General features: G+C 43.9%; 2 protein-coding genes across 2 annotated transcripts in view; both read right to left on the reverse strand.

The window, feature by feature from the left end:
* Positions 1–8913: 8913 nt before the first annotated feature.
* SLC23A1 (solute carrier family 23 member 1) lies at positions 8914–131630 on the reverse strand. Its single transcript, XM_056516543.1, has 14 exons — positions 131497–131630; positions 129408–129518; positions 114926–115083; positions 107710–107798; positions 78345–78412; positions 73771–73952; positions 52017–52137; positions 39720–39876; positions 37225–37372; positions 33419–33524; positions 30665–30794; positions 22950–23093; positions 12577–12672; positions 8914–9283 (listed from the first exon to the last, which is right to left on the reverse strand). Exons 1-14 carry the CDS (start codon positions 131518–131520, stop codon positions 9036–9038), a joined length of 1782 nt encoding a protein of 593 aa, XP_056372518.1. The 5' UTR covers positions 131521–131630; the 3' UTR covers positions 8914–9035.
* A 72195-nt stretch (positions 131631–203825) lies between these two features.
* The window catches only part of LOC130267183 (A disintegrin and metalloproteinase with thrombospondin motifs 2-like), a 761535-nt gene continuing 677002 nt past the window's right edge, over positions 203826–288358 (reverse strand). Inside the window, 3 exon segments of the mRNA XM_056516542.1 lie at positions 203826–204930; positions 265160–265249; positions 286948–287077. Of these exon segments, the coding sequence (XP_056372517.1) occupies positions 204503–204930; positions 265160–265249; positions 286948–287077 (648 nt within the window). The 3' untranslated portion in view covers positions 203826–204502.

Genomic DNA, 288358 nt, shown 5'->3' on the forward strand with positions numbered 1-288358 from the left:
ATTAGTGACCCTATGTGTGCCTTACTTGATTAATAGCAGTTGAAGTGCATATTAATCCACATAAAATCGTGGTTTTGTAATGCAGTAATTTTCCCGGTGGTTTTTACAAGTACATTTCACCTTTAAAACTGCATGGCTTTTTACCACATTCTAAATGGTGGAAAAACCAATGGGTTACCCACTGTTACGCCGAGCGCTCCGGGTCCCCGCTCCTCCCCGGAGCGCTCGCTTCTCTCTCGCTACCGCAGCGCTCCGGGCAGCTCCACTGACCCGGTGCGCTGCGATACCGTCTCCAGCCGGGGTGCGACTCGCGATGCGGGTAGCGCCCGCTCGCGATGCGCATCCCGGCTCCCGTACCTGACTCGCTCTCCGTCTGTCCTGTCCCGGCGCGCGCGGCCCCGCTCCCTAGGGCGCGCGCGCGCCGGGTCTCTGCGATTTAAAGGGCCACTGCGCCGCTGATTGGCGCAGTGGTTCCAATTAGTGTGTTCACCTGTGCACTCCCTATTTATACCTCACTTCCCCTTCACTCCCTCGCCGGATCTTGTTGCCATTGTGCCAGTGAAAGCGTTTCCTTGTGTGTTCCTAGCCTGTGTTCCAGACCTCCTGCCGTTGCCCCCGACTACGATCCTTGCTGCCTGCCCCGACCTTCTGCTACGTCCGACCTTGCTTCTGTCTACTCCCTTGTACCGCGCCTATCTTCAGCAGTCAGAGAGGTTGAGCCGTTGCTAGTGGATACGACCTGGTCACTACCGCCGCAGCAAGACCATCCCGCTTTGCGGCGGGCTCTGGTGAAAACCAGTAGTGACTTAGAACCGATCCACTAGCACGGTCCACGCCAATCCCTCTCTGGCACAGAGGATCCACTACCTGCCAGCCGGCATCGTGACAGTAGATCCGGCCATGGATCCCGCTGAAGTTCCTCTGCCAGTTGTCGCCGACCTCACCACGGTGGTCGCCCAGCAGTCACAACAGATAGCGCAACAAGGCCAACAGCTGTCTCAACTGACCGTGATGCTACAGCAGCTACTACCACAGCTTCAGCAATCATCTCCTCCGCCAGCTCCTGCACCTCCTCCGCAGCGAGTGGCCGCTTCTGGTCTACGACTATCCTTGCCGGATAAATTTGATGGGGACTCTAAATTCTGCCGTGGCTTTCTTTCCCAATGTTCCCTGCACTTGGAGATGATGTCGGACCAGTTTCCCACTGAAAGGTCTAAGGTGGCTTTCGTAGTCAGCCTTCTGTCTGGAAAAGCTCTGTCATGGGCCACACCGCTCTGGGACCGCAATGACCCCGTCACTGCCTCTATACACTCCTTCTTCTCGGAAATTCGAAGTGTCTTTGAGGAACCTGCCCGAGCCTCTTCTGCTGAGACTGCCCTGTTGAACCTGGTCCAGGGTAATTCTTCCGTTGGCGAGTACGCCGTACAATTCCGTACTCTTGCTTCAGAATTATCCTGGAATAATGAGGCCCTCTGCGCGACCTTTAAAAAAGGCCTATCCAGCAACATTAAAGATGTTCTGGCCGCACGAGAAATCCCTGCTAACCTACATGAACTCATCCATCTTGCCACTCGCATTGACATGCGTTTTTCCGAAAGGCGTCAGGAGCTCCGCCAGGATATGGACTTTGTTCGCACAAGGCGTTTTTTCTCCCCGGCTCCTCTCTCCTCTGGTCCCCTGCAATCCGTTCCTGTGCCTCCCGCCGTGGAGGCTATACAGGTCGACCGGTCTCGCCTGACTCCTCAAGAGAGGACACGACGCCGCATGGAGAATCTCTGCCTGTACTGTGCCAGTACCGAACACTTCCTGAAGGATTGTCCTATCCGTCCTCCCCGCCTGGAAAGACGTACGCTGACTCCGCACAAAGGTGAGACAGTCCTTGATGTCTACTCTGCTTCTCCACGTCTTACTGTGCCTGTGCGGATATCTGCCTCTGCCTCCTCCTTCTCTACTATGGCCTTCTTGGATTCCGGATCTGCAGGAAATTTTATTTTGGCCTCTCTCGTCAACAGGTTCAACATCCCAGTGACCAGTCTCGCCAGACCCCTCTACATCAATTGTGTAAACAATGAAAGATTGGACTGTACCATACGTTTCCGCACGGAGCCCCTTCTAATGTGCATCGGACCTCATCACGAGAAGATTGAATTTTTGGTCCTCCCCAATTGCACTTCCGAAATCCTCCTTGGACTACCCTGGCTTCAACTCCATTCCCCAACCCTGGATTGGTCCACTGGGGAGATCAAGAGTTGGGGGCCCTCTTGTTTCAAGGACTGCCTAAAACCGGTTCCCAGTACCCCTTGCCGTGACTCTGTGGTTCCCCCTGTAACCGGTCTCCCTAAGGCCTATATGGACTTTGCGGATGTTTTTTGCAAAAAACAAGCTGAGACTCTACCTCCTCACAGGCCTTATGATTGTCCTATTGACCTCCTCCCGGGCACTACTCCACCCCGGGGCAGAATCTATCCTCTGTCCACCCCAGAGACTCTTGCTATGTCGGAGTACATCCAGGAAAATTTAAAAAAAGGCTTTATCCGTAAATCCTCCTCTCCTGCCGGAGCCGGATTTTTCTTTGTGTCCAAAAAAGATGGCTCTCTACGTCCTTGCATTGACTACCGTGGTCTTAATAAAATCACGGTAAAGAACCGCTACCCCCTACCTCTCATCTCTGAACTCTTTGATCGCCTCCAAGGTGCCCACATCTTTACCAAACTGGACTTAAGAGGTGCTTATAATCTCATCCGCATCAGAGAGGGGGATGAATGGAAAACGGCATTTAACACTAGAGATGGACACTTTGAGTATCTGGTCATGCCCTTTGGCCTGTGCAACGCCCCTGCCGTCTTCCAAGACTTTGTTAATGAAATTTTTCGTGATCTCTTATATTCCTGTGTTGTTGTATATCTGGACGATATCCTGATTTTTTCTGCCAATCTAGAAGAACACCGCCAGCATGTCCGTATGGTTCTTCAGAGACTTCGTGACAATCAACTTTATGCCAAGATAGAGAAATGTCTGTTTGAATGCCAATCTCTTCCTTTCCTAGGATACTTGGTCTCTGGCCAGGGACTACAAATGGATCCAGACAAACTCTCTGCCGTCTTAGATTGGCCACGCCCCTCCGGACTCCGTGCTATCCAACGTTTTTTGGGGTTCGCCAATTATTACAGGCAATTTATTCCACATTTTTCTACCGTTGTGGCCCCTATCGTGGCTTTAACCAAAAAAAATGCCAATCCCAAGTCTTGGCCTCCTCAAGCGGAAGACGCCTTTAAACGGCTCAAGTCTGCCTTTTCTTCGGCTCCCGTGCTCTCCAGACCTGACCCATCTAAACCCTTCCTATTGGAGGTTGATGCCTCCTCTGTAGGAGCTGGAGCGGTCCTTCTACAAAAAAATTCTTCCGGGCATGCTGTTACTTGTGGTTTTTTTTCTAGGACCTTCTCTCCGGCGGAGAGGAACTACTCCATCGGGGATCGAGAGCTTCTAGCCATTAAATTAGCACTTGAGGAATGGAGGCATCTGCTGGAGGGATCAAGATTTCCAGTTATTATTTACACCGATCACAAGAACCTCTCCTATCTCCAGTCTGCCCAACGGCTGAATCCTCGCCAGGCCAGGTGGTCTCTGTTCTTTGCCCGATTTAATTTTGAAATTCACTTTCGGCCTGCCGATAAGAACATTAGGGCCGATGCTCTCTCTCGTTCCTCGGATGCCTCGGAAGTTGAACTCTCTCCGCAACACATCATTCCTCCTGACTGCCTGATTTCCACTTCTCCAGCCTCCATCAGGCAAACTCCTCCAGGAAAGACCTTCGTCTCTCCACGCCAACGCCTCGGAATCCTCAAATGGGGTCACTCCTCCCATCTCGCAGGTCATGCAGGCATCAAGAAATCTGTGCAACTCATCTCTCGCTTCTATTGGTGGCCGACTCTGGAGACGGATGTCGTGGACTTTGTGCGAGCCTGCACTGTCTGTGCCCGGGATAAGACTCCTCGCCAGAAGCCCGCTGGTTTTCTTCATCCTCTGCCTGTCCCCGAACAGCCTTGGTCTCTGATTGGTATGGATTTTATTACAGACCTACCCCCATCCCGTGGCAACACTGTTGTTTGGGTGGTCGTTGATCGATTCTCCAAGATGGCACATTTCATCCCTCTTCCTGGTCTTCCTTCAGCGCCTCAGTTGGCTAAACAATTTTTTGTACACATTTTTCGTCTTCACGGGTTGCCCACACAGATAGTCTCGGATAGAGGCGTCCAATTCGTGTCAAAATTCTGGAGGGCTCTCTGTAAACAACTCAAGATTAAATTAAACTTTTCTTCTGCATATCATCCTCAATCCAATGGACAAGTAGAAAGAATTAACCAGGTCTTGGGTGATTATTTACGACATTTTGTTTCCTCCCGCCAGGATGATTGGGCAGATCTTCTACCATGGGCCGAATTCTCGTATAACTTTAGAGTCTCTGAATCTTCCTCCAAATCCCCATTTTTCGTGGTGTACGGCCGTCACCCTCTTCCCCCCCTCCCTACTCCCTTGCCCTCTGGTTTGCCCGCTGTAGATGAAGTGACTCGTGATCTTTCCACCATATGGAAAGAGACCCAATATTCTCTTTTACAGGCTTCATCTCGCATGAAAAAGTTTGCCGATAAGAAAAGAAGAGCTCCCCCCATTTTTGCTCCCGGAGACAAGGTATGGCTCTCCGCTAAATATGTCCGCTTCCGTGTCCCCAGTTACAAACTGGGTCCACGCTATCTTGGTCCTTTCAAAGTCTTGTGCCAAATTAATCCTGTCTCTTACAAACTTCTTCTTCCTCCTTCTCTCCGTATTCCTAATGCCTTTCATGTCTCTCTTCTTAAACCACTCATCATCAACCGTTTCTCTCCCAAATTAGTTTCTCCCACTCCTGTCTCCGGTTCTTCTGACGTCTTCTCAGTGAAAGAGATACTGGCCTCCAAGACGGTCAGAGGAAAAAGGTTCTTTTTGGTGGATTGGGAGGGCTGTGGACCTGAAGAGAGATCCTGGGAACCTGAGGACAACATCCTAGACAAAAGTCTGCTCCTCAGGTTCTCAGGCTCTAAGAAGAGGGGGAGACCCAAGGGGGGGGGGTACTGTTACGCCGAGCGCTCCGGGTCCCCGCTCCTCCCCGGAGCGCTCGCTTCTCTCTCGCTACCGCAGCGCTCCGGGCAGCTCCACTGACCCGGTGCGCTGCGATACCGTCTCCAGCCGGGGTGCGACTCGCGATGCGGGTAGCGCCCGCTCGCGATGCGCATCCCGGCTCCCGTACCTGACTCGCTCTCCGTCTGTCCTGTCCCGGCGCGCGCGGCCCCGCTCCCTAGGGCGCGCGCGCGCCGGGTCTCTGCGATTTAAAGGGCCACTGCGCCGCTGATTGGCGCAGTGGTTCCAATTAGTGTGTTCACCTGTGCACTCCCTATTTATACCTCACTTCCCCTTCACTCCCTCGCCGGATCTTGTTGCCATTGTGCCAGTGAAAGCGTTTCCTTGTGTGTTCCTAGCCTGTGTTCCAGACCTCCTGCCGTTGCCCCCGACTACGATCCTTGCTGCCTGCCCCGACCTTCTGCTACGTCCGACCTTGCTTCTGTCTACTCCCTTGTACCGCGCCTATCTTCAGCAGTCAGAGAGGTTGAGCCGTTGCTAGTGGATACGACCTGGTCACTACCGCCGCAGCAAGACCATCCCGCTTTGCGGCGGGCTCTGGTGAAAACCAGTAGTGACTTAGAACCGATCCACTAGCACGGTCCACGCCAATCCCTCTCTGGCACAGAGGATCCACTACCTGCCAGCCGGCATCGTGACACCCACCTTTTGTGGAATATTGCTCAGCTCCCAGCAGCTGCCAAAGCTTAAAGTGAGCATTGCCTCTAGGATGTATGACAAATAGAACACCTATATTGTATCTGAATTAATCACCATGCTGGACACTAGTACATTAGTAGAGAAGTACTGAATAAAGTAAAAAAAAGGAAATTATGACAAGATAAAACAGTCAAAACAAAGTTCTCTACATGGAAATAACTAATGAAACCTCAGGAGCGCTCATTAAGAATATGTAAGAGAATAAACTAGACTGAACTGACCAGAATTATAATTGCAAAACTAAGAAGTAAAAAGATCAAAGGAAATAAATGTATCTAGGCTTGTGGAAAAACAATTTCTACATAAAGTAAATCATTTTAAATATGACCATATGGTTTAGAAATAAAAGATGACACATCGCTGTCAGAAAAACAAAGTTGCTGTTCATCTGACAAGGAAAACAAAATCCTGGACACACATAACATAATTTCAATCTTACATGATACATCTAGTGCTAAGGTGGCCAATCCCAAGACACAGCAAATGGACTTCTGAGTCATTATAGTTTTCTCTAAGATCTTTGATCCAAGGCTTTTAAGTTAACATTAAAGTTCAATTAAATTATTAAATGATGAGCAGTTGGAAAGTTTAAATGAAAGGGGTTATCCGGAGCACAAAAATGTCGGAGCAATGTAAAATAAATGAATTACTAATACACTTTTAAATACACGTTCATTCAAGGAGCACGGATCACTCCAATGCAACAGGGGTGTCACAGCCACGCAAAGCAGGGAGCTGCTATACCTTAGGTCATTAGCTAAACTAGGCCGCCTCTCTCACAACTTTCTCTGCTTTAGGACAGCAATAGATTAGATACATATCAATAGATTACATAAATATGTCCACCGATTCCATGGTTGCCTGCCTTTGAATCCACTTAAAAGACAACTGCAGCGGAATTATACTTATCCCATATCCACAGCATAGGGGATAAGTGTTTGATCGCGGGGGGTCCAACCGCTGGGACCCCCCTCGATCTCCCTATCGGGGCGCCGGCATTAGTGCCCATGGTGACGTAGCGTAGACCTAGAGGTCGACGGTGACGCCCCGTCTCCTCCCCGTCCCCATACAGTTCTATGGGGGATGTGGGGAGGCATGAATATCTTGAGGATAGGGGATAGGTATTTGTACCGCTGCAGATGTCCTTTAAGATCTACTGTATATGTCTTGTGCACTGGCGCCCCAAACTGTACATAATTCCTAATGCACACAAACTGTAGCCTCTATTCACTATTAGAACTATGTTTTTGTTATGTGGTTCAGTCATTGTGTTCCAGTGCATCTTAAATTTAGAGGCTCTCCTGTGAAAAACAGATGTTGTAATGAATGCTGTTAGAACACACCAAACTTCCACCCATCCGGACCCATTGAACCCCCTGAAGGTGCACCATTGCTCTCCTACATATGTTTTACATTGAGGTTTAAGCCCATGAAAGCAAATTTGGAAAACTGAAGGTAAAATTTGTGTGTCTTTAAAAAAAATAATAAAAAGGTAATTATAATAATCATCATTGTTTAAAAAAAACAAAATAATTTTTTTTTCACCCACTGAAAAAATGTGGCAGCCCTTGCTGCCCTTTACTTTTGTCATGCCTTATTACACTGACGTGACAATTTAGTGTCTGCTCATAGGTCGGCTGATCACTGGCCCTATTAGACAGGATGATTATCAACCTGTTCGGCCAATAATTGCCCTGTGTAAAAAGGTTCTTTCTTTCTCAACACCTCCCCCAACCATTTAGGTTCCCCTTTGTAGGTAGGTGCCCCATGGGTACTTTCCCCCAGTTATGTAGGTCCCCATTTGGTAGTTCCCCCAGTATGTAGGCTCCTCGCGGATAGTCTATCCAGTATGTGTAGTCTGTCCAGTATATGTAGCTTCCAAATCCTCCATAAATATGTTCGGTGGACAAATTTAAAGGGGAACTCTGGTGGAAACAAGTAGAAAAACAAATGTTTTCAAATCAACTGGTACTGGAAAGTTAAACAGATTTGTAAATTACTTCTATTGAAAAATCTTAAAACTTCCAGTACTTATCAGCTGCTGTATGCTACAGAGAAACTTGTGGATTTCTCTTTTTGTCTGGCAACAGTGCTTTCTGCTGACACCTCTGTCTGTTTTTAAATAGAAGTGATTTACAAATCTGTTTAACTTTCTTGCACCAGTTGATTTGAATTTTTTTTTTCCATTTGAGTTCCCTTTTAAGTGATAAACTCAGGTAGAAAAAAATTGTTTTCAAATCAACTGGTGCAAGAAAGTTAAACAGATTTGTAAACCACTTCTATTTTAAAATCTTAACCCTTCTAGCACTTATCAGCTGCTGTATTCTACAGATATACTACAGAGAAATTTGTGAAGTTCTTTCCAGCCTGACAAAAGTGCTTCTTGCTGACACCTCTGTCCGTGTCAGGAACTGTCCAGAGCAGGAGAGGTTTCCTATGGGCATATGATTCTAATCTGGACAGTTCCTGACAAAGGTGTCGGCAGAGAGCACTGTTGTCAGAAAGAATATAAATTCACACGTTTCTCTGTAGCACACAGCAGCTGATAAGTACTGGGAGTATTACATTTATTTAACTTATTTAATAGAAGTAATTTACAAATCTGCTTAACATACCAGTACCAGTTAATTTGAAAACATTAGTTTTTCTACTTGTTTCCACCAGAGTTCCCCTTTAAATTTGTCCACCGAACATATTTATGGAGGATTTGGAAGCTTCACATGGCACCTAAAAGCAAATGGAGCACAGAGAGGTGAGAGTTGGCAGGTACTGTAGCAATGATTTGAACTTGATGGACATATGTCTTTTTTCGACCGTACTAACTATATGTAACTATATATGTAACGGCAGAGTGTTTACAACTTCACAAAAAGGTAGTTTTCACAACTGCTGGCACCTTAGAAACATGCAGGCAAAGATTATCTTTCCTCTTAGACTTTTACCTCTATGGACTATATTGGAAAAACCTTTGAAAACAAGTATGTGAAGCAGAGAATAAAATAAACACCTGAGTAAATTAAAAGGACCCAAGTCCTCCCTTCTACAAAATATTTATTTTTGTCTAGCATGTTACTTTAAACTACAATATTAGCATCAAAAGTTGTTATTGGGGGCTTTTATGTCTTTCACCTTTGATGGCATTAAAATGTTTGTGTCTTGTATTATACTTTTGTGCAAAATGAGCTGTTTCGCATATCGTGATTTGCTATTATTTCTATGGCTGGATCTTTTTTAAAAGCAGCTTTGAATCCTGTAAAAACTGGACATATAGGTAGCCATCTGAAGAACTTTACTTTCTTAACTAATTTCATCCCACAAGGGAAATCATAACTTTTTAGGTCAGCACATGTGTCAGTGGTGGCATTTGATCCTTGCTTCCATTGCACCAGTCCTCGTTCTTTTTTTGAACCTGGAAGTAATGTTTACAAAATATTAATGGCATCAAAGTACAATAACTTCTTTCAAAGTCATTAATGGTACTTAAAGGAAATCTGTCACCAGTGTCACCTGCACTAACCTGTCGGTACCGATAATGATGCTCACCTTGTCCCGGTCCGTGGCGAGGATCTCCTGTAATCTGCTCCTGTATCTTCGCTACGGGCACCGGCTTGAGGCACGGACGGAGCATAATGATGTAACCGTTGCTGTTCCCAGGACCCGGGACCCAGCAGAGAGCAGCAGCGGTGACGTCATTAAGCTCCGCCTGTGGCCCAAGCCACTGCCCGGAGCAAAGATACCGGAGAAGATTACAGGAGTTTTATCCACAAAATATGTCCCTGGAGGTAACAGGGCAAATCATAAATTCAACAACCTTTGAGGGGTTACCCCCTCGCGGGGATTAAACCCTTCACTAGAAACCCCCCTTAAAAACAATCTTTATTCTTAACTTGTTAAAATATTACCCCTTCACACTATGGTTAAAATTATCAGTGGAGGGTATGGTATTAGGGAGCTGTAATTACTCCTCTCTTTGTATATGGAGCTTGTAATATATAATTCTCCGTGCCAATCTTATATTGCTTAGGCGCAGAGTATACCTATGCTCTAGACAATTATTATCCCTCCACTGTTTAAAACTAACTACCAGCCCACCCGACGTTTCGGTGATAAATCACCTTTGTCAAGGGTTAGAGGCTAACTTAGCCTCTAACCCTTGACAAAGGTGATTTATCACCGAAACGTCGGGTGGGCTGGTAGTTAGTTTTAAACAGTGGAGGGATAATAATTGTCTAGAGCATAGGTATACTCTGCGCCTAAGCAATATAAGATTGGCACGGAGAATTATATATTACAAGCTCCATATACAAAGAGAGGAGTAATTACAGCTCCCTAATACCATACCCTCCACTGATAATTTTAACCATAGTGTGAAAGATTACAGGAGATCCCCACCACGGACCGGGACAAGGTGAGTATCGTTATTATGAGTGTCACCTGCACTACTTGCTGGTTCTGACAGGTTAGCGTAGGTGACAGATTTCCTTTAATAGGATCTCTTAGGGGCCTATACACATTAAATGAATGTTGACTAAAGCTGCTGACAGGAGCAGCCTGCCAACTATTGTGTCTAGGGATTTAGCGGGGATAGAAGGATTTTTCACAGAATGTATCTGGCACTAGCTTATTTCCCTCCTCTTATTGAACACATATGCTTGGCTACGCTGAGCATATATATGTATACAGTATCATGCTAGCTGCATATAGTGAAAGTCAGTCAAGTCAAGCCAAACAGTGAGAAGCTGGAGGGGAGCCTCCCATTAGACACTTCTCTTCATGCCTTGCTTCGGTTTGAAAACAGGTGGAAAAACAAAAACACAGAAACTGCTAAAGGGTAGAGTCACACGTAGCACCTTCACAGCGTATTTGATGAATGTAAAGTGAAACGGCAACTAACTTACTGCCATATAACCAACAGCCAACATGAGTGGACTGTATAAAGGAAATGTGATTAAACTACTAACAGCCTACTCACTGACTGTGAATACTGTGCCAGATGATTATTACCAATGTGTTGAACGCAGATAATTTTCTATGGAACAAACTCTGAACTAAGCCTAAAAATCTGGACTTCTTAGCACAATAAGAATATGCATGCAACATGATAGTTTTGATTGGTGGCGGCAGAATAAAATATTGCTAGTAAATAAAAGTTCTATTTTAAAGGAAATATGCAGCCATAATAACTTATCCCCTTTACACGGGAGGGGGGGGGGGTTCTACCCCTGGGACCCCCTGCGATCACCTGTATGGGGCCCCAGCTCTGCCGCGCCTCTCCCGTGCAGGGGGTGTGACAGCCGCAGCATGACGCCGCGGCCGATATGCCTCCTCCATGTAATTCTATGGGAGAGGCAAGGAGGCAGCGTTCAGGCCTCCCCCATAGAGCTGGGGAGGGGGAGTGTAAGAGGATAAGTTGTTAAGGCTGCAGTTGTCCTTTTAAGGTCCCCAATTTCCCAGTGTGCATGAACACTGCAGACATTGAGTCTTTGCATAAACCTGTATGTATTTGACAATATAAGTTTTAAAACTTATGAAATGCTTATATCCACTTATGGAGAAAAAAGTGTCTAAAACACATCACAAATGTGGTGGACATGTATGCAAGTTTTTTTTTTTAGCCAGAATTCTAGCTTAGTAAATTGCTCCAGTGTGGAGGTAGCACAAATCATTCATTTATATAGAATGTAAAAGTTATATATCAGTTTCATAGTGATAATACGGCCCTCAAGTTTAATTCTCAGAGCTGTCTTTAAAATACAGTTGTTTTCTTTAGAAACAGCAGTTCATGTCCAATGTGCCATAAGTTGTGCTACAGTAACCTTAAAACTATAAGTTCACACAATTCAATTAAAGGGGTATTCCGGCCAAAGACATCCTATCCCCTATCCAAAGGATAGGGCATAAGATGTCTGATCGCGGGGGGTCTGCCGCTGGGATTGGAGACATGATGTCATGCCACGCCCCCTTGTGATGTCACACCATGCGCCCTCCATTTATATCACGACCACTCTCACAGACATGAATAGAGGGGGCATGGTGTGATGTCACGAGGGGGCATGGTGTGATGTCACATCTCCAGTCTCCAAAAAACACAGAGGTTTCCGAGACTGGAGCAGCAGCCCCACATAGAATGCCGGTGCTGCACGGAGATCGTGGGGCATCCCAGCTGTCAGGCCCCTCTACCACAGACATGAATGGAGGGGTGTGGCGTGACGTCTCCAGTCCCGAAAAACTGTCTAGTCCCGAGGTTTCCGAGACTGCAGCAGCCTTATATAGAATGCTGGTGCTGCACGGAGATCACGGGGGGTCCCAGTGGTGGGTTCCACGCGAACAGACATCCTTTGGATAGGGGATAAGATGTCTTTAGCAGGAATACCCCTTTAAGTCAACAGAATTTTGTATTTACCTTTAAAACATATCTCCTAACTCAAAATATGTACAAGATTCAAGAAAAATTGGGTATATACAGATTTTAATGGTATGTTCACACTGCAGAATGTCCACCTGGAATTTCCGTCATGTGAAAATACCCAAAAAATCTGCATGCCTACACAGAAATGTTACACTGTGTGCACAATGCAGCAGAATCCCATTGAAAAGAATAGCAATCTACTGCAACTGAATTGCCAAGCTGATTTTTCCGCCGCATTCCTGTGTCATGTACGTGTAATATTGCACTCTATATATTTTACTAGTATACATTACCTGGTATGGTATTGTCCAAGAAAAACGCTATGCAACCTCCGACAAACATTTCAGTAGTTAGCAGCACAGTCAGTATCTGATCCAGCTCTGGTAAACCTGCAAACATTTAATCATTAGTGTTAAAGAAGGTGTAGAATCTTACATCTTCTCATTTATATTCTCTGTGCTTCATTATTCCACATCTATGTCTGCACACTGTGAGATGACAGGAAAGCAGACTTCAGCTTAAGATCCAGGTTTTATTTTAGTATCAAGCACACAAATATATCAATATGTCCAAAAGTATCATATATGCTACATTTTATGCTGGTTTCTATTTCTATTATTTATTATTTGTCTTGAATACAGCAAAAAATATCTGTAGTTTATATGCTATGTGTGAACATACCCTAAAGGAGGTAACGCTAAATTGCTCTTTATGGTAAGATTTCAAAAACAAAATCTCCTCTGACCATTACGAGATGACTATGAAGAGTCCTCCAGTTTTACAGAGCCATAATACAATATTTATAGGCCTCTTATTTTATACCAAAACATGGAGGTTTTTATTTATACATTTTAGTCCTATGAATACAAAACAAATCATGCTGTGAAGGCTTGGTAGTATGGAGCTGAAGGAATTCTGTATTCTGTGTCCCTCCATACAGCCTCATGTAGGTAGCAATGGGTTCAATCTATGTACGGTACATGCACAGTGGGCTTTTTAAGAAAGTTCCTGGGTGTTTGTGGAGTGGGACACGTATCTAAATGTATACATGTCTCCTCATGTTGAATAAAACAAAAAATGGTTGCATATTTACCTTACCTGCTACCCTGGTGCTACAGCTGTCAAATCTTCCAGCCACCGCTCCTGTATTGGTAATCCCTTTTTCAGGTGAAGTCCCACTCCATGCCTAGCCAAAACAGGGGAGAGCAAGGGAGTGGGACATCACCAGAAGAAAGAAGAACAACACAGGAGCACAGAAGATATGACAGGTGCATTGTTGAGGGAGTGATTGAGGTAGGTATCTAGGCGGTTGTTTTCTTCAACATGGAGACATAGGGCTATTAGGCTGGAATTCCACTTGTTTTTATTTTTTGGAAAAACACCAAGAAAACCGCCAAATCTGCAGCCAGATGTTAGCCGTAAATCAATGAGAAATCCCAAAATTCTTATTCCACTTGGCATTTTTCACTTTGGCATTTTTTTTATCCGTTTGGTGTTTTTTCACTCTTTTTTGGCATTTTTCAGATCGTTGGTAATCGCAGCATGTTGTGCCACTGGCGATTTCTTTAGTCAAAATAGTGGCGTTTTTCTCCCATAGAAGTCTATGGGATTGAAAAAACGCTAAGAAAAGCGATGTGTGGGTTTTAACTTTGGCGTTTTTGCAGGCGGTTTTCATTCTTTTCTGGACTTTAGGGAACCTAAAATGTGATGGAGATACCTTTTTTTTTAATAAAATTTCGTAGGGTACCATAAAAAAAAAAAAAAAAGATACAGTAGTGAAGGAAAAAATTATATCTAACAAAATGTATCTTTTTTTATAACAAAATTTTTATTACTTTTTAAACAGGGATCAATTTTTTTAGGTAGTACTACTACTCCCAGCATGGAACACACTGTTACATGATGGGAGTAGTAGTACCTGTACTAATAGACAGATCGCCCATTGCGATCCTCCTGTATAATGTATAGATGCGGCCAGCCGCTCTTCTATGGTCCCCTGCACTGACGTATATATACACCTATTCATATTTCCCAAAGAGAGCTGTGATTGGCCAGATGGTTCCAGCCAATCACAGCTCTCTGTGGGATATATGAATATGTGTATAAATATACGTCAGTGCAGGGGACAATAGAAGAGCGGCCGCATCTATACATTATACAGGAGGATCACAGCGGGTGTCAGTTGTGACATCCGCTGTGATCTTTCCTTAACTGCAGGTACTACTACTCCCAACATGGAGCACACTCTGCTTCATGCTGGGAGCTGTAGTACCTGCATTAATAGACAGATCGCAGCGGGTGTCAGAAGTTACACTCGCTGCGATCTGTCTATTAATACAGGTACTACAGCTCCCAGCATGGAGCAGAGTGTGCTCCATGTTGGGAGTAGTAGTACTTGCATCTCTGCTCTGTACTCCAGGCCGGCCACTCACTCATTCATATTTCCCTCAGAGCTGTGAGTAGCTGCAACCATCCGGCCAATCACAGCTCTGGGCGGAAAATATGAATGATGTTCTATTAACATCACTGGCCGGAGTACAGAGCAGAGATGCGAGCGCTGTATGGAGCCACACCACATCTCTGCTATATTATGGACGATCGCATCGGGTGTCAGGACTGACATCCGGGGAGATATGTCTGTAGTACATGTACTACTACTCCCATCATGGAACAGTCTGTTCCATGCTGGGAGTAGTAGTACTACCTAAAAAAAGAAAAAATTTTAGAAAAAAAAGTGAAACACACACTTTATTAAAAAATTATAAAAATTTTGTTATAAAATATATACATTTCGTTCCATCACTGCTGCATCCTTTTTTTGGGTACCAAAAAAAACTGCCAAGGTGCAATTTCCACACAAATCAAAAAACGCAAGAAAAAAAGCCAGAAAAAAACGCCAGACGCAGGAAATTGCACTGGCGTTTTTTCAGGCGTTTTATTTTATTTAATAAATCCTCTTTATTAGAACTTAACATCCACAGTGAAAAGTGGCCACATCATAGGACATACATGAAAAAAATATGTATTGTAAAAGAAATACACCTGAAAAACATTTTTAATTCAGTCCTACGATGTCCTATGATGTGTCCACGTCTCATTTTAGAAAGTTCCAATAAAGAATATATTTTTAGCATATGTGCTGGCCCAATTCCTTTTATATATAAATTTTTTGCCTGTATACATTGGAGGATTGCTGTGCACTACTAGTGAGCTGAAGATATTTTTCTCCTACATGGTAATAAAGCTATGATTGTTCTGAAACATATAAATCATAACAATGCTTGAAGATTACTAGGAGCTGCCGTAGAGATTACATAAAGAATGCAGGACAAAATAGTGCAGCGTGCAATGCAGTTTTATCTGGTAAAATACTGGACTGGACACTATGATAAAAACCCGAAAGATGCCATTAATCTATGGCATATCAGAATAACAAAAACTACACGCTACACAAATATTTTTTTTAGATATATAAATGCAAAAAAAACAAGGACAGAGCATGTAGGACCCCTTAATAATGATAATGGGGAGGTTGTCACAGGCGATATAGAGAAAGCGGAGCTACTGAATGGGTTATTTAGTTCTGTATATACAAAGGAAGAAGGAGCTGACATTGGACAGGTCAGTGCTGGGAACACATCATGTAATGTACTGAACTGGCTTAAAGGAAATCTGTCATCAGAATCACCCGCACTAAACCTGTTACACAGGCTTGTAGTGCAGGTGATCCTGATTAAAACGCTTCTTACCTCATTAAAAACTGTGCAGTGGTTCGCCAGATATCTTCATTTTTAGTTATATGGTATTCCCAGGCTTGGGACTCAGTGAGAGGTCCGCAGCATCAGCACGGACTTGCTTATGTCATTTCCGCCGGGCGGAGCGGCTGCCCGGCTCATGAATATTCATGGCTGCCTCATCGCAGTCTTTCTCCTGGTGTAGGTCACGTGGGTAGCACCGCGCATGCGCCGAGCGCCGTACACCCGAAAGCGGCATTCTCCTGCATATCTATCTATGCAGGAGAACGCCGATTCCGGGTGTACGGCGCGTGGCGCATGCGCGGCCACCTACACCAGGAGGAAGACTGCGATGAGGCAGCCATGAATATTCATGAGCCGGGCAGCCGCTCCGCCGGGCGAAAATTACGTAAGTGAGTCTGTGCTGATGCTGCGGACCTCCCACTGAGTCCCAAGCCTGGGAATACCATATAACTAAAAATGAAGATATATGGCGAACTGCTGCACAGTTTTTAATGAGGTAAGAAGCGTTTTAATCAGGATCACCTGCACTACAAGCCTGTGTAACAGATTTAGTGCGGGTGATTCTGATGACAGATTTACTTTAATGTAGAAATGGTACAAGGTAAGTTAAGTAATATAAATGAAAGCAAATCTCCAGGGCCAGATGGATTGCAACCAAGAGTTCTTAGAGAACTAAGTTCAGTAAAATCCGTACTGGCGCAAGGCGAATGTGGTGCCAATCTTCAAAAAGGGCTCTAGGTCTTCCCCAGGAAACTATAGACCGGTAAGTCTAACGTGCATTGTGGGTAAATTGTTTGAAGGATTTATAAGGGATTACATACAGGAATACATAGGGGATAATTGTATTATAAGTGATAGCCAGCATGGGTTTACTAAGGATAGAAGTTGTCAAACCAATCTAATTTGCTTTTATGAAGAAGTGAGTAGAAGCCTTGACAGAGGAATGGCTGTGGATATAGTGTTTCTGCTAAAGCGTTTGATACTGTCCCTCATAGACGTCTGACAGGTAAGTTAAGGTCTTTGGGTTTGGAAACTTTAGTTTGTAACTGGATTGAACACTGGCTCATGGATCGTACCCAGAGAGTGGTGGTCAATGATTCGTACTCTGATTGGTCCCCGGTTATTAGTGGTGTACCCCAAGGTTCAGTACTGGGCCCGCTGTTGTTTAATTTATTTATCAATGATATAGAGGATGGCATTAACAGCTCTGTTTCTATCTTTGCAGATGACACCAAGCTTTGTAGCACGGTACAGTGTATAGGTTGCAAGATGACTGGGCATCCAGTGTCTGGGCATCCACTTGGCAAATGAGGTTCAATGTGGATAAATGTAAAGTTATGCATCTGGGTATTAATAACCTGCATGCTTCGTATGTCTTAGGGGGGATTAAACTGGCAGAGTCACTGGTAGAGAAGGATCTGGGTGTACTTGTAGATCACAGACTACAGAATAGCATGCAATGTCAGGCTGCTGCTTCCAAGGCCAGCAGGATATTGTCATGTATAAAAAGGCATGGACTCGAGGGACAGGGACATAATACTCCCCCTTTATAAAGCATTGGTACAGCCTCACCTGGAGTATGCTGTTCAGTTTTGGGCAGCAGTCCATAAAAGGGACACTGTGGAGCTGGAAAGGGTGCAGAGACACGTGACTAAACTAATATGGGGCATGGAACATCTTAGTTCTGAGGAGCGATTAAAGGAGTTACAATTGTTTTGTCTTGAGAAGAGACATTTCAAGGGGATATGATAAATGTATATAAGTATATAAATGGCCCATACAAAAAATATGGAGAAAAACTGTTCCAGGTTAAACCACCCCAAAGGACGAGGGGGCACTTCCTCCGTCTGGAGAAGAAAAGGTTTAGTCTCAAGGGGTGACACGCCTTCTTTACCATAAGAACTGTGAACTTATGGAACAGTCTACCTCAGGAACTGGTCACAATCCCATCCCTTCCCCAATATCGCGCCACACCCCTACCCTTATATCCCATAGTTGAACTTACATAGTTACATAGTTAGTACGGTCGAAAAAAGACATATGTCCATCAAGTTCAACCAGGGAATTAAGGGGTAGGGGTGTGGCGCGATATTGGGGAAGGGATGAGATTTTATATTTCTTCATAAGCATTAATCTTATTTTGTTCCAGGAATGTATCTAATCCTGTTTTAAAGCTGTTAATTGTTCCTGCTGTGACCAGTTCCTGAGGTAAACCGTTCCATAAATTCACAGTCCTCACGGTAAAGAAGGCGTGTCGCCCCTTGAGACTAAACTTTTTCTTCTCCAGACGGAGGGAGTGCCCCCTCGTCCTTTGGGGGGGTTTAACCTGGAACAGTTTTTCTCCATATATTTTGTATGGGCCATTAATATACTTATATACGTTTATCATATCCCCCCTTAAACGTCTCTTCTCAAGACTAAACAATTGTAACTCCTTTAATCGCTCCTCATAGCTAAGATGTTCCATGCCCAATATTAGTTTAGTCGCGCGTCTCTGCACCCTTTCCAACTCCGCAGTGTCCCTTTTATGGACAGGTGACCAAAACTGAACAGCATATTCCAGGTGAGGCCGTACCAATGCTTTATAAAGGGGGAGTATTATGTCCCTGTCCCTTGAGTCCATGCCTCTTTTGATACATGACAATATCCTGCCGGCTTTGGAAGCAGCAGCCTGACATTGCATGCTATTCTGTAGTCTGTGATCTACAAGTACACCCAGATCCTTCTCTACCAGTGACTCTGCCAGTTTAATCCCCCCTAAGACATACGATGCATGCAGGTTATTAGTACCCAGATGCATAACTTTACATTTATCCACATTGAACCTCATTTGCCAAGTGGATGCCCAGACACTTAGTCTATCCAAGTCATCTTGTAACTTATGCACATCCTCTATAGACTGTACCGTGCTACAAAGCTTGGTGTCATCTGCAAAGATAGAAACAGAGCTGTTAATACCATCCACTATATCATTGATAAATAAATTAAACAACAGTGGGCCCAGTACTGAACCTTGGGGTACACCACTAATAACCGGGGACCAATCAGAGTACGAATCATTGACCACCACTCTCTGGGTACGATCCATGAGCCAGTGTTCAATCCAGTTACAAACTAAAATTTCCAAACCCAAAGACCTTAACTTACCTGTCAGACGTCTATGAGGGACAGTATCAAATGCTTTAGCAAAATCCAGAAACACTATATCCACAGCCATTCCTCTGTCAAGGCTTCTACTCACCTCTTCATAAAAGCAAATTAGATTGGTTTGACAACTTCTATCCTTAGTAAACCCATGCTGGCTATCACTTATAATACTATTATCCCCTATGTATTCCTGTATGTAATCCCTTATAAGTCCTTCAAACAATTTACCCACAATGCACGTTAAACTTACCGGTCTATAGTTTCCTGGGGAAGACCTAGAGCCCTTTTTGAAGATTGGCACCACATTCGCCTTGCGCCAGTCCCTTGGCACAATACCAGACACCAGAGAATCTCTAAATATCATGAACAGGGGTACAGATATTACTGAACTTACCTCTCTAAGAACTCTTGGGTGTAGTCCATCCGGTCCTGGGGATTTGCTTACATTTATATCACTTAACTTACCTTGTACCATCTCTACATTAAGCCAGTTCAGTACATTACATGATGTGTTACCAGCACTGACCTGGCCAATGTCAGCTCCTTCTTCCATAGTGTATACAGAACTAAAGAACCCATTCAGTAGCTCCGCCTTCTCTTGATCGCCTGTGACAACCTCCCCATTATCATTATTAAGGGGTCCTACATGCTCTGTCCTTGGTTTTTTTGCATTTATATATCTAAAAAAATATTTAGGATTAGTTTTGCTTTCTTTGGCCACCTGTCTCTCATTTTGAATTTTTGCTGTTTTTATTACATTTTTACAGATTTTATTAAGCTCCTTGTACTGTTTAAATGTTATAGCTGACCCATCAGATTTGTATTTTTTGAAGGCTATTTTTTTGTTGTTCATTGCTCTTTTAACATCATGTGTCAGCCATGTAGGATTTAGTTTTAATCGTTTATATTTGTTCCCCTTTGGTATATATTTAGCTGTATAGTTATTTAGAGTTGATTTAAAGATGTCCCATTTACCTTCTGTATCAGTATTTGCCAACACCTCCCCCCAGTCTATGTCCTGTAGTGCAGCCCTCAGCCCAGGGAAATTTGCCTTTTTAAAGTTATATGTTTTTGCCTTCCCCGCCTGTCTTTGTTTTCTACATTTTAAGTCAAAAGTAACTATATTGTGGTCGCTATTACCAAGGTTTTCCCGCACAGTTACATTACCAACCAGCTCTGCGTTGTTGGAAATGATCAGATCCAACAAGGCATCACTTCTTGTTGGGTCCTCCACAAACTGGCCCATAAAATTATCCTGCAATAAATTTAGGAATTGTCGCCCCTTTGTAGTTTTAGCCAACCCCGGACCCCAATCTATATCTGGATAGTTAAAATCTCCCATTATTACCACTGTACCTGCCCGGGCGGCTCTCTCTATTTGTTTATGAAGCCGAACTTCTATCTCTTCAGTGATATTAGGGGGTCTGTAGATTACACCAAATACTATTTTTTCAGTATTTCCCTCCTTTTGTAATTCTACCCACAATGATTCCACATCCTCAGAATCATCACACACTATGGCATCGTTCACACTGACTTTCATACCACTTCTTACATACAGACAGACGCCACCACCTTTTCTGTTCATTCTATCCTTGCGAAACAATGTAAACCCCTGCAGATTGATAGCCCAGTCATGCGAGGAGTCCAGCCATGTCTCAGTGACCCCAACTATATCAATGTGTTCCTCCAGTATCAAGGCCTCAAGCTCCCCCATTTTATTTGCTAGGCTTCTGGCATTTGTGAACATACACTTTACATTTCCATCCTTTATGTTATTGGGGTTAATGGGATTCAAGGGTGTAAGTTTTATTTTCCTATGAAGCCTAATCCTATTAACTATTCTAACCCCTCCCTCCGCTCCACCCCCAGGTACATTTATAATTCCCACCTCTCTATCTACACTATCTTCCCCCTCTTTGCTGTAGGTTCCCTCCCCCCAAGTCCCTAGTTTAAACACTCCTCCACCCTTCTAGCCATCTTCTCCCCAAGCAAAGCTGCACCCCCCCCATTGAGGTGCAGCCCGTCCCTACGGTAGAGCCGGTAACCGACAGCGAAGTCAGCCCAGTTCTCCATGAACCCAAACCCTTCCTTCCTACACCAGCTTCTGAGCCACTTGTTTACCTCCCTGATCTCCCGCTGCCTCTCTGGTGCGGCTCGTGGTACTGGTAGTATTTCAGAAAAGACTACCTTGGAGGTCCTTGCCTTAAGCTTGCGGCCTAAGTCCCTGAAATTATTTTTAAGGACACTCCACCTACCTCTTACTTTGTCATTGGTACCAATATGTACCATGACTGCTGGGTCCTCTCCAGCCCCGCCCAACAACCTGTCAACCCGATCCGCGATGTGCCGAACTCGTGCGCCAGGCAGACAACACACTGTTCGGCGATCCCGGTCTTTGTGACAGATTGCCCTGTCTGTCCCCCTAATAATTGAGTCCCCCACCACTAGTACCTGTCTGGCCTGCCCTGTACTCCTCCCTCCCTCCTTACTGGAGCAGACACCCCCCTGGCGGTCAGAGGCGGTATCCTGCTGCAGTTCTGCTAGCTCTGTAATGGCATCCCCCTCATCTGCCAAGCGGGCAAACTTGTTGGGGTGTGCCAGTTCAGGACTAGCCTCCCTGACACTTTTTCCCCTACCCCTCTTTCTAACTGTAACCCAGCTAACTGCCTGACTGTCCTGCAACTCCGTCCCACTGTCCTCCCCCACCTCTATTCCCGAGAGTGCCTGCTCAGTGAGCAGGAGACTCCTCTCCATGTTGTTAATGCTTCTCATTGTTGCCAGTCGCCCCTCTAGATGCAGGATCTGGGCTTCCAAACGGACAACTAGCACACATCTCGCACAACAATATGCACCCTCAAACTGTTGTTCAAGGATTGCATACATTGAACAGGATGTACATTGGACTGCATTTTCCAACATGGAGGCCATCTAATTATGGGGATTTCACAAATGTATAGGAAAAAACAGACAGTCAAAATTACACTTCAAATTTTTTGTAGACCTTGTGGGTTCAAAAATTAAAACTCACAGCGATCTCAACCTCCTGCTTTCAAACTCCAGTTTTTGAAACTCCTCTTTCACGCCCCCTCTTACACAGCAACACTCAGAAAGAGTATGTCTTTTTTCAACCTTACTAACTATGTAACTATGTAACTATGTATACAGGGGTTAAAGGGGTACTCTAATAATCAAATTTTTTTTTTTTAAATCAACTGGTGCCATGAAGTTAAACAGATTTGTAAATTACTTTTATAAAAAAAAAATAGAAGTACTTATCAGCTGCTGTATACTACAGAGGAAGTTGAGTTGTTCTTTTCTGTCAGACCACAGTGATATCTGATGACACCTCTGTCCATGTCAGGAACTGTCCAGAGTAGGAGAGGTTTGCTATGAGAATTTGCTTCTACTCTGGTCAGTTCCTGACACAGACAGAGGGGGCAGCAGAGAGAGCATTGTGGTCTGACAGAAAATAAATATACAACTTCCTGTGGAGCATACAGCAGCTGAGTAGTACTGGAAAGATTAAGATTTTTTTTTATAGAAGTCATTTACAAATCTGTTTAACTTTCTGGAGCCAGTTGATATGATAAAAATAACCCCTTTAAAAAAGTACCCCTTTAAACAGAAGATTCTGTCATAGCAAATGCTCACATTCTTAGAGTGCTCGAACTCGAGCGTTTATTATGTAATACATACTCATTGAATACAGACTGGCATTTTATATTAAATTATTTTATTAATAACTTATTTTTTCTCACCTGTTTTAATGTAGTCAGCATTTGAGTCCAAAAAGTTTGGGAGAACTAGTCCAAAGAACAACGAAAATCCCAACACAAATAAGTTTCTAGATGAATTCATATCAACAAATTGCAGATTAGACAGGCCAATAGCTGTAATCATGCCTAAAAATAACAATAGATAGGTAAAAGTTTTTATCTGTTTTATACTATATGTTACATTATGTTCAAACCTAACAATAACAAAAAGAGTAAATGAATAACAAAAAAAGTCTCTCTTTTATATAAAATACATTACATCTTATTAACATAGAAGGTTTCTTGCACAAAGACAGTAAGGCAGATTTATCAGTGTGGTGCAGCCGAGAAATGTAGGTGAAAACCCGTTAAAGTTACATTAAGTTATTGATAACTCACAATGGGTTTCCATGCTGGAGAATCGCTGCAAGTTTCAGTACCATTCACTTCAATTGATCCACTGGCAATTAGCAAATTTGCTGCTATTGCAGATTTTCCACCCACCGAAGTAAAAGGTAACAAAACGTGTGTTGGATTTACCGACATGTGAACATACCCTAAAAGGGCACAATAATGTATGCTGATTATCTAATGAGGCTTTTGCACGGATTAAAAGAGTACTCCAGTGCAGCAAAACCTATCCCCTATTCAAAGGATAGAAAATAAGTTTTAAATTCTGCACCCTGGCAGTCCCCATTCAATATATATGCTGTGTATATGATGTTTTATTTTATATATATATATATATATATATATATATATATATGCATTTATGATATACACTTTATGAATATGGTCTATATACAATATCATGTATGACAGGGGTGCTATGTATAGTATCCTACATAAGTGTGTACACTTTTAAAAATATATATATTTTATTTTATCTTTTATGTGACAACACTGAAGAAATGACACTCTACTACAATGTAAGGTAGTGGGTTCACAGTCTGTATAAGGCTGGGTTCACATCACGTTTTCTCCCATATGGGAGCGCATACGGCAGAAGGGAGCTATAACCTCGCGCTGCCGAATGCTTTTGTATGCGCTCCCGTATGTAATTAATTTCAATGAGCCGGCCGGAGTGAAACGTTTCACTCCGGCCGGCTCATTGAAATGAATTACATACGGGAGTGCATACAAAAGCATACGGGAGCGCGAGGTATTAGCTCCCCCCTGCCGTATGCGCTCCCGTATGGGAGAAAATGTGATGTGAACCCAGCCTAACAGTGTGTCCCCTCAAAATAAATCAATAAAATTACTGTCTAGAACTTGGCAACAAAAGTGAGTACATGCCAAAATTGGGCTCAATTAGTCATGTGACTCGTTAATGTGTTACATGTCTTAGGAGTGAATGAGGTGCAGGTGTCTTAAATTTGGTGTTATCATGCTCATGATCTCTTATACTGGTCAATAAGAGATCAACATGGTACCTCATGGCAAAGAACTCTCTGAGGATGTGAAGAAAACTATTATTGCTCTTCATGAAGATGGCTTAGGCAAGACCAAACAGAGGATTCAGAGGTCATGTTCCACTCAGAACAGGCCTTGGACATGTGTGCAGCATCATATCCAAAGGTCGTCTTTGGGAAATAGATGTATTACTGCTGTCAGTAGAGATGAGCGAATTGAAGTTGAAAAACCCAAATTTTTTACGAATTTCATGAAATATTCGATATGCAACGAATGCGAATATCGCCACGATTCTATCATGCGAATTGCTTCATTAAACTGCATTTCCTGCGGTCCAGGCTCCAGGTCATCTAAAATGGCGGATCCACATATCAGTACATGGGGCAAGGAACGCTGGGAAGGAGGGAAGGGAAGTAGGCGGGATGACCCTGAATCACATGAAGGATGCAGCCTATCAGCAGCCAGTCACCCCTGTGATGTCACAGCCCTATATAATCAGCAGCCATTTTGCGGCTCATCACATCATTCATTACACTGCAGTGAGATAGGACAGACATCGCTCTGTGTGTGGGTGTTAAACCAAAAAGCTCATTCCAGCAGCGTTTAACATCCTAGTCACATCAGCATTCTGGTGGACAGAGACCAGTGTTTTTTTCACTGAAAAGGATTTTTACTGCAGCCATTAACTTCCCAGTTACTTTCTTCAGCATTGTATTACAGAGAGGGGCAGATAGCTGTGTGTTGCCTCATACATTTCAACAAGCTGCCTCAACTTCATAAACCTTAGGAGAGGAGGCAGGAAGAGTTTATCAGCGCAATTCTGAGTCTTTGTTCCACAACAAATCATCTGCTGGTTATACTAGTCTGTAGACGGTATAATACCCAGCAGTCAATTCCTAATGGTCTTTGACAGAGTGAAATTTTGTTTTTAATACACAGCTTTTTTGTGCTGCAGCACTGTTGTGTTCTGCTGGTGTTGTGCAAAAATGTGTTTTTTTTTAAGCGTACTGTACCGCATTTTTCTGCCCTCATAAGTGCATACCACATACGAACAACTAAGTAGTGTATTATTTTGTACCTGTTAATGTGTCAAGGTCCTACATACTGTGAAAGCAAAGCCAAAAGTAATCACGACTGGTGTTTTACTCCAATACGTTTATTAAGGGTACAGTAGCACACTTTTCTGCCCTCATAAGTGCATACCACATATGTACATCTAAGTAGTGTACTATTTTGTACCTGTTAATCTGTCAAGGGCCTAGATACTGTGAAAGTCTGGGCCAAAGTAATCACCAGCAGGTGTTTGACTAAAATATGTTTTTTAAGCGTACTGTACCGCATTTTTCTGCCCTCATAAGTGCATACCACATATCTACATCTAAGTGGTGTACTATTTTGTGCCTGTTAATCTGTCAAGGGCCTACATACTGTGAAAGGACAGCCAAAAGTAATCACGGCTGGTGTTTTACTCCAATACGTTTAGTAAGCGTACAGTAGTGCATTTTTCTGCCCTCATAAGTGCATACCACATACGTACATCTAAGTAGTGTACTATTTTGTACTTGTAAATCTGTCAAGGGCCTAGATACTGTGAAAGTCCAGGCAAAACTACTCATCCGCTTGTGTTTTTTCTCTAATACTTTTTTAATTGTACTGTAGCGCATTTTTCTGCCCTCATAAGTGCATACCACATACCTACATCTAAGTATTGTACTATTTTAAACCTGTTAATCTGTCAAGGGCCTAGATACTGTGAAAGTCCAGGCAAAAGTACACACCGTCTGGTGTTTTTACTCAGATACTTTTTTAAGTGAACTGTAGCGCATTTTTCTGCCCTCATAAGTGCATACCACATACCTACATCTAAGTAGTGTACTATTTTGTACCTGTTAATCTGTCAAGGGTCTAGATACGGTGAAAGTCCAGGCACAAGTACACACCTGCTGCTGTTCTAGACAAATACTGTTTAAAGCGTAGTGAAGCGTATTGTACTCCCCTCATATACGCACTAAGTATGGCACGCAGAGAAGGGCCAGGACGTGCACAGAGGAGTGGCAGAGGCCTAAATTCATCAGGCAGAGGTCGCAGCAGACTAGGGGTGAGTAGCAGCAGGAGTCGCAGCGAGAGGCCTGCGCTCCCGGTATCAGCTAGCGGTCATGTCTCGACCAGAAACCCATCTGCCGTCATTGATTGTTTAATATGGTCATCCACTTCATCACAAGTGACATCTGATACCCCCAGTCAACAGTACCTCAGACACAACCCTCAGTTGGCATGGCAGTCCCTGTCCTTCCATTGCCTCTGTCCTATGCTGTTCCCTCCCCTACAGAAGTGTTTTATGCTGTGGGTTCAGCTCCACTATTCACTGAGGACAATCCAATAGAGGACAGTCAGCAGCTACTGCCCAGCCAGCAAGTGGAGGAGACATCCGCCGCTTCCTCCGCTAGGCGGGCAAGTAGTGATGAGAAGAGTGACGTGAGATGCGGTGTTGCCAGGGTTCAGGGTCCTGAAGCAGACATGGTTGAGGAACCTGAGGAGGACATCAGTGACCTGCAGACACTTTTTGATGATGATGAAGCCAAGCGCAATTGGGAGCTGGTTGCAGAAGAGGCTTCATCATCATCAGGAGAAGAGGCTTGCAGGTTGCCCGTGAGGCAGCAGCTGAGCCAGCAAGGTGGTAGCATGGTTGGCAGTCAGCATGGTGGCAGAAGTGGAAATTCTTGAGCCAAATGTGCCCAGGGGAGACCACCTGGTTCGTGGCAGCCTACCTTCCTGGGAGTTATTGGAACAGGGGTTCCTGAAGACGGCGGCAGTAGCAGTCAATTAGTGCGGACTGTTGTGGGGAAAATCAGCTACTCGGCGGTGTGGCAGTTTTTCATCAAGCATCCGGAAGAGGTTCACATAGCCACATGCAAGATATGTCTGCAGAACGTGAAGCGTGTCAGGGTCCCAATGTTGGCACTATGGCCCCAATGCGTCAACATATGCTTCGCCACCATAAAGCGGCCTGGGAGAACCGTGGTTCAGATATAGTTGTCCGGCCTGCTGCATCACCCAGTGGCACGCCACTCCCTCTTTCAGCCAGCCAAGGCTCCACCACCTCAGCCGAAGGAAGCTGTGTGTCATACCCTCCTTCTGTCGCTCCAGATGCTTCTGCTCCTCCTACTTTTAGTCAGCCATTCCGCCAACTATCCATCGGCGAAGCCATGTCAAAGAGACAACAGTATGCGCCAACTCATCCAACGGCACAGAAGCTGAATGTGCTCTTGTCCAAGTTGCTGGTTCTGCAGTTCCTCCCTTTTCAAGTGGTGGACTTTGCACCTTTCCGAGAACTGATGGCTTGTGCTGAGCCAAGGTGGAGAGTCCCAAGCCATCATTTCTTTGCGAAGAAGTCAGTACCAGCCCTGCACAATTTTGTGGAAGAGCAGGTGGGCCAGTCCTTAAGCGGTCGGTGTGTACCAAAGTGCACGACAGCGCCAACGTCTGGAGCTGTAACTATGGTCAGGGACAATACACGGCTCACTGGGTGAATATGGTTCCTGCACAGCCACAACACCAACGTGGACAGGTCACACCGCTTCCTCCTCCACGCTCTCAAGCCGTTGGTCCTGTGACAATGTGCGACTCCGCCTCCTCATCCTCCACCGTGTTCTCAGCCTCCACTGCCCAGACAGGTCTCAGTGGCCCTTCAGCATACCATGTGTGCAGGGCACGGCGATGTCACACTGTTCTTCACATGGTTTGCCATGGCAAAAGCAGTCACACAGGGGAGGAACTGCTAAAAGTAATTCGTAAAGAAATTGGAGCATGGCTTACTCCACGAAAACTGGAAATGGGAACCATGGTGACTGACGACGGGAAGAACATCTTGCATGCGCTGCGACTGGGAAGGCAGAGCCATGTGCCTTGTATGGCACACGTGTTCAATCTGGTTGTGAAGCCGTTCCTAAAGTGTTCCCCCCATTTGCAAGACATCCTAACATTGGGAAGGAAACTTTGCACCTCAGCCACTCATACACCGCAAAGCACACCCTCCTTGAGCTGCAGTGTCAGAACGGTATCCCCCAACATAGTCTGATTTTTTTACGTTGCCACACATTGGAATTCCACCCTCCATATGTTGGACCAACTGTACGAACAGAGAAAAGCCATCACTTGATTTCTTGATGATCCAAGAGGATAGGGGTACTCCACTGTTTAACTTCAATGTGAACCAGTGGCAGCTCATACGTGACACCTGCCATTTGCTCAGGCCCTTTGAGGAAGCCACATTATTAGTAAGTCGCAAGGATAACAGGATGAACAACATCATTTCACTGCTTCAGTGCCATTCAGACACTATATGGTCTCCTTATGCTTCAGCCAACTCCAGGCTGAGTCATTCAGGCAATATATGGTTTACTGATGCTGCTGGGCCTGGGAACAAAAATTTTGTTATGGTAGCACTAGCTACCCAAAATCTTCAGTTTAAATTTCAGAATTCATCTTTTAATTTTAGGGATTGTGAAGCCATAGCATCTACTCATGCTGCTGCCCACTCCAGGCTAGGCCATTAAGACACTATATGGTCTCCTCATGCTTCAGCCAACTCCAGGCTATGTCATTTAGACAATATATGGTCTCATCATGCTGCCAACACCTCCACGCTGTGTCATTCAGCCACTATATGGTCTCCTCACACTGAGGCCACCTCCAGACTCTGTCATTGTGCCACTCTGTGGCAGTGATTCCAAAAGCAATGCCTGTAATCTGCATGTCATTCTGAATAACAGTATTATTTCACTACCCCAGCACACTCCATTTGCATGTTAGAACAAAGCAAAGTGTTCTACACCCCTATTGAGGCTCTCGGTAGTCAAGAAAAAGCCATTTCTAATATAGATTCACCGTGAAAAAATTTGGATCGAAAAAAAAAATAATTTAAAATTTGGCGAATTGGCAGAATCGAATTTTTAAAAAGTTCGCTCATCTCTAGCTGTCAGCATTGCTGCAGAGGTTTTCAGTGCTCAGACCATATGCCATCCTCATAGATAGACACACCTTTCCTCACACTTCTCTCTCCTGCACTTAATTCTAGATTACTGACTCTGAATCATTTACTCTGAATAGAGACTGGACCAAAATTGAAGTGTTACTGCCATTTGAAAAAAAAAAAAAAGAAACATGCAGCTGTGTGTTTCACTTCGCAACTCACTTGTCAATGCAAATTATTTCAAAATGCAGGTTCCATTGTAAGTCTTTGTGTAAGGCTTTTTTTCCACCTTGTAATAACCTGTATCAGTATAATTACCAGGGCTCACAGTTTAAAGGGGTACTCCCGTGGAAATCAATTAGTTTTTTCAAATCAGCTGGTGCCAGAAAGTTAAACAAATTTGTAAATTACTTCTAATAAAAAATCTTAATCCTTCCAGCACTTATTAGATGCTGATTTATTTTCTGTCTGACCACAGTGCTCTCTGCTGACTCCTCTGTCTATGTCAGGAACTGTCAACAGTATAGGTTTGCTATGGGGATTTGCTCCTACTCTCGACAGTTCCTGACATGGACAGAGGTGTCAGCAGAGAGCACTGTGGACAGACAGAAAAGAAATTCAAAAAGAAAAGAACTTTCGCTGATAAGTACTGGAAGGATTAAAACATTTTTAATAGAAGTAATTTACAAATCTGCATAACTTTCTGGCACAAGTTGATTTAAAATAAATTGTTTTCCACCAGAGTACCCCTTTAATATTTACATTCCCTACAAAGACCTGCTGGGCAGTCTAGCATTATTGCCTGTAAGGGAATAAATTCTCAAAGACGTATGTGCATTAAAAACTCACAGATAATTATTTAATGTCATCCACAAATATCACATATTATAGTAATTGGACTATATGTTAAAATTATAAATGAAATTGATGATAACATAATATTAATGTCACAAAAAAAACCTAAGCTGCATCTTATAAAGACAGGCCCGCTAAGTTAAATAGAGCAACTTATTGTGATGACAGATTCACTCTTATACTTATTAGACCTGTCCCAGCAATGTTGAAAGTGCATGGCACAATGTTCTCACTAAATGTTTACCGACCATCTACTGAAATTGGATTTGTGACCTATTCTTAAATAAACATGATATTTTTATGATTATGTCTTCAGTAAAATGTTGTTTGTTTACCGTAAAAAAAAATTTCATGGCCTCAAAACCATTTTGTCTTCCTGTTCTAAGTTGAGTGGAGATTCAGAGTTTGCCATTAGTCACTTTGATTGAAAACAATATATTTCAAATTTTATTAGTGATAATAATATATTTATTCTTACCAAACAATGCACAGAACATTCCACCAAGTATAGGGTCTGGTACAGAAGCAAACAGAGCCGTAAATTTTCCAATTGTCCCCAAAATGAACATAATCCCAGCACCATATTGTACAACTCTTCTACTGCCAACCTAATAGGAATATAAATAATAAAAAAGCGGAACATTATTCAAAGCTCTAGCTTCTATATTATCTCCAAAGAAGTGGAATATAAATAGACCTTAAAGCGTACCTGTCAATTCAAAATATTTTTAGAAACCTGTATGACTTTTAGAATAACTCTTTAGAGTGGTGACAGGGTGATTTTAGTGCTCCTACTGCTATAATGGATCCTCTATTACAATCCTTACTTGCCTGGCCAATTACAGTACAGCTCACACACAGGGCTGGCACTGCCGTTAGGCAAGCTTGGCAGCCGTCTAGGGCACAGCCAACTGGCTTCCCTGGAATCCTCTGGAGAGGAGTAAAGCAAATGCGGTCACGAGTGACAACAACCAGGCCTGCAGCAGCAAGTGAAAGGGGGCCCTTCTAGGGGTCCAGGACATATGCCTGGGATCCCAGAGCGAGGACAGCTTTCAACAGTGTGTGCACTAGCCCAGGCTACCAGCTATGATTGACAGTTCTAGTATCCAGTTAGAAAACTGCTAGAGCTGTCAGTAATAGCTATTAGACTAGGCTAGGGAGGCTATCATTACTGGGACCTCAGTGCACAAAAGGAGAAGATCCTGTCTCTTTGACGCTTCAGGAGCCAGTGGCCAGGACATTAACAATCAGTTTTCTAGGTCAGGCAAGTTACATATATATTTTATGTGTATATCATTAAATTGCATTAATAAAAGCTTTGGATTTTTAAGCAGAACATTGAATATAAGGCCTTGTTTTTTCTGTAGGCTTGATAGTTGCAAATAACCCAAAATTTTCGGGCCTGGTAAATATTTGACCCAATTAGTGTCCCATAAAATTTGGGGGAGGTAGTACTTTTTTAAATAGGCCGTTATGTAGTTAATACTAGGGTCAGTGTATGCTAGCTGCTTTAAGCCAAGAGGGGGTATTGCTAAGTGCAGCACCAAGTCATTTAGTGGCTGTGGATGAGGAGCACATGACTTGTAGTACAGGAGGACCACAGGGTGTTCTGGTGGAGAAAAGGGCCATGTTCCGCCCTACGTCTTCTACTTTATGGTAATAATTCTCAGTATCTGCTTTTATTCTGTGGACACTGCACAGTATCACTTCTCCTCTCCTGTTTGCTGGGTGTAATCCTCAGCATCTGCTATTATTCTGTTTATATGGACATGGCACTGTACTAGAGTCATGTCTACCGGCCATACTCCTATAGTTTAAAAATTGTATGCTGAACCCCACCCCATACCCCATACCTAAGAAATCAGGGATGTTAGTTTCAGCACCTAATATGCAAATGAGGGCCTAGTCTGTCAACTAAACAGTCACTGCAATTCAGTTCTCAACAGAAAGAATGCTCAGTTCTACACCTTATTGAAAACTAAGCAGTGATGACCACCCCTTTTATATTTCATAGGCCTATTGCACAGACTCTTAAAGGGGTACTCCGGTGGAAAAAAAAAATTCAAATCAACTGGTGCAAGAAAGTTAAGCAGATTTGTAAATCACTGGGATGGGTGTTATGGGGATGGAACAGGAGTCTTCATCTCCTAATACAGAGCTATTAGGGGCAGGAAGAATAGTCGCTTGCTGAAGATTATATGGCACCAAATTCAAAGTGAAAGTGACTTTGAAAAATGACTATTGTGCACAGTTCTATACTATAGTAATTTTTCATTTAAGTGCCCACAACATTACAACATTACATTTTAAAGGAGTACTCTGGAGGAAAACTTATCTTTTTTAAATCAACTGGTGCCAGAAAGTTAAACAGATTTGTAAATTACTTCTATTAAAAAAGCTTAATCCTTCCAGTACTTTTTAGGGGCTGTATACTACAGAGGAAATGCTTTTCTTTTTGGATTTCTCTTCTGTCACAACCACAGTGCTCTCTGCTGACCTCCGCTGTCCATTTTAGGAACTGTCCAGAGCAAGAGAAAATTCCCATAGCAAACATATGCTGCTCTGGACAGTTCCTAAAATGAAAAGCAGAGGTCAGCAGAGAGCACTGTGGTCATGACAGAAGAGAAATCCAAAAACAAAAGCATTTCCTCTGTAGTATACAGCCCCTAAAAAGTACTGGAAGTATTAAGATTTTTAAATATAAGTAATTTCTGGCACCTGTTGAGTAAAAAAAAAAAAGTTTTCCACCGGAGTACCCCTTTAAGGTGATTTACAAAGTGATGGTAGTTACTTTTGCCAACACAACAGAGGCCACTCTACTATTTATGTTCCACAGGGCCCAATCCTAGATTATCCATAGATTGTCAGCTTCTGCAGGCTGCCAAAATTGTTTTCCCTCACCAGTGGAATGTAGCATCTTCATGCGGTTTGGGCCACATCTGCAAACTATTATTTTAAAGATATAACATCTGCTTATAACCCATAGTCCTAAAAAGTAGACCAACTTGGTAACACTTGGTTCCACTGAACGGACTTCTATCCAGTTGCTTGCGTGCATGGAGGTACAGGACAGCGCAGTGAATACAAGAAGAAAAAATCTCCAGTTTGTGAAGTAAAAGCAGGCTTTTTTTTTTTTTTTTTTTTTTTTTTTATTAAAGGTGGTTACACACCAAACACACTGACATGTTTCCGACTTTAAGGCCCTTAGTGGAATATTTTTTGAGAATCTTACCTTTGTAATACCCAATACACCTATGTTTGGACTTGAAGAGGTAGAACCATTTCCAGTTCCAAGCAATCCAGCAATAACACAGCAAATTCCTTCAATAAATATTCCTCTATAAAAAAAAGATATTACAATCTATAGGTGACTCTAATAATAACTATTAGAAGTAGGGTATTAACATGAAAGTTATTACACATGTTATTAAACACTGTTAAAGAAGACCTTTGATCACTCTGCAAAATAGGAGATGCAGTTACCAGTACATAGCAGGGGGGGTGATCACATACCTGTTTACAACATGATGATCGGGCCCACCTATGCTGAGATATTGGGCTTTGTAGCCCTTTGACTGATTGTGTGAGACAACTTTCATATGGACTGGGTATGGCTAAGCTTCGTGTGGTGACTGTATGGGGTGGGGGAGCATATATATAATGAAGGGGTTGTGGCATAGAGCACCTGAGCGTGAGGTCACACTCCCTTCATTAAGTTTGCATACCCCTGGACTACAGAGCCCTAAAACTCCTCAAAAGTGGGGCCGATCATGATGCTGTTAACATGTATGTGATCAGACTCCTCTAAGCTAGCCACTGATTACTGCAACCCCTATTTATTCACCACAGGTCCTCTTTAAAAAAGTTCCTGCAAATGCCTAACACTAAATACAGTAGCTATCTAGGTTGCTTAAAGGACAACTGTAGTGGTACACTTTTCTATATGCCCGTGCCCAGGCCTCAAAAATAAACAAAATAAACTTATAGATACCTTCCTACGAGCCCCCATTGGTCCGGCACAGGCCTCACGGTCCGGCAGTGCTGACGTCATTCCACTTCCTGGGGAGAAGGAAGCCGCAGAGCCGGCGGCGTATCACCGTCCGTAGCGATATCCCGCCCCGGCTGGTGATAGGCTGAGCCCACTCTCATGTAAGAAGCCGGCCAGAGCTCCTTACATGACAGTGGGCTCAGCCTATCACCAGCCGGGGAGGGACATAGCTACGACCGGTGATACGCCAACGGCTCTGCGGCGTCCCCGTTCCCAGGAAGTGGAATGATGTCAGCACTGCTGGACCGTGAGGCCTGTGCTAAACTTACAATGGCCTCAACATACAATAGTTTCAACATACAATGGTCTTTTCTGGACCATTGTAACTTGAAACCATACTCAACATACAATGCTTCAGACAGTCCATTTCTGTCCGGTAGCGCCTCCCTACAGTACAGGGAGGTACTGAATGTTCTGTACTACTCTGTTCCTATGTCACAGTTAGCTGCTCCTTTGGACACCAAGTAAGGGCAGCTCCATGTAACTTTTTTAGTACACTGTGTGTACTGTACATTACCCTGAAGAAGCTCCTGTCCTCTACATAGACAGTGAATTAAAGCTCCCAGCAGCTCTTTCTTACTTTAATATGTAAGGATTTGCTTTATCTGTATTAGTTATCTACTTATTTTTCTTTAATCCTAGGGCAAGGACAATAGGACAACTTCAGTATATTGTTGCCTATGTCCATGAGGGTTGCTATAAAACATATCCCTAAATGCTGTGAGAAACAGCTCAGGCAAGATGGCTGCCCCCATAGTGCAGCTAAAATTAAAATTATAAAGTGGGCTTGATTATCACCAATAAATGGGTGTATATAAAATTTATGTAAAAAATGATGTAGATCCAGTGAATTAATTTAAAACTATTTATTATTACAATGATAGTGCTTGTGGTGTCCTTTGTAGGGCCCTTACATCGGACTCACCACGATAAACAAGGTAGTGAATGTATAAAATATTCATACAATGAAATAAAATTAGATATACATAAAATATATAGGGTAAAAAAAGTGCTGGTATCCCAGTATGGGAAATAGTCTGTATCGCTTATAGATGTATACACGGAGATCGTGCCTTGTATGGTTGATTACAAATAGTCTGAGTAGCAATGTCTCTGTATAGCTCATATCTGGTCAGGAGACTGCATGCGGCAGCATGTTGGTAAGGGGTTAAAATCAGCACAGGGATGGCCCCGATCAGCCAGTAATTCCGGGTCACCGGGTCACTGGAGACCCGATTGACCCGGAATCGCCGCAGATCGCTGGACTGGGGGGGCATAATGACCCCCCCCTGGGCGATATGCCAGGATGCCTGCTGAACGATTTCAGCGGGCATCTGGCTCCGGTCCCCAACCGGCTAGCAGTGGGGACCGGAATTCTCACGGGCATATGGATACGCCCTGCATTCCGAGTCCTTAAGTATCCATAAGCCCTGCGTCCTGAAGAGGCTAACCCCTTACCAACACGCTGCCGCATGCAGTATCCTGACCAGATATGAGCTATACAGAGACATTGCTACTCAGACTATTTGTAATCAACCATACAAGGCACAATCTCCGTGCATACATCTATAAGCGATACAGACTATTTCCCATACTGGGATACCAGCACTTTTGTACCCTGTATATTTTATGTCTATTTTATTTCATTGTATGAATATTTTATACTTTCACTACCTTGTTTATCGTGGTGAGTCCGATGTAAGGGCCCTACAAAGGACACCACAAGCATTATCATTGTAATATTAAATTGTTTTAAATCAATTCACTGGATCTACATCATTTTTTACATATATTTTATATAAACCCATTTATTGGTGACAATCAAGCCCAGACTTGAGGAAAGTGTACCCCCACTTTATACATTGTTCGCAGGTTGTATGGGATACACAACCTTTTTCACATTAGTACTCGTCTGGCAGTAATACTATTGTCCCTATTGTTGGGTTGCAGCTACCTATACACTTCTTTCGCTAAAATTAAAATTAGATAATAGAATTAGATTAGAAAAAAAGTTCATCTTTCAAAGATCTGGCTAATCAGAAAAAACAAAATCTAGGTGATACATTTTCTAAACAAAAACATTTAAAAAAAACAGGGACACCGATCAGGAGAACGAGCAGGGAAGAGCAGTAGTGCACTTTACTCCCAGACTCTCATTATTGTCTTGCTGTCCCATAAATCTACAATGGAGTACCTAAGATAAAAACATGTGTCTGGAACATGTCAAAGGTGTCATTTTAATTGACAGGTACACTTAGAGGGATTATCCAGCAATATAAAAACTGAGCATATTTCTTCCCAAAATAGCAACACAGCTGTCTTCTGGTTGTGTGTAGTATTACAACTTGGCCTCATGCACTTTAATGGAGCTGAGCTGCAATATCACAAACAACCTGAGGACAGATGTGGTGCTGTTTTTGAAGAAATTAGCTCTGTATTTCTAATCCTGGAAAACCCCTTTAGGCAGTATCATCATTATAATCACAGGCAAGATATTTGTGAAAGGTGACACCAGTAGATAAATAGGACAAGATCAGGTCGCAATAGGAGATGGTCAGTGCTCAATACCCCAAAGCTATTTCCCCCATGAGCTATTTCCCCTTATGTCCATAGGGCTGCTGTAAAGCATCTCTCTTATTGCTGTTAACAGAATGAGGCAGAAGCTCAGACAATGTAGCTGCCCTACACAAAAGCAATCAGAACATACAAACAGATCAGAATAAGAAACATGTTCAGTATGTGGTTTAGTTTAAAAAAAAAAAAAAAAAAGCTAGATGACACATTCGCTTTAAAGGGTTAAATGTGTTAAGCAAAATTAGCACTGCCTGATGGCCATGTTAATAAAGATACATTTTCCCCACTGTTATTGGAAATTTGTTGTTTTAGGATTTTGAATTTGAGGGGCAGCTTGGTCCTGTTATGCCGAGTTGTATAACATTTAAGGAAAGAACACATCCCACTGTATAAATACTGTATAAGCTTATACATACCGATTAATAGCATGGACAGGTGGAGGAGGTGCTCCTGATAACCTGGCACATGCATAATAGTCCCCCATGGATTCAATAATTCCAGCTAGTGTAGCACTAAACATCCCTAAAACACCAGCAATGGTTATTGTAGGAAGTCCCCACTGACCTATTGTAGTAAAAAACAGTAAATTAAATCGAATTGTTTTTACCAAACATTAATTATGTTTGTTCATCCCCTCGCTGTAAGAAATGTGACCATTTAATAAAGACAAAGAAAGTTAGTAATATGGTGAGTGCTGCTTTTTACTTTCTTCACTAAAGGGAAGATTTAACATGAGTGCCTGTGTGCAACCTTCTTTGCAAAGCTTGTTATATGTCACTTCATACATTTAACAGAAAAGATTTAACAGAATAAATTTGCTAAAAAAAAAAAAATCTGCGTACCAACCAATATATCTGCAAAATACGCCCCTGCAATCATACAGCAAAAAAATTTTTTTTTTAAATGGCAAAGCCTGCATGAACAACATGAAAAAATCGATGCGTAAAGTTAAAACCCATTGTAATACTGATGTTTTCCTCTGAGCACTACCAGGAATTGGTTTGGGTACCATGGCTATGCTCTAGTGTGAACATGATCCCATACCTAAAGTAGTGCCACACTATTTACTCAGTTGGGAGATACAGTATAAAAGTCATACTTGATTTAGTATTGTACAAATTGAAGATGCAAATCACTGTCATTTACATACTATATATGGGTATGAAATGGGCTTTGTTTTAAGGACTTACAACATAATGGATTCAAGCTGATATAACATGAGATAAATTACATTTGCAACAAATTCATAAACACAGATTATTCAAAGAGATTAAGTGGATGCACTCTCTTAATTATCAGTCACATTGATACTTTAAAGGGGTTATGTAACCTGTAAAAATGAATGGCCTATCTTCAGGATAGGCCATTAATATTAAGTCATATGGGGTCTGACTCCTGGCACGCCCATCAGCTGTTTGCTTCGCTATACTATTTGTAGCAGCTCTCTTCAGTAAATGCCCGACTGGAATGTGCAAGAATTGACTTTCAGACTGAAAAACAAGATTCTCTGATCTAATGAAACTGTTGGGTGTATAATATTCTGGTATATTGATCGCTATATCTATACTCATATGCCTTTCCTAAAATCCTACATGCTATTGCTAAATATTGCAGAAGAACTTTGCTTTCCTTATTTCAAAACATTTCAGCTTGCTCTTTGCCCGAGACTAGAACCTTGAGATGGAGACTATGGATACAACAAATCTAAACATTGGGCTTTGTGGAAAGATGGAGAAATCTCAAGGCAGAGACGTTGCAACATAAATGACTTATGCTACGCCTCACTCAAATGACCAATCAGCATATAGAAAGATGCACAGTTTTACCCTTTACCCCTCCCTTTTTGTCAGATTGTAAAAAAACTAATGTGATTTCCGGATAATAAACAGAACTCCCTGGAGTCCTTACCGAGGTGGGAACTCATACTAACCTGGCCTGGTGTGAATTTTCTTACGTCAACGCTCGGCAAAATAGTACAGCGGCAGTCACTCAAAGATTACATTAACCCATCCTTGACAAAACCAAGATTGAACTCATTGGCCTGCACTCTAAGTTCATGTCTAAAATAAACCAAGCACTGCTTTCCCTCTGCCCAATACCAGGGGCGACAAAAGCTTTTTCTACCGTAAGAAATGTGAATTTTCAGAATAGTCTACTTCAGGAACTGGTTACAGCAAAACCAATCTTAGATGTTGTTAGCACAAAATAACATTAAAGGGGTACTCTGGCCCTGAGACATCTTATCCTCACGGGGCCGGAGTATAGTGACATCACGACTCCGCCCCTGTGTGACGTCACCCCCGCTATACAATTCTATGGGAGGGGACGTGATGGCCATCACGCGCCCTCCCATAGACTTGCATAGCGGGGACGGGGGGTGACATCCCACGGGGACGGAGTCGTGACGTCACTATACTCCGGCCCCGTGGTTGCCACCGCGGCGTGCAGCTAAAAAAGGTGGGTGGCGAATACAAGATTGTGGGGTTCCCCAGCAGCAGGACCCCAGCGGTGAGACATCTTATACCCTATCATTTGGATAGGGGATAAGATGTCTCAGGACAAGAGGACCCCTTTAATGCATATGTAGAAATATAGTATCACATCCCCTCCTCTTCATCCATATTCATTCTCCTCCTTGATGGACATGTGTATTTTTGTAAGTAGTGTTAGGGTATGCTCCAATGTTACATTTGCTGCATACTGATGAAACCCCACCTACTTGCAGTGGCTGATGACTGTATGAAAAATTGTACAGCCATTGACCACCATAACATTAGAATGTACTTTTACAGTAGGGACACACATTATTGAGAAGGTGTATGGTACTGCTCAGTTGTCAGATTATGTCTAATCAGCACAATGTAGCATTCTAAGAAAAGGTGCCCCAACTTTTAACATCCATCATACATACATGGGTATGGAAAACGGAACCATGGAGAACTGGACATGATTTCTCCTCTTGCATCAGTTCTTGCTTTAAATCCATATGCTTTACTATCAGAAGGGAATACACCAGTCTCGGTCAAAATATAGCACAACAACCATGCTAACATTATAGCCATGATAATCTGAAATGAAAAAAATATGTAAATGAGCCATGTAAGTATCATTTATAAGTAAGTGATGTAACTTAAGAATTTAAATACTGAGTGATGTTTATGGTCACATGTCCCTCTATGTGTTAAGTGTCTTAATCTACATGGATAACAGAACACAGGACACATAAAATACAGTGGTCTCTCAAGTTACAATATTAATTGGTTCCAGAATGACCATTTTAAGTTAAAAACCATAGTATGTTGAGACCAGAACTCTATGGAAACCTGGTAATTGGTTCTGAAGCCCCCAAAATGTCATCCAAAATGGGAAAAAGCGAGAATTAAATGAAAATAAGTAGGTAACTAATACTAACTAATGCAGAAAAAGTAAGTACTTATATATAACAGTAATAAAGAGCTACTGGAAGCTGTAAATGACTGTCTTTATAGAGGACAGAAGTTTCTTCAGGGTCCTGTACAGAGTATTTGGTGTCCGGTATGGAACACATTACAATGGTCGTCCTGTCTGGCAGATATTGTTGCAGATGTCCATTGAAGCCCACATCTCCAGGGAGGGGAATTATTTGTAAAATTGTATTGATTCTGGGTTGATTCATATTATTAATGCTTTTGTATCAATAATTTATGTTCATTATGGCTTTTTTACCCATAATGCATTATTAGCCGGACTTCTGTATGCTTAAGAGGGACCTGCAGAGGAGTCATGTGATCAGCTGGGATCAGTTTAGTGATCTGTCTAGGCAGGACTGAGTCCAGTTTGGATTGTAATGTAGAGGAGAGTGTGTGAGGAGAGAAGTAGTGCGGAGAAAAGTCAGTTAGTGGAGTGCTGTACAGAGTAAGGAGAGGAGTTGTGGAGTCAAAGTTCTGCAGTGAGCAATAACACAACCTACTAATCGTTCCACTGTCCAGGAAAAATCCAAGTCCTAAGTAGCAGGAAGAAGAAGCAAAATTGCCGAAAGGGGCCCTGGAGCACAAGTCAGGAATTAGAGTAGAAAGCCTCAGGCAGCTCTGGTCTGAGAAGTCTAAAGTCCAAGCCTGGCAGTAAGCTAATTCCCTGGATGCAATGTAGTGAGTCTCCAGTTGTCTCAAGTCTAACGTCTAATGTCTAAAGTCTCCAGTAATTATGTCCAGTCAAGTCCAGTTACATAAAAGTGTAGTATATTACCCAGCATGCACAGCCATTTCACTACTGACTACCTCTGCAATGCTCTGTCCTACCCTGCTGTGGAAAGACTGTATTGCTATGGTTATAACATCTGCCTGCAATTTTCCTGAGTGAACTCCTCAGTGGTTTTCCGTAACCTTGGATCTGATGTCTTTATTGTCCAGCACCTGGCCCCGTAGAACTGCTTTACCTTCGAGCATGGTGGTTAGCCTGACGTCACGAGTGATTGTCTGTCTGTTTGCTGTACCCCAACACTAACATTAAAACACACCATATTAGCCCACCACATATACACAATGTCCCAAAAAAAAGTAAAATGGAGCTGCCCTCACCTAGTGCTCAAAGGAGCAGCTAACCCTGGCACAGGTAAAGAGTAGTAGAGAACATGTAGTACCACCCTGCTCTGTGGGGAAGTGCTACCAGGCAGCCAGGCAGTGCATGCACTTTAGTAATACAGGGGTTTTACCTGTGAAATGCCCATTCTGATTGGTCAGTTCTTTCAGCCTTTGACAAATTTCGCTGATCTGGACTGTCCTTAGCATTATATGTTGAGTATGGTTTCAAGTTACAATAGTCCAGAAAAGTTATTGTGTGTTGAAAATATTGTATGTTCAGACCATTATAAGTTGAGACAAGAAACACAGGAGTGCTTATTTGTGTGGAACCATAATTGCAGGGAGCTACCAAAGGATAGACACAAAACACACTAACCTGATGCAGTTGTGCAAATATCAGGCACAACGCTTCCAAACGCATATCATTGTAGAAAGATCAGCTGCCGCGGCTTCCCACGTTGCTTGCACCAACGTGAATACTAAACGAATGGACGGTGTCACGATCACACCCTATCGGTCCAGCTAAGACGCTAGAGAGAGTGTGATGGTGCAAGGGTTAAAGCCGCCAGACCTCTGGGTATCCACTACTAGTCCCAGCAAGTCACCATATTAACCCTTAAATAAACGTGTTTCCCCCAGAGCTGCCTTCAGAAAGGTGAGCTCTTATATTTAGAGATCAAAGACCAGAGCTGATTAATTAAACATTTAATCTGATAAAAGGTATCACAGTGCTAAATATATAAAAATACAGGAACAAATGGCATACAGGTATAACAATATATAAAAGAGTTTAGCAAGACAAGTTCAGAAAACAAAAATGAAGTTCTTACAGCATGATGGTATAGCAGTCCATGAGAGTGCTGTTCTTAGGATGGTCTTGTCAACTTGTGGCACAGCCTTGAACGCACTGACTTTAGCATTGTTAAATATTATATAGCTGCCTTTTTGGAGGGAGACTCCATTCCCTCTCCCCTCTGATCCCACCAGGGGGGCATCTCTGTTCCTGGCCCTCTTATCTGGTTGATTATATGATGGGACCAGAGTGCCCCTTACATCCTGCTGCTTCAAAAGAGCCTCTGACTTCAAAGGAGATACAAACAAACAGCCAGACCCCCCAATAAAATGCAATACACAAAAGGGTACACCGTCTGAATGACCTCTCACCCATGTCTTGGATAATCCATCACACACAGTTATAATTTATAATACACATATAGAATTTCAATAATCAGGCCTTGTGCCTGACATACGGAGAAGAGAGGATTGGAAGCTGAGGTTGCACTGTTGACATAGGCAATCTTCAACAGTAAGTATGAACCAATAGGTTTTCTTATTATTATTAAACACACACAAAGCATTTCTGGGCATTAACTACTCTTTCTTCAGGCATCCTGATGAAAAGGTAGTTAATGCCCAGAAATGTATAGTGTGTGTTTAGTAATAAAAAGAGAACCTATTGGTTCATACTTACCGTTCAAGATTGCCTATGTCAGCAGCGCAAACTCAGATTCTGATCCTCTCTTCTCCATCCATTCATTTGGTATTGTAAGTTGAGGGACCACTGTATTGATAAGGTAATTAATGTACCATAGTGTACCTGTCATTTTAAAAAGATTTTTAAAATCCTAAATTTTTTTTTTTTTACATTAACACTTCAGAAATGTAACAATGAAGGAGATTTATCAAAGCCTGTCGAAAAGTTGTCCAGTTGCCCACAGGAACCAATCAGACTGCTTCTTTTATTTAATTTTTTTTTAAGTGAAAGAAGCAATCTGATTGGTTACTATTCCTTTGCACAGGTTTTGATAAATTTCCCCTAATGTGATTTTATGGGGCAGCAGCAGAGCTAGGCTGCTTGTCAGCAGTACTCACACATGGAATTCCTTTCCCTTACTTGTCAGGCTAATTACAGGACAGTAACTACTCCTTTTTGCTACGTCATGACATAGTACTGGAGAAAGCACACTGGATTGAAGAGGTTATACTAAGCACTGAATTGCTGCTGATGACAATCTAAAGGAAGTGGGAGAGGGGATTACATCCAGGAAGCAGTATTGTATACATACAGTACTGGGAACACAAGGAACAACCACTAAGAACTTTATGTTTGGTCAGAGATGAGAGGGAAATCATGATTTACCTTTTAGTTACAGTGTCAGTCTTCTACAGAAAGCAGACAGACTCATCTTGCATTCACACAGTCCAGGCTTGCTCCTGCACATAGCATTAGCTAAGCTCCATATACACTTCCTGGATTCTGTCTTGGTATCTATGTTACTAGAGATTAACCGATCCTAACAGCTGGCAGTGAACAGCAGAAACCAGAGTAGATATAAAACACCTAGGGGAAAGTTATCACGGTGGGTGTAATGTACATATTTTTTATCCTGTTTTTTTTTTTTGCAGTATATTTGACGTGGCTAGGACTAATTTATTAAAGGAGTACTGCAGTGTAAGTGGAAGGGGATAAGTGTCGACCGCTGGGACCCCCCGCAATCTCTCGCACGGGGACCCAGCATTGCCATGGCTCTGCACAACTAATGCGTGTGTCGTCAACCTCATTGAGGTCAACGACACCTCCCCCATACAGCTCTATAGGAGAGGAGGGGATAGACGAGCATTGCATCTCCCCCTCTCTCATAGAGATACATGAAGGGGACATGCTGCAGCCGACACGCCACCTGCACGGGAGAGCCACGGCAAAGCCGAGGCCCCGTACAGGCGATCGCGGTGGTCCCAATGTTCGGACCCCCGCGATCAGACTTACACTGCAGATCTCCTTTAACTCCTTAAAGGGGTACTCTGTCCCTAGACATCATATCTCCTATCCAAAGGATAGGGGATAAGATTTCAGATCGCGGGGGTCCCGCTGTTAGATTGCGGGGGTCCCCCTCCCATAGACTTACATTAAGGGGGCGGGCCGTGATGCCATGAGGGGAGCGGAGCTGTGATGTCACGTTGCTCAGTGCCCTGTATCGCCCGTCATTACGCACAGAGTGAGTTTGCTCTGTGCAGTAATGACAGCAGGGTGCTGCAGCTCGACCCCCGCGATCAGACATCTTATCCCCTATCCTTTGGATGGGGATAAGATGTCCAGGGGCGGAGTATCCCTTTAAGGATGCAGGGCGTACCTTTACGCCCTGAGTCCGCTCCCTTTCCATAACGTGGGTCCATGGGAAAGGCCGGGACCCATGGCTAATAGCGCGCGGCACCGCAATCAGTGCCGCGCACTATTAGCCACGGGTCCCGGCCTTTAGACGCGGTGCTCACAGTTGATCGCCATGTCTAAAGTGAAACTAAACTGCTGCCGGTTAGCTCAAGGGGCTTTTCTGGATCTCTGCGGGCCTCCCGAACAGCTGTAGGACATGAGGGGGGTCCCCTTACCTGCCTCCTGGTGTCCGAATGCCGAATGACTGCTCATTGCCTTAGATTCAGGCATGAGCAGTCAATGGGCAGAATCATCGATCAATGGTTTTCTATGAGAAACCATTGATCAATGTAAAAGATCAGTGTTTGCAGTGTTATAGCCCCCTATGGGAGCTATAACACTGCAAAAAAAAAAGTGAAAAAAAAAGTTAATTAAGATCATTGAACCCCTTTGCTTCAAAAGGGGGGGTCTTTTCCCAATAAAAAAAAACAAAACTGTGTAAATAAAAATAAACATATGTGGTATCGCTGCTTGTGGAAATGTCTGAAATATAAAAATATGTAAATTAAACCGCACGGTCAATGGGGTACGTGCCTAACAATAGCATATTTTTGCTCACTTTTTACATCATGAAATTTTTTTATAAAAAGCGATCAAAAAGTCCCGTCAAAACAAATGGTACCGCTAAAAATTTCAGATCATGGCCCAAAAAATGAGCCCCCATACCGGCCTGTACGCAGAAAATTCAAAAAGCAATAGGGGTCAGAAGATGACAATTTTAAACGTATACATTTTCCTGCATATATTTATGATTTTTTCCAGAAGTACGACAAAATCAAACCTATATAAGTAGGGTATCATTTTAACTGTATGGACCTACAGAATAAAGATAAGGTGTCATTTTTACCGAAAAATGCACTGCGTAGAAACGGAAGCCCCAAAAGTTACAAAATGGCGTTTTTTCTTCAATTTTGTCGTACTATGATTTTTTTTCCATTTCGCCGTAGATTTTTGGGTAAAATGACTGATGTCTTTACAAAGAAGAATTGGTGGCGCAAAAAATAAGCCATCATATAGATTTTTAGGTGCAAAATTGAAAGGGTTATGATTTTTAAAATGTAAGGAGGAAAAAACAAAATTGCAAAAACTGAAAAATGCTCAGTCCTTCAAGAGGTACTGCGCCCCTCGACATCTTATGCTCTATCCAAAGGATAGGGGATAAGATGTCAGATCGCCAGGGTCCCGCTGCTGGGGACCCCCGGGATCGCTGCTGCGGCACCGCGCTATTATTACTGCACAGAGCGAGATCACACTGCGCTTAATGACGTGCAATACAGGGGCCGGAGCATCGTTACATCACGGCTCCGCCCCTCGTGACATCATGGCCCGCCCCCTCAATACAAGTCTATGGGAGGGGGCATGATGGCCGTTACGCCCCCTGCCATAGACTTGCATTAAGGGGGCAGGCCGTGATGTCACGAGGGGCGGAGCCATGATGTCACGCTGCTCCATCCCCTGTATCGCCCGTCATTACGTACAGAGCGAACTCGCTCTGTGCAGTAATGATAGCACGGCACTTTGTAAACTCACATGGCCTTCAATTCCGGAAAAATTTCCTCTCCAAAAGTCCAATGGCGCTCCTTCTCTTCTGAACATTGTAGTTCGCCCGCAGAGGACTTTACATCCACATATGGGGTATGTTCTTACTCATAAAAAATGGGGTTACAAATTTTGGGGGGCTTTTTTTTCCTATTTTCCCTTGAGAAAATGAAAAATTTAGGGTAACGCATTTTAGTTAAAAAATTTTTTTTTTTCATTTTCCCATTTAACTTTAAAGAAAATTCTTCGAACACCTGTGGGGTGTTAAGGCTCATTATACCCCTTGTTATGTTCCGTGAGGGGTGTAGTTTCCAAAATGGGGTCACATGTGGGTACTTATTTATTTATTTTTTTTATGTCAGAACCGCTGTAAAAGCAGCCACCTCTGTGAAAATTGCCAATTTAGGCCTCAAATGTACATAGTGTGCTCTCACTCCTGAGCCTTGTTGTGCATCCTCAGAGCATTTTGCGCCCACATATGGGGTATTTCCGTACTCAGGAGAAATTGCGTTACAAATTTTGGGGGTCTTTTTTCCTTTTACCTCTTGTGAAAATAAAAAGTATGGGGCAACACCAGCATGTAATTTTTTTTTAATTTTTTTACACTAACAGGCTGGTGTAGACCCCAACTTTTCCTTTTCATAAGGGGTAAAAGGAGAAAAAGCCCCCCAAAATTTGTAACGTAATTGCTCCCGAGTACGGAAATACCCGATATGTGGCCCTAAACAGTTTCCTTGAAATATGACAGGGCTCTGAAGTGATTTGTGGACTGTATTAGGGATTGCATAGGGATGGAAATAGGGGTATTCTACGCCCTTGATTCCCAAACAGGGTACCTCAAGCTGCTGCTAAACTCCCAGCATGCCTGGACAGTCAGTGGCTGTCCAAAAATGCTGGGAGTTGTTGTTTTGCAACAGCTGGAGGCTTCGTTTTGGAAACACTGCTGTACAATATGTTTTTCATTTTTATTGGGTGGGGGGAACAGTGAAAGTGGGTGTATATGTGTGTTTTACCCTTCATTATGTGTTAGTGTAGTGTTTTTAGGGTACATTCACATGGGCGGGGGTTTACAGTGAGTTTTCCGCTAGCAGCTCAAACTTGAAGCAGAAGACTCACTGTAAACCCGCCCGTGTGAATGTACCCTGTACATTCACATTGGGGGGCAAACCTCTAGCTGTTGCAAAACTGCAAATCCCAGCATGCACTGACAGACCATGCATGCTGGGAGTTGTACTTTTGCAACAGCTGGAGGCACACTGGTTGGAAAACCTTCAGTTAGGTTCTGTTATCTAACTCAGTATTTTCCAACCAGTGTGCCTCCAGCTGTTGCAAAACTATAACTCCCAGCATGTACTGATTGCAGAAGGGCATGCTGGGAGATGTATAGTGGGGATCAAAAGTTTGGGCACCCCAGGTAAAAATTTGTATTAATGTGCATAAAGAAGCCAAGGAAAGATGGAAAAATCTCCAAAAGGCATCAAATTACAGATTAGATATTTTTATAATATGTCAACAAAAGTTAGATTTTATTTCCATCATTTACACTTTCAAAATTACAGAAAACAAAAAAAATAGTGTCTGCAAAAGTTTGGGCACCCTGCAGAATTTATAGCATGCACTGCCCCCTTTGCAAAGCCGAGACCTGCCAGTGTCATGGATTGTTCTCAATCATCATCTGGGAAGACCAGGTGATGTAAACCTCAAAGGTTTAAATGCCCAGACTCTGAGGCCCAACAATCAGCACCATGGGTTCTTCTAAGCGGTTGTCTAGAAATCTGAAACTAAAAATTGTTGATGCTCACAAAGCTGGAGAAGGCTATAAGAACATAGCAAAATGTTTTCAAATGTCAATATCCTCTGTTTGGAATGTAATTAAGAAATGGCAGTCATCAGGAACAGTGGAAGTTAAAGCAAGATTTGGAAGACCAAGAAAAATATCAGACAGAAAAGCTCACAGGATTGTGAGAAAAACTATTCAAAACCCACATTTGACTGCACAATCCCTCCAGAAAGATCTGGCAGACACTGGAGTTGTGGTACACTATTCCACTATAAAGAGATACTTGTACAAATATGGTCTTCATGGAAGAGTCATCAGAATAAAACCTCTGCTACGTCCTAAACACAAAAATCTGGGTTTGAACTTTGCAAATGAAAATATAGACAAGCCTGATGCATTTTGGAAACAAGTTCTGTGGACCAATGAGGTTAAAATTGAACTTTTTGGCCGAAATGAGCAAAGGTACATTTGGAGAAGAAGGGGAACAGAATTTAATGAAAAGAACCTCTGTTCAACTGTTAAGCATGGGGGTGGATCAATCATGCTTTGGGGTTGTATTGCAGCCAGTGGCACAGGGAACATCTCACGAGTAGAAGGAAAAATGGATTCAATAAAATTTCAGCAAATTTTGGATGCTAACTTGATGCCATTTGTGAAAAAGCTGAAGTTAAAGAGAGGATGGCTTCTACAAATGGATAATGATCCTAAATACACCTTGAAATCCAGATTACATCAAGAGGCGTAAACTGAAGTTTTTGCCATGGCCTTCACAAACAATCTCCTCACCTCAACATAATTGAAAATCTATGGATAGACCTTAAAAGAGCAGTGCGTGACAGACAGCCCAGAAATCTCAAAGAACTGGAAGACTTTTGTAAGGAAGAATGGGCAAAGATACCTCAAACAAGAAGTGAAAGACTCATGGCTGGCTACAAAAAGCGTTTACAAGCTGTGATACTTGCCAAAGGGGGCAGTACAAGATATTAACTCTGCAGGGTGCCCAAACTTTTGCAGATGCCATTTTTTGTTTTCTGTTATTTTGAAAGTGTAAATGATGGAAATAAAATCTAACTTTTGTTGACATATTATAAGAATGTGTAATCTGTAATTTGATGCCTTTTTGAGATTTTTCCATCTTTGCTTGGCTTCTTTATGCACATTAATACAAATTTTTACCTGGGGTGCCCAAACTTTTGATCCCCACTGTAGTTATGCAACAGCTGGAGGTACGCAACTACAACTCCCAGCAGGGCCAGACAGCCGTTTGCTGTTTGTGCATGCTGGGAGTTGTAGTTTTGCAAGATTTAGAGGGCCACGGTTTAGAAACCACTGCACAGTGATCTCCAAACTGTGGACCTCCAGATGTAGCAAAACAACAAATCCCTGCATGTCCAGACAGCAAACTGCTGTGTGGGTATGCTGGGAGTTGTAGTTTTGCAAGATCTAGAGGGCCACAGTTTAGAGATCACTGCACAGTGATCTCCAAACTGTAGCCCTCCAGCTGTTGCAAAACTACAAATCCCAGCATGCCCAAACAGCAAACAGCTGTCTGGGCATGCTGGGAGGTGTAGTTTTGCAACATCTGGAGGGCTACAGTTTAGAGACCACTGTATAGTGGTCTCCAAACTGTAGCCCTCCAGATGTTGTTAGGCAACTCACCAGCTTCCGTAGTCTGTGCCAGGGAGCCAGCCGCACGTGATCGCCGCCCGCCGCCGCCACCACCGATCGCCGCCCACTGCCGATGGTCAAGTGACCTCCGGCGCCGGTCACCGTCGGTTCCCCCATTCTGCCCGGACTACTGTGGGTGGGCAGAACGGGAGAACCGAACTTTAACCCCCCGCCCCGATCTGCTATTGGTCGGTCGCTTCTGTCCCTTCAGGGAGATCGTGGGTGTCTTGGACACCCCCGATCCCCCTTATTTTCTGGGTCACCAGAGACCCGTTTGACCGGGAATCACCGCAGATCGCCGGTCTGAATTGACTCAGGACCCCCCTCGGCGATGTGCTGGGATGCCTGCTGAATGATTTTAGCAGGCATCCTGGTCCGGTCCCTGACTGGCACCGAAATTCCCAAGGGCGTACCCATATGCCCTCAGTCCTTAAGAACTTTAAAACGGGGGCATATGGATATGTCCTTAAGGGGTTAAAGATAAGTGGAATACTGACATTAGTTAACAAAAATGTGTTATTGAAGAAACTAGTGTGAGGTGACTGTTGACAAGGCAAATAAAGCCATGCAGCATAACAATAGGAGCATTAGATAGCTAATCATCTAAATCATAGCCAGATCACAGATAGGATATTATGTACAGTTGTGACCCATGTAAATGACAGGGAATACACAAATGTCACACGCTACTCAACATCTAATACAAAACCTTAAATAAGGCTCTATTACTATTATTACACAATTATTGCCCTGTCTGTCTTATCCCCAATAATGTCACATCATCAATTGCTTGATGTTATTTTCTCTAAAATCCACATATTTGTGTTTACTACACTGCTCAAAAAAATGGAAACACTTAAACAACACAATGTAACTCCAAGTCAATCACACTTCTGTGAAATCACACTGTCCACTCAGGAAGCAACACTGATTGACAATCAATTCCACATGCTGTTGTGCAAATGGAACAGACAACATGTGGAAATTATAGGCAATTAGCAAGACACCCAAAATAAAAGAGTGGTTCTGCAGGTGCTGACTACAGACCACTTCTCAGTTCCTGTGCTTCTTGGCTGATGTTTTGGTCCCTTTTGAATGCTGGTGGTGCTTTCACTCAAGTGGTAGCATGAGATGGATTCTACAACCCCCATAAGTGGCTCAGGTAGTGCAGCTCATCCAGGATGGCACATCAATGCGAGCTGTGGGAAGAAGGTTTGCTGTGTCTGTCAGCGTAGTGTCCAGAGCATGGAGGTACTACCAGGAGACAGGCCAGTACATCAGGAGATGTGGAGGAGGCCGTAGGAGGGCAACGACCCAGCAGCAGGACCGCTTTGTACAAGGAGGAGCATTTCCAGAGCCCTGCAAAATGACCTCCAGCAGGGAACAAATGTGCATGTGTCCACTCAAATGGTCAGAAACAGACTCCATGAGGTGGGGATTGTGCTTACAGCCCAACAGCATGCAGGACGTTTGGCATTTGCCAGAGAACACCAATATTGGCAAATTCGCCACTGGCACCCTGTGCTCTTCACAGATAAAGGCAGGTTCACACTGAACACATGGGACAGACATGACTGAGTCTGGAGACTCTGTGGAGAACATTCTGCTGCCTGCAAAATCCTCCAGCATGAACGGTTTGTTGGTGGGTCAGTAATGATGTGGGGTGGCATTTCTCTGGGGGGCCGCACAACCCTCCTTGTGCTTGCCAGAGGTAGCCTGACTGCCAGTAGGTACCGATATGAGATTCTCAGACCCCTTGTGAGACCATATTCTGGTGCGGTTGGCCCTGGGTTCCTCCTAATGCAAGACACTGTTAGACCTCATGTGGCTGAAGTGTGTCAGCAGTTCCTGCAAGAGGAAGGCATTGATGCTATTTACCGGCCCCCCTGTTCCCAGACCTGAATCCGATTGAGACATCATGTCTCGCTCCATCCACCAATGCCACATTGCACCACAGACTGTCCAGGAGTTGGCGGATGCTTTAGTCCAGGTCTGGGAGGACATCCCTCAGGAGACCGCCACCTCATCAGGAGCATGCCCAGGCATTGTAAGGAGGTCATACGGGGAATGTGGAGGCCACACAAACTACTGAGCCTCATTTTGACTTGTTTTAAGGACATTACATCAAAGGTGGATCAGCCTGTAGTGTGGTTTTCCACTTTGATTTTGAGTGTGACTCCATATCCAGACCTCCATGGGTTGATAAATTTGATTTCCATTGATAATTTTTGTGTGATTTTGTTGTCAGCACAGTCAACTATGTAAAGACGAAAGTATTTCATACGATTAGTTCATTCATTCAGATCTAGGATGCCTGCTTAGTGTTCCCTTTATTTTTTTGAGCAGTGTATTTCTCATTTCAATAAAATATAAACTAAAACAATAAAAAAATTCTGAAACAATACGAAAGGACAATAATGAAGTTTAATCCAGTGTTTGATCATTTTTACTTACCGGAAACATTTTGAACACTTGTAACTTATAAGTCTTTATTCCTTTTCCAATTCTATAGCAAGGTATTTTTAGTGTAATGTTTCTGAGGTACTGTGCAAATAATATTATCAGTGCCAAGACCCTGATACAAAGAAACAATAAGTAGAAAATCATGATTAGTCTATATGTGATTCGGCCACCCTCACACACACAATTTTGGTGAATATTTTGTGTAAGTATTTACAAGTGACAAACAGGAGTGGGTTCAAAACACAGAAAAGGTGCAAATCTTTCCATTATAGTTTATCACTCCAATAGAAAATAAAGTGTTGGCAGATCCAAACCATGCATCTGCATTTTAAGTACTATTTAGTCCTTTTTAGTCCTTCTAGCCTTATCTTATGTGAATCCTTATGCCTATCCCATGCATGCTTAAACTTTACCACTTCTGCAGAAAGGCTATTCCATGTATCCACTACTCTCTCAGTAAAGTAATACTTCTTTTTTATTTTTTATTTGTTTTATATATGGTTATTAACAATTTTCAAACAGAAAATAAGAAAATACAAAACATTTATTTAAAGCATTAGCTGAAAGATCTAAACAAAAGAAAAAAAACCTCCAAGTCCTGTGATCCTATACAAAAAATGATAACGGTGTAGTCCCTTCAGTGCAAGATCAGCGTTGAGTAGAGTCTCTGAAAAGGTGTAGCAGTAACAATAACCCTTTCCGTCCTCTCCCGTTGATTTGCCCGACATTCCATGGAACAAAGATAAGGCACAATTGGACAAACCCTAATCGCCACCTTGGGGACTCTTGGGGGAGCCCGGACTCAACCAGGGAAGCGAACAGTGGAGGTTGTCAGTTATCTGGCAATTGCAGGGCTCCCAGAGTTCCCTTCAGGGATTCAATATTGTACCATACTGTGTGTCTAAAAGGCCGTACAATGTCAGCAATCCCCGAAAAGTCGAAGTGAGTGACAATGAAAGATTTCCATTTTGTGAAGAACTTTTTAGTACCCGTATTACGGGGTTATTCAGAGTCCAATCTGTCCACACCAAGGAAGACCTTTCATTGGGCCACCAGTAACCATAAATCTGGAGTCTGTGCCTCCAACCATTTAACAAATAGACACCTGAGAGCTACCAAAAGAACTACATGAATGATACTGGGAGACCTCCGCTCCCCCTCCCCTTCCGGTGGACGAAATTGATGGAATAGAAGGGATTGAGGCGCAAAGGGAAGAGAAATATGCAAATGATCATGTATATACGTGCATACCAAAAGCCAGTAGTCAGCCGAGTGAGAACATTCCCATACTCCATGGCATAAATTAGTGGAGAGCAACATTTAGGGCAACTAGTAATCCTGTCAGGGAAAGAGGGCGAAGGGAGAATATTGAAGCCATACAAAGCGGTATGCAACAAATTAAAATAAGTCTCCCGCCAACATTTGTTGATGACATGTTTACATACTGCTCCCCAACCTGATAAAATAGAGTCATGTCTTTCTTGTTCACCCGTCCATCCTTCCCTAGCATGAAAAACCTTCTTTGAGTCCAGTTTGAGGAAACCATCACGGAAAGTCAAGTAGAGCAATGAAATAGACGCTCTCCTTGGTTCCTGGCCAATGATGCTATCCAGTGGATGAGTAGTGGCTTCCCGTGAGAGGTCTCTCAATCTGGACGAACAAAAAGAATAAATTTGATTGGCATAAAGAATGTGAGACTGGGGGGGGGGGCGGGGAGTACAAATGTATGTAGTATGTCTCTTGGTGTAAGCCATTGATGGTTGACTGTATTCATAAGAGTTATAAGAGTCCCCGCCATCGACACACCCCGGAGGCACAACCACGGGGAGGAGTCACATTGTGGTAATTCAGGGTGACCACGAAACGGCATCCTCTTGGAAAAAAGGAAAGAAAGGCCATAAGCCTTGCGAACCTCCCTCTAAGATACAATGGTGTCTCTGAGTAATATTGAGCTCTTAACCCCTTAAGGACCCAGACAATTTTCACTGCAGGACTCGGCCATTTTTTGCACATCTGACCACTGTCACTTTAAGCATTAATAACTCTGGAATGCTTTTACCTTTCATTCTGATTCCGAGACAGTTTTTTCGTGACATATTCTACTTTATGTTAGTGGTAACATTTTTCGATAATTGCATAATTTCTTGGTGAAAAATTCCAAAATTTGATGAAAAATTTTAAACTTTGAAGCTCTCTGCTGACAAGGAAAATGAATATTCCAAATAATTTATATATTGATTCACATAAACAATATGTCTACTTTATGTTTGCATCATAAAGTTGACATGTTTTTACTTTTGGAAGACATTAGAGGGCTTCAAAATATTACAGCAATTTTCCAATTTTTTACAAAATTTTCAAAATCAAAATTTTTCAGGGACCAGTTCAGTTTTGAAGTGGATTTGAACAGCTTTCATACTAGAAATACCCCATAAATGACCCCATTATAAAAACTGCACCCCTCAAAGTATTCAAAATGACATTCAAAAGGTTTGTTAACCCTTTAGGTGTTTCCCAGGAATAGCAGCAAATTGAAAATCTTCATTTTTTACACTGGCATGTTCTTGTAGACCCAGTTTTTGCATTTTTACAAGGGGTAAAAGGAGAGAAATCTTCCTAAAATGTGTAACCCAATTTCTCTCGAGTAAGGAAATACCTCATAGGTGTATGTCAAGTGTTCGGCGGGCGCAGTAGAGGGCTCAGAAGGGAAGGAGCGACAGTGGGATTTTGGAGAGTGAGTTTTTCTGAAATGTTTTTGGGTGGAAATGTAACATTTAGGAAGCTCCTATGGTGCCAAAACAGCAAAAAAAAAAAACACATGGCATACTATTTTGGAAACTACACCCCTCAAGGAACGCAACAAGGGGTACAGTGAGCCTTAACACATCACAGGTGTTTGACGACTTTTTGTTAAAGTCGGATGTCTAAATGAAAAAAACATTTTTTTTTTCACTAAAATGCATTTTTTCCCCAAAAATTTTAAATTTTTTCAAGGGGTAATAGGAGAAAATGACCTCCAAAATTTGTAACCCCATTTCTTTTGAGTATGGAAATACCCAATGTGTGGACGTCAAGTGCTCTGCTGGCGCACTACAATGTTCAGAAGAGGAGGAGCGCCATTGAGCTTTTGGAGACAGAATTTGGTTGGAATAGAAGTCGGGGGCCATGTGCGTTTACAAAGTCCCCCGTGGTGCCAGAACAGTGGACACCCCCACATGTGACCCCATTTTGGAAACTACACCCCTCACAGAATTTAATAAGGGGTGCAGTGAGTATTTACACCCGACTGGTGTTTGACAGATCTTTGGAACAGTGGGCTGTGCAAATTACATTTTTCATTTTCATGGACCTCTGCTCCAAAAATCTGTCAGACACCTGTGGGGCATAAATGCTCACTGTACCCCTTATTACATTACGTGAGGGGTTTAGTTTCCAAAATGGGGTCACATGTGGGGGGGGGGGTCCATTGTTCTGGCACTATGGGGGCTTTGTAAACACACGTGGCCTTCAATTCCGGACAAATTTTCTCTTCAAAATCCCAATGGTGCTCCTTCTCTTCTGAGCATTGTAGTGCACCAGCAGAGCCCTTTTCATCCACATATGGGGTATGTTCTTACTCAGAAGAAATGGGGTTACAAATTTTGCAGGGCTCTTTTCATATTTTCCCTTGTGAAAATGAAAAATTTTGGGTAACACCAGCATTTTAGTGAAAAAATATTTTTTTTTCATTTTTCCATCCAACTTTGAAAAATTTTCATTAAATGCCTGTGGGGTGTTAAGGCTCACTATACCCCTTGTTACGTTCCGTGAGGGGTGTAGTTTCCAAAATGGGGTCACATGTGGGTATTTCTTTTTTTGCATTTATGTCAGAACCGCTGTAAAATCAGCCACCCCTGTGCAAATCACCAATTTAGGCCTCAAATGTACATAATGCACTCTCACTCCTGAGCCTTGTTGTGCGCCCGCAGAGCAATTTACGCCCACATATGGGGTATTTCCGTACTCAGGAGAAATTGCGTTACAAATTTTGGGGGTCTTTTTTTCCTTTTAACACTTGTGAAAATAAAAAGTATGGGGCAACACCAGCATGTTAGTGTAAATTTTTTTATTTGTTTACACTAACAGGCTGGTGTAGCCCCCAACTTTTCCTTTTCATAAGGGGTAAAAGGAGAAAAAGCCCCCCAAAATTTGTAGTGCAATTTCTCCCGAGTACGGAAATACCCCATATGTGGCCCTAAACTATTTCCTTGAAATACGACAGGGCTCTGAAGTGAGAGAGCGCCTTGCGCATTTGAGGACTAAATTAGGGATTGCATTGGGGTGGACATAGGGGTATTCTACGCCAGTGATTCCCAAACAGGGTGCCTCCAGCTGTTGCTAAACTCCCAGCATGCCTGGACAGTCAGTGGCTGTCCGGAAATGCTAGGAGTTGTTGTTTTTAAACAGCTGGAGGCTCCGTTTTGGAAACACTGCCGTACAATAAGTTTTTCATCTTTATTGGGGGGACAGTGTAAAGGGGTGTATATGAAGTGTTTTACCCTTTATTATGTTAGTGAAGTGTTTGTAGGGTACGTTCGCACTGGCAGAGGTTTACAGTGAGCTTCCCGCTAGAAATTTGCATTGCGGCGAAAAATTTGCCGCAGCTCATACTTGAAGCAGGAAACTTACTGTAAACCTGCCCGTGTGAATGTACCCTGTACATTCACATGGGGGGGGGGGGGGGGCAAACCTCCAGCTGTTTCAAAACTACAACTCCCAGCATGTACTGACAGACAGTGCATGCTGGGAGTTGTAGTTTTGCAACAGCTGGAGGCACACTGGTTGGAAAACCTTCAGTTAGGTTCTGTTACCTAACTCAGTATTTTCCAACCAGTGTGTCTCCAGCTGTTGCAAAACTACAACTCCCAGCATGTACTGATGCTGGGAGATGTAGTTATGCAACAGCTGGAGATACGCAACTACAACTCCCAGCATGCCGAGACAGCTGTTTGCTGTTTGGGCATGCTGGGATTTTCAGTTTTGCAACAGCTGAAGGTCTACAGTTTAGAGACCACTGCACAGTGATCTCCAAACTGTGGCTCTCCAGATGTTGTAAAACTACAAATCCCAGCATGCCCAGACAGCAAACAGCTGTGTGGGCATCCTAGGAGTTGTAGTTTTGCAAGATCTAGAGGGCCACAGTATAGAGTTCACTGTGCAGTGGTCTCTAAACTGTAGACCTCCAGCTGTTGCAAAACTGCAAATCCCAGCATGCCCAAAAAGCTGTCTGGGCATGCTGGGAGTTGTAGTTTTGCAACATCTTAAGGGCTACTGCGTAGAGACCACTGTATAGTGGTCTCAAACTGTAGCCCTCCAGATGTTGCTAGGCAACTCACCGGCTTCTGTAGGATCCAGGGAGCCAGCCACACGACATGCTGCCCGCGCCGATCACCGCAGCAGATCACGCCCCACAGCCTCCACCGATCGGTAAGTGGACTTCGGGTCCCCTTCGGTTTCCCCGTTCTGCCCTGTCTATTGTGGGTGGGCTGAAAGTTCACCCCCCGCCCCCGATCTGCTATTGGTCGTCACTTTTGACGACCAATAGCAGGGATAGTAGGGGTGACACCCCTGCCACCTCACTCCTATCCCTTCAGGGGGATCGTAGGTGTCATGGAAAACCGCGATCCCCCTTATATTCCGGGTCACTGGGTCACCATAGACCCGTATGACCCGGAATAGGCACAAATAGCAAGTGTGAATTCACTTGCGATTTGCGCCGATCGCCGACAATGTTGGGGTCGGATGACCCCCCTGGACATTTGCGCGGGGTGCCTGCTGATCGATATCAGCAGTCACCCCGGTCCCCGCCCGGCGCGCGATGGAGACCGGAATTCCCACGGGCGTATCCATACGCCCTGGGTCCTGTACGGGTTAAATGGGTACTCCGGTGGAAAACTTTTTTCTTTTTTTTTTTTTTTCTTTAAATCAACTGGAAGTTAAACCGATTTGTAAATTACTTCTATTAAAAAATCTTAATCCTGTCAGTACTTATTAGCTGCCGAATACTACAGAGGAAATTCTTTTCTTTTTAGAACACAGTGCTCTCTGCTGACATCGCTGCTTATTTTAAGAACTGTCCAGAGTAGGAGAAAATCCCCATAGTAAACATATGCTGCTCTGAACAGTTCCTAAAATGGACAGATAGGTCAGCAGAGAGCTCTGTGTTCCAAAAAGAAAAGAATGTCCTCTGTAGTATTCAGCAGCTAATAAGTACTGGAAGGATAAAGATTTTTTAATAGAAGTCATTTACAAATCTGTTTAACTTTCTGGAACCAGTTGATTAAAAAAAAAAAAAAAGTCTTCCACCAGAGTACCCCTTTAACTACCACTGGTAACCTGGCATGAGATGTGTGTAGCAGTGCTGGGAGTGACCACGGCGCCACCAATGCCCTCTCTACCAACAAGTTGGAAAAGAAAGTTGGGCCTTGTAGCCAATCTATGACATGTCGAAATAAACATGCCAAATTATTGCCCCGAATATTCTGGAAGTTGACTCCCCCCTCCGACCTACATAACATGAGCTTTTGCTATTCACGGGCGTTTTGCTATTCGCGGGTGCTTACCTTGTCATAAGGGTTTGAAGCATGTAGAGTGAGCGAGGAAAGCTCATCATTTTAACTAGATGACATTGTCCCAGGAAAGAAAGCGGTAGGTTCTTCAAACGTCTCAACTCTGCAAATAGTTTTTTTTTAAAAGGGGAGTATAGTTAAGAGAGTATAATGTGTCAGGTGTGCGCCCAATGCATATGCCCAGGTATGTTATATGAGAGATCCTTACCGCCACTCCAAAATCCCCCTCCGATGTCAGCCATCTAGGGTTAGTGCCTCCCAATGGCAGGAGCATGCGCTTGGAGGCATTAACCTTATCACCCATGAAGCGTTCAGCCTTAGACAGGAACTCCAGAATTTTAGGGATGTCCCTCTCCAGTTCACTGGAGAAGGACATCATCAGCAAACATGGACAATTTAAGTTCCTGGGAGCCCATCCTGATGCCACTATATCCATCTGTGGAAATCAGGGCACACGCCAATGGCTCTATTGCCCAATCAAATAGTAAAGGGGACAGGAGGCATCCTTGCCTCGTGTCCCTCAATAACGGAATAGACATGGAAAGGAAGCCCGGGGCGTATACCTTGGCCGTAAGAACATCATAAAGGCCCAATATGAAGGAGCTGAAACAACCTGTGATCCCCAACCTGTCCAGTACAAGTCTCAACCAATCCCATCGAACATTGTCAAACGCTTTTTCCGCATCAAGAGTGAGCAATGCAGGATGGGAGGCCGATTGGGGCCAGCACCGGACGTCATCCATTACCGCCAGTAGTACCTTACGGATATTGGTAACTGCTGACGTCGACTTTACAAATCCTACCTGATTATCCCCTACCAGGGCTGTCAAGAAGCGTGCTAACCAATCCGCCATTATTTTCGAGTGCAACTTGACATCCTGGCTAATTAATGAGATGGGCCTATAGGTTCTAAAGGGTCCTTACCCGGTTTGGGGAGAACTTTAATATAAGCAATCTAAGCCGCAGAGGACAAAAGAGGGGGTAATTTTATCCACCAAGAGCTTATAGAATTCCCCTGGATAGCCATCTGGTCCTGGGGCCTTGCCATTAGCTAATGACCTAATCACTGAGCGCACCTCTTCCTCCGTCACTAGTGTGTTCAGCTCCTGACGTTGTTCCTCCGACAAAGATGGTAGGGAAAGGCCATCCAAAAACCGCTCTCCCTCCCCACCAGAGGTAGGAGGCATTGAATAAAGTGTAGTATAGCAGGAGCCTAACACAGTATTGATGTCCCTGGGGATCTCTTAAAGCAAAAACATGTGCTGATGCATGAGCCCCCTTTGCCAGTCTTGCCATAAGACACCCTGCTTTATTGCCATACTTAAACAATTCCACCTCAAAGTGAGACCTATAAATGCATTCTCGCCTGTCCAGCCAAAGTTCATAAGATGAATGAGCTTCCTGCCATTTGAGTTTATTGGGCGGAGTGAGGGAGTCAACAAAACATGAGTAAGCATCTGAGAGAGTAGCACTGACAGCGGCATGGCCCTCCTGTGTCTTACATTTGAGGGAAGAACTATACGCCATGATCTTGCCCCGCAGAACCACTTTTGCAGTTTCCCAATAAAGGATGGGATTGTCTACATGAGCAGCATTGTTTGTCTTGAACTCCAGCCACCATCTGCTCAAGAGGTCCAGAAATTACTTCTCTTTAGCTAATTAGGGCGGAAACCGCCACAGATAGTCGGAATCTCTGGGGCAGGATGGCTGCAGCTTTAAAACCACTGGGGAATGGTCCGAAATGACTATGTCCTGAATGTCCACTGCAAGTAAGTGAGTAGACAATAAGGAACTAACCAGGAAATAGTCAATGTGGGACCAGGAGCCATGTGTGTAAGAAGTGCGTGTACTTCTGGATGAAGAGAACACCAAGTGACCTGTAGACCTGTCTGGGTAAAAAATGGGGGGAGGACTTTGTCACTCTGTCAAATGACCACTGGCGGGTCAGATGCACTTGTGCTGTTCACATGTGGGTCTGCCACAGAGTTCAGGTCTCCGCCCAATAATGAAAGGGGTCCCGCTGTGTGGTTTACAGTGTCTGCTAGGAAGTTAAAAAATGAGACATTATCCCCATTGGGAGCATAAACATTATAGATGCTATATACCTGGCCAGAGTGTTCCAGCTGAATATGAGACATGTGCCCTACCCTCTGTAAGATGAGTTTCTTGAAACAGTACAACATCGGGGCACAGACGCTTCAGAAAACGCAGAACAGACATTCGGTTTTGTGCGGACCGCAAACCTTTTACATTACACAAGATCACTCTACACATAATGCACTGAAATCCCAGAGTAGGACGGGGGAGGGGAGCAGCTGCAAAGTCAAGAAAGGACATTACTGGTGAGAAGAGGAAAAAGGAGAGCGAGTCACGGGGAAGGAAGGCAGGCGGGACAGGAGAAAGCAACAGAAGAACATGGGCAGGCCACCTACAACTCAGAAGTTGCGCCGTCTCAAGCGGAGTCTGCATGGACAGCAATGTCAGGACAAAGAACCACAAAGAAAGGAAAGAATAGAGAAAACAAAAACATAAAAAGAACAGAAACAACATAAACATTGAAAACCCAGGAATAATAGGCGCCCATGATGGAAAATAGGCTACCATCATAGGGGTGGGGGAACTCACTTTTTTCAAGCACATGAGGAGACAAGGGCCCTCACCCCCCCCCCCCCCCTGAGTAGAAACTCTGGAACCCCCCTAAGAGCAGAGATATGACTTACTGAGCTTTAGCCTTAACAGAGGGCATGTCAGAGAGAAAACGAAATACTGCGGGAAATAAGGAGGAGGAAGGACTGCTAAGCCTTAAAAGCAACAGGCAAGTAACATACAGCCCTCATTAAAACAGGAATAACATCACAGTATAAGCAATAGTTTTATCTCCACAAGTCACCGACCCCTATTAGTAAATAGAAAGCATGAGAAGAACAAAATATGAACACTCAGTCCGGGGAAGAGGATCAACTGCTGTGGCTTCTGCTACATCTTTCCAGTTGATTTCCGCCATTTCTTGATATCGCCCGGTGAGCGAGTGCATTCCTCTCTCCGTCGGAAGGACCTGGATGCCGGCTCACCCCGCCCCTTCGGTGATAGAGAGCGACGAGGAGGAGGAGAGTGAGAAGGATGCTATGTATCCACCAACACATCCTGGAGAACTGCCTCTGCCAGAGTCTGATAAGCCTTAAAAGTCCCACTCAGAAGGAAGACTTTTAGGGTGGCCGGGTTTTGCAGCTGGAAGCTTTTCTTCGCCTTATACAGCACTGTGCAAATTTTGCTGAACGCTCTGTGCCTCTTAGCCACCTCAGTAGAAAAGTCCTCAAAGATCAACAGCTTCCTATTGTGGAAGGTCAGGGGGAAGGTTAATCTGTGAAAGGCTCTGAGGATTTCAACTTTATCATTATAGTCCAGCAATTTCAGGATCACCTGATGGGGCCGAGCAGTAGCTTCAGTTTGAGGCTGTGAACGAGAGGAGGTTAGTTGTCCTAGGCAATGTGCCCTTACTACACAGGATTTATGCTGGAAGGTCGCTCTCACAAAAATCCTGAAGGTCAGACTGAGGGACGGATTTACTGACCCCGACCAGATGGAGTTTATTGCGTCTTGATCGGTTCTCTAAGTCCTCAAGTTCCTCTCTAACATAGCACAGATCTGTTTCAGTTTGCCGTAATCTAGTAGCCAGAACGCTGTTTTCATCTTCCAATGCCATAATACGTTGTTCCGCCTCTCCAAAGCGGCATTCTGCATCTGTGTCAGCGTGGCACGTATCATATTTTCCAGTGTCTGTTGAATGGTAGGAGGAATTAACGCGACCAGAGCTGCCGCTAAGGACTGTAGATCCCTAGGGGTGGACAGGATAGCCTCCGGCAAGGTACATCGGATCGATGGGCAACGTCCGGTTGAGAAAACAATAACTGTCTACTCACCACTTCCATGATTGCTGGTGGGGATTGAGGTGCTGGAGCTGTGGTTAGGGTTGTATGAGCCACTGGGGCCGAGGCAGCCAGCAACAAGGGCCCAGAAGTACTATGCAGCTGCATTCCCTTATTCCCAAAGCGGTCCGTAGAAGCATAGAGAATAATTCGTTTGGCAGCTGGCCAGAGGTATCAGATAAGTAGTACAACATCATGACTTTGTGGGCAGGCAGACTGTTAATAGTGATGCAGCCAGGCAGTGCACTCAAGAGGGATTGCAGATACAGTGGGGGTCAAAAGTTTGGGCAACCCAGGTAAAAATTTGTATTAATGTGCATAAAGAAGCCAAGGAAAGATGGAAAAATCTCCAAAAGGCATCAAATTACAGATTAGAGATTCTTGTAATATGTCAACAAAAGTTAGATTTTATTTCCATCATTTACACATTTACACAAAAAAACATAAAACAAAAAAATGGTGTCTGCAAAAGTTTGGGCACCCTGCAGAATTTATAGCATGCACTGCCCCCTTTGCAAAGCCGAGACCTGCCAGTGTCATGGATTGTTCTCAATCATCATCTGGGAAGACCAGGTGATGTAAACCTCAAAGGTTTAAATGCCCAGACTCTGAGGCCCAACAATCAGCACCATGGGTTCTTCTAAGCGGTTGTCTAGAAATCTGAAACTAAAAATTGTTGATGCTCACAAAGCTTTAGAAGGCTATAAGAACATAGCAAAATGTTTTCAAATGTCAATATCCTCTGTTCGGAATGTAATTAAGAAATGGCAGTCATCAGGAACAGTGGAAGTTAAAGCAAGATTTGGAAGACCAAGAAAAATATCAGACAGAAAAGCTTGCAGGATTTTGAGAAAAACTATTCAAAACCCAGACACTGGCAGACACTGGAGTTGTGGTACACTATTCCACTATAAAGAGATACTTGTACAAATATGGTCTTCATGGAAGAGTCATCATAAGAAAACCTCTTCTACGTTCCTCACCACAAAAATCAGTGTTTAAACTTTGCAAATGAACATATAGACAAGCCTGATACATTTTGGAAACAAGTTCTGTGGACCGATGACTTTTTGGCCGGAATGAGCAAAGGTACGTTTGGAGAAGAAGGGGAACTGGAGAAGAATTTAATGAAAAGAACCTCTGTCCAACTGTTAAGCATGGGGGTGGATCAATCATGCTTTGGGGTTGTTCATGAAGACATAAAGATTACCTGAAGAGCGGTGAGTGCCGTCTATTCCTTGTCTTCTGTGCATTGTGACTACGTCCTCGTCTGACTAAGCACAACCTCAAGGTAGCGGGAGTTTGGAGGGCTTCGCTATTAGGAGTCTCATGGACATTAAGTGACTGTCAGCCCGCACAGCAGTGCCGGCTTCACTTCCGGGTCTTTGTGCATTGCTTATGCTTTGGGGTTGTATTGCAGCCAGTGGCACAGGTAACATCTCACAAGTAGAAGGGAAAATGGATTCAATAACATTCCAGCAAATTTTGGATGCTAACTTGATGCCATCTGTGAAAAAGCTGAAGTAAAAGAGAGGATGGATTCTACAAATGGATAATGATCCTAAACACACCTCGAAATCCACGGGGGATTACATCAAGAGGCGTAAACTGAAGGTTTTGCCATGGCCTTCACAATCTCCCGACCTCAACATAATTGAAAATCTATGGATAGACCTTAAAAGAGCAGTGCGTGACAGACAGCCCAGAAATCTCAAAGACTTTTGTAAGTAAGAATGGGCAAAGATACCTCAAACAAGAATTGAAAGACTCTTGCCTGACTTCAAAAAGCGCTTACAAGCTGTGATACTTGCCAAAGGGGGCAGTACAAGATATTAACTCTGTAGGGTGCCCAAACTTTTGCAGATGCCATTTTTTGGTTTTCTGTTATTTTGAAAGTGTAAATGATGGAAATAAAATCTAACTTTTGTTGACATATTATAAGAATGTCTAATCTGTAATTTGATGCCTTTTGGAGATTTTTCCATCTTTCTTTGGCTTCTTTATGCACATGAATACAAATTTTTACCTGGGGTGCCCAAACTTTTGATCCCCACTGTAGGGGAGTGAGGAAGGAAGGCTGGCTGGGGACCTAATGTTGTGCCTGGAGCGTTATAGAAATAAATGTCCCTCTTGGTGCATCGAAGATGAGAGAAGCTAGCCCCTGAAGTGCTGCTTATATGCCGCTGCTGGAGTGGGGTCAGCGCTATGGCGGCGGTCTCAGGTTGCCCGGAGCCCCTTAGCAATGTCCTCTGGGTTGTGCTGTACACTGGGGGGGATCGCAGTCTCCCCTGCTAACCTCCACTGTAGAGATGCACAGTCCCGAGACCTTCACTGCTTGCTGTGGTCCACAGGAGCGCCACAGTACTGATGATCCCCAGCTGGAGGGACTGTGCATGTGTGAGCTATAACACTGCAGGAAAGGAAGATGGCGGCGGGCGGGAGCTGCGAGAGGCCACGGCGGCCTAGACTGCTGGTTCTGTGTCCCCGGGGGATATGGCACCCCTCAGTGTGCTCCTCGGCAGCAGCGCGAATCCAGGCAGGTGAGGGAGCAGGTCCGCACCCGGTACGGTGCGGGTATGGTGTGAGGGAGCTCTATCTCCTTGCTCCTCAAATGCCCATACCGGAACCGGAAGTTCAAGTAATACTTCTTGATAGTACTGCAGAAACTTTTGTCCCTCTAAACTGAAACAATGCCCTCTTGTAGTATTTTTTTTTTCTTGTGAAGGAAAACTTTTAGCCTGTTTACCCACACTATACCAACACACTGGGTTATAATGTGGGTGAACAAGAGTCCAATGAGGGGTTACTTGTTACAAAATATGTCCAGTAGATCCTGAGATATGTTCCCCAGTAGATCCTCTACTAAATCTGGGAATCGTGTGCCGAAGGCGAGGCTCAGCCCACTCAATTTACATATTCATTGTCTTTGACTCCACTTCACTAGAATGGGGAGTCACAGACAATTAATATGTAAATAGAGATGGCAAAGCCCCGCCTCCTGCATGCATTTCACTATATTAAGCAGAGGATCTTCTGGGGGACATATTTTAGGATTTACTGGACATATTTTAGTACAGTGACCCCTCGTTGGACTCCTCTTCACCCATACTATAACCCAGTGTATTGGTTTTAGTGTGGGTTAACAGGCTGAGAGTTTTCCTTTAACGCCTTAACGACCAAGGACGTATAATTACATCCTTGACTGGCTCCCTTGATATAAAGCGGGGTCACAAGGTGACCCCGCGTCATATCGGGTTAGTCCCGGCATGTATCTGAAAATGGGACCCGGGGCTGAAAGCTGCGTTTAAAACGAAAGTGAAAGCTGCCCAGCTGCTCAGTGGGGCTGATCGGGACCACCGCAGTGATAATGCAGTGTCCCGATCAGCTGTGACATGAGTGGAGGCCCTTTTTACCTTCCTCCGGCGTGTCCCTTCGGCGATTGATTGCTCCAAGCCTGAGATGCAGTCTTGAGCAATCGACCACCGATAACACTGATCAATGCAAAGCTATGGCTTTGCAGTGAACAGTGTATAAGATCAGTGTGTGCAATATTATAGCCCCCTATGGGAGCTATAACACTGCAAAATAAAAAGTGTAAAAAAGTTAATAAATGTCATTTTACCCTTTCCCTAATAAAAGTTTGAATCACCCCCCTTTTCCCATAAAAAACAAACAAACATGTAAATTAAAAAAAATATAAACATATGTGGTATCGCCACGTGCTTAAATGTCCAAACTATAAAAATATATCATTAATTAAACCGCACGGTCAATGGTGTACGCGCAAAATAATTCCATATTCCAAAATAACGTATTTTTGGTAACTTTTTATATCATGAAAAAATGAATAAAAAGCGATCAAAAAGTCTGATCAATACAAAAATGGTATAGCTAAAAACTTCAGATCACGGTGCAAAAAATAAGCCCTCATACCACCCCATACGCAGTAAAATAAAAAAATTATACCGATAAAGACTTCAGATCACGGCGCAAAAAATGAGTCCTCATACCGCCCTGTACGTGGAAAAATAAAAAAGTTATAGGGGTCAGAAGATGACAATTTTAAACGTATAATTTTTTCTGCATGTAGTTATGATTTTTTACAAAAGTACGACAAAATCAAACCTATATAAGTAGGGTATCATTTTAATCGTATGGACCTACAGAATAAAGATAAGGTGTCAAGTTTACCGAAAAATGTACTGCGTAGAAATGGAAGCCCCCAAAATTTATAAAATCACGTTTTTTTCTTCAATTTCATGGCACAAAGATTTTTTTTTTCCGTTTCGCCGTAGATTTTTGGGTGAAATGAATGATGTCACTGCAAAGTAGAATTGGCGGCGCAAAAAATAAGCCATTATTTGGATTTTTTGGTGCAAAATTGAAAGGGTTATGAATTTTAAAAGGTGAGGAGGAAAAAAAGAAAGTGCAAAAACTGAAAAACCTGGTCCTTAAGGGGTTAAATATCCTTTCCTCCTTTACAGTGTGGATTCTCTTTATGCATTTAAAAGTTTCTATCATATCCCCTTCGTCTCGTCTTTCTCTCAGGTTATACATGTCAAGGTCTTTTAATCTTTCCTGATAAGTTTTATCCTATGTACTAGTTTAATAGCTCTTCATTGTACTCTCTGCAAAGTACATAAATCTTTCTGGAGATAAGTTCTCCAGTACTGTGCACAATACTCGAAGTGAGGTCTCACCAGTGCTCTGTACAGTGGAATGAGCACTTATCTTTTAGTACTGCTAATACCTCTCCCTATACACCAAAGCATGATGCTAGCATTTCCTGCTGCTCTGTTAGATTGTCTGCCTACCTTTAAGTCTTCTGAAATAAAGACTCCTAAACCCCTTTTTTCAGATTAATGGGGTTAGTATTGTATCACATGCTCTATATTCTTTTTTTTTTTTTTTTTTTTTACATCCTATGTGCATTATCTTGCACTTATCCACATAAAATTTTGGTTACCAAAATTCTGACCATTTTTCTAGTTTACTTAAATCCTTTTCCTTTGGCGTATACCTCCAAGAACATCAACTCTGTTACAAATCTTTGTGTCATCAGCTATAGACCAATACCTTACCATTGAGACCTTCTGCAATATAATAATACAGATATTAAACAAAATGGGTCCCCACTATTGATGTCAGGCTTATTGGTCTATAATTGCCTGATTCCTCCTTCCTACCTTTTTTATGAATGTGCACAAATTTGCTCATTTCTAATCTCCTGAGATGACTACTGTTAGCAGTGATTGGTTAAATACATCTGTAAACAGTTTTACTAGTACACCAGTAAGCTCTTTTAACAACTCTGGGTGAAGCCCATCAGGCCACTGTAACTTGTCTTTACTTTAGACAGCTGACAAAGAACCTTTTTCTCTGTAAAGACACTTCAATCAAATTATTCATAAGTCTTTCTCCCTAACTGAGGTCCTTTTTCTTAATTTTTTTTCTGTAAAAACTGAATAAAAGTATTTATTGAGACAGTCAGCTAGTTCTTTATCCTCTTTTACAGGCCTTCATGCCTATATATTTTTTTATTAAAGTATGCCTGGTTTAAATTTCCTTTTTTGTATATCTGAAAAATGGTTTATCCCCTTTTTTCACTAATAGAACTAGTTTCTCTTCTGCATGCACTTTAGAAGCTCTTATCACTTACCTTGTCTCTTTCTACCTAATCTTATAGATTTTCCTATCTTTATTGCTCAGGATTTTTCCCAATTAGTAAATGCTACACCAATCACATTTTTAAATCTAAAACTTGTTTTTGTGTGGGGGGTGACTTAGTCATTGTTCTTATATTAAAATAAGTAAACTGGTGATCACTAGATCCCTAGCTTTTGACTACAGTAAAACAGATTCCAAATCTTAATTTGTGAATACTAAATCTAAAATGGTTGTCATGACCGATTGGGGGGGACAGGAAGAGTGTTTTTTGGGTCAGTTTAGGGCTCACTCTCCCTGTCCCCCCCAATCGGCCATGACAACCATTTTAGATTTAGTATTCACAAATTAAGATTTGGAATCTGTTTTACTTGCACATCTATCATAAGCGATTGTTTGACAACTTGGAGCTGGTCCCTCCCTGTGCTACAAGGCAGTTGTGTAAAAACAAATAATATACATAGTCGGTCACAGGCCAGAAACAGAGACGGAAAACTACAAGACAACCAGATAAACCAGACAGGATACAAATACTAACAGGGAAGAATATAAACAGGCAAACTGATCAAGAACATAGGACACTGTTCACAAACAGATACAAGTACAAAGGAGAAATATCAAATCAACCAAACTGGATATAAATACAGAACACTGTTCACACTGGACACAGATAACTAACAAACAGATTAGGCCCAGAAAACAGGACTGGGAAACGGATGAGTCAGCATAGACTCCAGGAACAAACAGGAATAAAAACTCAATCTCCCAGAAAACCTCCAGAAAACACGGGAATGTCTTGTTACTAAAACTCAATTTCCCAGAGTCCACCACGGAGCACGGAAATATCTTGTTACTAAAACTCAATTCCCCAGAGTCCCAAAAAAAGGTCACAGGGATGTCTTGTTACAAAAACTCAGAACAAGGATACAAGTAGACTCACAATGTGAACAGTGACATAGCAGAACAGACATACCAATCCTAAAACCGACTAATGAAACGAGTAGTAGTAAGAGTAAAATCCACAATAAAAGACTATTTAACCATGGCTAAAAACTTAGATCATATCACTAAATAATTACAAGGTAAATGCTCAAGCAGACATAAACGTATATTGCACAGACATCATAGCAGCATTATTGCACAAGCAGACAAAGTGTATTGCACTAAGCAGACAGAGTATTGCACAAGATAACCAACCCCCACATACAGACAGAGCTGGAGTTATACAGCCACACCTGTCTTGCACATGGGTGAAAGGCTTAAAGGGGTACTCCCGTGGAAAACTTTTTTTTTTTTAAATAAATGGTGCCAGAAAGTTAAACAGATTTGTAAATTACTTCTATTACAAAATCTTAACCCTTCCAGTACTTATTAGCTGCTGAATACTACAGAGGAAATTGTTTTATTTTTGGAACACAGAGTTCTCTGCTGACATTATGACCACAGTGCTCTCTGCTGACATCTCTGTCCATTTTAAGAACTGTCCAGAGTAGGAGAAAATCCCCATAGCAAACATATGCTGCTGGAGAGTTCCTAAAATGGACAGAGATGTCAGCAGAGAGCACTGTGGTCATGATGTCAGCAGAGAGCTCTGTGTTCCAAAAAGAAAACCATTTCCTCTGTAGTATTCAGCAGCTAATAAGTACTGTCAGGATTAAGATTGTTTAATAGAAGTAATTTACAAATCTGTTTAACTTTCTGGTACCAGTTGATTAAAAAAAAAAAAAGTTTTCCACCAGAGTACCCCTTTAACTCTTCCAGGCCTGGAAAGGAAAGCATGAAAAACAAGGTCTGAACATGGCCTAAAAGGAAAAAAATGCAAAAACAGAAAAACAACATAACAATGGCCTTTTTCTGTGTTAACTTCTCTCCAACTTTTTATAGAGATAATCCCAGTAGGGAATTTAGCAAATCTGGAGCACAAGAAGTCGTCTATGTGCTACATTCATGTTCTGATATTGTTTTTGTGGCAATTGGACAGATAAATTATGCCCCCCCCCCCCCATTCCTAGTATAAACACTCCTTAGCAAAAGCTTTGGAACTTTGGGCATTTCTTCCCTTAAGAGAAAAGATGCAAACCATCTTTTATTCCAAATAGAGCTATCATGATCATGGGAAACATAACCAAACCCCTGCTCCTGACACCATTCATCAAGTCATGAGTTTAATTCCTTGTACATATAATTCTGTATTATATGCACAGGCACAACTTTAGATAATGAAACAGTGGATTCAATCTCCCAAATATCATTACCAAGTGTGTGAAAAGCTTCTTTCCCCTCTGAAATCTCTTTGCAAGCAGGGTCAATTGACCGTAGATTGGCAAGAAGATCAAATTGCTTGCTTAACAATATTAAGAATACATCTCCTTTCTCTGCTAGCAGTAGCACCAGGAAAACATCTCAAAAAACCATTTTCCTTCAACTCCACACCTTTTGATAGAAAGCAGTTGTTGTTGGGTGATTCTATCAGACCTCACATTGTCCATTTTGTCTTTGGCTGCAGTCTTGCATACCTTAGACATAGGAAATAATAGTCCAACAACCCTTGTGCCTGTGCAAACCCTTATGTTGCTCTTATGCCTTCTATCCACAGCTCTAAGTCTACCAGAACCTACAGTAACCCATCTGTGATAATGGCAACAGACCTAGCCTGAGTATGTTAACAGATCATTTACAAACCGCAGACTTGAAAATGCTATCCAATGCTGCAGTAAATAGATCTGTATACAGATCAGACAGTTCCCAAACCTAAAAAAATGGAAAATGAAATAAATGCACAGTCCCGCACTGAACCAAGTCTGCCATTTTAAAAGGGGTAAAGATTTTAAATAAACAAATCTTACTTTTTAGTGGTGTCCACCCTCAGACTAGCTCCTGAGTATCTCCTGAATATCTCCAGTACAAATTAGAATAGCAGTCACTTTTAATATGCAGCCAAGCTTCAAAAGGTTCTATGGCTACAGAGCTACAGGAGCTGTATACAGTCATGGCAGTAAATGTTGACACCACTGAAATTTTTCAGGAAAAGGAAGTATTTCTCACAGAAAAGTATTGCAGTAACACATGTTTTGCTATACACATGTTTATTCCCTATGAGTGTATTGGAACTAAACCAAAAAGGGAGGAAAAAAAGCTAAGTGGACATAATGTCACACCAAACTCCATAAATAAGCTGGACAAAATTATTGGCACCCTTTCAAAATTGTGGAAAAATAAGATTTTTTCAAGCATATGATGCTCCTTTAAGCTCAACTGTGGCAAGTAAGAGGTATGGGCAATATAAAAATCACACCTGAAAGCAGATAAAAAGGAGAGAAGTTCACTTAGTTTTTGCATTGTGTGTCTGTGTGGGCCACAGTAAGCATGGACAACAGAAAGAGGAGAAGATAACTGTCTGAGGACTTGAGAACCAAAATTGTGGAAAAATATCAACAATCTCAAGGTTACAAGTCCATCTCCAGAGATCTAGATTTGCCTTTGTCCACAGTGTGCACCATTATCAAGAAGTTTGCCACCCATGGGCTAATCTCCCTGGGCGTGGACGGAAGATAAAAATTGGTGAAAGGTGTCAACACAGGATAGTCCGGATGGTGGATAAGCAGCCCCAAACAAGTTCCAAAGATGTTCAAGCTGTTCTGTAGGCTCAGGGAGCATCAGTGTCAGCGCGCACTGTCTGTCTACATTTAAATGAAATGAAACACTATGGCAGGAGAACCAGGAGGACCCCACTGCTGACACAGAAACATTAAAAAGCAAAATGATCTTGAGTAAGCCAAAATCCTTCTGGGAAAAGGTCTTGTGGACAGGAGAGACCAAGATAGAGCTTTTTTGGTGAAGCACATCATTCTACTGTTTACTGAAAATGGAATGAGACCTACAAAGAAAAGAACACAGTACCTACAGTGAAATATGGTGGAGGTTCAATGATGTTTTGGGGTTGTTTTGCTGCCTCTGGCACTGGGTGCTTTGAATGTGTGCAAGGCATCATGAAATCTGAGAATTACCAACGGATTTTGGATCACACTGTACAGCCCAGTGTCAGAAAGCTTGGTTTGCATCCAAGATCTTGGGTCTTCCAGCAGGACAATGACCTCAAAAAGCCCCCAGAAATGGATGGCAAGAAAGCACTGGAGAGTTCTGAAGTGGCCAGTAATGAGTCCAGATCTAAATCCCATTGAACACCTGTAGAGAGATCTTGAAATTGCTGCAGGGAAAAGGCGCCCTTCCAATAAGAGAGAGCTGGAGCAGTTTGCAAAGGAAGGGTGGTCCACACAGAGAATCCTTGAAGACTCATATTAAGGATCAGAAGGCTACGATATTACAACGGTTCCGAGGGAATCTGATTCCATCAATGTGTATCTAATACAGCTATCTACTACCACGGCATATGACGCACAAATTAATATTATCACTAACACTTTTTTTAAATAATACAGACGCACAGAAGATAACAGAAGCACTATACCCATATAAAAGGTGCCCTGAGGGATGCCTAAACTATGGCACAAACAAAGTATGCATATGGAACAGTCTTACAAGCCACCACAAAAATATATTACAATAATATATGCTGTTGAATGACAAATTTTACATAGATGTAAGTACAAATTAGCAACATTTTAAGAAGAATAAAGGAGAGTTGGCTCATTTGTTGGCTGATTGCTGGCCCTTTTACATGGGTTGACTATCAGGATCGCTCATTCGCCTGAAAATCAATATAAATGGACCTTTAGCTACCCTTTTTCTCTTGTCATGACCAACACACTAGGCAGTTCCCTTTTTAATATCATGCATTTGTCTCTGGAGGTTGATCTAAGGAAACTTTCACAGCGAACCGATGGGCACATGACAACGAGCATTGTACAAGTTGATTGGTACTCATGTACAGAGCACTAGCACAGCTCGATCAGCCATGTGACACTTTAAGCTCACCACTGTTGGCTGGCACATTCCATGTTTACACAGGGAAATGCGTGACCGACACCGATAATTTTAATCACAGTACAAAAGATTTAATCAGCCAACAAACAAGCATGTTTGCTCATTTGTCAGCAATTTATTGGCTTTTTTACATAGGCAGTTATTTCTAGGAGCACTTATTTGCTGGTGTTGCCCCATGTAAAAGTGCCTTTAGTGTTTGCCCAAGGTTTAGTCAAATATCATTATTATAGTATTTGTTGTTAAAATAGTTGCAAACCACTGTACTATGGATCTAATAGTCTGACTTGGTGGAACAAATGTTTTCAAATAGGAATTCAGTTCTAAGGAGAACTTCTGGAAATGCAAGTTAACTAGATGTTACGATTCACCTTGTCATAGGGGCATGAACCACAGTGCCAAACTCTACTAAGGGCACACTTTAATTACAAGGCTCATGGCAATGTCCAGAATTCAATTTATTTGTATATTTCCAGGAGAAATTACAGAGGACTAGCAAAAGGAAAATTTATGAAAACATATTTTATGCATTTTTTTTTGCTAGTGGAAAACAAATATCTATTAAAACAGGTCAGGCATGTCAAGAGAGTTGAGTCTATTACTTACAGAATGGATATACCCCAGTGAGAACCTGCTCTTTCCCCTGCAGCTTCAAAAACAGAGAGTCCAATCAAGGAGATTGTTGGTGCAACTGTAAGAGGTCCAATGTAGTTAAGCAATGCTCCTGGGAGGCCAACAAAGCCAATAACTATTTCAATCAAACTTGAAACTATAATTGATCCTTGTATCTGCAGAGTAAGAAAAGATTTTAGCAGTTGTGCAAAACCTAAGGACACCATATTTAAATTCAGAGATTAAAGGGGTTATCCAGGATTAGAAAAACAAAGCTAATTTCAATTTTTGCATTTTCATTTTTCTAAAAACCGTAATTTTCCATCTACAGAGCCACACTGAGGGCTTGTTTCTTTGCAGGACTATTGTACTACTTGCAGTGACACCTCTCATTTTACCTTTCAATGTAGAACAAAACAAAAAAATAATTATCAATGGGATAAAATCTTTATGCTGTGCACCACAAGAAAAATGACGTGTTATCTTTGTTCTGTGGTTCAGAACAATTACAGTTACACGGGATTTATATAGCTTTTATTTCACTATTTTAAGGTGTAAAAATTACTAAAATTACTATTGAGATAAAACTTAAATGATTAAAGAGTACCTTTATGTCCCAGAAAAATGTCAAAAAGTTTTGATCAGTTGGGGTCTCAGTGCTGAGTTCCCCAAATATCAGGAGAATGAGAACAGAAGTGTGATTTACTCCCCTATCTTTTGGCGATCTTTGTTTCGCTGCTCTATCATAAGTAAATTGGGCAGCAAGACATAGATGTCTGAGTGACGGGAAATAAATTGTGCTTCTATGCAGTATCCCCTGCTCATTCTGCCAATCAGTGGGGGGGTCTCAGAGCTAAGAGCCCAACTGGCAAGGCTTGTCAAAAGTTTTTCTTAAATGACATGGACACTTTAAAAGCACCATGGGGGAGATTTATCAAAACCTGTCCAGAGGAAAAGTTTCCCAGTTGCCCATAGCAACCAATCAGATTGCTTCTTGCATTTTTGAAAACGCCTTTGAAAAATGAAAGAAGTGATCTGATTGGTTGCTATGGGCAACTCAGTAACTTTTCCTGGGCTGTACAAAATTGAGGTATTTCATAATGAAATCCTGACAGACCTATTATAAATAGGATCTATCCAAGCCATCAATAAGGCCATGAGACTACTGTAAACTAAGCTGAAAACACAAGGAAAAAAATACAGTATTGAGTACTCTATTCATCAAAATTCAATAAAGAGGATCTGTGTCTTCACTTGACTTGTATATTTAAGTGAAAACAGGGAAACCTCAGAAACAGCCTTTTTTGTGTCAGAGACCCATCTCCTCATTATAGTCAATGGAAGCTGTCCTTCCCTTATAAGAACACCCATTTATCTGAGCACATCAGTTGGAACCTCTTTGAAAATATAACACATTGACGTTAGATGCACCCTGAATCATCTGGTAGCAGGTCCACATGGATCTGTAGCACAAAACTAAAGAAAGGAGGATGAGTCATGGACATCAATGGCCATATCATTGGAGCTAATAAAGCAGAAGGAATAGCATTTCCAGCACAAGCAAGTGTAAATGGATAGGAAGCAGGAAGAGGAAGGTTGTTGTTTACAGGGAGGGTGCAGCCCATGTCATGCTGCAATGGCAAGACGAGACATGCCAGAGAATAAAATAAGAAGCCATGTATAGGGCCAGAAATGAGATGGGCACAATATCAGCAACCAGAAGCAAGCTGAGGAGTCATGCTGTCTACCTGCAATGAGAGTAGAGCCATAATTCTTGATAGGAATGCATAAGACAAGATATGAGATGGGGAGCCATGCTGGGAACTAGGAATTGGAGAAAAGCCATGCTGTGGACTAAGAATGAGATGTGGAGCCATGATGTGGATTAGCAAAGAAATGGAAAGCCATGATGTGGACTAGAAAAGAGTTAAGAAGCCATGATGTGGACTGGTTATGAGTTGGGGAGCCTTCCTGTGGACTAGAAATGAAATGAGCAGCCATCTTGGGGACAAGGAATAAGATGAGGAGCCATGCTGTAAACTAAGAATGAGATGAAAATTCATGCTGAAACCAAGAATAAAATGAGAAGCCTTGATACTGATGACAAAGACTAATATGTGAAACCATGTTGTAAAATATAAATGAGAAGGGAAGTCATGCTCAGACCTAGAATAAGATGGGAAACCATGCTAAGGACTATAAATCAGATAGGGGAAAAAAATGGTATTTAGTCAGCCACCAATTGTGCAAGTTCTCCCACTTAAAAAGATGAGAGAGACCTGTAATTTTCATCAAAGGTATACCTCAACTATGAGAGACATAATGAGGAAAAAATCCATAAAATCACATTGTCTGATTTAAAAAAAAATATTAGCAAATTATGGTGGAAAATAAGTATTTGGTCAATAACAAAAGTTCATATCAATACTTTGTTATATACCCTTTGTTGGCAATGACAGAAGTCAAACGTTTTCTGTAAGTCTTCACAAGGTTTTCACACACTGTTGCTGGTATTTTGGCCCATTCCTCCATGCAGATCTCCTCTAGAGCAGTGATGTTTTGGGGCTGTCGCTGGACAACACAGACTTTTAACTCCCTCCAAAGACTTTCTATGGGGTTGAGATCTTGAGACTGGCTAGGTTACCCCAGGACCTTGGAATGCTTCCTACAAAGCCACTCCTTTGTTGCCCAGGTGGTGTGTTTGGGATCATTGTCATGCTGAAAGACCCAGTCTTTTTTTAATCTTCAATGCCTTTGCTGATGGAAGGAGATTTTCACTCAAAATCTCAAGATACATGGCCCCATTCATTCTTTCCTGTACAGGGATCAGTCGTCCTGGTCCCTTTGCTGAAAAACAGCCCCAAAGCATGATGTTTCCACCCCCATGCTTCACAGTAGGTATGGTATTCTTTGGATGCACCTCAGCATTCTTTCTCCTCCAAATATGATGAGTTGAGTTTTTACCAAAATGTTCTACCAAAAAGGTTCATCTGACCATATGACATTCTCCCAGTCCTGTTCTGTATCATCCAAATGCTGTCTAGCAAACTTCTGTCAAGCCCAGACATGTACAGGCTTAAGCAGGGGGACACGTCTGGCACTGAATGTTTTGAGTCTCTGGCGGCATAGTGTGTTACTGATGGTAGCCTTTGTAACTTTGGTCTCAGCTCTCTGCAGGTCATCCACTAGGTCCCTCCGATGGTTCTGGGATTTTTGCTCACTGTTCTTATGATCATTTTGAAACCACGGGGTGAGATGCGTGACTGTTACCACGCCCCCTCGCACAGACTTGCATTAAGGGGCGGAGCATGATGTTATGAGGGGGCGGGGCCATTACATCATGAACCGCTGGCCCCTGTCATCTGCCACCGAGCAAACTTAGTTTCGAAGAGCTGATTACTCGGGGAGCTGTAGGAGAGATCGCGGGGGTCCCCAGCAGCGGGACCCCTGCGATCAGACATCTTATCCCCTATGCTTGGACAGGGGATAAGATGTCCAGGGCGTGAAAAACATTTTTTTTTAAATCAACTGGTGCCAGAAAGCTAAACAGATTTGTAAATGACTTCTACTAAAAAGTATTTACCCTTCCAGTACTTTTAGCAGCTTTATGCTGCAGAGGAAATTCTTTTCTTTTTGAATTTCTTTTTTGTCTTGTCCACAGTGCTCTCTGCTGACACCTCTGTCCGTGTCAGCAACTGTCCAGAGCAGCATATGTTTTAAATGGGGATTTTCTCCTGCTCTGGAAAGTTCCTGATAGGGGCATCAGGTGTCAGCAGAGAGCTCTGTGGACAAAACAAAAAAGAAATTAAAAAAGTAAAGGATTTCCTCTATAGCATACAGCCGCTAAAAAGTACTGGAAGGGTAAAGATTTTTTTAATAGAAGTCATATACAAATCTGTTTAACTTTCTGGCACCAGTTGATTTAAAAAAAATAATCCACTGGAGTACCCTTTTAAAGAAGAAGTTTTAGATCTATGAGAGCCAGAAATCTTGCTTGTTTGTAGGTGGCCAAATATTTATTTTACCGAGGAATTTACCAATTAATTCATTAGAAATCCTACAATGAGATTTTCTGTATTCTTTCCCCCCATTCTGTCTCTCATAGTTGAAGTATACCTGTGATGAAAAGTACAGGCCTCTCTCTTCCCTTTTAAAGTGAGAGAACTTGCACAATTTGTGGCTGACTAAATACTTTTTTTCCCCACTGTACAGGAGATAGTGAATGATTGGGACCAAGGTATAAAGGTAAAAGTTTGTTCATATTTCAAACAACCTTAAAGGAGTTTTCCAAGAGAGAAAGCATTTTTAAAGTGGGCTTAACTTGTGTCAGCATGTCCCAAGGAAATGGTTAACAGGGTGTACCCAGGCAATGACATAGTTAAATTGGCAGCAGTGGGGGATAGTGCAGAAGAGAATGCTCTATTTTTTTAAGGTACCCTAATGCTTTAAAATATAAGGGATCAATTGGGTTAAGATGTTCAAATAATAGGTTTCATGTAATAACATACAGCACAAAAACATCTAATTTTAGTAAATATTAGCTTATTAAGATAACTAGTTCTTCTTACTTCTCTCATTCTGGGTTGCCAAATGTGTGAAGTATCAACTGGTAGTGTTCCATTTCCATAAATTTCCTCTAAAAAAAAAAAAAAAAAGTATTACATTGTCATTATTGTTAGTAGTAGTGGTAACAGTAAATTACATAATACATAATGATAGAAAACTAGTTCCATACATTTTTGATCACAGAAATTTCTGCAACAAAGGTGCCATTTGGGAACATGCCCTTTCTTGCCCACACCAGTGGAAAGAAATTTAGTATTCTCTCTATTGTGACTGACTTTAGAAAGGAAAAGCCGTAGGCAAATATATTATGTATGCAACTACTGTATGCAACATTAAACATATAACAACCATACTAACCACATACTGTAGCTATCTCACAGTACTTCCTATGTCCATCAGGAGTAGAGGACATTGGGGATGTAGAGTTCTTCTTTAATAATACAAAGATCTGGCAGATAACTAGTCTGTAGACAACTAGAGTCTGCTGAGTCAAGTCAGGAAGACCGTGGTGTTGTCTGGGCACAAATGAATATACTGCCCTCTCGGAGCTTGATTCTAGAGTAATGACCCTTTTCTAGTATGGAGGATCAAGAGGTTTGGCTGTGTGGGAATAGCCAGTATTCTGCACAGTGTAAGGAGTGGCAGCACAGAGTGCAGTCACCTTCTGGCTACTCAACATTCAGATGCACAACAAGTGGAAATACCTTTAATTACAATGAAATAAAAAAAAAATTATATGTAAAACAAGCTTTTCACTCAGACAGAACATTTACAAACAGTCTTTGAGTTTTATGCCTATGACCTTCCATGGACAGTTAATACAAGTGAAGATTTTGAGTAAAGCAAACATAGCTGTAGCCTTACCTAATAAAGCTTAGCCACTAAACACAAGATTATGCATTATAAAAAATATAATTTTAAAGGCAAGTAATTGCACCTGATGGGATATTCCATCTCCTCCCCCCCAGCCAAGGTGGGTCAGTGGAATATTTGATGACCAAAAATAGCCAATACCAAATTAAAGAGTACCTATCACCAAGCTAACATTTTGATATACTGTTCCTTATGTAATTATAAGACACTTTGCTATTTACTTGCTGTTAAAATTCTTAACCTTTATATGTTTTTAATGTGATTGAAAAAACGACCACTATATGGCGCTTTTCTATTCCCTGTCGCAAATGAAACAGATAGTTTGGTCTCCTCCCGGCCAGGCAGGAGACCAAACTCAGGAAGTGCGCGTGGGACTATGTGAAGAAACGTCGGTGGGAACAATAACGTGGTCAGATCATGCCCCAATAGCGGTTAATATTGCGACTCAACTTTAAAATCGCGTCCATCTTTATGGAGAGCAAGTTCTTATGTCCTGTCAAATCCCAATTTTAAAACGATCTAAATAAAAAAATTCAAGAGCATTTTTGGGATCATGAAGGAACAGTATAACGACAATCTATTTTGTGGTGTGCGTTAAAAGCAAACATACGGGGACATATAATAAGTCAGACAGCTTACAATAGGAAAAACGACAACACAAAGGCTTAAAATCCAACAAGACTTCATAGACAAAACAAACTTCATTTTTCAACAGAGCTAGCCGAACGTATATCTAAACTTAAAGAGGAATTACATTTGTTAGATCTGCACAAATATGATGTAGCTATGAGACGACTTAAGGTAAAGTTATATTGGCAATCAAATAAACCAGAAGCCTTTTTGGCCAAGCAAGTTAAAGCTAAAGAATTGAAGTCAATAGTTACCTATTTAGAAAACCTTGATGGATCCTGGGTCTATGACCCTCAATCCATAGCTAATGTTTTTTTTCAGTGTACTATTCAAAATTGCATAATATTTCCGATGACCAAGCATTGTTAATCCTACACCTGCAGCAATAGAATCCTACTTATCTGGTATTGCTTCCCCTACCCTGTCATCTATACAAACAGAGAATTTATCAAAATTAATTACATAGGTGGAGGTAATTTAAGCCATTAAAACTTTGAAAAGTGGGAAAGCCCCAGGCTTGGACGGCCTTATTAATGATTTTACAAACTACATATGGAAACTATGGTTCCACAGCTTACTACATTATTCGAAGAAATTCAGGCTATAGGGAACATGCCAGCTGAAATGTTAGAGGCAGTGGTGATTACTATTCCTAAATCCGGAAAAAACATTTTGAATCCAACTAACTATAATGTAGGAAGTGCCAAGGGGCAACTCAGCTCACTCACCACACCGTAATGCAGTCCTTGGCTTCATAGGGAGAGAGCAGTCTGGACCACGAACACACGGGCCGCTTCCCGTTAATGGCATATAGAAAGAAGGTGAAAAGTTCAGCTCGCTGACCAGAAAATAAAACGTAACCTTTACTGTGGACGGTTAAAATCCATGAGGACAAAATTAACTAAATGATGAATAAAAACATTGCGCCGATGCGTTTCGGGCTGCAGATGAGCCCTTAATCATGGCCATGATTAAGGGCTCATCTGTAGCCCGAAACGCGTCGGCGCGATGTTTTTATACATCATTTAGTTAATTTTGTCCTCATGGATTTTAACCGTCCACAGTAAAGGTTACGTTTTATTTTCTGGTCAGCGAGCTGAACTTTTCACCTTCTTTCTATATCCCACTAACTATAGACCAATATCATTGCTAAACACAGATCTCAAAATGTATGCAAAGATTTTGGCACTGTGTTTGGCAGAGACCCTCCCAACTTTGATCCACTCTGACCAAGCGGGGTTTGTAAAGGGCCGCCATACCTCGGGTGGTACCCAACATTTTGTGGATTTGATTGCGAGAACAAAGCTCGGTCAAATGCCTTCTCTGCTCCTATCTTTGGATGCAGAGAAGGCAGGGCTCGAGTCCTGCAGGAACACACAGGAATGTCGTTCCTTTGCTTTTTCAAGAGGAGGAATGCCGTCCCTGTTCATTAGTCCTGCAGGACCGACCTCTGAATTATTCTTACCCTCCCTCCGTCTCCTCCCCGGGCCCAGAGTGCTAGATGCTGGAGATGTAGTACCTGTGAGGATGTCACCATCACATGTTGGGGGGGAGCTTAGCTGTGGAAGAAAAGGAGAGATTGTGGCTGAAGGACCTGTGTGATGCTGTGCAGGAGGCAGGGCTGAACTGGAGGAGACATGTCACATGTCACCCCAGTAATGTAATTACAATGAAGGAGATTTGTTACAGTGTGTCACCACAGTAGTAGCTAATTAAATGAGGAGGAGGTTTGTTACAGTGTGTCACCACAGTAGTAAGGAGATTGCATGAGGAGGAGGTTTGTTGCAGTGTGTCACCCCAGTAGTAAGGAGATTGCATGAGGAGGTTTGTTACAGTGTGTCCCCCCAGTAGTAAGGAGATTGCATGAGGAGGAGGTTTGTTACAGTGTGTCACCCCAGTAGTAAGGTCATTACATGAGGAGGAGGTTTGTTGCAGTGTGTCACCCTAGTAGTAAGGTTATTACACGAGGAGGAGGTTTGTTGCAGTGTGTCCCCCCAGTAGTAAGGAGTTTACTCGAGGAGGAGGTTTGTTACAGTGTGTCACCCTAGTAGTAAGGTAATTACATGAGGGGGAGGTTTGTTACAGTGTGTCACCCTAGTAGTAAGGTTATTACACGAGGAGGAGGTTTGTTGCAGTGTGTCACCCCAGTAGTAAGGAGTTTACTCGAGGAGGAGGTTTGTTACGGTGTGTCACCCTAGTAGTAAGGTAATTACATGAGGGGGAGGTTTGTTACAGTGTGTCACCACAGTTCTAAGAAGATTACATGAGGAGGTTTCTTACAGTGTGTTATCAGGATGATAGGGACATAAGGAGGTTTTTGTTACAGTGTATTATCAGAATGATAACCCCTTAAGAACATTGGGGGAGATATATAAACACCTGTGCAGAGGAAAAGTGGAGCAGTTGCCCATAGCAACCAATCAGATCGCTACTTTCATTTTCAGAGGCCTTTAAAAAAAATTAAGAAGCGATCTGATCGGTTGTTATGGGCAACTGGTCAACTTATCCTCTGTACAGGTTTTAATAAATCTCCCCCATTGGATGTAAATATACATCTTGGTACTTAAAGGGGTACTCCTCCCCTAGACATCTTATCCTGTATCCAAAGGATATGGGATAAGATGTCTGATCGCGGGGGTCCAATCTTGGCTTTGGCACCCTGCTGTCATCACTGCACAGAGCAAACTCGCTCTGTGCGTAATGACTGGCGATACGGGGCCGGAGTATCATGACTTCATGGCTTCGTTCCTTGTGATGTCACAGCCCGTCCCCTTAATGCAAGTCTATGGGAGGTGGCGTGACGGCAGAACGTGACATTGTGAGGGGGGGTTGTATTAGAAATCTTGAGTTCCCACACTTTTTTTTCCAGGACTTGACCCCTGGGAGAAGGCATTTGACCGAGTTCATTGGGGATATTTAGAGGCAGCTTTATATAAATATCAATTGCCCCCTGAATTTATTAACTCTGTTATGGTGATGTATTCAAATCTCTCAGCAAGAGTTTTTACCGGTGGAGCTATTTGTAAAGAATTTAACCCCTTCAGGACCAAGCCCCTTTTGGCCTTAAGGACCGGAGCGTTTTTTGCACATCTGACCACTGTCACTTTAAACATTAATAAATCTGGGATGCTTTTAGTTATCATTCTGATTCCAAGACTGTTTTTTCGTGACATATTCTACTTTAACATAGTCGTAAATTTTTGTCAATACTTGCATCCTTTCTTGGTGAAAAATCCTTAAATTTGATGAAAAATTTGAAAATTTTGCATTTTTCTAACTTTGAAGCTGTCTGCTTGTAAGGAAAAAGGATATTACGAATACATTTTTTTTGGTTGACATATACAATATATCTACTTTATGTTTGCATCATAAAATTGATGAGTTTATACTTTTGGAAGACACCAGAGGGCTTCAAAGTTCAGCAGCAATTTTCCACAAAATTTTCAAACTCAATATTTTTCAGGGACCAGTACAGGTTTGAAGTGGATTTGAAGGGTCTTCATATTAGAAATACCCCATAAATGACCCCATTGTAAACGCTACACCCCCCAAAGTATTCAAAATGAAATTCAGTCAGCGTTTTAACCCTTTAGGTGTTTCACAGGAACTGCAGCAAAGTGAAGGAGAAAATTCACAATCTTAATTTTTTACACTCACATGTTCTTGTAGACCCAATTTTTGAATTTTTACAAGGGGTAAAATGAGAAAATTTTTACTTGTATTTGTAGCCCAATTTCTCTCGAGTAAGCACATACCTCATATGTCTATGTAAAGTGTTCGGCGGGCGCAGTAGAGGGCTCAGAAGGGAAGGAGCGACAAGGGGATTTTGGAGAGTACGTTTTTCTGAAATGGTTTTCGGGGGGCATGCCGCATTTAGGAAGCCCCTATGGTGCCAGGACAGCAAAAAAAAAACCACATGGCATACCATTTTGGAAACTAGACCCCTCTGGGAATGTAACAAGGGGTTAAGTGAACCTTTATACCCCACAGATGTTTCACGACTTTTGCATATGTAAAAAAAAAAACTACTTTTTTTTACCTAAAATGCTTGTTTTCCCAAAAATTAAATTTTTTTAAAAAGAGTAAAAGCAGAAAATACCCCCCAAAATTTGTAACACAATTTCTCCCGATTCCCAAACAGGGTGCCTCCAGCTGTTATATAACTCCCAGCATGTTTGGACAGTCAACGGCTGTCCGACAATACTGGGAGTTGTTGTTTTGCAACAGCTGGAGGCTTCATTTTGGAAACAGTGGCGTACCCGACGCTTTCATTTTTATTGGGGAGGGGAGGGGGGCTGTGTAGGGGTATGTGTATATGTAGTGTTTTTTACTTTTTATTTTATTTTGTGTTAGTGTAGTGTTTTTAGGGTACAGTCGCACGGGCGGGGGTTCACAGTAGTTTCTCGCTCACAGTAGTTTCTTGCCGCAGCTCAAACTTGCAGCCAGATACTTGCTGTAAACCTCCGCCCATGTGAGTGTACCCTGTACATTCACATTGGGGGGGAACATCCAGCTGTTGCAAAACTACAACTCCCAGCATGCGCTGACAGACTGTACATGCTGAGAGTTTTAGTTTTGCAACAGCTGTAGGCACACTGGTTATGTATCACTGAGTTTGTGACCTTACTCAGTGTTTCACAACCAGTGTGCCTCCAGCTGTTGCAAAACTACAACTCCCAGCATGTACGGAGCATGGTGTACATTGACTGCTGAGAGTTGGAGTTTGCAACAGCTGGAGGCACACCGGTCGTGAAACACTGAGTTAGGTAAAAAAAAACTCTGAGTTTCACAACCAGTGTGCCTTCAGCTGTTGCAAAACTACAACTCTCAGCAGTCACCAACAGCCAACGGGCATGCTGGGAGTTATAGTTATGCAACCAGCAGATGCACCACTACAACTCCCAGCATGCACTTTAGCTGTTTGTGCAAGCTGAGAGTTGTAGTTATACAACAGCTGAAGGTACACTTTTCCATAGAAAAATGTGCCTCCAGCTGTTGGAAAACCATAAGTCCCAGCATGCCCATAAGGGAATGCTGGGAGTTGTGGTGGTCTGCCTCCTGCTGTTGCATAACTACAACTCCCAGCATGCCTTTTTTTCATGTTGGGAGCTGTTGCTAAGCAATAGCAGGAGGCTGTCACTTACCTCCTGCTGCTGCCGGTACACAGGTCAGTCCCTCGTCGTCGCCGCCGCCGCTCCTGGGGCCCCGATCCCAACATTGACGCCGGGGATCGGGGTCCCCAGCACCCGGGGTGCACGCCCCACACCCGCTCACGTCCTCCGGAAGAGGGGCGAAGCGGGTTGCGGGAGTGACACCCGCAGCAGGCGCCCTGATTGGTCGGCCGGTAATCCGGCCGACGAATCAGGGCGATCGTGAGGTGGCACCAGTGCCACCTCACCCCTGCAGGCTATGGCTATTCGGGGCCGTCAGAGACGGCCCAGATCAGCCAGTAATTCCGGGTCCGGGGTGACCCGGAATCTCCGCATATCGCTGGACTGAATTGTCCAGTGATCTGCGGCCATCGCCGACATGGGGGGGCATAACGACCCCCCTGGGCGATATGCCGGGATGCCTGCTGAACGATTTCAGCAGGCATCCGGCTCCAGTCCCCAACAGGCTAGCGGTGGGGACCGGAATTCCCACGGGCATATGGATACGCCCTCAGTCCTTAAGGACTCGGAATGCAGGGCGTATCCATACGCCCTATGTCCTGAAGAGGTTAAAATCCATGACGGCAGGCGACAGGGATGTCCCCTATCCCCCCTATTATTTACTATAATTATGGAACCTTTTGCGAAACATTTACGAATTTCCAAGATGGTGACAGGAATTAAAGTGGGGAATGTTGACCATAAAATTGGGCTATACGCAGATGATGTGCTGATAGCATTAACATCATGGATAGTTCCCTTCCAGCTGTTATGGATCTTATTCAGTTACCGTATTTATCGGCGTATAACACGCACTTTTTAGGCTAAAATTTTTAGCCTAAAGTCTGTGTGCGTGTTATACGCCGATACACCCCCAGGAAAGGCAGAGGGAGAGAGGCCGTCGCTGCCCGCTTCTCTCCCCCTGCCTTTCCTGGGGTCTAGAGCCCTGCTGCCGGCCCTTCTCACCCCCTGGTTATCGGCGCCGCTGCCCGTTCTCTCCCCCTGACTATCGGTGCCGGCGCCGATAGCCAGGGGGAGAGAAGCGGCGCTGACAGCCAGGGGGACAGAAGGGGCAGCGGCACCCATTGCCGGCGCCGCTGCCCCGTTGCCTCCCCCCATCCCCGGTGGCATAATTACCTGAGTCGGGTCCGCGCTGCTCCAGGCCTCCGGCGTGCGTCTCCGGCGTCGTTGCTATGCGCTGAACGGCGTGGCGCATGACGTCAGTGCGCCGCACCGTGCATAGCAACGACGCTGGGGACGCACGACGGAGGCCTGCAGCAGCGCGGACCCGACTCAGGTAATTATGCCACCGGGGATGGGGGGAGGCAACGGGGCAGCGGCGCCGGCAATGGGTGCCGCTGCCCCTTCTGTCCCCCTGGCTGTCGGCGCCGCTTCTCTCCCCCTGGCTATCGGCGCCGGCACCGATAGTCAGGGGGAGAGAACGGGCAGCGGCGCCGATAACCAGGGGGTGAGAAGGGCCAACAGCAGCGCTCTAGACCCCAGGAAAGGCAGGGGGAGAGAAGCGGGCAGCGACGGGCTCTCTCCCCCTGCCTTTCCTGGGGGTATATCGGGGTATACACGCGCACACACGCACCCTGATTTTACCATGGATATTTGGGTAAAAAACTTTTTTTACCCAAATATCCTTGGTAAAATGAGGGTGCGTGTTATAGGCCGGTGCGTGGTATACCCCGATAAATACGGTATATACAATTGTGAGCTATTATTTTTTAAAAAAAGCAATAAATTGGTTATTCTGCCAATTTTTATGGCAGATAAAAGAAAAGAAGAATGGTCAGTGAGATATAAGCTAAAAATTGGCTACAAAAAGTATTACTTATTTGGGGATTTAATTATCTGCAGATTTTGTTAATCCTCCCCTTTTAAATATCAATCCATTAATAACTAAATTAAAGCAAGATATTAAATTATACTCTGGAATCACGTCATGGATAGGACGAATAGCAGTTACCACTATGAGACAGTTACAATCTATAGTTTGGAGATATGTTTGGAAGGGAGGTAGAGCTAGAATAGCGGCTGATATTCTATATGCATCAGTCTCGGCAGGAGGGCTTGGATGTCCAGATTTTGCATGATACCAGAGAGCAATAATACTTAATCAATTAAAATCATCGTGGCATAAGGATCCAGATAAGATATGGGTGACACTGAAGGCAGATCTGATGGACCTGCCCGATGCCAACACTGTCCTGTGGATCAAACCAATCTCATCACATCCAATAATAACAAATTTTCCCACAGTGAAAGCTAGTATAAAAATATGGCAAAATAGTGTTACAAAAGGTATACTGAACTTCTTTGATTATTCGGAAATTCTACTAAGAGTCCTACAATGTCTCCTTCCACATACAGATTTGAGGCGATGGGAAACTCTGGGTATAGAGAAATTGGGTGACATTAGTGTGGGGAAAACCTTAATGCCCTATGCTGATATTTGTATATAATTTAATATTTCATCTAGGGACTTTTTAAAATATTTACAAATTAGACATCTTGTAACGTCCTTAATACAATATAAATCGGGGGAATGTACTTGTTATGAGAATAATTTTCAGAATGGAGAATCTATTGAGAAAGGAATATCTAGGGTATATGCTCATTTCATAGCCACCCACAATATAGCCACCCACAGTCCTGTGATATTGTATCACTGTAAAGTATCCAATAACCGAGTTTATGATAGAGTTTGGTGCTCTGCACCACTCAACGCACCGCTGGGCAGGAAACTCCAGGAGATGGTATCACAGTGATCGGCGAGTGTCGCTCCTGCAGACTGGCACGGCTGGGCAGTCGGCCTGGTGATGTTGTCTGCGTGTGGTCACACTGGGTGCCCGGAGTGGCACAGGCTTGCATCCAGCTGACAGACAGGTGGTTGCGGGCAGAGGTTATGGAAAACCAGCGGTGAATGGTTGCAGGCGGCGTTCTCATGTATTCCAGCGCTAAAGGCGCACATATGTGCAGTGGTAGGAGATTCCAGCTGTTGCAAATCGGACACAGTTCTGATGTGGGGTGGTCTATACTCTTGGGGTGTATATATCTGGGCTAAACGCGTTTCGGGGTAACCCCTTCTTCAGTAGCTTGTCGGTGCCATTACGATCAAAAGGGTCCATAAGGCCCTCTGACCCAAACCACCGCCCTCTGAGCCACCTCGAGATATGATATGTGGACTCCTAAGCTATGTGGACACAGCGGCAATACTAAAAGCGAACAGGGAGGCCGACTCATTACAATTTGATAGTAACCCGGTTCTCATATTCCAAGATATTGCTCCGTCCACGCTGGCAAAACGCAGGCTGCTGAATCCTTTGCTCCAGAAGCTACAGGAGCGCCTTCTACCCTATATGTGGCTTTACCCATTTGGCCTCTCGATCTTGAAGGAAGGCAGACACATTTCTATCCCACACCAGGAGGAACTGGAGAAAGAATGGGAATTCACCTGCCTCAAACTGATCCAGATACCCTCTTGGTTGCCGGTTGACATGTGCCACACACTTCCACCGCTCCCTAAGATGCTACCGAATCAAAAGGCTGACAAGGTGAAATCTCCGAAAGCTCGCAAGCAAGCTTTGAAGGCCCAGAAACACCCGGACGCCACCTGAGACCGGAGGGTCACCTACTGCCTTACTACGCTAAGTACTCTCATCGTTCTTTAGATTGGGGTCACCCGGGTCATCGGCTTTGCTATTGTTTATTCCTTGCAATACCCGTCTGCCATCTGTATGAGGGGGGGGGGGGGCTGAAGTTCGGGACTTGCTCTTCCTGATAATGACTGTCTCGGTATATGTCTCAGCACTTCTCATTCTCTCATTCTTCTTATTTGCAATTCATTCTCCGTGGAGATTTATTTCTGTATACCTCCTAACATGCTACACTTCTACTGGCAGGTGGGGCTAGCTGTCGGCCCAGGACACCTATTGTTTCCCCTAGTCTACTCTTTCAGACTGCTCTCTTCTCCTTCTAATTACTTTACATTTAATCTCTCTCCCTTTCTTTACCTCCCCTCTGTTTCCCTGATTGGTGCCTCACCAGTTACCTACCCCTATTGGTGTGTATACGCTGAACTTACCTCCCTTTCTATATCCTTTGTAACTGCTCGCTCTCTTCTTCTCCCTCCCTCCCCCCTCCTCTCCCTACCTATACCCTCTCGCATGCTCCCCACCCCACTGCTATCTTCTCCCATCTACTGACTTCTTCTTCCCACCCTCTTCCTAGTGTTTACTACCCTTGTGTTCCTACCCCCATTCCTGACTCCATTCACCCCCGCACATCATTGTCTTTCTTGAAATATGGCAGACCTTAAATTTCTTACTTACAATGTTAAGTGATTTAACTCCCCTGGTAAGCGCCATGGTTTGCTCTATTTGCTGCAGAAAGATAAAGTATTAGTTGTATTTTTACAAGAGACCCATTTTAAAAAAGGGAGGATCCCTAAGTTGCCACTAACGTATTTTTCTTCTTGGTTTCACAGTGGGAGTACTAACTCCTCTTCTAGAGGAGTCGCTATTGCTCTCCATAGAGATGTCCCCTTTGTTCAATCGGATGTCTACGACTCTGCTGATGGACGTGCATTGTTTTTGAAAGGTAAGGTAGGATCCATGCCATACACCCTTGCAACCTTGTATGGACCTAACAAGCATCAGGTTCCCTGGCTGTTGAGGACCTTGGAGAAGCTGAGGGCCTTTGCAGAAGGTCCTATTATTGTAGAAGCCCTAATGAATGTCACCCTGAATCCCAATATGGACTCATCAACACGAAGGTCGGCAGTTACCTCCCTCACTCTCCACACCTTTAAAAGCAAACTCCATGAAATGGGATTGACAGACACATGGAGACTACTCCACCCTTAAAAAATACACTTTTTACTCCGCACCGCATCAGTCATCGCAATGCCTCGATTACATATTTTGCCATGACCGCATGGTGCCCTCCATACAACAATCAGATATTGTGCCACAGACATTGTCGGACCACGCACCTATGTACAGTACACCCCCTTCTCTCCAGCACATTTACCCAGACCAGACTGGACGTGGCATTTAAACGACTCTTTACTGACCAACGTAACTCATGTTTCAGATCTGACTGCTCGACTACAAACCTTTTTTGAGATTAATCTGACCCCGGAGGTCTCCTGGCCAATAGTGTGGGAAACTCACAAAGCCTAAATGAGAGGGCTATTGATAGCCCTGGGCTCCAATGTAAAAAAAAAAATGCAACAAAGCAGTTGTTTTCCTGCTGGCCCGGCTGACGGAGCTGGAGGGGAGCCACTCTGCCCACCTTACCCCGGCTGTTGACCAGGAGATCTCTTCTGTTAGGGATCAGCTGAAGGACATTCTTAATAGGAGATATGCAGACAATGTCGTCCGCTTCCGACAGCAGGTTTGTATGCATGGGGATAAAGGGGGCCGACTGATGTCGGCCATGATCAAGAAACGTAAGGAAAAGACGTTTATCCCCTCGGTAACCTCACAGACAGGACGGGAGGTGACTGATATTGAACACATTTCAAGCATATTAGCACAGAACTGTACAACATTCCACACACAATACCTGACCAGTCGAGCAGGTCCCGAGCCCTTACCCAATTTCTTCACTCGCTATAATTACCCACTCTCACAGAAGCTCAATTGCGGGAATTAGTTCTGCATATGGGGATGTATGAGGGATCATTTTTTGCGTCGTGATCTGACGTTTTTATCGTACCATTTTTGTATTTATCGGACTTTTTGATTGCTTTTTATAAAAAAATTTTATGGTATAAAAAGTGACCAAAAATACGCTATTTAGGACTCTGGAATTTTTTTACATGTACGCCATAGACCGTGCGGTTTAATTAACATTATATTTTTATAGTTCGGACATTTACGCAAGGGGGGTGATTCTGACTTTTATTATGGAAGGGGTTAAATGATCTTTATTAACACTTTATTTTGAAGTGTTATAGCTCCCATAGGCAGCTATAACACTGCACACACTGATCTTCTACACTGATCATTGCCAGGCAATAGCCGGGCATTGATCAGTGTTATCGCCGCTCGACTGCTCCTGCCTGGATCTCAGGCATGGAGCAGTCATTCAGTGATCGGACAGCGAGAAGGTGGGTAGGGACCCTCCAGCTGTCCTGCAAGCTGTTCGAGACACCCCTTTAACCGGCAACGTTTACTTTCACTTTAGACGCGGCGATCGACTTTGATTGCCGCGTCTGAAGGGTTAATACCAGGCATCACCGCGATCGGTGATGTCGAGTATTAGCCGCGGGTCCCGGCCGTTGATGGCCGCCGGGACCGACGTGATATGATGCGGGGTCAGCGCGTGACCCCGCGTTCTATCGCAGGAGCTCGCTCATGATGTATGCATACATCATGTAGCGGGAAGGGGATAAGGGTGGCTATTGCTCAAGCTCCCACTGTGAACCTATCCAAACTAGCTGTTTTCGCACTCGCTTCCTCCAGGATTATGTACATTCGGATCCACTTTTTCTCATCTCGTGGGAGAAGGAATTGGGCTTGATAGTTACAGACGAGGAAAAGAAGCGGATCCTGTCAAATTCCCATGGCTTCTCTAAATGTGTAAAATTACAGGAGGGTCGCTATAAGTTACTCACCAGATGGTATCGTACACCTGAGCTACTTTACTCTTGGGGCCTAGGCCTAGCATCCGATGCTCTTTGTTGAAGATGCCGGGCAGCAAAGGGCTCGATTTCCCACATTTCGTGGGACTGCACAGTCTTAACCACCTTTTGGAGAGAAATTAATAGAGCCATTAATAAAGCAGTAGGCACCCCAGTGTTGCTGTCTCCAGCACAGATTTTTCTTGGGCTATCAAACTCGACTTGTTCTCTTTCGCAGAAATCTTTAATTGCACATCTTCTCGCAGCTTTTAAAGCACTGACAGCCCCCCTACACTGGATGCAGACTGAATCCCCCACCATACAGGAATGGATAAATAAGGTCTCACACATCGGTAGGATGGAAAAACTGTCTAGCTGGACCCACCACACACATACTAGATGTTACCAGATCTGGCCACCATGGATAGCTTATAGAGATGCATGCTAGCCTATTTTACAGTACACGACTGCTCCGCTCCTCTTGAATGCCAGTGATGTACCCTGTTCACCATTAACCATTGGGCATCTACTCACCCCCCCTCCCACTAGATGGGTTTTGCCGATTATAATAATCTTGGTGCTGATCCTTCTCCTTCCCCTCCACTCTCTCCTCACTATCTCTCCCTACCATGGCCGTTATGTGTTCCCCTCCCTACTCCTATACCCCACTCTCTTGCTCCTTGTCTATAGCCTTCCCCGTCTGCTGTTCCTCTGACTGCTCTCCTGCTCCTACCCCCCTTCCTCCCCCCTCCTTCTCCTACCCCCCTCCCCCAAATGTCATGTCTCCCTCTCCTTTCCATTTTGGAATCTCCATTCATCCCCCCCCCCCCCCTCTGTTCTATGACTATCACTCTTACCTCATTACTACTGTCTTAATCTCACATATAAGGAAAGCCTCACACATTCTTGAATTTTATGTATTATGGTTACGTTCCCTTTGCAGTCCTCTTGGTTGGGGCCTTCTATGTACCATCAGCGACCAGAACGGCATTAATGAAGTAGGAGGCCACCCTGGCCCATGAAAAGTGGGCTCGTCGCGGCACACTGCTTTTTCTGTCCACTGCTAGGGGGATGGTTTTCTTTCCTACTCACATTCTTCCCCATTCATATTTTTCTAATGTTATTTTCTGTGTGATATATACCACAGTGATGTTCATAAACTTGTTATATGTGAAAATTATAAATTAAGAATTGCTAAAAAAAAAAAAAAAATTCTCATCTACATTATTTGAACATAGGGGGAGTTTATGGAAGATGTTTAGAGCCCCTAACGAATCGCTATAGGTATTACTCAAGGATACTATGCACCCTTTATGAGCATCTTACTAGATATGAACTATCAATTTAACTGATTTGACAACCTCAAAGCTGATGGAAGAATACATGAATGACTGATAGATGTGAGTGTGTTGTATAGTGTTTTTTGGAATTGTTTTGGGTTATATGTAATTGTAATGTTTTTGTGTTATATGTTAAAGAAATAATATAGAGAATTATGAAGAAATTGTGTGGGGTCATGGTGAGGCACAGCTCTCACAGGCTTCAGTAACGTTGTGCCTACTGGGGAACGCCTACTTTCTCCTGCTGGGAGCTCACAATGTGAGCAAGGGGAAAGGTATGATACAGTGCTTTTTAAAGCTCTGAAAGGGCAGGAGGGGTGGAATATATTCTGAGTTAGTTTAGAAAATAATGTCTGATGGCAGGTACTCTTTAAAACAATAATTAATCTTTTTTTGCCACCTTTAGTCTTGGAGGGAGCAGGGGACTTTAATATTTGACCCATGTTCTGGCAGCATCCGCATATTTGCTGTGCACCGCCATCTTGGAGGAAGTGATGGCACAAGATTTTGTAATCAGATTTTTCAAAATGCACTTGCTTCAGGCTTGTCAGTAAGTTTCTCAGACTTTGATCCTGCCACGTTGGACAAATATTTCTCTAGTTTGGCATCATACAAGCTAATTAAATCGTACTTAGGACTGCACTTGGTCTCTTTTAGCGCAGTTCCTTGGGCTGTTCCATTGAGTGGTTCATTTGTTGAGAAAGCTGCTGATTTGCTGTGATATTTCTAAGTATCTTGCTAAGTGCTATTTCCTGGTACTTGAACTAGTGATGTAGTTCTCTGTATTTATTTTTTTTTTTTTTTTTTAGATTCATTTTTTTTTTTTTTTTAGTATTGTCTCTTGCTGGTGATGGGTCTGGGGACCATAGATCTGCTGGAAGAAAAGCACCTTGCATGCTATGAATGCCAGAAACTTCTTTAAGATGTCTATGCAAATTCATGATGTCTTGGCTGCAGATTTAAAACTTAACCCAAGTAGGAACCCACTATTCTGCTATTGGTGCTAGTGTTGAAGAGCTAAAGCAGTCTTTGGCTCATAAAAGGCTTAGACATTCCTCTCCTCATGAAGCCATTGAGGTCTTAGTCGGCTCTGATGTTAGAGCCTGTGAAGACTCATGATCAAGGGTCGGCAACCCAAGGCACGCGTGGTGCTCACCCCGCTAATGGGGATCCAGGTGACGAAGAGGGGGGTGCAGGTGACAGGGTGCAGGTGACGGGGAGGGGGGATGCGGGTGCGGGTGATGGGGAAGGGGTGTAGGTGACGGGGAGGAGTGTTGCAGGTGATGGGGGGGAGCAGGTGATGGGGAGGGGGATGCAGGTAACAGGGAGGGGGGAGGCGGGTGCAGGTGATGGGTAGGGGGTGCAGGTGATGGGGAGGGGGTGCAGGTGATGGGGAGGGGGGTGCAGGTGATGGGGATGGTGGAGGCGGGTGCAAGTGATTGGGAAAGGGGTTCAGGAAACAGGGAGGGGGACAGGGGTGCAGGTGAAGGGGAGGAGGGTGCAGGGGAGGGGGTGCAGCTGATGAGGGAGAGGGTGCAGGTGACGGGGAGGAGGGTGCAGGGGAGAGGGTGCAGGTGACAGGGGGAGGGGGTGCAGGTGACAGGGAGGGGCTGATGATTTGAATGTGGAGGAGCCCTGGCCACTTCCCTACCTGCTACCTACACAATTACCTGCCTGGCTACTTCCTTACTTGGCTATCTACCTTCTTAATTTCCAGGCTACATGCCACCCTACTTAGCCACCTGGCTACCTACTTACATAGCTACCTACCTGCATAGCTACTTACCTACATAGCTACCCATTTACCTACCTTGCTACCTACCTTTGACCTTACCTCCATATATAGTTATCTACCTGCATAGCTACTTACCTATCTACCTACTTGGCTACCTAACTATATCCAAGGAAAATCATAGCTCACCAAAGTATAAAGTGCAGAATTCAGAGCAGTTTATTCCATTTCAAACAGTGTTACAGAGCAGGCTACATTTCCTCGCCTCTCGTGCTTGACAAAGGCAAAGACAGGTTGCTGAAATGTAGCCTGCTCTGTAACACTGTTTGAAATGGAATAAACTGCACTGATTTCTGCACTTTATACTTGAGGTGTGGAGAGCACTGTAAAAATGCAGTAACTAAGATGTTTGTCCTGCAGATGCTGCAGTGATGGGTTTTGGCTGTAAGAAGTCGTCATGGTGGTCTGAGACAGAAGGAAAGAGGACGCCGATCATAAAATATGTTAATTGTGAGTCAGTTAATGTAACTGTATGTATATTATTGCTCAACACGACTGGGGTCTGTATTATGTAAGGGGGGGTCTTTATTATGGTGGGGACTGATTCTGGGGTCTGTATTGTGGTGGGGACTGATTCTGGGGTCTGTATTATACAGGTATGATTTAGAATGGTCGTTCTCAGTGTAAGGTCTTTACAGTGAAAACAATATATAGGGACAGTTCTGAAAAAAAAACACCCTGTGACAAGCCACACCCCATAAACCTCACCCACAGCAAGCCAGACCCATATTGCCGGCACACCAAGCGACTTTGAAATTTTTTTTTTGCCACAGCACTACCAAAAGATTGCCTACCCCTGCTCTAGATCTTCTTCTGAGTAGGAGGAAGAATCTTTCTTCATTTCTTTCTTCCCAAATCTTTCTTAATTTCTTTCTTTCTTCTTTCTAGACCCAGCATTTACGAAGGTCCATCAGATCGGGGGGACTGTGATGTTGACATTAGAGAAGCTTCTAGGGGGCCTAGGGCCTTCAAAATGGATGATACCATTACCTATGTCATAAAGACAGAATGGTAGAAGCAGGAGAAAGCACCCATCTTGACTAAGAGGTTTAAGTTTATGTTCCCTATATTGGAGAATCAGCTTTCTTCTTGGGGGGCCTGTTCCAAAAGGGGACATGGCCATTTCCAAGCTATCCAAGAGAACATTGGTTCTTGCAGATGATTGGTCTAGTCTGCAGGATAGAAGAGCTGACTGTGCCTTTAGATATCAATACTTGGCTGCTTCACCTTCAGCATTCATAGCTTTTGCCTCTTCTGAGGTTGCTAATGTTTTTAGATCCTGTCTGCAACAGGTTAATACTGATATAGACCAGGGAGTGTCCAGAGACAACTTTTTATCATCATTTAAGAACAAGAGCCATGGATTACCTTTGTGATGCTGCTCCACAACAACTGAACTTGGCAGTTATGTTGATGGCCTTGATCTCTGCAGGAAGGCGATCTCTGTGGCTGAAACCCTAGAAGACTGACAACTCGTCAAAATATTATTTCGGCAGTCTTCCCTTTAAACCTGGCAGAATATTTGGATCCAAGCTTGATCATATAACAGAAGGACTGTAGGACAAAAAAAGCAAAAGAGTGTCTCAGGGGTCCTTTTTTGGTTGGGTAGACACTTTGGGGGCAGGACTGCCCCTCAGTCTAGACCTTAATGAGACTGGGGTAAGCAACGTAGAGGTGTGTAGCATACCAAAGGCTCTTAGAACAAGAAGACCCCTCTCTACCTACTGGCCTCCTTCTATATTGAAGAAACAGATGGAATGGTGAGATACTTAGAGCCTATCGCACGATTCCATCTGTGTCTTCAAATTAAAGTGGTATTCCAGGATTTTTTTTATTTGACTATGCCACAGGGACTGCAAAGTTAGTGTAGTTCATAATATAGTGTCTGTACCTGTGTGTGACAGTGGTCTCACAATTCTTCTGTGTTTATCGCCCCAATATTTTATTTTTAACAGCATGCAAAATTACTCAAGTCCAGGGATTTTCCAGGTTGCAGTGCGTTGAGACCTGACATCACTAGTCAGGTGATCAGAGGGAGCATGTCCTGCTTTAATTTTGCAACAGCTGTAGGCCCCCTGATTAGAAAACACTGTATTTCAATGGGTGGGGTGGCTGATGTGTGGGAGGAAGGAAATTTACCTCAAACTTTCAAGCATGAAATTGTGGGATGTGTAGTTTAGAGAACAAGATCCAACTGGAAATACCCAGTTCTGGCAGGTAAGTACTAAAATCATCTTATGGTGGATAACCCCTTTAAAATCCTGCTCCCCTCCTTCTGGAAAGCAGTCTCCTCTATAATTTTTTAGAGTCTTGGACTCTTAACACCAAAGATCCAAAGATAATTTCATAAGGATCATTGTTTTCATGCCTTCCAAGCAAAGGATTTTGGTGGCTTACATTCTGGAATACTTTCATAAAGGATCCCTAAAAGAAGTGCCTCTTCATAAGCAGGGAGCGGAAATTTATTCTCCAGTCTCTCTGGTACCAAAAGTCACCGGAGACTGGAGGATGATAATAGATCTGAGATATTTTAATTAGTACATAAAGTGCAAATACTTTCATATGGAGACTATACAGTCCGTAATCAATTCTCTGTCCTAGAGATTTTATGTCGCCATGGGATCTTATCTTAAGGCCCATTTTGCTCCGGCTGTTTCCACATCCTTTGTGGAAAGAAGCTGTATTCCTTTATTTAAAATTTGTAAAGCAGAGTTCTGCCAGGCATGAGCCCACTCCCATGGGGTCTTCCACTTGCTAAATCCACATCTGTGCTGCTGGTAGGATGCAAGCGAATCGTTAATTTAAAAAAAAATTATTTGTTTTTCCTTTGTCCAGACAGCAGCACACAAATATCCCTCCCTTCTAATATTTATTTTCTTGTAAAATAACACAGTGTACTTTGTTATAGAGGGGTGGATTGATTTGTTTATTGTTTCTACTTACCGTTTCATGGGAGGCGGAATACCCCATCTGTGCTGCTGTTAGGACTAAGGCAAAACAAATTATCATTAGAAATAAACGATTCCCGCGGTTGGTCCTCCACAATATGGAAATGATGGTATATTGAAGTAGGGGAACAGCCCTGATTCAAGAATGTCAATTCGAGATCTTGAGCTTGAAAGGAGAGATAAAAAAACAAAAAAGGGCGCTCCCTATATATTGACTGGCGTGCAACCTCCACCACACTGAAGTAATATACCAACCCTTGTAATCATGGCTGCACAATAAAGAGCAGAAAGGGTGATGGTAGAGACGGTTGTAGGCACTGGCTGCTGCACACCGACCGGTATCGTAGTGAGTTATTGCAGTGTGAAAAAACTGTTTTTGCAGGCGATGCCCAGTTTGTAGAGCAATGAGGCAAGGCACGAGCAGCACAGGATAATGAATGATTTTAATTTTGTAATAGGGACTATGCGTTTTGGCATTTACCAATGCCTTCGTCAGGTCCACTGACGAAAACTTAACCTAAGTATATTAGAAATCTTTTTTATTTATCATAAGGCGTGCAATAGCAAAAATCAGTTTTAATGAGATTGACCATTTAATCTTTACAGATTTTGCTGCAGAAACACTTTGAAAGCACAACAGATCGACAACAGCGGATTTTTTAAATTCACAGGATTCAGTTCAAATTTGCTGCCGTGGATTAATATGTGAAAAAGAAATACTTCATATAAATTAAAATAATAATAATCTAAATCTATTTTTCTACTACCAACAGGGACGTGCACCACAGACATTTTAGTGGGCAGGGCCTCAAATGAAAAAAAGGGCACTTTTCCAGTAGCGTAGCAATACATTTTGGACCTCCCTATGAGGCCTACTGAGGGGGCTCCTACATACACTGCCACCCTCCCCATATATTGGGCCCTAGGACCAGGAATAAGACCCGGGCTTGGGCCCAATATGTCATAGTGCCACTTAGCCAATGACTGGTCAAAGCAGGACATTGGAAAGAGAAAGAGAAGCAGGAAGAGGAGCGCACTGGGGACCGGAGCAGGATACATGGAAATGCACCATGGAAATGCTGTAGGTGAGTAGAGGCTTAATTTTTTTTTTTTTATTGCAGAATGGGTATAGTTCACAAAAAGAGAACCTTCCGTCAGGTAACCCCTCTTATCCCCTCCTAATCATGTCACTCCCTCACCCTCCAATCATACCGTAATCTCCTTTCCTCTCTCTGCCACACTCATTTTATCAAAATTCACCATCTCTCACAATTTCACACTCATCCTCTATTATTCTGTTACATTCACCCATCCACACTCACCTTGTCACGTTAACCCATTAACACAGACCACTATACACAGACCACTATACATAGACCAGCATTACCTCCATATAAGTGTAAAAAAGTGAAATAAATGGCCAGTATTATCACACAAACACACCAAACAAAACCTATACATAATAGCTATTGACATGTACAAAAAAATGATGTTATTTATCCTGCACAGAAAACGATATAAAAAAAAAGCACAAGAATTGCTAATTTTGGTCCAAAACGTGGAAAAAATTAACAAAAGGTAGCATGTATCTCAAAAATGGTACCAATAAAAAGTGCAGCTCAGGGCAAGGAGGAGAAGACATCTGAGCTGCTTTGTGTATGTTGTCTCTTCTCCTAGCAGAACCAGGAGCACGCCTAACAGCCGAAGACAGGGAGCCAAGAAGATGAGCTGAGTGATTTGATAGTCTGGAGCGACCGGGAGCCAGCACTATGTACATTAGTAAGGTGATGCCTTCCAAATCCTGTGCTCTGTCGCTCATGTATTGCACAGTGTAATTTAGGAGCGCCAGAGTATAGGTCTCAGAAGAGCTCCGCACCTGGCCGGTGACTAACAAAGCCACAGTGGGACTCTCTGAAGTGTTTGAATCTCATTCCCCCTCTGAGGTACGCCTCAGACTATATGAACGACGTCAGAAACCAAGTGAGACTCTCAGGGCGTATGCGATAGCTTTGCAGAATGCATTAGAGGCGGTGCAGAAGCTGGATGGCATCTCGCCCGATCAGGGTAATCGAGTGCTGATGGACCGATTCATAGAGGGGGCACAGAATAAATGGGACAAGGTCCAACTTAGGATGCTAGCTGTGCAAAATCCCGACATGGCCTTCCCAGCTTTTAAGAGACTAGCGGTTAAAGTGATTAAATCAGGGGCCCAGGCAGAGGAAGTTAGTGTCCCCACTGCAGAATCCCTGAGGACCTCATCTCAGTCACCTGTCCCTTCCCAGACTGCCCTTGCAACACCTCCCCCTAGCCCTTGAACAGCTGATTTGCAAGACATTAAGCAGGACATCGAACAGTTAGCCAAAGTTTTCAAAGAAATGGCTGTTCGGCCCAATCCCCCTAGACCTGCAACATTCCCACCTAAGAAACCTGACCCACGCCCTGTCAATCCACCTGATACCCCTGTGAGTCCGCCTGGGAGTCAAAGACCTGTCTGTTCGGCCCAATCCCCCTAGACCTGCAACATTCCCACCTAAGAAACCTGACCCACGCCCTGTCAATCCACCTGATACCCCCTGTGAGGCCGCCTGGGAGTCAAAGACCTGTCTGTAACTCTTGCAACAAGAATGGACACTGGAAGAGCCAATGCTGGGCTTTAAGGATTAGCTGATGAAGGTCCAGAACCAACCGGCACCAAGGAAGGACTATCTATGTATGTTGCTCCTTGTCCTTATGTACAGGTGATAGTTAAGGGGATCCGGTTGCAAGCATTAATAGATACTGGGTCTCAGGTGTCCACTATTCCTCAGGGAGTTTTCTATAAATATTGGGGTCCAGAAAGGTTATGTGAGCCTAAGGAGGCGAAGTTTAGAGTGATTGCAGGGAACGGGAAACCAGTACCCAGGCATGGCTACTGGGAGCCCACGGTGCAGTTGGGAGAGCATGTTTTAGAAGGGCAGGGTGTATTTATCACCAGTGTTAGAGATGAAGGGGCAGCTGACTTCCTTTTAGGCATGAACATCATGAGGCACTGTTTTGATGACATTGTTAATTCATTGCATGCATCTCTCCCTCACACGTCACCTCCAGGCTGGCGGGCCGCGCAACACCACCTTAAGATACTCCAAGCAGAACAGAAGTTTGTGAATCATCAGGGAGAAATCTGTCGAGTCAGGATCCGAGACATACGTGCTGTTGTTCTACAGCCCCAGGCAGAAACAGTTGTGTGGTGTCGTGCCCGTCGTGGGGTGAAGAATCGGGATTACCAAGCACTCTTAGAGCCCCTCATACTGGACGACTACCCCTTGGTTCGAGCGGCTAGAAGTCTGGTGACAGTCCGAAACGGGAAAGTTCCGGTGAGACTTATTAACCTCTCTGAAGTGGCTGCACGGCTATCCAAGTATACCCCGGTGACTACGTTTACGTCTGGACGCAAAATATGTGGTCTCGAAGTCACAAGTTGTTCAACGAAGACCTGATCAGGACCCTGTAGAACCCTGGTGGGCCCAACTACAAATTGGGGACGATGACACCCCCAAGGAACAGGTGGGAGCAGTCATCCAGGCAGCTAAGCAATACTAGGAAGCTTTCAGCAAGTTCCCTACTGACTTTGGCAGGACTACGATGATTCAGCATCGGATCCTCACTGGGGACAGTCTCCTCATTAAAGAGAGGCATCGCCCAGTGGCACCTGGGATGTATTAGACCATAAAAAAAATGCTAGTCGAAATGAGGGAAGCTGACGTTATCCAGGAGAGCCAGAGTCCTTGGGCGGCACCTTTGGTCCTTGTGAAGAAGAAGGACGGGACTATCCGTTTTTGTGTAGACTACATAAAACTGAATGGGATAACCCACAAGGACACCTACCCTCTTCCCCGTATTGAGGAATCTTTGACTGCTTTGGGATCCGCTGCCTACTTCTCTACGCTGGACTTGACAAGTGGATACTGGCAAGTACCGATGGCGGAGGAAGACAGAGAGAAGACAGCATTTGTGACCCCCATGGGACTCTTTGAGTTCAAAAGTATGCCCTTTGGACTGTGCAATGCACCTGCTACTTTCCAACGCTTAATGGAGCGGTGTTTAGGGCATCTTAACTTCCAGAGTGTTCTCTTGTACCTAGATGACGTCATTGTCTATTCTCGGACATATCAGGAACATCTGGACCACTTGAAAGAAGTCTTCCAAGTCCTTATTCAACATGGAGTTAAGATTAAACCCTCCAAGTGTCATCTGTTGAAGCCGCAAGTACACTATTTGGGGCATGTAGTCAGTGTGCCGAAGGTGTCCAGCCCAATCCGGATAAAGTGAGTGCTGTGAGGGGTTGGCCTATCCCCAAGATGGTGCGAGACGTCCAAAGTTTCTTAGGATTCGCTGGCTATTACCGGCGGTTCATCCCACATTTTGCTCAAATTGCCGGGCCCTTGACCGAGCTACTGAGAGGCACTGCCTGGGAGAATTACCATGGAAGGTTACCGATACAGTGGGCCGAAGGCCTAGGAGCAGTCCTATCTCAAGTACAGAATGGCAAAGAAAGAGTAATCGCCTACGCCAGCCGACACCGCCGAGGTGTCGAACGGAATGACGGCTACTACAGCTCTTTCAAACTAGAGCTCCTGGCCTTAGTCTGGGCCATCACTGAGAAATGTAAAGACTATCTGGCCACTACTCCCTTCACGGTCTATACCGATAACAATCCCTTGGCTCATTTGAGCACTGCTAAGTTGGGGGCTCTTGAACAACGCTGGGCCTCCCGGGTGGCCAATTACGATTTTAACATTAAGTACCGCAGCGGAAAAACCAACGTTAATGTGGATGTTCTTTCTCGTATGGCCCAGGTTGAAGAACCCCCCGCCGAAGATGTGTGGGAAGATGTAGAGATGCCCCCCTTCTACCGAAGGTTCGTGAGCCAGAGTGCTCTAACTGCCCAGGAGGGTGACGAACCTGGGCCTCTTAAAGTCCCTGAAGCTTTATCTACATGGAAGACACTTCAGGGCGAGAGCCGGATTATCGGGGATCTCTTAGACTATTGTCTTTACAAGAAAATACCCACTCGGCTTCAGAGGTCACACGGGGACTTTGAGTTAAAGCGGATGTGGCGACAGAGGAATAGCCTGTTCCTGCACAAAGGGTTGCTATATTGAAACTCCTTGGACCCAGTTTCCGGAGACCGCCTGCACCAGATCTTAGTCCCTCGAAGGGATGCGGCCATGGTCCTGAACGCATACCACGACCAGTCAGGACATTTGGTGTCCATAAGACTGAAGCCATGGTCCGAAGAAGGTTTTACTGGATAGGGATGCGGGGAGACATTGAGAAGTGGTGCGCTGAATACTCTGTGTGTAACGTCATTAAGAATCCCCGGAGGGACGCCAGGGCCCCTTTGCATCCCATCCGCACAGAAAGGCCTAACCAGATTGTTGCCCTGGATCAAGTGAAACTGACCCCCACTCGGTCTGGCTACTGCTACGCCCTGACCATGGTGGACCATTATTTCTAGTGGGTGGTCGTGGTCCCTGTCAAGGACCTCAAGACGGCTGCCCAGCTCTTCCACAGTCACTGGATCCAACCTCTCGGGTGTCCCGAATCGGTCCCCATGGATCAGAGAACAGCCTTTGAAGCTCAGTTGTTCCAGGAACTTTGCCAGTTGCATGACTGCAGGAAGCTTCGGACGACAGCCTACCATCCCCAGGGGAATGGGCTCTGTGAGAGGATCAATCAAGTGTTCATCCATATGTTCAGAGCCGCCTCTGTCTCAAAGCACAAAGAGTGGCCTCGGTTACTGCCCGAGCTCTTGGAGATTTACAACAACACTGTTCATTGCTCTACAGGATATGCACCCTTTGGCCTGATGATGGGCCGACATGGCCAGTTGCCGAAGGATCGGGTCTTTGGGTTGCAAGCCCCTTTCAAAAATTCCCCCCAAGTCTCTCAAGGTTGGGTCTCGGAGCATCAAAGGAGGATAGAAGAAGCCAGAAACATTGTTGAGAAGAAAATGGGTGAGGTCCATGGCCGCCAGCAGAAAGATTATAATCTGCATGCCTCAGCTCAGCCCTTACAGCTTGGAGATAAAGTGTGGCTCTGAAAATTTCCTAGGACCCATAAGTTTGACTCTCTGTGGGAAACGGAATACTATTACTGCAATACCCTATCCCGAAACGGACGTGTATGAGGTACAGAAGGAAGGGTTTGAGCCACAAGTGGTCAACAGAAATAGAATAAAAGCGTGCCTCAAAGAAGGTTTGCCTGGGCCACCTCCTCCTACTCCTACTCCAGCAAGGCCAGTGAGAGAATATGTATCTGGAGAAGGGATTCATCCTACCATGGATATTCCTTTGTTCTCCACTCATCAGCCTGCCATGTATTGGGGTATGCCATGCCCAGCTCTACCCAGCCAACTGCCACTGGTTGCTCCACCCAGCCAGCTGCCAGTAGCCGCTCCACTCAACCAACTGCCAAAAGCTGCTCCACCTAGTCAGCCACCTTTGGTTGTTACACCCAGTACAAGTCCTGTTCCTGTGGCTGCTCCAAGTTTTGCTGCACCTTCTCCACCTGACTTCAGAGAATCTCCCGGTCCAACCGAAGATGTTGCTTCTGTTTCCAGCCCTCAAGCTGGTCCCTCGGGGGCGGAAATTTCTGCGGAATCGTTAGGTGAAGAGACTCTGGATGGCTCAGGGGTGGTGTTGCGACGGTCTCAAAGGACTACTCAAGGTAAACTACCCTTAAGATACCAAGACTAACTTTTAAGCAGTACTTGCACACATAGTACCTTAAATTGCTTAAAAGTACTACCTCAGTCTTCAAAATAAAAATATGTCTCACACTCAAGAAACACTTTAGGAATTGTAGCCTATTGATATCCAATTCCTGCCACTGTTAGGTACACTAACTAATCTCTCTTTTCTTTATTACGTGTGTGAGATGCTCCACCTGGCCAGTATGTGCTCTTGCGAGTTAAAATTAAACACGTATTTCTAAAGGTAACCTAGTTAAGGTTATACTGTTGTGTTCTAGGGGTAAGTAGCGTGTAGCCGATAGACCTTAGCAGCTAAACTTATTGGTAGATAGTCTCAGGGAAGCCAATATAACTGTTGTGTACTAACAGGTGACTCATCGTGGCAAAACAAAAGTAAATGTGGTGAGATTTCAAAAATGTTTAGTCAGCTTGAAGCAAAATGTATAGAGAGCTGCACAAATGTCTAGTTAGCCTCATAAATGTATAGAGAGAGCTATAAAATGTCTAAGGAGCTAGAGACTAAATGTTAGATAGCTTCATAATTGTCTAGTAAGGATACTAGTCAGACTAAAAGAAAATTTCGTCAGAATGTGTAATCATTTTGTCCTTGTCCTAGTCCCTCTGCCTTAGGGGACAGGCGTCGGGGTCGACTTGTTTTAAGTAAGGGGGTTTGTGGTGTCTTGGCACCGTGTTTCATACTGTGCTTTGGTGGAGGGGTCCCCAAAGTCAGAGTCCCTAGGACTGTGGGGGTCCGCTTCCCTAGTTAGCCCCTCATCACCCCTTATTAACTTGATATTTATAAATATTCTCATTGTAAATATGTATATTATGTTACTAACTTGTTTAGTGTCACAGGACCTGTGGGTCATGTGACTTGGTTCAGAACTCTATGATATGTTGAAGGACCTTAGGTGGTTCTTGTGTCACGTGTTCACCCATAATGCCGTGTAACGGTGAGTGACAGTTGTTTTGGACCAATCCAAAACGGCCAGCCCCTGCCCATATAAGGGAGCTGCGGCCATGATCATCGCTCTTGGGTTGCTGTCACTGAACGAGGTAGGACCTCCGCAACTTTCAAGTACGTATACTAGGCCAAAGCCTTGCTGCCTCGGCCTATACCAAAGCTGTTGTACATCTACAATTCCCTGCTACTCTCCGCAAGATCACTGGACCTAAACGCACCCCTAAATCCAGCGGATTTATGCAACAGAATCTTCCTAAAGCTAAATTGAGCTTATCTGTTCTCAACCAACTGTCAATCGCTGCTCAACTAGAAATAGACTCTGTTATCTGGACTGTTATTGCTATTGCCTGCTTCAGAAAATCTTCAGTAAAAGTTCCTGCAAGTTTTCAGTTAAACAGCGGTTGTGGACAATCCATTTATTACGCATTCACCTATCGCTTTTGGGAAGGGTGGCAATAGGCCCGGCACCATTACAGTATTTAACCCTCACCCTGGCGTCACGAGTGACAAGGGTTAACAGTGCCCTTTATTATCCAGAACAGCAACACCCCAACTACCCTACACCCCCCGAGACATACCACACCTTAATTTACATACTCTTCCTGCTCTCATTACTGGTGATCAGCATTGCTGTAGGTACCCTTCCAGTATTCTTTAGAATTCACTAGAATTTTCCAGTAAATGGGTAGGAGTATAATAGTTAACTCCTTGTAGTCTAGGTTTACCAGACCTCATGGTAAAGTGGGTCTTAAAGTCTACAAGGTTTTCTGTTATTTGTTTTACAAGTTGGAGTTAAAGTAAAGTTGCTAAAGCTTACCAGGATCACATGTACCTCTACAGGCTACAGAGGACTACAATATCCTATATAAAGTCTTTGCCCTGACCTGAAGGACTTACTAATTACTACCTTTTCTTCTTTTCACAGGAAGCGCTCCAGGGGATATAGATTATACTAGTTCAGCCTCTCATCATCTAGAAAATTGTGTAGTGATCCTTAAAGGACACTTGGGTCTTCTCTATCACTCTAGACATGTGACATCTGACATCCATGACCTCAACCGGTACTGTCCTCACTCTGGAATGAGTGGCACTACAAGTACCAACACACCATGGCCTGCCTCAATGTCCTCTCTGGGACCGCATATCAGCAATACATTTTTAGAAAATCTGACAAAACACTGACATGTACACTGTAGATTTATAATCTGCACTGCAGGTCACTTTTATGCTGCAGATTTTTTTCACACCTTGTGGTTGAGATTTTGGGAATTTTTAGCCATGTTGCTGCAAAAGTAAATGGTGTGGATTTTCCACCATTGAAAAAATTGCAGTGAATCAGACATAGATGGCCAAATCATTACATTGATAGAACCTTCGAAGAGACTTCTTTAAAGCATACCCGTCAGATCCAACAAAAAAACATATTTTTTCAATGTATCACTCAGTACCTAATCCTGACCATGTACATCTAATTGTTATGTGTCTAGCACCTTTATTTTTTTATTACACTTTTAATTTAGCTCACTAGTCTGAATTCCTCTCAAAGGGAGGGGGCGTGGCCTCACTGTGCAGGTCTCCGCCTCCTCCCTCAGTATGCTGTCTGGTCATATCACCCCTAGCATTAGCAAAACTACAACTCCCAGCGTGTCCTCACTGACAATAGCAGGACACAAGCTGACAGTGGGAGGATTTTTCCTCCAGCTATGAGCCTGTCAATCAAGGAAGTGTGTCCATGACATAGGTGATGACGCATGGACACAGCAGGACTAGTATGTGTCCAAGCAGGAAGGGGGGGGGCAGTTGTTTGACTGGCTTTTTCAGTATGAAATACTGAACATTTTCTAATGAAAGCAATTATAAAACCTATTGATTTGCATACTTTACCACATATCAAAAGTTTTTGTATCTGACAGTGGCCATTTAAGTAAAACAGTGTTTCTTTATTAACACATGCATCCCTAGATCATAAAAAAATGCATGTATTTCCCAAAACAATACTTTGAAAAATCAATTGCTGGTAAAATTATTGCTGGTTTATCCACAGGATAGGCCATAAATAGCTGATCGGCAAGGTGATGACACCCATCATCCCCTCCAAGCAGCTGTTGTGGCCAGCCATAGCTCTAATAGTAAACAATGAACGTAAGCTGGAAGCCATGGCTCTGTGGTAGTAGTGGCACCAGGTTACTGCAGCATTACTCTAACTTTAATAAGAGCTGTGCTTCAGTGCATAAGCCATAAATGATTTTACCCCAGAAAACCCCTTTAATGATTTCTATGTAGAAGACCTTTTACCATTTTACCTTCGGGGGGGCATTTCCACTTTTCCAGAGACAATATTGCTCGAGCAGGCACTAAAAATGCGAATGCACTTGCTTGAAAGAGAGGCAGTCTGGAATAAGCAAAATATATTACATTATAAAGTATATATTATTTTGTCATTCATTCACATATTGATTGTTATAAGGCCACCTGATTGCAAACTAGATTCTCAGCAAATGTATAATATACTCCCAATAAGATGGCATGATTCATTTTTCATATCATACTTTGTACAAGGTGCTGGAAACATTCCTCAGACATTTTGGTCCATATGGACATGACAGCATGAAGCAGCTGCTGAAGATGTGTGGGCTGCACATCCATGATGGGAAATCTCTTGTTACACCATATCCTAAAGGTGGTCTAAAGGATTGAGATCTGGTGACTGTGGAGGCCACAAGAGTATACAGTGATCCCTCAACTTACAATGGCCTCAACATACAATAGTTTCAACATACAATGGTCTTTTTTGGACCATTGTAACTTGAAATCAGACTCAACATACAATGCTATGGAATCTGCGAAACGTGTCAAAGGCCGGAAGAACTGACCAATCAGAATGAACATTTACACCTGTACTACTGAAGTGCATGTACAGGTAGGTACTACACTACTCTTTAGGTAAGGATGTCTCCATTTTGTGTGCACTGTACAGGACCCTGAAGAAGCTCCTGTCCTCTAAATCGACCAGTCTTTCCCAACCACAGTGCCTCCAGCTGTTGCAAAACTACAACTCCCAGCATGCCTGGACAGCCTTTGGCTGTCCCGTTCCCCGGCTGTCACGTCCCAGCGCGCGCTGGCTCTCTGAGATTTACAGGGCCAGTGCACCACTAATTGGTGCCTGGCCCAATCAGTGTCAATCACTTCCATTCATATAAAAAACCACTTCCCCTTCCTGTCCCTGCCGGATCTTGTTGCCTTAGTGCCCTGAGAAAGCGTTTTAGTGTGTTCCCAAGCCTGTGTACCCAGACCTTTTGCTGTTTCCCCTGACTACGACCCTTGCTGCCTGCCCTGACCTTCTGCTACGTCTGACCTTGCTCTTGCCTTGTCCTTGTGTACCGCCCTCGTCTCAGCTGTCAGTGGGGTTGAGTCGCTATTGGGTGGAACCACCTGGGGGTTACCTGCCGCTGCAAGTCCATCCCGCTTTGCGGCGGGTTCTGGTGAAAACCAGTAACCCCTTAGATTCCGTTCCCCTGGTACGGCCCACCCAATCACCTCACTGACACAGAGGATCCACCTCCAGTGTCCTCGCTGCATACAAGTCCGGATCCTGATGGTAGATCCGGCCATGGATCCCGCTGAGGTCCCGCTGCCTAGTGTCACTGACCTAACCACCGTGGTCGCCCAGCAATCACAGCAGATCGCGCAACAAGGACAGCAGCTGACTCAACTGACCGTTATGCTGCAACAGCTTCTGCCGCCACTACAGCAATCATCTCCTCCGCTAGCTCCTGCATCTCCTCCGCAGCGAGTGGCTGCCCCCAGCTTCCGCCTGTCTCTACCGGACAAGTTTGATGGGGACTCTAAACAATGCCGTGGATTCCTGTCCCAGTGTTCCCTCCACCTGGAGATGATGTCGGACCAATTCCCTACCGAACGGTCTAAGGTGGCTTTCGTGGTCAGTCTCCTGTCTGGAAAGGCCTTGTCATGGGCCACACAGCTTTGGGACCGCAACGATCCCGCCACCGCTTCTATCCAGTCCTTCTTCTCAGAAGTATGTAGTGTTTTTGAGGAGCCAGCCCAGGCTTCCTCAGCCGAGACTGCTTTGCTGAACCTCGTCCAAGGGAGTTCTTCTGTGGGTGAATACGCCATCCAGTTCCGTACCCTTGCCTCTGAGCTATCCTGGAATAATGAGGCCCTCTGCGCGACCTTCAAGAAAGGCTTATCCAGTAACATCAAAGATGTCCTGGCCGCACGAGAAATTCCTGCAAATCTGTCTGAACTAATCCATTTGGCCACCCGCATCGACATGCGTTTCTCGGAAAGGAACTTTGCCAGGAACTTTGACAGGAAAAGGATCTTGTTCGCACCAGGCGGTTTTTCTCCCCGGCTCCTCTCTTCCAACATCCTTTGCAATCTGTTCCTGTGCCTTCCACCGAGGAGGCTATGCAAGTGGATCGGTCTCGCCTGACCCTACAAGAGAGGACTCGCCACCGTAATGAGAATTTGTGCCTGTACTGTGCAAGTACCGAACATTTCCTAAAAGGAGAAACGCACGCACCTACTTCACAAGGGTGAAACGACTCTTGGTGTGAATTCTGCCTCTCCACGTCTGACTGTACCTGTGCGGATTTCTCCTTCCGCCAACTCCTCCTTCTCAACAGTGGCCTTCTTGGACTCAGGTTCTGCAGGAAACTTTATCTTGGCCTCTTTCGTTAATAGGTTCAGTATCCCAGTAACCCGTCTCGTCAAGCCGCTCTTTATTTCTTCTGTTAACGGAGAGAAATTGGACTGCACTGTGTGCTACCGCACTGAACCCCTTCCCATGAGCATTGGACTTCACCATGAAAAAATAGAAATTTTCGTTCTGCCTAACTGCACCTCTGAAGTTCTTCTCGGCCTGCCGTGGCTCCAACGACATGCTCCTACCCTCGACTGGACCATCGGGGAGATCAAAAGTTGGGGTCCTTCTTGTCACAAGCGATGCCTCACCCACTTGTCAAACCCCTGAGGCTTCACCTTTACCGGGCCTTCCCAAGGCTTACCAGGACTTTTCTGATGTTTTCTGCAAAAAGCAAGCAGAGATCTTACCTCCTCATAGACCTTATGATTGTCCCATTGACCTCCTTCCTGGTACCACTCCGCCCCGTGGCAGGATTTACCCTCTGTCAGCCCCAGAGACTCAAGACATGTCGGAGTATATCCAGGAGAACCTGAAGAGAGGTTTTATTCGGAAATCCTCATCCGCTGCTGGAGCGGGGTTCTTCTTTGTTTCTAAAAAGGATGGATCCTTACGTCCATGTATTGACTACCGCGGTTTAAATAAAATTACCATCAAAAACCGTCTACGCGGAGCAAGTATCTTCATCAAACTGGACTTAAGGGGCGTGTATAATCTTATTCACATCCGTAAAGGTGATGAGTGGAAAAGCGCTTTCAATACCAGAGATGGACATTTTGAATATCTAGTTATGCCCTTTGGGCTCTGCAATGCTCCTGCAGTCTTCCAGGACTTTGTTAATGAGATCTTTCGGGACTTATTGTATACCTGTGTTGTGGTTTACTTGGATGACATCTTGATTTTTTCCTCTAACTTAGAGGAACACCGTCGTCATGTCCGTCAAGTGCTCCAAGACTCCTTGAAAACCACCTGGACGCTAAATTCGAAAAATGTCTCTTTGAATGCAACAGTCTTCCTTTCCTAGGTTACCTAGTCTCTGGCCAAGGGCTTCAAATGGATCCAGATAAACTGTCGGCTGTTTTGGATTGGCCACGCCCTTCTGGACTCCGCGCTATCCAACGCTTCCTGGGATTCGCCAACTATTACCGACAGTTTATTCCCCACTTTTCCACCATTGTGGCCCCTATTGTGGCTCTGAGCAGGAAGAATGCTAATCCTAAGTCGTGGCCTCCACAAGCGGATAAGGCCTTCAATCGCCTCAAAGCTGCCTTCGCCTCTGCACCAGTTCTGTCCAGACCTGATCCGTTTAAACCATTCTTCCTGGAAGTAGACGCTTCCTCAGTCGGAGCCGGAGCCATACTTCTGCAAAAAAATGCTACCGGACGTAACATTACTTGTGGTTTTTTCTCAAAGACTTACTCTCCGGCAGAAAAGAACTACTCTATTGGAGATTGTGAACTTCTGGCCATCAAGTTAGCATTCGAGGAGTGGAGACATCTATTGAAGGGTTCCAAACACCCTATTGTCATTTACACTGACCACAAGAATCTGTCTTACCTCCAGTCCGCCCAGCGTCTGAATCCACGCCAGGCTAGGTGGTCGTTGTTTTTTGTCCGCTTCAACTTCGAGCTGACGCCCTTTCTCGTTCCTCTGATGCCTCCGAGTCTGAAGCCCCTCTGCAGCATATCATATCGCCTGAGTGCCTAGTCTTCTCTGCTCCAGCCTCACTGGGGCAAACTCCCCCTGGAAAGACTTCGAGCTGACGCCCTTTCTCGTTCCTCTGATGCCTCCGAGTCTGAAGCCCCTCTGCAGCATATCATATCGCCTGAGTGCCTAGTCTCATCTGCTCCAGCCTCACTGGGGCAAACTCCCCCTGGAACGCCTTTGCCTCAAGATCCTCAAATGGGGGCATTCTTCTCACCTGGCTGGTCATGCTGGCATTAAAAAGTCCATTCAGCTCGTCACCCGTCTGTATTGGTGGCCTACACTAGAGGGTGACGCTACTGATTTTGTTCGGGCCTGTACTGTTTGTGCCCGGGATAAAACCCCTTGCCAGAAGCCTGCCGGACTCCTCCTTCCTTTGCCCGTCCCTGAGCAAACATGGTCCCAAATTGCTATGGATTTCATTACTGATCTTCCCGTATCCCATGGCAACACAGTCACCTGGGTGGTCGTTGATCGTTTTTCCAAAATGGCTCACTTCATTCCGCTTCCAGGCCTTCCTTCTGCGCTACAGTTGGCGAAGCAATTTCTTCTGCACATTTTTCGTCTTCACGGGCTTCCCACGCATATCGTCTCGGATAGAGGCGTTCAATTTGTGTCAAAATTTTGGAGAATTCTCTGTAATCAATTAAAGATCAAATTAAATTTCTCGTCCTCCTATCACCCCCAATCCAATGGACAAGTGGAAAGAGTCAACCAGATTCTTGGTGACTACTTGCAACATTTTGTCTCCTCCCGCCAAGATGATTGGGTCGACCTTCTGCCCGGGGCTGAATTCTCGTACAATTTCAAAAATTCTGAATCCTCCACCAAATCCCCATTCTTTGTGGTGTACGGCCGTCACCCTCTGCCCCCCCCTCCCCATTCCCACTTCTTCTGGAGTTCCTGCCGTGGATGAAGTAACCCGGGACTTCTCCGTTATCTGGAAGGAGACTCAAAAGTCGCTCCTACTGGCCTTGTCTCGTATGAAGAGACATGCAGATAAAAAGAGAAGAACTCCTCCTGTCTTCGCTCCTGGTGAAAAAGTGTGGCTCTCTGCCAAATATATCCGGTTTCGTGTTCCTAGCTATAAGGTATTGTCTTACTCGAGAGAAATTGGGTTACAAATTACCCCTTGTAAAAATTCAAAAACTCGGTCTGCAAGAACATGCGAGTGTAAGAAATGAAGATTTTGAATTCTCTCCTTCACTTTGCTGCTATTCCTGTGAAACACCTAAAGGGTTAACAAACTTTCTAAATGTCATTTTGAATACTTTTAGGGGTTCAGTTTCTATAATGGGGTTATTTATGGAGTATTTCTAATATGAAGGCCCTTCAAATCCACTTCAAAACTTAACTGGTCCCTGAAAAATTCCGATTTTGAAAATTTCGTGAAAAATTTGAAAATTGCTGCTGAACTTTGAAGCCCTCTGATGTCTTCCAAAGGGGAAAGCACGTCAACTTTATGATGCCAACATAAAGTAGACATATTGTATATGTGAATCAATATATAATTTACCGTATTTGAAATGTCTATTTTCCTTACAAGCAGAGAGCTTCAAAGTTCAAAAAATGCAAAATTTAAAAATTTTCATAAAATTTGGGAATTTTTCAATAAGAAATAATGCAAGTATCGATGAAAATTTACCACAATCATAAAGTAGAATATGTCACAAAAAAAACTATCTCCGAATCAGAATGAAAAGTAAAAGCATCCCAGAGTTATTAATGCTTAAAGTGACAGGAGCCAGTTGAAATGAAAAACTTTTTTTCCACTGGAGTACCCTTGGGTACTCCGCTGCACCAGCGTTCGGAACATTTTGTTCCGAGCGCTGGGTGCAGGTGATGGTGGTTGTGAGACGCATATGAGGTATTTCCTTACTCGCGAGAAATTGGTCCACGCCCCCTCAATTGGGCCACGCCCCCTATGGGAGAGGGCGTGGTGGTCATCATGCCCCCTCCCACATTGAGGGGGCGTAGCATGATGGCACGAGGGGCATGGCCATTACGTCACGATCACCACTGCCCGCACCCAGCGTTCGGAACAAAATGTTCTGAATGCTGGGGCAGCAGAGTACCCCTTTAAACTGAAATTTCCCCCTTGCATTTACCCCTAACATAATGGGGTAACTGTAGATCATAGAGCCTTAAAGGGGTACTCCGGTTGAAAACTTTTTTTTTTTTTTTTTTAAATCAACTGGTGCCAGAAAGTTAAACAGATTTGTAAATTACCTCTATTAAAAAATCTTAAACCTTCCAGTACTTATTAGCTGCTGGAAATAAGGAAATTCTTTTATTTTTGGAACACAGTGCTCTCTGCTAACATCACGAGCACAGTGCTTTCTGCTGATATCTCTGTCCATTTTAGGAACTGTCCAGAGCAGCATATGTTTGCTTTGGGGATTCTCTCCTACTTTGGACAGTTCTTAAAATGGATAGAGATGTCAGCAGTGAGCACTGTGCTCATGATTCAGCAGAGAGCTCTGTGTTCCAAAAAGAAAAGCAGCTCATAAGTACTGGAAGGATTAAGATTTTTTAATAGAAGTAATTTACAAATCTCTTTAACTTTCTACCACCAGTTGATTTAAAAAAAAAAAAGTTTTCCACCAGAATACCCCTTTAATAAAGTTATGATGCATTGAGGGATTAAAGAGTACTAATCATTTCCTTTATTATTTTGACTACAGTAGTAAAATAGTTTATTGGCTTCCTACTACGGTTTCAATTGATGGTGGATTTTCTATAACCTTAGGTAAGAAAACCTTAATTTACAATTGCATGCAGTAGCAATCGACAGGACATGGGGTTGACCAAAGAATCCACCCAATCAGCACAAATGTTTTACAATTAGCGTATTAAACTAAGGGTATATAAAGCTATTCAATGCAAAAGGTACTGGTTGGTTGCATTTTCCTTGTGTACTGCACAGCTAGTTCTCTGCTCTTTATATTATTTACTGCTATCTGCTTGTACCATATGTACTGTACTGACCCCACCTTTTTACCTTTTGGAGGCTCCATTTTTCTAACTACTTATTTATTTAACTGTACATTCTTAAAGAACTTGAAAAAATTCCTCTTCTCAAAATATAAAGTGATTTACACCAAAAGCACAGGTAAAATGATGTTATACCAATGTAAGACAAGATAACATACCTTACACCAAATGTTGTCTGGATTAATGTAGTGATTCCTACACAAGTAAAGATGGTTCCTATGAGCTGGCTCACAGTTTGCTGATCATTTCCAACACAAAGAGCATTTGCTAGAAGAAATGGTATTGCGATCGTCCCACTGAAGCAAGTCAAGTAGTGCTGCAAAACAGTAAAATAATGCGCAATGTAACTGATATAATCTTCTTCACCATGATATTTTATTTCAATTCTGAATAGCTAAACCCATATTTGTTGTCAGGGCATGTTTCTTCTCCTTCACCAGCTATTGGATCTTGTAATGCCCCGCAGATGTGGACCCACTGTGCCACAAGTGGCAGCTGGCCGCGCAGGCAGAATGCTTCTGCTATTACACCTGTCCAGCTCTGCTGCGTTCTGCCGCGCTGGCAGAACGCAGCAGAGCTGGACAGGTGTAATAGCAGAAGCTGTGAGAACAGCTAGCCAAGGTGGCCACAGGTGCAGCAAGGAGAGACAGGCCAGGTTACAGGGAAGAAGGCAAAAGCAAAGTCCAGATGGCAGGCTATGATCAGGAAACACTTAAACAGCAGACAAACTCAGAGTACAAACTACACTATTGCTAAGGCCTCAGCGAACTCCCTTCTTTATATAGGGAGTCCCTTGCAGGGATTGGGGGAGGACTACTAGGAAAGTCCTTTCTGACACTATTGCAGGTAGGCCACAGGCATACAGCAGCCGGTGGCCTCCAAACAGGAGTGACGATGATGTGCTGAGCTCAGCAAAGCATCAGTGTGTCTACATATGCTCAGCACAGCATCAGTGTGTCTACAGGAGAGCATTAAGCCTAGTGTGGCAAGGGGGGCCTTATGTGTAGTGTGGTGGACCACGGGTGTATGGCGGGACCACGGGTGTAGCGGTGTGATCAGATGGTATTAATCCGCTATTCCAATGGCTAGTTAAGGAAAGGAGAGTCCACAACCAGTTATGGTTTAACGGAGGCTTTACTGAGTTTAAAACAGATGGTATTATCTTCACAGCTAGGCCAGATTCCCAGAGAGGTGGCCAGGAACTCAGAAGACCTCGCAGCTTGCTGGGACCAATAATGCTTGTAATAGACTTGAGATTGGACTTGACTTGACTACTTGTAGTGACAGCAGACATAGACTGTAGACTTACTGGAATGAGTGTAGCTTTGTGGCCTTCCAGGTAGCTGGTCACTTGCACTGAGATCTCTGGTGTTAACTGTTCCTCAGTAAAGATCATAAGAGAAGAGAGTGAATTGTAATGGCCGCCCCTTTATATAGTGGGGGGGGGGGGCTGGACTAAAGCCCATTGGTCAAGCTGCGGGTCATAGGTTAAGTTGGTGCCCTCTGGGAGAAAATGTGACAACAAATCATGTGACCGCATAACATAACATGTGACAGACTTACAGGTCCTTGAGACAACTCTTACAGGTCCTCTTCTCTATCTATACATTAGAATTCTGTCTATACATTAAAGCAGTATACATAACATTCTGCAAACAACAGGGGGAGACACTTCAGGGGAGCCCCCAGGTCACTGAGAGTCTCAGCCTGACAGGGCCTAAGGGTAGTACTGGGACATTACAGTAGGACTATTGCTACACCACTGTCAGCAATACAGTCATATGCTATATGGTATAGTCAGTTTTATTACAACTCCAAAAATCAACACAGATCACAATGTGTGGATGAATGGAATATATACTTTATTAACACTTATAATAAAAATGCGTCAAGACACAGGAATTATAGTAATGTTAATCTGCCACTGTTGGTAATATTGGTCTTTGTATAATAAATCTGACACACCAAAGAATGGGAACCACTGAACAATACTGTGAGGACCATGCTTAGAAACAAAGTACAACTCCTTAAAGGGGTACTCTGCTGCCCTGCTTCCGGAGCTCCGCTCCCCAGTGTCTGGAAGTTTATTGTTCCGAACGCTGTGTGCAGGCTTCCGTATTCAGTATTCAGGGCCGCCCCTTGTGACGTCATGCCCGCCCCCTCAAAGAAAGTCTATGGGAAGGGGGCGGGCGTGACGTCACGAGGGGGTAGGCATGATGTCACGAGGGGCGGCCCTGAACACTGCAAGCCCGCACACAGCGTTCAGAACAATAAACTTCCAAACACTGGGGAGCGGAGCTCCGGAAGCAGGGCAGCGGAGTACCCCTTTAAATCAACACAGGCCACAATGTGTGAATGAATAAAAGATATATATATATATATATATATATATATATATATATATATATATTAATACATATAATAAAAAAAAATAATGATTAAAAACGCATTAAGACACAGGAATTACACTCAAACAGTGCATGCACAGAGGGGGGTAAATAAACCATAGTAAATAAGAACATGGCACATCGCCTATATTTGCACACATTTTGCTTGTGCCCAACTTTGTCAAGGAAGTGAAGGATGCTTCTGTACTGACGAAGCCGGGCCTAAGCAAAACATACGTAGTAGAAAGGAAAAAAAGAACAAAAAATCTTGTTATGGAAACTTGGATGAAACAATGTATGGATTATTGAGTAATGCATTGGTAAGCAAATATAATGCCGAGAAGGATAAAAGCAGACAAACAAAAGCTGATGAGAATCTGTTCGGGCATGAATGATTCTATTTATGTTGTCTTGAATTACTAGATAACCCAATAACACAGTAAACAAGGGTATTATGGCCCGACTGCAGGTTTAATCACTTGCATTCCCAGCACCATAGATCATGATGTAAAACGAACCTAAGGCGGAGATAGGCAATAGCAGTACAGTGCCTGGTGGCTAATGGCTAAGGCAAAAAAATAACACTATAAAACTGCAAAACCAGTGTTATTTACATATTCATTTTTTCCAGAATTTCTGCAAAGGATCACCCACCATGGGAATTTCAATGTAGGAATGATGCAGCAGAATCCCATTAGAACCAATGAGAGGCTGCTGCACCATATTTTCCACAGCGGAACTCCAGAGAGGAATTCCACTCAGAAAATACGTGTTAGGATTCGGCTAGCTGGATGTGGATCCTCTGTGTCAGCGAGGGATTGGCGTGGACCGTGTCGGTGGACCGGTTCTAGGGTTGCTACTGGTTTTCACCAGAGCCCGCCGCAAAGCGGGATGGTCTTGCTGCGGCGGTAGCAACCAGGTCGTATCCACCGGCAACGGCTCAACCTCGCTGACTGCTGAGAAGGCGTGGGACAGAAGGACTAGGCAGAGGCAAGGTCAGACGTAGCAGAAGGTCGGGGCAGGCGGCAAGGTTCGTAGTCAATGAGGATAGCAGGAGATCTGGAACACAGGCTTTGGACAACACTAAACGCTTTCACTGGCACAAGGCAACAAGATCCGGCAAGGAAGTGCAGGGGAAGTGAGGTAATATGGACAGGGAGCAGGTGGAAGCTAATTAGGCTGATTGGGCCAGGCACCAATCACTGGTGCACTGGCCCTCTAAATCTTAGAGAGCTGGCGCGCGCGCGCCCTAAGGAGCGGAGCCGCGTGCACCAGGACGTGACAGCCGGGGACCGGGACAGGTGAGTGACTTGGGATGCGATTCGCGAGCGGGCGCGTCCCGCTATGCGAATCGCATCCCCGCCGGCAATGTCAGTGCAGCGCTCCCGGTCAGCGGGTCTGACCGGGGCGCTGCAGAGAGAGGAACGCCGCGAGCGCTCCGGGGAGGAGCAGGGACCCGGAGCGCTTGGCGTAACAATACGTAGTGGGAAAAAAAGTTTAACGTAAATCAGCACGCTATCATGTTCATGTTAATGGCTATATTATTATGCAGGAAAACAGCAACACAGTTTTTCTGTTTGTTTTTATTATGTGATATGTAAAATTAAAGGGGTACTCCAGTGGAAAACATTTTTTTTTTTTATCAACTGGTGCCAGAAAGTTAAACAGATTTGTAAATTACTTCTATTAAAAAATCTTTATCCTTCCAGTACTTATTAGCGGCTGTATATTACAGAGAAAGTTCTTTTGTTTTTGGGTTTCTTTTTTTTCTGCCCACAGTGCTCTCTGCTGACACCTCTGTCTGTATAAGGAACTGTCCAGAGCAGCATGTTTGCTATGGGGATTTGCTCCTGTTCTGGACAGTTCCTTATACAGACAGAGGTGTCAGCAGAGAGCACCGTGGACAGAAAAAAAAGAAATCCAAAAAGAAAAGAACTTTCTCTGTAGTATATAGCAGCTAATAAGTACTGGAAGGATAAAGATTTTCTTAATAGAAGTAATTTCCAAATTTGTTTAACTTTTTGGCACCAGTTGATTAAATAAAAAAAAAATTTCCACCGGAGTACCCCTTTAATCATCTTTTAGATGTTGCTTCACCTTGATTGAAATCTGTGAAATCAATTATGAATATAGAGCGAGCCCCGGCTGTTCAAGTTCCCTTTGTGGTCTCAGTACGATCAGATGACACAGGATGTATCTCAACCATTTTTTTTATTATTGTTTATAATCACTGGTTTTTATACATTCATAGATGCTGATTAAGTGTCGCCTGATAAGTCAAAGATCAATTATAAAAACAGCTGACATAATTATTGCTGACAACAGTTTACATAAGTATTGCTGATTTATTGTGATACATTTTTTCATAGACTAAATCAAGGTCCAATCACCTCATATGATTATTTCTGATATATTATTCACCTGACGGGCTAAGCTGAAGTCCACATTAATTAAGCTAGTAGATCAATTATGGTTAATAATAACAAAGTAATGAAACCTGCTTTCTACTTAACATATATAAAAAAAACAGCCCTTAGGTGGAAAGGTCTCCCTGTAGAGAACAGATCTGGGGAAACGTACAAAAACAGTTCTGCTGCACTGAACGTTCCCATGAGCACCGTGGCCTCAATAACTTTTAAATGGGCACCCTCATTAAAACTAATGTTTGCTATTGCACTCCTTCTGGTAAATTAAAAAGATTTGTAATATACTTTGGTTAGAAAAAAAAAAAAATTCTGTTTTATTTGTGCTTAAAAAAGCTCAAGAGCACATTTCCCCCATCTTATACACAGACTTTGGACTGAAGCCAAAACACAGGAAGTGCAGCCTGGAGTGCGGAGGGGGGGGGGGTGTCCATCCAACAGCTTATGGCAGTTAAGTGTCAGAGGAGCTATGATTGGATGAGGCTGGACCCCCCCAGCACTCCAGGCTGCACTTTCTGTGTTTGGACCTCTGTCCTAAGTCTGTGTATAAAATGGGGGAAATGTGCTCTTGAGCTTTTTTTTAAGCACAAATAAAACATAGAAAACATTTTTTTTAAACAAAGTATATTAGAAATATTTTTTTATTTACCATAAGGAGTGCAATAGCAAAAATAGTTTTAATGAGAGTTACCCTTTAAATGGAAGAAGCTTGGAGCAACCAAGATTCTTCCTACAGCTGGTGGCCCTACCAAACTAAGTAAGTAATAGGGGGAGAAGGACAAACCAGGTCAACCATGACTGCAGCACTCCACCAATCTGTAAGAGTGACCAAAAAGAATCCTCTCCTCAGTAAGAGACATATGAATTCAAGCTGGAGTTTGCAACTCTGGTCTCTGGTCTGATGAAACCAAGATTTAACTTTTTGTCCTTAATTCTCATGTCTGGAAGAATCCAGGAACTGCTCATTATCTGCCCAATATCATCCCTACACTTAAAGCACAACTGTCACCACTGTACAGGTAGGGAGGTTCAGTTACCATTGCATAGAGAAGAATGTGCAGTAAATGCATGTGCTTTTAATCACATTCGCCACGGTCTGTAAAGGAAAATTCTTACTTTATTCTGATTCCAGGCCACAGTCGGATGGGCCGGCTGACTCCCGCAGCGGTACGTCCCCTCTCCACCTCCTCTCTGCTCTTAGCATGGAGCGCTGCATGTCAATCATGCAGGATCAGCAAGATTGACGTGCAGCACTCCATGCTAAGAGCAGAGAGGAGGTGGAGAGGGGACGTACCGCTGCGGGAGTCGGCCGGCCCATCCGACTGTGGCCTGGAATCAGAATAAAGTAAGAATTTTCCTTTACAGACCGTGGCGAATGTGATTAAAAGCACCTGCATTTACTGCACATTTTTCTCTATGCAATGGTAACTGCACCTCCCTACCTGTACAGTGGTGACAGTTGTGCTTTAAGTGTAGGGATGATATTGGGCAGATAATGAGCAGTTCCTGGATTCTTCCAGACATGAGAATTAAGGACAAAAAGTTAAATCTAGGTTTCATCAGACCAGAGACCAGAGTTGCAAACTCCAGATTGAATTCATATGTCTCTTACTGAGGAGAGGATTCTTTCTGGTCACTCTTACAGATTGGTGGAGTGCTGCAGTGGTATGCAATGGTAACTGCACCTCCCTACCTGTACAGTGGTGACAGTTGCGCTTTAAAGAGGTACTCTGGCCCTAAGATATCTTATCCCCTATGCAAAGGATAGGGCATAAGATGTCTCATCACGGGGGTTCCGCCTCTGTGGACCCCCCCCCCCCCCGCAATCTCTCATGCAGACACTCACCTGTGGAAGCTGCACAGAGCGATGATCGTGCTGTGTCTGAAGGGTCACGACTACGGGGACGGAGTTTCGTGACATCATAACTCTGCCCCTTCTAACATCATACCCCGCCCCCTCAACGCAATCCTATGGGAGGGGGCTTGATGCGGGGACCCCCATGATCAGACATCTTATTCCCTATCCTTTGGATAGGGGATAAGATGTCTTAGGGCCAGAGTACCCCTTTAAGCCTGGTGGTGGCAGCATTTTGCTCTGAGGGTGTTTTTCAGCAGCTGGAAAAGGGAGACTGGTCAGGGTTAAGGTAAAGCTAAATAAAGCAAAGTATTTTAACCTCTTAAGGACGCAGGGCGTATGGATACGCCCTGCATCCCGAGTCCTTAAGGACGCAGGGCGTATCCATACGCCCGTGGGAATTCCGGTCCCCACCGCTAGCCGGTTGGGGACCGGAGCCGGATGCCTGCTGAAATCGTTCAGCAGGCATCCTGGCATATCGCCCAGGGGGGTCATTATGCCCCCCCATGTCCAATTCAGTCCAGCGATCTGCGGCGATTCCGGGTCAATCGGGTCTCCAGTGACCCGGTGACCCGGAATTACTGGCTGTTCGGGGCCGTCTCTGACGGCCCCGAACAGCCAGAGCCTGCAGGGGTGAGGTGGCACTGGTGCCACCTCACGATCGCCCTGATTCGTCGGCCGGATTACCGGCCAACCAATCAGGGCGCCTGCTGCGGGTGTCACTCCCGCACCCGCTCCGCCCCTCTTCCGGAGGGCGTGAGCGGGTGCGGGAAGACGACCCCGGGTGCTGGGGACCCCGATCCCTGGCGTCAATGTTGGGATCGGGGCCCCAGGAGCGACGGCGGCGGCGAGGGACAGTCCTGTGATGAAGCAGCAGCAGGAGGTGAGTTACAGCCTCCTGCTGTTGCTTAGCAACAGCTCCCAGCATGCAAAAAGGGCATGCTGGGAGCTGTAGTTATGCAACAGCAGGAGGCAGACCACCACAACTCCCAGCATTCCCTTATGGGCATGCTGGGACTTATGGTTTTGCAACAGCTGCAGGCACATTTTTTCTATGGAAAAGTGTACCTTCAGCTGTTGTATAACTACAACTCCCAGCTTGCACAAACAGCTAAAGTGCATGCTGGGAGTTGTAGTGGTGCATCTGCTGGTTGCATAACTACAACTCCCAGCATGCCCGTTGGCTGTCGGTGACTGCTGAGAGTTGTAGTTTTGCAACAGCTGAAGGGACACTGGTTGTGAAACTTAGAGTTTTTTTTTTACCTAACTCAGTGTTTCACGGCCGGTGTGCCTCCAGCTGTTGCAAACTACAACACCCAGCAGTCACCTTACACCATGAACCGTACATGCTGGGAGTTGTAGTTTTGCAACAGCTGGAGGCACACTGGTTTTGAAACACTGAGTAAGGTCACAAATTCCGTGATACATAACCAGTGTGCCTACAGCTGTTGCAAAACTAAAACTCTCAGCATGTACAGTCTGTCAGCGCATGCTGGGAGTTGAAGTTTTGCATCAAATGGATGTCCCCCCCAATGTGAATGTACAGGGTACACTCACATGGGCGGAGGCTTACAGTAAGTATCGGGCTGCAAGTTTGAGCTGCAGCAAATTTTCTGCAACAGCTCAAACTGCCAGCGAGAAACTACTGTGAACCCCCCGCCCGTGCGACTGTACCCTAAAAACACTACACTACACTAACACAAAAAATAAAATAAAAAGTAAAAAACACTACATATACACATAACCCTACACAGCCCCCCTCCCCTCCCCAATAAAAATTAAAGCGTCTGGTACGCCACTGTTTCCAAAACGGAGCCTCCAGCTGTTGCAAAACAACAACTCCCAGTATTGTCGAACAGCCGTTGACTGTCCAGGCATGCTGGGAGTTTTGCAACAGCTGGAGGCACCCTGTTTGGGAATCACTGGCGTAGAATACCCCTATGTCCACCCCTATGCAATCCCTAATTTAGGCCTCAAATGCGCATGGCGCTCTCACTTTGGAGCCCTGTCGTATTTCAAGGCAACAGTTAAGGGTCACATATGGGGTATCGCCGTACTCGGGAGAAATTGGGCTTCAAATTTTGGGGGGTATTTTCTGCTTTTACCCTTTTTAAAAATGTAAAGTTTTTGGGAAAAGAAGCATTTTAGGTAAAAAATTTTTATTTTTTTTTACATATGCAATAGTCGTGAAACGCCTGTGGGGTATTAAGGTTCACTTAACCCCTTGTTACATTCCCCGAGGGCTCTAGTTTCCAAAATGGTATGCCATGTGGGCTTTTTTTGCGGTCCTGGCACCATAGGGGCTTCCTAAATGCGGCATGCCCCCAGAGCAAAATTTGCTTTCAAAAAGCCAAATGTGACTCCTTCTCTTCTGGGACCTGTAGTGCGCCAGCAGAGCACTTTTCACCCCCATATGGGGTGTTTTCTGAATCGGGAGAAATTGGGCTTCAAATTTTGGGGGGTATTTTCTGCTTTAACCCTTTGTATAAATGTAAATTTTTTGGGAAACCAAGCATTTTAGGTACATTTTTTTTATTTTTTTTACATATGCAAAAGTCGTGAAACACCTGTAGGGTATTAAGGTTCACTTTACCCCTTGTTACGTTCCCTGAGGGGTCTAGTTTCCAAAATGGTATGCCATGTGTTTTTTTTTTGCTGTCCTGGCACCATAGGGGCTTCCTAAATGCGGCATGCCCCCAGAGCAAAATTTCCTTCAAAAAAGCCAAATGTGACTCCTTCTCTTCTGAGACCTGTAGTGCGCCAGCAGAGCACTTTTCACCCCCATATGGGGTGTTTTCTGAATCGGGAGAAATTGGGCTTCAAATTTTGGGGGGTATTTTCTGCTATTACCCTTTTTAAAAATGTAAAACTTTAGGGAAACCAAGCATTTTAGGTAAAAAAATTTTTTTTTTTTTACATATGCAAAAGTCGTGAATCACCTGTGGGGTATTAAGGTTCACATTACCTCTTGTTACGTTCCCCAAGGGGTCTAGTTTCCAAAATGGTATGCCATGTGGGGGTTTTTGCTGTTCTGGCACCATAGGGGCTTCCTAAAGGTGACATGCCCCCCAAAAACCATTTGATGCTCCTTCCCTTCTGAGCCCTCTACTGCGCCCGCCGAACACTTTACATAGACATATGAGGTATGTGCTTACTCCAGAGAAATTGGGTTTCAAATACAAGTAAAAATTTTCTCCTTTTTACCCCTTGCAAAAATTCAAAAATTGGGTCTACAAGAACATGCAAGTGTAAAAAATGAAGATTGTGAATTTTCTCCTTCACTTTGCTACTATTCCTGTGAAACCCGTAAAGGGTTAAAACGCTTACTGAATGTCATTTTGAATACTTTCGGGGTTGCAGTTTTTATAATGGGGTCATTTATGGGGTATTTCTAATATGAAGACCTTTCAAATCCACTTCAAACCTGAACTGGTCCCTGAAAAAAAGCGAGTTTCAAAATTTTGTGAAAAATTGGAAAATTGCTGCGGAACTTTGAAGCCCTCTGGTGTCTTCCAAAAGTAAAAACTCATCAATTTTATGATGCAAATATAAAGTAGACATATTGTATATGTGAATAAAAAAAAAATTTGGAATATCCATTTTCCTTACAAGCAGAGAGCTTCAAAGTTAGAAAAATGCAAAATTTTCAAATTTTTCATCAAATTTTGGGATTTTTCACCAAGAAAGGATGCAAGTTACCAAAAAATTTTACCACTACGTTAAAGTAGAATATGTCACGAAAAAACAATCTCGTAATCAGAATGATAACTAAAAGCATTCCAGAGTTATTAATGTTTAAAGTGACAGTGGTCAGATTTGCAAAAAATGGTCGAGTCCTTAAGGTGAAAAAGGGCTCAGTCCTTAAGGGGTTAATGAAAGCCTCATCCAGAGTGCTCTAGACTGCAGACTGGGCCAAAGGTTCATTTTCCAACAAAACAATAATCCTAAGCGCACAGCCAAGACAATACAGGAGTGACATAACAGGTAATACAGGAGTGGGGCAACCCTTTGAATGTCCTTGAGTGGTCTAGCCAGAGGCCTGACTTGAATCCAATCCCACATTTCTAGAGAGACCTGAAAATGGCTACTGATGGTCACCATCCAACCTGACAGAGTTTGAGACGACCTGCAGAGAAGAAAGGCAGAACATCTCCAAATGCAGGGTGCAAACCTTCTAACATAATTCTCAGGAAGACTGGAGGCTGTGATTGCTGCCAAAGACACCTCAAGTAAGTACCAAGGATCCAAATACCGGCACTTACTGTATGCCAATGTAAGATTTTATTTTTATCTTTTTAACAAATTAGCAAAGATTTCTAACATTCTCTTTTCACTTAGTGAAGTATTGAGTGCAAAATGACAGATAAAAACTACAAAATGTGAAAAAATTAAAGAGTCTGAGGACATTCTAAATGCATTGTAAAGTACACATACATTTATTGACAAAAAAAAATTATGCACCCTGGTAGAAATGTCATATTGCTGCAAAACTCAGCATACAGTTATGCCTTAAATATGTCTGATTACATATGTGGTCTTGCCACAAGCGGGCATAAAAATGTTTTCTCTGCTGCCCTCAAAGGCTTCCTTTGGGTGTTGCCCTCTTGGTGAAAGATTATTGTATACTAGACATGCCTCTATGATGCATTTAAGACATCTTGTCCAGTGGACTGAATTTGAGGGCCTGCTTTATTGGACTAAGAGAAGCAAAATGGTTATTTTGAAAAATTGCCCACCATCAAGGCTGTCCTGGAAAAACTGTTAGAAGGTGTTGGGAGCAGTGGTAATGAGAGGGCACACACACATATGGTGACTAGGCCCCAGAGAGTCCAGACAAACCACTAGAGAAGATTGTTGGATCCACTGACTAGAACAAGCAGCTCCCACAGTTTCCTTGTCCACTATTCAGACACAGGTGGCCCCTTCATTTCATACCCCTGTCTCTGCCCAAATCATTTCCAGGCACTGAGCAGAAGTACATTTTGTTTCACGGCACCCATTGCATATCCTTTGTGAAGGCCAAGCACCGTTGTCTTCATTTACAGTGGTTTCATGAAGCAGAAACCTGGGCTGTTAGGGACTGGAGCTGTATTATCTTTAGTGATAAATCCAGGTTCTGCTTGGGATCTGACAACTGGTAGGTGTAAGCATGGAGGCCTGATGTTGAGTGCTTCAGTCCAGCCTTTGCTCTTGAGAAACACACTGCGCCAACTCCTGGTGTGATGATCTGGGGAGACATCACATACAAAGCCTGTCACCCCTGGTAGTGACAGAAAGGGGGACTAACAGCTCAGCCATGTGTGCAGTACATTTTGTGGACATGTGTTGCCTCTCATGGTAGGGCTTCTAAGTGACATATTGTTTTGTAAGAAAATGTTTGCCTACACACATCAAGGATTTCCCAGGATTTTCTCCACTGGTTTTCAATCCTTTCTTGGCATGCCTGGTCCCCAGATTTATTGCCAATCAAGCATTTGTGACACAGGATGGTAAAAGGATGGCAAATGTGCCACAGGATATCATGGTACCTCTATACATCCATGCTCAAATGTATCTCATTTTGGGGGAGACTCATCAAAACCTGTCCAGAGGTTGCAGAGTTGCCCATAGCAACCAATCAGATTGCTTCTTTCATTTTTGAAAAGGCTTCTAAAAAATGAAAGAAGTGATCTGATTGGTTGCTATGGACAACTCAGCAACTTTTCCTCTGGACAGGTTTTTATAAATCTGCAAGTTTTGAAGAAAAGAATAGGCTGCACTCACCACGTGACTTTCCACTGTGCTTTATTCCAAAATAATCATGGGGTACATACGTTCAGGTGCGTTCAGGGAGAGCAACATATGTTGCACACTTATCTAGTGCATCCTCTGGCTCATAGCTCATAGCATATGTTTCGCACTAAACATATGTCGCTTTCCCTGAACGCACCCGCTGTATGTACCCAATGATTCTTTTGGAATAAAGCAGAGAAGAAATTCACTTGGTGAGTGCAGCCTATTCTTTTCTTCAATACTTGCATATTGGAACTGTTTGTTATTTGTTGGCTTCATTGCACCGCCACACCTGTGCTGTTATGTTGCTGATAACACATCTTGCATTTGTTTCACCGGGATTGTTTAGGACTTTACTGTTACGGTGAGTTCACACTACGGAATTCTAACGGAATTCCACGAGCGGAATTCCGCAGTGTGAACTCAACATTAGTGTGAATTGGTCTCCGCGAGACCCGTTCACACTGCGGAATTTCCGTGGCGGATTTTTCCAAAAAAATGACATGTTCATTCTTTGCGTGGATTCCGCGAGCACGGCATAGCCGTCAATGGTGATGGCTCTGTGCCCCGCGGCCCTATTGCTGATGCATCTTTGGCAGCATCCGCCAGGCGGAATCTCCGCTCACGGAATTCAGCGCCAGTTCTACATTCTACTAAACTGATCTTTTGATAAATCTCCCCCAAAATTTGTATCCAGGCTAGAAGTGGCCTAACAGGGTACTAGAGCCTTCCTTCAGTTATAGTTTTTTTTTTCCAATAAACTTATCCTTTTGCTCTAATATTTTATTACTTATTTGGTCAATAATTGTAGACCAAAAAATACACATGTACATACACATCTATGGTAGCAGTGGCATTCTTTTCAGGAGCATTACAATGTTAAGTAATAGTTTTGTGGGACTATTCTGTTATGATATGATTTTGTTATGATGTAGAGATATTATTTAGTTAGTAAAAGAGTTGTGTTTGCTAAACATTTATTGGTATAGAATTTGCATAGCATGCACTGTATTCACCAACAATGTTCATGATTCCAGGCAAATAAAAACAAACTGTATTTTCATACATCTTATAGGGAAGTTGTTCATTTATAGAAAAAAAATGATATACCGTATATATTCTCGAGTATAAGCAGACCCAAATATAAGCTGAGGCCCCTAATTTCACCCCAAAAACCCAGGAATTGACTCGACTATAAGCCTAGGGTGGGAAATACATTATCCCCCCATGTCATCATCCAGACCCCCGTCATCATCCAGACCCCCTTCATCATCCCCCCCCCCCCCTTCATCATCACCGCCTGTCAATCCCTTCATCAGTAGTCTTCAACCTGCGGACCTCCAGATGTTGCAAAACTACAACTCCCAGCATGCCCAGAAAGCCATCGGTTGAAGACCACTGCGGCCTTCGTCATCATCCAGACACCCCCTTTAGTTTTCTACTCACCTCTCCTCAGTGGGAAGGAAGGGTGAGCTGGTCCGGGCCATCTATGCTGCAGGGACCGTCCGGTGGGGAATGTTAGTCATTCCGGGCTGTCCATCTTCACCGGGGGGGGGCCTCTTCTCCGCTCCGGGCCCGGCCCCGGACTAGTGATGTTGCCTTGACGACGACGCACAGGGACGTTCATGCGCATCCCTGTGCGTCATCGTCAAGGCAACGGCACTAGTCCGGGGCAGGCCCGGAGCGCGGAGAAGGGGGCCCCCCGGGTGAAAATGAACAGTCCGGAATGACTAACCCTCCCCACTGGATGGTCCCTGCAGCATAGATGGCCCGGACCAGCTCACCCTTCCTTCCCACCGAGGGGAGGTGAGTAGAAAACTAAAGGGGGTGTCTGGATTATGACGAAGGCTGCAGTGGTCTTCAACCTGCGGACCTCCAGAGGTTTCAAAACTACAACTCCCAGCATGCCTGGACAGCCATCGGCTGTCCGGGCATGCTGGGAGTTGTAGTTTTGCAACCTCTGGAGGTCCGCAGGTTGAAGACCACTGACAGGCGGAGAGTTCACTCGAGTACAAGCCGAGGGGGGCGTTTTCAGCAAAAATCGTGCTGAAAAACTCGGCTTATACTCGAGTATATACGGTAACTGCATTGTGATCTAAACCTTGCACATTTGGGATCTGTTTTACAATTATTGGGGATGTTAAACTCTGTTTTATGGAAGGGAACACTTTACATTACTGCTAAAATACACCCTTTACTCTACCTGCAATCCAAGGAAAATGCAGAGATACCAAGGAGGAACATCTTCAATTTTGTATAACATTTCAAATTCTGATTCCATTTTTGTAGTCTGTAATGATGGATTATTGTCCTCCTGTCAAGTAAACGGTTCAGGAAAAGTTAATAAACTGCAGATTGTTAACATCCAAATGGTTTGCAGATTTTTTAATCTTATTAAACTGAAATAGTCAACATGAATATTGACAAAATATAATTGACAAGACTCCATTATATCTGTTAGGCTATGTTCACACCTCAGAATTTCAGCACAAAGATGCAGAATTCCGTCTGAGTGATGCGAGCCCGGAATTCTGCTTTTTTTTTTGCATATACGCATAATTTCTCCAGAATTCATGTGGAATTCACGCAGAAATTCTGCATGAATTCCGCATAAATTCTCAGTGCACAGAAAAAGGTGCTTTACCTTCATTGCTTTTGTTCTGCCAGAACATTGGGGGAGATTTGTTAATATGTGTCCGTGTTCACAAATGAAAAATCCCCTCAGAACTTGCTGTAGGATGTAATTTTTCTAAGGCAACTCCGAGGTGGTATCAATTTATTTTTTGAACGTTTGCACTATATTTTTGTGCCTTTAAAAAAAATATGCGGTCAATAATTCTCGTCGACTGCATAATCAAGAATGAAGCTCTGCATTTCACAGTCATTGCCAAAGTTGTCTATTTTGAAATTGTACAACATTTTTGTGAAAAACTAACTGCGCTACAATTTTGCGCCAAATTTCAGCCTATAAAATGTCAGGAAGGCAATGATAAATCTCCCCCACTGAGCAGGTTTTATTTTCGGTCTCAAATTTTGACCTGAAAGTTTCAATGTGAATGGTTTTGCGGAAAAGCCATTCACCTGCATTAGCTTCATACAGGGAAATTTCCAACCGAAATTCCGGAGCAGAATTCCGGTAAAAAATTCCTTAGTGTGATCCCGGCCTAAAGGTAGCAGCGAAGGGAAGGAAATTTTAAAAATATCATCCACATGAAAATGAATTATTCACATGAATCTGCAGAAAATTGACAGAGATTGGCATGCACTAAGGGGGAGATTTATCAAAAGCCGTGCAAAGAAAAAGTTGCCCAGTTGCCTATAGCAACCAATCATATTGCTTCTTTCATTTTGCAGAGACCTTGTTAAAAATGAAAGAAGCAATCTGATTGGTTTCTATGGGCAACTTGGCAACTTTTCCTCTGAACAGGTTTTGATAAATCTCTCCCTCCAAATCGGCAGTAAATTTGCAGCAGATTATAAAGTAGAAACACTGCAGATCCTAAGAAATTACTGCAAGTTTGGATTTCTAAACTCCTTGGGAGGAATTTACAAAGGCCAGCTTTCACATGCCAATCTTCAGTAAACTTCCACCGGTGTACAATTGTGCCTGAATTTTCAAGAGATGCTTGTGGCAGCCTCAGAAATGTATGCCAGCTTGCAGGCTTACATTGTAGTAATTTCGTGATGAGAACAACCATGTCCCATTCATTTGAAACCACGCCCCCTATGTGCTAAGCCCTGCCCACTTGACTTTTTGCCAATCTGCACCAGGCACAGACTTCCCCCCACTGGGGAAAATTCACACCAAAATCCACATAATTTGGTGCAGATTTCCTGATGCAGATTTAGCTCCAGAAATGCTGCAGATTATGTGGAAAATCTGCAGTATTTTTGCTGCGTGTGGTCATACCTTAAAAGGTTCATAGCCCTATCTCTGCCAAAACAAGGCAACTTTATTTAGATGAGACTTTACACTGTCAAAAGACTCTTTTTTCCCTCTCAATCTCAGGCCTTTAAATATACCCATATAGGCCTTAGAGAGGGGAGTCTCCTGTTGTAGATATGATGTTTAGTGTACCGACCTATTTGCTTGCCGTTGCCTTGAAGAGACAGATGTGCTAAGAACCTACCTATCAAGGTGTCATAAATATATCATAAATAATAGAAATGATGCATTTTAAAATGTTTAACTTATTCAAAAATATTAATCATAGAAAATAGTTAGTTATACCATCTATCCCATTATAACATGTGAAATGTATATATAAATATATATATAAATATATATTTACCTTTGAAGTTCTATCTTCATCCATTCCGGCTTCAAGTTAGATGCACCAAACTGTAAAACTGTTCAGGATCACATCAATAGAGCATTGTGGTATTTGTTTACTCTGTAACCTCCTGTGCCATACCTAGACAATTCATTAACTATATCCATTACGTAAGTTTTAAAGAAAACAAGTCCCAAGCTAATGTGTAATTGTTCATGTGCCCTTAGTTATCAGATGAGAGTAGCAGTAGCATTGATATTATTTTTATTGTCATTTACCAATCAAAATGAATGGTTGGCAATAGCTCATCTGGGTATAAAGGACAATTAGGTTTCTTTCACTCATAGGTCAGTGTAGCCAAAAGGGAGGTAGGTGCATGACTATTACACATCACAACAAAACCTTATCTGGCCCCATTATTCATATTACTGTCAATGTCACCCAAGTCCCATTTCTTCCTTAATAGAGCAGTAGGAAAGCCTCCTATTATCTTAAGTGGTTAAACGGTCTATTCCAATTGACATAAAGCCTTTTTCTGTAAATTCTTTGGTTGTCTTGAATGAGTTTCAAGTTGGAGTTCTCCTTACAGTGGCCTAGTAATGCTGAATACAAAGTCTCCTCCTGGATACAAACTCTCACATCTTTGCAGTAGGTTGTTTTTTCTCTTCTCACCATACAGCACATCAGATACCGTATATACTCGAGTATAAGCCGACCCAAATATAAGCCGAGGCCCCTAATTTCACCCCAAAAACCCAGGAAAAGTTATTGACTCAAATATATGCCTAGGGTGGGAAATACATCATCCCCCCCCCCCCCCTGTCATCATCCAGACCCCCGTCATTAACACCCTCATCATCATCACCCTGTCATCATCCAGACCCCCGTCATCATCACCCTGTCATCATCCCCCCTTCATCATCACCGCCTGTCATCATCCCCCCTTCATCATCACCGCCTGTCATCATCCCCCCTTCATCATTACCCTGTCATCATCCCCCTGTCATTATCCCACACCCCCCCTTCATCATCACCGCCTGTCATCATTACCCTGTCATCATCCCACACACACCCCTTCATCACCGCCTGTCATCATCCCCCTGTCATCATCCCCCCCTTCATCATCCCCCCTTCATCATCACCACCTGTCATCATCCCACACACCCCCCTTCATCATCACCGCCTGTCATCACCCCACACCCCCTCTTCATCATCACCGCTTGTCATCATCCCACCCCCCTTCATCATCACCACCTGTCATCAGCCCCCCCCTTCATCATCACTGCTTGTCAATGTCTGATTACAGTGGTCTACAACCTGCAGGCCTCCAGATGTTCCTAAACTACAACTCCCAGCATGCCCGGACAGCCATCGGCTGTCCGTGCATGCTGGGAGTTGTAGTTTTGAAACATCTGGAAGTCCGCAGGTTGAAGACCACTGCAGCCTTCGACATCACCCAGACAGCCCCCCCCCCCCCTTAGTTTTGTACTCACCTCCGCTCGGCGGGACATTAGGGTGAGCTGTTCCAGGCCATCTGTGCTGCAGGACCGTCCGGTGGGGAGGATTAGTCGTTCCGGGCTGTCCATCTTCACGGGGGGGGGGAGGGGGGGGGCCTCTCCTCCGCGCTTCGGGCCCGGAATTATTAATGATGCCTTGACAACGAGGCACAGGGACATTGAAAAAAATGTCCAGGCCGTCCTGCAGCACAGATGGCCCGGACCAGCTCACCCTAACTTCCCGCTGAGGGGAGGTGAGTACAAAACTAAAGGGGGGGGCTGTCCGGGCTTGCTGGGAGTTGCAGTTTTGAAACATCTGGAGGTCTGCCGGTTGAAAACCACTGAGGGCGGAGAGTTCACTCAAGTATATGCCGAGGGGGGTGTTTTCAGCTCGAAAAATCGTGCTGAAAAACTTGGCTTATACTCGAGTATATACGGGATCTCCTTATTGTAAATGCTAAAACAGCCACATCACTTTCATTTAGAGAAGGCTGAATTTCATTTAGAGAAGACTGAAGTACAAGTTTCTTGGTTATACTATGCATCTAGACAAATTCTCCCGAGTAAAATGTTTACTTGGTCTACCTGACCATGTCCTGGTATTAACAGCACTCGTCATTTTCCATTTCTTTACCAGAGTTTGGTTGTTTTTTTCTTTAGATGTTTTTTTAATATGCTTTTCCTGATTTATAAAGTTTAAGAAGGAGATTTATCATTCTTTTCAAACGTATGGCTTTTATATTACTAATATATAACATTTTATTTTTTTACTTACTTTTGCTTACATGCGACCTATTTATCAAATAGTCGCAAGACCTTGATAAATAAATCACACGTAAGCAAAAGCAGGAAAACCCGCTTACAAAAGCATTTTTTAAACCAGAAAAGTTTTCCCTTATCTTGATAGCCAAAGTTCTTTATCTACCCTTTATTACCAGTAGTGTTGCTAGAGAGTGACGGGGAGGGGGGCGTACCGCATCGGGTGACACCCTGACTGGCCGTCCTGGCACTAAATAGCTGCACTCCAAGTATCCCGCAACAACCCCGTCACCCTCCTCAGAAATGAAAAAATATTAAAAACATACTATGCCGCACCATGACTATCCGTACTCTGGAGGCTTTTTTGTTTAATTTTGAGCCCGCATTTTGTGACGTTGGTGGGCAGAATCTTACGTCGCTGTACTGAGGCCGGAGTTTACGTCAGGAAGGAAGACAGAGCAGCACCAACAGGCACATAAACAATAGTGAAGCCACACAAAAACAAAAACAAAAAAACGGTTCAGTACGTACCCACCCCAAAATGTGTATGAAGCTGTATTACCATGGATGTTTCTTTTTTTTTTTAAGGAAAAATTTTAGTGCCACATATGGGTTATTATGTAGTCTGTAAAAATTCTTACACAATTATTTTGTGCCTTATTCTATTTTAACACAATATTTAGCGGGTACGCCAGCATGTGCAGTGTGTATTTTCAACCTTAACATTAATACAGTTATCAGTTATATAATACATTTTTTCTATAATTAACATTAATGTAGTAGCTGTTTCATGATGCGGAACAAGAGCAGTTGTTACAGTGGGTGTCAATGTCCTTTTCTGGTTGGACCTGGAATACATATGCGACTTAAACGGAGATGCAACTTTTTTTCTTCATAAATCGTGACTATCCCATTTGATAAATACATAACCACTGCAAAGTAAAAAAAAAAATTTACTACGTGAGCAGATTTCAGAAATGTGCTTTGGAATAAGCAAAAATTTAAAAGTCGCAGCATGTATAGAAAAGTCACACGTGCGCAAGTACGTGCAACTTTTTTACGCAAACAAATCTATTACAGAGCTTGATAAATCTCCTTCTAAGTACTTTTGTGTGCAGAATCTTTGACATTTATTCTACGTTCTCTATTCTCAGACGCAAAGTAAATAGGCTTCATTACAAGAACCTTACTGTCAGCTAACTGTCTTTTCAGACTTTAGAATTAATGACATTTCAGGTTAACTATGACTAGCGGCCAATGTAGAAAAAAGCTGAAGTAGTACATAATAAGTAACTGAAGTGTTTTCAGTGATTGGATATGATGGTCTTCATTGTTAGAAGCTTTGTTTCTGTGCAAGTCAACATACTGTATGTGTACACCACATGTCACCTTAGGGATAAAATAATGGCAGTATGAAATATCAACATGGTTACCAGTGCCAACGTAATGAGCCCCTTAAACATCAGGAATCAAATAATGTAATGACTACAAAGGATTAAATAATCTGTAGGGAACCTGCCACATATAGTTTGTAAAGCATAAAAATATCATGACAGGACCAAGTATATTTATCAACCCAATAGTTCATTAGTAACATATAAGAGCCCTATAATCTATGAATCATATATGGAGTTTACACTGGTAGGAAACAGGAAAAATCTGAGTTTCTCAGCGCTGGTCCAATGTGGTGTAAAGTAATTAGGACACAAGGTTAACGTCCTAAAATACGATTTATTAGCACTACAGCAACGCGTTTCTGGTCCGGAATGGACCCTTCATCCGGCAAGGTAATCATCATGGGGGATTTATCAAGGGATTTAGGGGGGTATTTACAGATAATGGCTGTAGTATTAGTTTTTTTTACTCCTTTTTTTCATGGGTGGATTTTTAACTCACTGCACCAAATTTGCAAAAAGGCGAAGTCGGGCTATAAATCGGGTGCAATTTAAAAATGACATATGTGTGAATTTACCAACCTTACAGGTAAGTGTTACAGAAAGCTCTTTCAGAGGTGATTCCTTGTGTGTTAGACTTAATTGTACCAAATATCCAGACTTTTAAACATGTTCATCCTAACCATATTGAAAAATGTTTCCAAATGAAAAAAAAAGACATTTCAAAAGTAATTTTTTTTATAACATTCAATAACAAGGTGGTCTGCTTATATTAATGAGAAATTTCAAAAAAAAATTGTAATGTGTGTTTTCTATGCCACTTTTTTTGTGGGGGTGATTTGCGACTTTTTAAAGGGTTTGAGCCAAATGTTGTGCCTTTTTAAAAACTCGACTGAAAACACACATACTGCTGCCAAGGAAAGGAATGTGCGTAAATGAAAAGGTGAAAAAAAAACACTGAGACACATTTTTGCGCCATATTAACTCCAAAAAACAAGGGTAAAGTGCTTCATAAATACCCCCTTAGAGCTTTTTTTTGCTTACAAAAGTCGCACAAAAAAGTTGCATTAGCACTTAAGCTAATTTTTGTGTGACTTTTGGCTGTAAGCAAAAAGCTACAAAAGAGCCTATGGCTCTGTTATATGTTAAAAGGAGCTGGGGCTTGTATCGCTCTGCAACTGTCCGAAACTCCATCATATATTATCCCTGTGGCACTGTGATAAGAAACCTGGGCTGACAGCCAGGCGGGGAGACATGTAGGAGCCGTCCCTGCCATCCCTCAGCACTGCGGTACACGCAGATGGATGGCAGGAACAGCTCCTGCACATCTACCGGTCCAGCTGCGGGAGTCACGGGCGGCTGCAGTGTTATGTCAGCCTGGGCTCCTTACCACGGCGCCGTGGAATTCACTGTAATATCACATTTCACTGAAATATGAAATTATAGTGATTTTCTGATCACAGCCGACCAGGGAGCAGAGCGCATTACCGCTCGCTTCCCTGGCTTGCACGACTACAACTCTCAGCATGCCCTTACAGTAAGGGCATGCTGGGAGTTGTAGTTGTGGGGCGGGTGACAAGCTTGCCCCCTGCCGAACAACTACAACTCCTAGTATGTCCTTACCGTAAGGGCATGCTGGGAGTTGTAGTCGTGCAGCTGGGGGGTAGGTGACAAGCTTGTCACTCACCCACACATCTCCCGCACCACATGACTACAACTCCCACCATGTCCTTACTGTTAGGGCATGCTGGGTGTTGTAGTCATGCGGACGGGTGACAATAAATGCATTAATCTATTTTTCTTGTTTGTTTTTTTTTATCATCATTTCAGATCCGTGTATCCTGTACATCCTGTGTATCCGATGACCAGCATTTTTTCAAAATCTGTTTAATGTTAATAAAATGGTTAATAAGGGCTTGTGGGGAGTGATTTTTTGGAATACATTTTTTTTTTCCTTTACTTGAAAGGCTTAATAGTGGAAATTGTCTAAGAGACGGAATCCATTACTAAGCCTGGGCTTAGCGTTAGCCCCAAAAACACCCCCAATTATTACCCCAGTACCCACCGCCACAGGGGTGTCGGGAAGAGCCAGTATCAACAGGCCTGGAGCGTCAAAAATGGCACTCCTGGGCCTATGCAGTAACAGGCTGGCATTATTTAGGCTGGGTAGGGCCAGTAACAATGTTCTTTACCCACCCTGGTAACATCAGGCTGTTGTTGCTTGGTTGGTATTTGGCTGAAAATAAAAATAGGGGGAACCCTATGTGTTTTTTTTATTTTTTATAATTAATTATTTATGCAAAAAAAAAAAAAAGCATAAGGTTCCCCCTATTTTTATTCTCAGCCAAATACCAACCAAGCAGCAACATCCTGATGTTACCAGAGTGGGCTAGGATCATTGTTACTGGCCCTCCCCAGCCTAAATAATGCCAGCCTGCCTAGGGCCAGGAGCACCATTTTTGACACTCCAGGCCTGTTGGTACTGGCTCCTCCAGGTACTCCTATGGCGGTGAGTATCGGGGGCATAACTGAGGGCTAGCACCAGCTGTTTTTGTGGCTAACGTGAAGCCCCGGCTTAGTAATGGACTCCGTATCATGCTGCCGGCCATCTGTGAGAGAGGAAAGGGGAGTGGCCCGGCAGGCGTGACATCACATGAAGCCTGGCCGGGCTGGCATGGCTGGTCTGAATCTCCTCCTCCCTGTTATGAACTGCACGTGCCATCCACAGAGGAGAGAGATTGCAGGACAGATCTGCCATGCCCCGCAGCATTAAGGTTGCGTGCAGCGGGATGAAGAAGGGGGAGATGCAGGGGGAAGGGATATTTAAATTGCACTTGCTCTCTGCCTGTTTCATATACAAGCAGAGAGCGAGCTGCGCTGAGGTGATTTTCAGGAATGGGACCACTGCACCGCCAGCAGTGGTCCGAACATGCCGTACATGAGGGGTGGGGGGGGTGAGGTCATCTTGGACCCAGTAGGGAGACACCTAGTGGCCAGGATTTTAAAGGTGAAAAAAATGTATTAATACTACATAATTTTAAAACAAATATATTAGAAAGATTTTTATTTTTGAATAAGCTACCGTATTTATCGGCATATAACACTTTTAAAACTTAAATTCAAGGCAAAAAGTCTGCCTACGTGTTATACGCCGATAAATCTTTTTGTCACTGATTTAAAGTGGCCTCAGCAGTGGCTGCTTGTTAAGGATTAGCAGCCTGGCCGCGGCCACTTTAAATCAGTGACCAGCGCGCGGCTCCCGCTTTGCTTTTTATTAGATTTTCTTCCCTTTCCCCCCTGCTTTTTATTGTATTGGGTTTTTTTTAACCTTCCTTACCTAGCCGCGCTCAGCAGGCCAGGTCCTGTGTTGGGTCTTGCAGGCTGCGGTCAGTGAAGCAGGATGAGTGACGTCCTCTGCTAGCTCCGCTGCACAGAATCAGGGACATCACTCATCATTCAATGCTGCTGCCGCTGTGACTATTCTAAGGTGGCTGCGGTTGGGCTGCTGAAGTTAAACAAGCAGCCGGTGCTGCGGCCACACTGACCAGCAGCGGCTGCAGTGAATGATGCGTGACGTCCCTGATGCTGTGCAGCCAGCAGAGGACATCACTCATCCTGCTTCACTGACCACAGCCCGCAAGACCCGACACAGGACCTGGGGGCATGATGAGATAGTGGTGGGGGAATGATAAGACAGTGAGGGAATGATGAGAGGGTAAGGGGGGATGGGTTTAAATGTGGCACAGGGGCTGATAAAAGGGGAGGAATGATGTGGCACTGGAAGGGGGACCAAACTGAAGTTCAGGCGAAATCAAAGTTAGAGGGATGATATGGCATTTAGTCTGTCATTTATCGTATATGTATTTTTTTTAACTTAAATTTCCCTATTAAAATGGGGGTGCGTGTTATATGCCAGTGCGTGTTATACGCCGATAAATACGGTATATGATATCAAAAGTTTACTTTAATGAGCGTGCCCATTTAAGTCCTAAACACAGGAAAAAATAACTCCGCTCTTTCTATACCACGTCTCGGAAGTCCATTTTACAGCAGAGTAATAGTACTTGATTTCCCTTTCCCGCTCTTTTTCAACAGGTCATCCTCCCTATTGTTATTATTATTAACATATATATATATATATATATATATATATATATATATATATATACATACATATATTATATCTTTTATATATCTAACCAACAATGGCCAGGCACCCATCTATTTACTTTACCTGCCCTAGTCTGTTACAAATTGCTCGGCAACATCGTTCCAACTTCTGAACGGGAGTTAGGTCCGCCCCTTTTGAGCCACGCCACTGCTCTGTATCGCTTTAACACAAAGGCAGCTTAAAGCCAGCTACAGAGAACCAAGGCTGCCTCCCTCTTTTACTTACGCTATTTAAAATATCATCCTCATGAAGAAGCTGCAGAGGCTTTCTCTCAGTTAAAGTCTGCCTTTGCTTCTGCACCTCTTCTCTCAAGACCTGATCCTGAAAAAACTTTCTTTTTGGAGGTAGACGCATCTTCTGTAGGAGCTGGCGCAGTTCTGACTCAAAAGTTCTCTAATGGCAAAAACTTTACTTGTGTTTTTTTCTCCAAGACCTTTTCTCCTGTGGAAACAAACTATTCTATTGGTGATTGGGAACTCCACGCCATTAAACTTGCCTTAGAAGAATGGCGACATCTTTTAGAGGGCTCTACACATCCTGTTAGCATTTTTACAAATAACACTGAATCCCTGTTAAGCAAGAGAGTCGCTCTTCATCTCCCGATTCCACTTCAACATTCATTTTCATCCCGCTGAGAAAAATGTCTTTCTCGTTCCTCCAATGTTGTTGGTCAGAATTTCACTCCTCATCATATAATTCCTCCTGAGTGCCTAATTACTGTGGCTCCAGCTTCTCTTCTTCTAGTCCCACCTGGGAAGAGGTTGGTGCCTCCTCGTCAGTTGGGGACACTCCTCGCTGCTGGCTGGTCACTCTAGGATCAAGAAATCTTTACAGTTACTCTCACACTATTGGTGGCCGCATCTAAAACCGGATGTCACTGACTTTGTTAGTTCTTATACCACCTGTGCCCGGAACAAGACTCCCCGGTTGAAACCTGCTGGACTCTTACAGCCCTTGCCTATTCCGGATACCCCTTGGACTCATATAGCAATGGATTTCCTCACCGTTCTTCATCCTTCCTGTAACAATACCATCATCTGGGTGGCACATTTTATTCCTTTGCCTGGACTTCCTTCTTCCCTCCTTCTAAACATTTTCTTAAACAAATTTTTCGTCTACATGGTCTTGATACCCACATCGTCTCGGATTGTGGGGTACAATTTGTCTCCAAAGTCTGGCATACCCTGTGTTCTCGTTTAAAAATTAATCTGGGCTTTTCTTCCATCTACCATCTGCCCAGCAGGACAATCGGGTTGATCTTCTGCCTTGGGCAGAGATTTCTTATAATCATAGAGACCCTGAGTCCACGAAGACTTCTCCCTTTTTTTTATTGTCTACGGTCTTCATCCTCGTCCACGTCTTCCCTTACCTGATTCCTCTGGAGTGCCGGCTGTAGAGGCCCTTATCAGAATTTTTTTTACCATCTCATTTCTATCCGCTTCCTCCAAAATGAAGTCTCAGGCAGACAAGAGGAGAAGAGCTCCTCCATCCTATTCTCCTGGTGACAGGGTCTGGCTCTCCTCCAAGTATATACGCTAAAATTCCCAGTTACAAGTTGTCTCCTCATTACCTGGGTCCATTTGTAGTTCTTCAAAAGATTAATCCTGTCTCCTACAAGTTACGTCTGCGCTCCTCCCTTCGCATTCCAAATGCTTTTCATGTTTCTCTGCTCAAGCCTATGTTTATTAATCGGTTTTCTCAAAAAGTGTGTGCTCCTACTCCTGTCTCTGGTTCTTCGGACGTTTTTGTTGTAAAGGAGATCCTTGCTATGAAAACTGTAGGAGGAAAACATTATTTTTTTGTTGACTGGAAAGGGTTTGGTCCAGAAGAAAGGTCTTGGGAACCAGAGGAGAATATTTTTGATTGCAGCCTGGTTCAGGCTTTATAGGACCCAAAAAAAGGGGGAGACCCAATGGGGGGTTACTGTTAGGGGCCTTGAGTGCTTCCTCTCCCTTAACATTAGTGGCCCTGGGACTCGCGGTGCCGGAAGCAAAAGCACGCCTGTCCCGGGCGTTGCTATAGGCAACGCTCCAGCCGTTCAGCCCGGCCATGAGTGCACCTCTCCTCATAGCTATGGTGGCTCCAGGACTCCCCTTTCCTTAGGGCATGCGTGCGCCGGCGTAACTAGATTTAAAGGGCCACTACTCACTTAATTGGTCACCTGCATGGAGGACTCTTAATAGTCCGGCACCATAATAGGGAGTGCCCTAGAGAAATCATTTTATAGAATGTGCTTTCTTATTGTTCCTGACCTCCAACTTATGACCTGACCTTGCTACTTTACCAACTGCCTCCTGACCTTGTGCCTGTGACCCAACTACGCATCTTTGCTGCCTGCCTACAGACCCGTGCTTCGTCCTGTCTATGCTTAATCTTCTGTGCCATGTAACTTCTGGGCAACCTGTGTGAACGGATTGTGCAAGGGGTAGCGACCTGGGTGCTGCCTGCCACAGCAAGTCCAACCCGCTTTGCAGCAGGCTCTGGTGAAAACCAGTGGCACCTTAGACTCCGCTCCGTTGTACGGTTCAGTCATTGTTCACACAGGACAGCGAATCCACTACTCAGCCATTAGATAAGGCCGTTACAAGCTTTCTACATACAGTATCATGGTTTGTGAATTTCCCAATTGATGTGACCTTTACATGGACACAATGAGGATATTTATTGTCAGTCCTGTTGTATGTTTGTATGCACCTTGCTTGATGAAGGATCTATTCTGGACCAGAAAAGCATTGCTGTTGTGCTAATAAATCGTATTTTAGGACGTCAACCTTGTGTCCTAACTAATTTACACCACATTGGACCAGTGCCAAGAAGCTCAGATTTTTCCTGTTTCCTGCCAGTGTTTATTTACCGGACTAGCAGTGCTAACACCGGATGAGCCACGGCTGCAGGTCCCAGGCTGCTATCAATAGATGTCTTGAGTTGTTGTGCTCTAAGCGCAGCCCTACTTGGTAATTGTAAGTCCACTTATCATATATCTGTGAATATTGACATACTTCACTAGGGGCGGGTATCCCTTTTTCCACTTTTTTTGTGCACATGTAGTTCACAGACTGTTTAAAACATTATATAGTGTGGAATGACTGTGATTTCTAGCAATAATTTATAATTTATTTTTCTTTTGTATTTGTCTTTCCCTGCTCTGTCAATGATCTGACAATGCTCTGTCAGTGGTACAAAAAGGCAAGAAATTTACAATTTGTAAAACATTTCTTTGTATAGAGTATTTAACTAGACTTTGATACACCAGTATGCATTTACATTGGCCCAGATTTATTAATCTGTTGGAGACAAAAACTTATGTGAATTGCCCACAGCAACCTTTTACAGCTAAGCTTTCATTTTTATATGGTTGGTTACTTTAGGAAAATCCCACTTTTTTTTTTTTTTTTTATATCTCTGGCAGAATAAATAAATATGGGCCATTGTGTTATGAATAATGGTAGAGTTCTCGCCCTACTGTGAATGTGTCTTTTTCAAGCCTATTTCTAGGTGGTGGTGGGGTACACTCATGGATCCCCCAGGATGTCCCAGATAGGTAAGATATACTTTTTATAGTTCTGGCACAGCAGCATGCATGATTAGGGTTACTTGTGATACCTATATGGTAGACAATTGTTACTGAGATCATTCTTATGTGTGCTCCTATGTTATGGTTATTGGGCTTGGTGTTTTTTTAAGAGTGCAGCTATTTTGGTAATATATAAAGATTTTTGTATCGTTTTTGAGTGTCAGACTTTTGTAGGTGGTAAATTTCTCTGGGAAAAGTAAGGGTTACAATTATGCCCTTATTCTGTACTGTCACCATAGTGTTAATAGACTATTCATTTTATACACTTCTCCATTAAAGTAGGTCGGAAGAATGATCTTTCTCCTCAGCCCTCAAAGAAAAAGTCCCAAAAAGTCAATTCCTGCGGCGTGGACACTTAGTTCAACAGTTTCATTTGCAAAGTTTATGCTGAGGCATGACGTTTTAACAAATCCCTTCTCTTCTGTGTTGACCTTATCTCAAGGAGATTATTGCCAATTACAATCATCATAGACCTTAGAATAAACTCTAATTGATAATGGCTGCTAGGACACGAGAAATAAAAGCATAAAAACAAATGGAAACAAAATTAAAGGGAAAGTGTTCCAAACCAAAAGTATTTGCTCATCTCTAATCCTAAATTTATCGTCACGGACACATACAGTCATGGCCGTAAATGTTGGCACCCCTGAAATTTTTTCAGAAAATGAAGTATTTCTCACAGAAAAGGATTGCAGTAACACATGTTTTGCTATACACATGTTTATTCCCTTTGTGTGTATTGGAACTAAACCAAAAAAGGGAGGAAAAAAAGCCAATTGGACATAATGTCACACCAAACTCCAAAAATGGGCTGGACAAAATTATTGGCACCCTTTCAAAATTGTGGAAAAATAAGATTGTTTCAAACATGTGATGCTCCTTTAAAGGAGTACTTTTTTCCTTTTATCCCGTCCGGGCTGCAAAATAAAAGAAAACACACTTTCTCTTACCTGCCAACGAGCCCCCGGAGCTCCGGTACACTCCGGTACAGGTGTTCGGTCCCCAGGCTTTATTCTTCTTTCTTCCTGTTAGCCTGGCACGTCACACGGAGCTTCAGCCTATCACCGGCCGCAGCGATGTCCCGCCTCGGCCGTTGATAGGCTGAAGCTCCGTGTGACGTGCCGGGCTAACAGGAAGTAAGAAGAACACAGCCCGGGGACCGAACACGTGTACCGGAGCTCCGGGGGCTCGTTGGCAGGTAAGAGAAAGTGTGTTTTCTTTTATTTTGCAGCCCGGACGGGATAAAAGGAAAAAAGTGCGCGCTGGAGTACTCCTTTAACCCCTTAACGACGAAGGACATATATTTACGTCCTCCGCCGGCTCCAGCGATATGCTGCGGGGTCACGCGGTGTCCCCGCGTCTTATCGGGTCGGTCCCGGCGGCTATCAACGGCCGGGACCCGCAGCTAATGCAGGACATCACCGATCACGGTGATGCCCTGCATTAACCCTTCAGACGCGGCGATCAAAGCTGACCGCCGCGTCTGAAGTGAAAGTGAAAGTATCCCGGCTGCTCAGTCGGGCTGTTCGGGACAGCCTCGGTGAAATCGCAGCATCCCGAACAGCTTACAGGACACCCTTACCTGCCTCCTCGGTGTCCGATCGGCGAATGACTGCTCCATGCCTGAGATCCAGGCAGGAGCAGTCAAGCACCGATAACACTGATCACAGGCGTGTTAATACACGCCAGTGATCTGTATAGAAGATCAGTGTGTGCAGTGTTATAGGTCCCTATGTCCCAAAAAAAAGTTTAAAAAAAAGTGTTAAGATCATTTAACCCCTTCCCTAATAAAAGTTTGAATCACCCCCCTTTTCCCATAAAGAAAATAAAACAGTGTGAAAACATATGTTGTATCGCCACGTGCATAAATGTTCGAACTATAAAAATATATCGTTAATTAAACCGCATGGTCAGTGGCGTATGCGCAAAAAAATTCCAAAGTCCAAAAAAGTGTATTTTTGGTCACTTTTTATACCATTAAAAAATGAATAAAAAGTGATCAAAAAGTCCGCTCAAAACAAAAATGGTACCGATAAAAATTTCAGATCACGGCGCAAAAAATGAGCCCTCATAACGCCCTGTACGTGGAAAAACTAAAAAGTTATAGGGGTCAGAAAAGGACATTTTTAAACATATAAATTTTCCTGCATGTAGTTATGATTTTTTCCAGAAGTACGACAAAATGAAACCTATATAATTAGGGTATCATTTTAACCTTATGGACCTACAGAATAATGATAAGGTGTCATTTTTACCGAAATATGCACTGTGTAGAAACAGAACCCCCCAAAATTTACAAAATGGCATTTTTTCTTCGATTTTGTCGCACAATGATTTTTTTTTCCGTTTCACCGTGAATTTTTGGGTAAAATGACTAATGTCACTGCAAAGTAGAATTAGTGAAGCAAAAAATAAGCCAAAATATGGACTTTGAGGTTGAAAATTGAAAGGGTTAGGATTTTTAAAAGGTAAGGAGGAAAAAACGAAAATGCAAAAACTGAAAAATCCTGCATCCTTAAGGGGTTAAACTCACCTGGGGAATGTAACAGGTGTGGGCAATATAAAAATCACACCTGAAAGCAGATAAAAAGGAGAGAAGTTCACCTAGTCTTTGCATTTTGTGTCTGTGTGTGTCACACTAAGCTTGGACAACAGAAAGAGGAGAAGAGAACTGTCTGAGGACTTGAGAGACAAAATTGTGGAAAAATATGAACAATCTCAAGGTTAAAAGTCCATCTCCAGAGATCTAGAGTTGCCTTTGTCCACAGTGCACAACATTATCAAGAAGGTTGCAACCCATGGCACTGTAGCTAATCTCCCTAAGAAAAATTGATGAAAGGTAGAATAGTCTGGATGGAGGATAAGCAGCCCCAAACAAGTTCCAAAGATATTCAAGCTGTCCTGCAGGCTCAGGGAGCATCACTGTCAGCGTGAACTATTCGTCGACATTTAAATAAAATGAGACGCTATGGCAAGAGACCCAGGAGGACCCCACTGCTGACACAGAGACATAAAAAAGCAAGACTACATTTTGCCAAAATGAACTTGAGTAAGCCAAAATCCTTCTGGGAAAACGTCTTGTGGACAGATAAGACCAAGATAGAGCTTTTTGGTAAAGCACATCATTCTACTGTTTACCGAAAATGGAATGAGGCCTACAAAGAAAAGAATACAGTACCTACAGTGAAATATGGTGGAGGTTCAATGATGTTTTGGGGTTGTTTTGCTGCCTCTGGCACTGGGTGCCTTGAATGTGTGCAAGGCATCATGAAATCTGAGGATTACACACAAATTTTGGGTTGCACTGTACAGCCCAGTGTCAGAAAGCTGGGTTTGCGTCTGAGATCTTTGGTCTTCCAGCAGGACAATGACCCCAAACATAGGTCAAAAAAGCATCCAGAAGTGGATGGCAACAAAGTGCTGGAGAGTTCTGAAGTGGCTAGCAATGAGTCCAGAACTAAATCCCATTGAACACCTGTGGAGAGATCTTAAAATTGCTGTTGGGAAAAGGCGCCCTTCCAATAAGAGAGACCTGGAGCAGTTTGCAAAGGAAGAGTGGTCCAACATTCCGGCTGAGAGGTGTAAGAAGCTTATTGATGGTTACAGGAAGTGACTGATTTCAGTTATTTTTTCCAAAGGGTGTGCAACCAAATATTAAGTTGAGGGTGCCAATAATTTTGTCCAGCCCATTTTTGGAGTTTGGAGTGACATTATGTCCAATTAGCTTTTTTTTCCTCCTTTTTTTTGTTTAGTTCCAATACACACAAAGGGAATAAACACGTGTATAGCAAAACATGTGTTATTGCAGTCCTTTTCTGTAAGAAATACTTCATTTTCCAGAAAAATTTAAGAGGTGCCAACATTTAAGGCCATGACTGTAGGCCCTCATAACAGGTGCAATCTATGTATGCAAGCGTATGTGACCAGTAATGCATACAGTTCTATATACATTACAGTTCAATCACTACACTATACTGTAGTACACTTCAAAATGTAATGTGGCCAAGAGGTGAGCAGTGATGCCTCCTGCTTTGCCATTCATTATAAAGGAGCAGGGACTTTTTTGACAGGTGCGTAGGGCACCATGGAAAGTAATGACAGGAGCAGGGAGCTGTGATGTTGAAATGCAGACTAATCTGCAGACATAATTTTATAAAACAGGAGGAGCTGAGCAGACTGATATATACTTTTGTGGGAAAAGTTCCAGGATAAATATTAATTTATTATGGGTTAGTCATACTATATCCTAACTATGATTTGTTAACTTGTTAAGAATCCATGAAACAGAAAAGTTGTAAAATCAGCACCATGGTAAATGAAAAGTAAGTACATATTATCCTATGATACTGTTGGAAGTTGTACCAGGTAAATACAGTTAATTAATCACTCATGAGTGGAACTTGCAATAACTTACTAATAAACAGAATACCTTTATTTTTACAAATTATAAGTAGAGATGAGCGAACTTTTGAAAAATTTGATTCGGCCGATTCGAAGAATTTTCCGAAAAAGTTCATTTCGGTCTGAAATTTTTTGCGGCGAATCTATATTAAAAAAGGCTATTTGTAGCCTACATACAGCCTCTATAGGGGTATAGAACACTTTGCTGTGTTCTAAAACGCATATGGAGTGTGCTGGGGTCAGTGGCGTACCAAGGGGGGGGGGGGGGCCCGCCCCGGGTGCCACTCTCAAGGGGGGTGCCAGGGGCGGACTGACCCACCACCGGAACTACTGAGGATCTGGGACACTCGTCCCAGATCCCCAGCAGACAGCGCTACATTCTCCTGTATGTGCGATACACGCACATACAGGAGAAGGAGTCCCCTCTGTGTGAGCCGCATCTGCAGCTTACACAGAGGAGACGTGACCTCCACCCCCACGCAGCATGCAGTACAGGCGCCGGTGACGTCACTCATCCGGCGCCTGTACTGTGGAGGGGAGAAGACGCGGGCCCTGCAGCTGAGGAGATCGCTGCGTGGGATATCAGGTGAGCATCATTTTTTTTTTTTTTTTAACCCTGCCTACACCTATAGGGAAGGGGGGGTGCTCTATATATACCTATGGGGAAGGGGGGGTGCTCTGTTTATACCTATGGGGAAGGAAAGGGGGGGTGCTCTGTATATACCTATGGGGAAGGGAGGGAGTGGGGGGGTGCTCTGTATAAACCTATGGGAAAGGGAGGGAGAGGGGGGGTGCTCTGTATATACCTATGGGAAAGGGAGGGAGGGGGTTGCTCTGTATATACCTATGGGAAAGGGAGGGAGAGGGGGGTGCTCTGTATATACCTATTGGAAAGGGAGGGAGAGGGGGGGTGCTCTGTATATACCTATGGGAAAGGGAGGGAGTGGGTGGTGCTCTGTATATACCTATGGGAAAGGGAGGGAGAGGGGGGGGTGCTCTGTATATACCTATGGGAAAGGGAGGGAGAGGGGGGTGCTCTGTATATACCTATGGGAAAGGGAGGGAGAGGGGGTGCTCTGTATATACCTATGGGAGAGGGGGGGTGCTCTGTATATACCTATGGGAAAGGGAGGGAGAGGGTGGTGCTCTGTATATACCTATGGGAAAGGGAGGGAGAGGGGGGGTGCTCTGTATATACCTATGGGAAAGGGAGGGAGAGGGGGGGTGCTCTGTATATACCTATGGGAAAGGGAGGGAGTGGGGGGTGCTCTGTATATACCTATGGGAAAGGGAGGGAGAGGGGGGTGCTCTGTATATACCTATGGGAAAGGGAGGGAGAGGGGGGGTGCTCTGTATATACCTATGGGAAAGGGAGGGGGTGCTCTGTATATACCTATGGGAAAGGGAGGGAGAGGGGTGGTGCTCTGTATATACCTATGGGTAAGGGAGGGAGTTGGGAGTGCTCTGTATATACCTATGGGAAAGGGAGGGAGAGGGGGGGTGCTCTGTATATACCTATGGGAAAGGGAGGGAGAGGGGGGTGCTCTGTATATACCTATTGGAGAGGGGGGGTGCTCTGTATATACATATGGTAAAGGGAGGGAGAGGGGGTGCTCTGTATATACCTATGGGAAAGGGAGGGAGAGGGGGGTGCTCTGTATATACCTATGGAAAAAGGAGGGAGAGGGGGGGTGCTCTGTATATACCTATGGGAAAGGGAGGGAGAGGGGGGTGTAGCTCTGCATATACCTATGGGGAAGAGGGGGGTGTAGCTCTGCATATACCTATGGGGAAGAGGGAGTGTAGCTCTGCATATACCTATGGGGAAGAGGGGGGGTAGCTCTGAATATACCTATGGGAAAGAGGGGGGTGTAACTGTGCATATACCTATGGGAAAGAGGGGGGATGTAGCGTAGCTCTGCATATACCTATGGGAAAGAGAGGGGGGTGTAACTCTGCATATACCTATGGGAAAGAGGGGGGGTAACTCTGCATATACCTATGAGAAAGAGGGGGCTACCTGGCTACCTACCTACCTGCCCTTTTACTGTGCAGGACACCAAGGAGGGCATTATTACAGTTTGTGGGCCTATAGATGGAAAGATTGTGTATAGGAGGGGAGGGCACTAAAAAATGCAGAGTCTGACATGTTTTTCCTGCAGATGTTAAGAGATCCACATGGCGGTCTTTTCCGGACGGAGAAAAGGAAAGAGGACGCCGCTGATTAGAAAATACGTAATTGCGAGTCCCAAAATGTAATTGTAATCTCTTATATGGTGTACACATCCTGTGTATAGCTGATATCTACCGCCATATGGTCCTGTATATAATCACTTATATTGTATACAGATTCTTTATAGTATACTGGTCTGTGTATAGTGGTTTTATTCAGTACAGTATGGGGGTATTATCCAGTTATTGTGTGGTGGTATATATTTACTCCTTGTATACCATTATTATTGGTCATTGAAATTTACCTACTCTAAAGTGTTTCTTACATACCGTATTTATCGGCATATAACATGCACTTTTAAAACTTAAATTTAAGGCAAAAAGTCTGCCTGCATATTATACGCCGATAAATCTTCTGGTCACTGATTTAAAGCGGCCGCAGCAGCGTCTGCTTGTTAAATCAGTGACCAGCGGCGTCTCCTCCCCACACTGTCACTTGTTTTCTCCCACACTATCCACAGGTACTTGTGTGGTGGATAGTGCGGGAGACGCTGATTAAAATGAGCCCTACCTTGTCCAGATCTGCCCTACCTTTTAATCAGCATCTCCCGCACTATCCACCAGTACCTGTGCATAGTGCGGGAGAACCTCCCCCCTCCCTCATCATTCCCCCTTTTCCTGCTTTTTATAGTTTTGTTTATTTTCCTTACCTGGCTGCGCTTCGGCAGGTCAGGTCAGGCGGAGGGTCTTGCGGGGTCAGTGAAGCAGATGAGTTACGTTCTCTGCCGGCTTCTCTGTGCGGCATCACTGACGTCAATTTTCATTTCCTGTAGTCGCCGCTGAAAAGTGGCATCCCTGATGCCGCACAGAGAAGCCGGGAGAGGACGTAACTCATCTGCTTCACTGACCCCGCAGCCCGCAAGACAGCCGAAGCGCAGACAAGTAAGGAAAGGGGAAGAGTGGTCTTCAACCTGCGGACCTCCAGATGTTGCAAAACTACAACTCCCAGCATGCCCGGACAGCAGTTGGCTGTCTGGGCATGCTGGAAGTTGTAGTTTTGCAACATCTGGAGGTCTGCAGGTTGAAGACCACTGGATGCCATAGGAGGAACATGATGGGGGGATGATGAGACGGGGAAATGATGAGGGGGGGAATGATGGGGGGATTATGAGACAGGGAAATGATGAGGGGGGGATGATGGGGGGATGAGACAGGGGGAAATGATGAGGGACATGATGAGACAGGGTGGGGGGATGATGAGACAGGGTGGGGGGATGATGAGGGGGGAATGATGAGGGACATGATGAGACAGGGTGGGGGGATGATGAGGGGGGAATGATGGGGGACATGATGAGACAGGGTGGAGGAATGATTGGACAGGGTTGGGGGATGATGAGGGGGGAATGATGAGGGACATGATGAGACAGGGTGGGGGGATGATGAGGGACATGATGAGACAGGGTGGGGGACGATGAGACAGGGTGGGGGGGATGATGAGGGGGAATGATGGGGGACATGATGAGACAGGGTGGGGGATGATGAGACAGGGGGGGATGATGAGGGGGGAATGATGGAGGGCATGATGAGACAGGGTGGGGGATGATGAGACAGGGGGAAATGATGGTGGGGGAGGCACTAAATGCTTAATGTCTGTATGGCTAGTGGTGGTCTATGACAGGGGGAAATGATGAGACATGGGGGGATGATGAGACATGGGGGGTGGCGATGAGAGGGGTTAAATGTGGCACAGGGACTGATAAAAGGGAAGGAATGATGTGGCACTGGAGGGGACAGGACGAAACAGGTGCAGAAGAAAACGAAGTTGGGGGGATGATGTGGCATTTAGTCCAACTCATTTATTTTACTTTTTTTACTTAAATTTTCCTGTTAAAATGGGGGTGCGTGTAACACGCCGATAAATACGGTATATACATTTTAATTTATTGGGTGTGGGATTTGGGTGGAATAGAAGATTGATGAGCTGCAGAGCCTAGCAGGGGCCCTTGCCAAGAGTCCAGAAGACTCTATAATGCAGGACGGTGGACCACAAAAAGACATTCTTCTCTAAAGTAATGTTTTCTGAAATAAAGAAGCAGAGTTCATCCATCTCCATATTATTTTTGACAATTTAAATTAAAGAATCATACACAAGCGTTCAATGGTGTAATGATTATTATTCTTGAAAATTCAAGTTTTTTACAGAGAAAATTATCATAAAATTTGAAAAAATTTTTACCCAAGAGGGTTTAACCTCTTCAGGACATAGGGCGTATGGATACGCCCTGAATCCCGAGTCCTTAAGGACCGAGGGCGTATCCATACGCCCGTGGGAATTCCGGCCCCCACCGCTAGCCGGTTGGGGACCGGAGCCGGATGCCTGCTGAAATCGTTCAGCAGGCATCCCGGCATATCGCCCAGGGGGGTCATTATGCCCCCCCATGTCGGCGATCGCCGCAGATCGCTGGACAATTCAGTCCAGCGATCTGCGGCGATTCCGGGTCAATCGGGTCTCCAGTGACCCGGTGACCCGGAATTACTGGCTGTTCGGGGCCGTCTCTGACGGCCCCGAACAGCCAGAGCCTGCAGGGGTGAGGTGGCACTGGTGCCACCTCACGATCGCCCTAATTCGTCGGCCGGATTATCGGCCGACCAATCAGGGCGCCTGCTGCGGGTGTCACTCCCGCACCCGCTCCGCCCCTCTTCTGGAGGACGTGATCGGGTGCGGGACGTGCACCCCGGGTGCTGGGGACCCCGATCCCCGGCGCCCCTGTTGGGATCGGGGCCCCAGGAGCAGCTGCGGCAGCGGGACTGACCTGCAGCATCTGGATCGTTGGAGGTGAGTGACAGCCTCCTGCTATTGCTTAGCAACAGCTCCCAGCATGCAAAAAGGGCATGCTGGGAGCTGTAGTTATGCAACAGCAGGAGGCAGACCACCACAACTCCCAGCATTCCCTTATGGGCATGCTGGGACTTATGGTTTTGCAACAGCTGGAGGCACATTCTTTCTATGGAAAAGTGTACCTTCAGCTGTTGTATAACTACAACTCCCAGCTTGCACAAACAGCTAAAGTGCATGCTGGGAGTTGTAGTGGTGCATCTGCTGGTTGCATAACTACAACTCCCAGCATGCCCGTTGGCTGTCGGTGACTGCTGAGAGTTGTAGTTTTGCAACAGCTGAAGGCACACTGATTGTGAAACTCAGAGTTTTTTTTTACCTAACTCAGTGTTTCACGACCGGTGTGCCTCCAGCTGTTGCAAACTACAACTCTCAGCAGTCACCGTACACCATGCACCGTACATGCTGGGAGTTGTAGTTTTGCAACAGCTGGAGGCACACTGGTTGTGAAACACTGAGTTAGGTCACAAACTCAGTGATACATAACCAGTGTGCCTACAGTTGTTGCAAAACTGCAACTCTCAGCAGTCACCGACAGCCAACGGGCATGCTGGGAGTTGTAGTTATGCAACAGCTGGATGTCCCTCCCCCCAATGTGAACGTACAGGGTACACTCACATGGGCGGAGGATTACAGTAAGTATCTGGCTGCAAATTTGAGCTGCCGCAAACTTTCTGCTGCAGCTCAAATTGCCAGCGAGAAACTACTGTGAACCCCCGCCCGTGTGACTGTACCCTAAAAACACTACACTACACTAACACAAAAAATAAAATAAAAAGTAAAAAACACTACATATACACATACCCCTACACAGCCCCCCTCCCCTCCCCAATAAAAATGAAAAACGTCTGGTACGCCACTGTTTCCAGAACGGAGCCTCCAGCTGTTGCAAAACAACTCCCAGTATTGTCGGACAGCCGTTGACTGTCCAGGCATGCTGGGAGTTTTGCAACAGCTGGAGGCACCCTGTTTGGGAATCACTGGCGTAGAATACCCCTATGTCCACCCCTATGCAATCCCTAATTTAGGCCTCAAATGCGCATGGCGCTCTCACTTTGGAGCCCTGTCGTATTTCAAGGCAACAGTTTAGGGTCACATATTGGGTATCGCCGTACTCGGGAGAAATTGTGTTACAAATTTTGGGGGGTATTTTCTGCTTTTACCCTTTTTAAAAATGTAAAATTTTTGGGAAAACAAGCATTTTAGGTAAAAAAAAAATTTTTTTTTACATATGCAAAAGTCGTGAAACACCTGTGGGGTATAAAGGTTCACTTAACCCCTTGTTACGTTCCCCGAGGGGTCTAGTTTCCGAAATGGTATGCCATGTGTTTTTTTTTTGCTGTCCTGGCACCATAGGGGCTTCCTAAATGTGGCATGCCCCCAGAGCAAAATTTGCTTTCAAAAAGCCAAATGTGACTCCTTCTCTTCTGAGACCTGTAGTGCGCCAGCAGAGCACTTTTCACCCCCATATGGGGTGTTTTCTGAATCGGGAGAAATTGGGCTTCAAATTTTTAGGGGTATTTTCTGCTATTACCCTTTTTAAAAATAAAAATTTTTTGGGAAAACAAGCATTTTAGGTAAAAATTTTTTTTTTTTTTTTACATTTGCAAAAGTCGTGAAACACCTGTGGGGTATTAAGGTTCACTTTATCCCATGTTACATTCCCCGAGGGGTCTAGTTTCCAAAATGGTATGCCATGTGGTTTTTTTTTGCTGTTCTGGCACCATAAGGGCTTCCTAAAGGTAACATGCCCCCCAAAAACCATTTCAGAAAAACGTACTCTCCAAAATCCCCTTGTCGCTCCTTCCCTTCTGAGCCCTCTACTGCGCCCGCCGAACACTTTACATAGACATATGAGGTATGTGCTTACTCGAGAGAAATTGGGCTACAAATACAAGTAAAAATTTTGTCCTTTTACCCCTTGTAAAAATTCTAAAATTGCGTCTACAAGAACATGTGAGTGTAAAAAATGAAGATTGTGAATTTTCTCCTTCACTTTGCTGCTATTCCTGTGAAACACCTAAAGGGTTAAAACGCTGACTGAATGTCATTTTGAATACTTTGGGGGGGTTAGTTTTTATAATGGGGTCATTTATGGGGTATTTCTAATATGAAGACCCTTCAAATCCACTTCAAACCTGAACTGGTCCCTGAAAAATACTGAGTTTGAAAATTTTGTGAAAAATCGGAAAATTGCTGCTGAACTTTGAAGCCCTCTGGTGTCTTCCAAAAGTAAAAACACGTCAATTTTATGATGCAAACATAAAGTAGACATATTGTATATGTGAACCAAAAAAAAATGTATTCGTAATATCCATTTTCCTTACAGCTTCAAAGTTAGAAAAATGCTAAATTTTCAAATTTTTCATCAAATTTACGGATTTTTCACCAAGAAAGGATGCAAGTATCGACAAAAATTTACCACTATGTTAAAGTAGAATATGTCACGAAAAAACAATCTCGGAATCAGAATGATAACTAAAAGCATTCCAGAGTTATTAATGTTTAAAGTGACAGTGGTCAGATGTGCAAAAAACGCTCCGGTCCTTAAGGCCAAAATGGGCTCCGTCCTGAAGGGGTTAATAACCCCATACATTGCACCATAAATGTTGACATTTTTAATAAGCATGTATGTATCTATTTCACCGATCATAAAATTAAAGGCCCAAGCCCAGAAGCATCATGATGGCTAGTAGTTCCTGAAAGACAGAGGAGCAGTCAGGAGTAGGCATCAGCAGTACCCAAGAGGCTTTCATAACCCCTTACAGTGCGCAAAATCGCGAGATCGAGCAATAACAGGTGTGTGATGCCCTCAGATGTCCGGGGCTCCACGCGTGCTACACTGAACGGACCAGCGTTCCTTCACCGACAACTGCGGGTAACCCGCTCAACCCCGTTCATGATAGGGATCGGGGATTGCAATTATTTGCAATGAAAGAAGAATTCCAACGGGTCATAAGCTCGGGTTCATTAAGTCCCTGGCCTTTGTACACACTGCCTGTCTCTACTACCATTTGGATGGTTTAGTGAGGTGCTGGGATCGGCCCCGGCAGGGTAGGCGACGACCCTGGCATAGCGCCGAGAATTTAAAGATCATTGCTGAAATTAGCATTAAGCATGTATTAGCTACTGCTAAACTTCCAAAAATTAAAGGCCCAAGGCCAGAAGCATCAGTGAGGCAAGTAGTTCCTGAAGGACACAGGATGAGCCAGGAGCAGGCATTCGCAGTACCCAAGAGGGTTTCATAACCCCTTACATTTAAAGATCAATGTTGAAATTTGCATTAAGCATGTATTTAGCTACTGCTAAACATCCAAAAATTAAAGGCCCAAGCCCCGAGGCATCCGTGAGGCAAGTAGTTCCTGAAAGACACAGGATGAGTCAGGATCAGTCATTCTCAGCACCCAAGAGGGTTTCATAACCCCTTACATTTAAAGATCAATGTTGAAATTTGCATTAAGCATGTATTTAGCTACTGCTAAACTTCCAAAAATTAAAGGCCCAAGGCCAGAGCATCAGTGAGGCAAGAAGTTCCTGAAAGATACAGGATGAACCAGGAGCAGGCATTCGCAGTACCCAAAAGGGTTTCATAACCCCTTACATTTAAAGATCAATGTTGAAATTTGCATTAAGCATGTATTTAGCTACTGCTAAACATCCAAAAATTAAAGGGCCAAGGCCCGAAGCATCTGTGAGGCAAGTAGTTCCTGAAAGACACAGGATGAGCAAGGAGCAGGCAATCACAGTACCAAAGATGGTTTCATAACCCTAATTGATAACCCAAGAGGGTTTCATAACCATAATTGGGAAGTGTTGGGGTGGCAGCTTGGTCAATCTACTCTGAGGCATTTGGCATTGGTGGCTGGAAATCCTGGCTGATCCATGCCTGATTCATCTTGACAAACGTCAGTCTCTCCACATTTTTAGTGGACAGATGAGTTCGCCTTGGGATGACTATGCCCCCGGCCGCACTAAACACCCGCTCTGATGGCACACTACTGGCCGGGCAGGACAGCTTTTCCAGGGCAAACTCTGCTAGTTGCGGCCATAAATCAAGTTTGGCTGCCCAGAAGTCCAGCGGATCTTCAATGGTTGTTAACATGGTCATGTCAAGGTATGCCGCCACCTGCTGGTTCAGGTCCTGCTCCATGTCTACCCGCTGCTGATGAGTTGCTTCACTATGCGGGTGAAGAAAGCTACTCATCAGCGACTGTAGACTCAGGCTGCTGCTTATTGAGCTGGTACTGCTCCTGCCACCCCTCCCCTCCCCAGCAGCCATGGCAGTGAAAGGTGAGCACAGAGGGCTCCCCGAGTCAGACCTGCGAGTGGATGGACCATGTGGCCGATAGGCATCAGCCAACTGACTACGTAGAATGTCTTTGTAGTAGGTCAGTTTGTCCTCCCTCTCAGTGGGTGTAAAAAAGGCCCCCATTTTGGGACGGTAGCAAGGGTCTAATAAGGTGGAGATCCAGAAGTCATCCCGCTGACGAATTTTGACAATTCGGGGGTCACTACGCAAGCAACTGAGCATGCATGTTGCCATTTGCGCCAGTGACTCGGAGGGACTACCTGCCTCCATCTCCACTGCATACTGCCACGGTGTGTCTGGGTCCTCTGTCTCGCCTTCCTCATAACCCTCCAGCTCCTCTGGCTGCTGCTACTACGGCTCCTCCTCTCCTGTACGATGACTGGAAACACCGGCCATCTCATCCAACCTAAACTGTGCCCCTCATCCTCCTCCTCCAGTTCAGCCCCCACAGGGCTCATGTAGTCTTGAGATGTAGGCGCAACATCTCCATTGCCGTGACCAGCCATCGTTTCAATCATTTGTTGTAGGAAATGTAGGAGTGGAATTACGTTGTTCATGGCGTAATCCAGGCGACTTACAAATAATGTGGCTTCCTCAAAGGGCCTCAGCAAAAGGCAGGTGTCACGTATGAGCTGCCACTGATTCACATTGAAGTTACTCAGGGGAGTAGTCCTATCTGCTTGGATCATCAAGAAATCAGTGATGGCTTTTCTTTGTTCGTATAGTCTGTCCAACATATGGAGGGTGGAATTCCAACGTGTGGCAACGTCACAAATAAGACTATGTTGTGGGATACCGTTCTGACGCTGCAGCTCAAGGAAGGTGTGCTTGGCGGTGTACGAGTGGCTGAATTGCATGCACAGTTTCCTTGCCATTTTCAGGATGTTTTGCAAATGGGGTGAAGACTTGAGGAAGTGCTTGACAACCAAATTCAACACGTGCGCATGTTTCACACTTCCTTGTCGCAGCGCGGACACGATATTCTTCCCGTTGTCGGTCACCATGGTTCCCATTTTCAGATTTCGTGGAGTAAGCCATACTCGGATTTCTTTACGAATGAATTTTAGCAGTTCCTCCCCTGTGTGACTCCTTTCACCAAGGCAAACCATGTGAAGAACAGCTTGACACCACTGTGCCCTACACGCATGGGACGATGAAGGGCCACCGAGATTTGGACGTGCAGTGGAGGCCGAGGACACGGTGGAGGATGAGGAGGTGGCGTCGCACACTGTAACAGGACCAACTGCCTGAGAGCTAGAGCGTGGAGGAGGAAGCGGTGTGACCTGTCCAAGTTGCTGTTGTGGCTGTGCAGGAACCACATTTACCCAGTGGGCCGTAAAAGACAAGCATTGTCCCTGCCTGTAGTTACAGCTTCACACGTCGGTGCTGCCGTGCACTTTTGAACACACCGACAGGCTCAAGGACTGGCCCACCTTCTCTTGTACAAACTTATGCAGGGCTGGTACTGCCTTCTTCGCAAAGAAATGACGGCTTGGGACTCTCCACCTCGGCTCGGCACAAGCCATCAATTCTCTGAAAGGTGCAGAGTCCACCACTTGAAAAGGGAGGGACTGCAGCACCAGCAACTTGGACAGGAGTACATTCAACTTCTGTTCCGTTGGATGAGTGGGCGCATACGGTTTACTGTTGTCTCTTGGACATGGCTTCGCAGATGGATTGTTGGCAGAATGGCTGACTAAAAGCAGGAGAAGCAGGAGCATCTGGAGCGACAGAAGGAGGGTTTCACACACAGCTCCCTTCGGCTGAGGTGGTGGAGCCTTGGCTGGATGAAGGATGGAGCGGATGGCCACTGGGTGATGCAGCAGGCTGGACCACTACATTAGAGCCACGGTTCTCCCAGGCCGCTTTATGGTGGCGAAGCATGTGTTGCCGACATTGGGACCCTGGCCACGCTTCCCCTTCTGCCGACAGATCTTGCATGTGGCTACGTGAACCTCCTCCGGATGCCTGATGAAAAACTTCCACACTGCCGAGTAGCTGATTTTCCCACCTAAAGTACGCACTAATTGACTGCTACTGGCGCCGTCTCCTGGAACCCCTGTTCCACTACCTACCGGAAAGGTAGGCTGCCGCGAAGCAGGTGGTCACCACCAGGCACGTTTGGCTCCTGAATTTCCACTCCTGCCACCACGCTGACTGCCAACTGTGCTACCGCCTTGCTGCCTCAAGGGCAACCTGCAACTCTCTTCTCCTGATGATGATGAAGCCCCTTCTGCAACCGGCTCCCAATTGCGATCGGCTTCTTCATCATCAACAGGTGTGTGCACGTCACTGATGTCCTCCTCAGGTTCCCCAACAGTGTCTGCTTCAGGACCCTGTACCCTTGCAACACCGCCTCCCACGTCACTCTCCGCATCACTACTTGGCCGCCTAGTGGAACAAGCGGCGAATGTCTCCTCCCCTTCTTGGCTGGGCAGTAGCTGCTGACTGTCCTCTATTAGATCGTCCTCAGTAAATAGTGGAGCTGAACCCACAGCATAAGATACTTCTCTAGGAGAGAGAACAGCATAGGACAAAGGCAATGGGAGGACAGGGACTGCTCCCGGGGCCATGCCAACTGAGGGTTGTATCTGAGGAACCCACCGACTGTTGACTGGGGGTGTCAGATGTCACTTGTGATGATGTGGATGAGCGTGTTACCCAATCGACGACGGCAGATGAGTTGCTGGTGGAGACACGACCGCTGGCTGATAGCCGGAGCTCAGGCCTCTTGCTGCGACTCCTGCTGTCACTCGCCCCTAGTCTGCTGCCAACTCTGCCTGAAGTATTTAGGCCTCTGCCACTCCTCTGTGCACGTCCTGGCACTTCTCTGCCTGACATACTTAGTGCATATATGAGGGTATTACAATACGCTACACTACTCTTTAAACAGTATTTGTCTAGAACAGCAGCAGGTGATTACTTACGGCTGTCCTTTCACAGTATGTAGGACCTTGACAGATTAACAGGTACAAAATGGTACACTACTTGGATGTACGTATGCGGTATGCACTGATGAGGGCAGAAATATGCGCAACAATACGCAGAAAAAAATCTTTATTTTTGTAAAACACCAGCCGGTGAATACTATTGTTTGGACTTTGACAGTATGTAGCCCCTTGACAGATTAACAGGTGCAAAATGGTACAATACTTGGATGTACGTACGCGGTATGCACTGATGAGGGCAGTAATATGCGCAACTATACGCAGAAAAAACTCTGCATTTTTTTAAAACACCAGCCGGTGAATACTATTGTTTGGACTTTGACAGTATGTAACCGCTTGACAGATTAACAGGTACAAAATGGTACAATACTTGGATGTACCTATGCGGTATGCACTGATGAGGGCAGTAATATGCGCAACTATACTCAGAAAAAATAAGTATTTTTTAGAAACACCAGCAGGTGATTACTTTTGCCAGGACTCAGGACTTTCCCTGTATCTAGACTTGTTACAGATACAGAATAGTAGACTGCTTTGATGTAGGCATGTGTTATGCACGTATGAGGGCAGACAAATGCACTACAGTCCGCTGAAAAATAACGTATTTGTGAACAGCAGCAGGACCCAACAGTGCAGCACCACAAAAAAAAAATACAGGGATTAAACCCTAAATTGCACTCTGTCACACAATTCTGAGCAGCAGATGATTCGTGGAGCAAAAAAAACACTGAATTGCGCTGAAAAATTAGGTGGTAAGATGGTTGATAAAGTTCAGGCAGCTTGTTGATCTGTATGAGGCAGTTGACAGCTATCTGCCCCTCTCTGCTGCAATGCTCAATAACGTGAATAGGAGGTTTAGCTATCAATGATCCTTCTCAGTGAGAACAGCAAAGCACTCTGCACTCCTGTCTTTCCCCAATGCTGATGTGACTAGCAGTTGCAGTGTAACGCTGTGGTATAAGCTATTCCCACACATGCAGTCCCGTTCTCTCTATCTATCTCTCTCTATCTCTCTATTCTCGAGTGCATAGACGAAATGAAGAGAGGCAAGATGGCTGCCGATTTTATAGGGCTGTGACATCACAGGGGTCAATGAATACTCATAGGCTGCATCTCACATGTGATTCAGGGTCATTCCGCCTACCTTCATTCCCGTCGCTGTTTCCCGCCCCCCATAATCCCCTGCCCCATGTACTCACACGTGGATCCGCCATTTTAGGTCTCCAATAGCCTGGAACGCTGTAAAATGAAGTTTAATGAAGCGATTTGCGCGATCAAATCGCAGCGATATTCGCATTCGTTGCGAATCGAATATTTCATGAAATTCGTAACGAATTCTGGTCCGTCAGCTTCGATTCGTTCATCTCTAATTATAAGTATCAGTATCAAGGAAACTATTTTAAAAAATGGACAAACAGTTGGGTAATTGATTATAAAACACTAAAACGCAAAAATAATAATGTAAAACATTCTGTAGTATCTTTTTTTAATGGAATTTGGTGACACTGATGACAACCATATTTACCTGTCCAAGATCTGTGGTCCCAGTGTCCCACTATCTTCCTCCGAATCTTCCATTCTGGAGTCTGCTTGGGGCATGGACAGAGCTTCCTGACGTCGCCACTGCTGTTTCCCCAGGCCTGCTCGCAGCGGGGACCAGCAACGATGATGTTAGGAAGCTTTGCCCATGCCCTAAGTCGGCTCTGGAATGGAAAATATGGATGAAGATAAGGGACACAGAGGTATAATTCAGTTAAGGGCACAGTGTTGGCAATATTATATTTGGGGGCTAAGCATGTGGCAGTATTATGCTCTGGAGCACAGTGAGTGGCAGTATTATACTCATGAGCATGGTGTAGGGCAATATTATACTCAGGGGCACAGTGTGTGGTATTTTTATATTCAAGAGCACAGTGTGTGGCAGTATTAGATTAAGGGGTACATTTTGTGGCTGTATTATACTCAGGGGGCACAGTATGTGGCAATATTATAGTCAGGGGAAGAGTGTGTGGCAGTATAAAATTCAGGGGCACAGTGTGTGTCAGTATAAAATTCAGGGGCACAGTGTGTGGCAGTATTAAATTCAGGAGTACAGTGTGTGGCATTATTATATTCAGGGGCACAGTGTTTGGCAGTATTTGATGAAGGGGTACATTGTATGGCTGTATTATACTCAGGGGCACAGTATGTGGTAAAAAATTTACTTAGGGGAACAGTGTATAACAGTCTACTACTCAGAAGTACAGTGTGTGGCAGTATTATATTCAGGGGCACAGTGTGTAGAATTTTTAGATTCAGAGGTATAGTGTGCGGCAGAATTATGTTTAGCAGCACAGTGTGGGGCAGTATTCTACTTAGGGGCATGGTGTGTGGCAGTATCATACTCATTGGCAAAGTGTGTTGCATTATTAGATTTAGGGATACAGTATCAGGCATTATTGGATTTAGTGGTACAGTGTGTGGCAGTATTATACGCACGGGCACAGTGTGTTGCATTATTAGATTTAGGGATACAGTATCTGGTATTATCAGATTTAGTGGTACAGTGTGTAGCAGTATTATACTCTGAGGCTCAATGTGTGGCATTATTAGATACAGGGGTACAGTCGGTGGCAGTATTATATTTAGGGGCACAGTGTGTGACATTCTTTTATTCAGGGGTACTATTTCTTCCATGGCACGGTGGCTCCTAGGTATAAACCAGGCCTTAGCGTTTAGCTTTGACCTTTACCGGATGACAGACCTGGATAAGATGACCCCTACTAAAAATAGTTGAGTACCCTTGTAATAGAGAAGGAGCTCCCATTTGTAGGACTCTCCCACCATGAAAGGGAGAAGAGGGTCTGGTGAGACAGATAGCCTGTCTAAACCTTTGGGAGTCTTGCTTCACTGGGATAGAAGCTCCTACTGCAGAGGTGTAAGCAGGAGAAAACAAAACAAGAGAATTGCCTCACAGGATGCACTCATCATGCCCAGAAATCTAGATACAGACATTTAAAGAGTTATCCCTAAACCACTCTTGTGTTGTATTGGCATTGTACTCGGTGTCATTGTCTTGATGGAACGTGAAACTTCGGCCCAGCCTGAGGTCCAGAGTGCTCTATCAGAATATATCTCTACTTTGCTTCATTCAGCTTCCCGGTCCCAGCCACTGAAAACCACCCCCACAGCATGTTGCTACCACCACCATGCTTCACTGTAGGGATGGTATTGGGGAGGCGATGAGCAGTGCCTGGTTTCTTTAAGACATGACACTTAGAATTTTGGCCAGAAAGTTACATTTTGGTTTTATCAGCTCAGTGAATCTTGTTTCTCACAGTATAAGAGTCCTTTAGGAGCCATTTTGCAAAGTGAACATGGGTTTTATGTGTCTTTTTTTGAGTATCAACTTCTTTCTGATCAGCCGAGAAAAGAGTGCTGCATTGATGTTTAACCATCCATACATTTCTCCCATCTGCACACAGGTTCTTTGGAGTTCAGCCAGTGATCATTGGGTTATGTGTCAGCTCTCTTACCTAGGTGCTTTGTCCAATAATAACTTCATTTGGTGAGATGGTCAGCTCAAGGAAAAGTCTTCTTGTTCCACTTAAGTATTATAGAGGCCACTGTACTCTTGGGAACTTTCAGTGCAGCGGAAATATTTGTGTGGCCTTCTCCAGATCTGTGCCTCCACACAATTCTATCTCTGAACTCTACAGGCAGTTATTTCCACCTAATGACCTATTTATTTTCTCTAGTATGCATTGTCAGCTGTGAGACCTTATATAGAAAGGGGTGTGTCTTTCCAAATCATGTCCGATCAACTGAATTTAGCAAAGATTACTCAGTCAAGGTTTAGTAGGATCTCAAAGTTGCTTTTCAGAAATGGGAGGCCCCAGAGCTAGATTGTCATAGTAAAGGGTGTGAATGCTTATGTCTATGGGAAATTGTAAATTTCCTTTAATATCCAAAAATTTAGTTTTCACATTCTCATTTCCGGGGTATTGAGTGCAGACCAATTTGTTTTTTTTAACAATGACTGAATGCTGACTGAATGTGTAAAATACAACAGTAGAACCCCATAGGACTAGAGGCACATTAAGCCCCTCCCTTCACTAAAACATTTGAAAAATTATAATCTTAATTTTTTTCATATTTAAATTGAATGAACTGCAGTTTCATTTGGAAAGTGATTATCCCGCATAATACTTTGCAAAATAATAATTTTTCTACTTAACTTTCACTTTTGCAAAAGAATGGCATTAGTTCCTGCTACTGACCACACATAACTCTGCATTAGGAGACAAGGCAATTTGGTCACTCTTCTAGGCAACCGAGGCCTGCATGAGACTGATCACTGGGTCTCATACAGGCTATGATTGCCTAGAAGAATGAGCAGACTGGTCTTGTGATCATCACTTGTGGATGAAACAACACCAACATACGATGTCCACTAGCTACACAATGGGGAGATTTAGCAAAATCTGTCCATAGGAGCACCAGGTGCCAGTCCTCTCAGACAGATACAAAGTTTATGGTTCTTTTAGATGGGTCGACTGCTGCACAATAACAAGCATCAATTTTGTTGACCAGCGATCAATTGAAGAGCCACTATCATGCAGGCAGTGCCACACGAGCAATTGCTGGATTGTTTATGTAGGCCTTCACTTTTATTAGAATTGGCTGCTCATGTACAGTTCACACAGGGAGATCAATAATTTTCTAGTCTGCTAAAATTATGCAATCAGCCCTAAACAGATATTTTCTTGCTTGTCTGGTGATCGCTAGGTCTATTACACAAGGAAATATCGGCCTTATTGGTAGATAATCAGAGTGTAATAGGCCCCTTAGGCAATGTTGCAATACAATTTGCCAAACCCTTCTTACCCCCAACATCTGCCCTTGAACATAGGGCATTCCCCAAACTCGTCAGTAGGCAGTTCCCACCAGCATGTTAACCTGTTCAGGACATAGGCCGTATGCATATGCTCTGCATCCCTAGTCCTTAAGGACGTAGAGCGTATGGATACACCTGTGGGAATTTTGGTCCCCGCCGCTAGCCGGTTGGGGACCGGACTGGGACGCCTGCTTAAATCATTACCCCCCCCCCCCCCCCCCATGTCGGCGATCGGAGAAAATCACATGTCAATTCAGACATGCGATTTTCTCCTATTCAAGGCTGATCGGGTCTCTGGTGACCCGATCACCCGGAAAATAGGGATGATCAGAGCTGTCAGTGACAGCCCCGATCATCCTGAGGGATAGGAGCGAGGTTGCAGCGCTGCGATCTCCTCCTATCCCCTGCCATTAGTAAGAAATTACTTCTGACCAATGGCAGTGCACAACAGGGGGTTGCCATGGAAACCCCCCCGTTCTGCCCACCCTGTACCACCCGGTACCTGGAAAGAAAATGCCGTGGGGACTGCCGATCATCGGTGGAGACCGAGAAGATCAGTGGGGGGGGGGGGGAAGGTGGCAGTAAAGCGATCTTTACTGCTGACCTTCTAGTGGTTGCCAAACTGCAACTCCCAGCATGCCCAGACAGCCAAAGGCTGTCTGGGCATGCTGGGAGTTGTAGTTTTGCAACATCTGGAGGGTCACAGTTTGGAGACCACTATTATAGTGGTGCCCAAATGGTAGCCCTCCAGATGTTGCCAAACTACAACTCTCAGCATGCCTAGACTGCCCAGGCATGCTAGGAGTTGTAGTTCTGTAACATCTTTCCCTTCAGATTTTACAATTTTCATGAAAATTTTGAAAATTGCTGCTATACTTTGAAGCCCTCAAATTTTTTTCAAAAAGTACAAATATGTCAATTTTTGATGCCAACATAAAGTAGACATATTGTATTTGTGAATCAATAGAAAATGTATTTGGAATATCCATTTTCCTTACAAGTAGAGAGCTTCAAAGTTAGAAAATTGCAAAATTTTCCAAATTTTCATGAAATTTGGGGATTTTTCACCAAGAAAGGATGCAAGTAACGACGAAAATTTACCACTAACATGAAGTAGAATATGTCACGAAAAAACTATCTCAGAATCAGAATAATCGGTAAAAGCATCCCAGAGTTATTAATGCATAAAGTGACAGTGGTCAGAATTGTGAAAAAGGGCTGTGTCCTTATGGTGAAAATGAGCTGCATCCTTAAGGGGGTAAACTCGTGTGTATGGAAAAGTTAAATTATATCATATTGATATGTAAAGGTTTTCCTTTATATATTTATTTTTAAACATATATAGTATATTCCTGTTATATATACTGGCCAAGTAATTTTATAGGGTACATGTTATTCTTTATTCTGCTCATTTTGAAGTTACATGAATTTAAAATTCTGGTATGAATATAAGATAATTTTATGAAATGTTTGTATTAGAACACAGTGGTAGGTTTATATTTTTTTATATTGAACTACTGATGCTATAATTTCTTCCTATTCACAATACAGCTTTTAGCTTTTGCATGTTTATTAATATTCTACTGTTGGAGTCCTAAAAGGGTGTTTTAATCACCATCTGTTTCATTATTTATAGAATGGTATTGTTTGTGTAGTGTAATGAGGCTATAACTGTCAAATGATATTGTTATATTGATCTCTTTTATTAAAAACTAAGCAGTTAAGAAGTAACAGATAAATATCTCACAGACTAAGAATGAAACACGTCATGGTTTTTGCTTCAGAAAATAGATTAAGAGTATATTATTACCATATGTTGCTTCATATTACTTAGTCTTGTATCAGTTTTTCCCCCCAAATTGCTAAACAAAAAACTGACAAAACCATATGCAAAATTGTATGTTATAAGAACTGTATACGATTTTTTATATCAATTCCACAGCTGCCCACAGACTCCCGCAGCCAGGGGATGTGCAGGAGCCATCCCTCAACTCTGCAGTGCTACTATTACTCCCAACATGGGACAGACTCTGTTCTATGATGGGATTAGTTGTACAACCAGCTGCGGGATTCCGCAGGCGACTGTGGGGACTCTGACTAAAATGCCCCCAGTAGTGACCCCAGCTCTACACAGACTCCACAGACCATATAAGTGATTACATACAGTTACATTCGGTGACTTCTTCTCTGATTGAGTTGTTCACTTTGCTTTCTCTTCTCCATCTGACCCAGACCGTCATGGCGATAGTAGTAGTAGAAGCCCAGTTTACGTAGGTAGTAGTAATAGTAGCAGCAGCACATTTTAGGTACACACATACACACATCTATCATACATAAACACATCATACATACATCTGTCTAGCTTACACACATTTATCATACATATACACATCATACATACACCTTCCTCCACCGCCATCATACATTACATACATACACACACATCATTCTTACATTTGCCGCCAACATCATATATTACATACATACACACAGCATACATACACACATCAAAAATACACCCGCTGCCACTCACCCACATCAAACATACACACACATATCCTACACACACATCTTACACAAACATCATACATACACACACATCATACTTACATTTGCTGCCATCCCCCACATCATACATTACATACATACACACATCATACATAAACATACTCCTCACCTGCTGATTAGGTCTGGGGATACAGCGCCAGAGCCAACGCTCACAGCTCGGCTGCACTGACTTTCCAGCCTTCACTTCCACCGCATGAACAAAGTATGGCTGTTCGGATCCAGCAATTGCAGATAGGGGCTAGGAGCAGAGGTGCATGCCTGCGTGGGGCACATCTGCTCCCAGCAACCGATTTGGTGAGGGTTAGCAGTTGTGGCACATGTGATCCGAATCCCCTGCCAGTGGTTGGGAATTTGGATTTTTCTGCCCCCCCCCTACCAGCACTGTAAGGCTTAGGCTTGCGCCAGCCCTGTTGGTGGCATTTTTACACTATGATGGAAATTTATCAAAACCTGTGCAGAGGAAAGTTGACCAGTTGCATATAGCAACCAATCGGATTGCTCCTTCAATTTTTAAAAAGACATTTGAAAAATAAAATAAGCAATCTGAGTTGTTTCTATGGACAGCTGGGCAAATTTTCCTCTGCACGGGTTTTGATAGATCTCCTGCTATGTGCCTCAGCATTAGTAGCTGAGTTGCTATGGTTTATAAATGCTTCAACTTTGCAATAATACCAATTCCTTAATCGTGAAATATCTATGAGGGAAAATGTTTCATTAACTGACATGTTTTAACAATGTCATTGTATTAAAGTTGTATGCTTAAATTCACTAAGCTCTATGGGGCAACCCCTCCTATCCCAATTGTTTGTAATTAGAGATGAGCGAACTTACAGTAAATTTGATTCGTCATGAACTTCTCGGCTCGGCAGTTGATGACTTATCCTGCATAAATTAATTCAGCTTTCAGGTGCTCCGGTGGGCTGGAAAAGGTGGATACAGTCCTAGGAAAGAGTCTCCTAGGACTGTATCCACCTTTTCCTGCCCACGGGAGCACCTGAAAGCTGAACTAATTTATGCAGGATAAGTCATCAACTGCCGAGCCGAGAAGTTCGTGACGAAACGAATTTACTGTAAGTTCGTTCATCTCTATTTGTAATGGCAGATGGTACTGGTAAGTGCTTGATTTTATACACCTGTGGGAATGGGCCTGCATGAAACTCCAGAATTCAGTGAGCTCTAAACTGACCCTAAAATCACTCTCCCTGCCTACTTGCCCATCCACCCTAACCGGTGGATCGACAACTGGGCGCCAGTCCCTCCCTGAGCTAAAGTGCAGGGGCCTAATAAAAACACATACTAATAAACAGTCGGTCATAAACCAGAAACATAACAGGAACATGGAACTCAATAGTATAAGTTCAGAGTACACAGATCAGTGAGCAGCACAGCGGACACTATGGATCAGCGGTCATGAACAGAGGACACTATAGATCAGAAGACATGAACAGAGGACTCAGTGGTCATGCACAGTGGAGACTATAGATCGTTGGTCGTGAACAGAGGACACTATAGATCAGCGGACATGAACAGAGGACTCAGTGGTCGTGAACAGTGGACACTATAGATCCTTGGTCGTGAACAGAGGACACTATAGATCAGCGGACATGAACAGAGGACTCAGTGGTCGTGAACAGAGGACACTATAGATCAGTAGTCATGTACAGAATTCCAAAGATCTGAAATTAAGAACTAATAAAAATAGAGTTCAAAACACCAGACAGGAAAATGGATAAGTCAATAGACTTTAGGAACAGACAGGAATATAGAATAATCCCCCAAAAACGTGCAGTAGACACAAAGTCCCCATGGACCAGAAACAGGGATCTATCGCTAATCAGGAATATTCACATTCCCTATGGAAAACTTCCAGTGGACACGAAGTCCCCATGGACAGTTAATAGGGATGCCTAGATACACAGGATATATTTATAGAACACTGTTCACACTGAACACAAGAAAGGAATAATCACAATCCCTTCAGAACACCTCCAGTAGACAAAAATTCCCATGGAGCGGTAACAGGGATGCCTAGATACACATGATATATTTATAGAACACTGTTTACACTGAACACACAAACTGGACACTCCACTCCACTATAGGAGTAGCCATTAATAATAAATCCAAATAGACTACTGGCCAGCGGCACACTCCACAATGTGGACAGGATGCTGGCCCAGTAGGAAAAGCAGAAATATAAAACACAGAACTTCACATAAACGCATACAAGAGAAAACACAGTGTGACCAGACACATAGCAGAAAGGATATACAAATCCTAAAACCGACTAAACAAACTCAGCTTAAAATCCACTAAAAGCATGCCACCTGACATGGCTAAAACCAGAAAATACAAAGTGCATGCAAAAACAGAGATAGTAGATTAAAAGCTCAAACAAAGATTGTTTCACCAAGCCTCCATTAGCAGCATAGCCAGCATGTTAGCAGCTAGACATCAGGAAGTCCATCAGTAAATGAAGTCAATCACCAGCACTGAAGCTAGTCAGTGCTGAATTTAAATAGACACACCCTAAATTCAATTGGACAACAGAGACTGAGGCTGAAAAAGCCAGAGACATTAACTATTCCCTGACCAGGAAACATAAAACTGTTCACACACAGCAAATCCAATAGCTGTGTGTGAACACAGACCAGGACAGACATGACAGTAGCAAATAAATAACGGCTTGGGACTCTCCACCTCGGCTCGGCACAAGCCATCAGTTCTCTGAAAGGTGCAGAGTCCACCACTTGAAAAGAGAGGGACTGCAGCACCAGCAACTTGGACAGGAGCACATTCAGCTTGTGCGCCATTGCATGAGTGGGCGCATACTCTTGGACATGGTTTGCCGATGGATTGCTGACTGAATGACTGGCTCGAAGTAGGAGGAGCAGGAGCATCAGGAGCAACAGAAGATGGGTATGACACACAGCTCCCTTTGGCTGGGGTGGTGGAGCCTTGGCTGGCTGAAACATGGAGCGTTGCGCCACTGGGTGATGCAGCAGGCTGGACCACCACATCGAAGCCACGGTTTTCCCAGGCTGCATTATGGTGACGTTGCATATGTTGACGCAGGGCCGTGGTGCCAACATTGGGACCCTGGCCACGCTTCATCTTCTGCCGACACATCTTGCATGTGGCCAGGTTAACATCCTCTGCATGCTTGATGAAAAGCACACCGCCGAGAAGCTGATTTTCCCACCAACAGTCTGCACTGATTGACTGCTACTGCCGCCGATTCCAGGAACCCCTGTTCCACTACCTCCCGGGAAGGTAGGCTGCCACGAAGTAGGTGGTCTACCCCGGGCACGTTTGGCTCCAGACTTACCACGTCTGCCCCCATGCTGACTGCCAACCGTGTTACCACCTTTTTGCTCAGTTGCTGCCTCACGGGCAACCTGCAACCCTCTTCTCCTGATGATGATGAAGCCCCTTCTGCACCTGGCTCCCAAGTGCGATCGGCTTCATCATCATCCAGTTGTGTCTGCACGTCACTGATGTCCTCCTCAGGTTGCTCAACAGTGTCTACTTCAGTAGCCTGAACGCTCGCAATACCACCTTTCAAAACACTCTCCTCATCACTACTTGCCCGCCTAGCAGAGGAAGCGGCGGATGTCTCCTCCACTTCTTGGCTGGGCAGTAGCTGCTGACTGTCCTCTAGTAGATCGTCCTCACTAAATAGTGGAGCTGAACCCACAGCATAAGATACTTCTCTGGGGGAGGGAATAGCATAGAACAGAGGCAATGGGAGGACAGGGACTGCTCCCGGGCCATGCCAACTGAGGGTTGTGTCTGAGGAACCCACCGACTGTTAACTGGGTCAGATGTCACTTGTGATGAAGTGGATTACGGTGGTAACCAATCGATGATGGCAGATGGGTTGCTGGGTGAGACACGACCGCTAGCTGATGCCGGGAGCTCAGGCCTCTTGCTGCGACTCCTGCTGCCACTTGCGCCTAGTCTGCTGTTATCTCTGCCTGATTAATTTAGGCCTCTGCCACTCCTCTGTGCACGTCCTGGCACTTCTTTGCCTCTGACATACCTAGTGCGTATATGAGAGGAGTACAATATGCTCCACTACGCTTAACAGTATTTGTCTACAACACCAGCAGGTGTGTACTTTTGCCTGGCCTTTCACAGTATCTAGGCCCTTAAGACTTTAACAGGAAAAAAATGGTACACCACTTACATGTACATATGTGGTATGCACTTATGAAGGGAGGAAAATGCGCCCCAGTACGCTTAAAACAGTATTTGTTTACAACACCAGCAGGTGTGTACTTTTTCCTGGCCTTTTACAGTATCTAGGCCCTTAAGACTTTAACAGGAACAAAATGGTAGACCACTTAGATGTACGCACAGGTTACACTTAATAGAGGACAATAAGCTTTTAGTGCTATGCTCACCCTAACTGGCTGGCTACTATTAGATTTTCAGTTGTTGTGCACACCAGTGCTGCAGCACACAGTCGCTGTATACTACACCCAAAATTGCACTCTCTCTCTATCTCAATCCCTTCCCTATCAGTGCTTCTAGGCTGGATTTGGGCTTGAGGTGAATCCCTGCTGTAAATAAGCTTTTCTTTGCAAAACACACTGCTCTCTGTCCCTCTCTGCTATAGAACGCTGATGTGACTGGGAGGTGAATCGCTACTGTAAAAATGCTTTTCTGTGCAACACACACTGCTGTCTGTTCCTCTATCTGTAATAGAACGCTGATGTGACTGGCCGCAAGATGGCTGCCGATTATATAGGGCTGTGACATCACAGGGGTGGCTGGCTGCTGATAGGCTGCATGCTGCATGTGATTCAGGGTCCTCCTGCCTACCCTTCTTCCTGCCTTTCCAGGATTCCTTGCCCCATGTCCTCACATGTGGATCTGCCATTTTAGATGCCCGGCCCCTGCAGCCGGGACCGCGCTAAATTGAGTTTAATGAAGCGATTTGCGCGATCGAATCACAGCGATATTTGCATTCATTATGAATCAAATTTTTTCTGAAATCAGTAACGAATTCGTATTCGTCAGATTCAATTCACTCATCCCTAGTGAATGGCAAAAGTAAGAAAAAAATATGCCAAAACTGCTGATTTTTTAAATCCCTTTATATACCACAGAAAATTAAATATTATCATGAAGTCCCATCTAAATAACAATGGTATCAATAAAAACTACAGATCATGATGCAAAAAAATTGCCCTCATCCAGTTCCATAAACAGAATAATAGAAAAAGCATAGTAGTCAGAACAGTTTTAAGTATACCTTTTTTCTTTTAAAAAGTAGTAAAATAAATAAAAACATATATATTTGGTATCATACTCATATCGACCTACAGAACAAAGAAAACAATCTTTACTGTAAAAAGTGTTGAGCGCGAATATTCTCAATTCTAATATTTATCGAGAATTTCGCATATTCGCGATTATGACGAATATAGTGCAACATATTCGTAATTAAGAATATTCGGAATTTTGGTTTTTCCCACAGAACGCATCACAGAGATCTCATCCCTTCCTGCTTCCAGCTTGTGGTCTAAAGAAGGCTCCTATACTATTTACTGTATTAGACTGGAGAGCGAATATTCATGAATATCATCACTAAAATTAGATAAGTAGATAGATAGTGACGATATTCGCAAATATGACATAACAATATTCAAAATGAAAAATGTCATAGACCCATTATCACTTCTGTATAGACCAAGAATAGACCAAGAATTAGGAGATAGATGGATAGATAGATGTCACGATGCCGGCTGGCAGGTAGTGGATCCTCTGTGCCAGAGAGGGATTGGCGAGGACCGCGCTAGTGGACCGGTTCTAAGTCACTACTGGTTTTCACCAGAGCCCGCCGCAAAGCGGGATGGTCTTGCTGCGGCGGTAGTGACCAGGTCGTATCCACTAGCAACGGCTCACCTCTCTGACTGCTGATGATAGGCGAGGTACAAGGGAGTAGACAGAAGCAAGGTCGGACGTAGCAGAAGGTCGGGGGCAGGCGGCAAGGTTCGTAGTCAGGGTGGATAGCAGAAGTTCTGGTACACAGGCTTTAGACACACAAAACGCTTTCACTAGGCACAAGGGCAACAAGATCCGGCAAGGGAGTGCATGGGAGGAGGTCAGATATAGTCAGGGACCAGGTGGAAGCCAATTAAGCTAATTGGGCCAGGCACCAATCATTGGTGCACTGGCCCTTTAAGTCTCAGGGAGCTGGCGCGCGCGCGCCCTAGAGAGCGGAGCCGCGCGCGCCAGCACATGACAGCAGGGGACGGGAACGGGTAAGTGACCTGGGATGCGATTCGCGAGCGGGCGCGTCCCGCTGTGCGAATCGCATCCCCAACGGCCATGACAGTGCAGCGCTCCCGGTCAGCGGGACTGACCGGGGAGCTGCAGGGAGAAAGACGCCGTGAGCGCTCCGGGGAGGAGCGGGGACCCGGAGCGCTAGGCGTAACAGTACCCCCCCCCTTAGGTCTCCCCTTTTTTTTGTCCGGTGACTGCCTCCCCTGGGATGAGGACACCGGGAAGGAATGGATGGTTTCCTCAATGGCAGGCAGTACAGCAGGAGTGGGAATGGGGAGGGAGGGCAGAGGGCGAGGCCTGGCACGGGGCAGTGTGACACCAGGACGAGGGCCATGAGGAGGCACCGAGGCTTGCCTGAGTGGACTGGGAGGGGGGGAGAGGCATTTTCTGTGGCAGGCAGAGTCCCTAACGACCTTAGGGGGACCGGATACAGGAGGAACCACAGGGTCACGGCAGGGAGTACTGGGAACCGGTTTAAGGCAGTCCTTGGAACAAGAGGGACCCCAACTCTTGATCTCCCCAGTGGACCAGTCCAGGGTTGGGGAATGGTGTAGAAGCCAGGGTAGTCCAAGGAGAATTTCGGAAGTGCAATTGGGAAGGACCAAAAATTCAATTTTCCCGTGATGAGGTCCGATGCACATTAGGAGGGGCTCCGTGCGGTAACGCAGGGTGCAATCCAACCTGGCTCCGTTGACCGCGGAAATGTGGAGTGGCTTGACAAGACGGGTCACCGGAATGCGGAATTTATTCACCAAGGACTCCCGAATAAAATTCCCAGAGGCACCAGAGTCCAGGCAGGCCACGGCTGAGAGGGAAGAGCTGGCTGAAGTAGAAATCCGTACAGGCACCGTGAGAAGTGGAGAAGCCGACTTAGCATCAAGAGACGCCACACCCACGAGAGCTGGGTGCGAGCGTGCGTTTCCCAGACGTGGAGGACGGATAGGGCAATCCACCAAAAAATGTTCGGTACTGGCACAGTACAGACAAAGATTCTCTTCCTTACGGCGATTCCTCTCTTCCAGGGTCAGGTGAGACCGATCCACTTGCATGGCTTCCTCGGCGGGAGGCCTAGGCGCAGATTGCAGTGGAGACTGTGGGAGAGGTGTCCAGAGATCTAAGTCTTTTTCCTGGCGGAGCTCTTGATGTCTCTCAGAAAAACGCATGTCAATGCGAGTGGCTAGATGAATGAGTTCATGCAGGTTAGCAGGAGTTTCTCGTGCGGCCAGAACATCTTTAATGTTGCTGGATAGGCCTTTTTTAAAGGTCGCGCAGAGGGCCTCATTATTCCAGGATAGTTCAGAAGCAAGAGTACGGAATTGTATGGCGTACTCGCCAACGGAAGAATTACCCTGGACCAGGTTCAGCAGGGCAGTCTCAGCAGAAGAGGCTCGGGCAGGTTCCTCAAAGACACTTCGAATTTCCGAGAAGAAGGAGTGTACAGAGGCAGTGACGGGGTCATTGCGGTCCCAGAGCGGTGTGGCCCATGACAGGGCTTTTCCAGACAGAAGGCTGACTACGAAAGCCACCTTAGACCTTTCAGTAGGAAACTGGTCCGACATCATCTCCATGTGCAGGGAACATTGCGAAAGAAAGCCACGGCAAAACTTAGAGTCCCCATTAAATTTGTCCGGCAAGGACAGGCGGAGGCTAGGAGTGGCCACTCGCTGCGGAAGGGGTGCAGGAGCTGGCGGAGGAGATGATTGCTGCTGAAGTTGCGACTGAAGTTGGTGCACAATGGTGGACATTTCCGACAGCTGGTGGGTTAGATGGGCGATCTGTCGGGATTGCTGGGCGACCACCGTGGTGATATCAGAGATATAAGGCAGAGGGACCTCAGCGGGATCCATGGCCGGATCTACTGTCACGATGCCGGCTGGCAGGTAGTGGATCCTCTGTGCCAGAGAGGGATTGGCGAGGACCGCGCTAGTGGACCGGTTCTAAGTCACTACTGGTTTTCACCAGAGCCCGCCGCAAAGCGGGATGGTCTTGCTGCGGCGGTAGTGACCAGGTCGTATCCACTAGCAACGGCTCACCTCTCTGACTGCTGATGATAGGCGAGGTACAAGGGAGTAGACAGAAGCAAGGTCGGACGTAGCAGAAGGTCGGGGGCAGGCGGCAAGGTTCGTAGTCAGGGTGGATAGCAGAAGTTCTGGTACACAGGCTTTAGACACACAAAACGCTTTCACTAGGCACAAGGGCAACAAGATCCGGCAAGGGAGTGCATGGGAGGAGGTCAGATATAGTCAGGGACCAGGTGGAAGCCAATTAAGCTAATTGGGCCAGGCACCAATCATTGGTGCACTGGCCCTTTAAGTCTCAGGGAGCTGGCGCGCGCGCGCCCTAGAGAGCGGAGCCGCGCGCGCCAGCACATGACAGCAGGGGACGGGAACGGGTAAGTGACCTGGGATGCGATTCGCGAGCGGGCGCGTCCCGCTGTGCGAATCGCATCCCCAACGGCCATGACAGTGCAGCGCTCCCGGTCAGCGGGACTGACCGGGGAGCTGCAGGGAGAAAGACGCCGTGAGCGCTCCGGGGAGGAGCGGGGACCCGGAGCGCTAGGCGTAACAATAGATAATATAAATATGTAGATAGTTGTCAGTATTCGCATATGCGCATGCGAATACGTGATTGCACATTTACGCAAGGCAAAAATAACTGCGAATATGTCGATTATGCGAATTTCACGAATATGGGATGAATATTTGTCCATATATTCGCGAAATATCCTGAATTCGAATATGTCATATGCTTCTCATCACTAACCGTAAAGTGTATTGAGTAGAAACAAAATCTCAAAAGTTTCAAAATTCCATATTTTTTTTTATTTCGCTCCACAAAATATTTTTGGGGTTTTGCTGTATATCTTGTGATAAAACAAGCTCTTCTAATTTAAAGAGTTATGGGTATTAAAAGGTGAGGAGAAAAAAATGAAAAAACAAAAATGGCATCCGCTGCATCCTTAAGGGGTTAATGATTATTAACGCTCCCTTGGCATAGCTGCTCACTCATTCATAAACCACTGAGGGGACTGTAACGCCCGCACTCCAGACAGACACGTCAGCCATGAGTGCTCTTTGCTCATGTCCCCGCTGCTGGCAGGGCTGGGATTTGCATCGTGGGACAAACCTGCATGTGAATCCCAGCCCATCACTCACCTCCCTCATCTTCCGCCTCTCTGTGTCCTCGCAGCCCCGATGCAACCTAGGAGGCTGGGGCATGCGTGCGTGGAGCTCTTACTCTTAAAGGGCCAGTGCTCATTTAATTAAGTGTCTACACCTACCTACACCCTGTCCTTAAATATCAGCTCCTCCCTTGTTTCCCTGACAGATCTTTCATTGCCTAGTTCCATAGTGAAAGTCCTGTGTTCCTGTTACCATGTATCAGTTCCTTGCTACCTAACCTCCCTTGCACCTGTGTTACCTGCCCTGACATTCTGCCATCTTGCCATATCCTGCCAGTCTCCTTCTGTGCCTTGCCAACCCCAGCTACCTGTGTGGACGAGTCGTGCCACAGGTAGCGACCTGGGTGCCGCCAGCTGCAGCAAGACCATCCCGCTTTGTGGTAGGTTCTGGTGAAAACCAGTGGCACCTTAGACTCCGCTCCCTGGCACGGCTCACGTCAACATCCACACAGGCCCAGAGGATCCACCACCTGCCGTGTCCCTTTACAGGGACATCATAGAGCAGACTCCAATAGACAGGAGAAAAGGGATGAGGGGTGAGAAGGAAAGAAGAGGAGTAAAAGAGGAAGGAACACAGAGATACTGCTGGATTACTGATTTACCCCAAAACTGAATTCGCTACTTACACCCCTTAGTACTGCTCTATAATCTCCTCTATGCTGCTGCTACAGAAAAGTAGAGAAGTCTACTTCACATGTACTGTACACACATGGCAGCTTTATCTGACAATTCTACTATAATTAATAATCATAGACATATCTAAAAAGTTTTAATTAGTCAGAATCTGGGTTTTGAGGCCCCCACTGATTCTTATAACATGCAGGGAGTGCTTTTCTCCTCACTACAAGAGACAGGTTCCATAGACTTTCTATTGAATAGGTCTCCTGCAGCAAGGAGACAGCTGGGAAAGAACTTGCCTGGCTGAGTGCTTCTCTCTCCTTATTCTCGCAACCACGACTGATCAAAACACGACATGTCCCTTTCACATCAAAGGTTTTTCTAAATGACAGTAACACTTTAAAACCTGACCTTTAATATATTTATACATTTTAAGATCACTTCTACTGTACTGCTTAAAATTATATCTCATAAAATAAATTAATCTTACATCTATAAAGTTGGAAAAGTTCTAACTTATTATTAAAAAGTGAGCATACTTACCAAGGAAACTTTGATAGGTTGTCCACTGCTAAGCACTCCAAATACAGAATTACATGCAAAATGTCTATTGTTTTACCTGTTTCGCATTTACGGTGCTTCTGGGAAACATAGAAGGGAAATAAGAAGACTGGCGTGGATACACTTTTATATGGTTGCTTTCACATTTTAGCTTCTATTACTTCCTCCTATTTCTGTTGTAATAGTAACACCATCACTTTGTTTAGGGTTATGTTTTTGCCAGCATGTACCTAGTAGCAATCACCACCTACTCAAATGCTTACAAGTCAGTGATCCATGAAAAACTATAAACAAATCAATTGTTGACAAATGAATTAGTTTTTCTATGTATTATTACAATGTTTTTATTAGGTCATTATTTATTTTCAGATGTTAGAGAAAACCTGAGAAGATTACAATCCAACACTGGAGGTACTGTATGTTTTCTGTAGCTAAAATGAAAATTTCGTTTCAGAAAGTAAAGCATTTTCTTCTCTAATTATAATATACTATTTTACAGCGTACTTTCTGCATCAACAGCCCATAGCTTTTAAAATCTGTTTGCAGTCATTCAATAAGAACTTCATTTATTTATTTGTTTTTTGGTCTAGAGCAAACATAGGCAACCTTCAGCACTACAGATGTTTCAGACTACATCACCCATGATGCTCTTACAACCAAAATGCTGGCAAAGATTCATGGGAGATGTAGTCCAAAACATCTGCAGTGCTGAAGGCTGCCTTTGCCTGGTCTAGAGGATACAATTTGTCATGTTCATGTGATGACAGCTCAAGACAGCTCTGATAACTGGAATATAATGAGCTTTGAATCAATGTGCCCATCACTTGGCAGGCAGGGCTATATTTGACATGAGGCACTCGTGGGCTTGTGCCTATGGCAGCATTGTTGAAGGGGCAGCACTATAGTGAGTAAAAAAATGTTTTCAATAGTTTTGACGTTGCTTCTGCTTTCACGCAGTGGCCTGCACATTTTTTTATTTGATTGTGGAGGATCTGACCACTGGAACCCCCCACAATCTTCAGCCTGGCACCCCACATGAATGAAGTGTGTTGACCATGCCCCCTTTATGCATCTCTATGTAAGTCCCAGAGACACAGCATTTGTGTATCTCCTGCTCTCTGTTACGCCGAGCGCTCCGGGTCCCCGCTCCTCCCCGGAGCGCTCGCAACATCCTCGCATTTGCAGCACCCCGGTCAGACCTGCTGACCAGGTGCGCTGCAATACCCCTCTCAGCCGGGATGCGATTCGCGATGCGGGAGGCGCCCGCTCGCGATGCGCATCCCGGCTCCCGTACCTGACTCGCTCTCCGTCGGTCTTGTCCCGGCGCGCGTGGCCCCGCTCCTTAGGGCGCGCGCGCGCCGGGTCTCTGCAATTTAAAGGGCCACTGCGCCACTGATTGGCGCAGCTGGCTTAATTAGTGTGTTCACCTGTGCACTCCCTATTTATACCTCACTTCCCCTGCACTCCCTCGCCGGATCTTGTTGCCATTGTGCCAGTAAAAGCGTTTCCTTGTGTGTTCCTAGCCTGTGTTCCAGACCTCCTGCCGTTGCCCCTGACTACGATCCTTGCTGCCTGCCCTGACCTTCTGCTACGTCCGACCTTGCTCTTGTCTACTCCCTTGTACCGCGCCTATCTTCAGCAGTCAGAGAGGTTGAGCCGTTGCTGGTGGATACGACCTGGTTGCTACCGCCGCTGCAAGACCATCCCGCTTTGCGGCGGGCTCTGGTGAATACCAGTAGCAACTTAGAACCGGTCCACCAGCACGGTCCACGCCAATCCCTCTCTGGCACAGAGGATCCACCTCCAGCCAGCCGAATCGTGACACTCTCCCATAGAGATGCATGGAGGGAACCTCTTTGTGCCGTCGTCTACACAGCTTTATCCATGCAGAGAGCCACGGCGTCAGGCAGGAGATCTAAAACAGACAAAAAGAGATACAGCGCTCCATGGTGTATTACACGATAAACCTGTGTGGTATATGGGATATAAATTAACCGCTCACCTATGGAGGTTGTGTTTCCACATACACAACAATGGTGAGCGCGTGTAATAATGGTGTCCGCAGCCGATCAGTTAAACGTGGAGATCGAGTGGATAGCTTCAAAGAGGAACACCGGTCTGTGCGTGGCGCTGGACACAAGTGATGCAAACCAATGGATAAAAGCAAGGTAGTTTATTCTCCCATCATGCAACGCGTTTCACTGCAACAGCAGCTTCATCAGGCATAGTTAGAGACACATGAACAGTGAATTTATCTGGGAAATGGAGATGTGCGTCAGGAGAATAATCACCGGCAGACCAATCCTAAACCCCCGGCAATTCGTATAACACATCCAGTTTATATTGCACAGGTAAATCAGTATAAAAAGATTAATTTACGCAATAGTAAAAAGTATAATATCTCTATGTGCACTTTATATTTAAAATACAACTAACAAAAACAGTTATTTAGAAAAATAAAAATAGGGAAAATGAAAAAATATATCTTTTTAAAAAGGAAGAATTGTATCATAATAAAAAGAAAAAAAGGGAGGGGAGGTATTTATTTATCCTTTATGTAAGGTAATATTTGATTTGAGTGTGTATACGTATATCCAAACACCGCTCACTATACATTTTATGTAAGGAAAAACATTTACAAAAACAAATAATAAAATATGAGAAGAGCATAAAGAAAACATATACATATGCGTATGTATATATATATATATATATATATATATATATATATATATATGGTCTGAACGAGAGCATACAGAACAAAGTAGGAGGGTACAAAAAAACTAAAGTAAAATAATTTTAATTTTAGCGTACGTTTTCTATGGTCTCGTTCAGACCATGCGGCATTAACGTGGATAGAGTAAATATCCAAAAGGACTCACGATTGATAAGATGTTGAAACCGGTTTCTAAAATAACTAAGTGTAAAGAAGATAAATCATTGTTGTGCACTAAAGTAAAATGACGGGAAACGCTATGTAGTGTGAACTTGTTCTTGATATTAGAACGGTGTTTGGATATACGGCAACGAACTGTTTGGATTGTACGACCTACATATTGTAAGTTGCAACTACAAGATAGTAAATAAATTGCATATTGAGAATTACAACTCAAATTCTGATTAATGTTATATATTTTTTTAGTATACTATTATACTAAAAAAATATATAACATTAATCAGAATTTGAGTTTTAATTCTCAATATGCAATTTATTTACTATCTTGTAGTTGCAACTTATAATATGTTGGTCGTACAATCCAAACAGTTCGTTGCCGTATGTCCAAACACCGTTCTAATATCAAGAACAAGTTCACACTACATAGCGTTTCCCGTCATTTTACTTTAGTGCACAACAATGATTTATCTTCTTTACACTTAGTTATTTTAGAGTCTGTCCCTTTGGACAAACCAAACCGGTTTCAACATCTTATCAATCGTGAGTCCTTTTGGATATTTACTCTATCCATGTTAATGCCGCATGGTCTGAACGAGACCATAGAAAACGTACGCTAAAATTAAAATTATTTTACTTTAGTTATTTTGTACCCTCCTACTTTGTTCTGTATGCTCTCGTTCAGACCATATATATATACATACGCATATGTATATGTTTTCTTTATGCTCTTCTCATATTTTATTATTTGTTTTTGTAAATGTTTTTCCTTATATAAAATGTATATTGAGCGGTGTTTGGATACACGTATACACACTCAAATCAAATATTACCTTACATAAAGGATAAATAAATACCTCCCCTCCCTTTTTTTCTTTTTATTATGATACAATTCTTTCTTTTTACAAAGATATATTTTTTCATTTTCCCTATTTTTATTTTTCTAAATAACTGTTTTTGCTAGTTGTATTTTAACCTCTTAAGGACGCAGGGCGTATGGATACACCCTGCATTCCGAGTCCTTAAGGACGCAGGGCGTATCCATACGCCCGTGGGAATTCCAGTCCCCACCGCTAGCCGGTTGGGGACCGCAGCCGGAAGCCTGCTGAAATCATTCAGCAGGCATCCTGGCATATGGCCCAGGGGGGTCATTATGCCCCCCCATGTCGGCGATGGCCGCAGATCGCTGGACAATTCAGTCCAGCGATCTGCGGCGATTCCGGGTCAATCAGGTCTCCAGTGACCCGGTGACCCGGAATTACTGGCTGATCGGGGCCGTCTCTGACGGCCCCAAACAGCCAGAGCCTGCAGGGGTGAGGTGGCACTGGTGCCACCTCATGATCGCCCTGATTCGTCAGCCGGATTACCGGCCGACCAATCAGGGCGCCTGCTGCGGGTGTCACTCCCGCAACCCGCTCCGCCCCTCTTCCAGAGGACGTGAACGCGTGCGGGAAGACGACCCCGTGTGCTGGGGACCCCGATCCCCGGCGTCCATGTTGGGATCGGGGCCCCAGGAGCGACGGCGAGGGACTGTCCTGCGACGGAGCAGCAGCAGGAGGTGAGTGACAGCCTCCTGCTGTTGCTTAGCAACAGCTCCCAGCATGCAAAAAGGGCATGCTGGGAGCTGTAGTTATGCAACAGCAGGAGGCAGACCACCACAACTCCCAGCATTCCCTTATGGGCATGCTGGGACTTATGGTTTTGCAACAGCTGGAGGCACATTTTTTCTATGGAAAAGTGTACCTTCAGCTGTTGTATAACTACAACTCCCAGCTTGCACAAACAGCTAAAGTGCATGCTGGGAGTTGTAGTGGTGCATCTGCTGGTTGCATAACTACAACTCCCAGCATGCCCATTGGCTGTTGGTGACTGCTGAGAGTTGTAGTTTTGCAACAGCTGAAGGCACACTGGTTACATAGTTACATAGTTAGTACGGTCGAAAAAAAGACATATGTCCATCAAGTTCAACCAGGGAATTAAGGGGTAGGGGTGTGGCGCGATATTGGGGAAGGGATGGGATTTTATATTTCTTCATAAGCATTAATGTTATTTTGTTCCAGGAATGTATCTAATCCTGTTTTAAAGCTGTTAATTGTTCCTGCTGTGACCAGTTCCTGAGGTAGACCGTTCCATAAATTCACAGTCCTCACGGTAAAGAAGGCGTGTCGCCCCTTGAGACTAAACTTTTTCTTCTCCAGACGGAGGGAGTGCCCCCTCGTCCTTTGGGGGGGTTTAACCTGGAACAGTTTTTCTCCATATTTTTTGTATGGGCCATTAATATACTTATATACGTTTATCATATCCCCCCTTAAACGTCTCTTCTCAAGACTAAACAATTGTAACTCCTTTAATCGCTCCTCATAGCTAAGATGATCCATGCCCCATATTAGTTTAGTCGCGTGTCTCTGCACCCTTTCCAGCTCCACAGTGTCCCTTTTATGGACAGGTGCCCCAAACTGAACAGCATATTCCAGGTGAGGCCGTACCAATGCTTTATAAAGGGGGAGTATTATGTCTCTGTCCCTTGAGTCCATGCCTCTTTTGATACATGACAATATCCTGCCGGCTTTGGAAGCAGCAGCCTGACATTGCATGCTATTCTGTAGTCTGTGATCTACAAGTACACCCAGATCCTTCTCTACCAGTGACTCTGACAGTTTAATCCCCCCTAAGACATACGATGCATGCAGGTTATTAGTACCCAGATGCATAACTTTACATTTATCCACATTGAACCTCATTTGCCAAGTGGATGCCCAGACACTTAGTCTATCCAAGTCATCTTGTAACTTATGCACATCCTCTATAGACTGTACCGTGCTACAAAGCTTGGTGTCATCTGCAAAGATAGAAACAGAGCTGTTAATACCATCCTCTATATCATTGATAAATAAATTAAACAACAGCGGGCCCAGTACTGAACCTTGGGGTACACCACTAATAACCGGGGACCAATCAGAGTACGAATCATTGACCACCACTCTCTGGGTACGATCCATGAGCCAGTGTTCAATCCAGTTACAAACTAAAATTTCCAAACCCAAAGACCTTAACTTACCTGTCAGACGTCTATGAGGGACAGTATCAAATGCTTTAGCAAAATCCAGAAACACTATATCCACAGCCATTCCTCTGTCAAGGCTTCTACTCACCTCTTCATAAAAGCAAATTAGATTGGTTTGACAACTTCTATCCTTAGTAAACCCATGCTGGTTATCACTTTTAATACAATTATCCCCTATGTATTCCTGTATGTAATCCCGTATAAGTCCTTCAAACAATTTACCCACAATGCACGTTAAACTTACCGGTCTATAGTTTCCTGGGGAAGACCTAGAGCCCTTTTTGAAGATTGGCACCACATTCGCCTTGCGCCAGTCCCTTGGCACAATACCATACACCAGAGAATCTCTAAATATCATGAACAGGGGTACAGATTTTACTGAACTTACCTCTCTAAGAACTCTTGGGTGCAATCCATCTGGCCCTGGAGATTTGCTTACATTTACTTTACTTAACTTACCTTGTACCATCTCTACATTAAGCCAGTTCAGTACATTACATGATGTGTTACCAGCACTGACCTGGCCAATGTCAGCTCCTTTTTCCATAGTGTTTACAGAACTAAAGAACCCATTCAGTAGCTCCGCTTTCTCTTGATCGCCCGTGACAATCTCCCCATTATCATTATTAAGGGGTCCTACATGCTCTGTCCTTGGTTTTTTGTATTTATATATCTAAAAAAAATATTTAGGATTAGTTTTGCTTTCTTTGGCCACGTATCTCTCGTTTAGAATTTTTGCTGTTTTTATTACATTTTTACAGATTTTATTAAGCTCTTTGTACTGTTTAAATGTTATCGCTGACCCATCAGATTTGTATTTTTTGAGGCTATTTTTTTGTTGTTTATTGCTCTTTTAACATCATTTGTCAGCCATGTAGGATTTAGTTTTAATCGTTTATATTTGTTCCCCTTTGGTATATATTTAGCTGTATAGTTATTTAGAGTTAATTTAAAGATGTCCCATTTACCTTCTGTATCAGTATTTGACAACACCTTTTTGCCCTATCTGTCCCCCTAATAATTGAGTCCCCCACCACTAGTACCTGTCTGGCCTGCCCTGTACTCCTCCCTCCCTCCTTACTGGAGCAGACACCCCCCTGGCGGTCAGAGGCGGTATCCTGCTGCAGTTCTGCTAGCTCTGTAATGGCATCCCCCTCATCTGCCAAGCGGGCAAACTTGTTGGGGTGTGCCAGTTCAGGACTAGCCTCCCTGACACTTTTTCCCCTACCCCTCTTTCTAACTGTAACCCAGCTAACTGCCTGACTGTCCTGCAACTCCGTCCCACTGTCCTCCCCCACCTCTATTCCCGAGAGTGCCTACTCAGTGAGCAGGAGACTCCTCTCCATGTTGTTAATGCTTCTCATTGTTGCCAGTCGCCCCTCTAGATGCAGGATCTGGGCTTCCAAACGGACAACTAGCACACATCTTGCACAACAATATGCACCCTCAAACTGTTGTTCAAGGATTGCATACATTGAACAGGATGTACATTGGACTGCATTTTCCAACATGGAGGCCATCTAGTTATGGGGATTTCACAAATGTATAGGCAAAAACAGACAGTCAAAATTACACTTAAAATTTTTTGTAGACCTTGTGGGTTCAGAAATTAACACTCACAGTGATCTCAACCTCCTGCTTTAAAACTCCTGTATTGGTAACTCCTCTTTCACGCCCCCTCTTACACAGCAACACTCAGAAGAGCAAGCTGGTTATGAAACTCAGTTTTTTTTTACCTAACTCAGTGTTTCACGACCGGTGTGCCTCCAGCTGTTGCAAACTACAACTCCCAGCAGTCACCTTACACCATGCACCGTACATGCTGGGAGTTGTAGTTTTGCAACAGCTGGATGCACACTGGTTTTGAAACACTGAGTAAGGTCACAAACTCAGTGATACATAACCAGTGTGCCTACAGCTGTTGCAAAACTAAAACTCTCAGCTTGTACAGTCTGTCAGCGCATGCTGGGAGTTGTAGTTTTGCAACAGCTGGATGTCCCCCCCCCCCCCCCCCAATGTGAATGTACAGGGTACACTCACATGGGCGGAGGTTTACAGTAAGTATCGGGCTGCAAGTTTAAGCTGCGGCAAATTTTCTGCAACAGCTCAAACTGCCAGCGAGAAACTACTGTGAACCCCCGTCCGTGCGACTGTACCCTAAAAACACTACACTACACTAACAAAAAATAAAATAAAAAGTAAAAAACACTACATATACACTTACCCCTACACAGCTCCCCTCCCCTCCCCAATAAAAATGAAAAACGTCTGGTACGCCACGGTTTCCAAAACGGAGCCTCCAGCTGTTGCAAAACAACTACTCCCAGTATTGCCAGATAGCCACTGACTGTCCAGGCATGCTGGGAGTTTTACAACAGCTGGAGGCACCCTGTTTGGGAATCACTGGCAAGTCCCTAATTTAGGCCTCAAATGCGCATGGCGCTCTCACTTTGGAGCCCTGTCGTATTTCAAAGCAACAGTTTAGGGTCACATATGGGGTATCGCCGTACTCGGGAGAAAATGTGTTACAAATTTTGGGGGGTATTTTCTGCTTTTACCCTTTTTAAAAATGTAAAATTTTTGGGAAAAGAAGCATTTTAGGTAAAAAAAAAATTTTTTTTTTTTTACATATGCAATAGTCGTGAAACGCCTGTGGGGTATTAAGGTTCACTTAACCCCTTGTTACATTCCCCGAGGGCTCTAGTTTCCAAGAGGGTATTCCATGTGGGTTTTTTTTTTTTTTTGCTGTCCTGACACCATAGGGGCTTCCTAAATGCGGCATGCCCCCAGAGCAAAATTTGCATTCAAAAAGCTAAATGTGACTCCTTCTCTTCTGAGACCTGTAGTGCGCCAGCAGATCACTTTTCACCCCCATATGGGGTGTTTTCAGAATCGGGAGAAATTGGGCTTCAAATTTTGGGGGGTATTTTCTGCTATTACCCTTTTTAAAAATAAAACTTTTGGGAAACCAAGCATTTTAGGTAAATTTTTTTTTTTTTTTTTACATATGCAAAAGTCGTGAATCACCTGTGGGGTATTAAGGTTCAATTTACCCCTTGTTATGTTCCCCGAGGGGTCTAGTTTCCAAAATGGTATGCCATGTGGGGTTTTTTGCTGTTCTGGCACCATAGGGGCTTCCTAAAAGTGACATGCCCCCCAAAAACCATTTGTCGCTCCTTCCCTTCTGAGCCCTCTACTGCGCCCGCCGAACAATTACCATAGACATATGAGGTATGTCCTTACTCGAGAGAAATTGGGTTTCAAATACAAGTAAAAATTTTCTCCTTTTTACCCCTTGCAAAAATTCTAAAATTGGGTCTACAAGAACATGCGAGTGTAAAAAATGAAGATTGTGAATTTTCTCCTTCACTTTGCTGCTATTCCTGTGAAACCCCTAAAGGGTTAAAACGCTTACTGAATGTCATTTTGAATACTTTGGGGGGTGCAGTTTTTATAATGGGGTAATTTATGGGGTATTTCTAATATGAAGACCCTTCAAATCCACTTCAAACCTGAACTGGTCCCTGAAAAATAGCGAGTTTCAAAATTTTGTGAAAAATTTGAAAATTGCTGCTGAACTTTGAAGCCCTCTGGTGTCTTCCAAAAGTAAAAACTCATCAATTTTATGATGCAAACATAAAGCAGACATATTGTATATGTGAATAAAAAAATTATTTGGAATATCCATTTTCCTTACAAGCAGAGAGCTTCAAAGTTAGAAAAATGCAAAATTTTCAAATTTTTCATCAAATTTTGGGATTTTTCACCAAGAAAGGATGCAAGTTACCACAACATTTTACCACTATGTTAAAGTAGAATATGTCACGAAAAAAGAATCTCGGAATCAGAATGATGACTAAAAGCATTCCAGAGTTATTAATGTTTAAAGTGACAGTGGTTTGCAGTGTTATAGGTCCCATAGGGCACGGAGCAGTCATTCGCGATTGGACACCGAGGAGGCAGGTAAGGGCCCTCCCGGTGTCCGGTCAGCTGTTCGGGACGCCGCGATTTCACCGCGGCGGTCCCGAACAGCCCGACTGAGCAGCCGGGTCACTTTGACTTTCGCTTTAGAAGCGGCGGTCAGCTTTGACCGCCGCTTCTAAAGGGTTAATACCGCACATCGCCACGATTGGCGATGTGTGGTATTAGCCGCGGGTCCCGTCCGTTGATGAGCGCCGGAACCGACGCGATATGATGCGGGTTCGCGGCGCGATTCCGCTTCATATTGCGGGAGACGGCGCAGGACGTAAATATACGTCCTGCGTCGTTAAGGGGTTAAACATTCTTTCATAACCCCATCAGTGGAAAAAAACATCTCTGGACCCGTCCTGTGCAGCCAACTATCAACACGTCTCTTATTTCCCCTTCATCTCTGAACTCCTGGAACACCTAGGCCCAGATTTTTTTGTTTACATCCTCCAGCTCATCTTGACATCTTGCTCACGTAGACATTTTAGGGCATGCTGGGAGTTGTAGTCTTGTAGCAGGCGGGAGATGTGCAGCGCGGGCGGGTAGGAGACAAGGAGACCCTCCCGTGTAAATGAGTTCCCCTGTCATTAAGTGAAGAATAGAATCAGATGGAGCCCGGGCGGCTGCAGAGTAATGCCAGCCCGGGCTCCTTTAACATACCTCGGCACCGTAGAGTTTTTGGAGTCCCTAATGTAATTTCACATTCCTCGCTGGGTCCCGTGATTGGCCGGGATCGAGCAGCCAATCACGGGACTCGGCGGGAAATTTGATATTACAGTAGGGACTAAAACTCTGCGGCTCCGTTATATGTTAAAAGGAGCCCGGGCTGACGCTGCGGTACATGCTGAGGGATGGTAGGGACGGCTCCTGCACATATCCCGGCCTGGCTGCGGGAGTCCCGGGCGGCTGCAGTGTTATGTCAGACGGGGTTCCCTTTGCTACCGCTCCGTGGTGTTTACTGTGATTTCAAATTGGGAAATATGAAATTCCAGTGATTTTCGGATCATGGCTGGCCAGGGAGGAGAGCGCATTACCGCCCGCTTCCCTGGCTTACACAACTACAACTCTCAGTGTGTCCTTACAGTAAGGACATGCTGGCAGTTGTTGTTGTGCGGCAGGTGACAAGCTTGTCACCTGCCCTCTGCTGCACAACTACAACTCCCAGCATGCCCTTACCTTAAGGGCATGCTGGAAGTTATAGTTGTGGGGCAGGTGACAAGCTTGTCACCTGCCCCCTGCCGCACTATTACAACTCCCAGTGTACCCTTACAGTAAGTACTGTAAGGGCATGCTGGGAGTTGTAGTCATGTGGTGTGGGAGATTTGCTGGCGGGTGACAATAAATCTATTAACCAATTTTTCTTGTTTTTTTCTCATTTCAGATCAGTGTTACCTGTGGAGTACTTTGGATTCGGTTGACTGCATAGATGATTATCGTTTTTTTTTCTTTCTGTTTCATGTTAATAAAATGGTTAGCGAGGGCTTGTGGCGGAGTGTTTTTTTGGGGGGAATACATTTTTTTTTGTGTTTTTTTTTTCTATTTACTTGACAGGCTTAGTAGTGGAAGCTGTCTTATAGACAGAATCCATTACTAAGCCGGGGCCTAGCGTTAGCCCCAATTAAAGCTAGCGCTAACCCCCAATTATTATCCCGGTACCCACCGCCACAGGGTATCAACAGGCCCAGAGCATCAAAAATGGCATTCCTGGGCCTAGGCGGTAACAGGCTGGTGTTATTTAGGCTGGGGAGGGCCAGTAACAATGGTCCTCGCCCACCCTGGTAACATCAGGCTGTTGCTGCTTGGTTGGTATTTGGCTGAAAATAAAAATAGCGGCGACCCTGTGTGTTATTTTTATATTTAATTATTTATGCAAATAAAAGAAAAAGCATAAGGTTCCCCTATTTTTATTCTCACGAATACCAACAAGCAGCAACAATCTGATGTTACCAGGGTGGGTGAGGACCATTGTTACTGGCCCTCCCCAGCCTAAATAACACCAGCCTGTTGCCGCCTAGGCCCAGCAGCACCATTTTTGACGCTCCAGGCCTGTTGGTACTGGCTCTTCCCAACACCCCTGTGGTGGTGGGTACTGGGGTAATAATTGGGGGTTAGTGCTAGCTGTTTTTGTGGCTAACACTAAGCCAGGCTTAGTAATGGACTCCATCTATGAGACAGTTTCCACTACTAAGCCTGTAAAGTAAATTTTAAAAAACACAACACGTTTAAAAAAAAAATTATTCAAAAAAAAAAACACTACCCCAAAAGCCCTCATTAACCATTTTATTAACATTAAACAAAAAAAACACTGGTCACCGTAGTCCTTCAAATCTAAAGTAATCCACAGGATACACGGATCTGAAATGAGAAGCAAAAAAAAAAAAATGAAAATAAATGAGTTAGTACATTTAAGGGGAAAAAAGTGGTAAAAAAAATGTAACATATATATATATATATATATATATATATATATAGATAGAGATATATATATATATATATATATATATAGATATATATATATATATATTTATCACATTTTTTTCAAAGCTGCAAATTTGTGTTCTGAAGTCATTTATTGGTTTTTGTGTGCTAAAAAAAAAATTGGTATTTAAAAGTGATTTATTGGTTTTTGCTTATGTACGCCAAATTTATATGGTAAATGTGCCATACATAAGCAAAACCAAAGCAAAAAAAATAAAATGCCTACAGAACTTGCTTACCAAAGCCAAAGTCACTAATGATCTCCTGACAGCCATATCTAATAGCTATTTCTCTCTATAGATTCTCCTAGATCTCTCTGCAGCATTTGACACTGTAGATCACCAACTTTTCCATTCCACTGGTCTTAAGGACTGCATAGTGTATCATTTTCTGGCTCTAGTTTTCTTCCTACTGCTGTTTGGTTCCTCTGGGATACGTCCTAGGTCCTTTTCTCTTTTCTATCTAGGTTTGTGATCTCCATGTGGCTTTTAACCATTTGTGTTTTATTTTTTGCACCTTAAAATAAAGAAAAGCTGAGTTCCTCCTGACCTTCTATCTGTTTGGATTCTGCTGTTTTCTCATACTTCACTGGGGTTTAAGCACTGGAGATGGGATGTAGTGCTGTATTACTCGATCCACACTGCTACTCAGCCCTGAAATCATGAGTGAGTAGCTCTGCATTTGGTCGCTGTGCCTACAATCTATATATTTCTATTGCATTAGTTTTCTGTAAAAATAGGCCTCCCCTTCTAATCTCCCCCCTCTCCAGTCCATCCTAAATGCCGCAGCCAGACTTGTCTTTCTCTCCAATCGTTACACAGATGTCTCCCCCCCCTTGTCAGTCAATTCACTGGTTACCTGTTCAGTCCAGAATACAGTTTCCATAGTGCTGCACCTTCCTACATCTCTTCCCTCATGTCTGTCTACCGTCCTATGCCTGCTCTCGGGGCTGCTAATGATATCAAACTAACATCTTCTATAATCCAAACCTCTCATTTATTCATCCATATTTGTGTAATTTATTTTATTGATAAAACATAGCTGGACCATTAAATATATAAAGTACTTGCTCCCTATAGATTGTAAGCTCTTGCGAGCAGGGTTCTCACTTCAATTAATTAATTAATCATTGTGTATTATTGTAATGTCTATTTTTGTCCCTTTTTATGCCCTTAAAATGGTATAATATTATACTATCATTTATTGTCATAGAATTGTAGTCGGTGTATTAATGTATAGTCAGTATAAAGGACCTTTGGAGGACTCCAGGAGTTGTATAGAGGACCTGTAAAATGTCACATGTTATGTTTATGTTGCCACATGTTGCCCAGAGGGCACCAGCTTAACCTATGACCTGCAGCTTGACCAATAGGTTTTGGCTCAGCCCCCCTCTATATAAGGGGCGGCAATTACAATTCTCTCTTTGATCTCTTATGCTCCCTGCTGAGGAACAGCAAACACCAGATACCTCAGTGCTAGTGACCAGCACCTGGAATGCCTCAAATCTACAGTCATTCCAGTAAGTCAAAAGTCTATATCTTCTGTCACTACCCATAGTCAAGTCCAGTCTAAAGTCAAGCCTCAAGATAATTATCTAAAGTCAATTACAAGTCTAATTGGTCCCAGCAAGCTGCAAGGTCTTTCTGTGTTCCTGACCACCTTTCTGGGAATCTGGACTAGCTGTGAAGATCATACCATCTATCTAAACTCAGTAAAGCCTCCGTTAAACCATAACTGGTTGTGGACTCTCCTTTCACTACCTAGCTATTGGAATAGCGGAGATACCATTTGTGTGGTTCCGGTACCAAAAACCACTCTGGCGCCACGAACATTAGAGGTTAACAACACCTACACCCGGTGGTGGTTAATACCATCTTGCCCCTTCACCTACACTGCTACACCCCGTGGTCCCGCCATACACCGTGAGTCACCCCATAATTATTGAATATTATTATCCTGATTATATAAAGCTGTGACAAAATCTGTACGTACCGCATGTTTTTATTGCTGTGTATCATATCTACACGAAAAAAAACTTGTGAAATAACCCTAATGGAGTGTATTTAGTACCCTGGGCAGCATGAGCATTGTGGGACCTATTTTTTCCCTTGAAATAAACTGTTAAAGGACATCTGCAGCATGATTAACACTTATCCCCTATCCACAGGATAGGGGATAAGTGTTTGATCGCGGGGGGTCCGACCGCTGGGACCCCCTGTGATCTCCTGTACGGGGCCGCGGCTGTCCCGTGCAGGGGGCGTGCCAGCCGAAGCATGACGTTGAGGCCGGCACACCTCCTCCATACATCTCTATGGGAGAGGCGGGGAGGCAGCGTTCGTGCATCCCCGCCTCCCCCAATCGAACTGTATTGGGACAGGGAGGAGACGGGGCGTCACCGTCGACCTCTAGGCATCACCATCGACCTCACTATGAGCGCTAATGGTGATTTTATTAATTGTGAGCAGTAGATACAGAATTAGTATATGAATAATATCTTGATAAAACAACACCTATAACTGATTTCAACTTTTGGGGTTTAATAGTTCTATAGTCTCCCTTCTCTTACTGTAAGCATTCTGATGTATAAACCTGCTTACCTCTAGATGTAGGGGTGCCTAACTCTTCTGTTGACCTATCTATATCTATCTATCAAAAGTAGTTATAAAAAAAAATGATGCAGGAAGAGGGCTAGTACCCTCGAAACAAGTCTTTGCCAATTTTACTAAATAAAGAATCACCACTGATGTTCAACCAAGCAGCGCCTGAAAATGTGTGAGGATGATTTTTCTCACTGCTAATAAAAAAAAATAGTGCACTTATTTTTACTTTTTTTTATAATGGCTTGTGTTACAGCATTGTGTAACCATTGGCCACCACTGGTGGGCATCATTTCCCCTACATGCCACAGCTGCAACATAGGGCCAGACTTAAGAGAGAAAGGAGTATTCAAAAGAAATTGCCAATCTATGGTCTGTCATCTGGCAGAAACATGTTGGCTTGTACAAGAGACCCTTTGTTTGCTGTAATCTTTTATTCTTTCATAACTAAAAGTTATGTTTTAGCCAGAGACGGACACTGAATCAGCAATTTCTTCTGAATGTATCTGAAGCACACGGTCATAGAAGAGATCAGTGTGGTGATTGTACGGCAGTATCTGTGAGCCGGCATTTTCCTATCATTTCGAATGGTACAGTGCCATGTTGGCAAGTCCCCAAATGTCAAACATGGGGAACATAGAAAAGTTGTATCTTTAACTGTGCTGGGACAGCCCCTTTAACAGAGAGGTTTTTTTTTTTTTTTTACTTCCTTAATACTCACTTTAATTCATATCTCTCCCTTAGACAGCTGAATCAGTAACTTATTTATATAACTAGAAATGGTTTGTAAGTACACTTTGAAGCCTGTTTTTACACTTAGGCACATTGGTAAAGGCACAACAGAGTTCTGTATTGAAGCTTTCTCTTTGTGTAGTACAATGCAAAATTATGTACACTTTCTGTGCCCAGTGCAACTTTCTGCCAATAAGTTGAAATATTTATTTACTGCAGGACAATATATATTGTAGAAATCTGCCAGTAATTCCCTTTTGTGGCACAGAAGGAAGTTAGTTTTTGTGTGACTGACGAACTAAACTACTACCATACTAAACTGCCTTTAGTATCTTGGAACTGCTTCTGTATGCAAGTAGTCACAGACGGGATACATGCAAAATAAAAAGGAAAGGCAAGCAAAGATAACCCAGGCTTTGTGGAGTCACTCAACAACATGATACAGCTGAGTTAGCTCTGCCACTACCAGAGTACCGCCAGTCTAATCGTTTCTACTTTATAGCCATGGCACAGCCTCCACACACTTATTTGCCATCCTCATTATTACATATTTGGCATCTTGTTGTGAGGGTGTGATGGAGGGCAGATGGTATTACCCTAAGGGCAGATGGCATCCTATAAGTTACCTGATCACTGGTTACTTCCTTGGTTACAACACTTAGAAACAACATTTAAAGGTACATAACATCATACACTGCTAAAAATAAATAAAGGGAACACTAAAATAACACATCCTAGATCTGAATGAATTAACTAATATCGTATGAAATACTTTTGTCTTTACATAGTTGAATGTGCTGACTAGTGTTGCTCACGAATATTCGCAATGCAAATTTTATTTGCGAATATCGCATATTCGCGAATTCGCAAAGATTCGCGAATATAGCACTTTATATTCGTAATTACGAATATTCGATAATTTTTTTTTTTGATTTTTTTTTCACAGCACACATCACAGTGATCATCCCTCTCTGCTTCCAGCTTTTGTGGTGTAAAGAAGGCTCTAATACTACTGTGTGAGACTGGCCTGCGAATTTGCGCATATGCAAATATTTGCATATGCGAATTTTCGCTTATGCAAAATTTTTATATGCAAATTATCGCATATGTTAATTTTCGCATACGCGAATTTTCGCATATGCGAAAATAAAACGAGAAAATTATGAATATGCGAATTTAGCGAATATATGACGAATATTCGTCCATATATTCGCGAATATTCGCGAATTTGAATATGGCCTATGCCGCTCAACACTAGTAATGACAACAAAATCATACAAAAATTATCAATGGAAATCAAATTTATCAACCCATGGAGGTCTGGATATGGAGTCACACTCAAAATAAAAGTGGAAACCACATTGCAGACTGATCCAACTTTGATGTCCTTAAAACCAGTCAAAATGAGGCTCAGTAGTGTGTGTGGCCTCCACGTGCCTGTATAACCTCCCTACAATGCCTGGGCATGCTCCTGATGAGGTGGCAGATGGTCTGCCATTCACCAACTCCTGGACAGTCTGTGGTGCAATGTGGCGTTGGTGGATGGAGCGAGACATGATGTCCCAGATGTGCTCAATCGGATTCAGGTCTGGGAACAGGCGGGCCAGTCCATATCATCAATGCCTTCCTCTTGCAAGAACTGCTGATACACTCCAGCCACATGACGTCTAGCATTGTCTTGCATTAGGAAGAACCCAGGACCAACCTCACCAGCATATGGTCTCACAGGGGGTTTGAGGATCTCATATCTGTACCTAATGGCAGTCACGCTATCTCTGAAAAGCACATGGAGGGCTGTTGGGCCCCCCAAAGAAATGCCAACCCACACCATTAATGACCCACTGCCAAACCGGTCATGCTGGAGGATGTTGAAGGCAGCAGAACGTTCTCCACGGCATCTCCTGTCACATGTGCTCAGTGTGAACCTGCTTTCATCTGTGAAGAGCACAGGGCGCCAGTGGTGAATTTGCCAAACCTGGCATCCTCTGGCAAATGCAAAATGTCCTGCATGGTGTTGGGCTGTAAGCACAACCCCCACCTGTGGATTCCGGGCCCTCATACCACCCTCATGGAGTCTGTTTCTGAGTGGACAGTACTCCTCCTGCTCCTCCTTGCACAAAGATGGAGGAAGCGGTCCTGCTGCTGGGTTTTGCCCTCCTACGGCCTCCTCCACATCTCCTGATGTGCTGGCCTGTCTCCTGGTAGTGCCTCCATGCTCTGGACACTACACTGACAGAAACAGCAAACCTTCTTGCCCCAGCTCGCATTGATCTGCCATCCTGGATGAGCTGCACTACCTGAGCCACTTGTGTGGGTTGTAGACTCCGTCTCATGCTACCACTAGAGTGAAAGCCCCGCCAGCCTTTAAAAGTGACTAAAACATCAGCTAGGAAGCATAGAAACTGAGAAGTGGTCTGTGGTCACCACATGCAGAACCATTTCTTTATTGGGGGTGTCTTGCTAATTGCCTATAATTTCCACCTGTTGTCTGTTCCATTTGCACAACAGCATGTGAAATTGATTGTCAATCAGTGCTGCTTCCTGAGTGGTCAATGTGATTTAACAGAAGTGTAATTAACTTGGAGTTACATTGTGTTGTTTAAATGTTCCCTTTATTTTTTTGAGCAGTGTATATACATTACAATAGATAATACAAGGCACTTGTTAACCTTTTATAAGACACAGCTTAAGGGGGGACTCAGGGGACACTGCACAGCAAGTGATGGTGGGTGGGCCTTGGGGGGGGGGGTGACCGGGGGAAGCTTTCAAGGAAAGCATAAAATGGTCCCTTTCACACTCTCACTTATGCCACACATTGTCCCCCTTCCCTCTCTTGCTGGCTACCCTAGAACCTTTTTACCTGTGTCTGCAATGTAAATGACATATTTTGGTACATGCACAGCACAAACTTTAAGGGGAAACTGAAATAAGGATCACCCCCAATTAACCTGAATATGCCAGTTTACAGTGCAGGGGACCCCTGTTTTTAACAACCTTCACCTGAGAAAAAATAATCCAGCCGTCCTTGAGAAATTAAGGTTAAATCAGCAATGTGGGCACTATTTGTATTGTTTTAGCAATGAATAGAAATGAGTGAAGTTACAGTGATTCAATTCATCATGAACTTCTCAGCTCGGAGGTTGCTGACTTTAGCCTGCATAAATGAGTTCAGCTCTCAGGTGCTCCAGTGGATACAGTCCTAGGAGACAGGCCCAGACTGGCCTACCGGGATACCGGGAAATTTCCCGGTGGGCCGCCGGACCTGGGGCCGCTTTGAGATGTGGCTGCTGCCGCCGGCCCCACGTTAACTTTAAAAATGCAGGGGCTGCCGGGAGGTAGCGCATGCAGGGACGTCACTGACATCTCGTGCGTGCGCCCATAGTAACAGCTGAATGGAGCGGTGAGGAGGACACGCGCGCATGGTAAGGGACCAGCGGCACGTCATCTTCAGTATTCCGACCACCACTCTGGGGTCACGATCTACCCATAGGCCATAGCAGTAGATCGTGACCCTGGAGCGGTGGTCGGAATACTGAAGTGGGGCAGTATACAGCCTCCAGCCATATACTGTATATGGCTGAAGGCTGTATGTCTGTGGGGGAACTGTACTGCACCTAATGTGGGGGACTATACTGCACCTAATGTGGGGAGCTATACTGCACCTAATGTGGGGGAACTGTACTGCACCTAATGTGGAGGACTATACTGCACCTAATGTGGGGGACTATACTGCACCTAATGTGAGGGACTATACTGCACCTAAAGTGGGGGAACTATACTGCACCTAAGGTGGGGGAACTATACTGCACCTAATGTGGGGAGCTATACTGCACCTAATGTGGGGGAACTATACTGCACCTAATGTGGGGAACTATATTTTACCTTTTATTAACAAGAAAAGTGCTGGTATAATGACACAACACTATGGGGCTGGTATGTAATTTTTTCCAGGGCAGTTTTTACACTCAGTCTGGCCCTGCTAGGAGAAAGTCTCCAGCCCACCAGAGATCAGCAGCGCAGGTAGGGAGGCGACGGCGCGGAGCATCAAGGAAGGTGGCAGTAAAGCGATATTTACTGCTGCCCTTCTAGTGGTTGCCAAACTGCAACTTCCACTATGCCCAGACAGCCAAAGGTGGTGCCCAAACGGTAGCCCTCCAGATGTTGCAAAACTACAACTCTCAGCATGCCTTGACTGCCCAGGCATGCTGGGAATTGTAGTTCTGTAACATGTGTCCCTTCAGATTTTGCAATTTTCATGAAAATTTTGAAAATTGCTGCTATACTTTGAAGCCCTCTAATGTTTTCAAAATATGTCCATTTTATGATGCCAACATAAAGTAGACATATTGTATTTGTGAATCAATATAAAAGTTTTTTGGAATATCCATTTTCCTTACAAGCAGAGAGCTTCAAAGTTAGAAACATGCAACATTTTCAAAATGTTCATGAAATTTTGGGATTTTTCACCAAGAAAGGATGCAAGTAACAACAAAAAATTACCACTAAAATAAAGTAGAATATGTCACGAAAAAACAATCTCAGAATCAGAATTATTGGTAAAAGCATCCCAGAGTTATTAATGCATAAAGTGACAGTGGTCAGATTTGCAAAAAAGGGCTGAGTCCTTCAGGGGTTAAGTTAAAATACTGGCAGGCTAAAGCGGTGCCTTAGTTATAGCTCGTGGGGTACGCACTCTCACTGAAAAGATCTGTAGCAGTTTTATGTCCCATAAGTCAAATCGGAAGGAATGGAAAATATAAAGGAAAGACTCAAAACTGAATTCTAAACTGCCACCAAAACCACCCATATACTGTCTTATTTTCCAGATGCTTCTTTATGAGACATAAGCAAATTCACTCTAAAAGCTTTTCATTATAGCAGTCTCCGGTTTCTGATTCCCTGCTAACTCCCCTCCTCTATAGATGCCTTTGGGCAGCTGTAACCAGATCTTTTAAGGTATGTTCACACTACCATTAACCATATGGTTTTTGATGCAGAAACCATACTGATTTTAACATCAGAAACAATGTTGTTTGTCGTCAATGTTGTTGTCATAAAAAAAGAAACAACAATTACTTCAATGAGACATGGTGAATGTCAATTTTCTGTGTGGTTCCGATCTGAAACTTCCTTTGAAATCATTGGAAGATTCAGGGCAATCCCGCAATGACCTCAGCATAGAGAAAGCCATGACTCAGCTCTACACAGGTAAGGATTTTGTCAACGGACATGTCAATTCTTGAGGCAGATTTTGAGGCAGAATCCACATGGAAATGATGTTGGACTCTACCTCAAAATATGGCAGAATTTACAAGCAGAATCGAGTAGAAAAATTGAATATGTAAAAAGATTGAATATGTTCTTTGTTGGGGGACTGATAATTGTTTGATCCCCCCCCCCCCCCCAATCCGTGCAGGCCACTGCCGCCGCCACAACTTTCAATAAGGGCAGTGAGGACTGTAAGGCATAGAAGCAATAAGGGGTGGACTGACCGACTGGTCCATTCAAATGTAGTCTGAGGGCCCGGCCTGATAAAGGGCCCATTGCAGCTGCTGAGGATCCCTGACACTTGCCCCGGATCCCCATTCAGAAAAGCGCTACTTTCCCTGATATTATTTTCTATGTAAATATCCCTGCGCTGCTCCTGCTCTGGATATCATTAGCAGAGACAGGCAGCAGCGCAGGGATGAAGATCACCTTATTGATGGCTCCGCCCCTGCACAGGAAGAGGACGGGGGCCGAGAGCTGACAGGCCTCCCAGGAACACAGAGCGATTGTCAGGGTGAGTAATGTCACTGTGTCCTGCCTCCATCCCCATGACTAGCAGTATAACCAGGTGCTGGGGGGTGTAAAGTAGCAGCCCAATGGGGTCACTTTCCCTCCTCCAGTGTCCACAGGTTGCCAACAGGTCGCATTACAAGAAAACATTTTGGGGAAAATTGCAGCAAAAATGGCGTGGTTTTATTGCGATTTAAAAAAAAAAATTCTAGTAATGTGACCTGTAGACACTGGAGGAGGGAAAGTGACCCCACTGGGCCCACAACATGTGGACACATTGCTTGTTTATTTATCATTAACCCCTTAAGGCAGTGTTTCCCAACCAGGGTGCCTCCAGCTGTTGCAAAACTACAAATTCCAGCATGCCCAGACAGTCATTATGCTGGAAGTTGTAGATTTTCAACAGCTGGAGGCACCCTGGTTGGGAAACACTGCCCTAAAGGGTACATTCACATGTCCAGGGTCTGCTGAATATTTTTGCTGCATATTTTGTGCAGCTGATTTTGCAACCCATTAACTTCGCTAAACTTTAAAAACACAACACTAAACTGCAAGGACAATGGTGTATACGTAAAAAACATATGAAAGTCCAAAACTGAGTATTTTTGGTCACTTTGTTTACCCTTAAAAAAAAAAAATAAAAAAAAAAAGCTATAGGGGTCAGAAGAGGACCATTTTAAAACAAAATCAAATCTATACAAGTTGGGTATCGTTGTAACCATATAGACTGCATAGAAGCGGAAGCCCCCAGGATGTACATTTACATCTTGTACATGACGCTAGCACTGGAGCAGTGCTCGTATCATTCACAGCAGATACTGTCTGCTATCAGCTGCCAGGGACCCGCCGGTAATAGCGGACATCAGCGATCGCGCTGATGTCCTCCAATAACCCCTCAGATACCATAATTAATACAGATCTCGGCATCTGCGGCAATGCGGGCATTTGAATGGATGATTGGATGCCTGCGGCACTGCTGCAGGGAATCCCATCATCCAAGATGGCGGCCGGAGGTCCCATGACCTGCTCCAGCCGTCATCCCGGAGTCTTCTTCTCTAGTCTGCCTTCCAGCAGACCAGAGAAGAAAATCGCCGATAATCCAGATCAGTGTTGTGCATATGGGGTACAAAAATGATAGGGAAGATTATAAAAGTTAGTAAGAAGGTCTATGTTGGCATTTGCACTAGGTTTATTGTAGTATTTTTTTTTTTCATCTGCTATGTAATTTGATGATGTAAAAAACGAACAAAATCATTCTTTGTTTTAAAAAAAAAATGATTTTGTGATTTATTTTACTGCGGTCAGGAGATGAAAGATACCCGATCCTTTGTGTTTGTGTGGCATATGTGCAGCAAAGAAAACATATGGTTTACATGTGGTACATGAGTTTCCAATAGAAGCTGTTACACAAACATTTCACATGCTTTTTACTTTAAAAAAAATAAAAAAAAATAAAAAGGCAAAAAGTCGAATGTTAGTTTAAAGGAGTAGTCCAGTGCTGGAAAACTTATCCCCTATCCTAAGCATAGGGATAAGTTTCAGATTGCGGGGGTCTGACCGCTGGGGCCCCCCACGATCTCCTGTACAGGACCCCAGCTCACTGGCTAGATAGCGGGTGTCGACCACCGTACAAAGCGGCGGCTGACAGACCCTCTCAATACATCGCTATGGCAGAGCCGGAGATTGCCGAAGGCAGCGCTCCGGCTCTGCCATAGAGTTGTATTGAGGAGGCGTGTCAGCCACCGCTTCGTGCGGTGGTCAACACGCCCCCTTCCCGCGGACTGCCAGGGCCCCATACAGGAGATCGCAGGAGCGATGTGCTTGTGATTCAGCAGAGAGCTCTGTATTCCAAAAAGAAAAGAATTTCCTCTGTAGTATTCAGCAGCTAATAAGTACTGGAAGGATTAGGATTTTTAAATAGCAGAAATTTATAAATCTGTTTAACTTTCTGGTACAAGGCAAAAGTTTTCTACTAGAGTACCCCTTTAAGGGGAATCTGTCAGCTGTGTTTGATGCTAAGAGCTGTAGACTCTGTTAGATAGCTGTTCCTGGAGCGGATTGTGGTTATAAAACATATAAAATTGCCTTTTTATTTCTCAGCCAAATGTCAAGGTGGCATGTCCAAGCTGCTCAAGCGATACAGCCTAGCACGCCTTCCTCGCTTGACTTTACCCCCCAGACCCTTCTTAACTAATGTAAAGAGCCCAGTATGTCTGTCAAGGGGCTGGGAGGTGAGGATAAACATGTAGAAGTGCCAGGCTGTGGCAGTTCAGCAGGTCAACACCACCTCCTTGACACTTGGTTAAGAAATAGAAAGACAATTTTAAAAGTTTGGGAAAAGTACAGCCTGTTTTTAGAATCTGACAGCTATCCAGTGGTGTCCACAGTTCCCAGCAGCAAATAGAGCTGACAGATTCTCTTTAATGCTCATCCTCAGGTTGGGAGGTATAAAAATCCACGAAAAGGACCAGCTGGTCCATAATGATTTGAAACTAAAGTATAAAGCAAATAATTTATGTCATGCACTTACCTTTTGTTTGATGGTTACCTTGTCAACAGAGGGGAGGGATATATAAATGTATTTCCAACGTGATGACGTTGTGGGCCAGTTGAAGCATACATTGCGAAACGGCACCATCGCCCCGAACTACATCCCCTCTGACTCTACGTCCACCTTTGTCCTGCACTGTATGTACCTTCTATGTTTTTGAATAAAGAAGTTTGAAGAAGACGTGTATGGTGAGTTGCCCTGTTCATTTTCTACTTTGTTATAATCATTTATGTCAGTTTGCAGCCTTGTGTTATGATTCCAACTTTCTATGACCCCCCTCCCCCCAATTCCCCCATTCCTAAAATATAGGGATTATACTAATTGAATGTAAATGAACCCCTTCTGAAAGAAAGTTATCACCCATGTAACTATTAGGGGAATTAAGCAGATTTGCAGCAAAAAAACAAAATTCATATTTTTGGAATGGTGTCGTAGAAACAAAAACAAAAAAAACTAAAAAAAAAAAAAAAAAAAACGTCATTGTTATATGGAACCCAGAGGCTACAAATAACTAGATTTTTGATACTGACCACAGCTTCACTTTAAAGATGCTGTATTTTATAGATCCTACAAAGGACACACACACAGACATAACATACATATGAATTAAATATATTCTTCAAAATGTTCTTTCCATTGGATTTGTTTGGAATTGGGCATAACCTAATATAAACCTTAGGACTTACTGCACAGAATCTACCATAATAATCTCTTACATTGTACTTTGCTCTAATTGAACTCATGTGCCTTTTAAGCATATTTATTGACCCAGATAAGTGGATCAATAAAAAACAGTACACAGATTTGTTAGCAATAAAAAAAAAGTGTTTAATTAATCTCTTTCTGAACAAAGCTGAACTGACATTTATTGAATCATAAATCCTTCAGGTTTAAGAATGCAGCGGCACTCGCGACATGCATGCAATAATGTCACAGGTATTGTACTCACATTAGGGCTGACAAACGAAATGCAGGGGAGGGAGCAAACAGATCGGAACAACGTCCGTTTCGTGGCACATCAGCCGCTTCTACTGGTTCTACTGGAACCAGTATTAGCGGCTGGTGTGCCGCAAAACGGACGTTGTTCGGATCTGTCTGCTCCCTCCCCTGCATTTCGTTTGTCAGCCCTAATGTGAGTACAATACCTGTGACATTATTGCATGCATGTCGCGAGTGCCGCTGCATTCTTTAACCTGAAGGACGTATCTTGTGACTACACTGTCTGTTGGCAATGGAGAACCACGCTGTATTGGCGTTCGTGACCTGTTGGGACTTTACGGCGAACTGACTTCCCTGGAAAGGATTGACGAATAGGGTCAGTAGTGCCGACCCTGACATTCTTTTGTGCTTTAATTGAATCATGACACAAATGAAAGGGCTTTCCTCCTCTTGACAGTCTATTATATTTCCTAATAGTGCACATAGACCTGCTTGGACCCACTCCTGTGAGCCAAAGCAGAAAGGTGCTATCTAGCTGTAGCCCTGTAAGACCAGCACCGTTCATGTATTACATGGATACCCTTTTATTTGAAAGGCCACATGAAATGCTTTCTTTCTTTCTTCTGTAGCACCTACATGGCATGGTATTTAGGTGGTTGACTGTGTTGGGACAACGTATACAAGGTTGGCAGAAAATAGTAGTTAAAGTACACCTCTAATGTTGTGGGCACTGTAAAAGGGGTACTCCAACGCTTAGACATCTTATCCCCAATCCAAAGGATAGGGGAGAAGATGCCTGATTGCGGGGGTCCCGCCGCTGGGGACCCCTGTTATCTTGCACACCGCACCCCGTTAAAATCAGTCCCAGGAGCGTGTTCGTTCCGGGTCTGATAACTGTCGATCACGTGGCCGGAGCATTGTGATGTCACTATGCTCCGGCCCCGTGATCACCAGGAATCAGACCCGGAGCGAACATGCTCCGGGGACTGATTGTAACGGGGTGCTGCGTGCAAGATGACAGGGGTCCCCAGTGGAGGGAGCCCCGTGATCAGGCATCTTATCCCCTATCCTTTGAAGAGAAGGAGTACCCCTTTAAGAAAAAGTAAATTTTTCTAAATCACTTTCATTTTGAATTTGGCACTAGAATACCTTCACTGAGCACCCATTCTCCCCGCCACAAATAACTGTGCATCAGTACCCATCTCTGGCACAAATTGATTTGACAGCGCTGGCACTTACGCTGGAGATAGGTGCTAATGCACAGTTGTATGCAGCAGGGAAAACATAGGCATTCCGGTGCCAAATTCCCAATAAAAATTTATTAAAAAAATGACTATTGTGCACAGTGCTGCACTATAGTCATTTTTTATAAAAGTGCCCACAACATTGAAGGTACACTATAATTGTTTATTGTGAAAAGAAAAACATATCTAGTATAAGAAAATGAGAGCAGAACATAGTGATTCTATTGCAAAATGTTCTAATTGTATATTTTTACAAACAGTAAGAGATATAATTTACACTTTTACATGAATGCGTGACAATAATATTATTGTAGTAAATGTAGACAAACTGATTTTGTGGTTAAAAAAACAGCACCAGAAGCATCTGTAAACAATGTTACCCTTGAAGATCACTGTAGGTTTTGTAACTTTTATAACAGATGAAATACCAAACTATGTTCTGAAAAGGTTACCTGCAATATTCACTGCAAGTGTATAAAATGGTAGTTTTAGAAATGCCTTGACAGTCTAGGTCTTGTATGGTGACATATTCTTTCATTTTCGTAGAAAATGCTCTTGATGTTAATGAAGCTTCTTCTTAGCTTCTTGTAATTTCTCAGCAATGAGCTGTTGAATCCTCTGGTTTTTAGTCTTTTCATACATGTTCCGTCTACGTGGTAGGGGAATAGGAGGGGGAACTTCATTGTCAAGCCTATTGTTTTTATAGATGACATCTATTCTGTTGGTGTCTTGCAGAGTGTCACTTGCATTTTTAGTAGACACCTGTGTGCTGTAAACAGGGGTGTGTGACACAATAGATGGGAAGCTTGGAAGAGTTGGATTTGCCGATGGAAGCCTTTCAGTGGTGTTATTTCTTACATTATTGTTACTTGAGTTTTGAGATGAATTGCAGGCTTTACAGCAAAGTCTGCTATATCCACGCATTGAGCAATACCGAGAGAGCACTTCCATACGACAGAAAACAGATTTATCACCAAGGCAGGTTTCTTCTGAAAGAGACAGAAAAGCATATATTATATATTTTAATAAGCTAAAAAAACAAAAACATTAATTATACTTTTAATATATGTATTAAATGTCTACAACAATGCCCTGAGTGGTAGCTAGAATCTACCTATTTAAAGGGGTATTCCGGGCAAAAACATTTTATCCCCTATCCAAAGGATAGGGCATAAGATGTCTGATCGTGGGGGGCCCCGCTGCTGAGACCCCCCGCATTCTATGCGGGTATTGAATCTCCAGTTTCGGAAACCTCCGTGTTTCCGAGACTGGGGACGTGACATCACGCCACACCCCCTCCGGGCCCCCCACGATCAGACATCTTTTCCCCTATCCTTTGGATAAAAAATGTTTGCCCGGAATACCCCTTTAAGGAGCGTTTGTCACCAAAACCAATAATTATAGACTCTTATAATCAATTTATTTTGTTCTAAAATGTGTGCACAATTAATAGGCACTTAGTATTTTTGAGGATCAAGAGCTATTTTTGAGGTTCATTAGCGCGCCGAGTGGAAACAAGCCGGCATCTCTGCTACTGCAGAGCGCGGCACTCCAGGAACTTCACCCAGGAGAAGATAAGCTTAACCGTGCGGCATTTCAGGGCTGAGTATACAGCAGGAATCCTGAAAGCGCTGGCCTGATCTTGTGATATATTTTGAGCCTATTACATAGATAGTAAACCTTGTATGAACATCTTGTTTACTGTGCTGGCTGTAAAGCAGTTGATGTATGGGCATTTGATACCCCCTAATAAATTCCCCTGAGGAAGGCGCTATACCAATAGGGGCACCAGAAACACGTTGTGAATAGTGAGTTTTGTAACAGGGGTTCCTTCTCCTGATGGATATAGGAGAAGTCATATGTATTAACAGTGTCTTTCATTAAATCAGTGTTGCATTGGTGGCACTGTACCCAGTTGATCATATACTCATCACTACCAGGTGATTTTATTGAAGAGATTTTACTGAGACATTAATAAATGATAAGTTTTATTTAGCACCTCCCTTACACTATTATTTTTCTCACATAATGTTAATATTTCTGTTTAATTTGCGGAGAGCTCCACCAAGTGGGCCTGTACCAAGCAATATTACCAATTGGTATCTACTTATGATCAAGAGGGTGAACAGCATTAAAATGCAGGGTCACTTACTTGAATTAATGAATTATTGCCTGATTTATGTGTCTTTAGCTTTCTAGTACTTTCGCAGCTCTGAACAATAGAAATGGGAAGCCAGCACAACGCACTCCCCGGCTCTCTTGTCCTAGTGAATTTTTATTATGTGGGCGGGCCAGAGTGGGGAATATGGAGGCGGCAGGGGTGTGTGGCAAGCCAGCTCCCCAACTTCATTGCACAGAGCTGTGCAATACAACTAGAAGATTAAAGATCTATAACACTGGCAATACTTCAATAATTCAAGTAAGTGACCCTGTATTTTAATGCTGTTCACCAGCACTATAACCCAGTATTTTGAGTTTAGTGCACGTGAACAGCCTGTCAGTTTCACTTTAAATCTGAATATTAAGAAGTGAGGTTTTGGCTTACTTTGGAGAATATCTATGCGTGGACAATTATTGGATTAGTGTGCAAAATGATTATGCAACTAAATGAAAAGAAAACTTGTTTATTTTCATCAAAGTGAGAATAATAAACAACTCATTTACAAATAAACATTTGTGACATTAAGGGTGCGTATTTGACGCTGCGCAAAATTTATGGCAGCAGCGGGAAATACCCTGCGTATCCCTTGCTCACTATACACACAGGGCTTTCCGGCAGCAGCCCTATGTGTGCAGTGAGTTTTGGTGGCGGAGCCGCGCATCACAGACACGCCGGCATATGGCTCCGCCTCCAAAACTCACTACACACATAGGGCTGCCGCCGGAAAGCCCTGTGTGTATAGTGACCAAGGGATACGCAGCGTATTTCCCGCTGCTGCCATAAATTTTGCGCAGCGTCAACTACGCTGCGTATACGCCCTGTGGGAATGCACCCTAAAGAAAAAAAATATCAGTGACCAATAGAACCACCTTTCTTTTCAATAACTATCATAACATTCCATTCATTGAATTTCCTGATCTCTGGATGATCAACTTTTTGTGCAGCAGGTACCACAGCCTCCAGACACTGTTCAGAGAGGTTTACTGTTAGCTTTACCGTAAATCTCCTGTTTAAAGGGGTACTCCAGTAGAAAGCTTTTTTTCATTTTTCATCAACAGGGACCAGAAAGTTAAACAGATTTGTAAATTACTTCTATTAAAATTTTGTAATCCTTCCAGTACGTATTAGCAGCTGTATACTACAGAGGAAATTCTTTTCTTTTGGGATTTCTTTTCTGTCACGGCCACAGTGCTCTCTGCTGAAACCTCTGTCCATTTTGGGAATTGTCCAGAGCAGGAGAAAATCCCATATACGGTGTCCATTTTGGGACAGCATCAGCCGTCAAGCTGTACCTCGCTCATCCTTCAGCCAAAACGGCGTCCCGTCTCCTCCCTCCTCTGTCAGGCATCAGCCAAAACCTTTGTCATCCTTAAGTCTGTCATACCTCAGATGAAAATGAAAGTGCTGAGTCAGCAGAGCTTCGTCAGACCTGCTAGCACAGACAGTGTGTGATTGGCTGCCAGCACAGATAGTGTGATTGGTTGATGGGAGCATAGGTGTGTGCAGTCCCACTCCTCTCATGTACCCAGCTTTTCCTGATTCCTGCAAAACAAACCTACGCTCTCAGCTTTTCCCCAATTCCTGCAAAACCTACAGTTATGTACTCAGCTGTAGGTTTATCAGGAATTGTTAAAAGCTCAGTACATAACTGTAGGTTTTTCAGGAATCGGGAAAAGCTGAGTACATAACTGTAGGTTTTGCAGGAATCGGGAAAAGCTGAGTACATAACTGTAGGTTTTTCAGGAATCGGGAAAAGCAGAGTACATAGCTGTAGGTTTTTCAGGAATCGGGAAAATCTATGTACTCAGCTTTTCCCAATTCCGGAAAAACCTACAGCTATGTACTCAGCTTTTCCCAATTCCTGCATACCTACAGTTATGTACTCAGCTTTTCCCAATTCCCGAAAAACCTACAGCTGAGTACATAACTGTAGGTTTTGCAGGAATCGGGAAAAGCTGAGTACATACCTGTAGGTTTTGCAGGAATCAGGAAAAGCTGAGTACATAACTGTAGGTTTTGCAGGAATCGGGAAAAGCTGAGTACATAACTGTAGGTTTTTCAGGAATCGGGAAAAGCAAAGTACATAGCTGTAGGTTTTTCAGGAATCGGGAAAATCTATGTACTCAGCTTTTCCCAATTCCTGAAAAACCTACAGCTATGTACTCAGCTTTTCCAGATTCCTGCATACCTACAGTTATGTACTCAGCTTTTCCCAATTCCCGAAAAACCTACAGCTGAGTACATAACTGTAGGTTTTGCAGGAATCGGGAAAAGCTGAGTACATACCTGTAGGTTTTGCAGGAATCAGGAAAAGCCGAGTACATAACTGTAGGTTTTGCAGGAATCGGGAAAAGCTGAGTACATAACTGTAGGTTTTGCAGGAATAGGGGAAAAGCTGAGAGCGTAGGTTTGTTTTGCAGAAATCGGGAAAAGCTGGGTACATGAGAGGATTAGGGTTTGTGAAGAAGCGTGTCTAAACACTGGAGTGGGACTGCACACACCTACGCTCCCATCAGCCAATCACAGTATCTGTGCTGGCAGCCAATCACACACTGTGCTAGCAGGTCTGCCGAAGCTCTGCTCTGCTGACTTTCGTTTTTGTCTGAGGCATGAGAGAGTTTAGGTTGACAAAGGTTTTGCCTGACAGAGGAGGGAGGAGGCGGGATGCAGTTTTCGCTGAAGGATGAGGGAGGTACGGCTGATGTATGATGCTGTCCTGAAATGGACACCGTACCCATAGCAAACGTAGTATACAGATGCTAATAAGTAGTGGAAGGATTAAGACTTTTTTAATAGAAGTGATGTACAAATAATGGGGGAGATTTATCAAAACCTGTCTAGAGGAAAAGTTGCTGAGTTGCCCATAGCAACCAATCAGATTGCTGCTTTCATTTTGCAGAGGCCTTTTCAAAATGAAAGAAGCGATCTGATTGGTTGCTATGGGCAACTCAGCAACTTTTCCTCTAGACAGGTTTTGTTAAATCTCCCCCAATATGTTTAAACTTGCTGGCATCAGTTGATTTAAAAAAAATATATAAGTTTTCCACTGGAGTACCCCTTTAAGAGCCCACCAGTTCTCAATATGGTTACGTCAGGCGAGGAAAGGGGCCTTGTCATTGTTTTAATCTTTAAGACCTTTACTGGCTATCCATGCAGTGAAGTCAGGCAAAGCAAAAGTTAAATAGAGCAGCAACCAAGAGGCCCATGGTAACTCTGGAGGAGCTGCAAAGAGTAATAGCTTAGGAGGACAACTATTATGGTTTGTTCATGCTGCAGGTATTTTGCCAGCGAAAAGGTGGATTAAACTGCAGTGAGTAGCATACCAGAGGGATATAAAGGCATAAAAAAAAAACATCCAGAGAAGGCTGAAAAAACATCATGCCTGATACTTCAGTAACGCAGAGTAAGCCTGGGTGTTTTTTAATTTTAACAGGTACGAATTGTGATATCCTATTAGGAGGACATTACCAGTAACAGCGGAGTGGATAAAATTGAAAATGATCAGATTATTAGGAGGCAAAAACCTCTTAAAGGACAACTGCAGCTGTATGACACTTATCCCTTATCCACAGGATAGGGGACAAGTGTTTGATTGCGGGGGGTCCGACCGCTGGGACCCCCCTCGATCTCCCTAATGGGGCGCCGCCATTAGCTCCCATGGTGACGTAGCTTCGACCTAGAGGTGTATGGAGGAGGCGTGCCGGCCGCAACGTCATGCTGCGGATGGCACGCCCCCTACACGGGAGAGCCGCGGCCCCGTACAGGAGATCGCCGGGGGCCCCAGCGTTCGGATCCCCCGCAATCAAACACTTATCCTCTATCTTGAGGAAAGGGGATAAGTGTTTGTACCGCTACAGATGTCCTTTAATTTAATGTTTCAGAGCATATGTTCTGGAAAAATAAAAGATGTCATTACAAAGTGCAATCAATCTCGCAAAATCCAAGCCCTCATATGGGTCTGTAGATGGAAAAATAAAAGAGTTATGGCTACTATAGTGCGAGGTGAAAAACGAACATGCAAAATCCAATCATCACACTCCAAACTCCACTATGGCCAAAAGCAAGGAGCTGTCGAAGGACACCAGAAATAAAATTGTAGATCTGCACCAGGCTGGGAAGACTGAATATGCAATAGGTAAGCAGCTTGGTGTGAAGAAATCAACTGTGGAAGCAATTATTAGAAAATGAAGACATACAAGACCACTGATAATCTCCCTCGATCTGGGGCTCAACACAAGACCTCACCCCGTGGTGTAAAAATGATCACAAGAACGGTGAGAAAAAATCCCAGAACCACACGGGGGGATCTAGTGAATGTGAATTTATATAAATACTGAGGAAAATGCCCGAGGCATTGAAACGCATCTAGAACCCAACCATAGACTTGTATCTACCTAAATCCATCTGAATTTATCTTCAATATAGCGTTATTTAAAAGTTCGTTTGCAACTGATGGAATTCCCTAGTTTTGGGACCACCGCTGCATTACGTGCGCACAGCGCTCAGTTAACTCGAGGCACGCCGCACCTATTCTCACCGCTGCCACTACATCGCCATTGCTGATATTACATTGCTTCTTTTTGCCATCACCGCTGTCTCCCTGGACCAACCCACGATCCACGGCATACCTAAAAGGCCGGTGCCACCCGTGCCAGCCGAGGACCAAAGGAGAAGGAGATCCGCATGGCTAGCAGAGACACCGGGCATCGCTGGAGACTGACATCTCCACACCAGCCCGTACAGCCAGTTACCATAGACGGCGTCAGGAGCGGTGAGTGGTGCTGTGCATCAGACCTCGTATCCATCTATTACATCAAGTGATTTGAAGTAATAATTTGCTACAGTTTGCAACATTGTACCACCAATGACTGCCATTTCATCAGATACTAAGATTTGTACATTTGAACTTTGCTGAACTTTGTCACTACCTAGCTATTAGAATTATTTTGCAACACTGTACCACCAATGACTCTCATTTCACCATATACAAAGATTGCTACATTTTGAACTTTGCATTTGGTCACTACCTTGCTATTGGAACTAAACTTTCCAGCAATTGAAAAATACATAACTCCCTTTCTGTTACTTGATGGCTCATTATTCACTTAGATGCAAGATTCTATTTTATTTTTAATTTAATTTGTATGATATAAATTTTATGATATTTATTTTTGCTGACTTCTATGTCCCATGCTAGGGCCCTGCAGGGACAGCGAATATCAGTGATAAATCAACAATTTTGTGATTATTTTAATAAATATTAAATTGATTTTTATATCAGGATCATCCCTATTTTATCTCTTTTCTATTACACTTTGTCTTCTATTATATCTTTAAATATACCTTGAGGACTGGTTTACAGTTGTTTTATCAACTTTACTATATAATACGTGTCAGACCTCTGGCTGACGGTAACACCAGTTCACCTCAGGTATATCTCTTAAGAGCTGAGTGAGCTACACAGATTCAAACTTCTTCGGATCTAGTGAATGACCTGAAGAGAGCTGGGACCAAAGTAACAAAGGCTACCATCAGTAACACAATATGCCGCCAGGGACTCAAATCATGCAGTGCCAGACATGTCCCCCTGCTTAAGCCAGTACATGTCCGAGCCCATCTGAAGTTTGGTAGAGAGCATTTGGATGATCCAGAAGAGTATTGGGAGAATGTCACATAGTCAGATGAAACCAAAGTAGAAAATTTTGATAAAAACTCCACTCACCGTGTTTGAAGGAGATAGAATGCGGAGTTGCATCCAAAGAACACCCTACCTACTGTGAAGCATGGGGTGGAAACATCATGCTTTGGGGCTGTTTTTATGCTAAGGGACCAGGACGACTGATGCGTGTAAACGAAAGAAGGAATGGGGCAAGGGCATTGAAGATTAAACGTGGCTGGGTTTTTCAGCATGACAATGATCCCAAAAACACCGCCCGGGCAATGAAGGAGTGGCATCATAAGAAGCATTTCAAGGTCCTGGAGTGGCCAAGGAAGTCTCCACATCTAAACCCAATAGAAAACCTTTGGAGGGAGTTGAAAGTCTGTGTTGCCCAGGGACAGCCCTAAACATCACTGCTGTAAAGGAGATCTGCATGGAGGAATGGGCCATAATACCAGCAACAGTGTCTGAAAACCTTGTGAAGACTTACAGGAAATGTTTGACCTCTGTCATTGTAATTGAGATCAACCAAATACGTATTTTCCACCATAATTTGCAAATTAATTATTTAAAAATCAGACAATGTGATTTTATGGATTTTTTTTCTCATTATGTCTCTCATAGTTGAGGTATACCTATGATGAAAATTACAGGCCTCTCTCATCTTTTTAAATGGGAGAACTTGAACAATTCGTAGCTGACTAAATACTTTTTTGCCCCACTGTTTAGTAGTTATATTGTTTTTGCATTTTCTCTCTGATCTATATATCTACCTTATTCTACATTTAATACCTTGGTCTGCAATAAATAGGGATGGCGTGATTCCCCAAAAATGCCGTGTATGCAGATTACAGTGATATAATACCAGCAGGGTATTAGATCACTATAAGAAGTTATAAATATAAGGATTACTTGGAGGACATACAGTGTATCCAGAAAGTTTTCAGACCCACTTGCTTTTTCAAAATTTGTTATGTTGCTTGTGCTTTCCAAACCATTCTGTACTTATAACACTAAAATGGCAACAGACATTTCGATTTTTTTAAAATTAATTAAAAGGGAAATTTTTTTTCCATAGGCATAGTATCCCTAGTATCCCTAAAGAATAATTGTACAGAACTAGGTGCCAAGCTGAAGGAAAGGACCTCTAAGGTTGTATTTAGTGATGAGCGAAAAATTTGATTCGTAATGAATGCGAATATAGCAGAAATTCGATTGCATGAATCGCTTCATTAAACTCCATTTAGTGCAGTCCAGGCTCCAGGGGCCAGGCCTCTAAAATGGCGGATCCACATGTGAGGACATGGGGCAAGGAATCCTGGCAAGGCGAGAATAAGGGTCAGCAGGATGACCCTGAATCCCATGCAGCCTATCAGCAGCCAGCCACCTCTGTGATGTCACAGCCCTATATAAATCGGCAGACATCTTGTGGCCAGTCATATCAGCATGCTATTACAGAGAGGGGGACAGACAGCAGTGTGTGCAGCACAGAAAAGCATTTTTACAGCAGCGATTCACCTCAAGCCCAAATCAAGCCTAGAAGCACTGATAGGGAAGGGAGTGAGACAGAGAGAGAGAAAGTGCAATTTTGGGAGTAGTACACCGCGACTGTGTGTGCAGCACTGGTGTGTACAACAACTGAAAAGTTCATAGTATCCAGCCAGTTAGGGTGAGCAGAGCACTAAAAGCTTATTGTCCTCTATTAAGTGTAACCTGTGCGTACATCTAAGTGTTGTACCATTTTGTTCCTGCTAAAGTCCTAAGGGCCTAGATACTGTGAAAAGCCAGCCAAAAGTACACACCTGCTGGTGTTGTAGACAAATACTGTTTTAAATGTAGTAGAGCGTTTTATATACGCTCCATATACGCACTAAGTATGTCAGGCAGAGAAGTGCCAGGACGTGCACAGAGGAGTAGTAGAGGCCTAAATTCATCAGGCAGAGGTTGCAGCAGACTAGCGGTGTGTCGCAGCAGGAGTCTGAGCTCCCGGCATCAGCTAGCAGTCGTGTTTGGACCAGCAACCCATCTGCCATCATCGATTGGTTAACATGGTCATCCACTTCATCACAAGTGACATCTGACAACCCCAGTCAACAGTCGATGGGATCCTCAGACACAACCCTCAGTTGGCATGGCCCGGGAGCAGTCCCTGTCCTCCCATTGCCTCTGTCCTATGCTGTTCCCTCCCCCACAGAAGTATCTTATGCTGTGGGTTCAGCTCCACTATTTAGTGAGGACGATCTACTAGAGGACAGTCAGTAGCTACTGCCCAGCCAAGAAGTGGAGGAGACATCAGCCGCTTCTTCCGCTAGGCGAGCAAGTAGTGTTGTGGAGAGTGGCGTTGGAGGTGGTATTGCGAGCGTTCAGGCTCCTGAAGCAGACACTGTTGAGTAACCTAGGGAGGACATCAGTGACGTGCAGACACAACTCAATGATGATTAAGCAGATCGCACTTGGGAGCCAGGTGCAGAAGCAGTCAATCAGTGCGGAGTGTTGGTGGGAAAATAATCTACTCGGCGGTGTGGCAGTTTTTAATCAAGCATCAGGAGGATGTTAACCTGGCCACATGCAAGATGTGTCGGCAGAAGGTGAAGCATGGCCAGGGTCCCAATGTAGGCACCACGGCCCTGCGCCAGCATATGCAGTGTCACCATAAATCGGCCTCCAGGAACCGTGGCTCCAATGTGGTGGTCCAGCCTGCTGCATCACTCAGTGGCATGCCGCTCCCTGTTTCAGCCAGCCAAGGCTCCATCACCTCAGCTGAAGGGAGCTGTCACTCAGATGCTCCTGCTCCTCCTACTTCAAGTCATTTCGCCAGCAATCCATCGGCAAAGCCATGTCCAAGAGACAACAATATACGCCCACTCATCCAATGGCGCAGAAGCTGAATGTGCTCCTGTCCAAGTTGGTGGTGCTGCAGTCCCTCCCTTTTCAAGTGGTGGACTTTCTTTGCGAAGAAGGCAGTACCAGCCCTGCACAATTTTGTGGAAGAGAAGGTGGGCCAGTCCTTGAACCTATCGGTGTGTACCAAAGTGCAGGGCAGCGCCAAAGGGTGGAGCTGTAAGTACGGTCAGGGACAATACATGTCCTTTACAGCCCACTGGTTGAATGTGGTACCTGCACAGCCACAACAGCAACTTGGAAAGGTCACGCCACTTCCGCCTCCATGCTCTCAGGCCGTTGGTCCTGTGACAGTGTGCGACCCCGCCACCTCATCCTCCATTGCACGGACAAGTCTCAGTGCCCCTCCAGTATACCATGTGTGCAGGGCACGGCAGTGTCACGCTGTCCTTCACATGGTTTGCCTTGGCGAACGGAGTCACACAGGGGAGGAACTGCTCTCATTCATTCATTAAGTAATTGAATCATGGCTTACTCCACGAAAACTGGAAATGGGAACCATGGTGACCGACAACAGGAAGAACATCTTGTCTGCGCTGCGACAAGGAAACCTGAGACATTCACCATGTGTTCAATCTGGTTGTCGAGCAGTTATTACAGTGTTGCCCCCATCTGCAAGACATCCTAACAATGGGAAGGAAACTTTGCAAGCACTTTAGCCACTCGTACACCACAAAGCACACCCTCCTTGAGCTGCAGCATCAGAACGGTATCCCCCAACATAGTCTGATTTGCGACGCTTCCACGTTTTAGAATTCCAGCCTCCATATGTTGGACAGACTATACAAACTGAGAGGGAGGACAAACTGACCTACTACAGAGACATCTTACGTAGTCAGTTGGCTGATGCCTATCGGCGCCATCGTCCATCCTCTCGCAGAACTGACTCGGGGGGCCCTCTGAGCTCACCTTCCACTGCCATGGCTGCTGGGGAGGGGTGGGGTGGCAGGAGCAGACCAGCTCCATCAGCAGCAGCCTGAGTCTACAGTTGCTGAGTAGCTTCTTCACACACATAGTGAAGCAACTCATCAGCAGCAGGTAGACCGGGAGCAGGACCTGAACCAGCAGGTGGTGGCATACCTTGACATGACCATGCCAACACACCTTGAAGAGCCACTGGACTTCTGGGCAGCCAAACTTTATTTGTGGCTGCAACTAGCAGAGTTTACCCTGGAAAAGCTGTCCTGCCCAGCCAGTAGTGTGCCATCAGAGTGGGTGTTTAGTGGGGGGCCATAGAGAACTTGTCTGTCCACGAAAAATGTGGAGAGACTGACCTTTGTGAAGATGAATCAAGCATGGATCAGCCAGGATTTCCACCCACCAATGCCTGATGCATCAGAGTAGATTGACCATAGTGCAACACCAACACTTCACAAATATGGATAGTGCAAAACATATTTAAGGTGCTGATCCCCAGTTACAGACATTCCTCCGCATCAGACCACAAGTAAATATTGAGGATATGCATTAGCTAAAACGTAACTTTTCTTAGGATAAAATACGTGTACCCAAATTTTTTTTTAAATCAGTTGCTGAGTAGCTGAGTAGCTTTCTTCACACACATAGTGAAGCAACTCATCAGCAGCAGGTAGACCGGGAGCAGGACCTGAACCAGCAGGTGGTGGCATACCTTGACATGACCATGCCAACACACCTTGAAGAGCCACTGGACTTCTGGGCAGCCAAACTTTATTTGTGGCTGCAACTAGCAGAGTTTACCCTGGAAAAGCTGTCCTGCCTGGCCAGTAGTGTGCCATCAGAGTGGGTGTTTAGTGGGGGGCCATAGAGAACTTGTCTGTCCATGAAAAATGTGGAGAGCCTGACCTTTGTGAAGATGAATCAAGCATGGATCAGCCAGGATTTCCACCCACCAATGCCTGATGCATCAGAGTAGATTGACCATAGTGCAACACCAACACTTCACAAATATGGATAGTGCAAAACATATTTAAGGTGCTGATCCCCAGTTACAGACATTCCTCCGCATCAGACCACAAGTAAATATTGAGGATATGCATTAGCTAAAACGTAACTTTTCTTAGGATAAAATACGTGTACCCAAATTTTTTTTTTAAATCAAACATAAGGAAAGGTGTGCAAAGAACACCATGTGCCACCTACACCACCAAGTATTGATGTGATGCAAAGACCTCTAAAAGGTGGAAGGGAACAGCGTATGGTCCATTGTAACCAGTGGGAGTAAAAACTTCCTCTGTAAGGCCCTACTCTCGAATTATTAATTCCCTTCTTGGCAAGTGTTAATCGACAAATAAAGGGCGGCCCCACACAGGAACTTCTCCCTATTTCCAACTAAAAACCATGCAAGTGGAATTAGGGAGAGGTTCCTGTGTGGGGCCGCCCTTTTTAGGGCGAATGACACTTGCCAAGAAGGGAGTTAATAATGCGAGAGTAGGGCCTTACAGGGGAAGTTTTTAGCCCCACCGGTTACAAAGAACCATAGAGAGGGCTGCCCGGTCGGGTACTATGGTAATAATTGGAGATTTTAGCTATCCAGATATTGATTGATCAGGGTTTGGCTAGAATTAAAAAGGCGAGACAATTCCTACATTTATTGCAGGATATTTTTATGGCCCAGTTTGTGGAGGACCCACCAAGAAGTTATGCTCTGTTGGATCTGGTCTTTTCTAACAATGCAGAGCTGGTTGGGAACGTAACTGTGTATGTAAACTTGGTAAAAGCGACCACAATATAGTTTGTTTTGTGAGGGCATGAACATAAAATTCTAAAATGGCAAATTTCCTGCACTTACGGACATAGACTGGGACTAAACTGTTGTCAAATACTGATACAGATGATACATGGGAAATTTTTTAAATCAACACTGAATAACTATACAGCTAAATTTATTTCTATGGGGAACAGGTATAAAAGATTAAAACTTAATCCTACATGGCTGACAACTGATGTTAAAAGAGCAATAAACAACAAAAAAATTAAAATCTGATGGGTCAGCTTTTGCTTTTAAAACTACAAGGAGCTTAATAAAATCTGTAAAAGTATCATAAAAATAGCAAAAAAAAGGACAGAGCATTTAGGACCCATTAATAATGATAATGGGGAGGTAGTCACTGGCAGAGCTACTGAATGGGTTCTTTAGTTCGGTATATGCAAAGGAAGAGGGAGGAAATGATGCAGGCCGGGCAAGTGCTGGTAATGTACTGAACTGCTTTAACCCCTTAACGACGCAGGACGTAAATGTGCATCCTGGTGAGGTGATAATTAAGGCGCATTTACGTCCTAAGCATAATCGCGGGCATCGGAGCGATGCCCGGATCATGCGAGGCAGGTCCCGGCTGTTGGTCGCAGCCATGGACCCGCCGGTAATGGCGGACACCCGCGATCCCGCGGATGTCCGCCATTAACCCCTCAGATGCCGTGATCAATACCGATCACGGCATCTGCAGGATCGCGGTGACTTAATTGGATGATCGGATCGCCCGCAGCGCTGCCGCGGCAATCCGATCATCCTGCACGGCAGACGGAGGTCCCCTCACCTGCCTCCGCTGTCTTCCGGGAGTCTTCTGCTCTGATCTGCCTTCCTGCAGACCAGAGCAGAAGATGACCGATAACCCTGATCAGTGCTATGTCCTATACATAGCACTGAACAGGATTAGCAATCGAGTGATTGCTATAAATAGTCCCCTATGGGGACTATTAAAGTGTAAAAATAAAAGTAAAAAAAGTAAAGAAAATGTGAAAAAAACCCTCCCCCAATAAAAACGTAAATTGCACCATTTTCCCTATTTCACCCCCAAAAAGTGTTAAAAATATATTTTATATACATATTTGGTATCGCCGCGTGCGTAAATATCTGAACTATTAAAATAAAATGTTAATGATACCGTATGGTGAACGGCGTGAACGTAAAAAAAAAAAGTCTAAAATAGCTGCTTTTTTATAACATTTTATTTTAAAAAAATAATAAAAAATGTATTAAAAGTTTTATATTAGCAAATATGGTATCAATAAAAAGTAAAGATCACGGTGCAAAAAATTAGCCCTCATACCGCCGCTTATACGGAAAAATGAAAAAGTTATAGGTCTTCAAAATAGGGGAATCTTAAAGGGTACCTCTCATCAAAAAAACTTTTGATATATTATAGATTACAGTATGCAAAATAACTTCACAATTGCATGTTATTAAAAAAATATGCTTCTTTCTATTTAATTTTCCACTTCGAAGAAATGACCACTAGGGGTCTCCCTACCAGTCCTGGCAGCAAGCATTTCAGACTCATGCTGGAGTCCTAAACACTACGAGCTGCCAGTCTGCTTTGTTCACAAAGGAGAACACTCAGAGCTGCCAGCCTGCTTTGTTCACAGCCTGTTTGGCTGTGAACAAAGCAGGCTGGCAGCTCTGAGTGTTTAGGACTCCAACATGAGTCAGAAATGCTTACTGACAGGACTGATCGGGAAAAATACAATAGAAAGAAGCATATTTTTCATTAACATGCTATTGAAAAGTTATTCAACATTCATTAATCTAAAATATATCAAAAGTTTATTTGATGAGAGGTACCCTTTAAACATACTAATTTGGTTAAAAAGTTTGTGATTTTTTTTAAGCGCAACAGTAATAGAAAAGTATGTTATCATGGGTATCATTTTAATCGTATTGACCCAAAGAATAAATAACACATGTCATTTTACCATAAATTGTATGGCATGAAAACGAAACCTTCCAAAATTAGCAAAATTGCAGTTTTCTTTTTAATTTCCCCACACAAATAGTATTTTTTTGGTTGCGCCATACATTTTATGGTAAAGTGAGTGATGGCATTACAACGGACAACTGGTCGCGCAAAAAGCAAGCCCTCATACTAGTCTGTGGATGAAAATATAAAAGAGTTATGATTTTTTGAAGGCGAGGAGGAAAAAATGAAAACGTAAAAATAAAATTTTCTGCTTCCTTAAGGCCAAAATGGGCTGAGTCCTTAAGGGGTTAAAGGGGTACTCCGTTGAAAAACTTTTTTCTTTTTCTTTTAAATCAACTGGTGCCAGATTTGTATATTAGTTCTATTAAAAAATCTTAATCCTTCCTATACTTATTAGCTGCTGAATACTACAGCGGAAATTCTTTTCTTTTTGAAACACAGAACTGTCTGCTGACATCTTGAGCACAGTGCTCTCTGCTGACATCTCTGTCCATTTTATGAACTGTCCAGAACAGCATATGTTTGCTATTGGGATTTCTTTTTACCCTGGATGGTTCCTAAAATAGATAGATATGTCAGCAGAGAGCAATGTGCTCATGATGTCAGCTCTGTGTTTCAAACGGAAAAGAATTTCCACTGTAGTATTCAGCAGCTAATAAGTACAGGATTAAGATTTTTTTAATAGAAGTCATTTACAAATCTGTTTAACTTTCTGGCACCAGTTGATGATAAAAAAAAAAAAAAGTTTTTCACCGGAGTTCCCCTTTAACCCCTTAACGACGCAGGACGCATCACATCGCGTCGGTCCCGGCGCTCATCAACGGCCGGGACCCGCAGCTAATACCACACATCACCGATCGCGGCAATGTGCGGTATTAACCCTTTAGAAGCGGTGGTCAAAGCTGACCGCCGCTTCTAAAGTGAAAGTGAAACTATCCCGGCTAGTCAGTCGGGCTGTTCGGGACCGCCACAGTGAAATCCCGAACAGCTTACAGGACACCGGTAGGGCCCTTACCTGCCTCCTCGGTGTCCCATCGACGAATGACTGCTCCGTGCCTGAGATCCAGGCAGGAGCAGTCAAGCGCTGATAACACTGATCACAGGCGTGTTAATACACGCCAGTGATCAGCATGAGAGATCAGTGTGTGCAGTGTTATAGGTCCCTATGGGACCTATAACACTGCAAAAAGAAAGTAAAAAAAAAGTGTTAATAAAGGTCATTTAACCCCTTCCCTAATAAAAGTTTGAATCACCCCCCTTTTCCCATAAAAAAAATAAAACTGTGTAAATAAAAAAACAAAACATATGTGGTATCGCCGTGTGCGTAAATGTCCGAACTATAAAAATATAATTAAAGAGACGTTTAAAGGGCGATATGAGCAACGTACATAAGGATATGAATTGTCCATACAATAAAAATGGGGATAACTGTTCTAGGTTAAATCTCCAAAAAGGACAAGGGGGCACTCCATCCGTCTGGAGAAAAATAGGTTTAGTCTCAATGGTCAACACGCCTTCTTTACCATAAGAACTGTGAATTTATAGAACAGTCTACCTCAGGAGCTGGTCACAGAAGTAACAGATGAAAGCTTCAAAAAAGGGTTAGCTACATTCCTAGAACAATAAATCATTACTGTTTATGCAGAAATATAAAATCACATCCCTTCCCTTCATCCAACCTTTCCCTTCATCCAACACTTCCCTTCAATTCCTGCTTGAACTTGATGGACATATGTCTTTTTTCAGCAGTACAATGTCACTATGTAACTATTCAGACCCTTTGCAATGATACTTGAAATTTAGTGATGGGGGCCTCCCATTTCTCTCGATCTCTGAAATGTTTCTATGCCTGGATTGGAGTCACCTTCTGCTTCTGTGCACACTTATGACTTAAGTTTTACAAACACTTCTTGGACATACATTACAGGACAATGACTACTCAGAAGACCAAACCACAGAACTTTTACAAAAAAAAAAGTTTAAAAAAAAAAACCTCTAAAAGTGTGCCTCTGAAGAACCCAAAGCATCTATGCATTAGATGGGAACCCCACTGATTGACACTGTGATGCTTCATTTTAATTGTACAGGTGCATTTCAAGGCCCTATTTTCAGCACCTAACAAATTGTTTGCCATACTAGGGTACACTAAGGACTTAACATCTTTAGTTACCAATTGGAAAAATAAGTCTATTGTCCCTTCTGGTTGAATAGGATGACTAAAGTTTGACCTATTTCCATCCACACATGCTTATTAATAGTGTTAATATTAATAACTTTCACTTTCACATGTCAAACTCATCAACATTTCAGCTTCCAAAATGACCTTATCATTTAGGTTTGTGGAAACACTGAATCCTAAAGGGCCAAAATTTGCAGGTAGTTTGCCACAGGAGATAATAGGTAAAGTGCATACACAAACCCAATTTGCAAACCAACTAAAACAGATCTATCTGAAATTTTGTAAAAACAAATGAATCCACCAAATAAAAATTCAGTAACTTAGACAGTAAAGGTGAGGCAAGTTTTGTAGTGGCAGGTTAGTGTCTCTTGCCATCATCACCTGTCCTCTTCATGACACATTTAATTTTGTGGCCCTTTGGCCCCTGTTCAGACATTCTTGCATTTCCTTCTAAAGGGGACAATGCACTTTCTCGTGTTGACTACTGGTTGAATAAATCAGTTCTATGTACCTCAAACCTGGTATATAGAAAAAGAGAACAGATAGGGCGCTCCCTAGTACAATAAACCTTTACACATAGAATATTTTTACAGTTGTTAGTAGGCTGCCTACTTTACGTTTTTGGGTTCTAGGCACAACACCTATACTCACATGTAATCAGAACAATAGTTTGCGGTGGCGGCCTGCGACCCAAACCAGTATCCAGAAGAGCGGCCAGCGCAAGAAAAATCTTGAGGAATTCTGGAAAAGACAGGTTTGTTGCTGGCGCACACCAGCTCTTGGGAGGTGAACACAACACGGACCACAAGATAACATAACAAAAGCTGTTTATTCCAATATGTTCTGGACAATGCATTTCAAAGGGGTTAATCTCTTCTTAGTCAGGTCCAATGTACAATACAATAACACAGAAGGATTTATAGACGGACACGAGGGTAGCAGCAGGAATGACCGGATGAAGGTCAAAACAAAAAAAAGGTGGGAATCGGATCAGTCAAGATGGCGGACAGTGGTTCCCTCACCTGCCTCCGTCCGTCTCCCGGTGTCTTCTGCACTGATCAGCCTTCCAGCAGACCAGAGCAGAAGATAGCTGACAATACTGATCAGTGTTATACCCTATGCATAGCACTGAACAGTATTAGCAATCTAATGATTGTGCCCTATGGGGACTATAAAAGTGTAAAAAAATTTAAAAAAAAGTTTTAAAAAAAAAGTGAAAAAAGAAGTGGAAAAAAGGAATTGAAAAAGCCCCTCCCCCAATAAAGTTTTAAATCACCCCTTTCCCCCATATTAATACACAAAAGCATAAAAAAAAACTATAAATGATCCCCTACGGCGAACGGCGTAAACGTAAAAAACAAAAAGTCTAAACTTCCAGCTTTTTTGTCACATCAAACTGCAAAAAATGTAATAAAAAGCAATAAAAAAGTCAAATATGCGCAATTGTGGCACTACAACAAACTACAGATCATGGCACAAAAAATTAGTCCTCACACATCCCTGAATATGGTAAAACAAAAAAGTTAGAGGTGGTCAAAATAGGGCAATTTTAAACAAACTGAGTTTGTAAAAAAAAAAAAAAAAAAAGTTTCAGATTTTTTAAAAGCAGTACAATAATAGAAATGTATGTAACCATGGGTATCATTTCAATCTTATTGACCCAGAGAATATAGAAAACATGTAATTTGTTGCGTGAGAACGAATTTGCAAAATTATTATTTTTGTTTAAATTTCCTTACACAAAAAATAATTTTGGGGGTTTTCCATACATTTTTGGGTAAAATGAGTGATGTTATTACAAAGTGCAACTGGTCAAACAAAAAACAAGGCCTCAAAATAAACTGTGTCCTGAAGGGGTCGGAAGAGGAAAATTTAAGCACACAAATTTTTGTACAAAAAAAAGTTACAATAACAAGAAAATCAAAGGGCCCCGATCATCTGAGAGAACGAGCGGTGGTCTCTTAGCTTCCTCCAGCTCATCCAATCAGTGCTACAATAGTGCAGGAAGCCTCAGCAGCATGAACTAATGGAGCACCGATAACACTGTGCTATAGCAATGCATTGTTTAGTGTATGCAATTAAAATATAGGTACTTATAGCTACAGATCATGGTGAAAAAATTAGCCCTCATATATATCTGTACATGGAAAAATAAAAGAGTTACAGGGGTTACAGTTATAATTTTTTTTTAAGTAGTAAAATAAGACAAAACACATAAATTGCACATGCCGTATTTATCGGCGTATAACACGCACTTTTAAAACTTAAATTTAAGGCAAAAAGACTGCCTGCGTGTTATACGCCAATAAATCTTCTGGTCACTGATTTAAAGCGGCCGCAGCAGCGTCTGCTTGTTAAGTATTAACAGCACGGCCGCGGCCACTTTAAATCAGTGACCAGCGGCGTCTCCTCCGCGCTCTGTCACTTGTTTTCTCCCGCACTATACACAGATACTGGTGGATAGTACGGGAGACGCTGATTAAAATGAGCCCTACCTTGTCCGGATCTGCCCGGCCTTTTAATCAGCGTCTCCCGCACAATCCACCAGTACCTGTGTATAGTGCGGGAGACAAGTGAGTTTTACTTTTCATTCCTCCTCCTTCCCCCCTCCCTCATCATTCCCCCTTTCCTGCTTTTTATAGTTTTGTTTATTTTCCTTACCTGTCTGCGCTTCGGCAGGTCAGGTCAGGCGGAGGGTCTTGCGGGGTCAGTGAAGCAGATGAGTTACGTCCTCTGCCGGCATCACTCACGTCACTTTTCATTTCCTGTAGTCGCCGCCGAAAAGTGACATGCCGCACAGAGAAGCCAGGAGAGGACGTAACTCATCTGCTTCACTGACCCCGCAAGACAGCCGAAGCGCAGACAAGTAAGGAAAGGGGAAGAGTGGTCTTCAACCTGCGGACCTCCAGATGTTGCAAAACTACAACTCCCAGCATGCCCGGACAGCAGTTGGATGTCCGGGCATGCTGGGAGTTGTAGTTTTGCAACATCTGGAGGTCCGCAGGTTGAAGACCACTGGATGCCATAGGAGGAACATGATGGGGGGATGATGAGACAGGGGGAAATGATGAGGGGGGGGGGGAAATGATGAGGGGGGGATAATGATGGGGGGATGAGACAGGGGGAAATGATGAGGGGGGGGGTGATGGGGGGATGAGACAGGGGGAAATGATGAGGGGGGAATGATGAGGGACATGATGAGACAGGGTGGGGGGGATGATGAGGGGGGGATGATGGGAGGACATGATGAGACAGGGTAGGGGGATGATGAGACGGTGGGGGGATGATGAGGGGCATGATGAGACAGGGTGGGGGATGATGAGACAGGGTGGGGGGGATGATGAGGGGGGGATGATGGGGGGACATGATGAGACAGGGTAGGGGGATGATGAGACGGTGGGGGGATGATGAGGGGCATGATGAGACAGGGTGGGGGATGATGGTGGACATGATGAGACAGGGGGGGGATGATGAGGGGGGAATGATGGGGGGACATGATGAGACAGGGTAGGGGGATGATGAGACAGGGTAGGGGGATGATGAGACAGGGTGGGGGGATGAGGGGGGAATGATGGGGGGCATGATGAGACAGGGTGGGGGGATGATGAGGTGGGGATGATGGGGGGACATGATGAGACAGGGTAGGGGGATGATGAGACGGTGGGGGGATGATGAGGGGCATGATGAGACAGGGTGGGGGATGATGAGACAGGGTGGGGGGATGATGAGGGGCATGATGAGACAGGGTGGGGGATGATGAGACAGGGTGGGGGTATGATGAGGGGCATGATGAGACAGGGTGGGGGATGATGAGGGGGAATGATGGTGGACATGATGAGACAGGGGGGGGGGATGATGAGGGGGGAATGATGGGGGGACATGATGAGACAGGGTAGGGGGATGATGAGACAGGGTGGGGGGATGATGAGGGGGGAATGATGGGGGGCATGATGAGACAGGGTGGGGGATGATGAGGGGGAATGATAGGGGACATGATGAGACAGGGTGGGGGGATGATGAGGGGGGAATGATGGGGGACATGATGAGACAGGGTGGGGGGGATGATGAGGGGGGAATGATGGGGAACATGATGAGACAGGGTGGGGGGGATGATGAGGGGGGACATGATGAGACAGGGTGGGGGGTGATGAGACAGGGTGAGGGATGATGAGGGGGGAATGATGAGGGACATGATGAGACAGGGTGGGGGGGTGATGAGACAGGGTGGGGGGATGATGAGAGGGGAATGATGAGGGACATGATGAGACAGGGTGGGGGGATGATGAGACAGGGTGGGGGATGATGAGGGGGGGAATGATGGGGGACATAATGAGACAGGGGGAAATGATGGTGGGGGAGGCACTAAATGCTTAATGTCTGTATGGCAAATGGTGGTCTATGACAGGGGGAGATGATGAAACATGGGGGGTGGCGATGAGAGGGGTAAATGTGGCACAGGGACTGATAAAAGGGAAGGAATCATGTGGTACTGGAGGGGTCAGGACCAAACTGAGGTGCAGAAGAAAATGAAGTTGGGGGGATGATGTGGCATTTAGTCCAAGTCATTTATTTTACATTTAATTTTTTTTACTTAAATTTCCCTGTTAAAATGGGGGGGGGGGGGGGGGTGTTATACGCCAGTGCGTGTTATATGCCGATAAATACGGTATAAAGTGCACTTCATAGAAACTGAGGCCCTAAAAGGTTGCAAAATATTGTGTTTTTTTTTAATTTTGCTCCACAAATGTTTACAATTGCATAAGTCATTTTACCATCCAAGCTACAGTGAAATAAAAAGTTAAAGTACAATTGGTGGTGTAAAAAAAAAGCCCTCATATGGGTCTGAAGGTTGAAAATTAAAGGTTTTATTGCTCTTAGAAGGTTCCAAAAACCAAAGGTCAAAAATGAAAAAGAGTCCTCAGGGGGTCAATATTTTTTAAAATGTCCTAATATTTCTTATTAAATAAACTGTACTGGTTCCATCTACTGGAATGTTTGAAACTTGGTAAAAATAGTTGTACAAAACAAATCAGTGTTTTGGGGTGTTTGCAAATGCATTTGGGTCCTATTACCTTTGCTTGTGCGTGCAGCCTGAGTTTCCCTTGCTCGTGGTTGGGGGCCATCTTTGTTTACCACTGCTTTGTTAAACTAGGGACTTGGGGGGAGGGAACCTACAGCAAAGAGGGGGAAGATAGCGTAGATAGAGAGGTGGGAATTATTAATGTACCTGGGGGTGGAGCGGAGGGAGGGGTTAGAATAGTTAATAGGATTAGGCTTCATAGGAAAATAAAACTTAAACCCTTGAATCCCATTAACCCCAATAACATAAAGGATGGAAATGTAAAGTGTATGTTCACAAATGCCAGAAGCTTAGCAAATAAAATTGGGGAGCTTGAGGCCTTGATACTGGAGGAACATATTTATATAGTTGGGGTCACTGAGACATGGCTGGACTCCTCACATGACTGGGCTGTTAATCTGCAGGGGTTTACATTGTTTCGCAAGGATAGAATGAACAGAAAAGGTGGTGGAGTCTGTCTGTATGTAAGAAGTGGTATGAAAGTCAGTGTGAACGATGCCATAGTGTGTGATGATTCTGAGGATGTGGAATCACTGTGGGTAGAATTACAAAAGGAGGGAAATACTGAAAAAATAATATTTGGGGTAATCTACAGACCCCCTAATATCACTGAAGAGATAGAAGGTCAGCTGCATAAACAAATAGAGAGGGCCGTCCGGGCAGGTACAGTGGTAATAATGGGTGATTTTAACTATCCAGACAGATTGGGGTCGGGGGTTGGCTAAAACTTCAAAGGGGCGACAATTCCTAAATTTATTGCAAGATAATTTTATGGGCCAGTTTGTGGAGGACCCAACAAGAAGTGATGCCTTGTTGGATCTGATCATTTCCAACAACACAGTGCTGGTTGGTAATGTAACTGTGCGGGAAAACCTTTGTAATAGCGACCACAATATAGTTACTTTTGATTTAAAATGTAGAAAACAAAGACAGACTGGGAGGGCAAAAACATATAACTTTAAAAAGGCAAATTTCTCTGGGCTGAGAGCTGCACTACAGGACATAGACTGGGGGGAGGTGTTCTCAAACACTGATACAGAAGGTAAATGGGAAATTTTTAAATCAACTCTAAATAACTATACAGCTAAATATATACCAAAGGGGAACAAATATAAACGATTAAAACTAAATCCTACATGGCTGACAAATGATGTTAAAAGAGCATTAAACATAAAAAAATAGTCTAATGGGTCAGCTATAACATTTAAACAGTACAAAGGGCTTAATAAAATATGTAAAAATGTAATAAAAACAGCAAAAATTCTAAATGAGAGACAGGTGGCCAAAGAAAGCAAAACTAATCCTAAATATTTTTTTAGATATATAAATGCAAAAAAACCAAGGACCGAGCATGTAGGACCCCTTAATAATAATAATGGGGAGGTTGTCACAGGTGATAAAGAGAAAGCAGAGCTACTGAATGGGTTCTTTAGTTCTGTATATACAAGGGAAGAAGAAGGAGCTGACATTGGACAGGTCAGTGCTGGTAACACATCATGTAATGTACTGAACTGGCTTAATGTAGAGATGGTACAAGGTAAGTTAAGTAATATAAATGTAAGCAAATCTCCAGGGCCAGATGGATTGCACCCAAGAGTTCTTAGAGAGGTAAGTTCAGTAATATCTGTACCCCTGTTCATGATATTTTGAGATTCACAGGTGTCTGGTATTGTTCCAAGGGACTGGCGCAAGGCGAATGTGGTGCCAATCTTCAAAAAGGGCTCTAGGTCTTCCCCAGGAAATTATAGACCGGTAAGTTTAACGTGCATTGTGGGTAAATTGTTTGAAGGACTTATACGGGATTACATACAGGAATACATAGGGGATAATTGTATTATAAGTGATAGCCAGCATGGGTTTACTAAGGATAGAAGTTGTCAAACCAATCTAATTTGCTTTTATGAAGAGGTGAGTAGAAGCCTTGACAGAAGAATGGCTGTGGATATAGTGTTTCTGGATTTTGCTAAAGCATTTGATACTGTCCCTCATAGACGTCTGACAGGTAAGTTAAGGTCTTTGGGTTTGGAAACTTTAGTTTGTAACTGGATTGAACACTGGCTCATGGATCGTACCCAGAGAGTGGTGGTCAATGATTCGTACTCTGATTGGTCCCCGGTTATTAGTGGTGTGCCCCAAGGTTCAGTACTGGGACAGCTGTTGTTTAATTTATTTATCAATGATATGGAGGATGGCATTAACAGCTCTGTTTCTATCTTTGCAGATGACACCAAGCTTTGTAGCACGGTACAGTCTATAGAGGATGTGCATAAGTTACAAGATGACTTCGATAGACTAGGTGTCTGGGCATCCACTTGGCAAATGAGGTTCAGTGTGGATAAATGTAAAGTTATGCATCTGGGTACTAATAACCTGCATGCGTCGTATGTCTTAGGGGCAATTAAACTGGCAGAGTCACTGGTAGAGAAGGATCTGGGTGTACTTGTAGATCACAGACTACAGAATAGCATGCAATGTCAGGCTGCTGCTTCCAAGGCCGGCAGGATATTGTCATGTATAAAAAGAGGCATGGAGGGACCAGGACATAACACTCCCCCTTTATAAAGCATTGGTACGGCCTCACCTGGAATATGCTGTTCAGTTTTGGTCACCAGTCCATAAAACGGACACTGTGTTGCTGGAAAGGGTGCAGAGACACGCGACTAAACTAATATGGGGCATGGAAACATCTTAGCTATGAGGAGCGATAAAAGGAGTTACAATTGTTTAGTCTTGAGAAGAGACATTTCAGGGGGGATATGATAAACGTATATAAATATATTAATGGCCCATACAAAACATATGGAGAAAAACTGTTCCAGGTTAAGCCCCCTCAAAAGGACAAGGGGGCACTCCTTCCGTTTGGAGAAGAAAGGGTTTAGTCTCAAAGGGAGACACGCCTTCTTTACCATAAGAACTGTGAATTTATGGAACAGTCTACCTCAGGAACTAGTCACAGCAGGAACGATTAATAAATTTAAAACAGGGTTAGATATATTCCGGGAACAAAATAGCATTAATGCTTATGCAGAAATATAAAATCCCATCCCTTCCCCCAATATCCCACCACACCCCTACCCTTCAATTCCCTGGTTGAACTTGATGGACGTATGTCTTTTTTCGACCGTACTAACTATGTAACTATGTTTTTGTACAATTTCCTCTCAAAACCACAATTAAATAAGAAAATTCTTAATTAACTGATCTTCATATTGGGTGGGGGCAGTCAATTTTTGAAAGAGCCATGTAACAAAAGATATATATATATATATATATATATATATATATATATATATACTCTTTTATTTGAAAAAAATATATGAGATGTCTGATTGTGGGGGTCCCACCGCTGGGAACCCCCGCGATCTCTCCTGCAGCACCCCCGTCATCTTTGGATAGGGGATAAGATGTCTAGTGGCGTAGTGCCCTTTAATCTCTATTAGATTAAACTTCATTAGTTTCTACTATCTTCACGAACATTTTCCCCTACTTCACCACTGACAGTGCTATGACACTATGGCTACATTGACATGTGAATTGTAGCTCACATTTGGGTTATACTTTGCCATACAGGCAGAATGGTATGCTAACATATCACAGCATACCCGTGACAGGTCCTGTTCTGTCCACTTTTGAGCATCTGCAGTTTTTTTTTTGTGTGTGACTGCAAAGTGCAGGAGGCCACACTTGAGTTCTGAAAAATATCAGTATATGCTTGAAAATGGACCTGGAGTACATTGAACTGGGTAATGTCCAGCATATAGCCTTTAGACACCATGGCCAAAGTTGACTGCAGCATCTAAAAGTGACAAAAATTACCTGCCGGAAGTTTAGGAACACTTTTCGGGACCATCACGGCAAAATCACAGGGTCTTGATCAGCTAAGAGAAATGACAGAGAGTTTCCACCTGCCTCTGTTCTATCCGATAGCACTTCAATACTGCAGGCAGCATCTGCAGCTTGTAGTAGTGGAACGCAGATAACACTAATCAAAACTGTGCTTTGGCACAGTTTTGTTGTGTATGCCAGTGTCAAGATAGCAGGTTATAGTCCCCTGTGGGGATGATATCAGAAACAAAATTAATAAAAAGTGATAAAAAAAAGCCCCATCAAAACAAAAATATTACTGATTAAAACTACAGATTACGGTGCGAAAAATGAGCTCTCATTTAGCTTTGTATACGGAAAAAGGGGTCAGAAGAGGACGACTTTAAGCATACAAATATTTATACAAAAAAATTTAAATAGTATAAAAAACAAAAACAAAACCATATATAAATTGGTTATTGTTGTAATCGTATGGACCCACTATGTCTATTTTGTTTTGCAAATGTTCACAAATGGCTTTTACCTTGGACAAAATCAGCACCACGTACCTATTGCACCACTCCTCCCACACCATCTAAATTGTAAGCACTTTACATTACAGGGACTTTCCTTTTTTCATGGCATTTAACAGATTTCTTACTTTCCCATTAGTAATTTGCTGTTGTTGCTGTATAAGGATTTAAGATTTTTTTATTATTATTTTATTATTGTTGTTTAAATATACAGTAACCCCCAGACATGCGATGGCCCTGACATATGATCAAATCGACATACGATGGCCTCTCAGAGGCTATCGCATGTCGATGTCAGCATCGACATACGATGCTTTTATATGTCGGGGCCATCGCATTAACTGCTATCCGACAGCGCAAAATGCTTAAGCTGCTGTCGGATAGCAGTTTAAGCATCCCGGACAGGTTCACTTACCTATCCCCGCTGCTCCGGGTCCAGTTCGCGATCCTCCGGCGTTTTCTGCATCTTCTCCGAGGTCCGGGCCTCGCTTTCCGGCGTCGTTATTACGTCGCTGCGCACGCCGTCCCGGCGCTGCAACGTAATAACATCATCATAAAGCGAGGCCCAACACCGGAGAAGATGCAGAAAAAGCCGTAGGATGCCGAAGACGATGCCGGAGCAGCAGGACAGCATTGGGAGCCCCTGGGACAGCATCGGGAGCGGTGAGGACGTGGTCCGGAGCGGCGGGGACAGGTAAGTATAGCTTCCTATACTTTACATTGCACGAATCCCTCAACATACGATGGATTCGACAAACGATGGGTCGTTTGGAACGAATTACCATCGCATGTTGAGGGACCACTGTATGTATGTCAAAGTTAACAACCCACTTATACAAATAACAAATACTGCAGAAAAAAAGTACTTTACAAGGGTTTCTTATATAGACAAACAACATATTCAGAGTCTTAATAGACAATATACAATTTAAACAAAGTTTATTTCATTTATTTTCATTTGAAACAATTGTAAGGAAAACCATTGTATACAGTGCTGTGATATTTATCCCAAAGGTGTTTTCCACAATAATATACCACTGCTTTCCTACCTTAAACTAATATCCCTGATATGTTCCAGTGCATATAGACTAAAGCCAAAAAGGGACAAAGGTCTTTAAACCGTAATTTCACTTTAATATGCAAATATTAAAGAAGCAATTTTTGTATTATTGTTCTCATGTCTTAGGCAAATGATACAAAAAACTAAATTTGAATACTTGACGTCCTTGCTCAACCCTCAAGTATTTTTCTTTTTAACATCTGTACAGTTATACAATAAAAATCTCTTTCCTGGAGTACTCCTTAAAGGGGTACTCCTCCCCTATACATGTTCATGATCATGGCATCATTCCACACCCCCTCCATTCCTTTCTATGGGAGGGGCGTGATAGCTAGTAGGATAAGGGATAACTTGTCTAGCAGTGGAGTACCACTTTAAAGCAAAATTCAGGAAAAATTTTTAGTGCGTATCCAAATATCCAAATTTTTAGTACCCTTTTGTAATTTTAGCCAATAATCTATGGTATTTTTTTTTTTTTTATCTTTGAAGCCACGGTTACTTTTAGTTTCACAACATAACAGTCAAACATATAACAATTGAATATCACTTTGTATATATGTCTATTTAACAGTATTTAGAGCCTGTGCAAAACAGTGCACAATAATTTCACATTATCAGGAAAATTCACAAAAGCTATACAAGTACACACTATAGTAAGAACATGTTTGTTTCATGGTTAACAATATTCTTCAGAACAGTAGTTTAATACATCAAATATATTTCACTTCACTTCAAATACAAAACATACTTTAATGTCCTTATCTCAAATTCCACTTTTAGTGCATTATATACAGTACAAAGTTACAGTTACGGGTGCACAATGTAGCATCTTCTTTGTTAGGAAACCGTCCTTGCCATGCTCATTTGGTCCATAAGCATACAACAGAATGCACCTTATAGGAATATATATTAGTAAAACTGCTGTATGAATGTTATTGTAGGTTTATCACTGAATGTATTGAAACACCAGTTGAGATAGGGTACTAAATGTGTTGCCTCACAATTTTTTGGATGTCAGAAGGATTTTATACTAAGAACCCTCCTTCTGTGATCTAGAACCACTATGTAAGAGTGGCTTCTGTTCTGGAGACCCAGCTCAACCATACTTTTCCTTGCTGTCTGTTAATGTGAATCACCAGCATGGGATGTTGCATTCCCTGCAGGAAAAATGTCTGGCAAGTCCTAGCTGATCAGCGGGGGTTCTGTTTAAAAGGGGATTGACCATGTTAGACTTGCTTTAAGGAATAATGTGCTTATCATTAAAAAGTTAAGTTTGATTTCATATTATATTTAAATAATGTTTTAGTACCATTGTATTACTAATGCAGCATTGTAACCCAAAAAATTATGTTTTAAAAGTGAACAAAGGAAACAAAATACAGGATAGACACAGTGCTGTGAAAAAAAACATATACAATGTCACTTCTGATCTTTAAACAAATATTAAGCAAGGGGAACCTGAGTAGATACAAAACTTAAAAATAAATCAATGTTACATTAGGGAACAATTTCACGCAGACTGAAAACACTAGTCTAGGTTACTCACTCATCTATGATATAAGGATAGTGGTCTATTTTTCTGCATTACCTAATAGATGTACGTTACATTTACATGAGTTGAAAATGCTACAGATTTTCTGTCTAAAGTTTCAGGCAGAATGTCAACAGTGCAATACAGAACAAATCTCATCCATGCACTTAGAAAATTGTATTTAAAGGGACTCTCCGGCGTTAGACATCTTATCCCCTATCCAAAGGATAGGGGATAAGATGCCTGATCGTGGGGATGACAGCTGTCACGCCTCCTCCCATAGGCTTGCATTGAGGGGGCAGAGCGTGACGTCACACAGGGACGGAGCCGTGACATCACAATACTCGGCAGTCATCAGACCCGGAGCGAACATGGTCCGGGGGCTGATAGTAAAGGGGTGCTGCGTGAAAGATCACAGGGGTCCCCAGCAGCGGGACCCCCACGATCAGGCATCTTATCCCCTATCCTTTGGATAGGACATAAGATGTCTTAGCGCCCAAGTACCCCTTTAAATTGAACTGCAATGCGGCATCATAAATCCCCAGCATCTCTCTTTCAATCTCTCTCTCTTGTCCGTTCTTGACGGGGAGCAATGGCAGTGTGAAAGGGACCTAATGCTTATTTCACCCTGCCGTTAGAACACGGGGAGCAGGGGAGAATAGTGGGAGAAAAAAATTCTGCTTGTGCCCTTTTTTTGTCCCGCTATATCCAGTGAAGAAACAATGTCGCGCGATGGCCACCATAACAGTAAATGGGAGCTGTCGTGACCCGCTGTTGCCCATCACGAGAACGGCCGTTAAAGTCACACACAAAAAAGAAAGAGACTTTAACAGCCGTTCTTGATGGGGAGCAACAACAGTGTAAAAGGGGCCCAAAATACCCAAAGTTTACTGGATATTCACCTTCACCCTATGGTGCAATCACTGAAAACATGAACCAAACAAATTCCCATTCCTCTAGTATATCACCAGGTCATACAAACGATCTGGTGCCTAATGATAGCAGAAATGTATAGTGCTACTTTGTTGCGTGTGAATGGTGCCAATGAAAGTTCCCTGAAGGAAAATCTAGCTTTATGTTTGACTGACTTAACTACTGAGTACAGACATAATATTAGGAGGTCTATCACAACTCGTTGTCCAGTTTACCAGATGAACATTATTGTCTATATTGGACATATCGATTATGCATGTTTCACTTTCTAAGTTTGCATAGCATGGCATTACTGAATAACATATTTTTGCTAGCTAAATATCTTTGGAGGATTGTATATTTATGTTTTAGTGATGTGGTAATATATTGAATTTTATTTGCTGATATTCACCCTTTCACAAGGGCCCTGTGATAGGGTGCAGTGTTAATGTAAATTGCTCATAATGAATAGAGGTTTTTGTATTTGAAGCTTGGTCTCCCTTAAATTCATTGGCACCATTCACACACACACAAAAGTAGCACTATACATTTTTGATATTACTATGTACCAGTTCATTTGTATGACCTGGTGATATCCTATAGGACTGGGAATTTGTTTGGTTCATGAAGTTAGACCAGACTGTGATAATATTTACAGATGGTTTTAAACCCCTTGGAGACATCAGGCATGTATGCCCTAGTCCTGCTGTATGAAGCACACTCAGGAGCGGAGCGTGCTTCATACCTGATGGGTCCTGGTTGCTATTACCGTGTTTCTCCGAAAATAAGGCCGGGTCTTATATTCATTTTAATCACAAAAAACACACTAGGGCTTATTTTCAGGGTAGGGCTTATTTATTTACGGTATGGGGGGCTGCAGCAGTGTGGAGGATAGGAGGCTGCAGGAGTGTGAAGGATGGGGGGCTGCAGGAGTGTGAAGGATGGGGGGCTGCAGGAGTGTGAAGGATGGGGGGCTGCAGGAGTGTGAAGGATGGGGGGCATCCTCCACACTCCTGCAGCCCCCCATATCCTCCCCTTCCCCTGTCGTCCTCCACACTCCTACGTACCCTACAACAGTGTTTCCCAACCAATGTCCTCCAGCTGTTGCAAAACTACAACTCCCAGCATGCCCGGATAGCCTTTGGCTATCCGGGCATGCTGGGAGTTGTAGTTTTGCAACAGCTGGATGCACACTGGTTGGGAAACACTGTTGTATTGCAGCCCTACCCCATAATTCTGCTAGGGCTTACTTTCAGGGAAACACGGTAGCAGCCGGGACCCATGCCTAATGCCAGACATAGCTGATCAGGCCGATGTCCTGTATTAACCCTCTAGAAGCAGCAATCAAAGTTAATTGTGGCTTACATATTAGGAAAACACTAATGCCAGATAACTCTGCAAGCTGATATGGACCGCCAAAAGGAAATCACATGGTCCCAGTCAGATGAGAGAATGAGCCAAGATTAGCAAAATTGTGTTTTTTCTTAAATTTTGCCCAACAAATAATTTTTCTTTGTTTCACCATAGATTTTGTGGTAAAATGATAATTTTCTCAACAAAGTACAACTGATGGCACAACAATAAGCCCTCATATGGGTCTGTAGGAAATTGAAAAGTGTTAAGGCTATTAGATGATGAGGAGAGAGAAAAACAAAAGTGCAAAAAAAAAAAAATTCTTAAAGGACAACTGCGGCATTATTACACTTATCCCCTATCCACAGGATAGGGGATAAGTGTTTGATCACGTGGGGTCCGACGAATGGGACCCCCCCCCCCCCCGTGATCTCCTGAACAGGGCCCCCGCATTAGCAAGTGAGAGCGCTAATTCGTGTAGCATCGACCTAGAGAGGTTGACAGTCATGCTCAGGCTGAGCCATGGCCCCTTGCAGGAGATCGCAGGGGGGGGGGGGGTCCCAGTGTTCGGACCCCCCACGGTCAAACACTTATAAGTTGTTTTCTGCCACAGTTAGCCTTTAAGGGGTTAAAAGGAATGTATTGAAAAGAATGAATAATATCAATAAATGAGTGAATAAATCATGAAATCATGTACTATCAATATCAGCTGCTGAGGTGGGGTATTTAATTCTGGCTCGCATCTTGATTTGCAGTTTTAACTTGTTTGTCTTCATTTTAGCCTGGTCCTTTGTCACTGTAGCATGAAGCCAGTATGCCAAAAAAAAGTTGGCGACAGTGCCCATTTTGTTTTTACTCCCATATATTGCTGGCCATCTATTAGTCCTATTTTAAATCTCTTGCTGCTATTTTTAAACAAAACGCTATATTATATAGATTTTTATTACAATCTGTAAATATCACAGGTTGGTCCAACTACACAAAGGTTTACTTAGTACGGCTGTTTTTCATATTTTTGCTAGATTTTTTGTTGCAGTTGTATATAAGGCTATTATTAATGTTTACAAATTGATTTCCAAATGCCTGTTAAAGCAGAAACATTTTTCAAATCATGATAATGGGCTTAAAAATAGTTCACAGAACCTGGTTGAAATTTTCTCTCCTTAAAGGTTAATTTTATAGTTAACTAGGGAGCCTCTTCCATGAGATGCTTGATGGAGTAGACAGTCCAAAATTTAAATACATTCCCAAAACAAGTGCAAGCCTCTCTGCCATCAGATCAGCGTTATAAGTCCACAATAAGGAGGAGCCTAAGTTATAATTCATGGTACAGTAGCATGTCATAAGACCATGAGAATGTGTACTGTATGTAATGAATATGTAATGAATGTATACTGTACCAGAAAATTCTTGGCGACAGTCAGCTCTCTAAACTGAAGATAAAAGCAAATCTGAAGAAGGTTTAAATAAAAGGTTCTACATAGAACAGTAATTGTAAGCTTGAGAACATCAATGAAGGTGTAAAATGCTGAGGACAAATATATGAAGCATATGGTATTTAAAAGTGGCCATTATTGCCGGTAACAGTAGTTAAATGGCTAAGAATATTAAAGAGGTTGACCACATTTTATTATGTTAACATGAAACTGTAGTAATCAATAAAAAAGGGACAACTCATATATAAGCTTTCACTGTGACCCAGAAGTAAGTAATTATGTAGCACTGTGTGCTGGCTTGATGGCTCATCAGTACATAAGTTGGCTCCCTATGGAGAAGCATGCGATGTACACATCACTCTCCTCCATAGCGTGACAATGCGCACTAGCATGGAGTGCAGGCACAGTGGGGGAGGCAGAGTGATGTGTAAGTTACATGTTCCTCCATAGGGAGCCATCTTATGAACTGATGAGCCTTCCAGCTGGCATATGGGTGTGGGGGACAGGGGGGTTTAATCGACATAATTATATATAACAGGGCCACAGTGAAGGCTCAATACAAGAGTTAGTCCCTCATTTAACTACAGTTTCCCATAAAGCAAGTAAAAGGTGACCAACTCCTCTTGTTTCTTATTGACATGGGTAAAATTGGTTCTGTATTACTTTGTTCTGACATAACGGTATATTTTAACTGTATAGTTTAAAGATCAGAAACCATTCACTATGACAAATATGTAACAATGGAAGACATACTACATTACTTTTTCACAGCACTGAACACATAAAATATTAAGACATAGATGTAGACTTTCACTATACAGCATTATACGTTATATATTGTAAAGAGGTAATCCACAGAATTGTCTACCTGACCTAAAAGGTCCCATTATGTTTAAACAGTTGCTTAAGTAAAAAAACACAGGCCCACATTTATCATTGTCTTTAGACTGTTTTTTGTGTCTAAAAAAGGGGCCCCTTTTTTTCCACTGATTTTGAGTTGCAATCCACTGATTTTGAGTTGCAATCCACTGATTTTTGCAATAGACATGATATGGAAGGGATTTATCATTGCGCCTTTTTGTAAAAAGGAGCAAAAAAAGGCGCAAAGCCACTGAAAAGTCTCTAAAACTACACCAGCCCAGACATGGTGTAGCTTTTTGGTGTATGTGTAGACAAAAATTTCAGAAAATGTGACCTGCACAAAATTTATCAAAGCTCTTTTACCTTTTAATAAATTTGGTGCTCCTACACATTATCAGCACACAAAAAAAAAAAAGGTGTAAAAAAATGCTTCACATGCACTACAATGATAAATGTGGGCCACAGTTGGGACACACGATGATACTGCGTGGATGATTTTAAATAACAACCAGCCCTGTCTTGAGATGCAGTACAGCATAGCATAGCATATATATATATATATATATATATATATATATATATATATATATATATATATATATATATAAATAAGGAGGCACGCTGGATTAAAGAAAACAGGCACATTGGGAGTACAGAAGTAAAGATGAACCCATGCTCATATTACATGACTTTTCAGCATCAAAGAAACAGTCTGCTCTTCATAATATAGCTATTCTTGGACACTACAGTGCATAGTGATGTCCTAAATCTTAGGCAGACTTCAGGAATACTTTGGAGATACATTATAAAATATATATCATATGACAAATCTTCTTAACTGCAGGAATCTATTGGTAAAATCTGTTATCTGACATTGGTTACATATGGATATGAATTCCTCTTAATTTTCTGTTACTTTAAAAAAAATTCAGGATAGCAAGTTGGATGATAAAAACTAATATTATATTATGTATTGCCTATGTACAAAAAGTCCCTTAATATATTATTTTAAAATCCAAAGCAGAGATTAAAATAATTGAACAGTGGGCAGCAGCAATGAGCATACATTTATGTGAAAACCCATAACAAAAAATATAAAAAAAACAAGAAGTCTTTAGGCTTAGACAGGGGGCCCTAACACTGGCCCTGCTTCATTAGCTGGACAAATCTTGTCCTCAATAAAGGCTCGTTCACACAGCTGTTCTGCTCTGATAAAGGGGGCTCAAGAGCCAGTCCGTGGGAAGGACAGGATTTGAGTGCAGAAAAAATAGTGCATGTGCTCTTTTTTTCCTGCTAAACTCCTGTAAAATACTGGCTACCCAACAGACCCAATTCAAGTCAATGGGATCCGTCAGGAGTTGTGCTCCCACCCGTTCACTGTTCATTTGGCAATAGAAAAAATAAACACAGAAGAGATCTGGACAGAGAACAATTACCATGTAAACTTAGCCTTACATAACTCTTCATGTAAACATAAAAAAAAATACAACAAGTAGATCAGCACTGTCACCTGTTGCATATGAAACATAACGATGTACTATGAATACATACTATATGGTGCAGTACAATATGTTAGCAGTATAAAATAACACAATAAAAAAAACAGATCAGGCACTGGTCAATATAGTAAAGTCAATAAAGAATAAAAGAATGCACTCACTACACTGGTGTATGAGCTGGTCGTGAGCTGGAATCTTTATTGCATCCAAAGATATCACGGTGTTGTCTGCTACTCTCCCCTGCATGAGCACCCGTGGTCCCGCTGTTTGTCAAACTTGAATAGCTGTGTATCGTGATATCTTTGGATGTAATAAAGATTCCAGCTCATACACCAGTGTGGTGAGTGCATTCTTTTATTCTGTATGGACTTTTCTACATTTGAAGCTGCCTTTCTAAGAATAGCACACCACCGTGTACAAGCTAGCAATTATTACTCCATCACTAGAAGCAAAGCTAGCAGTGTCTAGTGACCACATCTCTGTTTCCATTACTCACTGGTCAATATAGAGTTGCACCACATAATGTGTAACTTTTTCGTTATATTAATCATAAATAGAGAAAGCAAAACAATTTGTCAGCTTTTGCCCAATTTAACAACCTATCGTACCTAGAAATTTCCCTGTACACATTTCTACATACTCAATAAAATAAAGAAAGAGCTGTTCTTACGAGGAATGCAGGTACTACTGCAAGAGGTATCTAAGAGAGACAACCATGACAACTTCTACCACATGTTAACAAAACAATTATATACTCTGCTGCAACATTAAAAGTGCAACACCAACAAGGGCAAGGCTATGCAAATCGAGCAAGTAGCAGGTGTGGATAAGATCTGCAAATGTTAACCTAGCTCCAATCTGTGGCTGTGGCAGGGGCTTCATTACTAGAAAAGCCAGATCAAAAGAATTTTCTTTCAGTCACATTAAACCTCAGAAAAAGGATCAAGTCAGTACAGTATCATTGTGTAATGGCTCCTGTTTGTCCATTTGGCAGTTATTGCTTGGCACAAACTGAGATAGGCAGAATCTTTGAATTGAAAGACCTTGATTCATCAATTTTGCAGATCGCTTTGTATAGACCAAAAGGTCAGCATTGTTCAACATAGTATGTCCCAGTGGCTGGGAGACCAACAACAAACTGAAATGACAGAAAGAGTTGCACCAAGGCAAACCTCTACATGGACGGATTGACATATTAGAGGAATGGTACGCAGTGATCCATTCTGTACTGCAAGTAAAATTAGATGTCACATACCGAGCCTAGGGCATCAAGCAATGTCTACACAAACCATCATAAGGCCACTGCTCTCAAAGGCTATCATGGTGCAGAGCAAGAAAGCCATGTAGGCAGGAATGGAGGTCTATCGTCCTTAGTGAGGAGTCCTGCTTCTGTCTCTGATGTGATGATAGCTAGAGCTTGGTCTGTAGACCACATGGGCAATGCCATACAGAGGCCTTTATGAGGAAACTTCACACCTGTCCTACTTCTGGACATTAGGGCGAAGGTTGGCATTATGTATGGTAGCTGGATCCCTCTAGTCTTCTTTCCAGGTACACTAACAGCTCAGGATTAAATTGCTCATGCTCTTCTGTGCAGTCTGCATGGCCACAACCCACCACAATGGCTTGCAGGGTCTCTGGACTTATCTCCCATCGAGCACATCCCAGACATCAGTAGATGGCAATTGCAAAGTTGATGAGTTGTCTTCCCAACTGCTATTGGTGTGGTACAACATTGCTCAGATAATCATTATTTATAAATAACCTCATCGATAACATGCCAAGGCATGAAAGTATTTGTATTTCTGCGCATGGTACACTTACTCGATAGAGATTAAATCAAAACGTTTTCAATATTTTGAATAAATTCTTATCATTTGCATATCATTAACATGTCTATTGATCCTATGATTTATATAATTTCCTTCTTGGTGTTGCAATTTCAATGTTGAGTAGTGTAAAATAAAAATAGATATAAAAATTTAAATTGCACTTCACTTCTATTCTGACAGATTGAAGTTACAGAGAGATTCTGAACTATCAGATGTATTTTGGACTATATATATATATATATATATATATATATATATATATATATATATATCCATCCACTACTATTTGCAGGTAGAGAAGATGTTTTATGTATTCATATAACTATACAGTTGAGGCCTGATAGATGTTTGATGGGTTTTGGGGCATTTACAGTTTATAAAGAAGGGTTCACCCGTTAGGTAGGGCTAAGAGTGAGGCAGTTGGCTCCGGAAGGCTGAACTCTAGTAACAGCCATAGAAAGTAATGGACACATTTGATAACAACATCCTTATGTTATACTGTTGCAATGTAGCAGAATCAAATTTATACACCTGCTTCCCTAGTAATAGCACTTGACTATTGGGAAGGTCTCAGCAGCAAGACTCCTTGCAATTAGTGAATTACTATAAACCTCCAATATGCAAGGTTTTATACTAACAAACAACCCTTTATATGTAAAACAGTCCATTTTTGACATCACATAAAAAAAGGAAAAATGAATTTATGCATAAAACAATGTATCATTTTCAAGTACGCTTTGCTGACACTAAATTTGTGTCACTATTAAGGCAATATTACAACATTTAACTTTTTGGATTAAACAAAAACATGCTGTATAAACTGAGGTATTCTTGTTTCATAACCTTGCAAAGTATTTTTACTGTATATCTTATGCCCTTTAATATGTTCATCACATACCATGTGTTAGTAGAAGCAAGATAACATAAAATATTGCCCCCCTTCCTTCCAACATAAATTAGCAAGCATTATTAAGTAAATGGGAAAAACTACCCAAACATGTGTGAACTATATTTGTATATTCTATTGGTGCTGCTTATAATGAATGATATTATAAATATTTTTTTAATTATAATTTTTTAAACTAACAGACATTTCTTAGAAAAAAGTTCACTCATTTCAGCCTCCATTTTGGTCAATAGGTTTACAAAAAGGGCTTGTTCCCATTGTGGGCATATGCTGAATGTTCACTTTGAGCAGGTACTGACATGTGCCATCTTATAGACTGCAATGCAGTCTGGCAGAATTCTGACCACGGAATAAGCATTCATTCTTTGGGCGAATGTCCACTCTGCCGGCAGATTTGCGCTTTGGTGATTTAGCAGTGGCTACAGTGCAGCAGGATCCCATTGAAAACAATGCAAGCAGAATGGCACTGGTGAAATATTCGCAGTGTGAACGAGCCCTAAGGGAAAGATGGACCTTTTTCTGTGTTATGGTAAACATACAGACCAAAATGAATTCCAAATACTCAAAATATTATGGGTGAACACATTCTTATGAAAAGGGACTGGTAAGTACGTTTGCATGAATTTTGCTAATCTAATATGCAGCTATGAGTGGTGTTTCCCATTTAGCCCAATTTATTGAAAGCTATGCAATAGCACAGATTAAAAGACAGAGTTTAGTTTGAAGTGTTTTTTGCTCAAATCACTGAACAATTTTGAAGTCCAAAGTGCAGAAAAATGTCATTTTCATCACTGTAAAGTCTACAAACACAAAGCACACAAGGTGGCAGTTTTCTTCTCATTGAAGTATAACAGTTGCTAAATATATGATTTAAAGATTCAAAAATAATATGGATTATAATGCAACATAGCAAATTGTTTTACATTTCATAATACACCTGTAGGTAATACTGATAATCTGTATGAGTACATAAGCTTGATACAGGAACTTTTTACCAAATTATTATATATTATTACGGCTCTGTTCATATTTGTGTTGTGATCCATTTAGCAAATCCATTATGATCTATTGTCTTACACTACTAATTTATCATTGGTCTTCCAAATGTCTTTTCGTATACAGCATAGATTACAGCAGCCTGATTTGTAAAATGTGAAGCAGGAACTTCCAGTCTTCCACTGCTCCCTACAGGTACGCTGCTTCTGAGATAACGTGTTGAAGCATGTAGGACCTGCCCACTCAATCACTGGCTAAGACTGGATATCACAGTAGCCAGAGACTGCAGTGACGGGCTGTGCAGACAGGTCGTGCTCCAACGCATCGTCTCGAAAGGTAGCAACAAGCTGCGAGCAATAGGGAATCTAGAGTTACTGGCCCGGGCGCTCTGGGGAACAGGGTAGGTTATTGCATCATGTTAAAAAAAATAATAATAATGGAATCCTGGAATATCACTTTAAATTAAATAAAAGAGAAAACTGAGCCAGAGAAGGTAATTTATGGTCTCCTTTTGAATATGGGGTTCAGTTTTTACCTTCATTATGTATTAAAAAAAACCTGTAAAAAAAGAGTTTATGAGAGATACAGATGGCAGCTAGGTTTAATAGATTAATAAATGAGATGGAAGGACTGGAAATATTGGACTTATTCGGGTTAGAGAAAAGACAATTTACAGGTAATAAGTATGTGAGGACATTACAAAAAACTAGCATATGATATACACATTTCAAAACTCTGTAAGGGTGCGTTCACACATGCGTATTTTCTATTGCAGACTTTGCTGTCCATTAAAGTCAATGGGCAGCAACATCTGCAGAAGCAAATCTGCAATAGAAAATACACACATTTGAATGCTCCCTTACGGAGTTTTGAAAGGTGTAAATCATATGCCAGTTTTTTGTAATGTCCTCACATATTTATCACCTTTAAATTGACTTTTCTCTATTCTGAATAAATCCAATATTCCCAGTCCTTCTGTCTCATTTATTAATCTATTAAACCTAGATAGGGGTATGTTCACACTGAGGAATTGGAGAGAAATTTACTCAAGTAATTCTGCTTGCAGATTACGCTCCAATTTATCCTTAACCCGTCCCGTCCCTCACGAGTGGAAAACGGGTTAAACCTGGTTGGCGATCAGCTGCTCCAAGCCTGATGTGCAGGTTAGAGCAGCAGAGCACTGATAACACTGATCAATGCTATGCTATGGCATAGCATTGCACAGTATATGTAATCAGAAGATTGCATGGTATAGCCCCCTATGAGGGCAAAATTATTATTTTATAATTTAGTGTAAAAAAAAAAAGTGAATACAAATGAATTAACCCCTTCCCTATTAAAATAATGTAATAAAATATAAACATTATCATATGTGGTACTGCCGCATGGGTAATTGTCCGAACTATTAAAATATTAGGTTAGCTAACCCGCACGGTCGATGGCGCACACGTAAAAAAATACCAAAGTCCAAAGTTATGCATTTTTGGTCACTTCTTATACCATAAAAACTAATAAAAAGCGATCAAAAGCCCCATCAAAACAAAAATGGTATGGATAAAATCTACAGACCACGGTGCAAAAAATATCAGATATTTCCGTATGTGGAAAAATAAAAAAGTTATTGGGGTCAAAAGATGACAATTTTAAAACATACTCATTTTGGTGCATGTAGTAATAATTTTTTTAAAGTAGTAAAATAAAATAAAACCTACATAAATTGTGTATCCTTGCGACCATATGGACCTACAGAATAAAGATAAGGTGTAATTTTTACCAAAAATTGCACTGTGTAGAAACAGAATCCCCCAAAATTGACAAAATGATTTTTTTCAACTTCACCCCACAAATATATATTTTTGGGTTTTGCAGTAGGTTTTGTAATTAAATGATTGATATCACTACAAAGTACAATTGGTGGCGCAAAAAACAAGCCCTTTTATGGGTCTGTAGGTGCAAAATTGAAAGTGTTATGATTTTTAGAAAGGGGGGAGGAAAAAACAAAAGTGCAAAAACGAAAATTGGCCTGGTCCTTAAAGGGGTACTGCAGTGTTACATAGTTAGTACGGTCGAAAAAAGACATACGTCCATCAAGTTCAACCAGTGGAAAACTTTTTTTTAAAATGAATTATAAAGTTAACCAGATTTGTAAATGACTTCTATAAAAAAAAAAATCTTAATCCATTTAGTACTTTTTAGCAGCTGTATGCTACAGAGGATATTCTTTACTTTTCAAATTTATTTTTTGTGTTGTCCACAGTGCTCTCTACTGACACTCTTTTTTATTATAAAAATACAAAACAATTCCAAAAATGAAAACACAAAACATGCTTAACCAGCTTTACAGAAATGTTAAATAAAACAAAACCCTGCCTGACCGGCCAGCCCAGCTTTAATTAATTCTAAAATATACCAAACTATACCTATACACCTAAGCAAACTATGAAATTCACACTCACACACACAATAAAAAAAATAAAAATAAAATAAAAAAAATTAGCTCAACTTGGCTAATTAAATGAAATAAACCAACATAAAATTCAGCACCACCTGGCTACAACTCAAAATCATCCATACTTGGGGGAAGAAAAGAAAAAAATAATAAAAAATTTGTACATACAAATACACACTATACTATAATAATAATACTACATAATAACAGCTGGTCCGACTGCCCTTTTCTTATGGCTAATGCTACATAATATATAACAAAATACATAACACAAAATGCATAACACAATATACCAACAAATAATATAAAACAATATGCCGTATTTATTGGGGTATACCACGCACCGGCCTATAACACGCACCCTCATTTTACCAAGGATATTTGGGTAAAAAAAGTTTTTTACCCAAATATCCTTGGTAAAGTGAGGGTGCGTGTGTGTGCATGCGTATACCCCGATACACTGTTTCTGCCCCGCAGAAGCCCCCAGGAAAGGCAGGGGGAGAGAGGCCGTCGCTGCCCGCTTCTCTCCCCCTGCCTTTCCTGGGGTCTAGAGCCCTGCTGCCGCTTCTCTCCCCCTGCTATCGGCGCCGCTGCCCCTTCTCTTCCCCTGACTATTGGTGCTGCTGCCCCATTGCCGATAGCCAGGGGGAGAGAAGCGGCTCCGGCAATGGGGCAGCCAATAGCCAGGGGAAGAGAAGGGGCACCCATTTCCGGCGCCGCTGCCCCGTTTCCTTCCCCATCCCCGGTTGTATAATTACTTGTTGCCGGGGTCGGGTCCGCGCTGCTTCTGGCCTCCGGTGTGGCTTCCCCCACGGCACTGATAGTCAGGGGGTGAGAAGGTGCAGCGGCGCCGATAGCAGGGGGAGAGAAGCGGCGGCAGCAGGGCTCTAGACCCCAGGACAGGCAGGGGCAGAGAAGCCGACAGGTCTCTGCACCTGCAAAAGCCGCTGCAGTTCATTGATTTAAAGCGCCCGCTTTAAATCATTGAACTGCAGCGGCTTATCGCCGTATAACACGCATATAGACTTTAGGCTAAAAATTTTAGCCTAAAAAATGCGTGTTATATGCCAATAAATACGGTACATAACACAGTATACATACAAATATAATAAATGTGCCTCACAAAACTACATACAAAAACCCTAAAATAAATCCTACACTTAAACTGTGCCCTCTCCCACACCCCCCTCCTGTACATGGGTCAGTCCATAACCGTTCGTACAGTTCTTAAGTCCAGTCCTTAACTGACCCATGTCAGGTCCCCTAAGAAACAAAACCCCACCACCCACAAATCTACCCTCCCCACCTAGCACTCCAACCAACCAACTAAATACAACCTTATATACAAGACCACAACCCAATTTAGGCCCAAGTTCAGTGCCTGTAAGCCCTTCATACCATATCAGCTGAAAACAAAACAAAAAGCTATGGTGCACATGCAACAGCCCACCACAAGGGAGAAGGATGGCAGATCTGATACACTGAAGAAATTTTAACTCTTTCCCTAACTCCCCCTACTATTCTCCCTAATTCTATCCCTTCATTAAAACTGACCCTACTATCACCCTATCCCTGTATGCCTGTCCCTAACTAAAATAAAGGTACCCTACCAATAAGGTCTAGTACCTAGAGCACATGAAAAGAAAACCCTCTCCATAGGAGAGATGCCCTACTGGTACCAAGACTGCCATAGTCCAAAGACCTGATCTTCCCGAGGTCACCGGTTCCTACAGACCTCCACCTCGGAGAGGACTTTCTGTTGGGTGGACACTAAACACTGTGCATTCCACGTGTGATACTTAACCACTAAGCTGACTAAAAATAAAGTGCCCTGATCTCGGCCACCGAGGGTCCTGAATGCCCCATAAGCCCACTCCAGATAGGTAAGGCCAGCAAGTTGACTCTAGCCGATGGAAGCGCCCACCCAGTTGTAGACCCCTACGTTAAAGGGACAATGAAGCAGGAAGTGGTCCATGCTTTCTAGCGTGTCCACACACTCTTCTCGGGGACACCCCCGGTCATCAGAGTTCCTGTACTTCAGGTTGTTCCTTACACCTAGCTTCCCCTGAAAGAAGCCAGGCCAAGTCCCAAAACTTCTGGGGGATCCTTTTCATGTTTAAAAGATACAACCCCACCCTCAGATCCCGACCTGGGCAGTCCCTGAGCGCCAGAGGCTTCTGGAAGTGGGTCAACAGAACCCGTTTGTCAAGGAACTGCCTTGACTGGGTCCTGATCTCCCACACTCCCAGACCCCACCGACGTATAGCCTTCAGAGTCGGGGTAGCATAAGCTGGAAGATATCCATGGGGCGTATGGAGGTCCTCCACTTGCCCTCCTCTCTCCCTTTCCTGGAAGAAAGGCCGAAACCACTCCCTGCAGGAGAGTACCCACGGAGGAGCCCTCTCCTTCCAGAGGTTCGAGATGTTAGCTTTCAAGAAGGTGTTGGTTAAGAACACCACAGGGTTCTTAGCCTCCTCGTGCGGTATGTAACCTCCCTCTTAACTAGGTTCAACCTGTTCCCCCATAACAGTTGGTACAACAGGCTGTAAACCCTAGTGTAGTAAGCCTCTGGCAAGATACATATGCTGCCCAGATAAACAAGGGGAGCAGGTACGATTTGATCAGGTGTACCCTTTCCCTGAGGGTCATAGACCAACCCTTCCACTGGTTCACCCTCCAAGTGGCATCCTGGAGCTTACCGTCCCAGTTTTTGGTGGGATAATCATCCTGGCCGAATGTGATGCCCAGAATTTTTGCTGAGTCTTGGGGCCCTGGGAGGGTGTATGGGAGATCAAACGTGGGATCTCCCCCTCCCAACGAGAGACTTTCACACTTATCTTGGTTAATCTTGGACCCGGATGCCTCCGAGTAGTGGTCCACCTCCGAAATCACCACATCGACCTCCTCCCTCGAAGAGACGAAAATAGTGACATCATCAGCGTACGCCACCACTCTCTGGGTGACATCCAGCTCCGCCAGACTCATCCCGACTCCTGCCAACGGCCCACAATCTACCCTCCGGACGAAGGGATCAATCGCGAACACGTATAAAAGCGGGCTCAAAGGACAACCCTGTCGGACTCTGGACCCCACCTCAAAAGAGCGGCCAGACCACCCATTCACCAGCGGGAAACTCTCTGCCCCTGCATATAAGATCTTAAGCCAATTTACAAGAGTACACGGTAAGCCATATCTCAGGAGGACGGACCAGAGGTACTCGTGGTTCACCCGATCAAATGCTTTGGCCTGATCCAAGGACAGTAAGTACCCCTTCCAGAGACCCGCACTACTCCGCTCCACTGTCTCCCTGACACTGAGGACAGCACTTAAGGTGCTTCGGCCTGGAACAGAGCAGTGCTGAGCCCCCGAAAGGAGTCGGGGTGCAAACTTCACCAACCGATTAAACAGTATCTTGGCCAGAAGCTTCCTGTCCGTATTGAGAAGAGCTATGGGCCTCCAATTCTCAATCTGGCTAGGATCTTTACCTTTTGAGAGAAGAATCAGGGCTGACCTCCTCATTGACTTTGGCAGAGTGCCCGAGGAGAGACACTCATTGAATACCTTGGTCAAGAGGGGAGCTAAAGACTCCTTAAAGGTCTTATACCACTCGGATGTTAAGCCATCCGGACCTGGCGACTTCTTGGGGGCGAGCCCCTCGATCGCCAGTCTCACTTCCTCTTCCCTGATATCTTCTGCCAAAACATCAAGATAGTGGTCTACCCCTGGCTCAGGAATGGTTTCAGCCAGGAAAGCCTACATCCTGTCTCGATCTAGATCCTTCCTCCCCAAGAGGTGCAAGTAGAAGGATCTGAATACCTCCAGGATCCCTGATCTGGACCGATTCAGGGATCCCGTACTATCAACCAGTCCTGAGACTACTTTACTACTCACTGACATCTTGCAGTTCCTGTAAGGGTCGGGCGAGCGGTACTTCCTGTAATCCCTCTCAAAAAGCAAAGATGCGTGCCTATTGTACTGACACCTCATCAGCAAGGACTTCACTCTGGAGATATCATCACGACTACCTCCAGTCGAGACAAGAAGCTCGAGTTTCCTCCTCAGACCCTGATACAAGCGATACCTGTTCAGGGACCTGAGGCTCGAGAGCTGGCGGAAGAACCCCGCAACCCGCTTCTTGAATATCTCCCACCACTCTGACTTACTACTACAAAGGCCCAGTAAAGGTACCGGACTCTGAAGAAAATCCTCAAAGGACTGTCTTATCTCCGCTTCCTCCAGGAGGGACGAATTCAGCTTCCAATAACCTTTACCCATCCGAGGGGTCTCTGAAACATTCAAGGAAAACAAAATCATACAGTGATCGGAGAACTCCGCCTCAACCACGGACACTGCGGAAGAGACGGCTTCCTCCTTCAAATAAAACCTGTCTATCCTAGACCTGCTGCTGCTACCTCGATGATAGGTGAAATCCGCAAGGCCTGAGGGGCTCCGGATATGGGCGTCCTATAGGCGAGCTTCCCTAACTATATTATTAAGGGCCACACTATCGCAATCCAGCGGACCATTGGTGCCTCTCCTCTCTTGGGACCTCGTGACATTATTGAAGTCCCCTCCAAAGATCACCTGCCGGCTTGTAAAAAGGAAGGGCTTATTCCTCATAAAAAGATTTTACGGCCCAGCTTAGTTTGTGGGGCATGGATGTTTACTAGCCGGAGCTCTTGTCCCTTCATGAGGACATCTAAGATTAGGCACCTCCCCATTTCTAACTCAATAACCCATCTGCATTCAACGGAGCGGTAAAAACGACCGCCACCCCACAATACGGCTCAGCCGCAAGAGACCAGTCGGAGGGCCCGCGCCTTCACTCTCTTCTGGCTTTCACCAGAGAGGCTAGATCTGACAACCTGGTCTTCTGTAAAAAGAAAATATCGGCTTCAACACGGCCGAGAAAATCGAAGGCTGCGAATCTAGCCGTATCAGACTTTATACTGGCACAATTAATAGATGCCAGCGTCAGTGGGGTGAGTGCCGCCATCATGGGTGATTGAGTTAGACGGCCACACCTTTACTTCTGCTTCCCCTTCTTTTTCGCCCCCTCATCCTCTGAAGAAGAGGAAAAGGCAGGACCACTTTTGGATCTTTTCTTAGACTCAGATTGGTCCATGTGGTCCCCATCTCCGTCCAGCCCCAGTCTAGCCCTGCCCTCCAAGGAAGGTGCCTCCGCAGGACAGGGCCCAGTTCCCCCCAGAGGCTCTCTCCCCCTAGGCACCCCGCCCTCACCTTCCCCCTCCAAGGAGGGGGAGGATATGGTATAGAGGACGAGGTACCGATTTGACAGGTCAATCAGAGGGGGGGCAGTCAGGCTTCCGTTTTGGACCTGATCCGTAGTACAAGGCTTAACAGAGGGCTCCAACCTCTTCTTTCTCCCTTTCCTTTTGCCCTTGTCTTTCTTTTTTGGCCTTTCCCCACTCTCCTCATCCACACTTTCATAGTGGGAGGAATTGGAAGGGTCGGCCATATTGCCTTCCTCTCTGCGCAGCCTCCTGATCTCCTCATCCAGCACGTTCTCCCCCAGGGCTTCAGTGGTTACAGGGCCAGCTTCAAGAGCAGGGGCCGGAGCTAACCCAGTCACCTGGGCACTCTCCAGCTCCCTACTCCTCCTACGATTTTCCTCCTGCCTTAGTTTGGCAGGGCCCTTTTTCCTCGTCACTAGCCCTGTTATGCCCCCATCCCTGCTTGTACCCTCCCCAGCCGGGGCAACTGCACAGCTCTCCCCGGCTGGAGCGGCCGCAGCATGGGCGAAGGCGCTCGGACAACGGCTGAAAGGGTGCCCGAGGACACCACACAGGTGGCACCGGATCTGTCTGCAGGATGTGGCCAGATGACCCACCCCACCACACAAAGCACAAACCTGTACAGTACAGGCTGTGCTAAAATGGGTGGGGCTACCACACCTGTGACAGACCTTAAGCTGCCCCTGGTAAAAGACCTGGATCCTGTCACATCCAAGGAAGGCAGCTGACGGAATGTGGGCAACTGTACTACCTGAACGCTTGAGTTTAAAGGAAAACGTCCAGGCCCCGGACCAGATCCCATGCTCATCTAGATTTTTCTTGGGCATGTCCATCACATCCCCATACCGTCCCAGCCAGGTCATGATGTCATAGCAGGAGAGTGACTCGTTACAAGTCAAAACGGTCACTTTCTTGACTGAGTTCTGACGGGAAATAGCCTTTACGGCAAAATCCCGCCAGCCGGGCTCATTCTTCGCCACTTCGTAGTTCGACCAGAAAAGTTCGAGACCCTCCGGTCGAACAAAACGGACATCAAATTCGGGCGAACCGTAGGGGTGAATCAGGGCAAAGATGTTGTTCGCCCTGAATTCCATCTGGAGGAGGAGCTCAACCACTTAAGCGCGAGGCGGGCACACATCCTTGCCCCTCCAAATCAGACGGACCACGTTCCTACGGTTATTGTCCTGCCCGGGTGTTGGGAGGGACCAGACCACCTCCCTATTCTGCTCTCGGAATGCCCCCAAACCGTGCCTCTCTATCCAGAAAGACAGGTCGACCTCACCCCTTTCCCCTACCTGGATTGACCTGTCGCCCCTACGTAGAGCCTCCAGGAGGTGCTGCTGCAAGTGACCCCCGGGCCGGATGGAGAGGGGGACCCCCCGGCAGCGACATGAGCATAGCTCCTAGGAGCAGTCACTACCGGGGGGGGGGGGGTAGCCGAACCAGACCCAGACTCAGACCCAGGACCACCATTCACACCACTACACCCACCAACATCCACACCACAATTCTTATCATCCATACCAGACTTTGTATTCATACCACTACTACTCCCACCATCATTCACTCCACTAACACTCCCACATGCACTCTTCTCATTCACAACACTACCACACCCAACATCCTCACATCCTACACTCGCATCCTGCCTCACGTATCCTGGGCTGGCTGGGACTTGTAGTACTGCCGGTTTTAACAGAGATTTTTTTTTTTGCTGGCTTAGCTGTTGCTGGGGTTGACACTAATGGCTCCTCCTCCATGGCAATGTTACTGCCTGAGCCTGGGGCTGCCCCTCCAAGCGCACCCCAGCTCCTCCCACAACGCCATCACCATGTCTGCCCGACTGCCCGGGCTCTGCAGCTGGCACTGGCGCTCGGACACTCTCCCCCCTCACAGGAGAGTTCCCCACAGCACCCACAGAACGACCGTTTTCCGCTCCCAACGCCTGTGCTCTGCAGCGCCGGTAATGTCCACGGCACTCGGGGGACCGCCCCCCAAGCACACAGACATATCACTTATCTGAACGCAGAGGAAGGCTTTGCCGAAACGCGTCCTGTTTACCCGCATACAATAAATACGAATTGGCTTGCAACTTGGTGAGTGCCGGGACTTTTTGTTCTATATATCACTTATCTGGACACTCCCCCCTCACAGGGAAGTGCCCCGCAGTGCCAGCAACACCCGGGGAACCGCTCCCCGAGAAAACAGTAGCATAGCTTGCCCCTGGTGCCTGGACACGCCCCCCACCACCCTGGGGCGGTCCTGCAGCACCAGGGCTGCCCACCTTAAGCCCAATAGGACTTGCTGGCTCTATAGCATCCTCTGCCATCTTGGACGCCATGCTGTACCCCCCTTTCTGGCCCCACCACAGAAATGGGGACTGGCAGTTTGGGGAGCCCAGCAGTCTGAACCAACTTTACAGCTGGCTCAGACTGCTGGAAAGGACGAAACACATAAGTCACAGTCTCCTTAACCATCTGCCTTTTCTTTACCAGATCATCTTTACCGAGATCCTCACCAAAGGCAAAATCATCCATACGGGTAGGGGACTCCTGCTGTATAAAGGCTTGCAGCAAACCTCCACTGGCCAGCTCCTCCTCACTGCTCTCCTCTGTCTCCCCATCACTGGAGGGTAGCGCCACCTTGGCGGGCTCAGGGTAGCTATCTTGGGGGGGCTGGGGGTCACACACACTAGGGGTGGCATCCATTTCACTTCCCACAGCCGACTCTCCGCCATCTTCCTCCCCTCCTTCCTCCTCCTCCTCACTGCTCTCCTGAGGGCAGCCTGCACCATATTTCCTTTCTTTAAATCTCTCCTCAATCAGTTTTTCTTTTAGGAATCCTGCCCCCTCAGAGATTTTTCTTTTTGCCTCCTCCACCTCCGCCACCTCTATCTTCAGAGCCCGCACCTGGGCAGTGAACTTCTGCCTCTTACCTGTAGGGCCCTGGTCAGCCTGGTAGCGGGCAAATCTCAGGTCCTCTCTCAGGCTCCTCAGCTTCCTGCCCAGCTCTTCGTACTTCGCCATCTTGGCTTGTATCCTTGAGTCATAGGTCGCCAATGACTCCCTTGGTCCCTGTGCCCCCCATTGCTGGGGTTCCGGGGTAGTAGAAGGACCGCTGGTCTTTGCTGTTGCCTTACGTCCCTCTGATCCGGTCGGGGGAGGGGGCACCATATTTCTGCGGGCCCTGCTGGAACGCCTCACCCCGACCTTGGAACCGGCTTTAGATACTATCTTCCCCCCCTCTCGCCAGCCGGGAACGAGAGGAAGAAGCCCGAGACTCCCTTGGCTCCATGCAGGAAAGCTCTCCCCAGGGGCCTGCCACACCCCTGGGAAGGCAGATGAAAAACGCTGCTTCTCTCTGTGTGGAAGTCTGGAGCTCAAAGGAGACACCGACAACTTCACACACTGAAACTGCTGTGTTCACAGGATGTACTCTCTGCTGACACCTCTGTCCGTGTCAGGAACTGTCCAGAGCAGCATAGGTTTGCTATGGGGATTTCCTCTTGCTCTGGACAGTTCCTGAAAGGTGTCAGCATAGAGCACTGTGGGCAACACAAAAAATAAGATTTTCCTCTGTAGCAAAAAGCTGCTAAAAAGTACTGAAAAGATTAAGATTTTTTAATAGAAGCAATTTACAAATCTGTTTAACTTTCTGGCACCAGTTCATTTAAAAAAAAAGTTTTCCACCGGAGTACCCCTTTAACCCCTTGGGGACGGAGCCCATTATAACCCTAAGGACGACAGAATTTGACCACTGTCACTTTAAGCATTAATAACTCTGGGATGCTTTTACTTTTCATTCTGATTCCGAGAATGTATTTTCGTGACATATTCTACTTTATGTAAGTGGTAAATTTTTGTGGATACTTGCATCATTTCTTGGTGAAAAATTCCAAAATGTGATGAAAAAATTTAAAATTTTGCATTTTTCTAACTTTGAAGCTCTCTGCTTTCAAATTATATATTGATTCACATATACAATATGTCTACTGTATGTTTGCATCATAAAGTTGACAGGTTTTTACTTTTGGAAGACATCAGAGGGCTTCAAAGTTCAGCAGCAATTTTCTAGTTTTTCTCAAAATTTTCAAAATCAGAATTTTTCAGGGACCAGTTCAGTTTGGAAGTGGATTTGAAGGGCCTTCATATTATAAATACCCCATAAATGACCCCATTATAAAAACTGCACCCCTGAAAGTATTCAAAATGACATTCAGAAAGTTTGTTAACCCTTTAGGTGTTTCACAGGAATAGCAGCAAAGTGAAGGAGAAAAAGGAGATTTTTTTGTACTCAGCATAAAATCTCTTTCTCGTAGCCTTCATTGGGGGACACCGAACTGATGGATATATGCTCTAGCCACTAGAAGGCGCTGACACTAGGGAAAAGAAAAGTCGGCTCCTCCCTGGCAGGATATACCCGCCCACCTGCAGTGAGGTAACCAGTTGTGTCACAAAGCAGTAGGAGAAGTCAAACGAGGAAATACGTCCGAAGGACCCTAGAAGGAGTCCCGGAGAACCCAAGAACCAGAAAAAAGAAGAAGGAATGGGTGGGTGCGGGTGTCCCCCAATGAAGGCTAAGAGATTTTACGGTGAGTAGAAAAAAAATCTCCTTTTCTCGGTCGCTCTTCATTGGGGGACACCAAACTGATGGGACATACCAAAGCAGTCCCCTAGGGTGGGGAAAAACAACCACCAGCGAAAAGAGACAGTCCCAAGACTGAACTCATGTGCCCGCAAGGCCTGCGGACGAGCCGGAGACAGAATGGACCAGGACCAAAGGGAAAGGCCATCCACTGTAGAGAACCAAGGCGGGTTATATAGAGAGACAAGAAGCCACCGGACAAAGGGGAAACAGAAGTCCGCTAACAACTCTCCTGGCAAAAAGACTGCACTAGGCTGATATGGTGGACGGGGAACACTTAAGCCTAGGCAGTAAAATCACTGGAGAAGTACTTCAGCAAAAACACAAAATAGTACTCTGATCCCGCAGCCCTGAAAAAAGGAGTCTGGCAAGCGCGCAAGGTGCAGAAGGAGCACGAAAATGCAATGACTGAGTGGACGAAACCCCCAGGCTCCAGCGGCAACCCTCGCTGCCTGGAGGAGCCACCTTGCACCCCAAGAGGGTCCGGAATCCCGTACACTGAGGTTGGGCAATAAATACAAGATGTGATGAGAGCCATTTCAGACAGTGGCCAGTAGGCCATGAATCACCCTGGACAGGGACCCCGGAAAAGACAGGGAGGGACAGGGAGAGGCTGAACCGACCGGTGCCCCAGCAGTCCCCAAATCGGGACAGAGGTGATCAACCGCCTCGGAACCGGGAACGGATCGCCGAGGACCCTTGGACGCATCCCACCGAGCCAAAGGAAGGTGGCTCTCCTCCTACAAAGTGGACCTAGCATATGTAGGCCCTAAATTTCCCACCCAATATAAAACTTAACGTTTATTGAGCCAAGATTAAAATAACCTCACACATATTGATCCATAGTGCATTGATTGGCATGACACTGCATGCTATAGAAGTGAATTGAAAAAATAGACTGTGGCTGCAGTCCACAGTCTATAGTGTGAGACAATTAAAAATCTAACACATTGCCCGCCCGCCCGACGTTTCGCCACAGGCTGTGGCTTTATCAAGGGCTAAGAGGCAAATGGCGTGCAAACAAGATACATATCGTAAACTTGACCATAACCCACTTCAGGAGTTTAACCAGAAATTACGTACAATTTTACAAGAGGCAAGAATAGACCAATTGATAACAGAAGAAGAATTTAAATATCTCTTTAATCCATCGCCAACAATAGCCACTTTCTACGCCCTTCCCAAGGTGCACAAACGGAGTTCCCCTATCCCTGGCAGACCCATTGTTTCAGGGTGTGACAATATTACACAAAATATCAGTCACTATGTAGATCAGTTCTTGACCCCTTTTGTTTCCTCTCTTCCGTCCTTTATTAAGGATACCAAGGATACTGTGAAGAAATTACAGGAGATCACATTCCCTCCAGGTACTCTTATAGCTAGTTTGGATGTGGAATCTCTCTATACAAACATCCAACATGAACAGGGACTTCATGCTGTACAACATTTTTTAACTACTAAAGGTCTTCAGTACACAGCACACAACAAATTTGTTTTGACCTTATTACGTTTTCTACTTACTCACAATTTTTTCCTTTTTGATAGGCACTTTTATTTTCAGTTGAAGGGCACTGCTATGGGCACTCCTTGTGCACCGAATTATTCTAATTTATTCTTAGGGTGGTGGGAAGACACTCACGTTTTCTCTGACACTTTTCAAGAATTTAATTCTCACATTTTATTTTGGGGTCGTTATATAGATGATATATTGATTTTTTGGGACAGCACTACACAATTATTTCAATCCTTCGTTCAAGCACTTAACACTAATCATATTAATATGCACTTTACTTCTGAAATTCACGATAAATTTCTTCATTTTCTTGACCTCACTATCACTATTGATTCACTTGGTCACATTCACACTTCTATATATCGTAAACCTACGTCAACCAATAGTTTTCTTAATTGGAAGAGTTATCATCCTGTACCATTGAAGAAAGGTATCCCAATCAGTCAATATCTACGAGCCAAAAGGAATTGCTCTGATCCTCTTAAATTTCAAGAAGAATGTGATCTCCTGTATAGACGCTTCACCAATAGAGGTTATCCTAAGAAGGTCCTTCACAAGGCCTTCGCCAGAGCTAGGGCGACTCCGAGATCTGAATTATTACGTGATCACAAATTGGCTAAAGACAATAGTGGCCAAAAGATCATTAGGTGTATCGGAACTTTTGATCAACACAATCAAAAAATCATGAATATACTTAGGAAATATTGGTCTATATTACAGGTGGACAATGACCTTAGGGAGGTGATCTCTACTCACCCTTCCATAACCTATTGTAGAGGACCCAATATTCAAAATCAAATAGTTAGGAGTTTTTATGCAGAGGAGTCTGCATCCAGTTGGTTGAAATCATCAATCCAAGGATCACATCCATGTGGACGGTGCAATTTTTGCAAATTTATGCCACGTACAAAAGAATTCTCTAATCCGATTGATAATCGGAAATATCAAATTAGGGACTTCATCACCTGTCAAACGATGGGGGTAGTGTACCTAGCCACATGCAATTGTCCTAAAATCTATGTAGGAAAGACAGTCCAACAATTGCGTAGGCGTATTTCAAAACACATGAGTACTATTAACACCTATCAAGATACGCCAATTGCTAGGCATATGAGGACTGTACACAATGATGCTCCCTTTGAATTACGTTTCTGTGGCATTACCCAGTGTAAACTGGGTCCGAGACGTGGCAATCTTAACACCAGACTGCTTCAAGAAGAAGCCCGATGGATTTGGAGATTAAAATCCCAAAGCCCAAATGGACTGAATGAAGGCTTCACCTATGCAGCCTTCTTGTAGGACAGGAATCACTTATTACAATTGGTACTATATAGAAGAGCCGTTATAAGCCTTTATTAATCATACTTATGATTAACTTCCGTTGATGATATGAATTAATTATGACTATATCTATGCAGAACAGATGAGTAATTGCTCCCCCCTCTTTTACTATCGATTACACTAATTCAGTGGTATTATGAATAATACTTCCTTGCTTTAATGTTATACCTACGTTGCTAGGTTGGTCGCCCTATATTGCCAGATAGTAACTTATTTAGTGTTCTCGAATTAGTTTAGTACTTGCTATGCAGTCGTTGTTCACATGAGTGGTTATATTGTGTATTACAGCTCTATCACAACAGCCATGTGTGAATCATATGCAAAATCGGCTAAGTGCCGGCGCATATGTCTGTCGCGCAGCCTCCCAGCAGTGGCTGTATATGACTAAGTACTCGCGCACGTTCTTCTGCGCATCCGTACTGCGCATGCGTCTATGTCGGAGGTTCGGGAAGCTATCAGTTAGCGCAGGACCGATGGCGCACATACGTGTACAGCTTCCGGCACCAATGAGGAGTTCAGAAGCTTGATTGGTCTCAGCCGGTTGGTCAAGGATGCTGTCAATCAAACGAATATAGCAAGATGCATCCTGGTCTAAATTTTATTGGCCAGGAAGCGGTCAATCATTAGTCTGCATGTGATTGTAACCAATGAGATGTCATGTTAATACAGGAAGTGACATGTTCTAATGACGTTAGAGACAGGAGGTTATTTAAACCCCTGTAAGGCTTGTTTGCACGCCATTTGCCTCTTAGCCCTTGATAAAGCCACAGCCTGTGGCGAAACGTCGGGCGGGCGGGCAATGTGTTAGATTTTTAATTGTCTCACACTATAGACTGTGGACTGCAGCCACAGTCTATTTTTTCAATTCACTTCTATAGCATGCAGTGTCATGCCAATCAATGCACTATGGATCAATATGTGTGAGGTTATTTTAATCTTGGCTCAATAAACGTTAAGTTTTATATTGGGTGGGAAATTTAGGGTCTTAGTGACCGCTTAGCGGTCAAATGTTAATAATATTGGATTTACCCTCCACTCATAGGTCCCTCTTGTTGCATTAGCATATGTAGGAACACAGACATGGGGACCCCACGACAACAGTGGCGTAACCAAGACTGCAGATACTAAAGAAACCGCAGACATCCAAGGAACCAGCAGGAAGGCAGGTATGCCCCTAACAGCCAACAGTGCAACCCGAGAAGGAGAACAGAGCGACACTGTAGTTGCTGCAAAAGTCCCCGGGACCTACAGACAGAAAGGTTCTAAGAACCCACAAGCAGAAGCTCTGCGGGACTGTACCTGGAAGAGAGACACCGGACTACAGCTGCAGAAGTAGTCAAAAGGGGAAGGTGACGAGGTGGATCAGAGCACTGAGCAGACACAGTCTGGCCATGTCAGGTCCCAGTGGAGAGAGAACCCAGGCTGCAGACAGAGTTAGCAGACATGCAGAGAGGGACCTAGCTAAACAGGTAACCCTGTAAACCAGTATGTGGTGCATTGTATTAGGCACATGGGGCAGCTCGGAGAAACTCGCCTGACAACTACCATGCAGAGGTGAACTACCGTCCACGGGGTGACAACGCATGGTAGATGACCCGAAGGTGGAAAGGCGGGGATGCCAAGAAAACCCTGCCCCCCTGGAGACAGAGAGAGAGAGAGAGGAAAATGGAGGGACCGCAGAATGTATCCCTGACATCCCGTATAGTGTCCTGTGGGACACGCAGGATCAGTCCCAAGTATACCACGCACAGAGGGAGTAACTGCTGTGAGACCGTCGGCAGAAGAAAAATGCAGACAACTGTCTGGCTTGCTGGTATGGGTCCCTATGGGGACAGCGAGTGATCCCATCGGAAACCTCGTACAGTAGAGAGGAACCAGAAGACTAGTTGCAGATACACCAGCCATGGGATGTGTAACAGGTGGTGCAGGAAACCCTGCAACCACTACCTGGCTGACAGGTACAGGTCCATGGAAGACGAAATACTGCAGTAACACCTCGCTCAGTAGTAACCTCGCTCAGTAGTAAGGTACCGGAACTCCATCTGCAGGGACATCAGTCGTTAGATGTATGACAGGCAGTGCAGGTACCAATACAGACCACTGTTTTGCTTACTGGAATGGGTCGATAGAAGACGGCGCCTCACTCAATAGTGAGGAGCCGGTGACACACCAGCCGTTTGATGGAGGACAGGCGGTGTAGAGAACCATGCAGATGTAGGCAACCATGCAGACCACTGCCTGGCTCACTGGCATGGATCCACAGAAAAACAACTATGCATACCATCGGTACTGCACTCAGGGAGGAACCGGAACCATGCGCCGCCATGAGCCCCTCATTCTGCCAGTAGTGCAGGTGCAGTGTCCCTAAACATTTGTTCACCTCTCACCTTGCTCTTGCTAACACAGCCCCCACACATAAGACATCAATAAAGGGCAGAGTCCCTTTTAGGTGGAAGTCCGTCACCCTGAGGGGGGGGAGGGGGTGTAAAATACTCACCTGCCTTCTTATACTCACCCTCAGACGTCTTTAACCAGCTTATGGCCACGCTGCATCATACAAGGCTACAGATAGCGGTGCGAGCAGGGGCAGTGGGGGACCCGGACCCAGGGTACAACCTCCAGGCGCTGCCGTTGGCGGGAAGGGGTTGACGGTGCATACTCTATGTCCCGTGCCCCTTAGCCGCATATGGGGAAACAGGCAGCGCCATGCTCCTGTCGCCCCACCTGAAAAAGGGAAATAAAAAGGAGTAAAGAAATCTAACTAAACAGCCCTTACTAAAAAATAATAAAAAGACCAGGTCTGGAGAGAACCAGACCTGTGTGTCTACCTCCTAGATGACACTAGATAAAACTGGTTACCTCACTGCAGGTGGGCGGGTATATCCTGCCAGGGAGGAGACGAATTTTCTTTTTCCTAGTGTCAGCGCCTCCTAGTGGCAAGAGCATATAACTATCAGTTCGGTGTCCCCCAATGAAGAGCGATAGAGAAATTAAAAATTTAAATTTTTTACACTCGCATGTTCTTGTAGACCCAGTTTTTGAATTTTTACAAGGGGTAACAGGAGCACCCCAAAATTTGTAACCGAATTTCTCTCGAGTAAGGAAATACCTCATATGTGTATGTGAAGTGCTCGGCGAGTGCAGTAGAGTGCTCAGAAGGGAAGGAGCGACAATAGGATTTTGGAAAGGGAGTTTTTCTGAAATGGTTTTTGAGGGGCATGTCACATTTCGGAAGCCCCTATGGTGCCAGAACAGCAAAAAAAAACACATGGCATACTATTTTGGAAACTACACCCCCTCAAGGCACATAACAAGGGGTCCAGTGAGCCTTAACACCCCACAGGTGTTTGACAACTTTTCGTTAAAGTCGGATGTGTAAATGAAAAAAAAAAAATTTTTTCACTAAAGTGCAGTTTTTTCCCCAAATTTACCATTTTTACAAAGGGGTAAAATGCCCCACAAAATGTGTAACCCCATCTCTTCTGAGTATGGAAATACCCCATGTTAGGAACGTAAAATGCTCTGCGGGCGAACTACAATGCTCAGAAGAGAAGAAGTCACTTTTGGCTTTTGGAATGCAAATTTTGCCGAAATGGTTTTTGGGGGCATGTCGCATTTAGGAAGCTCCATGATGCCAGAACAGTAAAAAAAAAAAAAAAAACACTTGGCATCCTATTTTAGAAACTACACCCCTCACAGAATTTAATGAGGGGTGCAGTGAGCATTTACATCCCACTGGCATTTGACAGATCTTTGGAACAGTGGGCTATGCAAATAAAAAATAAAATTTTTCATTTTTACGGACGACTGTTCAAAAAATCTGTCAAACACTTGTGGGGTGTAAAAGGGGTCACAGGTGGAGGGGGTCCACTCTTCTGGCACCATGGGGGCTTTGTAAACACATATCGCCTTCAATTCCAGCCTAATTCTCTCTCAAAAAGCCCACTGGCGCCCCTTCTCTTCTGAGCATTGTAGTTCGCCTGAAGAGCACTTTATATCCACATATGGGGTATTTATATACTCAGAAGAAATGGGGTTACACATTTTGGGGGGCATTTTTCCTATTACCTCTTGTGAAAATGAAAATATTGGGGTAACACCAGCATTTCAGGGGAAAAAACTAATTTTTAATTTTCATGTCCAAATTTTACGAAAATTTATCAAAGACCTGTGGGTTGTTAAGACTCACTTTACCCCTTGTTTCATTCCCTGAGGGGTGAAGTTTCAAAAATGGGGTCACACGTTTTTTTTTTTTTTTTTTTTGCGTTGATGTCAGAACTGTTGTAACTATCAGCCACCCCTGTGCAAATCACCAATTTAGGCCTCAAATGTACATGGTGCTCTCTGATTCCTGAGCCTTGTGCACCCGCAGAGCATTTTGCGTACACATATGGGGTATTTCCGTACTCAGAAGAAATTGCGTTAGAAATTTTGGGGTCTTTTCCTCCTTTTACCTCTTGTGAAAATGAAAAGTATGGGGCAACACCAGCATGTTAGTGTAAAAATTAAAATTTTTTTACACTAACATGCTGGTGTAGCCCCCAACTTTACCTTTTCATAAGGGGTAAAAGGAGAAATATCCCCCCAAAATTTGTACGGAAATACCCCATATATGGCCCTAAACTGTTGTCTTGAAATTCGACAGGGCTCTGAAGTGAGAGAGCGCCATGTGCATTTGAGGCCTAAATAAGGAATTTGCAATAGGTGCAGACCTGGTTACAAGGATGGGGCTGGTCTCCACCAAAACCCTACAGCAGTGTTTCCCAAACAGGGTGCCTCCAGCTGTTGCTAGACTACCAGCCTACCAGGACAGTCTGTGGCTGTCCGGCAATACTGGGAGTTGGAGGCTCCATTTTGGAAACACTGCCGTACGATACATTTTTTTTTTTTTTTATTGGGGGGGATAGTGTAAGGGGGTGTAGATGTAGTGTTTTACCCTTTATTATGTGTTTGTGTAGTTAGTGTAGGGTTTTTAGGGTACATTTAAACCCACATATCTCAGGAACAGGAGGGCATATCAAAAAATTGTAAACATCCTATGATATTCAATGATAGTAAAATCTTATTTTTTGAAATTGGCCACAGGTCCTCTTCTTATGCCCCTTTAGACAACATTGGCTACATCTGGCCAGTGGATTTTAAAGGGATAATTTTATTTTTTAAGTTCTGTTTTGTCTGACTCCAGTGCTCTCTGCTGACACCTCTGTCCATGTCAGGACTGTCCAGAGCAGGATAGGTTTGCTATGAGGATTTGCTCCTGCTCTGGACAGTTCCTGACATGGACAGAGGTGTCAGGGAGCACTGTGGTCAGGCAGAAAAGAAATCTAAAAAGAAAAGAACTTCCTGTGGAGCATACAGCAGTCAGCTGATAACAACTGTGAGGATTAAGATTTTTTAGTAGAAGTCATTTATAAATCTGTTTAACTTTCTGGCAACAATTGATTTGCACAAAATTGTTTTCCACCGGAGTACTACTTTAAGGTTTACTTTAATGGATCTGTGCCTTTTTTCAACCTAATTAATTAGAAAACACAAGTGTGAACACAGCCATAATAAAAGTAAATTACAACATGCACAGGTTACAAAGATGTTCTACTTGATATGAAGGGAGACTTTAAAGAAGTACTCCGGTGAACCAATCTCATGTAAAATCCGCTTGGGGAGAGGGAAAGTAAAAAAAAAAAAAAACTCTCTCTGAATGAGCGGTCATGTGATGTCAGACAAGCGGCACGAACAGAGTTTTTTTCTTTTACTTCTCACCCTCCCAGGTGTATTTTACATGGGAATGATTCACCAGTGTACCGTCTCGAAAGAACCGTCTCGATTTCCTGCCCGGCATCTCGGTTTTCCCGATGACGAGAGTGTGCATGAAGCGTAGGCCAAACCCCCACGAATGCTGTATCTCCAGGTTTTCCATAGAGATGCATGGAGGGAGTGTGCAGACCACCAGTTTGTGCTGTGTCCGACACATTTCATTCATGTGGAGAGTCAAGGTGCCGACCAGAAGGTTGGGAGGGGTCCCAGTGGCCAGACCCCCTGCCATCTGACACTTACCCCCTTATCCCCCCCATATACATTGGATATCCTCAGTGAGAGTTGTGGTCTCACCAAAAGAATGATTTTATATATGTAACAGTATGTCTCTGTATGGCTTTTTTCTTCATTGTGATTTTTAAGATGAACCCTTTAAAGTTTTAAAAACTGGTTATAAACTGTATACAACTATTCTTTGATACTGAGAATAAATACATTTTGTTCTACCGGCACATAATTGAAGTTTATATTGCCTACAGGTGTTTGCCGCAACTCAGGTTCAAGTAAAGGAATTTTCATAAAGTTACATATAAAATATCTAAATATGAAAATTCTTTTGCCACTGTTAAAAGCATGTGATGCACTGCTTCATTGTGTTCTTTGCTGCTAAACAACATTATAAAATGTAATATTAGAAAACGTTTTGTCAGTGCTACAGAACCTAGGAAAAAAGTGTAAACAGAAGACAGAAAGTGCAAGAATTAAATCAAAGCTATGAAACTGTTGCACAGAGTATAAGTAAAAGAGCCAGAGTCCAGAGCAGCGTCTGCATTGAATTCATGCATTTTATGCCACAAGCAGAATTATAAATAGGTCTTTTACTTGAAGATATTTTTTGGTTTGAATAGTCTGTGTCCGGTCTAGAGAGCCACTGGACAATGTAATTCTTCTTTGATGGATCAGAAGTATTTCCTAAAACAAAGAATGATTCCTTGGTTAATAACACTACTTGTATATGTTCTGATTTTAAATGACAGATTTAAACCAGAGATAAATAAGAGAAAACAATCATTCGTTAGCATATATCTAATTATTTAGTAAAGAGAACCTGCCAGACACATTAACCCTAATTATAACTAATAATAGCAAACCTGTCATAGCCATCTATTTTTACAGGAACCATGATGTGAACAGATTGTGAATGAGGCATTGGTTTTCTTGTTTTCCAACTGATTTTTAAGGGTATTATAGGTTTTTGTTAGAGACTAGCATCATGGTTCTGTTCTATTCAGTTTTTTTTTTTTACAACCCAGCTGCCCTATTCTGCTAGGGTTTAAAGGGGTACTCTGCTGGAAAACATTATCTTTTAAATCAACTAGTGCCAGAAAGTTAAACAGATTTGAGGACAGACGAGGCACTGTTTTTGGAAGAAATCAGCTCAGTTTTTCTAATCCTTGAAAACCCCTTTAAAAGACATAGGCTTCTGCAACAAACAGAACCCATTTACTTCTAGGAGGCCCTTACTGAAATCAAAGTGCACTAGTTTGCAACAGCCTGTATACCCCTTATGGATAAGGATTAAAGGGGTTCTCCCCTGTTTGTACTGTTTTTTGTTATTATGTTTGTGTGTTATGTGTGTATAAGTATGTGTTTTTTTTATGTGTGTTATGATGTATATATGTATTTTCTTACCTTTTGTGAAGATCCGTAAGCTGGCCCCTTTTTCTTCCAGCGGCTTGCTGTGTAACCTCGGCCTCCGCCATGTTGTGTTCGGTAAGTGGGATGTCGGGGGGTGTGTTCTTGCTTCTGTCCTTCCTATCTTCTGACATCCGAGGCAAATCTTTTCTTCCTGTTTCTTCCATGGCTCAGCGACGAATCTGCGGCATCTTCTGGCGCATGCGCAGGTTTTTTTTTTTTTTTTTACCAATAAAGTTTTTTTTGTCCAATTGACAAACTGCGCATGCGCGAATACGCAAGTGCTACGCTAACAGCGTAGCGTACGTTAGGTCTACGCTAATAGCGTAGCTTCGCGCAAGTGCAGACAGCTTGTCAATTAGACAAAAAAAAACTTTATTGGTAAAAAAAAAAAAACTACCTGCGCATGCGCCGGAAGAGGCCGCAGATTCGTCGCTGAGCCACAGAAGAAACAGGAAGAAAAGATTTGCCTCGGACGTCAGAAGATAGGAAGGACAGAAGCAAGAACACCCCCCCCCCCCCCCCCCCCGACATCCCACTTACCGAACACAACATAGCGGAGGCCGAGGTTACACAGCAAGCCGCTGGAAGAAAAAGGGGCCAGCTTCCGGATCTTCACAAAAGGTACGAAAATACATATATACATAATCACAACACACATAAAAAAAACACATACACACATAACACACAAACATAATAACAAAAAGCAGTATAAACAAGGGAGAACCCCTTTAACCCCTTAAGGACCAGGCCATTTTATACCTTAAGGACCGGAGCGTTTTTTGCAATTCTGACCACTGTCACTTTAAACATTAATAACTCTGGAATGCTTTTAGTTATCATTCTGATTCCGAGATTGTTTTTTCGTGACATATTCTACTTTAACTTAGTGGTAAAATTTAATGGTAACTTGCATCCTTTCTTGGTGAAAAATCCCAAAATTTGATGAAAAAAATGAAAATTTTGCATTTTTCTAACTTTGAAGCTCTCTGCTTGTAAGGAAAATGGATATTCAAAATATATTTTTTTTGGGTTCACATATACAATATGTCTACTTTATGTTTGCATCATAAAATTTATGAGTTTTTACTTTTGGAAGACACCATAGGGCTTCAAAGTTCAGTAGCAATTTTGAAATTTTTCACAAAATTTTCAAACTCACTATTTTTCAGGGACCAGTTCAGTTTTGAAGTGGATTTGAAGGGTCTTCATATTAGAAATACCCCATAAAAGACACCATTATAAAAACTACACCCCCTAAAGTATTCAAAAAAACATTCAGTAAGTGTATTAACCCTTTAGGTGTTTCACAGGAATAGCAGCAAAGTGAAGGAGAAAATTCAAAATCTTCATTTTTTACACTCGCATGTTCTAGTAGACCCAATTTTTGAATTTTTGCAAGGGATAAAAAGGAGAAAATTTTTACTTGTATTTGAAACCCAATTTCTCTCGAGTAAGCACATACCTCATATGTCTATGTTAATTGTTCGGCGGGCGCAGTAGAGGGCTCAGAAGGGAAGGAGCGACAAATGGTTTTTGGGGGGCATGCCGCATTTAGGAAGCCCCTATGGTGCCAGGACAGCAAAAAAAAAACACATGGCATACCATTTTGGAAACTAGACCCCTCAGGGAACGTAACAAGGGGTAAAGTGAACCTTAATACCCCACAGGTGATTCACGACTTTTGCATATGTAAAAAAAATATATATTTTTTTTACCTAAAATGCTTGGTTTCCCAAAATTTTTACAATTTTAAAAAGGGTAATAGCAGAAAATACCCACCAAAATTTGAAGCCCAATTTCTCCCGATTCAGAAAACACCCCATATGGGTGTGAAAAGTGCTCTGCTGGCGCACTACAGGTCTCAGAAGAGAAGGAGTCACATTTGGCTTTTTGAAAGCGAATTTTGCTCTGGGGGCATGCCGCATTTAGGAACCCCCTATGGTGCCAGGACAGCAAAAAAAAACCACATGGCATACCATTTTGGAAACTAGACCCCTTGGGGAACGTAACAAGGGGTAATTTGAACCTTAATACCCTACTGGTGTTTCACGACTTTTGCATATGTAAAAAAATATATATTTTTTTTACCTAAAATGCTTGTTTTCCCAAAAATTTTACATTTTTTAAAAGGGTAATAGCAGAAAATACCCCCCAAAATTTGAAGCCCAATTTCTCCCGAGTACGGCGATACCCCATATGTGGCCCTAAACTGTTGCCTTGAAATACGACAGGGCTCCAAAGTGAGAGCGCCATGCGCATTTGAGGCCTAAATTAGGGACTTGCATAGGGGTGGACATAGGGGTATTCTACGCCAGTGATTCCCAAACAGGGTGCCTCCAGCTGTTGTAAAACTCCCAGCATGCCTGGACAGTCAACGGCTATCTGGCAATACTGGGAGTAGTTGTTTTGCAACAGCTGGAGGCTCCGTTTTGGAAACAGTGGCGTACCAGACGTTTTCATTTTTATTGGGGAGGGGGGTTGTATAGGGGTATGTGTATATGTAGTGTTTTTTACTTTTTATTTTATTTTGTGTTAGTGTAGTGTAGTGTTTTTAGGGTACAGTCGCACGGGCGGAGGTTCACAGTAGTTTCTCGCTGGCAGTTTGAGCTACGGCAGAAAATTTGACGCAGCTCAAACTTGCAGCCGGATACTTACTGTAATCCTCCGCCCATGTGAGTGTACCCTGTACGTTCACATTGGGGGGGAACATCCAGCTGTTGCAAAACTACAACTCCCAGCATGTACGGTCTATCAGTGCATGCTGGGAGTTGTAGTTTTGCAACAGCTGGAGGCACACTGGTTGTGAAACACCGAGTTTGGTAACAAACTCAGTGTTTTGCAACCAGTGTGCCTTCAGCTGTTGCAAAAGCTACAACCCCCAGCATGTACGGACAGCGGAAGGGCATGCTGGGTGTTGTAGTTATGCAACAGCTGGAGGCATACTACTTTGGCTGGGGATGCTGGGGATTGTAGTTATGCAATAGCTGGAGACACACTGGTTTACTACTTAACTCAGTGTGCCTTCAGCTGTTGCAAAACTACAACTCTCAGCAGTCACCGACAGCCAACGGGCATGCTGGGAGTTGTAGTTATGCAACCACCAGATGCACTACTACAACTCCCAGCATGCACTTTAGCTGATTGTGCAAGCTGGGAGTTGTAGTTACACAACAGCTGAAGGTACACTTTTCCATAGAAAGAATGTGCCTCCAGCTGTTGCAAAACTACAAGTCCCAGCATGCCCATAAGGGCATGCTGGGAGTTGTGGTGGTCTGCCTCCTGCTGTTGCATAACTACAGCTCCCAGCATGCCCTTTTTGCATGCTGGGAGCTGTTGCTAAGCAACACCAGGAGGCTGTCACTCACCTCCAACGATCCTCGCCGCATCAGGTCAGTCCCTCGTCGTCTCCGCCGCCGCCGCTGCTCCTGGGGCCCCGATCCCAACATTGACGCCGGGGATCGGGGTCCCCAGCACCCGGGGTGCACGTCCCGCACCCGCTCACGTCCTCCGGAAGAGGGGCGGAGCGGGTTGCGGGAGTGACACCCGCAGCAGGCGCCCTGATTGGTCGGCCGGTAATCCGGCCGACGAATCAGGGCGATCGTGAGGTGGCATCAGTGCCACCTCACCCCTGCTGGCTATGGCTGTTCGGGGCCGTCTCTGACGGCCCCGATCAGCCAATAATTCCGGGTCACCGGGTCACTGGAGACCCGATTGACCCGGAATCCGCCGCAGATCGCTGGACTGAATTGTCCAGCGATCTGCGGCCATCGCCGACATGGGGGGTCATAATGACCCCCCTGGGCGATATGCCCCGATGCCTGCTGAACGATTTCAGCAGGCATCGGGGACCGGCTCCGCTCCAGATGGTTGCGGGGGGCCGGTAAAACACATGACGTTCTCATACGTCATGTGTCCTTAAGGACTCGGAAATGGAGACGTATGAGAACGTCATGTGTCCTTAAGGGGTTAAAGAGCTCAATCTGTGAACTAGCACAGCCTGATCACCATAAGACCTTAAATGGTCACTGTTATTTCTATATCATGAATGTATTTTTCTACATTTAGTCATCATCATTATTATTAGCAGTTCATTCCTTTCTGCTCAAATAGCACCTTGCAAAGCCAGCCAGTGCATAAATAACTTCCCTTCTCCCCAACACATGTCATCTATAGTAGATAACTGTTGATCATTTCCCTATGTGATGTCCTGTGACTGTCCAAAAAAGTAAGGCCCCTTTCACACTACAAAATGACTCCGTTTTAAAGATCCGTACAAAGTTCCGTCTGAAAATCAGCTAAAAACGGCATTTATAAAATCCTATACAGCCGTTAGAAAATCCCATTATAGTCTATGGGATTTTTCTAATAGCCGTTTTAACCCGTTATAGCCCGTTATCAATAACGGACGTTATTTTGTGACAGAATATAGTAACGGGAGAAATAGTGCATGCACTATTTCTCCCGTTACTATTTTACATTACAAAATAACGGCCGTTATTGATAACGGGCTATAACGGGTAAAAACGGCTATTCGAAAAATCCCATAGACTATAATGCCTGGAAATAGAGAAAAAGGAGACCAAAGGGGGGGCGTCTTGTGCGTTACCACAAATAATAAGTGGATATATGAGTGACGTGCACCGTCCTTGGGTTGCAATCGCCCTTAGGTAGTGGCCGCTTACCGGAAGTGAAAGGGAAGTTTGCATGTAAACCCAACAAGTGGGTTGCCAAGAAGAAGAGCCAGCTGCTGAGCCTGGGTCCCAGGAAGAGGAGTGAACCAATCCCGACCGATATGATGCAGAGAAGAAAAAAATGACCCTTAGAGTGGCGCTGCTGGTGTGATGAAAAGCAAATTCCAAGCCAGAAGTATTTTTCAAAACACTGGAATGGTTTTATTTGGAGCATAAAACAATAAAAGTACAGGGATGATGCATTTCGGGGGAGCCACCCCCTTCCTCAGATCAGTCTGGTGATAGTGTGTACATACAGAGTTTAAATACCCTAAAAGTGTCGCCAATACATAAAGTGGTAAAGAGCTAGAAAGTGACATCATAGTTTGATATGCAGCTGTTACAGGCAAAAATAAAAATAAAATAAAAGGCAAGAATTGGAAGTTACATTAATATTGTACAGTACATATAAGTTATAAACAATCTTTGTTAGCTTATATTGGTGAGTTAAACCACGCTGCGCTGTTATGTATAAATCGCTGACATTCGCCACCCAGATGTCAACATCCTGCCGCAGCGAGGCAGGAGATGTTGACCGCGCTGGAACTGGTGTCCGGGACACGTTGCTAAGGGCGGCGCCCACGTGGTGCAAGTGAGACAATCACGGCTCACTGGATGAAAACAGGCCGTGCGGCGCATGGTGGACCGCACTGACCTGACTGCACACAGCGGCAGTGACGATGTATTCATATGGAAGATACAGGAGACCGTAATAAGGGCCAGAAGAGGGGGGGGGGCTGTATTTTACAACAGCTGGAAGTGTGATGTGTGCGCATGTGATAGGAGCGCATCTAAGCGCACGCACATAATATCATTCTGAGAGGCCATCGTATGTCGATTTTATCATATGTCGGGGCCATCGTAGGTCGGGGGGTTACTGTAGTTATGCTGTAGAATAAATAATAAACCTCTCAGAATGAAATCGATTGGTGCAGCTGGCATGTCAGGGTCCTCATGTAAGAAGTGTGAGACCGCCTTAATCCCCAGATCATGTTCTATTACTGTGTAGAGAGAGGACACGCCAATAGTGACAAAAATATATTCGGGGCACTAATCAATTTCCAAAATAGTAATAATGAAATCTGTTGTGTCCTTGAGATGAGATGTAAGTCCAATAACATGTTTTTGCAACAGAAGGTCTATGTAGGGTGACAGGTTAGAAGAGATGGAATTGATGCCGGATATAATGGGACGGCCAAGGGGGGTTTGTGAGATATTTTAGGTAAGTAATAAAACAACGGCATGGCGGGTTCTTTGATGATGATAAAGTCTCTCTCGGCTTTAGATAAAACTCCCTGGGTGTATCCACTGTTGACAAGGTCGCAGAATTCTTCATGAAATTTTTTGGTGGGGCTATGGTGAATGGGTTTATAGTATTTGAGGTCTGATAAAAGTCTGTAAGATTCAGTAATGTAATCATTTTTCTCGAGAATGACTATGCCGCCTCCCTTATCTGCCGGGCGGATGACAATTGACTCATTTGAGGACAAGTATTTTAATGCAGCCCTCTCCACTGGTAGGAGATTGGAGGAATAGCGGGAAGAGTTATTGCTGTCAGTCAGTAGATCAAATTCAGATTGTACCAGGGCGGAAAAGTGTCAATATAGTTCCCCTTGGAATGTAGTGGATAGAATGTGGGCGTAGCTCGGTGTGAATGGGGGGGGGAGGGATCAGCAGTGGTTCAGGTGAGACAGAGGGGGCTGAAAGAGATGAAGTCGCCCCTCCTGCTTCTTTAATGGCAAAGAACCTTTTTATAGTAAGTTTTCGTATAAAGCAGTTTAAATCAATGAAGAGGTCGAAGGCCTTAGACTTGGTAGTAGGACAAAAGGATACCCCTTTTTTCAGAACATTCTGTTCAACCTCCTCGAGAACATAGCTGCTAAGGTTGAAAATTTTCACCATATTTAGTTGTTTCTTTTTTGCGTAATTCGCTCTTAACTTCTTTTCTCTCCCTTGCTGACCTTCCTCCCCTTTTCCCCCTTTTTCGCGCTCCTTTCTTTTTGTGCCTAATGGGGGAGCTAAGCTGACTTTTTCCAAGGGGGGGATATTCCAGGGGTTTCAGCAAGGGTGGCGGGCTCTTCACCGAGGCGGGGAGCCCTAAAAAAAACGTGGTGTTGTCAGTGAATGAAGATTCAGAGATAGGAGAGGTGATGATTTGGTAGGACTCATTGGGAAGTGGTGTACTGACCGGAGTGAAAAATTGATGCACAGATAGACGTCTGTAAGGATTAGAAGGTCCTGGATTCTCCTGGAGGGAATCCTCTAGAAAGGTGTCAGCGTCTGACTGAAAACGACCAGAGGGTAGAGGTGGTTTATGGTCTGAAACATGATGCATGAGTTCGAGGAGATCCTGTGTCAGTATATCTTGAGAGAGTATTGTGGTATGCACAGGGGTGGATGAATGATCTACACAGGGGTACAGTTCTACACAGGGGTAGTGATGATGGGAACATGTGTAGTAGTAATGGACTGAGGTAGAGGGTTGGTGGTAGGGTTGGGAACTGATGTGACTTCAATAGAAGTCGTTGATTTATTCCGGGGTGCAGAGGGTCCAGAGTGAGAAGAAGAAGTGGTTGTGGCAGGAGTGGCTGCGGCAGAGGAGTAACAGCCGGGGGTGTCAGTGGATTGGGCAGCACATGCTGTGTGCGCCAAGTGAGGTTTGGGATGGGTGTATGGTTTATGTGATGGTCTACCCTGAGGGGTCGCCCTACACAGCGTATCTCGCCACATGTGTGAACATCATGACAGCAATTTTAATCTTATACAAGTGGTTCTCATTGAGCAGATTGCCAAGGATGTGTTTCAGAGATTCAACATGTTGAGAAGACGTGAGAACTTCTGGATACATGCCTAAAAGAAATGCTAGAATGTAATTTTTGATTGGCCTAATTTATATAATTTACCATCCAGGTATATATGTATCTATCATATAATACTACCGAGAGTGTAGTTTGCCATCCTATCCACCACTCCCGATTTTTACGTTTTACCTTCACAGCTCCCCATCTTGCATCTTAATGTGTTTCTTCACCATTTACTAGACACTTTATTCTGGGGATGATTTTACTTGTTTATTTATATATATATTGTGGCAGTGTGGCAAGGAAAGGGTGTATTTCCTTGGCTCACCCAGCAGAAGCTCTCACCTGCTTCTTAAGTAATGAGGCAGGAGGAAAGGGAGGTGTATATGAGATGGAGACTCAGTCTAATGTGGGCTCTTCCTAGGAGACAGCATGTGGGCTGTAGGGAAGAGACAGAGCCTGCTGAGGAGTACACAGCCCGAGCTATGAGTGGCTCAAAGAGAGTGACATGAATTTTGAGTAGAAGGTTGCAGGGGAAATATGTTTAACCGACTGAGGTAAGCTCAGCGGTTGTTAGTCAGGACAAGCTGATCCCTTTAGTCAGTGACCAGACGGTCTAGGATTTTGTTTTGTTCCTGCTTTTTGTTTATTTCTTTCCCTGCAACCTGTCTAATAAAACTGGCAAGGTGCCAGATTTGCATTATAAACGTTTGTTTGCTGGTTTATTGAGAAGAAACGCATCCTGTGGCGTGGTCCAGGACGATCCCAGAGCTAATCCCCAAGACGGATCGTCACATTTTGGTGGAGGATGTGGGCACGCCGTTGCTAAGGGCAACCCGTTGCCAAGGGCAACCAACGGGCAAGTTATAGAGGAGCTGTTGCTAGGAGCAACCCCCTGCAAAATTGCAAGTCAGAGGAGCCCAGCAGAGGAGTTCAAGCACAGTTTGGTGTCTGTGGAGGAGCGTTGCTAGGGGCAACGGATCGAGAATTTTTTTCAAGAAAATGGGACAACCTAGAAAGGCCTTTGCTGGGAGCAACCGACGTGGGCCACAAGCTGTGGTTGCCAAGACGAAGCCGAGGTCCCGTGAGTTGTCGGTGGGCGGAATCCCACTGTGGGTGGACTTGGATTGTTGCCAGACTGTATCTCGGATTATGCCAGAAATAATTCCATTTGTGAAGTCTCGCCCAGAGCCCGGTAAGACTGTTCAAATTACCTTTGATACATGTTTTGGGACAGTAAGCCATATGATGGAGGTATGTGCGGAACTTACAGTGGAAATTGTACTGGGCAGAGACTTTCCGTATTTCTGGCAGCTGTGGGATGCTGAGAGTGCACCTGAGAGTTCGCACACAAAGGTTCCGGAAGTAGTGAAGACTGGGGGGGGTCTCTACTGGACTGTGTGAACGGTGCTGTATATTGTGATCCCATGCAGGCTGATAATGTTTTTCTTGAAACACTTATGTTAATGTGTTCTGATGTAAAGAGTTCTATTCCCACCTCTCGCAGGACAAAAGAAAACCTGTGTGAGCTGGAAATAGAAGGTAAAAGATGATGGTTTTGTTAGATCCAAAATGTGTAATAAGTCTGGTAAAGACCAGCTGCAGAAAGCCAGACCCCGCTATAGAGTCTATACACGCCGGTATTTGGGGTTATAAAACAGTTAATGTGTGTATTTCTACTCCCTATGGTACCATAAGACACAAGGTTGCAATAGAGCCTACCTTAAAGTATGATGTAGTACTGGGGAAGGATTTTCCATTTTTTCAGCAGTTGTGGGAAGATAGTCAGGTGACTAGAGCAGGAACACCTGATAGGCTCACAACACTTGGTTTTCACCACATAGCAGGGGACAGTAACTCAGCAGAGGCTGAGGACAGGGAGTGTCAGCAGACCCTAGGTATATGTCAGGTGGAAGTGTGCCAGACCACTAGGGGAGCTGAAGAACAGTCCACGAGTCAAGTTAAAGTGGTGACTGGAAAAGAAGCTACGGAGATAGCTGCGGAAAAACCAAAACTCCGGAAGAGAGTACCAGTGGAGCTGGGGGCAGGACTTACGGTCACAGACAGAGTCCTAAGTGAAGGAGACTGTGACAAGACAAAAGAAAAGTCTGCCAAGAAGCCGAGAGACAGTTCAGAGAAACTGATCAGGAATCTCCCTGACTCGCTGGTGCCAAGAGCCATTGAAGTTGTTGCTAGGGGCAACAAACTTACCACGAAGGGATTGCCGGTCCGACGGGAGTGTTTAGCAAGAGTCTCCAAAGTTGCCAACGTGGTGGGAGAGGAAGAGTGCCAGGTGTCAGTGGCACCTGTTGTGGATGATAATAATGAGGCACAAGTGGCCACAACCCCGAAAAAGGGGGAGACCTCATCTAGAGATGGAGAAAAGCTGGGTTGAGTGTCTGACAGAGGACCAGAGGATGTCTCAAGGTCTAACAGCGAGAGTGAGGAGACCGCTGTCAGTAAAAGGTCTCGGAAAAGACGAGCTGGCCTTGGGAAAAAACTGGAGCAGATCCAGAATCTGGAAGAAACCCTGCAGATGGTTTCTGTGAAGTTGTTGGAGAAAGAAAAAGAGGTACATCGCTTGACAGAGAAGAAGGACAAATCACTTGTTGACTTTAAGAAAGAGCAAGAAGCGAGGCTTCAGCTGCAGAATTGAGTTTGTGGCTCTGCAGGATGAACTGTCCCGCTCCCAGGGTCTTGTGACCAGCAAGGAGAGTGAAGGGCAGAGTCTGGCCAAGCGGATGTCATTCCAGGAAGAAGAAGAAGAAGTGAGTCTTCTACATGGTGCATATCAGGCTCTGCAGAGTGATCACAAGGCTAGCCTGGTAGCCATGGAAAAAATATAAAAAGAGAAGAATGAAATGAAGATGGAAGTTGATGATCTTGCCAGCAATCTGGAGAGTGCCTCTAAAGCTAAGAGACAACTTGAGGAAGAAGTCAAGGCGAAGAATGCCCTTGCACATGCTCTTCAATCTGCTCGTCATGACAATGACTTGCTCCATGAGCAGTATGAGGAGGCCCTGGAACAAGTGGAGACTCTGAAATATGAAAACAAGAACTTGTGCAGAAAAGGAAAAAAAAGGGAACAAAGGGGGCGCTATCTAAGTGCCGTAAATGATGCTGATCGCAACGGATATAAAAATGCGCGTACAGAAATTATGGAGCCGAGTAAAAGTGTGAATTAACACACTCACCTTCTAGTGTTGTGCAAGCTCAGGCACAACACTGATGTGGGCTTTCTGAGTGCATGCACTCTATACGTTCTCCTCTGGGCTGCTGAGCATCTGTCCCGATACTCCGTGGTGTCGGTCTGGTAGCTAGTGGTGTGGATGCTGGATAACCTCGGCAAGGTGCTTGTCCAGTCCTGGTGAAGATGGTGATGCTTCTCTGGGGCGCCTCTGGATGCGTGGATGTTCCAACTCCCGACCCAGGTAAGGGTTGGAGAAAGAGGAAGGTGCGGGAGCAATGGAAAGTTTTAAAAAGCTTTATTCAGACGACGCTTTTGCAAGGGGTCCCTTGCTTCATCAGGTCATAGACAAAAGGGGTACAGACAATCTTTATATACAGTGTATACTTGAAAAAGTGCGGGAGTTTGTGACAGGTGTGATACGTCACCTGGATGCCGGATGTGACGTGCCGGCTGAGAACGGGAGCGTTCATTCATAAAATGTACAGTTTGTATACAATGTACCGAGTGTGACTTTATGATTGAATGCAGAGAGAGCTGCTGGGTGCATCGTATTCGGCTTGAAGGATGTTGCCGATGTATTAGTAAGTTATATTTGTAAGTTAGATTTGTAATTGTTTGTAGAAAACTGTAATTTGATTATGCTCTATGTTGAAGGACTTTTTGAAAGTGTCTGTAGACTGCGGGATGCTGGATGGTTTAATTTTATTATATGGAGATAGCGGATGATTGTCGAAGTATTGATGTGTGAAGGAAGGATCATTCTATTTTTTTAAAATGTTATATTATAAATTTATTGTTCTGTAGATTATGTTTCTGCATGATGCAGAATTAGACATCTGGTATGTCGATTATACTAAATAAAAATACCAGATGATTACTGGTGTGTTGGTGTGTAGAAAAAGTTATTTTATTTCTTTAACATCATTGGCAGTATATACTATAAGTTATGCTGCTGCATACTATGGAATTGTGCCTGACATGTGGGGCAGTATGTTCCTTATGATTGTAATCTTTATGGTGTAACTTGCTAGTAGATTCTGATATGACCATGTTTATGAAAGGGTTTTTATTTATACTTATTACCGCTTGGTGTGATGTCATTGTGCGTTTTTTGGTCATTAGCAAATCTATTAGGTATGCAGAATATACTGGTATCGGCCTGTTTAATAATTGGTACACTTTTGGCACACTTGGTACACTTTTGGCTATATATAGATGGGTACAAAGGTACAAGGAGAAGAGGTCACTTAAATAGGGAGTGTGTGGATGTAAGGTAGATATGAGGTGATTGGTAGTTATTGCTGCACTGTGGTGAGATCTCGTAGTTATGTATATAGTGTGTTAAGACCACAGTATTCTACTCCCTTGTCACAGGTGGTGAACATGTTATTGACGGTTGGCAGAATAATGTACATGTATACACCAAATAAATGAATGATACATAGATATAAACACATAGGTAAGTAAAAACATATGTAAACATACACATGTGGAGCGAATGGAGGGAACCTATTAAGATACACTCTAAAATTGGACATAATGGTACTTGGTAAAAACAATGGTAAAAATGCTATAGTGTATATAAAAATATTAAGATGTATATATAAATGTTTAAAAGGACACGGATTTGGATATGTCATTTATGTGGTAACTTGATGTAAATGTGCTTAGGAAAAAATGGGGGTGGGCCCTGTGGATGATGAATGTATTGGATATAATATTTGGAACCTGAGGTTGTTAACGTATAAGTTCCATTGCTTCATTCAGACCTCTTGGGGCTAAAGTGCCAAGGCGAAATATCCAGAACATCTCTCGTTTCGATAGTTCTTCAAATCTGTTGTGGACAGTATCTTCAATGTGATCTATTGGATAGATACAGATCGGATTTTTGGTCAGAGGGTGTTTTTCCCGACAGTGACGGGAGACACTATGTAGGGCATATCTTTTTTGATATTTGTTCTATGGTTATTTAACCTAAGGTGTAATTCTTGTGTCGTGCGACCCACGTATTGTTGTCCACAGCAGCATTCGATTACGTAGATCACATAGTTAGAGCAACAGTTCAGACGATGTTTTATGGTTAATATTTCACCAGAGGTAAAGCTCATGTGTGTTTTTATGTCTGCTTTAAGGGTGTTGCAGCACAGGCACCATTTTTTGTGACACCTATATACCCCATATTCATTTCTTGGATCTTTGTTCTTATTGGTCCGTTTATTTTGCTGTCTTAGTTTGCTTGGGGCTAAGACGGATTTCAGGGTTGGTGCCCTCCTAAAGGTGACATTCGGTGCCATTGGTATAATTTCTTTAAGAATCTGATCGGTTTGTAGGATATGCCAATGTCTCTTGAGTATGGATTTAATGTGGCCATGTGCATGATTATATGTAGTGATGAAATTTTTTACTTTTGGAAGGTGGTAATAATATGGTTGTGATGGATTGGTAATAATTAAAAAATGTTTTCTTCTTTTGTAATGATCCCTTCTTTGTAGGCTTTCTCTACAGTATTGATGATCCTCTTTTGTAATTCTGGGTAATCCGGAGGCGCCCCAGAGAAGCATCACAATCTTCACCAGGACTGGATAACCTCGGCAAGGTGCTTGTCCAGTCCTGGTGAAGATTGTGATGCTTCTCTGGGGCGCCTCCGGATTACCCAGAATTACAAAAGAGGATCATCAATACTGTAGAGAACTTGCAACAGGAGATCTCAGATTTATCTGAACAGATTGGTGAGAGTGGAAAATCTATCAATGAGTTAGTGAAGTCCAAGAAACAGTTGCTGGACAGTGAGAAGATGATCTCCACAAAGCTCAAGAGTGAGCAGCTGAAATATATAAAGCTGGAAGATGACATGAAGATCTTAAAAGAGAGCCTGGAAGCGCAGAACGAAACGCGCAGAAGGTCCCACGTAGCTGCCTTGGTTTTGCTGGGAGCGCAACTCTACGAGCAGGTGGCTGTGCTGGGGGACAATGAACAATTGAGGAAACAATTGCTGTCTTCGGAAGATACTGTCAGGGACTTGACAGAGTTACTTGACAGTGAGAGGATGAAGTCCGCTAAGCTCCAGTGTAAGCTGTGAAAATGTGAGAAAAAGGAAGAGGATCAGGAAGTCCTAAAAGAGAGCAGAGACCAAGATATGGCGGAATTGGCTCAAAAAAGGCTTCTGGGGCCGAAGTTACAGGATACAATTATGCTTTCTCTGAATGCCAAAAAGTCCTCTAAAGCTAAGATTGAGGTGAAGTCCTGTAAGAAGTCCCCTGAAGCTAGGACTGAGCTGAAACCTGGTGGGAAATCCTCTGAAGTGGAGACTAAGGAGAAGAGAGGGAAATCCTCTGAACCTGAGCAGACCAAAAATTCTGAAGATAATGCTGAGGCAGAGAAATCCTCTGAAGCAGAAGCTAAACCAGAGTCAACCTCAAAAGCTGTGAGTAAAGAGAATGGCACAACTGAAGCTAAAGGTGAAGAGAAGAGTAAGCCTGAAGAAGCTGCAGTAGTAGAAGCTGATTCTACACAAGAATCTGAAGGAGCCAAAGACTCTGAAGCCAAACCTGAGGAAGCTGGTGCCCCTGAAGAGAAAGCTGGAAGGAATGAGGTGAAACCATGTGAGAAATCCACTGAAGTCAAGACTGAGGTCAAACCAGGTGGGAAGTCCTCTAAAGTTGAAACTGAGATGGACCCGTGTCAGAGGTCCTCTGAAGCTACAGAGAACAAGACAGTGGTTGGCGAAGCTACTGAGGCCGAAAGATTCTATGAAGCAGAGGCAAAGGCCCGGCAAGCCAGAAGAAGACAAAGGTTAGAAGCATCGGTCCTCTCACTCCTTAATTTCAAGAACCCTGCCCACACCAGGGTGAAGAACCTGGTACTGGAGAGGTGTGACCGAGAGACTTGCAATTGGTGGCTGGTAAAAGTCCGGAAGAAAAAAAGTCAAGGACTTCAGAGACTGTGGGACAAAAGTTGTCCAAGAGAAAGGAAAGGCAGATGGTTTCCTTCCTGGTGGTCTGAGCAAAGGGGGGGGGGGGGATATGTGGCAGTGTGGCAAGGAAAGGGTGTATTTCCTTGGCTCACCCTGCAGAAGCTCTCACCTGCTTCTTAAGTAATGAGGCAGGAGGAAAGGGAGGTGTATATGAGATGGAGACTCAGTCTAATGTGGGCTCTTCCTAGGAGACCGCATGTGGGCTGTAGGGAAGAGACAGAGCCTGCTGAGGAGTACACAGCCCGAGCTATGAGTGGCTCAAAGAGAGTGACATGAATTGTGAGTAGAAGGTTTCAGGGGACATATGTTTAACCGACTGAGGGAAGCTCAGCGGTTGTTAGTCAGGACAAGCTGATCTGTTTAGTCAGTGACCAGACGGTCTACGATTTTGTTTTGTTCCTGCTTTTTGTTTATTTCTTTCCCTGCAACCTGTCTAATAAAACTGGCAAGGTGCCAGATTTGCATTATAAACGTTTGTTTGCTGGTTTATTGAGAAGAAACACATCCTGTGGCGTGGTCCAGGACGATCCCAGAGCTAATCCCCAAGACGGATCGTCACAATATATATATATATATATATATATATATATATTTCCGTTTATTATTATATTACATCATACAGTGATTCCTTGCCATACTGGATGTATTATACATGCTTTTTCTCAGATTTCATGTACATGCTTTTATATTATATTATATTGCTTTTAATGGTTATTTTTATATAGTATATAATTGTGACATTAATTATATATGGTTCTTTTACATAGCACGCTACTAAACACAGCCATGTGTACATTTTTATATGTATGTATATATATATATATATATATATATATATATATATATATATATATAAGATATGCTTTTTTACATCATGTATTAATCAATTACATTCCCCAATGGATCCATCCAAAAATGTATGTTTTTTCTAATTATGCTTTTTTACATGCATTAATCTACTATATCCCCTTATAGATGCTCCAGCATCATACTATATATATTCCCCTATGGAAGCGCTCACATTGCATTGTATTTTCTTTAGATGCTCTCCCTTAGATGTATACACACATCATTATATCATCTATTCCCCTAATTTGCTCTTTAAGCACATTCTTAATTACCGTATTTATCGGCGTATAACACGCACTTTTTAGGCTAATATTTTTAGCCTAAAGTCTATGTGCGTGTTATACGCCGATACACCCCCAGGAAAGGCAGGGGGAGAGAGGCCGTCACTGCCCGCTTCTCTCCCCCTGCCTTTCCTGGGGTCTAGAGCCCTGCTGCCGGCCCTTCTCTCCCCCTGGCTATCGGCTCCGCTGCCCGTTCTGTCCCCCTGACTATCGGTGCCGGCGCCATGCAGCGCATAGCAACGACGCAGGGGACGCACGCCGGAGGCCTGCAGCAGCGCGGACCCGACCCCGGCAACAGGTAATTATGCAACCGGGGATGGGGGGAGGCAACGGGGCAGCGGCGCCGGCAATGGGTGCCGCTGCCCCTTCTCTCCCCCTGGCTGTCGGCGCCGCTTCTCTCCCCCTGGCTATCGGCGCCGGCAATGGGGCGCCTGCACCGATAGTCAGAGGGACAGAACGGGCAGCGGCGCCGATAGCCAGGGGGAAAGAAGGGCCGGCAGCAGGGCTCTAGACCCCAGGAAAGGCAGGGGGAGAGAAGCGGGCAGCGACGGCCTCTCTCCCCCTGCCTTTCCTGGGGCTGTATCGGGGTATACACGCGCACACACGCACCCTCATTTTACCATGGATATTTGGGTAAAAAACTTTATAGGTATACCACGCACCGTTATAGGCCGGTGCGTGGTATACCCCGATAAATACGGTAAGTGCATTTCCTATTAGGCACTTCTTTTATCATGCATTCCCGGCATATGCACCTCCTATAACGCCTACACTTCCTATGATAATAGCGCAGACCACATTCCCTCATATGCGTGCGCTTAGATGTGCTCCTATCATATGTGCACACATCATATGCGCACAAATGCGCTCCTATTATGTGCGTGCGCTTAGATACGCTCCTATCACATGCGCACACATCACACTTCCAGCTGTTGTAAAATACAGCCCCCACCCCCTATTCTGGCCCTTATTAAGGTCTCCTGAGTGCCCCGCAGCTTCCATCGTCAATCTCTTACTTTACAAAGCGCAGATGATTCATATAAGGACGCAGGCTCAGCTGTGTCCCCGCACTCCACTCAGTGCTCCCAGGTAAGGACTCCATCACACAGCCCTCTTAAACAGAGACAGCGTTTCTCTACAGATGAGCATGAAGTATGTGACTGGGGATCTGTTGGCGTGCTGGCTAGAGGAGGTGGAGATGCCTTGGGCACATTTGCTGACTCAGATCAGCCATTAACAGACACCACCATGAAAACAATGCTGCTTGTGCTCCATATGACTTTCCTTAGAGACATTAACAGTATGGTGTCCCCCTCCGCACCTCTGTGGATACTCTTGGTGGGAGCATTGATCAATTGAGACAAAGTTTGAGGAATTCTCTGACTCCCACGATGTGCTCATAGACTCTCATAATAATCTAGAAGTAGTAGTTACGTCTCTGAAGGCGAAGGAGGCAGACCTGGAGGACAGAAGCCACCGCAATAATGTGAAGCTCCAGGGGGGCTGCCTGAATCTGTTCTCCCTGCAGAGATTCCCCCATAGGTTCGCTCCTTGATATTAAGCAGATTTTCCTGCCTATTCTCCACAGGAAATAGAAGTGGACTGGGCACATCGCATCCCACACCTGAAATATCTGGATGACTCAGTCCTGCATGAGGTGTTAGCCAGGCTCCAGTTATTTACTGTTAAGGAGCGCCTAATGGAATTTTCCCGTAAAAATGATGGTCTTCCTGCTTCTTTTCATGGAGTCTCCTTAAAGCTTACAGAGCCCTCCAGCCCATCACCCAAGCCCTACGTTTTGCTAAGCTGGCATAGCGCTTGAGGTTTCGGGTGCATCTACTTGTGAAGAAAAGTGACAAGATTCATGTGGTTCACTTTTTCTCAGAGTGCTAATCTTTGCTATCATCTTGGAACATAGCTCTGTTAGCCACCAAGAATTCTGGGGCATCCTCTCCTTATCCTTGACTACAGAAGGACTGGTCCAAAGTGTGAGCAGGATGGCAGTACTTTCTCTTTTGTTGTCTTGTTGCTCTTTCTAGGGTTCGGGCTTCCATGTGGAACCTGTATACTCGGTCACAGTGTGAACTGTTGCCCTGGCTCGAAGTGACAACTCTACCTCCATAAAAAAAAAAATTCTTGTTTTATGTGTTTACCAACACTAATTTTGTTATCTTTATGTTGTTATGCAATGCTACCTGTAACTTCCTTTGCTACCTTACCTGTTAACTCTGATCTTGAGTGTGCTGGCTCGCACCCATGGTCCTTTATACTGTATTTTATATACCGTACTCATGATGTCATTCTTACTTAGTATAAATATTGGTTATAAAAATAGCTAGCCTAAATGTCAATGGCCTCAATGCCCCCCATAGACGCTTCTATCTCTAGAAAGAAGCTCAATACCTTTGGGTGCAATGTTGTGTGCGCCTAGAAGACTCATCTTCTCTCCAGAGATGCGTTTAGAGTCCAACACCCAGCTTTCCAACAGATCTTCCATTCCCATTACTCTACAAAAGCAAGACGTGTACTGATAGTAGTTAAGAACTTCCTTTTCTCTTCAAGACATCCCAAAGGCAGATATATCATTCTATGCTGTACGATTAATACAACCCCATTGATGCTGGTGTCATTTTACGCTCCCAATCACCGACAGGCCCGTTTTCTGAGATCCATACTAAATGTAACCCGTAAACCCATTTCCCTCCTAATTTACATATTATTAATTGAACCTCTGGCCCAATCCCTCTGTCTTGACCCTTGAGTTTTCGGTGTACTCATAAGTGACTGTACCAATATCATCTTCCTCTACGCTCACTAACCCAGTTAGCTCCCTTCCAGCAGTTATGTCTAGAGATGAGCGAACTTACAGTAAATTCGATTCGTCACGAACTTCTCGGCTATAAGTTGATGACTTATCCTGCATAAATTAGTTCAGCTTTCAGGTGCTCCCGTGGGCTGGAAAAGGTGGATACAGTCCTAGGAGAATCTTTCCTAGGAGAATCTTTCCTAGGACTGCATCCACCTTTTCCAGCCCACCGGAGCACCTGAAAGCTGAACTAATTTATGCAGGAAAAGTCATCAACTGCTGAGCCAAGAAGTTCGTGACGAATCGAATTTACTGTAAGTTCGCTCATCTCTAGTTATGTCTTCCAGCATTTAATGTCTATGCATTCAACTTGCTGATCCACATAGCTTCCTCTATACTGTCAATCATGAACCTCTGCTGTCATTTTACACTATAACTCACATTCCCCATATGGACTTTTATAGATACTTGCAGGTACAGCATTTTTTGCTCTCTCTCCATTTTTTGCACTCTTGGTCAAAAAATGGAGGCTCTTAGTGCACCTTTTGATCAAAACGTGTCCCCCATCCACCTGGTCTCCACAACTCATCTTCCAATTTCTAGATCTACAACATGCCGCCCCCCCCCACCCTCAATGCATAAGCTGTCCTGTATTATATGTATTATTGCCAAGACTGCACTCACAAGTAAATGGAAAACCGTAGACACTCCTACCATTGAATTGCTAATTAACATAATAAATACAGTGATCCCCTGACTTACGATGGCCCCGACATACCATAATTTCTACATTCGATGGCCTCTCAGAGGTCATCGCATGTTGAAGGCAGCATCAACATTCAATGCTTTTGTATGTCGGGGCCATCACATACACGGCCATCCAGCAGCACAGACTGCTTCAGCTGCTGCCGGATAGCCATTTAATGTGCCCTGTGTGGTCCGGAGAGTGTCACTCACCTGTCCCCGACGTTTGGGACCGTCCTCTTTGAGCTCCGCTTTATGGCTGTCGCTCTCCTTCGTCATCATCACGTCACTGCGCCGTCTGCCGTCCCGTCATCCAATAGGAGAGGCGTGTGCAGCGACGTGATGACGGCGATGGAGAGCGATGATCCTGGCCAGCGGTGATGATCCGGAGCAGCGAGGAAACCCTGGGGAGGTGATGACAGCGACGATCCAGGGCAGCGGTGATGGTCGGCGAGGACACGTGAGTATAACTTTCTATATTCGTATTGCACAGATCCCTCAACATACAATGGATTCAAGTAACGATGGTTCATTTGGAATGCATTACCATCGTATGTTGAGGGATCACTGTAATACCTTCTCATTTTGGAAGATCATTGCACTGGGCTCTGGCAGATTTGCATCTTTCTCCCGTAGCTGCCAAAATTGGTTGTCCTCATCAAGATGCCTAGATATTTAGTTACTCAATTACACACCAATGCTCAGGACCTTGCCTTCTTCCATTTGCTCCTGTGCATGAGGCTATCACCAGTTTTATTGCAACATTTTGCATTATATCCTCTTTGGTAAGATTAGATGTACTCCATATGCTGTTTGTTTCCTAGCATCTTACACATCAGTTGTGTTGGATATCTAGATGGATATCTAGATGGATTTCCTCTAATAGTTTTGCGTGCTTACCTTGCAGTAACCATTCCATATGTTTCTTATTGTATTGTTCATTTTGTTGGGCACCCTTTCACAGTGCTCTGTTGTATGTGCAAACGAAAAAAAACTTTTCTTAATAAAAACTATTGAACGTAAGAGGTGTTTATATTTGTTTTTACTGGTGAATTTTATACATACGGTTTGCTGTGAGTACCTACTTCTTTTTCTGGTGCAAGTTATCTTGTATGACGACTACTGGATTTTCATTAGGAGAACTGCAGTGCCTATCTTCAAAGGTCTTCTTGTTGTCACATAACTTTTCCACTACAGAGCCGAGGATCCTTTTCACGTGTGATCTTCAGCCTTGCCAGAAGTTTATCTACTTTAGAACCCCCAATAATTATGGGTGATATGCTTATTTTATTTATTCCTTAGGTGAGCCTAATGTCATGTGTGTGAACCTGGGATAATACAAAAGACACCGTCCTTCGTTGTCTCTCTTTCTTTCCAGTCTACACTGGCTACTATGAGGGAAACAATAAGGCTTTCAAAGAAGCATGCTGCCATTTTTAAAATGTGCACTGCACATAAAAATTCAGGTAATAACATCTTCTTAATATTTGGGAATTTTAATACCATTCTAGAAGTCATACATACTAAATATCATACATACATATTTCCTATTATTAGAAATGTATATTCCTCTAACATAATTCAATAAGTAAATGTACCTGAACATGAAGGCATTGTGCAAATCTGTATGGTTTCTGGTTTTGCAGTATTACAGTTCTGAATTTTATTATCACTCGAACCACAGAGAACTTGTCTTTCTTGAGTTCCATTGCCACATGTTACAGAACACTACATGAGAAAAAAATGAACATGTTAAAACATTTAAATAGCAGTGATATTCTGCATAACTTTCTCTACTATATCCTGTTTAAAACAAGTACAGTACTAACAGTATTTATACACTGTCCAAATGGTAAGTAAGTAATGAAAGGAGTAATCACATACCTGACAGTATGCAGGCTTTAATGTGGATAACATTTTAATTTAAATACTCTAATTAGTTTAAAGAGATGTATTAAACCTTGTGCAAGGGAAAAGTGGAGCAGTTGCCCATAACAAAATACAGTATCATATTACTTCTTTCATTTTTAGGTTAGGGTCACATGGTGTATTTTAAGCTGCAGATGCGCCGACAGCAGTCTCAGAGGGACTGCAGAGTGAGCGCCCGGTTGTGGCCAGGTAGCTGGGTGTGTGTGCTTGTAGTGGTGCGTCATTCCAATCATCCGATGCATGGAGCAAACTCTGCTCCGTGCCTGACAACATGTGACCACAGCCGTTGTGTCCCCCTTCATTCATGTCAATGGAAGGTGCGTGATGGCCATACACTAGCCATCACACCCACTCCCATAGACATGAATGGAGGGGGCGTGGTGTGATGTCACAAACACAGAAGCTCCAAACGTCCGTGGTCAGAATGCTGCAGTGTCGGCCGGGAGATCACGTGGGGACCAGTGGCCGGATCCACCACAATTAGACATCTTATCCCCTATCCTTTGGAAATACCCCTTTAAAAAGAAGTTTTGAGCTGTAATACCTCTACTGTTACTGTTTTTTGTTGAATTTTTTATTTGGCCTTAAAGGGGTACTCTGGTGGAAAACAATTCATTTTTTTTTAATCAACTGGAGCAAGGAAGTTAAACAGATTTGTAAATTACTTCTATTTAAAAATCTTAATCCTTCCAGTACTTGTCAACTGCTGCATACTACAGAGGAAGTTGTATTTCTTTCTGGAGTCCTTTTCTGTCTGACCACAGTGCTCTCTGCTGACACCTGTTTGTATCAGGAACTGTTCAGAGTACAAGCACATCCCCATAGCTAACCTTTTCTGCTCTGGGCAGTTCCTGATACAGACAGAGGTGTCAGCAGAGAGAAATGTGGTCAGACTGAAAAGAATTCCAGGAAGAAATACAACTTCCTTTGTAGTATACAGCAGCTGATAAGTACTGGAAGGATTAAGATTTTTAAATACAAGTAATTTACAAATCTGTTTAACGTTCTGGCACCATTTTATTTGAAAAAAAAAAATGTTTTCCACCAGAGTACCCCTTTAAAGGGAATGTGTCATCATAA

This window comes from Hyla sarda, chromosome 4 (assembly GCF_029499605.1).
Source record: "Hyla sarda isolate aHylSar1 chromosome 4, aHylSar1.hap1, whole genome shotgun sequence".
In the NCBI taxonomy this organism is placed as follows: Eukaryota; Metazoa; Chordata; class Amphibia; order Anura; family Hylidae; genus Hyla; species Hyla sarda.

Excerpts from the sequence above, each read along its gene's own strand:
- SLC23A1 (XM_056516543.1), bottom strand. The coding sequence starts at position 131,520 with ATGGATGAAGATAGAACTTCAAAG. Across the intron at positions 52,138-73,770 it reads CACTGGGGTATATCCATTCT|GGTCTTGGCACTGATAATAT; the intron begins GTAAGTAATAGA and ends TCTTTGTATCAG. Across the intron at positions 23,094-30,664 it reads AATGTTCTGTGCATTGTTTG|GCATGATTACAGCTATTGGC; the intron begins GTAAGAATAAAT and ends TGTTATTTTTAG.